We start from the raw sequence: 274,376 nt of genomic DNA, 5'->3' as shown, positions 1-274,376 counted from the left end.
ATTCAAACAAAGCTGTTTGAATGACAATAAAAGGCATTCTATTCTATTCTATTCTCACTGTAAAGCTATGCCTTCTGGTATGTGACTTTTCTATCCTTTTCCTACCAGCCATTTTCCCTATCTATGCCACTCATAATGTTACTTACTTTTATATATTGTATGTACAATAGCCTGCACCAGGAAACTAATCTTCTTGCTGTGACTAGGTGTAGGTTCTGCATTCCATGCAAACTGAAGTATTTGTCGTTATCTGTTTATCAGATACTGACATGATTTGGCAATCATTTGACTTAGACGTGGAATAACCCATTAACACTGATTACATAGAAACATAGAAAATAGGTGCAGGAGGAAGCCATTCGGCCCTTCGAGCCAGCACCGCCATTCATTGTGATCATGGCTGATCATCCCCTATCAATAACCCGTGCCTGCCTTCTCCCCATATCCCTTGACTCCACTAGCCCCTAGAGCTCTATCTAACCCTCTTGTAATAAGACCATAAGCCATCGGACCACTCCATCACGGCTGATCTATTATCCCCTCTCAACACCATTCTCATGCCTTCTCCCCATAACCATTGATACCCTCACTAATCAAATCTCCGCTTCAGAAAAACCCAATGACTTGCCCTCCACTGCGATCTGTGGCAATGAATTCCACAGATACGCCACCCTCTGGCTAAAGAAATCTCTCCTCATCTCCATTCAAAAAGCACATTTTTTAATTCTGAGGCTGTGCCCTCTGGTCCGATACTCGCCACCACTAGTAACATCCTCTCTATGTCTACCCTAAAGGCCTTTCATTATCCAGTCGGTTTTAATGAGGTTCCCCCTCATCCTTCTGAACTCCAGCGGGAGCAGACCCGGAGCCTTCAAATGCTCCTCACATATTCAAGTCAAGTCAAGAGAGATTATTGTCATATGTTCCCAGATAGGACAATGAAATTCTTGCTTTGCAATATAGTCGGCACGAATACAGAACATATCATATCAGTGTGTCCATATACCATTATATAAATATATACACACATCAATAAATCAGCTGATAAAGTGCAAATAAACAGATAACGGTCTATTAATGTTCAGATATTTGTTTCAGTTGAGTTTAATAGCCTGATGGCTGTGGGGAAGTAGCTATTCCTGAACCTGGGCGTTGCAGTCTTCAGGCTCCTGTACCTTCTACCTGAAGGTAGCAGGGAGATGAGTGTGTGGGCAGGATGGTGTGGGTCCTTGATGATGCTGGCTGCCTTTATGAGGCAGCGACGAAGGAATTCATATTGTGTACGAAGGAACTGCAGGTGCTGGTTTACCTCGAAGATAGACAAAAAAAGCTGGAGTAACGGGACAGGCAGTATCTCCGGATAGAAGGAATGGGTGATGTTTCGGGGCGAGACCCTTCTTCAGACTTCTCGTCTGGTGATGGTTAATTTTCTCAGATGAGGTGAACGTAACGCATTACATGTATCAAGTGTCGGATGCCAAGATTTGCATGGGAATGCGCAGGCTTGGGGAAGTTGAAACTTGCCCAAGTGTTGTAAGAATTTAGAGATAAGGTGAAAGTCTGTGACCAGAAAATAAACGGAGATAGCTGAGAGGTCTGTTGGAACATGGGCTAATTGTGAAACTGCAGGATGGAACAGTGGCACATCTGGTAGAAAATGTCCCCTCCTCCCTCCCCTCCCCTCCCCTGCCCCATGGCTCCAATAACTTGGATTTATAGGCAGATTAAATAAATAAATAACCAACAATAAATAAACGCAGAGGGAATAAATATTTAGAATTCTCTACCCAAGAGGACAGAGGAGTCATAGTTGTCTTAATCTAATCAAGAGATGATATATTGATAGATCTGGGGATATGAAGCATGAATATGGGGCATGGGGTGAGTGCGTGAGAGTGGCGCTGAGGTACAAGATCACCCTCGATCGTACGGGTGGTACAGCAAGCTCACGAATCAAATGGCACACACTAACTTCTATTTCTTGGCCTGACATTATGTCCTCATTGTTTCCCCATTGTATCAAAGCTTGTAAGTGTAGAATCAGAGATAGACACAAGATGCTGGAGTAGTGGAGGGCAGGCAGCATCTCTGGAGAAAAGGAATAGGTGACGTTTCGGGTCGAGACCCTTCATCAGACTGAAGTACTTCAACTTTTTATGTCTATGTTCGGTTTAAAGCAGCATCTGCGGTTCCTTCCTACACAGTGGAATCAGAGAGGTGGAGATCAGAGATTAAGGGTGGCATGGTGGCACACTGGTAGTGTCACTGCCTTGCAGTGCCAGAGACCCGGGTTCGATCCTGACAACGGGTGCTGTCTGTATGGAGTTTGTACGTCCTCCCTGTGACCGCGTGGGTTTTCACTGGGTGCTCTGGTTTCCTCCCACACTCCAAAGATATACAGGTTTGTTCTTCGCCTTCTCCATCATGGTCTGGTTTGGCTCAGCCACCAAGCACGACACCTGGAGGCTGCAGCGAATCATCCGATCAGCAGAGAAGGTTATTGGCTGCAATCTTCCCTCCATTGATGAACTGTACACTGCAAGGGCCAGGAAGCGAGCATCATCTCTGACCCCTCTCACCCTGGCCACAAACTCTTTAAATCACTTCCCTCTGGAAGGCGACTCCGGACTGTCACAGCTGCCACAGCCAGACATAAAAACAGTTTTTATCCATGAGTAGTTGCTCTACTCATCAGCCAAAAATCTGTAGCCTCCCTTTGATCTGGTATTTTGTTGGTTCACATGCTTGATCAATGGTGTCTTATCATTAATGTTTTATTATTATTAATGTTTAGTGTTTTCTGAGTCATTCGTAACTGTCACTATATGTCATGTTGTTACTTGTGGGCGGAGCATCAAGGCAAATTCCTTGTATGTGAATACTTGGCCAATAAAGTTACTTACTTACTTACTTTGTAGGTTAATTTGTTTCTGTAAAATTGTAAATTGTCCCTCATGTGTAGGATAATGCTAATCGCTGGTCTGTGCGGACTTGATGGGCCAAAGGGCCCGTTTCCACGTTGTATCTCTAAAGTCTAAAGATATCATGCATGGAAACAGGGCCTTCCGCCCACTGAGTGTGTACTGACCATTAAGCGTCCAACCTAATTTTTTTGCTGTAGGAAGGTCTGAAGAAGGGTTTCAACCCGAAACGTCACTCATTCCTTCTCTCCAGAAATGCTGCCTGTCCCGCTGAGTTACTCCAGCTTTTTCTGCCTATCTTCAACTTAATGGCCATTCAGTTTTGGGTCTGCTTGTCTTTGTTCACCTGTTTCCAATTCACAAGCAGCCAACTGATTGCACCAGCAGTCACTGTGCGGGCTTTAAGAAGATTTACACATTGTCTCCGTTCTGCAGGAGCTCCTCAAGTAATTACAAAACTGAAAATTCTTATCGCAGTTAACAGCATGTAAATGATTGACATTGCAGCTGCATCATTCATTAACTTTTAACTTATTCCCCAAAGTTTCTGACATGCTTATAGTTAGTTTTTACAGAGACCTTTTTCAGTCTGATAAGGGGTCCAGACCCAAAATATCACCTTGCCATTTTCTCTACTGACCCAGTGAGTTACTCCAGCACTTTGTGTCTATCTATGGTATAAACCAGCTTCTGCTGTTCATTCTTGTTACCAGAACCAGAGGACATGGGTTTAAGATGAGAAGGGAAAGATTTAATAGGAACCAGAGGCCAGAAACATTTTGACATAAAGGGTAGTGGATATATGGAACAAGCTGCCAGATGAGGTAACTGCGGCAGGTGCTATGAGCATTTAAAAGACATTGAGACAGGTACATGGATAGGAAAGGTTAAGAGGGATATGAGACAAATGCAGGTAGGTCAGACTAGTGGAGACAGGGCATCTTGGTTGGCATGGGCAAGTTGGACTGAAGGGTCTGTTTCCTACAATGACCTACAAGACTCTGGTCATGAATAGTGTGTGGGAAGGAACAGCAGATGCGGGTTTACACTGAAGATACATTCAAAATGCTGGAGTAACTACACAGGTCAGGCAACATCTCTGGAGAAAAAGGAATAGGTGATGTTTCTGGTCGAGACCCTTCTTCTGAGACTGAGCATCAGGCTGAAGAAGAGTCTCGCCCCAAAACGCCACCTATTCCGTTTCTGCAGAGATGCTGCCTGACCTGCTGAGTTACTCCAGCATTTTGTGTCCATCTTCTGGTCATGACAGGTACCGACGTTAACTCTGTTGACAATGAAGTTGAAGGGTTCTGCCAGTGTGCAAACACGGCTTGTTTATATTCATGTTGATCAGTCCAGTCCCGTACCTGTTGTCTTGTTTTGCCCCAACGCCATGTTGAGTCACTTCGAGAATAGCTGCCCTTGGGGAGTTCAACCCTGGAAAGGTGTTGCTTCAGAAGACCGGGCAGATAAACAAACTTCTTTCCCAGACCTCATTTAGAAACAAGGAAATGTCGCCTCCCATTAACTCCGAGCTAAATCTCAGCAGCTCCTTTACTAGGCAAAATTCCAAAAGGGAAACTCGGTTTCACTGTGAGATTCCATTTTTGTGATTAAACAGGAAATGAGAATCCCTGTGAAAGTATGTACTTTGTGCCTTGTTTCCGTGCGATAATATCACTGGGATTTCAAAAGGCCGAGCATCCCGAAGCTGCAAGGTTTTTACCAAATCCATCCGTCGTTATTTTTAGTCCCATTTTGTGTTCATCGTAGCTGGAGAAGTACCAAGCCCTTCCAGGTCAAATACTCCATTCTACAGTCAAGAGTGTGTAATTGCCATATGTACCGACAATGGAACAGTGACATCCATACTTGCTACATCTTCACAGGGCCTTTAATGCAATAATACACAGATGGTTTAGTTTAGTTTAGTTTAGATACAGCGCGGAAACAGGCCCTTCAGCCCATCGAGTCCACACAGACCAGCGATCAATAGACAATAGACAATAGGTGCAGGAGTAGGCCATTTGGCCCTTCGAGCTAGCACCGCCATTCAATGTGATCATGGCTGACCATCCCCAATCAGTACCCCGTTCCTGCCTTCTCCCCATATCCCCTTGACTCCTCTATCTTTAAGAGCCCTATCTAGCTCTGTAGTATCCAGATAACCGGCCTCCACCGCCCTCTGAGGCAGAGAATTCCACAGACTCACAACTCACTGTGGGGAAAAGTGTTTCCTCGTCTCCGTTCTTCGTCCCCGCACATTAACACTACCCTACACACACGAGGGACAATTTACATTTATACCAAGCCAATTAACCTATAATCCTGTTCAAGAAGGAACTGCAGATGCTGGAAGATCGAAGGTACACAAAATTGCTGGAGAAACTCAGCGGGTGCAGCAGGGTTATGGAGCGAAGGAAATAGGCGACGTTTCGGGCCAAAACCCTTCTTCAGACCTATAATCCTGTACATCTTTGGAGTGGAGATATATATACAATAATTAATAATACAATAATCTAATATTAGGTGACCAAACAGTGCAAAAACCAAACTCCATATTGCAATCAAAGGCACAGTCCATAGGAGATCATAGTTGCTGAGATGGTGGCAAGAGGCAAGAGGAAGTCCGTGCAGAGAGCGGTGAGGATGGCTGACAAAACCATCGGGACTTCTCTTCCTTCAATCCGGGACATTGCGTGCAAACGTTGCTTGTCCAAGGCCAACAGCATTATAAAAGACCCCACACATCTCCATCATGGACTGTTCACTCTGCTGCCCTCGGGCAAAAGGTATCACAGTATAAGGAGCAGAACGGCCAGGGTTCTGCAACAGCTACTTCCCCCGAGTCATCAGACTCTTGAATTCCATATAATGAGCCGCCACTATTATCTATTGTCTATTTTATCTATTTCATCTTTTTATCTATTTTATCTTTTTATCCATTTTATCCTTTTGTTGTTTTATGTTGCACGGTGAGCCAGATGCAACGAAATTTGCATTTGTTGGTGTAATTTTGAATGAGATTAAAGGAAATACTCCAGCACTTTGTCTATCCTCGATATAAACCATCATCTGCAGTTCCTTTCTACACCACATGATGTCCTACCTATTTTACTCAATGCCCAGAGCTATGAACGCAAACATGCCATACCCCTTCTTTAATAATTTCCAACAGATATCCCTGGTTGTGTAAGGTTGAACTTCAGGAGGTTTTTACATTGAGTAAATACCGAGGTTTTCGAGAGCTGAGACGGAGCAGGTATTCAAAAGGTTAAAATACGTTTTGAGAAGACATGCCTAATCATTTGTACGGCTACCGAGACATTTGATTCTGTGCTGCTGCTGTGCTAACAGAGCTTTCTAACATCTGTTGAACCACCATGAAATTGCATATCTTCAAAAATTACAAGCTACAACATGCCGTCGCATAACAACTTCCCTCCTTGTACCCTTCAGTAAGTATTCGCATAATCCTTCCAGCTACTAAAAACCCAGCCATAGCTATTGAGGGCAGGCACCTAAAGCAAATCAGGCTGCTCCTTCCATTACCCTTACGTTACATTGGGCAGCAATGTGGCGCAGCGGTAGAGTTGCTACCTCACAGCGCCAGAGACCCTGGTTCCGTCCTGACTACTTTCTGTACGGAGTTTGTACATACTCCCCGTGACCTGCATGGGTTTTCTCCAGGTGCTCCAGTTTCCTCCCACCCTCCAAAGACGTACAGGTTTGTAGGTTAATTGGCTTGGTCAAATTGGAAATTGTCCCTAGTGTGTGTAGGATAGTGATAGTGTGCGGGGATCGCTCGTTGGCGGGGACGTGGTGGGCCGAACGGCCTGTATCTGCACTGTATCTCTAAACTTAACTAAACTGCATTGCTGTTACTGAAGAAGGGTCCCAACCTGAAACGTCATCTGTCCATTTCACCCGCAGATGCTGCCTGACTTCCTGAATTCCTCCGGCACTTATGGCTTTGCATAATACTAATATCATTGCATTAGCTATTTGTTATATTTATTCATTGTTTGCGGTCAACTGGTTTTGAAGGGGGGAGAGGAGTCTTGAAGCCTAGGACAGCCATGGGTTTAGTTTAAAGTTTATTATTGTCATATGTACTGGGGTAAAGTGAACTGGGAATAGACAACAAACGCTGGAGTAACTCAGGCAGACTGTCTGAAGAAGGGCCTTGATCTGAAATGTCACCCATTGGATGGCTAGATGCAGGAAGATTGTTCCCAATGTTGGGCAAGTCCAGAACAAGGGGTCACAGTTTAAGGATAATGGGGAAAGTCTTTTAGGACCGAGATGAGAAAAACATTTTTCACACAGAGAGTGGTGAATCTGTGGAATTCTCTGCCACAGAAGGTAGTTGAGGCCAGTTCATTGGCTATATTTAAGAGGGAGTTAGATGTGGCCCTTGTGGCTAAAGGGACCAGGGGGTATGGAGAGAAGGCAGGTACAAGATACTGAGTTGGATGATCAGCCATGATCATATTGAATGACGGTGCAGGCTCGAAGGGCTGATGGCCTACTCCTGCACCTATTTTCTATGTTTCTATGTTTCTATGTTTTATCCAGAGGTGCTTCGGTGTAAACCAGCATCTGCAGTTCCTTCCTACAGTGAACTAGGGTTTAGAGGGAAAGATAGATCAGCCATGACTGAATGGTGGAGTAGACCTGATGTGCCGATGACCTAATTCTGCTCCTATAACATATAAAGGCTGGATGTGAGATGAGACAAAGGGTAGTCAGATTAGGAAAGAAGAACAGTAAGATAGAAAGTCGTAGGGAGGGATATAGGTGGAAGTGAACAGAGGGGAGGGGAAAGAGGGGGGATAAAAGGGAAATGAGGGACCAGGGGATGAGATAGCAGGAATTCTTATTTTTAAAGATTGTAGAAATTCCAGAAGATTTCCGAGACATGGTGAGACAAGTGAAAAATGTAAAGTAACACCTACTTGCAAAACAACTGGCTCAGATCCAGAAAACTAGCCTATTTCTCTTTCTTGTGAAAAGTGATCTGTTGAGTTCTCTGCATTCGAAAAATGTGAATTATTTCCCAATGTGTAAAAAGAGTAACAGTGCGTCATCTAACCAAACGTAGACTTGAATGTCAATGCCATGAGGCATGAGCTGACTGTGGTAGGTTGGTAGATTTCATGAAAAGATATGCCTGTAAACAAGGGTCTCAAACATTTATAGAATTAATTCAGAGTTTCTCCCCTCAAGGCACAAACAAACCAACATGAAAAGTCTGTCCAGAGAAATTAGAGACAGTATTAGATCAAAGGAAAAGTTTTGCCAAAATCTGAGTAAAATCTGTGGTTATGAGGATTGGGAAAAATGTTAGAATTTCAGCAAAGGAGTACCAAGGGATTGATCGGGACAGGGAAAGTAGAAGGCAAGATTGCTGGTGGGAGCATTGTAAGAGATTATGAGAGCTCCTATAGAAGTGAAGGAAGGGAAATTATTTGCTTTTGTTAGTGTGGGTCCCTTAGAGAGTGAGGCAGAGGGAATTACAGTGGGGAATAAAGAAAGTGCAGAGGTTTGTCTCTGTCCTCGGGGAAGAAGGCACAGATATGGTGAAGAACTACAGGCTTGGAGTGAAAGGGAAGATGAGTTAAACAATGGCATTGTAGAGATTGAACCCTTGTCACTGTTGCTGTAAGGCAGCAACTCTACCCTTCACCACCCTGCCACTGGTTCTCTTTCTACAGATGCTGTCTGATCAGCTGAGTTTTTCAGACCATTTTTATAGTATTTTACATTTTACATTCGCGACCTTTCAATCTGTGGGAACTGTCCAAAAATTCCATGGGAGTTTGGCAGATGACAACCAATGCGTTTTCTGTCACCTCCTCGCTATCCCATGTATTCCCGCCATCATCTCCCCTAATATTTGTTGTCCCATATAAATGCAGAGCTGAGAGAGGCCAAGCAACGAGTCAAGTCATAAGGTGGTGGAATAGCTGTAAAACATGTTTGCACAAACTTTATTTAAAGAGTGCAAAGCACTGTGCGGTATTTGTCCATGGTTACATAAATACCCTCCATAGTATCAAAGCCTAGTGATGCCATCACATGTCCTCATGTTATGCTGGCACCTTATGCATGGTGAATCACTTGCTGCTAGACTATAAACACACTTCTTTATTCTAACTCTAAATCACCTCTCTTGCACAACTATGGATTTGGTTTTAATTGCATTAACATCTTGTTCTTTTTGCAGTCTTCCTTCTTTTCAAATTTTAAATGTACGTATAATTTGTTTTTGAGTGAGTTGAGACTATGTGCTTGTGGTGCTGACTTTCCTACTTTAGATTCAGATTCAGATTCAATTTAATTGTCATTGTCAGTGTACTTTAGACGATGGAAACAGGCCCATCGGCCCACCGAGTCCGTACCGGCCAGTGATCTCCCCACAGGCTAACCTACACACGCTAAAGGGCCTGTCCCACTTTCACGACCTAATTCACGACCTCTACCGATTTTGCCCTTGACTCATACTCGCAGTATGGTCATCACGAGGTCGTATCAGATCGTGATGCTAGTCGTAGGCATCAAGTAGGTCGGGGCGTTTTTCTAGCCTGATGAAAAATGTCCACGAGTAAAAAAGGTCGTGAATTAGATCATGAAAATGGGACACGCCCTTTAGGACAATGTTACACCTTACCAAAGCCAATTAGCCTTCAAACTTGTATGTCTTTGGAGTGTGGGAGGAAACCGGAGCACCCGGAGAAAACCCACGCGGTCACGGGGAGAACGTGCAAACTCCGTACAGACAGCACCTGTAGTCAGGATGGAACCCGGGTCTCTGGCGCTGTAAGGCAGCAACTCTACTGCTGTGCCACTGTGCTGTCTGTGCCAGCATGAATTTTCGTTGTGCCTGTACCTCACCACACTCCTGTAGATGACAATAAACTTGATCGTGATCTTGAAGCTTCTTTTTTAACCTATGATTGACATTTGAATTAGAACATCGTCAAACTCTGCAGCCATTATCCCCCCATTCCCCTCACACACGGGTCAGACTTTGCACTGACACTCATACAAACAATGACGCAACTTTACTGGGAAAATTCATCCAGAACGGAAGTTGCTAAATCCAAACTTTAACAATAAATTTGGTAGCAGTGCGTCAGAGTGAGATACAGCACAGAAACAGGGCCTTCAGCCAACGGTGACACACTGACAATCAACTTCCCATGTACACCAATTCTAAATACAACCAATATTTTAATCTTTGTACATTCTCATCATCTCCCTGTAGATTTTACCACTCACACTCACACTGGCAGCAATGTATGGTGGTCAGTTAACCTACAGAACCCACCTGTAAGCAGACTGGCTGCGGGAGGCAGTGCAGTGGTGCCTCGATGGTGGAGTGGGCCGCTGGAGGCCCTGCTGCAGCCTGGGGCTCAGTTATGTGGCCCGCTCCAAGTGGCCGAGCATGTGGACCGGACGCAGCCTACAGAGGTGGAGCAGTGGCAGAGGACACTGCAGCTACGCTTGGCCAGGCTGACCCAGCAACGCTGCCAGGACAACAGACCTTCATGGTCAGATCAAGATCTACCCTGCACCTACAAAATGGCGCCAAACCGGCGACTCTGTATACTGTCTCAGTGTCTCTGTGACTTTGTCGTGGTAGAGAAGCTTGCGTGGACCTGAGATCCTGAGAGCGATGCTGCCTGGAGCTATGCCCCTGGTAGGGCCACCCATGGCGGTAAGGTCGAGGGGGAGGTTTCTGACACAGAGCAATCCAACCAAGACCTCAACGGTGGAACAGGCGGAGGACGATGGCTGACCTTAGTGGAGCGTCACAACGGCTGGGAAGGCGGATGAAGGCTGCAGCAGAAAAGGGTCTCCAGTCGTCTTGGACTCCACGCCACTGGATCCTGACCCAGATCTGTCAAGGACCGTGTGGTGGCCGTCTGTGCACCAGTCTCCCCACGTTAAACAAAGTCCTCCATGAGAGGCCAGTCATACTCGTTTTGAATGACCGCCGATGACTACTGCTGCACATTTGCACTGTATACTTGTACTGAACCGTATAAAAAATAAATTTCACTGTACATCGGAACATGTGATAAACATGTGGTCGTACCTACCAAGACACACACTTCTTAAACATGGGGTAGAGAGTATATGGAGATAATAAATCATCTGGAGTTGATTCAGAGAAGCTTCGGCACACTGGGCCTAACTAAGTCGTAGTTGTTAGCAGTGGGTCACATGCTACGACGCCAGTGATCTCAGCAGTCGACTCACGCATGCTTGCATTGAAAATATTTGTGTTATAAACGCATCGTTTCCTCTGAATCGTGATTATTGCCCGATCAAAACACTGCGAATGATGTGCTTTGAAGAGGAAGCTGCGGTTGGCTTTGGGAGGTTTTCTTTTGTTTTCCTTTGAGAGGGAATCAAATGTGATCACACGGCACGTGAATGCCAGGGGAAGGGGGGGTCTTCAGAAAGAGTGGAGCTAAAGAAAGGGAAATTGCACTGGAGCAAGAAATATTTAAACTGTTTGTGTTAAACTAAAGTTGATCCCCTGTGGTACATGCTTTGCTAGCACTGCCAAGGAATTTTTTTTAGAAAGCTGGATTTGCACCACAGTCAGTTTTGCAAACCCAGTTTTAATACAGTTGGAAATGTGTCAAGATGTGATTTTCGAGTTAAATTCTTATGAATTAGCTGTTGTTATTTGAAGCAATCAAAGCAGCCCCGTAAAGCTTGTGGGGTAGCTGACCTTCAGTGACAGCCATGTTACCGTTGCTTTAGTGGAGTGGCAGCAGTTTCAGGTGAAGATAGTCGTGGGTATAAGACCAAACCCGAAACGTCACCTGTCCATGATCTCCAGAGATGCTGCCCGACCCGCTGAGTGAAGGGCCTGGTGTACGAAAATTCGGGAGTTCGCAGGTCACAGGTTGAGACCTGTTTTTCCAGAGCTCCCGCAACAACAGGACTGGACTGGAGGGCGGCAGCTTCGACCACCCCAGGCCGTGGAGTTTGAACCAGCCCATTCGCGGCGCTTGGATTCAGCCGCGGGACTTACTTACTTACCATCACCCGGCGGTGTCACAATATCCGAAGCCTGGATTGCCTCGGAGCAGAGGGAGAACAAGGAGGGAAGAGACAAGGACTTTAAGATTTTTGCCTTCCATCACAGTGAGGAGGTGCCTGGTGAACTCACTGTGGTCGATGTTAATTTGTGTTTATTGTGTGTTTTTGTCATTTTTATTATATGTATAACTGCAAGGCAACGGAATTTCGTTCAGACCGAAAGGTCTGAATGACAATAAAGGCTACTTTGACTTTGACTTTGACTTTCACGACCTAATTCACGGCCTTTTTAACTCGTGGACATTTTTCATCATGTTGGAAAAACGCCCTGACCTACTTTATGCCACGACTACCTACGACTGGCATCACAACCTGCTACGACCTACCTACAACCTCCTACGACCTTGTGACGACCATGCTGTGAGTAGGAGTCGAGGGCAAACTCGGCAGAGGTCGTGAATTAGGTCGTGAAAGTGGGACAGGCCCTTTAACTCCAGCACTTTGTGTAATTATCTGGCACAAACGTCTGCAAAGAAATTTAGCCTAGAAATTTGCAAATTCAGAAATTTCAAATTTCAATTAGTTTCTCATTATTGTAGCATGGAGCAACAGCGTGAGTTTGTCAGTTACTCAGCTCTTAAATTGTCCCTAGTGTGTCGGGAGTGGATGAGTTAGTGGGATAACATAGAACTAGTGTGAATGGGAAGACAGATGTGTAGGAAGGAACTGCGGATGCTGGTTTACACCAAAGATTGACACAAAATGCTGGAGTAACTCAGCGGGCCAGGCACCATCACTGGATAGAAGGAATGGGTGACATTTCGGGTCGAGATCCTTCTTCAGACTGATTGAGTGTGAATGGGTGATCAATGATCAGGGAGTGAGAAAGTTGACAACCCTAGCCATAGATTCACAGAGAGATACAGGATGGAAACAGGCCCACTATCCATGCCAACCAGTTACATTAATCCCATTTTTTAAAACCCACTCCACATTCCCATCCATCTTCCTCCGGTTCCACCGCTCCCCGACAATCCCGGGAATTGCCTCGACCCGAAACGCCACCTGGTCCTTTCCTCCAGAGACGCTGCCTGACCCGCTGTGAGTTTCTCCAGCATTTCGTGTTCATCCCCTACAGAAGCAGTTTGCAGGGGCCGGCCAGGGATGGATGTTCTTTGGTGTTTGGAATGTGAGCTTTTGGTGCTGAGGCCACACTCCATGCTCATCTTTAGCTACCTTGAGAAAGCAAGTTTGGGCGTTCTGTTCTAACCACAGCGATGATGATAGAGCAGCATTATATGTCCAGTACGTGCCGGTATGCAACCTGTGGGTGTTTGGATTCCTGCAGCATTGCTGTACATATGGTGGTACATGTTGCCAGGGAGGGGAGGGCGGACAGATAAATCACACTTCTGTTAGAATTCACTATGAGCTGAAATGTGACCACCAGCCAAGGCACTGAGTAACGAAGCTGGGACGTTATGTTACGGTTGTAAGGGACATTGGTGAGGCCGCACTTAGAGTTCAGTTTTGGTCAACATTTAAAACAAAAATTAATCTAAATAAACGTTATTCAGGATAAAAAAATATGTACACAGCAAGAAATGTGCAAAAGTCCTCCTACATTCTCTGCGGCTATACATACATTTGTTATGTTTAAATTTGGTGGTGTTCCCAAACGGCATGAATATACCGGGCACCCTTGCCACTCATGTGGCCCCCGAGGGTGATCTCAGTTCCCTTGTTTGAGGGGTGGCCCCACCAGACTCTGCCCCTCAATGTCCAGCAGCGGAAGGACCCTAGACTGTGGTCCTCCCCCACCGAGCCTTGGTGTTGGTTGCGCCGAGCTTCAGTGCATCCCTCAGCACGTACTCCTGGCTGCGATAGGAAAGATGCCATTAAGCTGGAAAGGGTGCAGAGAAGAGAGACACAAAAAGCTGGAGTAACTCAGCGGGACAGGCAGCATCTCTGGAGAGAAGGAACGGGTGACGTTTCAGGTCGAGATCCTTCTTCAGTCCAAATCGCCAACAGTCTGCCTGTTTTTACCTCTTTTTGTTATTTTTAGTGTGTTTTAAAAGTTTGTGTTAATGTTCTCTGGTTTGTTTTGGGTGGTGTAGGGGGTCGGGGGAAATTTTTTTTTCAATCTCCTACCTTGTCGGAGATGCGATTGTTTTCCGGATCGTATCTCCGGTTGCTCTGCAGCCTAACATCGTGGAGCTGGCGGCTTTGCTCGGGACTGACTTTGAGCCCCACCGCGGGGCGTGGACTTAACATTGGAGCTGATCCCTTGCCTGGGATCGACGCTCCAACCGTGGCCTGCGGGTTTTCACCATCGAGGAGCTCGCAGTCTCGGGTAGAGACCGATGTCGGGAAGCTCCAAACGAATGCAGAACGTTTGACCAGCCCCGACCCGGGGTCAGATCGCCCGGCGCGGGGAGCTTGATCACCCCGATGTGGAGGGCCCGAATGCCACCGGCTACGGGAGCCAAGATCGTCCCGTCAACAGAAGGCTCGAGGCCCCCGACTGCAGGAGAATAAAGAAGGGAAGAGATTGAACTTTTTCCCACCTTCCATCACAGTGAGGAATGTGGAGGAGTCACTGTGGTGGATGTTTATGTTAAAATGTATTATGTGTGTTCTGTTGCTTTTTATTGATATGACTGCACGGCAAATTAAATTCCTCGTATGTTGCAAAACATACTTGGCTAATAAATTATGATTATGATTATGATTAGTGTTGCATTCTGCTACAACAAGTAAATTAATAACAAGTTAAACATAGAAACATAGAAAAATATGTGCAGGAGTAGGCCATTCGGCCCATCGAGCCAGCACCGCCATTCAATATGATCATGGCTGATCATCTAAAATCAGTACCACGTTCCTGCTTTTTCTCCATATCCCTAGATTCCTTTCGCCCTAAGAGTAAAATCTAACTCCTTCTTGAAACTCTCGCAGTTAAGACTCAAATAATAAATTACGCACTATTAACTTTACATGAAATAATATTTCTAAATGGAAACTTTTGTCACTGTAATTTTATATAGAGGTTTACAAGTCAGCTGGGAAAGGGAGAGATTAGCACAATTGGTTTACTGATCCATGCGGCTACTGTTAATGTTGGAAATTCCCCAAAGGATTTCTAGGGGAATTCTGCATATTCCATTCAGTCAGTATCACTCGTTAATTGTTTTTATATTATTTTTTAATTGTGGAATTGTGGAATGGTTATGGCGCAGAAGGAGGCCTTTCAGCCCGTCAAGTCCGTGCTAGCCGACGGGTGAAATATCCTGTCAACCCCATTTCTCTGCTCTGTCCCCATTGCCCTGCAAAACCTTAATTCCCCACAACTCATCCAATACCCTTCTGAAGACCCCGACCAATTCCTTTCTCACTGCCCTCACAGGGAATCAGTTCTAGATTGTTGCACAGAACATAGGGCATAGAACAGTGCAGAAGATAGATACAAACTGTTGGAGTAACTCAGCGGGTCAGGCAGCATCTCTGGAGACACAGGATGGGTGACGTTTTGGATCGAAACCCTTCTTTAGGCTTAAAGACTGAAAGTAGAGGGGAGTGGGAACTGGAGGTAGGGAAAGGCCAGAACAAGATGAGGAAACACTTTTTCACCCAGAGAGTTGTGAATCTGTGGAATTCTCTGCCACAGAAGGCAGTGGAGGCTAATTCACTGGATGTTTTCAACAGTGAGATAGATTTAGCTCTTAGGGCTAAGGGAATCAAGGGATATGGGGAGAAAGCAGGAATGGGGTACTGATTGGGGATGATCAGCCATGATCATATTGAATGGCGATGCTGGCTCGAAGGGCTGAATGGGCTACTCCTGCACCTATTGTCTATGTTTCGATGTAAATCAGGGCCAGCAACAGATGACCAAGGAAGGGTGGAGCACATACTGTACAGCACAGGAGCAGGACCTTCAGCCCATAATATTTATACTGGACATGATGCCAAATTAAACTGATCTCCTCCACTAGGATGTGCTGGCATATAGATGTAATCATGTCACACCAAGATGTCAAGACCCGCCAATGCCTTTAGTTTCTTAGAACTTAAAGCAATCCTGCATGTCACCAATTACTCGAACAAACTTCTCCTCATGCACTGCAGAAAGGTTACATTACAATCTGGTGTGGCAATTACTATTCACAGGAGCGCAAGATGCAGCAGAGATTAGTGGTGGACAGAAATGCTGGAGAAACTCCACATGGGTGAGGCAGTATCTATGGAGCGAAGGAAATAGGCAACGTTTCGGGTCTTGACCCTTCTTCAGACTGATGTGATGGTGGGGGGGGGGGGGGGGGGGAAGAAGAAAGGAAGGAGGTGGAGACAGTGGGCTGAGGGAGAGCTGAGAAGGGGTGGAGAAAGTAAGGACTACCTGAAATGTTCATACCGCTGGGGTATATGAGATGCTGCTCCTCCAATTTATGGTGGGACTCACTCTGGCCATGGAGGAGGCCCAGGACAGGAAGGTCAGATTCGGAATGGGAGGGGGAGTTGAAGTGCTGAGCCACCGGGAGATCAGTGTTTAAGAGGGAACTGCAGATGCTGGACAATCGAAGGTTACACAAAAAAGCTGGAGAAACTCAGCGGGTGCAGCAGCATCTATGGAGCGAAGGAAATAGGCAACGTTTCGGGCCGAAACCCTTCTTCAGACTGATCGGGGGCGGGGACAAGAAAGTCGGATCACAAACCAACCTGAACCCCCACGGAGCAGGTTGTTTATTGCGAACCGAGCGGAGGTGTTGGGAGAAGGGATCGCCAAGCCTATGCTTGGTCTCACCAATGTAGAGCAGCTGACATCTAGAGCAGCGGATGCAATAGATGAGAGTCGAGAGTGGTGGACTAGCATTACAGGCACGGCCCTCCACTCCATCGAATGCATCTACACCACGAGCTGCCTCAAGAAGGCTTCATCTATCATCAAGGACCCCCACCATCCGAGCCGTGCCCTCTTCTCGTTGCTTCCGTCGGGCAGGAGGTACAGAAGCCGGAAGTCCCACACTGCCAGGTTCAGGAACACCCACTTTCTCACAACCATCAGGGTCTTGAACCGACCCACCCACCCTGACCCTATATTGGCAACAGAACACTATGGACCACCTCTTGTGTATCTTTGCACCTACGCCTGGGTTTATTTATCCAATTATCTTTCTTTTCATTTATGTATAGTTTACATATTAATTTATACTCTGCTGCAGTTTAGAGATACGGCATGGAAACAGATCCTTCGGCCCACCCCGAGTCCACACTGACCACTGATCAGCTGTTCACATTCGTTTTTAGTTTGGTTTAGAGATACAGCAAGGAAACAAGCCTTCAGTCCACCGAGTCCACACTAGTTTGTAGTTCAGTTTAGTTTAATTTGGAGATACAGAGTGGAAACAGGCTCTCTGGCCCATCAAAGCCACGCAGATCAGCGATCACCTGTATACTAGGTCTATCCTACACACTGGGGACAATTTACAGAAGCCAATCAACCTACAAACCTACACATCTTTGGAATGTGGGAGGAATCCGGAGAAACACCATGTGGTCACGAACCTACAAACTCCGTACATACAACAGTCGAGGTCAGATAAGTTCATCACATCAGCCATGATCACATTGAATGGCGGTGCTGGCTCGAAGGGCCAAATAGAAACATAGAAACATAGAAATTAGGTGCAGGAGAAGGCCATTTGGCCCTTCGAGCCTGCACCGCCATTCAATATGATCATGGCTGATCATCCAACTCAGTATCCCGTACCTGCCTTCTCTCTATACCCCCTAATCCCCTTAGCCACAAGGGCCACATCTAACTCCCTCTTAAATATAGCCAATGAACTGGCCTCAACTACCCTCTGTGGCAGAGAGTTCCAGAGATTCACCACTCTCTGTGTGAAAAAAGTTATTCTCATCTCGGTTTTAAAGGATTTCCCCCTTATCCTTAAGCTGTGACCCCTTGTCCTGTATGGTCTACTCCTGCACCTATTGTCGATTGTCTATTGAATCAAATTCGGTTCTCTGGTGCTGTACATGATATGACATGTATGACATGATACTGTTGCAAACTCCTTAAATTCTAAGTGCTTGCAGTGAGATTATTTGACGGTCCCATTACATTGAGCCCTCTCTGGGGAGAATTAGAGAATCACTGATAAGAACTTCTGGAATTCATTATTTGACTGGCTACGTCCAGGTGCTGCTGTCTCTCTTCAGCCATTTTAAGGGTGAGCATTGCTAACATGCCTGTTATTCTCATTGCAATTTGTTTGACTACACATTGTGTTCATGCCTGCCAGCATTGTGGATAGGTAAGCTCACCGAGGGCCTCTGCTGGTAGAAATGAAATACTGCCGAGCACAACCGTGAGCAAGGTCCTGGTAACTTCTCAAGTCTGGAGAAGTTCAAGTCCATCCATGTTCTCCAGAGATGCTGCATGACCCGCTGAGTTGCTCCAGCACTTTGTGTCCTTCCAAATAATCCGAGTCTGAAGAAGGGTCCAGACCCGAAGCATCATCTGTCCATTTCCTTCCACGGCTTCTGCCTGACCTGCTGAGTTCCTCCAGCACTTTGTATTTTTCTCAAGATGCCAGCATCTGCAGTTTCATGCACCTCTAACTATTTTTGGTTGAATCCTATCAAAGCTCATAGCTACAACTAGTGGAAAGGGTGGGTGGAGGTTACTGCGACATTTAAGTTGCTTCAATTGCCACACTAGACCAGTGACTGTCCCAACCCAGGCAAATAAATTAATTCCAATCTGATCATAATTAGCTTGATTAAGGGCATCTTTTAGAAATTGCTGCAGTAAGGTTACTTGATCTCAGTTGTATTCATTCAGACTTTGTTCAAATCGTATTAATGTCTGAAGAAGTGTCTCTACTCGAAACGACACCTATTCCTTCTCAGCGGGTGCGGCAGCATCTATGGAGTGAAGGAAATAGGCAAAGTTTCGGCCCGAAACGTCACCTATTTCCTTCGCCCCATAGATGCTGCCGCACCCGCTGAGTTTCTCCAGCACTTTTGACTACCTTCCATTTTACAGCATCTCCAGTTCCTTCTTGAACCTATTCCTTCTCTCCAGAGATGCTGCCTGTCCTGCTGAGTTATTCCAGCATTTCGTGACAGTCTTCTTTAATATTTTGATGCACATTTATTGAACTACGATCACACAGAAAGGTTTAGGTTTTGTTATTGTCACATGTAGTGGGGTGTAAAATGTAAAGCTTTGTTTTGCAAGCTATCCAATCGGATATACCATACATGAAACAAATCAAGTCAAAATGTGGCCCTTGTGTCTAAGGGGATCAGGGGGTATGGAGAGAAGGCAGGTACGGGATACTGAGTTGGATGATCAGCCATGATCATATTGAATGGCGGTGCAGGCTCGAAGGGCCGAATGGCCTACTCCTGCACCTAATTTCTATGTTTCTATGTTTCTAAAAGCAAGTGCAAAGAACATGGAGCAAAAGGAACGATACAGAGAGCATGTTTAAGAAGGAACTGCAGATGCTGGAAAAATCAAAGGTAGATAAAAATGTCGAGACCCTTCTTCAGACTGGCATATAGTTCTCAGCATTGTAGCGCATCAGTTCCAGAGACAAAGTCCAATGTCCACAACGGCATAGGGGTAAAATGGACAGTACCCTAGCAATGAGGTAGCTGAGGTAGCGCAGGGGTGTTTAATATTGAGATTCTCAGGTTCAGGCTCATCCTATGTGCTTGTGTCATGCCAAGAACTCAAGTATTAATCTGTACATTTATCGATACATCTATGTGAAAAATCGGGGGGAGAATTTTGAATATTTATTTTCTCTTTATCACTGCATGAATCGCAGTGTGGAACCATGTCATGCATTCATAATGCACTCATTAGACACCAAGAAAAGATTATTTCTAGGATTAAGCTAACGCTGAGTGGTTGATGCACTCACTGTGCTAAAAGACCTACTTCTGTACTGTAGTTCCCTGTGACTTTATGACTCTAATTAAGTAAATTGAATTGACAAATAATAAGTTCTTTGCTCCCTATCAGTACAAGGTTAAATTGTGGCTTGCTGCAAAGCTAATAAAATATCCCATTTTTTTAGGTACCTGTCAGAAAGTAATTCCTTTGGAATCATCCTTCCTTGCCCAACCTCGTTTTTCCTCTCCAGATGAGACCAGCATCTGCTACCAAACATCTGGAGGTTCAGGGCAATGTTTTTATTTACTACCCCATAGGTTGGCCCTGACAACTGGGATCAGTTTAGTGCTTGGCTAAGGGATTAGGTTCAGGGCCTTTTGGATGGTATAACCTTCCTCTCGTAAGGTCAAAATTTTCTGTCTGCTTGCATTGTGATCAAGTGCAGCTGCTGTTCCCATTTGAGGGCTTCAGTATAGATGGAGAACATTACATTCTGAGACAGCACCAGTTGTAGTACTTACCTTACAGCACCAGAGACCCAGGTTCGATCCTGACTGTGGGTGCTGTCTGTATGGAGTTTGTGCGTTCTCCCCATGACTTGAGTGGGTTTTCTCCAGGATCTCCGGTTTCCTCCTACACTGCAAAGACGCACAGGTTTGTAGGTTAATCGGATTGGTATAATTTTAAATTGTCCCTACCGTGTGTAGGATAGTGTTAGTGTGCAGGGATCGCTGGACTGTACAGACTCAGTGGGCCGAAGGGCCTGTTTCCGCGTTGTATCTTTAAACAAAACTAAAAATGAAACTAGTGAGGCTTGTCTCCCATTCTCCAGACTCCCCCATATTCTATGTGGATCTCCTTGATGCAACAAGGATTTGGAACCAGAGTATAGAGAGTGATCACTACATTCATGGTTCAATGAACCTAAGCTCCTGCTTCCAAAGCATCAGCACCAAATTGAGTCGTTTTCAAAGTGAAAGGTTTGAGGTGTATGACTAGGGTTGCCAACTTTCCCACGCCCAAATAAGGGACAAAAGGTTAAAATAAGGGACAAATTCCTGACGGCAATTTGTTGCCCGACTTGGCCGTGGCTGGGTGAATGATGAGTTGGCCTGGGTGCTGGACTGCACACAAAGCCCAGCCGGCAGGCCAGCTGAGGAGTTTTGGCCCGAGCACCAGACTTAGCGCGCGACGTCGCATGCAAAGTCCGAACACCCTGTCCAACTCATGAACCGATGATCAGCCATGAGAAGGAGGGGTGATAGTGGTGTCGGCGGTAAGCGAAGGTCCGAAGGTCGGCCAGCTGGCCAGGCTGCCGACCGACGTGGCCACAGGTGAGGCGCTGCTGCTGCACTCCATGGGCTGCACTACGTCGGGATACAGCCCTCCGACCCGACAGTCCTCTCGACCCGAGAAGTAGCAGATAAATACGGGACAAGGGCGGTACTGTACGGGACAAACCAACTTAGCCCAATATAAGGGATGGCCCGGCTAATACGGGACATTTGACAACCCTAAGTATGGCACAGAAACAGGTCTTTCAGTCACGGGTCACAATGTCTGTGCCAAACATAATGCCAAGATAAACTAATTACCTCAAAGACTAGAGGGCATCACTTTTAGGATAGAAGGATAGATAGATAGATAGATAGATAGATAGATAGATAGATAGATAGATAGATAGATAGATAGATAGATAGATAGATAGATAGATAGATAGATAGATAGATAGATAGATAGATAGATAGATAGATAGATAGATAGATAGATAGATAGATAGATAGATAGATAGATAGATAGATATAGATAGATAGATAGATAGATAGATAGATAGATAGATAGATAGATAGATAGCCTTTCTTGGCGAAGCCTAAAGGCTATCTCCTCTACCTGCAAGTGATCCATATCCCTCCATTCCCTGCACATCCCTATGCCTATCCAAAAGCCCCTTAAAAGCCACTATTATATCTGCCTTCACCACCAGCCATGCCAATGTCTTCCAGGCACCCACCGCCCTCTGTGTAAAAAACATGCCCTTAAAACTTTGCTCCTCTCACCTTAAAGTGATGCCTTCTAGTCTTTGAGATTTACTCCTTGGGAAAAAAGATTCTGACTGTCTACCTTACGAATGCCTCTCATAATCTTATACATGTATGGAACGAGCTGCTGGAGGAGGTAGTTGAGGCAGGTACAATCACAATGTTTGAGAAGCATTTAGACAGGCACATGGATAGGATAGGTTTGGAGGGATAAGGGCCAAATGCGGGCAGGTGCGACCAGTATAGATGGGGCATGTTGGTCGGTGTGGGAAACTTGAGCCTAAGGGCCTATTTCCAGGGTGTATGCCTATGACTATGAATCTATTCTTTGAACTAAGTGGACCTTCTTTGGCTGTAATAACATTGGATTCCTACAACACCCAGCAAGGTCGTTCAGCCCATTGTTTCCTGTACTCTCCCTCTGAAGGAGCTTTCCAATTAGTTCTTTGTACCTGCTATTTCTTCAGGGTCAAAGATGGATACAAAGTGCCGGTGTAACTGAGCGGGTCAGGCAACATATCTGGAGAAAAAGGATGGATGATGTGTCAGGCCAGGACCCTTTTAATTAAATTGTGTGCAAACAAAAGCTTACAGCAAGTTAGCCAAGAAGTGGTGAGTTTGATTCAAGGACATTGCACAATGAACTAAGAAGTGTAAATATCCATGATTTAGAGTGACATTTTACAGGCTATTGGATTAAGTATATCAAGGACAAGTGCCGCGAGCGGATTTATCTTCAGATCAACATCGTGCTTTGAAATGTTTAGAATAATGCTTCAAGGAGTCATTTCTTGTCTGGCACAGTGGCATAGCAGCAGAGTTGTTGCCTTACAACGCCAGAGATCCATGTCTGACTATGGGTGCTGTCTGTATGGAGTTTGTATGTTCTCCCTGTGACCACATGAGTTTTCTCCAGGTGCTCTAGTTCCCTCCCACACTCCAAAGGCGTACAGATTGGTCGATTCTGGAAATTGTAAATTGTCCCTTGTGTGTAGGATAGAAACATAGAAACATAGAAATTAGGTGCAGGAGTAGGCCATTCGGCCCTTCGAGCCTGCACCGCCATTTAATATGATCATGGCTGATCATCCAACTCAGTATCCCGTACCTGCCTTTTCTCCATACCCTCTGATCCCCTTGGCCACAAGGGCCACATCTAACTCCCTCTTAAATATAGCCAATGAACTGGCCTCAACTACCCTCTGTGGCAGAGAGTTCCAGAGACTCACCACTCTCTGTGTGAAAAAAGTTCTTCTCATCTCGGTTTTAAAGGATTTCCCCCTTATCCTTAAGCTGTGACCCCCTTGTCCTGGACTTCCCCAACATCGGGAACAATCTTCCTGCATCTAGTCTGCCCTTTTTCAAAAACCTTAAGAATTGTGTAAGTTTCTATAAGATCCCCTCTCAATCTCCTAAATTCTAGAGAGTATAAACCAAGTCTATCCAGTCTTTCTTCATAAGACAGTCCTGACATCCCAGGAATCAGTCTGGTGAACCTTCTCTGCACTCCCTCTATGGCAAGGATAGTGCTAGTGTATGGGGTAAACGATGATCGTCGTGGATCCAGTAGGCCGAAGAGCCTGTTTCCACTATATCTCTAACGTCTAAAGAGTCCTTCCAGTAATTACGTGACTACAGACATCAGCAGAATGCAGAAGTTGTGGATTTGGAAAGCATAGTCGATAACCTCATTCTGAAGTTAAATTTTGCACTAAAATTATTAATCTGCTTTTCCAGTTTCTTTATGGGGTAATCAGGCAGCTTGCTAATGGCAGTTTCATAATGAGATATTGGATATTCTAAAACACCTCTCAGTTCCACCATCAAATGCCAACCAAGCACATTTTTAATGACCATACCAAGTCGAAATGCAGTAACGTATACTTAAGTGTTGAACTGTTGGCCTGTCACACGGGCTGCACTCCATACTAGTTGACTGTGGTCTAAGAACCACCATTCTAGATCTTAACAGCAGATTCCAGATATTTACAGCTGCCAGCTGGTCCGACATTAATTCCATCATGATGTGTTTCCCACTTCCTCGTTGCTTTTGGATGAGCTCCAGGATTTCTCAAAGCCATCCTCACATTCCCATTCGATGATACAAGGAATCGAACATTTCCCAAATCTTGGACATCTCTAGTCCAGGTCTTCCAGATCTCACCCTCCCACCACTCCCGACCATACACTGGTGTTGATGCAACTATATGGCAAACAAAGCCAGAGATACTTCGAAGGTAGACACAAAATGCTGGAGTAACTCAGCAGGACAGGCACCATTTCTGGAGAGAAGGAACGGGTGACATTTCGGGTCGAGACCCAATTTCAGAGATACTTCTCTAAGTCTTCAACAACCATCTTCTTGTATCCCCACCCATCCTTCGATGTTCTCAGTCTAACCCCAAGGCAATAATAAATGCAATGTGTGCTGTGAACTAAAGCACAGTTCACAGCGCACAATTCACAAGACCTTAAGGAAGTTTCTGACCTACCAATTCAGTTACTGACATTTAAAACAAATCATCTTTTCAAGATGCTGTAAGCAATGAAGCCAAGTTCCCTTCTCTTCAACATGAATTAGTTTAATTGTGTCAGAGTCAAACAGCATGGAAACAGGCCCTTCGGCAACGATCGAATGGCAGAGCATACTCAATGGGCCGAATGGCCTAATTCTGCTACTTGGTATTATGGTCAACCAAGCTAGTCCCATTTGCCTGAGTTTGGCTCAAATCCCTCTAAACATTTCCAATGCATGTACCTGTCCAAATGCATGTACCTGTCCAAATGCCCTTAAATACCTGTCTGAACGACTTCTGGCAGCTCTTTCCACACACCCACAACCCTGTGTGTATGTGTTTTTCTTTGGGAACCCGAGGGTCAACTTTTGCACAGTTTCAGATTATATTTCTTTCTATTCTCTGTACTTAAACAATTTACATGGCTGTTGGATATGGCTGTGGCCAAAATCAATGAGCGATCTTTTGTACAAGGGCTTATGTATCAAACTTTCCAGGATATCATTTCAGTTTCACTTATGACTCATTTCTGCCCTTTTTCAGCTACTGTTATGAAGCGCATTCTTAATTTGGCGATGATTTCGAATTGCACAACAAATGGCCCAAAAACTGTTCCGCCTTCCTGATCACTTAACAATTGCAATTAAACATGGGAACAGCTTATTCTCTGGCAAAGATGATGTGGAGAAACAATTATAGATTTTGTTTAGGTTAGAGACACAGCGCAGAAACAGGCCCTTCACCTCACTGAGACAGTGCCCACCCATGCACTAGCACCATCACTACATACTAGGGACAATTTACAATTTTACTGAAGCCAATTTACTTACAAACCTGCATGTCTTTGGAAAGTGGGAGGAAACTGGAGCACCCGTAGAAAACCCACACAGTCCCGGGTAAAACATACAAACTCCGTACAGACAGGACTCATAGTCAGGATCAAACCCGGGTCTCTAGCACTGTAATGCCTCTGTCCCACTTAGGAAACCTGAACAGAAACCTCTGGAGACTGTGCCCCACCCAAGGTTTCCGTGCCGTTCCCGGAGGTTGCAGGTGGTTGCCGGAGGTTGCAGGTAGTGGAAGCAGATAGGGAGACTGACAAAAACCTCTGGGTACCTCCAGGAACCACACGGAAACCTTGGGTGGGGCGCAAAGTCTCCAGAGGTTTCCGTTCAGGTTTCCTAAGTGGGACAGGGGCATAAGACAGCAACTCTACCGCTGCGCCATCGTGTCGACCAACTTTTTATAAAAATTGTTGCGTGTGTTTTAAAGATGGTTAACTGATCCACTGTTCAAATCCCTGCAATGCCCTTGCTATATTTTAATAGACAGAATATTGGTCTGAAGAATGGGCCCGACTTGAAACATAACCTAATCTTGTCCTCCAGAGATGCTGTCTGACCCGCTGAGTTACTCCGGCTCTTTGTGTTTACCGGTTCAGTGCCTGGAACAGTCAGATTCCATCTCAAGTGACCATATCAGCCGCAAGGAAATTATTCTGACATTTCAATATTCTCTGCAGCAGGTCACATCAGGAAGCTTTACTGTTAGATCGGAGTTTTGATCATTATTTAACGTTGTGGTTTCATTCCACATTTTTTTCAGGCTGCTGCTCTGCCTTCCCCTCCAAGATTTCAGGCAGTTCCAAGCATGTGTGAGAGGTTGTTTGGCCATGTCCATGTCCTGGCACAAAGGTACTTCTCCCCAATGAGGATTTCTCAGTTAGCTTAACCTCCCTCCACATCAAACCCTTAAGCCCTGTGATTTTTTTCGGCGTCATATCAGGGTCGCCAAAAGATTTTGAACATTTCAAAACCCAGCGGCGACAAAGAAAAAGTTGCAACAATTGAAAATACACAGCGCGTCATACGTCATCACGCCACGTCACGTCCAGTCATCCATCATCACGTCGCAAGTTTTTCGATGACTTGATACGTCAGTCAATGATGCCGGCAGTCGCCGAAAAAATCGGCAGGTGGGACAGGCCCTTTACTTATAGAGACATTAGTTATAGAGACATATACAGCACAGAAACAGGCACTGCAGCCAAACCTGTCCATCCCGTCCAACATGCCCCGTCAGTGCTAATCCCACCTGTCTGCATTTAGACCAGTTCCCTCTAAACCCTTCCTATCCATGTACCAGCCCAAATTTTAGACACATGGAAGTGCAAGGAATAGAGGGATATGGATCATGTCATGGATCAAGCGCAGAGGGAGAAGAGGAGGGAAGAAACTGCAGACCTAAGACTTTTGCCTCCATCACAGTGAGGAGATGCTGGGTGGACTCACTGTGGTGGATGTTAATATGTGTTTATTGTTGTTTTATTGTATTGTATTATATGTATGACTGCTGCAATTTCGTTCAGACTTCGGTCTGAATGACAATAAAAGGCTATCTATCTATCTATCTATCTATCTATCTATCTATCTATCTATCTATCTATCTATCTATCTATCTATCTATCTATCTATCTATCGGCAGATGAGGTCAATTTAACTGATCAGTATATTCAGTACAGATATTGTGGGCCGAAGGTCATGTTCCTGTGCTGTATTGTTTTATGTTCTATTTGGCACGATCGACTCTTTAAAATTTTCACAGACTGTTCAAAAGTAATTTTAGAATAAAAGAAACATAAAATAGTTATGGCAGAGATAGCAGCCATTCAACAGGGTGTCATAGCGGCATAGCAGCAGAGCTGCTGTGTATCGTGCCAGAGACCTGAGTTTGCTCCTGACTACAGGTGCCTTCTGTACATTCTCCCTGTGACTACGTGGGTTTTCTCCAGGTGCTCCGATATTGTCCCACACTCCAAAGATGTACAGTTTTGTAGATTAATTGGCTTCAGTAAAATTGTGCATTTTCGCTAGTCTATAGGATAGTGCTAAGTGTACGAGATGATTGCTGGTTGGTGCAGACTCTGTGGGCCAAAGTGCTTGTTTCTGTGATGTATCTCTGAAGTCTAAATCCATGTCATCTTGTAGTAAAGCCATCCTGTCAGTCTCAACACCTCTTCTGTCACCATTTTAATTTGTTAACCAGTCTTATCTTTGGCCATAAATATTTTCTAAATGATAGAATAATGGTCACTGATCTCAAAATACTCCCCACCGACACTTAACTTTATGCAAAGTAACGCTTCACTTTGTCGTCTTCTGGTGGGATGATGACGACAAGGTAGGGACAGATATGCTGGAAGAATTTTGCACCGCATTTGAAGATTGCATTTTCATGTATTCGTGTTCATAAATCCTAGGAGCAGAATTAGGACATTCAGCCCAGCAAGTCTACTCCACCATTCAATCCATTCAAATTCATGGCTGATTTATCTTTACCTCTCAACCCCATTCATCTGCCTTCTCCCCATATCCCCGACACCCACACTAAACAAACTAATTTTCAATCTGTTGATATGGCAGCCTTCAATAAAATGTAAAACCCCAACTGAAGAATACAATAAAAATTAGCATGTGCGGGAAAAGATTTTTTAAAATATGTTCCTTCTTTCTGACCATCAGAGACATATTTAGAAGGGAACATGTGTATGTGTAGATGACAGTGCATCATCAGCCGATTTAAAGGTGCAGGTTCTGAGAACATTGACACCATCCATGTGTATTCAGTTTGCAGTATCTAACCCATCACAATAAGGCACTGTTCATCTCTACAAGTTAAGAGTCATGCAGAGAATTTACATTTTTTTTTTTGCTCAAGCCTTAATCCAATGGATAAAGAAGTCTTTAACTATAGTCCACCTTTCTATCACCACTACTTCCTCTGTAAAATACATGCATACTGACTTGTAGTACCAGTGAAGTAGGTTTCATTTCAATCTGTGCGGTACAGTGGTGCAGCCAGTAGTGCTGCTGCCTCGCAGCGCCAGAGACCCGGGTTTGATCCTGACCTTGGGTGCTGTACGGAGATTGTACATTCTCCCTGTAACCGTGTGGTTTTTTGCAGGTTCACAGGGTTTCCTCCCACACCCCAATGACGTGCAGGTTTTTAGGTTAATTGGCCTCTGTAAATTGTCTTGACTGTATAAGGAGTGGATGAGAAAGTGGAATAACGTGGAACTAGTGTGAACGGGTGATCGATGATTGACATGGACTCAGTGGGCTGAAGGGCCTGTTTTCACACTGTCTCTCTAACCTAATGAACCCACCCCTCCATCACCACCACTTCATCAAATACATGAACATTGATGTAGGACAGATGAAGGTTTCAATGCTTAAGGGACATACTAGTGAATAGTGCATTAGGTGGTGTAAATATTTATAGCCAAAGAGAGCATTACCAAGGTTAAAGTACAAATACTGGAAATTTACAACGACACTTAAAAGTGGAAGCAGATGTTAGAATTGAATAAAACATGTGAGCAAAGGATGGATCCTCTGAAATCCCTTTCACTGCTCTCTTTCCCAATGGAAGAGAGTCTTCAAGAAATCCAGTGGGAATTCAGAGGGAATTTATTGATGCAAAGAGCAGTAGGAATGTGGAACATGCTGCCACATAACAGGAAGTGGTTGAAGTGAATTGTACAGACGTATTTAATGAGGAACTGCACTGAAGCTGAGGGAGATGATTGGGTTAACATATGAGGATTGTTTAACAGCACTGGGCCTGTGCTCACTGGAGTTTAGAAGGATGAGGGGAGGATCCCATTGAAACTTACTGAATAATGAAAGGCCTGGATAGAGTGTAAGTGGACAGGATGTTTCCATTGGTGGGAGAGTCTAGGACCAGAGGGCACAGCCTCAGAATACATGGATGTACTTTTAGAATGGAGATGAGGAGGAATTTCTTTAGCCAATGTGGTAAATCTGTGGAATTTTAAACCAGTGATAGGTTTGTGACTAGCATCAATTCAAAGCAACAGGAGAAAAAGAGTGATGCTTGTGCTGTCTGCTATCATGGCCACTAATTAATTGTTTATCTGAAGAGCCCAATGAAAGGAAATGTGGTTGCTAAGGTAACATTTATTTCAAGCTAATGCTCTATTGCGTGCAAATGGGCACTTTAAGTTCTCAGTGTTCATTTTAATCCGTATAAAGAAGTTTGCTTCGGAAATCAAGGAGATGAGATTTTATCAACAAGATTATCAGGAGGAAATCAGCGGGTCAGCTAGCATCTGTGGAGGAAGTGGATGGACAACCTTTTGGGCGGGACTCTTCTCCAGAATGATGGATATTGTTTCGGGTTGGGACCCCAACTGATTAGTCTGATCCTGATGTCACTTGATCCAGTGAGTTCCTTCAACACTTTGTGTTTTGCAATGGTTTTTTCAGCAGGGTTCTCATTAAAGGAGTCATTTGAGATAGCCCATGAATTAGTTTCTCTCGCCATAGGCTAATATGGGCAAATCACACAGAAAATAGTGGAAATACTCAACAGGTCAGGTGACAACTTCTTCTGGTCTGTAAGGAAAGTGTTAACATTTCTCATGGAAGTCCTATCAGCAAATCTCTTTTTCTCTCTGAACAGACTCTCTGACTTGTTAAGTACATTCAACATTCTTGATTTTATCATTTGATTTCCAACATACATGTTGTTTTGCTTTGGGACTATAAACTACAAACTGACTTGATTGCACTAGGGACATAGAGCTTTATTTTTTTCTCACAAAATGTTTGTTTTTATTGAACTTTTTATGTTTGTTTATTATATTATCTATTGAACACGGTGCATACAAACCTGGTGAGCTGCTGCAAGTAAGTATTCAAAAAAGCTGGAGAAACTCAGCGGGTGCAGCAGCATCTATGGAGCGAAGGAAATAGGCAACGTTTCGGGCCGAAACCCTTCTTCAGACCTTCTTAAACACTGTGTATACTCCACTGCGTTATCTCTTCAAGATATGCCTACCTTGAAGTTCTCCAAAACAGTTCCTTCTTAAACACTGCAAGTAAGTATTGTTCCGTTCTGGTACATATAACAATAGGAGATTCTCGACTCTAATGTGTAGGAGCTGCAGATGCTGATTTACATTTAAGATCTATCTTGTCTCTATAGAAACATAAAAACATAGAAAATAGGTGCAGGAGTGGGCCATTCGGCCCTTCGAGCCTGCACCGCCTATCAATATGATCATGGCTGATCATCCAACTCAGTATGCTGTACCTGCCTTCTCTCCATACCCCCTGATCCCTTTAGCCACAAGGGCCATATCTAACTCCCTGTTAAATATAGCCAATGAACTGTGGCCTCAACTACCTTCTGTGGCAGAGAGTTCCACAGATTCACCACTCTCTGTGTAAAAAATGTTTTCTCATCTCGGTCCTAACAGATTTACCCCTTATCCTTAAACTGTGACCCCTTGTTCTGGACTTCCCCAACATCGGGAACAATCTTCCTGCATCTAGCCTGTCCAACCCCTTGAGATTTTGTAAGTTTCTATAAGATCCCTATGTGTAGGAAGGAACTGCAGATGCTGGTTTACACCAAAGATAAACACAAAAAGCTGGAGTAACTCAGCGGGTCGGGCAGCATCTCTGGCGAGAAGGAATGGGTGATGTTTTGGGTCACATTGAGAGTCAGGGGAGAGGGAAACTTGCCTCTTATCTTGGGTTCCGTATCTCTGCCCAATGACTACATCTCCCAGAGTGCCTCGCGAACACCCTACGTGTGCGCATGCTCGGTTGCTGCTTTGCACGTCCGCGCGATCGTCATATCCGCGCGGAAGAGGACTGCGCTTGACCGACGTCGAGACCGACCAATCGAGGCCGTGGAAAGGGGCGGGCACAGGTGAGTGATGGGGGACGCGCCAATGGCTGCAGGGGTGAGGGAAGACGCCTCTGTCGGGAAGCAGCCAGTCAGGGCGGTGGCGGTGGGCGGGATTTCCGGTATGGCGTTGCCGGGGTTGATTCCGGAGGCTAGCAACTGTTGCCTTGAGGACGAGCGCCATAGCCACCGTAGTCCTGGCGACTGTTACCCCGTCAAACAACAACTTACGCCACAAAGGTGATTCTTTTTTTTCTCTCTTCTCTGCTCATCGAGAAACTTCGTATGATAAACAGAAACACTTTTTCCTGACAGGATATTATAAAATATGAACCAAAATTCTCAATCAAAGAGATTAAAAAGATAAAATAATTTTAATATGACGATGCCAAAAAGATTTTTCAGGCACAAAATGGCGGTTGTTAGTCCAAAGATCACTCTAACTATTCATTTGCGGGGGGGAAGCTAATATTTATTCTCTGTGTTGATAGTTATGAAGTAAATTGAACTTTTTATAACAATTTTGATAATTTTGGTGGTGATTGATTGTTGTTAGTAATCCGGCCTTGCCAGAAACAATTTCAGATGAACATGTTGGATTGACTAGAATGTTTTAAGTTAGAGATGGTGATTTGGTGCGGGTTGAATGTTTGCTGAGGCGCGGGTGCTGCTGCTGGTGGTGGTGGAGGAGGGGAGGGGAAGGGGAAGGGGGCTGCTGCCGTTTGGCGGCTCCGTGCAGCGGGCGGCAGCGGAGGGGAGGGAGGGGAAGGAGGCGAGGTCCGCGTCTCGTAGCAGCGCGGACTAACCGGATGGGGAGGAAGAAGGAGGGGAGGTGAATGGGGGGGGGGAGGGGTCACCCACTCTAACTGACGGGGACCTCCGCCAATGGCGACGCAGCCTGCCCTATACGATGCGCCGGAACCGGCCAATGGGCGTGAGGGAGGGGCGGGTGTAGAAGGTCTGCGCGGGAACCTGGCCGGTGGTTGTTGCACGAGACCGGCCTTCAAATGCCGTGACGCTAAGCGATGTGACGTCATCCAACCGACGTCACTGTCGTGGCGTCACTGGCATGACGTCGTCGGGGCTGCTGCCAGGGCAGCTCCACTTCCTGGTTTTGGGGATCAGCTTGACCTGAGACAATATGCTGGAGTAACTCAGCGGGACAGGCAGCATCTATCTCACTTCGAGAAGAAATGAATAGAATAGAATAGAATAGAATAGAATAGTTTCTTTATTGTCATTGTAACATGAACCATGTACAACGAAATTTAAAATGTCAACCAGTCAGTGCAGCATTCAAACATTTCTAAAATGGGTGACATTTCCGATCGAGACCCTTCTTCAGACCGGCATCTGCATTTCCTTCCTACACATTTCGCCTGAATCACTATTATACTATGACTTTGGAGATGGCACAAGAGCCAGCAAGCCATCACTTTTGAAGGAGATGATTGCTCCTTTACTAAAAGGCACATTAAACTAGATAAACAGATGTCTATAAATTTGTAGGAAGGAACTGCATATGCTGGTTTACACCGAAGATAGACAAAAATCATCTCTGGATAGAAGGAATGGGTGATGTTTCGGGTTGAGACCATTCCTCAGACCTTCTTCTGATGAAGGGTTTTGACCCGAAACGTCACCTATTCCTTCTCTCCAGTGATGCTGCCTGTCCCGCTGAGCTACTCCAGTATTTTGAGGGGTCTTCCATGGGAAATTTCAAGTGCACTCTCGTAAATTTGTCCAGATTAAAGGGAGTGCGGGAAAATCGGTGGTGGATCTACAAAGAAAAGCTTTGTTTTGCACACTATCCAAACAGGTCAGATAATACTAGACATAAATACAATCAAGTTAAACTCAAGTAAAATAGGTAGAGCAAAAGGGTGCAAAATATAGTTCTCAGCTTTTACAGACAAACTCCAATGTCCACAATGGGGTAGAAGTGAATTAGAAAGTACCTTAGGTTATGGAAGGATTATTCTGAAGTCTGATTACAGAGGGGAAGAAGCTGTTCCTGAGACTGGTGGTGTGAGTTTCTATACCTTATGGTGCATGGGAGCAGGGAGAAGAAGGAATGACCGCAGTGGGACAAGGGTTGCATTTACAAGGCAGAATGAAGTGAAGATGGAATGGGCCACATCTGGGCAACACCAGTGTCTCACTCTATTCTTTATATGACAACATATGGGTTCCAATCTCACACGACCAAAGTGAGCATTAGATCAGATGTTGATTTTGGTTTATTGGTGTCACGCGTATGGAGATACATTGGAAAAATGTGTATGCATGCTATCGAGTCAAATCATATCATGTACGAGTACAATCAAGACATAAATAAACACGTGAAACTGAATGCAAATATCATGTTACGGCTACAGAGAAAGTGCAGATTTGAAAAAATTTGAGGTAGGTTGAGAGATGGAAGTCTACATCTCAGTTTATATGAAGACTGCTCAGTAGTCTGATAGGGGCTAGGCTGTATTTGTGTGATGGCCTAGGCTGTATTTACAACACTGCAACAGTTGCAAAACTGCGTTGTGATGCATTCCAATAGGATGCTTTCTGCTTTGCATCTGTTGAAATTGGTAAGTGTCGTAGGTGGCATGGTAAATATTTTTAATCATCTGAGGAAGTAGAGGTGTTGGTGTGTATATAAGAAGTTATTCTATAGGAAAATACACTACATGCAAAATATTTGAATCAGGAATTTTTGCAAACACTGCACCTTGTGATTGTTTTTCATTGTGTATACCTAATTTTAATAAGGCACAAGCATAATTTTAGTATGTTTTTTGTTAAACCAGTGCAACGATTATGCCAATACAGTATCAGAACATACATGTACTACCTTCCCATTGCCTATTCTACATTTACACTATCCATCAGGTATTGAAATTATGGTTTCAGTTTTAATGTTACTATTTGATGAAAATAGATATAACTTTGCTAATTAAAAACAATGCAGTCTGTAAAAGTACAGAGACCAATCCATTCCTGGCATTGATCCATTTAAACCAACACTACCAAAGACAAAATCACAAGAAAAACTGAAACACTTCTTTAACTCTTCGGTTGATCAACCATTCCGTTTTACGCATTCTGGTTCTTTTCTCTTTTCTAGTATTTCTGATTTCATTTGTCTTCTAATTACACCTCCACCAGATATATCTTTAGCCACCTTTTTAATCAACACAACTATCACTACTTGAGTCTCTTAATCTCAAATACCTTGCTTTTTGTTGTCTTTTTGGTTTTGGCTATATATATATACTTACGTACCTGTCCAAAGATTTTCAATTTTGTCTTGTTATCTCCTGTCCCATTTTGCACCTTCAGTCTCCAGTCCTGCTGTGCTTTTACATTTGTTGCACTTACGAGAACACTTCTACTCTTTGCTGTTCTCTCTGGTTCAACATCGCATTTCCTGCATTGGTCGATAGCAGGATGCCAAAGCTTACAGTTGTATCAATTCTAAGCAGACTGAAAGGCTTACAGAATTTTAAGACTATCAGCCAATCTCAAATGCTGTTCCTGCTGCTGCTAAAAATTAAAACACAGAGGCAGCAGTATTGCCAATTGGAAATTTACTTAGGCAGTGTTTTAAGGTGCCTTCTGTAAATAGTCTGTCTCAGAAGTACATAGGTTGGCAGGGATTGCTGCTGTCTTTAGGCTTTGATCTTCAAAACTTTTCACTCAGGTGGCCAAAGGCACTGAAAGTGATTGTGAATTTCATCATGAAATCTTTCATTGAGGAATGACTCCCGAAACATCAGAGGCCATTGTTTGTAGCAGTTACTGGTGCATCCTCGCATATTTTTAAGTGCAGCGTTTCTCAACCTTTTTACCCTTGAGGTACCCTTGAAATAGTTTTCATGTCTCAGGAAACCTCTACATAAAAAGTATTGTATATCTTTTTTAATCTCTTTCTTTCTCTTTCATAAACTTAAAGTTCATATGGCAAACATAATATATTTTTCTGATAACTGGTTTAAGCAAAAATTAACTTGCGTTTTTCTCAAGTTTATTGACAATGCAAAAAAAAAAACTGAAATCAAACTGCTTGCTCAAAGCTGAAGCAAATAAAGACAAACAGAAAAACTAACCTTGGAAGAGAGAGAGAAAACAACACACAAAGTTTTCATAAACTAACAAAAACATACATAAATCAACTTTTCATAAACTAACAAAACTAAACATAAACATACTTACATTTTTTAAATTCATATAACATCCCTAAATAATGGGTAAAACATACTAAATAACATGGGTGAATAAGGGACTGTACCTGTACTCCAGGAAGCACAGACAGGACTGATGGAGACCGTGTATGCATCTGTACTCGAGTGAGTCGCTTGATGATACACAAATCCGTCACGTACAGCTCCTGTCCACTGACCACTGAAGGCCATTTCACACTGGCGCCGTATAGACGTCGCTAAACATACCGTATGTGTATAATAAAATTACGAATATGAAATTAAACACAAAAATAACTAAAAAATGCATTTACATATGATTAGCCTATTTATCACTATTTCTCTCAGAACCCCTAGCGATCTCTTGCGGAATCCTAGCATTCCGGGGAACCCCAGTTGAGAAACGCTGTTTTAGTGATTGAGTTGATGATGACTTGGAGCTCACCCTCTGAGTGTTAATATATACACTGGAGTAATCTGCGAACTGCAGTTCACCTACTGTGGTGTAGGTGACTTTGGTTGACGACACATATTTGAAGAGTTTCATAAACTCTCCTCCAGTAGGAGTTCGTTGGAAATTAGATTATAGTCCATAGCTTTGTAGATTACAGCATTTCAAATGCTCATTTGTCATTTTGATTGTGATGATGGATTTTGCTTGCACCACCTACAGTATGTCAGCAAGTTCCAAACATTTGGATGAAAGTATTTTCTTCCAACCTTCTTCTTGTAATTCTTACAATTACCTAACTCCTTGTACTCAAGTTATTGACCATTCAGCTAAAGAAAGTACCTCATTTCAGGTCACCTTGCCAAAGCCACCTATAACATACAGATTAATTCAATCTTGCATCTTCGTAACATATTATTTCTCAGCAGCTTTGCTTGGCATAAATCCATATTTCCTATCACATACATTTTAGTTTCCATCATGCTACATACTCTCATCTTCAAAAATTTCCAGTAAATGAACATATTAAAGTGTAGACAGACATAATGAGAAGTGAACGGAGATGTAAAGAGAAGTGATGGCAGGGAATTGAGAGATAACGTACGTAAAGAAGCAAGTGAAAATGTAATGATCACATACCGTGGAAAAAGTGGAAATTAAAAGTTGTAGCAATGTGACAGAAATCGTGACATGAAAGATCAAGTAATAGTAACTGATTTTTAGAATAACGGGCTTTGTGTAACTTAGTTGGAATGTACCCATTGAGAAGATTGCAGCAGACAGTAATTGAATTTCACGGTTGAATTTTGCACCATTTCTTTGCCCAAACCTTGTTACTTTTTTTGTGTGAGAAAGAACTGCAGATGATGGATAACGTCGAAGGTAGGCACAAAATGTTGGAGTAACTCAGCGGGTGAGGCAGCATCAATGAGTGAAGGAATGGGTGGTGTTTCGGGTCGAGACTCTTCTTCAGACTGATGACGGGGAGGGGGGTGGGGGGGAGATAGAAAGTGGGCGGAGACAGTAAGACTTGTCGGAGAACTGGGAAGGAGGAGGGGAATGAGTGAGAAAGCAAGGGCTCTCAAGAAATTATAGTTGAGGCTCTCACTAGGGTCTTCTCTATATACCACAGCTCCACTCTTACTCTCCCCCCCCCCCCAATTCGTAACAAGGACAGAATCCCTCTTGTCCTCACCTTCCACGCCATCAGCCGTCGCATACAACATATAATCAACCAACATTTTCACCACCTCCAACGGGATCCCACTACTGGCCACATCTTCCCATCTTCACACCTTTCTGCTTTCCGCAGAGACCGTTCCCTCTGTAACTCCCTGGTCAATTTGTCCCTTCCCACCTAAACCACCCCCTCCCCGGGTATTTTCCCCTGCAACTGCAGGAGATGCAACACTTGTCCCTTTACCTCCCCCCTCAAATCCATCCAATCAGTCTTTCCAGGTGAGGCAGAGGTTCACTTGCACCTCTTCCAACCTCATCTACTGCACCACTCTTCCAGGTGTCAACTTCTCTACATCAGCGAGACCAAGCGCAGGCTCGGCGGTCGTTTCGCTGAACACCTCTGCTCAGTCCGTCGTAACCAACCCGATCTCCCGGTTGCTCAGTACTTCAACTCCCCCTCCCATTCCCAATCTGACCTTTCTATCCTGGGCCTCCTCCACTGTCAGAGTGAGGCCCAGCGCAAATCAGAGGAACAGCACCTCATATTTTGCTTGGGTAGTCTACTCCCCAGCTGTATGAACATTGGCTTCTATAATTTCAGATAGCCCTTGCTTTCTCACTCATTCCACTCCTCCTTCCTAGTTCTCTTACAAGTCCGTCAGTCTCTGCCCACTTTCTATCTTTTTCTTGCCCCTCCCCCCTCCCCGACATCAGTCTGAAGAAGAGTCTCGACACGAAATGTCACCCATTCCTTCTCTCCATAGATGCTGCCTCACCTTGAGTAAAGGGCATGTCCCACTTTCACAAGGTAATTAACAAATTCTCCTGAGTTTTCCCCTCGATTCAAACTCGCAGAATGTTCGTAACGAGTCCGTAGGAGGTCGTAGGAGTTCGTAGATGTATCGTAGCGGCTCGTTATGCCAGCCGTAGGTACTCGTGGCATCAGGTAAGTCGGGATGTTTTTTCCAGCCCGATAAAAAATGTCCACGAGTAAAAAAAATGGTCGGGATGAAAGAAATTGCAACTTTTTACCCGTAAGGAGTGCATCGAAATAGTCATGGGAATTCGTAGACATACTTGTAGGAGTTCGTAGGAGTTTGTGAACATAGTCGTGGAAGGTCGTAAGAGTTCGTAGATTACCACGATCTTGATTTTGTTTTAGGTCCTTTAAACTTGGCAGAGGTTTTGAATTAAGTCGTGAAAGTGGGACAGGCCCTTTACTCCAGCATTTTGTGTCTACCTTGTTACTTTTTTGTCTTCCACATGATACTTCATGACTGTCTTTGTTGGACACAGTACTGTAGTATCTATATTGATTAATTTCATGGTGGGGCAGTTACTTTGTCACAAATGTAGGAAGACACACATAGAGAGATGAGCATATACGTAGAATGTTTCAATACAGAAATGATTTCTTTAGTCATTAGGTCTGTGCCAGTAATAAGCTACCTAGTCTAGCTTCTACTGTCTGTGCTTTACGTAATATCGAGATCGATTTTGTGTTTTATATATATTAAAACATCTGTATACAACTTCTGAATCATACTTTTGTGTAATTAGGGAACTTATAATTTTACTAACCAGATTCTACCCTATTCTCTTAAAAGTATTAATTCCATTGCTTCAAAAATACATGTGTACTGATTGTTCCTTTCTATTTTCTATTTCATCTTGTATCTGTGAACATGCATTGCTGAAAGTGTGTTTGCTGTTAATGACTTTGCATCAGAACACTGTTTACATTCGTAAATTGCACAATCCTCAAACTTCACCTGGAAACATCATTGAGCATAATACTGCTTCATTTTACACAATCAAAGCATGTACTGGCCCATCACCTCTTACCCAATTTCGAGCAAAAGCTGCTGGAAAGCTATGAGCCTGAAATAATCCTTCTGTTCCCAGTCCAGGAATTTTTAGACTAATTTTAGTAACCGTATGACTTAATTGAGCTAACTCAACATAAACCTGAAACCAAATCAACATAGCACTGTCGGGAGTATTTTGTTTTGCTAACTTTCTCAGAACATCAGACAGTTTTTTTTTTTAAATACAGGCTGCTAAAGTGATTTTTGGAATCATTATTGGATTTTATTCAACATACAAATGTACTTTCTCCATATTGTTATAGATTATGTGAGAATCTGTACATATAGTAATCATAATCATATTGTATTAGCCAAGTATGTTGTGCAACATCCAAGGAATTTCTTGCCATAGAGTCATACCAATAAAAAGCACCAGAACACACAAAATACATTTTAACATGAACATCCACCACAGTGACTCCTCCGCATTCCTCAATGTGATGGAAGGCGGAACAGAGTTCAATCTCAATATATATGTATAACTAAAACTAAAATTCTCATCTTGTTTGTGTTTCTGTCTGTCTGTCTGCGTGTGTGCCCATGTGTTCCCGGAACTATGCCAAAATGGTACACGATAGCGCTACAATTTCTGGACCACCTTACTCACCATTTTCGAGTGGTGTGTTTTATCAAAGTTTTGTTCAGATTGATGGTATATTTCACAAGTTATTCATATTTTAAATTTAAAAAAATTTAACTTCCCACTGTAAAAAATCAAATTCCCTTATCCTGCCCCCTGCCCCTGCCCATTACAATGTTACAAAGACAGGACACTGGTCCCGCTTTGACTAGTATATATATTACTAAACACTCATCTTGTTTGTGATTCCGTCTGTCTGCGTGACCATGTGCTCCCAGAACTACGCCATCGGTACACGATGGCGCTACAATTACTCACCATTGGCCTATGGTGTGTAAATATATATGTATTTTTAGTTCCTATTTCATTGACGGATCAGCAAATGTAGACTAAAATGCTGGAGTAACTTGGTGGGTGAGGCAACATCTCTCGAGAGAAGGAATGGGCGGCATTTCTGGTTGAGACCCTTTTTCACTCAAGACCAATCTGAAGAAGGGTCTCAACCTGAAACGTCGCCCATTCCTTCTCTCCAGAGATGCTGCCTCACCCGCTGGGTTACCCCAGCATTTTGTGTCTACCTTTGATTTATAGCAGCATCTGCAGTTCTTTCTTACACAGTAAATGTAGAGTAGTATACTGTAAACTTTACGCAAAAGGAAGGGCGCCGAAGAGACCAATTGTATGGCTTTGTCAAATTGATTCGCACTATGATGGGGTTATACTAAAAACCTCCTAATACTCAGCAGGAGATAGAGGAATATATATAAACAGATTATGGAAAAATATAAAAGCATTAGAATAGTCAGAGTGGATGGCTTTAATTTCCCCAATTTTGACTTGGATTCTATTTGTACCAGAGGATTAGATGAGCAGAATTTGTTAGGTGCATGTAGGAGGGTTTCTTGACACAGTATGTAGATAATCCAGTCAGGAATTGGCCATACTAAATCTTGTGTTGGGAAACGAGCCTGGCCAGGTGATTAGAGTTTCAGTGAAAGAACATAACTCTTCCACTGAAACCAAATCAACATAGCACTGTCGGGAGTATTTTTAACATTGTATTTCTTAATTTAGTTATGGATCAAGACCAAGTTCAAGTGAGTTTATTGTCATGTGTCCCTGATAGGACAATGAAATTCTTGCTTTGCTTCAGCACACGGAACATAGTAGGCATTTACTACAAAACAGATCAGTGTGTCCATATGCCATATTATAAATATATACACACATGAATAAATAAACTGATAAAGTGCAAATAACAGACAAAGGGTTATTAAAAGGTAAAGGTAAAGATAAGATTGGACTTTGGAGGAAGTGCAAACTTGGAGAAAGGCTAATAGCAACAAGATTAGGCCGGAACTGGAGAGAGTAGATTTGGAGCGGATGTTATTGGTTAAGTCCACGTGTAAGATTTGTTTAAATGCCAGCCTGTGAGGAAGAAAAACAGGGATAGCTAAGTCCAAGAGCCTGAATGACAAGAGATGTTGCAAATTTAGTCAAGGAAAAGGAAACATAGGGTTGAGAAAAATTGAATTATATAGGGAGTTTGATACGGGCTTGAATCACAATATTCAGCATATCAATTTTTAGACAGAGGATATTTATTTCCATATTATTTCCGAATATATTTCAAATAAAAGTAAAACAGTTTCATTAAAGCCATTTGCTTCAAACTTCCAATACAATTATTATTTGCACGACATTGGGTGTGGTAAATGTTCTGAGCAATCATTTGTCATGGGTGACAATTATTGCTTTTTTGATCCTAGTTAGAATTTTCAATCATCAGCTCCTTGAATTTTGTCTGAAGAGGTATACATCAATACTGCAGCTTGAGCAAGCATACACACACTCAGTTCCACCCTGCTTGGTAGATTTTTAATTCAAAATTTAATTTGGAGATATAGTGATGAATCGAACAATGTAATTTGCATCATCAGTTGAAACAGTAAGCAACTGAACGATCTGGGTTGATCAAGTAAAAATACATTGCTAATTCAAGGTGAGGTTTTTAGATACTTTTTAAATTTCAAGTTTTGAAGATGGCAACACTGAAAAAACAATCAAGTTTCTCAGTAAGATTAAAACAGTATGTTGCACATTGCACCACATAGCAAATTTAAAATTGCTTTTTAAATTGTTATTCGAAAAAAAAAAATATTATTTCTATACCTGTGTGTTTATTACCTATCTCTATGTGGAATATCTGAATAAATCATAGAACAGAATGTTACATTTAAGACTCTTGAGCCTGGGTTATGTTATTATTATCTGAAAATCAAAGTTCTGGGCACATTAATAGAAGTCTTTTATATCGACCTTTATAATGTTTGCAGAGATCAACTGTTCTTTTTTAATGCTACCTGAGCCAGGAGCACAGATGATAACCGTGATTGGAGTTGCAGTATTGGTTAAAGAGTATGTACACCTCTTGTGTATTGTTCCGCACAGCCAAACATTAATACGTCCTTTAGAAGTTTTGCATGGCAATATATTATTTGTAAAAAACTAATATTTGTCAAAACAGAGTATTAAGTACAGAATTTAGTTGTATCCTTTCATTTTACAGGTTCAGCAGTGTGGGAGGTTCTGAGAATAGCTCATATTTTCTCAAAGAAGAGAAATGGATGGGAAGGTCAACTCAGGAGAGGGTTCTTTGTATTGTATCATTTTGCATTATTGAAAAGTTACAGGAGGAAATCAGCAACTATGTTATGCACTTGAGAGGTATCATGTGGTTGGGGAAGAACAATGAAGAAAAATAACAGAAATTAGAGGGTGAAAAAAAAAAGTTTCTTACACCTCTTTACCTGGTATTGCTTATCTAGATCCCAATTGCTGTCTGCAACTGTTATATTTCTTTCTTTGCATGTTTTAGCTTGAAAATGTCTACCGTTTCTTCAATGAATTGATAAAAATGTAATTATACAATTATTACATAATCTATGACAGACCATGGAAATTCTTATTGTTCAAGTAATTGGCAGTTACAGATTGCATGACACAATGATGCCACTGATTACTCTTTCTCATCACTCATTACACATAAATGGGTTAAACAGATGTGGTAACAAGTTTTAAATGTGGTAGGATTGGCATAACATTGCGATTGCATTGTTAAAACATAATGAAAGATGGTAGTAAGAACTAACTCATTATAGTCAATCTGTTCACCGCATCTTGATGAATTCTTAAATTAAATTCTTATATTTTTTCTTAGTGGACAAGGTGGAGAGTTCCATTTAACACCACCACCTGCAGAGGTTGGTATGGCAACACAGGCCTACGTTACAGAACTCCCACCAGTTCAACAACAGCAGCAGCAGCAGCAACAACAGCCACAGCAGCAACAACAACCAAACCAGCAACAGTATGTTACAGACTTGCAGACCGTTGCTGGTGCACAACCATCACAGCAGCAACAACAGCAGCAGCCGCAACCAACACCATCCCAAAAACAGTATGTCACTGAGCTACAGGTATCACAACAACCGCAGCAGCCTTCTGCTCAGATCTCACCAGTAACTACACCACAGCAGTACATTGTGGTTACAGTGTCAGGTGAGTACAGCTTAAACATGTATGAGAAACATCCGTGGGCAGTCTCTTGCTGATCTCACCCCGTGAATACATGCTTGTCATTCCTGCCTCTTGCCTTAAGGCTGTTCTGTTTTTAAAAGCTTGTATCTTCTGATGTATGTTCACAAGATTGGAAGTGTACTTCAGTCTGAACCCTAGTATATTTCTACAGAGTTTCGAAAACTGTTAATATCTGAACTATTGAGTGTGAGAATCACGCATTTCAACAAATTCTCACGCTCTCACGCTGATCACAAATTTCTCACACTCTGTTGTGAGAAATTCTGTGATCAACGAAAATTTCAAAACTCATATCGACTGCATGGGTCGCGGGTGTTGGAGAATCGGGGCTGAGGGAGGGATGGAAGCAGAAGCAACGGCGGGGACAGATGCGGATGGGGAGCCGGGGCTGGCGAGTGATTGCTGGGCTGATGAGTCGCTTGCTGCAGCTCCGGCCATGGAGCAGCCTCAGTGCAAGAGTCCTGGGCCGTCGGAAGCGTTGCGCCGCTGCCGTGAGAGTCTCTGTGCCAAATTCGCCTAGGTGACCGGCATGGACCAGGCTGCAGCTCGGTGCATCCTGGAGGACAACCAGTGACTGTTGGAAGTAAGTACCAAGCACTGGGCGGAAACGGTGGAAGATAGTGGCCTTCAAATGGGGGTGGTTGGAGAAAGCATCCTGCTTGTCTGCTAGATGTTGGGGGAGTTCAGAACCAGGGGTCAGTTTAAGAATAAAGGGTAGGCCAGTTAGGACTGAGATGAGGACAAACTTTCTTCACGCAGAGAGTTGTGAATCTGTGGAATTCTCTGTCACAGAAGGCAGTGGAGGCCAATTCACTGGATGTTTTCAAGAGAGGGTTACATTTAGCTCTTGGGGCTAGCGAGATCAAGGGATATGGGGTAAAAACAGGAAAGAGGTATTGATCTTAGATGAACAGCCATGATCATATTGGATGGCAGTGCTGGCTCGAAGGGCCGAATGGCCAATTCCTGCACCCATTTTCTATGTTTCTATGCTTGAGCATAAAGCAATAAAACTCGACCACTTGATTTTAAGGAATTCATGCATGATGGAGGTATAATGTAGTCATAGAGTGATACAGTGTGAAAACAGACCCATCGGCGCAACTTGCCCACACCTGCCCACATGTCCCAGCTACACTACCTGCTTTTGGTCCATATCCCTCCAAACTTGTCCTATCCATGTAACAGTCTAACTGTTTGCATTTGTATACAGTTCAGTGACTATCATTAGGCACAATTATTCTAAATATAAGACGGTTAGATAGTAGACCACACTGAGTCAGTACACGTCGCCTAATTTTAGGCGCCATCTTGTACCCTTCAAATCTGAATTTAATTTTTGTTTAGAGTCTTAACTTGATTGTAAAAGCCCATTGTCCTGGCAGCAGCACTGAGTTGGAGTTGCAGAGGTCAGCCTGCAATGTGTCGGTGTCCTCCACCGCCGTTCCAGGCCACTGCAGGCCGTGTCCATTCGTTTGCTCAGCCACTCGTAGCTTTTTCAAATTTCTCCTGCCTGATAGAAGAGGGTGTAACCGGGGTGAGACTGGCCCTTAATTATGCTTGTGACCTTACGAGGCAGCGTGAAGTATAGATGGACCCAATGGAAGGGAGGTTGATTTGCATGATGGACTGGGATATGTCTCTCCCTGCAATAAAAACATGGAACACTTCACAAATTTGAGTGTCATGCTTGCTCAGAGGCTATGCTAATCCTCGCAATATTATTCCAATATTGGTATATGTGCTGCTGAAGCGATTGCTACATTTATAGAATAATTTTGCTAATTTGCCCGATAACTAATCGGATATCCCAATGATTTGGCAGGTAGCCAGCCAGTGATTTTTGCTGCAAACTCTCAATTCATTGGAGCCCTGTTTTCCACGTTCTCTCTTGATTCACCAGTGCCCCAGATCCCGTGCTTCCTTTCAATTTTATTGGATGTATTATACGTTTGGTTGGGTATGCACTTGAAATAATTGGTTCATGTTGACCCTTGAATAGTTAGCAAGACTGATATTGTGACTTATTTTTTAAAAGGGAAAATATATGGTAAGTTAGCTTGCTTACTGTTTGAGCAGAAGTATATTGAAAATAATATTAATGTAATTCAAATTTTGGTTTGAAAGGCCAATTATCTGAAGCACAGAGAATACCTTCTCTTTTGTTGAATGACCCATATTATCCTGGAGCAACTTTTTTGGTGGATGTGGCTTTGGAATGTTTGAGAATTCATTTGGTTGTGTTAAATTCTTTGAGATACCCATGGGATTGTGTAGCCCCCATTGTGATATTCAGTCATTTTGAACAGTTCCAAAAATGTGTTTCGTCAGCCGAGAAAAAGGCATTTTTGCTTAGTATTTCCAGTGCTTGGAAAATACTGGTACAAATTTTGCAGTTATCAGCAATTGCAGTTTTTACATGATGTAATTGACAGCAACTCAGAATAATGTAAGTGCAGATCTTTAAAAATATACTATTTATAATACATGGGCAATGCTATCATTTATTATCCTTTCTCAAGGGCAGTACAGCCTTCTACGACACGACAACAATACGGTATGATAAAACTTTATTCATCCCTGTGAAAGAGCTAATAGTCAAATCTAATAGTCAAATCTAAAATGGAGTCATTCTTCTAGAAAAGCATGGACTAGTAGAACAAAAGAATGGCTCGGTGCCAAGTCTGAATGACATTGTAAATTATATGGAACACAATACGGAGGACAGGTCTTTTCACTAAAGACATTGAGATGGTAGCCTGCAGTAATAACATGTGCTTCTTTTCAAGGCCAAGATTAGAAAAAAATAACTGACGCTCCAGAGATAAGTAGTAAATTGTTATTGGATGAGCTTGATTTGGACCCAGCTTTTCTTATATTCTGAAAGGTTGCAGAATCTTTCAGTCATGCCATATTCAGACTTGGTAGGAGTGTTTTACTGATATGAAAAATGTATAATTGTACTAACTGTCCTTTGTTCTTTGAGTGGGAGCCCCAGAAGCACTGAGCAATGTTTGTGCTCATTGTAGATCGCCAGTCCCATCTGACGAATCAATTAAAGATTGCCATGGTCTACCTTTAACAGGTTTTGTTGCTATTGACTTTAATGAAACAAACTTTCATACCTGGAGGGAAATTGATCTGCCAACAGTCACAACACACAACAAGGTACACAAAAACTTGCAGTTAAAAGTGAAAACAAAAAGAAAAAGCCAAGCAACTGCTGGCTGGCTGCCATGTGCACAGCACCTTCACCGGAACAAATGAACAAACAAACAAACAAACACAGACTTATCCCCTGGGCATAGGATTCAAAACTAGAGTGCACTCCCCCACCCCAGGTCCCCCTTTGTTCTCCAACTGTCCCTCAGGGCAGTTCCCCCACGCTGGGTCTTCCATTCTTCTTCACGGCGGTCCTCCCAGGTCGGGTCCCCATTGTTCTTCCCCTAGAGTGCCTTCACCGCCGCCAAGCTTCCTGTTGCCGCCGAGGTGCCCGTTGCTGCCAAGGCTCGCACCGCCGCCGAGGCCCCACCACCGCTGGGTCTCCTGTTGCCCTCGAGGCTCGCGCTGCCACTGAGGCACCCACTGCCACCGCAGAGACTCCCACATCGCCGCTGTTGAGGCTCCTTCGGCCCAGGCAGGTCTCGCTGCCCCGCTTCTCTGCAGTCCCCTGAGCGGCCTGTGGGGGGAGTTGGGCCTACCGGGGCACGTTCCGGTCGGCAGCGCAATTGTTCGGTGGGTGGATCCTCGGGACACTCCCACCGCATGCGCCGTTGCCCAGGACAATAAAGGATAGAATTGCCCTTAAGAAGGGATGGTGAACTATGAATAAATTAATCTGGAACTGTTATTGCAAGTGATTGGTTTGTTTTAGTTTTTGAGATGCAGTGCGGAAACAAGCCCTTCAGCCCATCGCATCTGCGCCAATCAGCGATCACCTTCTACACTAGCACTAGCCTACACATTGGGGCATTTTGTTACCAAACTTACACTTACCGAGTTACCAAAGCCAATTAGCCTACAAACCTGTAAGTCTTCAGAGTGTGGGAGATTAACTGGAGCACCCTTTGTACAGACAGCACCTGTAGTCAGGATAGAACCCGGGTCTCTGGCACTGTAAGGCAGCAACTTTACCGCTGCGCCACTGTGCCGCCCCGATCATCATGGAACGTGGTGTATTTTAAAGTCAGTGTGCTGTGTGACTTGGTAGAGTGTACTTCATCTGGTGGGGTTCCCTTGTGCCTACTTTTGATGACAAAATTGATTTGTGAGTTGCTATTTAAATAGCCTTGGGAGTTGCACCAATCCATTAACAGACAATCTATACTAGTTCAATATCCTGATGGTGGAGGGAGTGGCCGTTAAGAAGGTGGGTGAAGTGTTAATCAAATATGCTGTTTTGCTCTGAATACAGTGGTATTTATGTTTTTGGAGCAACACCTAATTACACATAACCTGTGTCTTATGGATGGTTGACAGAATTTTGAGGTCAGGAGGTGGACTGTTCTTGTACCCACAATATATAAGTAGATAAAGGAGGCTTTATGACAGTAATGCAGCTGAATATCAAGAATAGGCAGAGATGGCTATTATCTTCCACTTTTGTGATTTGTGCTACTTGTCACATAAGCCCAGACTTGACTGTTATCCGGTCTGTATGTATGGCTGTTTATTTTTCTGAGAAGTTCCAAATCGAATTGACAATCACCATCAAGCATCCACGTTTCTAACCTTATGATGAAAGGGATGTTATTAATGAAAAAGCTGGAGGTGATTGGGACTAAAACACTCACAAAAGAATTCCTCTGTGATGCCTTGCACTTAGGTAACTGACCTTCAACATCCAGAACCATTTACCTTTGTGCAAAGTACATCACCACAGTAGAAATTGGTCTTAGGTAGACACAAAATGCTGGAGTAACTCAGCCGGTCAGGCAGCATATCTGGAGAGAATGAATGGTTGATTCCAATCTATTTCAGTTTCACCGGGTTTATTTGATGGTACTCTGCATGGGATTGTACACAGAGAGCAGTCAGCCACATGCCTGGATTCTTAGGGGGAACATGCCCAATATTAAATAAGCCAATTATGATGCAATACTTGCCTAGGATACAGTGTAGAAAAGATTCATTATTGTTTCTGGGTATGAGGGGTTTCATGAGAAAAATATTAAGCAGGTGATCCTACACACCCTGGAATTTAGAAGAAAGGGGAATGATATAATTAAACAAACAAGATCCCATCAGGGCTTGAAAGAAAGAGCAGTAGATTCTTGAACCTAGGTAGGATAAAAGATAACCAAGATGAGGAAGAATACTCTCCAGGGATTATGAACCCAGAAAAACACTATTGAGGCTAAGTTTCTTGGACTACAGATGACTTGAAGAAAGTGGAGTTGAGGACATTGATCACAGGCTAAATGGACCTGTTCCTATTCCTCCGCCGCTTCTTGTGTTCTTGCAGCCTGTTTTTTTTTTTAAATTGTTAATCCCATCCTCAAATTGTGTTACTTTGTCCCTTTCTGTGATATTAACAATGGGCAGAACAGACCTTCAGCTTCATCAAGAAAATGCAGTTCTGCCGGTCATTACCATTCTTCAGTGGTTTGTTGTTGATTAAAATTTAAAATAAAAGCATTGTCTAATAGAAAGTAAATCAAGTACAAATGCGCAATTTTACAAATAATGTTAAGAAGTATGATTTTTCAGAGGCTATTACAATGGTAACTAAAAATCTGTGGAAATATGAATGCTGTGAATCTGTATCTTTAATTAAAGTGAAACGTATAAAAAAACCTTCAGTTTTAAGTGCTTCTGTGACCCAGATGCTTGTTTTCCATGTGGTAAACATCCAGCATTCACTTAATCCAGTTTGGTTTTTGGTTTCACTTATCCAGTTTGGATCTAAATCTTTCAGGTCATATTGACTTGCTTCATTCATTATATATGATGACAATTACTGGCAGCGTATTATATTAATGATACTTCCATGTTACTGCATTGAGTTTCATAAATTTTGATGTACTGATCTAAAGAGCTGGATCAAACTGACAGTTTTCAAAAATAGGATATTTCGCAGATTTGGGCAAATTAGTGTGAACCCAAATGATGCAATATAATTGTTTGTCATTGACCAGCAGTAACTAACTTATTTGTGGTTAAGCAGTGAAGAACTTTGAGTATTTGTCTGCAATATGTCTGTCATCACTTGATTTAGATAGAATTATAGATTTTTTGTGTTGTACTAGATGGAAACCAGCCCTTTGGCTTAACTCTTACATGCTGACCTAGATGTCTTTCTACAATAATCCCATTTGTCTGTATTTGGCTCATATCCTCTAGACCTTTCCTGTCCATGTACCTACCAATTATCTTTTAAACCTGTAATTTCACCTGCCCATACCACCTTTTCTTGCACCTCCAGCTCTTTCTGTGAATAACTGGGTTCTTTAAATTTCTCCCCGCTCGCCTTAAACATATGCCCCTTAGTTTTAGACTCTCCTTCATATGGGGTGGCAATGGCACTGGGTTAACGTAGAACAACACAGCACAGGAGCACACAGTTCGGCTCATGATACCTGTGCTGACAATGATGCCAATTTATCTAATCCCATCTGCCTGTATTTGGTCCACATGCCACAATTCCCTGACTGTTCATATGCCTCTCTTAAACATTGCTATCCTATATGCTGACTGCTATCACATCTGTGGCATTCTGTCCTGCATCTTGGTGGAACCAGTCTGTTGCTGAAGGTACTCCTCAGATTGACCAGTGTGCCATGGAGGGGGTGAGCTGTATTGTCCAGGATGCTCTGCAGCTTGAGGAGCATCCTCCCCTCCAAGACCACCTCCGATGAATCCAATTCCCCCTCCAGGAAGGAGCCAGCCTTCCCGATCAGTTTGTTGATCCTATTGGTGTCCCCAGCCTTTGGCCTGCTGCCCCAGCACACGGCAAAGAAGAAGATGGCACTGGCTACTACCGATTGGTAGAACATCTGCAGCATCTCACTGCAGACACTGAAGGAGTGGAGCCTTCTCAAAAAGTGCAGGCGTCTCTGTCCGTTCTTGTACAGGGCCTCGGCGTTCCTGGACCAGTCCAGTTTACTGTCCAGGTACACTCCAAGGTATTTGTTCTCCTTGGTAAACTGCACATCCACACCATTGATGGAGACAGGGGACACGGGTGTTCCTCTCCTCCTAAAGTCCACCACCAACTCCTTAGTCTTCTTCGTGTTGAGCTACAGGTGATTCAGCCCACACCACTCAACAAAGTGCAACAGTAGGTCAGAGCTTGGGATTACTGTAATGAATAACACACCTCCTAATTCTCTAAATTCTGTCCAAGATCTACAAATCGTGTCAGGAGTGTAATGGAATACTTTCCACTTACTTGAACAAATGCAGATTTAAAAACACTCAAGAGGCTTGACACTATATGAGACATATCAGCCTGCTTGATAGCCACCCCTTCCATTACTATTTACTCACAACGCCCCCCCCCCCCTTCCCACACACACGCACACGCACAAACTAACAGCAATATTAATAATTTACAGGATACACTGCAACAACGCACCAACACTCCTTAAACAGCACCTTCCAAATCCGCGACCTATACTTGCTGGAAGGACAAGATCAGAAAGGGGATTGTCCCAATCCCCCATGCCCCACCTGACCTCACGCATTTTTCTCCCCACCTCTCCCCCCCCCTCTCCCTCCAGGTACATTTCTTCCTCTTTGGCTTCACAATTCACAATACTTCAATCCTCTTGTCTCACATCTTCAGCTTTTACATCTCTGGCATTTGCCCCCCCCTCCCGAATTTGTTCACCTATTAACTGCCGCATTTTGTCCTGCCTTTCCTCTCTTCCAGCTTTCTTAGCTCCCACACACACACACAATCGGTCCCGACCCGAAAGATCACCTATACATGTACCCCAGTGTTGCTGCCTGACCCGCTGTTACTCGCCACTTTGTGTCTTTTTTTGTAATCCAGCATCAGCAGTCCTTGTTTCTACCGATGAAACAGTACATCTTAGTAGGTCAAAAGCTTTAAGGGGTAAGCTGAAAGAAACATGAGATGGTCTGGTTAGACAAGATATTTTGGTTCCATTATCAATACTGACTGCTTAGGTCAAAATCTAAGACGGATGGATCATTGTGTATATTTTTAAACCCTGAAGGCTGGAATAGAACTATTAAAAGATAAAATTCTGGTAGTGACTGAAGATATGGGTACATGCCCATATGGTGCTGAAGTTTTTACAATTCTGGATGATCGAAATAGGTTACAGCATGTTTCTTTAGATCAGTCGTCATACTTAATTATCCTCCGTATGCTCTTTGGGAGATACTGCTTGAATTGTGAGCCATTTGACAAAGGTTTCTCCGGTTTTCCAAAGTTGATGGAAGGACTTCTGGAAATACAGTATAAATTATTGTTGAACATTTCATCACAGTTGCCATAATATACATTTATATACATTTCTTTAGGGATAAGAGGGTAGTGCGGAGTAAAGTTTAAGTGAAAACCAGCTGTAAGTTGTATTTATTAGTTATATTGTTATGGGCTAAGCACCTTGTGCAGAGGCTGGAGTTTTTGAATCATTGAGCTGTAGAGCATGGAAATAGGACCTTTGGCCTATCTTGTCAATGCTGAAGTTGCATAACCAAGCTAATCTCACTGGCATGGTCATATCCCTCCTAACCTCTTCTACCCATGTACCTGTCTTATCAGTGGCATAATGTTCTACCACTTGTTCTGTGTGCACACCACCCTCTGTATGAAAACGTTGTCCCTTGGGTGCCTTTTTAAATCATTCCTCTCTCCCCTCTGACCTTATACCTGTGCCCTCCTGAAGGATTGTGAGATAATGATCATGGATGACTTTTAATGGAAAGTCCACACATACAGATAGACAGCCAAGAAGAACTTCATATCTACACTCAGATGGACTGGCAGATGGAGGAGATAGGAGTTGGGGAAAGAGAGGAAAAGCCCAAGAGAAATATAGGGAAAGGGATATTGGAAAAGACAGATGCTGGAATCCTGAAACGCATGTTAAAACATTTAAAAGGTATAAACACATAGCAAATATGTGCAGGAGTAGGCCATTCGGCCCTTCGAGCCAGCATTGCCATTCTGTATGATCATGGCTGATCATCCAAAATCAGTACCCCGTTTCTGCTTTCTCCCCGTATCCCTTGATTCTGTAACCCTAAGAAATTTAAACATGGGAGGCTTTTTATAGTGAAAAAAACCTTGCATTTTTACCATGTGATGATTTTTCCACACGTCGGCAGTCGTTGTTGGCTCAAGAGTAACTCGGAACTTGGTAACTCGGGAGAGGAATTTGGTACATCGCAGAAATGAGAAGTAAACGGCAAACTTAGACATACACGTGAGAACTCGTTTAAACTCGTGAACATAAACTTGGAATCTCTTAGAAAACCACGAGTTTGATTTTTTCTTTCACTCGGGATCACTCATGGGTGGATTCGCACCGTAGGACAGGGGTATTAGTCTCTTGTACTTCAGAGAGAAAAGACCCAGCCTATTCAGCCTCTCCTTATAACTCTAAGCCTTACCTGGTAACATCTTCTTTATTGCACCCATTCTTGTTTTATGATATCCTTCCAACCAGAAGTGCACATAGTACTCCAAATGTGGCCTTAGAAATGTCTTGTACAGCTGCAACATGACGTCTTCACCACCAAATTACACCTTCACCACCTTGTCCACATGTGTTGCCACCTCCATGAAACCATGTACCTGCAACCTAAATCTCCCTGTTTTACAACACTATAGTACAATAGGTGGGTCTATAGTGCAGTCCCATCCAAGTGATCACCCCCTTATTAATGAATTCTGCCCGTGTAGCCTCATTGTGTGATTAACCAGGATTTTATTTCCTAAGTATTGCCGTGATGTTGTCCTTGAACAACAAAGCAACACCCCCGCCTTTGTACCTGTGCCTAAATACGTTTACAAAAAATTTAATTCTTCCATAAAATTTGATAATGTGATATTCATGATTAAAAAATAAGGCAAATCTCTGAGTCATACTGAGAGATTGGGTTTCCAAGGTCCGTATTGGATACATAAGGGGGAGCTTCGCGAATAGGCAGTGAAGTTGCAAAAGCACAGCAACAACTCGTGAACTTATGGAGTCTTTGTCACTACAGAAATCAATGTGCAGTCATGATGATTTTTGTATCATGATTGAGTCTTCACGTAAGTAAAGCCTTTATGAAAAACATTTCTTCACAGATTTCTGTTATATGTCATGCATGTTTGTATTGCTTTCATTTGTGGAGATTTTTAACTTTTGTTCCAAACAAATAATTCCTATATAATTTTACCAGAACACTGCCTGGATACGGGGTATTAGCTACAAGGAAAGGTTTGACAGACTTGGATTCTTTTCTCTAGAACTGAGGGGAGACGTAGAAATTTCTAAAGTTATTATGAGAGGCATAGATAGAATAGACACAGAATCTTTATCCCACAGTGGTAGTGTCAAAGACTGGAGGGCTTATGTTTAAGGTGATATGTGGGGCAGGTTTTTAAACAAGAGGGTGATGAGTGCCTAAACATGCTGCCAGGAATGTGGTGCAGGTACAATAATTGTGTTTAAAAGGCTTTTTCACAGATAGGTGGATATGCAGAGATTTGAGCGATATTGATCATGTATAGGCAGATGAGATTATTTCATCTTGGCATTGTAATCGGCACATACACTGTGGGTTGAAGGACATGTTACTGTTCTATATTGTTTTATATTTAATAATTTATCTTTTTGATGGTTTTTGCTTTAAAAAAATGTCAAGTGAGTGTCATTTTTTAAACTAAATCGAAACTGCTTTCAAAATTAGATCAATAACATGATGACTGTGGTCTTGTTTTTCTAAATATATCCAGGAATAGATGAACAGACATTGGGCAGATAAAAATGAATACATGAAGCTGTAAAGAGATGTATGTTGGTATTGGAATAATGTGGTAATGTGGGAATAAAAATGAAGATGTTGTATTTGGGGGAAAAAGCAGGAACGGGGTACTGATTTTAGATGATCAGCCATGATCATATTGAATGGCTTGAAGGACCGAATGGCACCTATTTTTCCTGCACCCATTTTTCTTGCACTTATTTTTCTATGTTTCTATTTGTAACTTAAATGAAAAGACAGAGTGTATTGTAGCCAAATTTGATGACGATACAAAATAGGTTGGAAAGCAAGCCGTGAGAAGATCTCAAAGGTCTCAAAAGGATCTTAAAAGATTAAGGGAACAATCAAAAAATTGACAGATAAAGAAAATTGTGTTGAAATGTGTGGTTATCTGTTTTGATTGGAAGAATAGAAAAACAAATAGGTGTTTAAATGTAGTTTAAACGGTTCATGTATCCTTCGTTATTGGGAATTTGTGGCCTAGAATGAAAGACAGTTTGGAATGCAACAGGTAAATATGACAGCATATGCAATAATGGGAAATCTGAAATGGAAACTGCAAATCATAAAGTTTCTGCAGAGGAGAACAGGCATTAGCTTTGCATCTGACATCCCAGGATCTGATGAAAAATCATCACTTAGTTGAAAAATCATCAATCGTCAACCACTGTTGCTACTTGATCTGTTGAGTATTTGCAACATGTTCATATACAAACATTTGTACTGAATTAGGACCAAAAAGTGTCTGACTGTGCCTTCTCTGCCATTTAAAAAGATTTTAGCTGATCTTTTAATTCAAACTCTGCAATCCCATCCATTTGCCATAATTCAGACAATTGATTAGCTTGATAGAGGTACATAAAATTATGAAAGGCATAAATAAGGTAGACAGTCCGAACTTTTTTTATCATGGTGGAAATGTCAAAGACCAGAGGGCAGAGCTTAAGGTGAGAGGGGCAAATTTAAAGGAGAAGTGCAGAGCAAGTATTTTACACCGAGGGTGGTGGGTGCTTGAAATGTGCTGCCAGGGGTGGTAGTGGAGGCCTTCAATAGTGGCATTTAAGAGGCCAGGTGTGATTAGTGCCCCTTGTCGTTGTGGTCGGTGCAAACATTGCGGACCGAAGAGTTTTTCTTATTGTTTTCTTACTGTTCCACGATACGATACTATAGAACTTAATTTATCCCAAGAGGGAAATTGGTCTGCCAACAGTCTTAAAACACAATAAGATCAATGAAACATGAAATTAAAATGATGAGTGGAAAATCCAGGATTGGGGATGTGCAAAGATTGGTGAGATGGGGGGCGGGGGGTGGAAGGGGAGTTAGTCGACCCCATGACAGAAGGGGGAGGAGTTGGACAGTTTGATAGTCACAGGGAAGAAGGATCTCCTGTGGCGTCCTGTGCTGCATTTTGGCGGAACCAGTCTGTTGCTGAAGGTGCTCCTCAGGTTGACCAGTGTGTCACGGAGGGGGGTGAGCTGCATTGTCCAAGATGCTCTGCAGTTTGAGGAGCATCCATCCCGCCAAGACCACCTCCCATGAGTAATGGAGAGAATGATCCATGCAGAAAGATGTGGGGAGAGGATGAAAACGTGGGTGGTCTGATCAGTAAATTTGCCGACAGTATAAAAATCAGTGTATTAGTAGATAGTGGTGAAAGTTGTGAAAGGATGCAGCGGGATATACAACAGATGGAAAGTTGGGTGGAATTGTGGCAGAATGAAATTAATCAAGATGAGTGTGAGGTAATACATTTTGGGACGTCACATACAGTAAATGACACGAATGTCAAGAGTCCATAGTGTTGTTGAAACAGAACAATGAAATTCTTACTTGCAGCAGCATAACAGATATGTAAACGTAGAACTCAGTAAACACCATGATAAACGGCATAAAAAGTTAATTATATGCAAGGCTTCTGGTTGTGGGACACTCAGATGGTTTTCTTATGAAGTTGGTAACAACTATGGCAAATTCATTCATGTCCATTGCCAAGTCCTTGAACATCGCCCAGTCTACCAACAAGCAATCCCAGAGTCGATCCTCTGCCTCCCCAGACCAGCTCTGTGCAGTCCTCGCTGCTGGCCGTGCGCTCTTCAATAGGAGAAAAAGCACAGCTGAGTTTTCGTATTTCCTAAAGTGAAGGGCAAGGGATGGAGCAATATGCATCTCTGATGGTGGAATAGTGGTGGCCGAGGTTGTTTGATCCTCTGCTGCTGTAGGACATGTGCTGGTGGTAGCTAGGGAGTGATATCTTCAGGCTGGCTTTGTTGAAGTCCCTGGCTATGCGGGGAAAGCAGTTGGAGTATGTTGTCTGCCGTTTGTTGACCGCGGCATGCAGCTCCTCCAGTGCTAGATGAATGTCGACTGGGGTGAGATGTAGACCACAGTCATGATAAAAGTGAATTATCTCGGTAGGTAGAAGGGACGGCACTTCACCGCCAGGTGTTCCAAGTGCGAAGAGCAGGAGTTAGATGCGTATGCTACGTCTGAGCACCATAGAGTTCACCATGAGGCAGACACCACCGCTTTTCCCTTTTCCCAATGCCTCGTTCTGTCCACGCGATGGATGGAGAAACCTTTGGGCTGGATGGCTAAGTCTGGGGATGAGCTATGTCTCTGTGAAACCGAGCACACAGCGTTCCCTCGTGTCTCTTTAATAAAGCAGCCTTCCTCGTATGTCCTCCACTTTATTTTCTAGTGACTGAACATTGGTGAGTGGAATGGTGGGGTGGGGGAGAGTCATAGTCCCCCGCACTTCATTCTTACTTGCAAGCCTGCCCACATTTCCAGACACATTGAAGGCCTCCCGGGTTACTCCTGGCATTGAAGCCTCCCGGTGTTGATGCAAAGTGGGACCTTGGGGTTGTTCAAAGATCTGTAAATTTGGAATACTGCTGCTGCCTAACTTGAAACCATTCATTACCGACTCTGACGCAGAATCAAATATGAAATAACCAAATTAATTGCTGCTAAGCAGATGGCAAATGTGAATGTCCAAAAGTGCCACAAACAAAGCCATCACTTATTACTTTTAGCTAATGTGATTGCGAATTTTTTGAAGCTTAATTACATTACAGTATGAGTCAATCATTTAATTTGATTCATTTCCTTTTCATTTTCAAAAGATAGCAGAGTTCCTTAAATGCCATAGAGTAATTATTTTGAAGAAGGGTCCGGACCCGAAACATCACCCATTCCGTTTCTCCAGAGATGCTGCCTGTCCCGCTGAGTTACTCCAGCATTTTGTGACTAACTTCAATGAAAACCAGCATCTTTCCTTCCTTCCTATACAGTCATTCTTTTGCCAGTTGAGTTATTCTATCTTGTAGACCTCAATAAAAAATATCCTGCAGTTGCTGTCTCCATATTTAAATGCTCTCCTGGTTTCATTAGGCAAAACTTAAAGGATGGCTAAAGGTTCAGTCTTTGAAGTTAGTTGTGTTTAGTATCACATGTACCGAGGTACAGTGAAAAGCTTTTGTTGCCTGCTATCCAGTCAGCAGAAAAAAGGCTTTGGCATAGTGAAATGAATGTGTAATAAGCAAGATAAAACTAAAAACAGAGCAGAAAATGCTTCTGTAATATTATGTTCTTCAAATCATTGCCGTAGTTTCTCAGTGTTTTAAGTTTTGCTTAAGAAGTCCAGTGTTAATTGTTCACAAGAGAAAACGAAATTATTGATGTGTTGTTACTGTTTCTGTTTAGAAGCAAATATGCGGCCAACGGAAACAGGCTCAGATTCCAGCCCTTCCTCAGCTGGAGCGCAATCTGGAGTGCCAACGCAAGTGGTTCAGCAAGTTCAGGCATCGCAACAGGTGAGTGAATTGTGGAAGATAATGGACAGACTTAATTTTAAATGCATTCATTAATAGTTTGCGTAGCATTAATTCTTGTGAACAGTCAACAGATAATCAAAAAAAGCTTTTTTCCTTTTTTCTCCTTATTAAACCTCATCTTGCATCCTTGTTAAGGGCCTGTCCCACTTTCACGGCTTAATTCTTTCATCCTGACCATTTTTTTACTCGTGGACATTTTTTATCGGGCTGTAAAAAGCGTCCCGACTTACCTGATGCCACGAGTACCTACGGCTGGCATAACGAGCCGCCACGATGTATCTACAAACTACTACGGACTTACGAACATTCTGCAAGTTTGAATCAGGGGAAAACTCGGGAGGATTCGTGAATTACCTCGTGAAAGGTGGACAGGCCCTTAAAGGATTTGCCACACATATATATTGTTTTTGGCTGTGAAATGTTTGAGATCTTTGAATAAGCTGTCAGATGGTAGGAAGGTTTAAGGCTGGCATTAGTTCAACCCAAAGTGGACCATATTACATTTGCACTTTATATGTTCATAATAAAGAGTATAACATAATAAACGCTGATTAAAAGCTGTCTTCCATTTGTCACCTTTTTTATTCAATATTTTTGATGGATTCGCAACCTGTTGTATTGTAAAACCTAAAATTCTGCCGATGTTGGAAATCTGAAATAGAACAAAAAATGCTGGAAATATCCCATTGATCAGGTAACATCTGTGGGAAGAAAACAGAGTTATATACCCTTTCGCCTTTGATTTCTTTTAAATAAATTATTTGATGTTTTATTTTTATGGCACTGCTATTCGTATATGCAATGTGTTCCCAGCTATTAAAGCTGCCTGGGGTAAACGGGACGAAAAAGGTTGGGACCCCCTGATTTACACCATTAAAATAAATCAAACCAACAACACCACTCATCACTTCCAACCATACAATGTTATTCCTGCAGGTAAATTGGTGATCAAGGTTTTTCAAATCTGCTTTCCCTTTCAATCCTTTTACCTGTTTTCTTAATTTAATGTTTTTTCTTGTATCTTTCTTATTTTTCTTTTGTAATTTACCCTTTTTCTTTAACAATCATTGAATCTACGGTTTTGGAGAAAGGGGTTTGATCCTCTATTCATTCCATGTTCCAGGAAATTCTGAGCCCTTTTTTCAGAACTTTTGGTACTATTCCATGTTAATTCTGATATAAATAGGTTAGGATTTTGCATCTCATTGAATGTTGACTTTCCCATGGTGACCTTAGAGCGCAATATACAAGTTGGTTATTTTCACTATAAACCTATGATTCTACTTACAATATTTTGCTGATGCTCCCTTGATTCATTCCTAATGAATAGAGTAGAAAGTCCCATATATTGAATTTAGAGGGGAGAAAAGCTACTTCATTCCTAATAACCATTTAAGTGGAAAGATGGTAATTTAAGAAAAATGAGTGGGAACAACTAGATATTGCTGAGGTCTCATTGAAATATGAGGTCTCTTAATACATCAGTGGCCCAAATATGATAAGTAGCTAGTATCTGGAATGGATGGCTTAAAATTAGATTCCAACTCCTAAAAACAACGTGAATTACTGCTATAGTAAGTAGGAGAAGTCACTGTGGAGGTGATTGCAATTTTTGCCTGACCTAAAACAAATGGATCATAAATTATTGCATTGGAAGCTTTGGTGGAGAAGTGTCCCCTTTCGACAGAGATCCAATAGGTCCTTCAGATTGTCACTGGAATGAAACTAGGGAAGGAGTAAGGACAAGCCAAGAGGTCCTGGAGGAAGTGTCCCCCCCCCCCCCCCCCCCCCCCCCCCCCCCCCCCCCCCCCCCCCCACATTAATTCTGACATAATTAGTCCCACACATTTACTAGCTGCTGATACTGTAAGCATGCATCTTTCATTTTCCCCACCCCTTCCTTTATAGCCTCCACACCTGCCTCTCCTCCCAGAACCAACCAATCCCAGTCTTTATTACAACCCCACACTCCTCCATGAGGAGGTTAAAAGGTACAAGAACTGCAACCAGAGCAGATGATTATAGATCAAGTGATCTTTGGTATATACAAAGCTTTTTGCTGTACATTAGTATATGTGGCAATAAGAAACCAATAAGTTGAAAGATATTGGCATGTTATTGGGGATTTGGTAGGGATGAAAATTGGGACATTCCAAGGACATGCTGAATCTTCAGGAAATTGTTGAGCTAATGTTTAAGACAGCTGTCCCAGCTTAAATCTTTTCTCGTCTGACCTTTGAAAAGTTGACTCTTGTTCAGATTGGATGGGCCTTAAATATTGATGTAAACGTTATTTGGTGCAATCTGTTGAATTGGTCCCGACGGCAATGTTGGAAAGGGCTTACTCATTTTCCACCTCTTCATCCTCCCTTCACCACCAGCTACTCAACCACCCTATCATCACTTCCTATGCTAATGCTTCCTGAATAACAATTGCCATATCTAAATCCTCATGGTTGCAAGGTTCTGTTGTGCAAAGCATGCTACACCAACTCTGATTCCTGTTCGGCCAATTACTATTGGGCTCTTTTGGAGTGGCTCATGTAATACAATTGTTGCTTGAACACACTGATGATCTATGCGAAAGGCATTAGATGTGCTTGATTTGCACCACAGAAACAACTATTTTGTTGATATGGAGACAGAAATACAGATGGTATACCTAAATTATGTGGATTGAGTGCATCATAAATGCTACCAGGATACTAGACATGAACTTACATGATGTACTGGCAATATTGCATGCCAGATAGATATTGTGAGACCAGAGTCCCTTCTAGTTTCAATTTGTAGATGAAATAAATGCAGTCAATACACTCTGCACCTTTGGAAAGCTCTCAAAGATTGGATAGATTGTTTTTCCATGGTCTCGGTCTGACAAGATATAATTATGTCATGGAGAATTGCGGAGTAATTTTTAATTTGCTGACAATATCATTGTTATTGGATGAATAATGGGTAACAATTAGACAGAATACAGGGGGAGATCGATAACCTGGTTAAGTGGTGCCAGAACAAATCCTGCGTTCATTTTTACAAGACTGAGGAGCTGATTGTTGACTTTGGGAACAAAGTCAAGGGACCATGCAGTTGTCTTCATTGATGGGATGGTGATGGAGAGAGTCAACAGCTTCAAGTTCCTGAACATGCCCATCTCTGATGATCTGTCCTGGGGCCAGCACATTGACGCAATCACCAAGAAAGATGGCCAATGCTTCTATCATCTCAGACGTTTGAGGAGAATTGGTATGTCGCCAAATTCTCTTTCAAACCTGTACTGGTGCATTTGAAGAGCATAATGTTTGGTTGCATCTTGGCCTGGTATGGAAAATTGAATGCTCAAGAACGAAGGAGGCTGCAGACAATAATGAACATTGCCTGGTCCATCACGGGTACTGACCCCACCACCATCAAAGCGATCTCGAGGAAGCGTGGTGTAAAAAAGTCAGCTAATATCATCACAGACCCAGTCCACCCTGGCTATGCTTTATTCTAGCTGCTACCATTGAGAACAAGATACAGGAGACTGAGAACCATTACCTCAGGTTTGAAGACAGCTTCCTCCCGTAAACCATCAGGTTCTTGAACGAATCTTCACAACACTATCCACATCCTACTTCAGCACTGAAACACCAAGATTTTGGACTACGATGGTTGCTCTATATACTTTGGTGTTCGATCCGTCATAATCTAGTTTACTTGTAAGAATAGATAGTTTATTGTCTTCTTGTTTGTATTGTAATTGCATCTAATGTGCCTGTAAACCTGCAAGCAAGTAAGCATTTCCTTGTTCTGGTTCATATGATTGTATGTGACAAAAATAAACATTCTTGAATCTCTCTTGAATCTTGATATGTTACAGAAATTTGTATCTTCAACCTGGAAGTTAATGGTCATGGTGATCCTAATAGCCTTTGGTAATGTAGCTGTACTCCTGAAGTATGGTTGAAATTATAAAAGAGCATGTCCCTGAGGATGCCGTTAAAGAGCTGTAGATGCCTCGTGTTATTCTATGTCGAGGTGCTATTCAAATTGCTCACTGAAAACTCTTGATGGATATGGCTCCCTACTGAACCTCTCTGGCATATCGTTATTCACTCACTGTCATTCTTCAGTGTGAGAGAATACCACTTAAGCATTATGAGTTGACTTGAGATATATTTAATAAAAAACATTCAACAACTCATTTGTTTGTACTTGATGATTCTGAGAAAGGAAGCAGGTTGAGGGCTGATCCATCTGTTGCCGAGTGCTTGATACTCCATGCATTGGCTGTGACACTGAATTCCAGTGTGGCAATGCGTTGGCAATGAATTGGTGTTAGGCACTAGTGTCTGCCTCCACTGAGTATTTCCAATGTGCAATTACATTACAAGAATCACAATTGACAAATTTCTGACTACAACAATGTGTGTTAATTTCAAATTGAAGCAAATAGCACCCAAATTGCCCAAACAATGGGTAATATATTACTCCATTTTGTGGTTTTCGACTGTTCACAGCAAAACCTGCTGAAAGCTACTAACAAAGGGCAGATGTGCACCAGAGGAATAAAGGACAGTGAGTGACTAACTGATTAATATTTTCTTACAGGATTTAGAGCTTATTATTAGATATACAAAACTTGCTTGAGCATGTTTATTGGTAATGGTATTTCAAAATACAGCCTTAGATTTAGACAAGGTTTATCTAACAACACAAATCAAGGAATTCAATTCAATATTTCTTAAAGTGTTAAGACACCAAAAATATTTAATTTAACACTTATTTCTGATTTTGACTTTCACCTACTTATTTTTTTTAGTCTGAAGTGAGCAATAGTTTGACAATAGACATTAGGTACAGGAGTAGGCCATTCAGCCCCTCGAGCCAGCACCACCACCCAATGTGATCATGGCTGATCACCCCCAATCAGCAGAACTGGAAATTTCTCCAGTTTGGTTCAGAAATGAAGCCCAATAAATTATTATGCTTTTTCAGTTGTTTCTAATACATGTGTCAATTAAAATCTTTATTGCACAGCTTTTCGAGGTTGGTTGAGATCATCAGCCTCATACCACTCAAGTGTTAAATTATGAAACTAATTTTCCATGCAAAGTTTACAATAAGTCTTACTTATCTTGCTCCCCTACAAAACTGTTGAATGTTGCAATTGGAAATTTCAGTTTATCAAAGGAATATTAAATAAAGTTGGGTAAGAGGGGTTGAGGTACAAATCAACCATAATCTAATTGAATAGCAGAGCAAATTTGATGACCTGAACTTTTGGGGGACCTACTAAATTGAAAGTTTTGCGGGATGTGATTAATGTGAACAGTTCAAGCATTGCAGGCTGATTTCCTTTGATTTGCCCGTGGGTTTTTGACATGCTAGAAATGGCATCTGTAAGGGTAGTAATCTTGTAGAACAAGAAATCAAAATTCTGAAAAAATTGTATGCTTTTAAACGAGCTGTATGGATTAAGATGATGGAAGATTTAAATAGATTGGGGCAAAATATTTTGAAGCAATTCAGAAGGCAAACATAATTTGTTTAATGGAATAATGAAGGGCAAGCCAAATGTATCTAAAAACAAAATTCTAAATATCTACGGATTAGTTAAGCAAACTAAAAATGAATGAAGATAAAGAAAATATATATCCTGCAGAAAGTTAAGAATCATGACAGTGTATAAAAGATAAAACAAAATTGAGTGAGATCCAGGAGAATCTGGAGAAGCAAGTGTGGCCATGGGCAAAAGTATAATTATTTCAGTTCGGCAACAAATTGTGTGACGATGATTTGAAAACTGAGGACTAGATTAAGATAGTAAATATTCTGAACAATATATTCCTCCAAATGTTATAAAGGAAAGACATTCTATGATTCCCCCCACAAAAGTCATATACTCAAATGTTATCACTGATAGAAGAGATGCAATTCCACAGACTGAAAGGATTTTAAACTGAAATTGTTGATTCAACAGCTGCTTCATTTTATACAGCACCGGGCATGAGCTCAGGAAACGTCTAAGCATTTTACAAACTATTAAGACCTTTTGGAAGTGCATTACTATTGTGGGAAAAGCAGGAGATGTTTTATGTTCTTTCAAATGACAATATGATAATTATTGAATAATCAATTTTTAGTAGGGATGATGCCAAAGAAGATAAAATCTGTGTGAACAGCATGGATAACTTGCTTGTTTGCAATAGAGAGGTCTTTTATTTCACTTGACGGAGCAACTGGGGCCCCAGCTTAATGTCAAATCCTAAAGATAGCTCCTGTTACTGTGCATCGCAACACAGAAATGTCAGCCTATGATGGTGTGTTTAAATATCAAGATAAAAACCTGAACTTGCAGCCTTCTGACACTGAGACAAGAGCTACCAATAGTGCAATCCTTGTGATGCCTCAGCCACTCAACAAGTGAAACACTTGGTACTGCCAAAGTACTAAATAATTCTTCATGTAATACAATTTTAATTTCAAGACACATGATTCTACAGTCGTACTAATACAATTTAACCTTGTTTTGTTCTTTATTGATGTGACAGAAAAAGATTGGAAAATGCAATTTAAGCATAATGCATAATCCATCTGGTGCCTTATAACTTTAGGACTTTCTTTGCCTGGTTGAAATTACAAAGTGATAATTTAAGATGCGCATTCATTTATTAATTATTCTATCAAAACTAAATTACATTGAACTTTTTTTTTGTACAGCATAATGGTGTAACTCGTAGAATAATAGCTCACAGTGATTCATTTTCGATCCTGACCTCAAGGTGCTGCTCTTGGAGATGTTCACATTCTTCCAATGACGACCTTGGTTTACTCCGGTGACTGCACTATATAATGCCCCTAATGGTTGAATCTGGGGGAAGTCGAGGAAAACATGGGCAGAATGAGATGCGATTCATAAATTTGTGGCAGGCGCAGACTGAAGGGCTTATATTCATTCGGTATGATTCATGATATGAATAAACACTTCAGTGTTGCTGATTTGTTAAATATTCTATAAAAGACATTAGCCAACCCGATGACTTGTTTATCACTTGATATGGAGTCTTATTGCATTTCATTTTGACTTGCTAGGATTTTAGTTTAGTTTAGAGATGTGGAAATGGATCCTTTTGCCCACCGAGTCCACGCCGACCAGCGATCACCCGTACACTATTCCTATCGTCCACATTAGCGATCATTTACAGAAGCGAATTAACCTACGAACTTTGCAATGTGGGAGAAAACTGGAGTACCCAGAGAAAACCATGCGGTCATAGGGAGAATGTAAAAAAACTCTGTACAGACAGCACCTGTGGTCAGGATTGAACCCGGGAATTTGGCGCTGTGTTGCAGCAGCTCTACCACTGTGTCACTGTGCTGCACAATGGCAACGGAATTATTTTTTGGAAAGTTAATGAAAGGGGCAGCTAATGGTATTGTGCAAGACGAATGATCAGAAGCAAAATATACCCCAATAGCTTTTATCTTTGCAATAAACAGTGACTCAGAATCAGGATAATGATAAAACGGTACCAATAAGAAATATACAATAGCAGGTTAAGTCGGTATTTATTGTTTTTCAATTTCCCCTATATGTTGATTAGACAGTAAAGGAAAAGCAACCACTAAATCTGAAAATGCTATTGAAGATATATGCAATATATTTGTTTTGGGGAGAGGAAATAAAATGCAGGAAGTCAAAAAGCAAAAAAAAAAAAATATTTTCTGGGGGTGCTTGTGGGTATGTCCTCCCAGAAGAGAAATAATTTTTGCAGTGTTATGTAATTTTTTCCAATGGGTTTTTCTTTATTTTGTCATTTCCCATACGATGGAACATCTTTCCTCTGAGACAGAAAATAAATGTATCAGTTATAGTGAATGCTGCTGCCTGTTCCATTTGGATGGAATTTTTATTATTCATACTTGCAATCTCAACTCTCTAGTTGGAGTTAAAAGTCACATTTTGAGCCGATGGAAATTAAAAGTGGAAGGGATATAAAGCTCGAGCTGCAGCCTCACTATTGTGCAAAGCCAAATTACTCCTTGGAAACATATTATTTCCTGAAACTCACAAGTCACGTATAACGACATCCACCTGAGTTGTGAATTTCTTTTTAATTTATAAAGCTAATATTTATTACGTTTAATCATCTTCTGCTTCGAACTCAATATATTTTCATCAGAGAGTGCGATTTACTGCTTAGAGTTCTATTATGCTTGTATTGGGTTAATTCCACATCACGGGAGGTCTTACCCCCAACCTGATGGCCTTGGTGAGGCTAATAAGGTTGATGATTTCAGCTTGTTGCACATTGATAATGCATCAAGAAAATAATTTAAGTACATATTTTATGTTACAAACTAAAGAAGAATACTTTGCTTATTTTACTTCATTCGTTCCTGTGGCCAAGCTTTGGGATTCCATGGGATTCCATGTAGATTGCTTATGAAACTATTTTAACAGGGTCACCTGACTAAAGTGTTGGACTTTCTATGAAATATGCTAAGTCTTACATGTATGAAACTGAAAGCTGCTCGTACTCAGTGCATACATACAATTTAGCACAAAAAACCAGAAACAGAAAAACAAAAACAGAAGGGAGAAGGGGGGGGGGGATAGGTGCACAATTCTGCGGCGCTACATACATATATACATATATACAGATGGAAGTCCGGGTGTTGGGCTGTGAAGTCAGTGCATGTGTGAATTTGAATTCAGAGTAGTTATAGTTTTCGTTTCACAGTGCACAGCCTAAAGTTGTTGGACAACTTGTTCTATTGATCTTCCGTTTGTGCACGTTGAGTTGATTGCATTCGTCGAAACAGGGCGGACCACGTGAATGTTGCAATCTTCCACCCCATGTTAGCACCTGAATGACAAGGAAAGACAATGTTGGTGCTTTCTATTGTTTCTGCCTATGATTTTACAACCTGTGGGGAGCAATACATGTTTCTTATTGGTATTTCTAGAGCTGCTGCAGAAGTTATTTATAATTTTAGAAATTACAATTAAAATAAAGCTATTTATTGGCCAACCAAAATTTACTGTGTAGGAAGGAACTGCAGATGCTGGTTTAAACCGAAGATAGGCGCAGAAATACAAAAATTTCCTTCCTGACATTATAGTCTGAAAGTAGTCTTACTATGTAACTGATTGATCAATGGCAAAAGTAGTCCTTTCAAAATTGCCATACATTTCTAACCAAAAGCAAATGTACTTCACGGTGACCGCACAGAACACCACTCATCTGTAGTTCGTACTTTGCTCCTCTTGGCAAATCAGAATACTTAGGGATGAACTTTTCGGATTGGAGTGGAAGTGAAAATATTAGGATTAAAATATCAACCGCCTTACAAGTTGGCAGATGGTATAATATTAACATACATTTTAGGATCAGAATATTACCTATTTGCTGCAGGTAATAGTGTGTCTTAGTAAAATATATAGTTAGAGAACATCTAGGTGATAATCCAACTGCAAAAAATCTGACATTTTTAACGATGCTTCTGTATCGAAGTGCATGAAATCACTTCATATTATCAATATACAGTAAGTATTCATTTGTCGGTCATTGTCCTGAGTGTATTAATTGTTTACTAACAATTGTCGGCCTCAGATTTAATAAAGTGTATTTTTTTCAATGGAAATTGTGTGGTATGGGAAGTTCAGACTTTGGATATACCTGTAAATATTGATTGAATTGCCCTTCATATTAGAATTGTTTAGCAGTGCTTTTTAAAGTTCGATTCTCTATAATGTATTACTTTTCTCCTGAGCAGAGGCTTCTAGTACAGAATGATGTGCAATCGAAAGTGGACCAGTTCCCGCAGCTCCAGCTGCCGGGAGTCCAGCAGGTAGCAGTAATGCATCAGGTAACAGTTTTAGCAATGTTCATTTAGTCAATGGATAGAGGTTGCCAAAAATCCAGAACATTTTACTAAAGGATAATTTTGATTCCTGCTCTAAAAGAAATTCAGATTTGGATAAATATTCTGTTAGTAAGTAGATTTCAGAATGATCTTTTGCATTTATATTGGATACTATTCTCTATTACTCTCGCTATAAATGAAAAATGGCATAACTGTTCGGATCTGGATTTTTGTACATTGTAGGAATATGAATAAAAAATATCAAAGGGCCTTAATTCGGGGACAGTTAAATACGAAAGGTTTTCTGTAAATGATTAACATTGGCAGACTTGTGATACTGTAGCCTAGGTTTTGCAGTAATGATATTAGAACTGTCATTGTTTGTGGTAATTCACTGAAACCGAGAGCAAGTTTGGGATTTCTGCATCTGCATTGTTTAATGCAGAAATCTCAACATTATTGGCAGCGATTCAACAACCATCCACAGGCAGTCATTGCTTGAAAATATCAATTTCTAGTTCATGAACTCCTAGTGAGATTAGAATGTAGCACTAAGAAATAATTACCACCGGGCACAGTTTCAACCATTAAAATCCCTAAATAGATGGATTATGTTGCCTCATGACTATTTAAAATAAAGTAGATAAAAAAAATATTTGTGGTATTTCAACTCCTTACATAATCATATATGTTCCAGTCCACATGTGGCGTTTTGGAACCTTTTTGAACAATGATTTTCCCTTTTGCTCCTTGGCATGCTTCAACATGCTTGTTGTTCAGCTAGCTTGACGACATTGCAACTGCTGGATATTGGGGACTTTTTTTGAGCTGATTGCTAATGATTGCCAATATCAAAAATGCAATGTCAAGACCACAAAAATCATGTATTCCTTGTGAATACTATTTCTCCTGCTAATCGCAAAATCCAGACTAGTACTTATAACTACTCTTATGTATTGTTTAGAGTAAAAAGCTAACACTATTAATATCAAGTCAACGCTTGCTTCAAGAATTAGCCTGCACTGTGTGATCAACAGTGCTTGGCACTTGTAGAACTGAACTCATCAAGGGTGGAGCTTCTAGAGCAAATGAAAAGAGAAAAAATATTAAGGAAATGGAGGAAGAAAAATACATTTATATTCTGTATGACTTCACCAAGATGGAATAATAATAATACTGTATGAGGGAATCAGTTCAGCAAATGATCAGTGAAGAAAAATGTTGCTCATTTTTAAACATAACAAACTATTCACAAAGTATGTCTGGAATTGATTGGTAATAAAATACTGAGTCATATTATTTTGCAGATCCACCTGTGACTATTACAAATGCGTAAGATAGACGTATTGTGATTGGACCCAGCCAAACCAGCCTGTAATGAGATTAGAGACAGTGTGTCAGCTCCATCTTAGTCTTGGTCTCTGGTGACTATACAGTTAACACTTCCAACATCATAATGAGCATCATTATAGGCAGTGATACTTATACATGCAATCTCCGCTTCATTTACACAATGTTCAGTGAGATCAATTGAACTTTTCTGACCAGTTTAAATCGGATATATCCTGTATTTTTTTCCTGGAACTGCACTAAAGTGCTTATACCTACTTCTATGTGACATACTTAAACTCTACTTAAATTATTTTACACAAAGTGATGATGTTAGCTTCAAAAGAGGCCTGGTCCTCTGTTTAACTTGTCTAAATGATAAGTACAAATAATTTATTGTTAGTTTGCAAGAGAAATAATATTTCTTTATAATGTTTAATTGCAAAACGTTTTGTTTGATGTGAGTTCAGCAATGCTGTGTTATCCGTATCCTTGTTCTTTGAATTATTTTCAGACTACAAATAAAGTGTTCTGTCAGCATCATTTAATTACAAATCACTCTATTTTTGTCATTGTTTTATGTCGGCTAATATCCTCAGCATGTTAAAGTCAGATGCATTTCGTTGTAAAGTTAATGCATTTCGTTGTCTCTGTACTGTACACTGACAATGACAATTAAAATTGAATCTGATCTGAAAAATTGGAAAGTACAACCAAAATCTTGTATGCTTCCTTGGTTGTTATGTTTGAGAAAGTAATAATGAGATAAGGAGGGTTGTTGTGCACAGATCATAGATCATAGAAAATAGGTGCAGGAGGAGGCCATTCGGCCCTTCGAGCCAGCACCGCCATTCATTGTGATCATGGCTGATCATACCCAATCAATAACCCGTGCCTGCCTTCTCCCCATATCCCTTGATTCCACTAGCCGCTAGAGCTCTATCTAACTCTCTCTTAAATCCATCCAGTGATTTGGCCTCCACTGCTCTCTGCGGCAGGGAATTCCACAAATTCACAAGTCTCTGGGTGAAAACGTTTTTTCTCACCTCAGTCTTAAATGGCCTCCCCTTTATACTAAGCCTGTGGCCCCTGGTTCTGGACTCACCCAACATTGGGAACATTTATCCTGCATCTAGCTTGTCCAGTCCTTTTGTAATTTTATATGTTTCTATAAGATCCTGTATCCTATACGATCCTATAAGTGCAGATGTAACCATGTGGGAGAATGAGAAAGGGATAGGAAAGGTAAACCAACAGATTAAAAAAAAAAGGTGGATAGGTATGTGAGAGATGGGCAGGTGGAACCAGACAGAGAAGGGCAATGAGTCTTGGTAATGAGGGAGGAAAAGATGAATAAAGAGAGAAAGAACTTGGGTGTATTGGTGGGAATGGGAAAAGAACATGGGTGTTGGGTACCTGAAAGTGGGAGAAATATGTTTTCTTGTTGGCTATATAGAACAGTCCTCATCCCAAACCTGCTCTGGCACCCATCCATTACTTTCTCTTTGTTACACCGATGACTGCATTGGTTCTGCTTTCAGCATGCGCGCTGAACACAGCAACTTTGGCGCCATCTTCCACCTGCACACAAATTCACCTGGACAATTTCTGACACTTCTTTCCCTTTTCTAGGACTCTAGAGAGTCCAGGAGACAAACTCCCCAGCAATATCTTCTATAAACCGACTGAAACCCACGTCTACCTGACAACAACTCCTCAACATTCTGTCTCAGTTACCAGCTGCTGTCTCACCCTCGCTCTCACTTCTACATTCTGACTATCTTCCCTTCACACTGTCAGTCCTGTTGCATGGTCTCAACATGAAATGTTGGCCACACCTTTGACTGCACAGGTGTAGCTTGTCCCATTGAGTTCATCCAGCAGTGTTTTGTTCCAGATTCCAACATCTGCAGTCTCTTATGTCTCCCTATTTTTTTTACTTCATCATGACCATATTGTCCAAATATTCATTATGTTTTGGGTTTGATTTTTAATACTACTCTTGACATAAGTTTGCGTGGCTATGTAAGTTTCATTTATTGTTAACGGGTTTAAAGGTACGTGTTTTTTATTCAAATGGCTTTTCGGCTGGTGCGAGTCAACATTTATTTTTAAATTCAAAGTATCGGTTCATGTCTCTGAAGGTCTATGCTTCCAATTTCCTTTTTTTGTTGTGAAAGTATGTCAAAAGTAACAACATCATTGAACTTAATATCACAGTTGAATACTCTTCAGCATATTACCAGTCTGCTGAAAGAACTATCTACTAATTGCTATGTCCCTGCTTTTGCTTCATAATTCATTCAGATTTTTAACATACACTTTAACTTCCTCCAATTTTAATGGCAATACAATGAAATCTGATTACCCCACTATTCCTGGTGGTGCATCTTACGCAACAGATTGCTGGTTTAAAACGCCCAACTTTTTTTTTCATACTATAGATGAAAAAGCTTCTAATTGATGATTTTTTTACCATTGCGATTAGATTTCTCTTATTTGTTTTATCGTAACCCATCATTATTTTTGGGAGGAAACCACAATTCTTCTCATAACCATTTAATTCCAATGATAAAGTCCACATTAAACTCCCCCAAAGTAATGGTTGTAATTCCTGATGTAATAATTAGTTTGGTTAACATTGAAAATTATTGTTTATAACATTTAAGCAATTTCCTTTTTTTTTTAAACATATATTTTGTAGCATTTAAGGTTTGCCTTTCGTACCTATTATGGCTGTCAATTGAAGATTGTTGTTCCATACTGATGAAGGTTGTGCTTAGTAATTTCATTATAATTTCTCTTTTTGGTTTCTTCGATGGGGCAATTTTGTCAAAATTACACACTGAGCAAAAATCAGGAATTCTATATTCGATGTTCACACTTCTTACTTCAAAATAGATAAATATATTAATTTAGTTTCCACATAGGAAACCTTTTATTTAGATTGTCATCATGAAAACTGTCAATTTTCTTCACAGTCACTATTTTAAATGTTTTGTGTTCTGTGTATATTTTTTGTAGTGTTATCTGGTTTTGTGTCAGTCTTTGAAAGTTACAATGACAAAAATGCCTTCCTGTAGAGGTTTTAATTTATTTGTTTCATGCTTAAATGGCTTAAATTCATAAATATTCTTTGCTGGGAGTAGATTATTTTAGTTTTGATATTGCAGATATATTTAAAATAATAGATTAATGCATAGTTTATTCATTTAATTTGTACTGATAATAACGATTTTAATTATTGCAAGGGAAATCGTGAAATATTTCATTACTGAATTTGTTTGTCTGTTTTGGGCAATGCATTTTCCAGAGCATTGTTGATGTTTTCCATTACCACGTTGAGGTGTTTGATGAATTTATTATCTGTACATTAATGATAAGCAATCAAAAGACCTGTTTCAATGCATGAGAATTGTACTTCAAAAACAAAATCTCAATAGATTTATTTCAATTCACCTAATTTCACTGGTTCCATTATAAGTGAAACAAGAACCAAGAAACACTTTAGCATATATAGATTAAGGAAAGATGATTCCTATTTGCTTGTTAGTAGTAATTATTTTAGATTGGATTAATAGCATTATACAATGTTTTCACAGAAGGAGACCAATCTGCCCATTCTTCTCACTATATTATTCTCTTAACTCTAAAAGTTTTCCTGTTCAATTGTAATTTGCAACGTCATCTGTTCACACCATCCGTTCAGGCACATCAAGATCATATCTCATTATGTAAATATATTTCTGTTTGTACCCCCTTTGATTCTTAAACTTGTTCCCTCTGGCAATCAATTGGCTCGTCAATGCAAGCAATTTCTCTTTCTAATTCTGTCAAACCCCATCATCATTTTGAACCCACGATTAAATTCGCACAAATTTTAAGGAGTATAGCCCCAGATTCTATAATCTCCCCTCGGAATCAGGATCCCGTCCCCCTCATATTGTTGTACTAAATGCCCTTCATTCGTCCTAATATTTGATGTGCATGATTATCATCGTTTAGCTGAGTCTATGTCATACACTGGGAGATCCTTCAAAATTGTAATCATGCGTTGGCCTGGTAAATTGAGTGCTTGTTTTTTTTTGTAACGGATACAGTATTCATTGATCTGGGTTTGTCTTCTGTGTGACTGAACTTGTGAATGCTTTTCATACTATCTAACAGCTCCTGCAGTTCCATATTCTGTTAAGTGTTTCTCAAAAGATTACCTTGAAGGTCGCTGAATCAAAATATTGTCAGTACTCGGGTCAGAATCTGTGGACAGAGAAGAGAGGCATTTAAAATGGGAAGAGTATAAGAGAGAGATAAAGACAATTTCTGAGATGGGGTGGGAACAGGAGCGAATGAATGACGCAATATAGACCCAGCGGACAGTTTGCAAAGGTAGCGGAATAACAAAAAGCATGTCAACAAGATGACTTGAAAGACATCTGAAATTGTCAAAAAAAAGTACTGAAATGTGAGCTGCAAGGATGATTAGACTGAGTTATCTAAAACAGTTGCTCAAACAAAGCTCAGCGTAACAACAGTCACCTTTGACCAGGCATCTTCTGGACTTCACTTTTAATTCAGCGATTTTAATGGCTCCAGTAATTAAATAGACCTCTGAAAATCTATAAACCTAACCACACATCGCAACAAGAAGGGTTTTGACCCGAAAATGTTGCCCATTTCCTTCACTCCATAGGTGCTGCCTCACCTGCTGAGTTTCTCCAGCAATTTTGTCTACCTTCTATACAGCCTGCTTCATTCATACTAGTTATTCAGATTTATTCTATGACCCTTGGATTTGATCTTGAGTTCAAAATTTGGATTAAAAAAATACTCGTAATGATATTATTTTTGATATTTGATTGGACAAAAACGTTTCAGAATATTTTTACAAATCTATTTCATTAATGTTCTGTCATATGCTTTATAATTTTTGGACAAGGTTTTCTCCTCACAATACATGTTAAAGAGAAAACATTTAGTAAAGGGACTCAAAATAGCACATGTTCAAGCAACAAAGGAAATGGGAAATCTCAGGATGTCTATTGTTTATGAACAATGATTTATTATATTAGCAATTTTAAAATACTCGTTTAGTTTAAAGGAAACAACTCTGTGAGAGAGAACTTCTAATATGAGATGCACCCATCTCCTCCTGAAATTAAGTCTTAAATCATCATCAGGATAGAACAGCCTATCGATAAGATTATTTTTAGTTCCACTTGTGACATCGCCTTGCATTTCCTCTCCCCATAACACAGTTTCCTGCTGCTAGTCAGAAGATCATCAAGGAATGGAAACCCAAAGTTCAGTTTATTAGCTGATTCTGGCATCTCCATCTCATATACAATAGGGATTAAAGTTGCTAAAAAAATCCTGTGGAAATGATTGATGCTCTCACAAGTTCTCAGCAGAAGAAGACATTCCTAGTTGTATCATGTTATCTGCTCTGTTAAGAAAGAAGGCATCATACAACAATCCCTTTGGGTCTCTGCATAAGAATAGCTGTTGAAATATTAACAATCAGGTCTTTCTTCAAAAGGTAATCCTTTAGCTCAAGGTGGAAGTAGAATTAATTGATGTTATTTTGCCTCTGCAGAGATCTGTTGTACAAACAACACCACAGGCTGCAAAAACCAGCCAGGTTCAACAGTTATCAGTACAAGCGTTACAGCAAGTTCATGTTTCTCAGGAGGTAAACATTGTTGATTATTTTTAAATCTCTATTTTGTATTTATATTCCACTAAAATTAATGTGGTTTAAATTGAGATCAGCCAACTTTGTTAATCATTAATTATGACTGTACTTTAAAATGTACAATTGTACAAAGAAATTACAGTACAGTTCCTGTCATTAAAGTTATTTTCTGCCACGCAATTTTGCTATTTGCTTAAATCATGTTTGAACTATTAAATATGTGAGCTAGGATGAACATGTTTGTTTAGTTTAGAGTTTGGATATACGGCAAAAGCCATTTGGCCCACAGAGTCCATGCTGGCCATCAATTACCCATTCACACTAATTCTATGTTATCCCACTTTCACATCACTCACTACACACTAGGAGACATTTACAGAAATATGACATTTTATATGTAGCCGAGATATTGGTAGTTAAGTATTGAATTGGGCTGGGATTGGGAGTTTGGGGTGGGAATGGAAGAAATTGGGAGTTTATGGAGAGGGTGGCTTTGGGAGGGGGAATATTGAAATTAGGATCAGCAAATCAAGTTTGATGCTGTTCTCCTCTAAAATCAGACTTTAGACTTCAGAGAAACAGCACAAAAACAGGCCCTTCATCCCACCGAGTCTGCGCTGCCCAACAAATACCCCATACACCAGCAGTATCCTACACACTTGGGACAAGTTACTATTTTACCAAAGCCAATTAACCTACAAACCCATACATTTTTGGAGTGTGGGAGGAAACCAGGGCACCCGGAGGAAACCCACTCAGTCACAGGGCAAACGCACAAACTCTGTACAGACAGTACCCATATTCAGGATCGAACCCGGGTCTCTGGCGCTGTAAGGCAGCAACTCAACTGCTACGCCTCTGTGCCATCCACTGATATAGTCTGTAGTTCCTAAATATGGGAAGTAAACCAGTTGTTTGTTGATTTTCTGGCATCCTTAAAAAACGAAAATGAGACTTATATTTATATATCCTCTCTTACCCACATGAGATATAGTCATTGTTTTAATGAAGGAAGCTTGGCAGACAATATGCCTCCAACCAGATCCCACAAAAATATTATATTTTTAATCGTTTTATGGGACATAGCCAATGCTAGCCAAGGCTAGCATTGATGGCCTATTCTTAATGACCCTTTTGAGGAGCTACTTTCATAAACCATTAAGACCTGGTATAGAAAATGTTGGATTGTTTGGAAGTAATGAAGCTTTAGCTTCTGCCTTGGCAGGCCCTGGTTCCTTTGTCGCCTCTGTATTCACCAGAGCGCCTGTTCCTCTGCTCCGTTTAAATGGGAAATAATTTGTCCAAGGGCTTGGAAAAATCACTCAGAGACTTGCAATGTATATTGTGACGACATTGAGCGCTCCTACCGGTCTACCTGCCTATCCCTTGCTTGCTGAACTTTGCACAACAGCTGCAAAGTTGTGTGTCATTCACTGGAATTATCCATAATTAAAAAAACAAAAACATTTTTGGACCCCCAATCCCCACCCCTTCGTGGCCAAGTTTCAATCAACGGCTCAACTTTGTGCCACGCTGGAGATCGCGAACCAGTGCTTTAAGGACTGGGCACCAGGGTCACAACTGCAAGTTTAAGTACTGGCAGCTGCAAGAACCCGCAGTAGTTAAAAATGAATGGAGTAAAACGTCTTGGATTAACACATGACCCCATTCCAATGCCATTAAAAATCATGTTCTGGTCCCTCACCTCAAAAACACTTTGCTTTTCACCCCCTCATGAAACAGACAAAAAATTGAATACTAGTTCTTTAGTCGACCAAAGTTTGTTCTCGTATTCAGTGATCCCTGAAAAATTCCCATGGGAATTAGAGGAAAAAATAATTCTAAGTGAGAGATAGTCAAATTAAATTTTAAGTGTTTATTTTTGGATAAATATTAAGTCTGAATTTTTCTTTCTCTCTGAGGTTTATAAATAAATTAATGTGTGCGGCCATAACCAATGTAGTTATTGCAGTTGCTTTAATATGCATGTTTGTGAATTGTGTAAACTATTTTTTGTCTAAGTGGGGGGATGAACCATGCTGGAGAATGGAATTATTTTTGTATCCAAATTATTGATAAACAGTGTCCGGTTACATATTTCACAGATTATGTACCTTTCATTATTTTTGTGGTCATCCTCATGAGCAGAAGCTTGTTTCTTTTCTGTTTCCTGTACTGTCCATGTTTATAAACGATAATTTTTCATATTAAATTAAGAATAATTTTTGCTATGGTTTTATATGGGAGCCGGATAGAGATCCTCATTGATTGATACCCTCCTTTAAGATACTACAGAGTTAATTTCCAGTACGTTCAGAAACCACTTAAATGTTCAGATTATTCATGATTTGTTGGTTCAATTCCATTCAATGCTGGCATGTTCATCCTTCTTCCGTCTTTGTGACTTTTTACATTGGAACGTGCGTTGTATTCTGAATAATTTGCTTATATTATACACTAGAGCACGGAGAATGACATTTCCAGTTTGCTAGAGAAAGATCAGAAGCTGCAGGTAGTTGCCGATTCTCCCGGCTCAAGGAACAGTATTCACGAAGAACATCAGTTAGGAAATTCCCAAGCGTTGAGTCCAGAACACAAAGTGCACGTCCTACACATGATGCCCTCTACCTCAGCACCGAGAGTTGAAGTGATTCGATTTACACCCCAGCATCTACCCAGCACAGAGCAGAAAGTGATTATTGAGCAGGTTCCATTTTTCTCCATGTTACCAGCCAGCCCTGAGCAGCGAGTCAAGGTTCAGCGAGTCCCTCAGGCATTAGTTTTCGGAACTGGACCAACTGCGCTTAAAGTAGGTTAAATAGGAAATAGTTATAAGAATGGATGGAAGGGTTCGTTATTTAAGTTCTTAGCACCCTGTGTTGATATTTGGTCTATCTATTGTATTTTAGTAAATATAGAAACACAGAATCTGGCACTTATTATTGTACCTCTGTGGACAAAGTCACGAGCTTTCTAGAAAGTAATATACTGGCAAACAAATATAAAATGAGGCAAACACATTTAGTGATTCTTGCTGAACCTTTTTGTCCTGTAAATAATCCCACTTCTGACACCATGTAAAGAAGTCTCAACAACACTTTGTCTTAACTGTAGTTTTATTAACTGTTCAAATTATTACTATCTTAGCTGTACGTGGTCTGTCACCGTAGCTAGAGAGAGAGACACCAGGGAGGGAGCGTGTATACACCTAATAAGGGGAGTGGTTAAGGGTAGTGAGGTCACTATGTTAAAGGCACATGCACTAGCCATCTACATGTCCCAAGTCAGATAGATGTTTGAGCATCTGGAAACTTAGGTGATCAAACTTCTCGATAAAAAATAAACCTTTATATTTCTATTTAAACATTTAGCATTCAATCTAAAATATCTTAAAAGTGAGTTTGGACATGTTTAAATTGCATGTTTAAAATGATGAAATTGACCTTTTTATTATTGCCTCAACTGAATATAAGGAAACATTTTCTGTGGGTAATAATGAAAATAAAATTCTATTGAAAAATCAGAAATTATAGTTTAGTTTTTGATGTGTAGTTCCTATAGGAAAGTCCTATGATGGATAGCTAAATATTCTATGGGGATGCAAAATAATTATTGTACGTTTAAAATAGCATTTGTTAAGATAAGCTTGCAATATGTATTGTAATTAGACTAGTCAGACAAGTAGTAGTCCAGTAAAAATGGACTGAACTGCATGGTTAGCACCTGCATTGGTTTAGAAAACCAATTGTGCAACACATTCACAGTAGTGTAGACGTTGCAATGCATGCATAATTTATAAGACTGATAATTATATAAATAATAATTTGCTTGCAATAATTTCAATTGTGAATAGTGGCTGCAAATAGATCATTTTGTTATTTTGTCCTATAGTACGGATACAGACCTTTCCACCCAACTTGCCCATGCCATTCAAGATGCCCCATCCAAACATATCACATTTGCCTGCATTTGGTCTATATCCCTCTAAACCTTTCCTATCCATGTACCTATTCAAGTGTCTTTTAAATGTTGTATTGCACCTACCTCAACTACTTCCTCTGGCAGTTTATTCCAGTTACCCGCCATCCTCTGAATGGAAAAATTGCCCTTCAGGTTCCAATTAAATCTTTCCCCTCTCACCTTAAACAATGTCCTCTAGTTCTTGAATCTCCTACCCTGGGTAAAGGCCTCTGGAAGATTGAAAGATTATTAAAAGAATGCTTGTGGGAATGAGTGGTGAAGTTTGGATTTGAACTGTGCCCAGTAATGTACATGTAGACTTTAAGTCATATTATTTAAATGGGGAGTATATTAAAGAAAAAGTAGTACTTTGCTTCAAAATAAATCTTGTTAATATTTCTAACTAATAGATGATGCTCCATAATGACCTTTTCTCTCTGGATAATCTCAATGTTTAGGTTCAGCAGTTACAACAGGTCCCAGTGCAGCCTGTTCAACATGTCTACTCGAACCAGGTGCAGTATGTAGAAGGGGGTGATGCCAGCTATACAGGAAGCACAATGTGAGTAGAAATATTGACTGTCAGAACACTTCACGGACATTGATAAATAAAAATGTGCTTGATAATGGAACCCATGTTATTCTTAAAACTGGAAGTTTGTATAGTTAATTTTAAAAAAAAAGGAATTAGAATCTTCAAAGTACAAAAGAAGGCCCCAAATATGTAATTGTTAATCTACATGAGTAAATGTAAAATTGATTACTATCTTGCCTATCTTAGCACCAACACAAATTGATCAAAAATTACTTGGAGGGAAGCAAGTGTCAATTATCTTACAAAAATTAATTTTGTAGTACTTGCTGCTATAAACATAGATACAATTGCTATACCTGTACTGTGAATTTGCATTACTATTTATTTACCAATTGATGCAACAAACCTTCAATTTAATCAAATTCTGATTGAAATCAGTTTTTATTATTAAGCAACTGTCTCAGACATTGATCTCAGAATTTTAGATTGTTATAACAAATATATCCGATTAGCTATAGTTATGTTTCAAACAGTGTTTACAGCTTTACAGAACATATTTGCATTAACTGCAACCACCCCTCCTTGATAACATTACATAATATTCGAAATGCACACATTTTGTACCTTCAGATTCATTTGATGAACTCAATACCTGCATTTAATATTATTATCATAATGAATGCCTGTTTTGTTTTAGAGAAAGGCTATCTATGGAACAAATTAAAAGAACTGCATGCCCCTCTTTGGTAACAAAATAATTAATAATATTTAATTCCATGCGATATATTTTAACTCTTACAATCAGTAAGTTTTTTTTGGCCTTCCATCACAGCAATGTGATGGATGTTTATGTAAAATTGTAAATTATGTTGTGTCTGGGGTCTATTTGTTTGTAATGTATGGCTGCAGAAACGGCATTTCGTTTGGACCTCAAGGGGTCCAAATGACAATTAAATTGACTATGACTATGAAAAGGTTTTTAAATGTACTTTTCAATATGTCGACAAACTGTCACTAAAGTCATCTTTGTGGATCCGCTGCCTTACTTTTTCATTTCAGACGTTCAAACAACTACCCTTATTCTGAAACTCAGCTGTACAACCAGAACACAGGCGGGAGTTACTATGAATCTCAGGGGACGCCAAACCAGGTTGCCACGCCGGTGACTTCGCAGAACGTGGTCAGTAGTGGAACGGTGCCAATGTATGTGACGGGAGGGCAGATTGTGGCCAACCCAGGAGGAGGGACCTATGTCATCCAGGGAGGTTACATGCTGGGGAGCTCCAGTCAGTCTTACAGTCACACCATGCGTGCCTCTCCAGCCACAGTGAGTCACCGGTCAACTCTTCCAAGTGCTGACTCCCCTGGGATTTCTGTTTTGTATTGTTCAATAAGGATGGTCAATAGCACAATTGTTAGACACCTACCTCCCAAACAGAATGTTGAAGATCTGAATCACAAGATCACCTGTCGCAGTTTAATTGCAATTACCTTTGTGCTCAAATTTAATTGGCTTTTTCCAGATAAAATATATTTTAAAGGAGGGATGCTCTTTAAAAAAAAAAGAGATAATAAGCATCTAGAACAGCAAGATTAATTTCTGTTGTCTAGTGGAATAGCATTTAAAGTATTTGCAGAAGAATTTGTACATCAAGATTGGAATAAAAATTGGATATGAAGTAAAAAAGAGGCAATTGAATATTGAATATATAAAATGTTTAGAATAATAATTGCACTGAGTATTGCGGCTACATCTCACATGAGAGTTCCCATATTTTAAATTACTAATATGAAAAATCTGTGCTTTATATATACGCACTTGAACTCCCAGATTCATAGCTTCTTAGACTCAGATACTCAATTAAAAATGATTTGATTAGACTTTTGTTTTACTGAATTGGTGTTTAATTAAGGAATATATTAGAATGCAAACAAATTTTGACAAACCTCCTAAAATTATGAATGGAGAATTCCAGATTATTACAAGACTGCTTTTCAGTATAGTATAATATATTTACAGACTTTGTACATGTTATCAATGATACTGAATTATGTCTGTAATAAAATTACATAATTAAACACAATTTTGAAATATGTTAAAGAAATATTGAACTATGTTGTAGAACTATTGTAGGATTAATTTGGTGTAGGGTTTTGAAACTAGCAGTGCACTACTGAGCCTTTTATATAACATATATCACAAAAATACACCTAAAAAGCACAAACGGTTTGCGCAGTGCATTCAATTGATTCACAATGAACAGAAGTGCTATGTAGAAGACTAAATTACTGTGTGTGTTGGGTAGATCACTTTCAGAGAGCTTTGTTTATTATTTTTTTAAATATGGTATCACTTAAGTACCTAAGAAATTAATGTGAATAGAAACAGTGGCACGATATTAATGTATATGTGAATCTTGTACCTTCAGGCAGAGCAGAGAGAGGGAGTTATGCAGAAGAAAGACAATGGGTGGAAAGGCTTATAGAAAGAGGGAGAGAGGAAGAATGAGAAAGAACGAAAAAGAGTGAGAAAAATAGAGATTTACCGAGAGAAAGATTGTGACAATTATAAATTATAAAATGGGGCAAATGTTCGATTTTCTTGTCAATAAAATTTTACTTGCATTAGAAACTAAGCATTTTTTATTTCCATTGGAATCAATTCAAATAAGGGTTTTACAATAACAAACCTGTCATGCCATATTTTGACCCAATCTGCAAGTTAAGTCCATCCCAATTCATTTTCCCTTTTGCAATGTTAGCAATGTGACAGCAGATCTGTTACTAATTAAAATTACTGTTTGAATGCTGCATTTTAAATAAAATTCAAAAAATATATATTATTGCATGAATTGTCTTTTGTTTCTCTTCTGTGGAATTGCACTGTTAAATATTATACATTTAATACTGAATTGTTGAATTAGCCCTTTTAAATTGCATTTAAATAATTAGATTTACAATAAAATGATATTGCAAGGAAGTAACATATCAAAATGATAAAAATCCGTTCTTTTTTGTTTTTGCACAGGTTCAGTGGTTATTGGATAACTATGAAACTGCAGAAGGAGTTAGCTTGCCCCGAAGCACTTTGTACTGTCATTACCTGCTACACTGTCAGGAGCAAAAACTAGAGCCAGTAAATGCTGCCTCATTTGGCAAACTGATACGATCAGTATTTATGGGACTCCGGACTCGGAGACTTGGCACAAGGTTAGCTCTTACCTTAAAATTTTCACAGAGTATACAGCAAAGTTTGGGATTGCAGACCAAACTGTCTTTTGAAAGTCATTTGTTAAACTTAAAATGGTTAGACTAGTATTATAAAATAATTTGTTACTTTCAGTTTTTCCTCCCTCCTAACTGAAATTAAACTTATCAAGAATCTTTACAGATTCAGATTCAGATTCAGATTCAATTTTAATTGTCATTGTCAGTGTACAGTACAGAGACTATGACTTATGACATTACTTTACAATGTCAGTATTAAAACATTTTATTGGGGTGACATGTCAATTTTAATTGTAATTTATTGAGCTTTTGTCATCTCATTATTCTAATCAAAATGGCAGTTTAATGTAACCCTGCTTACATTCCAAAAGAACGGAGTTTGTACGTTCTCCCTGTGACCTGCGTGGGTTTTCTCCAGGATCTCTGGTTTCCTCCCACATTCCAAAGACATACAGTGTTATGGGCTAATTGACTTGGTTAAAATTATAAATTGTCCTTAGTGTGTGTAGGATAGTGTTAGTGTGTGGGGATCGCTGGTCGGCGCAGACTCGGTGGGCCGAAGTGCCTGTTTCCACACTGTATCTCTTAACTAAACTAAACCCATTATCTGAAGTAACTGCTTTGGCTTGTCAATTTGATGATCTTGTATTAATTATTAAACTGACTATCGTAGCAATGTTAATATTTTTTACCTACCTACTCTAGAAAGTCGGGTAAACGAATAAAGGCGGATTAAGACAAAGCTCAACAAACACTTGTAGAACTGCACCTCTTTTTATGATGGCATATCATAGGCTTGATGACACAAGATAAAGAGAACGATTTCACATTCCTGCCATTCAGTGTCTTTTTATTTTTCTATCCTTTGCTAGTGTTTCAGTTTACACTCAATCTCCTATTTAGATCTCCTCTCCACGTACGTTTTGTTATTCACCTATTTCAATCAGCACCACTAGGACTTATGTATCTTACTTTCTCTTGCACTTCATTCTATCATAGTTTAGATTAGTTTAGAGATACAGAGCGGAAACAGGCCCTTTGATCCACCAAGTTGCACTGACCTGCGATCCCCGCACATTAACACTATCCTACACACACTAGGGACAATTTACATTTATTCTCAGCTAATTAACCTACAAACCTCTACATCTTTAGAGTGTGGGATGAAACCGAAGACCTTGGAGAAAACCACAAGGTCACACGGTAAATATGCAAACTCCGTACGGACAGCACCGTAGAGACTCCATACAGATATAGTTAGGATCAAACTCGGATCTCCGGTGCTGTAAGTGCTGTTAGGCAGCAACTCTATTGTTGCCCCATCATAATCCTTCCCTTATGTTCTCTTTGCCCTTTCCCCATCTCTGCAATTTTAACATATTTCATTTCTAACTTATCTCGGTTCTGAAGACGTCATTATTTAGATAGATTAGTTAGATAGATCTCAAGGAGCTAGTGGAGTCAAGGGATATGGGGAGAAGGCAGGCACGGGTTATTGATAGGGGGCGATCAGCCATGATCACAATGAATGGTGGTGCTGGCTGGAAGGGCCGAATGGCCTCCTCCTGCACCTATGTTTCTGTTTCTTATTCTGAAATGTTCATTCTTTTTCTCCCTCCATAGATGTTGTCAATCTGTTTAATGCAAACTGCTGTTACTTCACATTTCCACATCTGCAGTGCCAGGCTTTTGGATTCTGTACTTTAATTCTGTAAAATGTTTAGCAATGTGCTGTGGCACCACTGTGTGGCCAGAACTGATATTGCTCCTAAACTTTGGAAAGTTTCAAAAGTAATTACGAATGGTTCACCGAAGGGTGATCAATGGAAACTGCTAAATTATGAGATTAATCTTAACTTATCTTGGCATCTTACTTTTGTAAAGATTAATGTGTGTAGTACTGAATAAGGTGGTGAAATTGCAAATTAGTCGATATTAGAACTGTTTTGAAATTCTAAAAAATGCATGGAAAAGTAGAATAAAAGCAAAATGAAGGAGATATTTACAAAGATTGAGGAAAGGAGGAATATAACAGAATTTGTATTTATTTACATTCCTTTACTCTATATTTCTTGTCTCGAGTTGGAATTATCCCAGTAGTGATGGATTGATTACAGGGCGAGGCAAACCAAACACTTACGGTGTTTTTGAGAATCATTTTGGCCATTGGTCAGTTTATGACTTGGAATGTTTGAAGTTCATATTGACCGAAGGGATTCATTTGTTATTATGAATTTCATCTGCACAAGAATGTAGATGTAAATATTGTGGCCTGGAAATTGTCCCTTGTTGTGAAATGTGCACTAAAATACTGATTCTCAGAGGACATGTAGCAATTTGCCTGTTGGCCGCATGGATCTCCCTACTTTAAAATTTGTTTCTTGAAGTGTTGACATTGTTGAAAAGGCTGGCATTTGGCCATCCTTAACTGCCCTTTGACTGACTTGCTTCAGTTTGCATGGTCAAGAAATTAAACCATTTCTGCTGGTGAACAGCCAGGAGTTCCAAATATGGATCCATTAATGCTAGGTGCAACAGTCTTACCTGGTGTTTGGACCTGCTTTCCAACAATCATGGCAGTCATGGTGGCGCAGCGGTAGAGTTACTGCCTTACAGCGAATGCAGCTCCGGAGACAGGGTTAGATCCCGATTATGGGTGTTGTCTGTACGGAGTTTGTACGTTCTCCCCGTGACCTGCGTGGGTTTTCTCTGAGATCTCCGGTTTCCTCCCATATTCCAAAGACGTACAGGTTTATAGGTTAATTGGCTTGGTAAATGTAAAAATTGTCCGTAGTGGGTGTAGGATAGTGTTAATGTGCGGGGATCGCTGGTCGGCGCGGACCCGGTGGGTCGAAGGGCCTGTTTCCGTGCTGTATCTCAAAACTAAACTAAACTAAAAATCAACATTATATGCAAAGTGCGTGTATGTGGACCAATGTGGTAAATGTATGTGACACAAAGATTCATATCACTCTTGTGTACTCTGTGCATTCTAGGCTCATAACTGAGCAATGCAGTTGTATCAAATAATGTAAGACTTGAATTGATGTTTCTGACTCAAATCACGGTTGATCATCCACTCCTCGTATGCATTTTATAAGAAATTATATTACGACTATCAAATGTTTATCTTCATTTTTTTAGGGGAAACTCGAAGTATCATTACTATGGGCTTCGGATTAAAGCAAACTCACCACTAATTCGACTGATCGAGGATCAGCAACACTTGGCCATAAGACAACAGCCATTCACACAGAAGCAGAGGTGAGTAAGCAAAGATCCCGTCATGCTAATGCTAGTGAAGAGGCGGCAATTTTGAATCTACAACTGATTCAGATTGTGGAAGTATATATTTTTAAGACAACTAATCGCTAAAATGCAAGCGCAATGGTCCCAATAGTGCTTTCTATGATTAATGAGAAGGTACATGCTTAACGAAGTCCAATAATCTTTATTGTACCATCAAATCCATTAGTTTTCAGTATCAGCACTTTGCATTCAGTGAGATTTGATTAAGGGGATATTTTTTAATACAATAGAAAAGGATTGTGAACAAGGCTTGAAATCATTCTGCTACAGATGGATTGCTTGAACCATGGACTGCCCTAATATTATAATATTGTTACTTACTGTATTGTGCACTGAAATTGCTAATCTCACTTTTCTGCATAAAATTCAATTTGTCATGTTCTTGCCCATAACTATATTCCCTTAAACCCCTTTTAATCCTCTTCCCTGCCTGCATTCTCTCTGAGCTTTGTATCATCAGCAAACTTAGAAACATAACATTTGGTCCCTTCAGCCAAATTTTTGCTAAAGATTGTAAATAACTGCATCCCAAGCACCAACTCCTGCAACACCCACGAGTCACAGCCTGATAATCTGATAGAGATCTGTTTATTAAAACTGGAAATACTCAGCAGTATCTGTGGAAATAGAAACTTTCTTTCCTAGTTCTTGCACAGGGGAACCTTCATCATCTTGTAAAGTTAACTGCGTCTCTTTCCAAAGCTGCTGCCTGACCTGATGAGTGTTTCCAGCATTTTTTGTTTTTATATCAGATTTCCAGCACCTCCAGTTTTGTTTTTTTTCAAAGGACTTATTTCCACTTTGCTTTCTATCTGTTAATCATTTTTTTTCCTTTGCAATTGCATGTGCTTTAATCTCATTCACCAACCTCCTGACTGAGAATTCTATAAAAGCATTTTGAAAATCCAAACACACTCCTATCTATTTGATTGGCATGGTTAACTCCCAAGAACTGGAGTTCTTTAACTCCAGTATATTAGTCAAATATGATTTTCCTTTCATAAATCCATGCCTACTCTGTCCAGTCTTTTCAATATATCTATTGTAACATCCTTTTGTCATAGATGCCAGCATTTTACCTGCTTTTAATGTTGGACCAACATAGGCTGATTTTCTACCCTGAGAAATTTCTGTTCATTTAGACAGCTCAATTGAGACAGCTATCAATTAAAAAAACCCAAAGCATACAAATTATCTGTCTTCATAATTTAAACCTCGGCATTATGCTGTATTTCTACCAAGGCCAAATTGTATTTCCTAGCGTTTGGTGCTTGAACTGAAAATAGCGCTCTATTTAAGATCTGACCACTGATTTGTAAAACAATAGCATAAATTTCAACTTTTAATGTAATGGTCAACTTTTCAATTACTTTTAATTTGATTACTTTGCTGCACATCTAGGTAATAAATATTCAGTAATTTGTTTTCGTGGATTGCTAAATCTCTTTATTTCACCATTGCTGCTTGTCTCTTTATCATTTAGGATTTAATTAATTCATTTTTGGGATTAGGGCATCGCAGGCAAGGCCAGCATTTATTGCCCATCCTTAACTGCTCTGGAGAAGATGTTCGTGAGCTGCTGCCCTGAACCACTGCGGTCCTTATGGTGAAGGTACTCCACAGTGCTGTTGGGCAGGGAGTTCCAGGATTTAGACCCAGCAACTTGTCATTCTCTGATCTACACAGATTGTTTTATAATTCCCTGCACTATACCCTATCCTCCGTTACTTTGGCCACTTGCTGAGTTTCTCTTTGTTCCTTTGCATCTTTCTGTCCTTATTCAAGCAATTTATTGCACGTGCTTTCGTGATCCTTCAGGCATTCAGGTGATGTAAAGCTGACGCCCCTGTTGCAGATCCTTAGAGAATAACAGTTGTTGCATCATGAATGAAGAATTGCAAATTTCATGATTAATTTTGTCATCACCATGTTGGGCATTTTGGTGTCCTGAAGTTTCTGTCACCACTTATTATGGTGAAAGCAGTGGATGGCACTTCTAAGAGCTTTGTTAGATGTTAACTTCCAGGTCACTGTGGTATCAGTGTTGATGTTTGAGAGATCTTTTATGATGGACTGTCCCATTTGGATCATTAATTGCTTCTGGATTACAATTCTGGATCAAATGTCAACACTGGGAAAAAAGACGTGTTCTATATTAAACTTTTTTGGAAAATGCTACTTTGACCATAAAGGAATGGACTGTATTTCAGTCCGTTTTCTCCATGTTACAGACTCAAGCCAATCCAGAAGGTGGAAGGGATGACAAATGGCATGGGAGTTGGGCAACAGCAGGCTGGTGGCCTGTCAGATATCAGTGCTCAGGTGCAGCAATATCAGCAATTCTTGGGTGAGTTACTGGAGTTGATCTACATCCTTTGTAGCAGGAGCAGTACATAGACTTTGTATTGCAGTGCTATGGTAGTCACGAATGGGAACATAGTGACGCTTTCACCGATTTTCAGCTCATCAGTGAAGCCAAAATCTATTGTCTGTTTCACTGACTAATTTATCTGAATGTTGCATTATCTCATTCTTCCCATGGTTTAAACAAATATATATATTTCTTTTTTTACCTTATTTGTATCTATCTTTTATTTTACTGCTGTGCTGAAGTTTGAGCCTTCCAGAAAATGCTCCATTCATGAGAGATAACGGTGGAGATGCAGAATGGGGCTTTGAGGCACTTTACTGAAGTACAAAATCATACGCCATATATTTTCATGAACTGCTTAGTAATCTTATTGATATCTATTTGAGGTGAAAATCTACAATATAACTTAATGGATCAAGGAAAGCAGTAGACATCTCTGTTGATATAATAATAGAGATAGAAGGGGTGGCATGCAAAAGTATGTATTCATCACAGACAAAGGATATAATGGATTCCAGAAATGCTGCCTGTCCCGCTGAGTTACTCCAACATCTTGAGTCTATCTTCGATATAAGGGATTGTTGTCTATGATGCTCTGATGATCATCTTTGATGCAAATAATCTGTCCCCTCATTCAGTCTGAAGAAGGGTCTCGACCCGAAACGTCGCCTATTCCTTCGCTCCATAGATGCAGCCTCACCCGCTGAGTTTCTCCAGCTTTTATGTCTACCTTCTCCCCTTATTAATGTGCTCTGGTTATCAAATTAATAGTTGTTCAATCCATTGGAAAATATTTAATCCATATTTTTCTTTGATCAATTTTACATGGGTTGATCTAACTTTAAGCACCTCAATTTACAATGTCATGCTTATTGACACCTCCATGATCATAAATGAATCTTTTTTGGAAATAACCAAAAGCAATGCAGCACAACTCGTACAAACTCTTAATATCTTCTTCCAATTGGATATTTAATCTAATGGTGTGAAAACAATTTCTGAATTTTTATATTTGAAATTGACAGGTTCAATTATTGGACTGCTTTAGAACTCAAATATACAACTACAGAACTGTAAAAGTAACATTCTCACCATATTGTTCAAGAGCTTGACAATTGATCGAGTGTGTTCAGATTCTCCTTTGAGAGTTTAGTGATTTGATTGCAAGCATTTTAACTTGTTGCATTCTTCATTGTGTAATATATTTCAGATGCCTCTCGGGCTCTACCAGAGTTTGTTGAAATTGACTTGCAGGGGAAGACATTACCTGACGGTATCGCCATTGAACACGTCAAGGCGTTCCAGCACCTTTATCGGGAGCACTGCGAGGTGTTGTTATATTCATAATACACCTAATTAAAAGTGCAAGTTTATGTACCTAACATAACAGTCAAAACGTTTGATTTGTGACATTCTTATATTTTGGGGAGAAGATCTGGTTGTAATGAGGATGAAAGCATCACAAATGGAATCAAGGTAGATACAGAAGCGGGACAAATGGAGAACTGAAAGTTATACTATTGAAAGTGCAATAATGGATAAATAGGGAGAGAGCTTTCACCAGGCCAGACACAGAAAGAGGGGGTGAGGATAGGGCCAGACAATGTGAGTAGACCTGAAGAAGTGCCTCGACCCAAAACGTCACCCATTCCTTCTCTCCAGAGATGCTGCCTGGCCCACTGAGTTACTCCAGCATTTGGTGTCTATCTTCAAGGTAGTGGTTCTTTGATTGAGATAATGGGAGCACTGAGGTCAGGTGAAATGGCAAGGTCAAGCAAGTGTTTAAGAATATGAGTTGGGAATGAATAAGAGCTAATGAAGATAAGAAAATCGAGGACAAGGTGCATAAAATGGTGGTTGCAATTACCAGTGATGAAAAACTGGTACAAAGGCTGCGAAGGAAAGTAGTATAAGATAGTTTTGTGAGAAGATTGTCATACTTGGATGTGTGTTCAAGAGTTTTACATTATCGACAAACGGGTTAGAAAAAAGTGAGATAATTAAAGGATGAGAAAATACCATAGGTGTATGGAAAAGACTAGAGTATGATTTACTAAAATATGTGTCAAGGCCATGATATCCATGCCATCATCAACAAGAACGTTCTGGATGACAAGTTTGGTACATTCTCAAACTAGATAAGATTTTCACCTAAAATTAAATATATTTTTTTACTATTAATTCTAGATAAAATAAATACATTTCTAATTTGTCAATGCTATTACAAACTATTTTATTTTGTGGGATGTAACATTTTTGTCTTAAACGTTTTAGCCAAACATTTCTAATCCACTCTCATTTAATCTCTACAGGCGATCTTGGATGTGATGGTAAACTTACAGTTTACTTTGGTTGAAACCTTGTGGAAGACATTTTGGCGATTCAATTCTTCCCAGTCCAGTGATGGCTCAGGACTATCAGTGTGAGTGACAACAAAACAATGTTCAGAAGTGTGGAACTCATAAAATCAGGGTGGAAAAGCGCCTGATCTTGACATGCAAATCATTGGAGAGTGGTGAGGTATTGTTTTAGATTAGAATGATAAAATAAAGACTTCAACATTTTCTTTAATTTAATTTTCTCTCAGTTTTAATTTAGCTTAGTTTAGAGATACCGCTTGGAAACAGGCCTATCGGCCCACCGAGTCTGCACCGATCAGTGACCCCCCCCCCCCCCGCACATTAATGTTTCATCTTTCGTGTGGCGTACACAGCCTAATGTTGTTGGACAACTTGTTCTATTTGATCTTCCGTTTGTGCACGTCGAGTTGATTGCATTAGTCGAAACAGGGCGGACCATGTGAAGATTGCAATCGTCCACCCTGCACATTAATGCTATCCTACACAGACTAGGGGCAATTTACACTTATACCAAGCCAATTAACCTACAAACCTGTACGTCTTTGGAGTGTGGGAGGAAACCGAACATCTTGGAGAACACCCACGCGGGTCACGGGGAGAACGTACAAACTCCGTACAGAGAGCACTCGTAGTCAGGATCGAACCGGGGTCTCCAGTACTGCAAGCGCTGTAAGGCAGCAACTCTACCGCTGCTCAGTGAGAAAGAACATTTGCACTGTGAGAACACTTTTTCGCTTAAAATGAAAAAAATATGCCCAGAAATTCCTCCACAGTCACAATATCAACACCAGTCGAAGCAGAGTACAACACTCAGATATGGCTAAGTAGCTAATTTACTATCTAAACACCTAAACAAAAATACATTTCTATGCAACAGTACCTTCAATTGGATAGAGCTGGTACTTTATATCCAGTTTCCATTAAGAACAAGTCCATTCAGAGGAATAAAAATAAAACTAAAGCTACTGAAAACAAACAGGCCAATATTTTTTTTGCATCCGTGATTTGTTTTTGAGAATGTGTTGAATGATTTTGGCATTAAAACGAAGGATTATTGTGTGCTTGTTAGAAATGTCCCATGTCTTTGCTTTCTTTTTTGCAGTCATGATGAAGCTGAGAAACGCCTCCCTAAGTCATGCCTTGTTGTCCTCTGTAAGTATGAGCCTTCCCTGAAGTGGACGAAATACTGTGATAACATGCTTTACCAAGGTCTGGTGGAGATCCTAATCCCAGACGTCTTGCGGCCTATCCCGAGTAAGTATTTTCAGGAAAGATCATGCATTTGTGAATTTTATTTTTAAAGATTCTGATTGGAGTTTTGTGGTTCGGAAGCCACTGTGCACGATGAAATGTTGATTAACTTCAGTTCATTCATTGCCAGGTGCCTTGACTCAAGCAATTCGGAATTTTGCAAAAAGTTTGGAAAGCTGGTTAACCAATGCTATGATGAATGTCCCTGAAGAAATGGTTCGTGTGAAGGTAAGTGTTTCTGAGATCTCTCCTGTGTAATGTAATGCAAAAGAATAGGAGGTTAAATCTTTGGCAGACATAATAATAAATCTGAGCCCACTCAGTTTATAGGTTAAGTCATTAATGATGTGCATGTAGATTATGAACTCCTGACATGAACACACCTACATATGATCCAACTCCCATCATATTAATATATAAGATTGTTAAGGGTTTGGACACGCTAGAGGCAGGAAACATGTTCCCGATGTTGGGTGAGTACAGAACCAGGGGCCACACAGTTTAAGAATTAGGAGTAAGCCATTTAGAACGGAGATGAGGAAACACTTTTTCTCACAGAGAGTGGTGAGTCTGTGGAATTCTCTGCCTCAGAGGGCAGTGGAGGCGGGTTATCTGGATGCTTTCAAGAGAGCTAGATAGGGCTCTTAAAAATAGCAGTCAGGGGATATGGGGAGAAGGCAGGAACGGGGTACTGATTGGGGATGATCAGCCATGATCACATTGAATGGCGGTGCTGTCTCGAAGGGCCGAATGACCTACTCCTGCACCTATTGTCTATTGTCTATTGTCTACTATTAAATTCCCCCAAAAACCAAAGTCTGCACACATCATTTCTATGAATAGCAGAAGTTGTTTCCTCTCCCATCACTTTTAGTATTTAATTAATCATTCTTTTCAATCTTGTATGTTTTTGATGCCATTCATTAAACTGCGTTGCTTACCACATTGAGAGTTTTATCGATTTTTAAATATCAACTAATGGACGTCTGTAAAAAATGGAAACCGTTTGTTATCCGGCAACAGACGTTGCTATTCATTTTGAACTTTTGCAGGTGGCAGCAGCAAGTGCCTTTGCACAGACTTTGAGGCGCTACACATCGTTAAACCATCTTGCTCAGGCAGCCCGTGCTGTCTTACAGAATACTGCGCAGATTAACCAGATGCTGAGTGATCTAAACCGAGTAGATTTTGCAAATGTTCAGGTAATTAGCATTGCGTCAAATGCAAGATTTGTGTTCGACTTTAGCAGAGCTAAGAGAATCTCGTATGGTCTTAAGTGTGCCTAGTTTGGGTAGACCTCATATCCCATTGACTCCTGTTGGGAGAGGCGTATAGAAATGGCAACGTTTGATCAAGTCTTATATCCAACGATAAATACTGTTTTTCCTTGGGCTGGGGAAAAATGAACTAAAGTGTACAGGATTGAGGTGAGAGGGAAAAGATTTAATAGGAACCTGAGGGGCAATATTTTCAAAATGAGGGTGAATGAGCTGCCAGAGGAGGTAGTTGAGGCAGGTACTATCACAACATTGAAAATACATTTGGACAGATACATGGAAAGGAATGGTTTAGAAGAATACTATCCAAACATGGGAAAATAGTACTAATTTGGATGGGGCATCATGGACAATTTGGGCCGAAGGGCCTGTTCCCATGCTGTATAACCCCAATTATCAATAGAAGCTTAAAATAGCAGCAAAATACACAAAATGTTGTAGTAACTCAACTGTCCAAGCAGCATCTCCGTAGAACTTGGGTAGGTGATGTTTCAGATCAGGACACTTCTTCGTACATCTCATCTTCAGTCGGAAGAAGGGTGCTGACCCAAAACGTCATCTATCCATGTTCTCCAGGGATGCTGCCTGACCCGCTGAGTTATTCCAGCACTTTGTGTGTGTTTTTTGTTAACCACCCTCTATACAGTTCCTTATTTCTACCTTCTTAAAATAGCAGCTGTGTTTTTCAGGGAGGATGGTGACTGGTTACTAGAGGGTGGGGGAAGGTACCTGGAAACAGAGATAGCTTTTCTTCTGTTTGTCAATTTCCAAAGCTTAATAACTCTTATTAAGTCAATAACTCTTAAGTGGTTCTCTAGTTCAGGATCAAAATTGTGTTATAACCAATTCTGCTCGCATAATCCAGATAGCATTGTCAGTGAAGAAAGTGAATAGCATGTTGGCCTTTATAACAAAAGGGTCGAGTATAGGAGCAAAGAGGTCCTTCCGCAGTTGTACAGGGCCCTAGTGAGACCACACCTGGAGTACTGTCTGCAGTTTTGGTCCCCTAAATGGAGGAAGGACATTCTTGCTGTTGAGGGAGTGCAGCGTAGGTTTACAAGGAGAATGGAGACGAGGAAACACTTTTTCTCACAGAGAGTAGTGAGTCTGTGGAATTCTCTGCCTCGAAGGGTGGTGGAGTCCAGTTCTCTGGATACTTTCAAGAGAGAGCAAGAGAGAGCTAGATAGGGCTCTTAAAGATAGCGGAGTCAGGGGATATGGGGAGAAGGCAGGAACGGGGTACTGATTGGGGATGATCAGCCATGATCACATTGAATGGTGGTGCTGGCTCGAAGGGCCGAATGGCCAACACCTGCACCTATTGTATTGTATAATTCGTCACTCACATTGTGTCCAACTAGTGTTCTGGGAACACATGAGAAGTACCAGTGGTTCGTGAGCAGATTTACATAACAATGTTGTATTGTTTTTGCTAGGAGCAAGCCTCATGGGTGTGTCGTTGTGAGGATGGTATAGTGCAAAGGCTGGAGCAGGACTTTAAGATGACTTTGCAGCAGCAGAACTCCCTGGAGCAATGGGCATCTTGGTTAGACAGCGTGGTGACCCAGGTCCTCAAACCATATCATGGTTGCCCCAGTTTCCCCAAAGCAGCCAAACAATTCCTTCTCAAGTGGTCTTTCTACAGGTGGGTTTTTTTCTGCTTATCTCCTCAGAGCAAACTATTAAGTGATCTAATTAAGAGGGTCGATAAGTCATGAAGAACCAGCTAGCCATTTGTGTTATTTAAATTGGAACGTCATCAACGCACTTTAGTTACATGAAACAAAATGTTATTTTTTTTATTCTTCATCTTGTCGAGTCCACACACAAGAATAGAAGTTGTTCAGCCACTTCTCGGCATCTGCATACAATAGTGTCTGTCTTGCTCTTCTTGTGCGTGGAGGTGGAAAGATTGGTGGAGACAGAGCCGCGACGTGAACGCTCTTTCCTTGACCCCTTTTTTATCCTGTATAGTTTTGTTTCACATATAGCATTCAAAGCAGAGAAGGGTTGGTGAATAAATTTCAAAGACTTTGTGAGCAGAAGCAGACAATTAGGTTTCTATACGCTTCATCCAGTGTCGAAAGGTGGTGCTGCAGCATGTACAAAGATTGTTCCCGACAGATCACCATTGTATCAGCATATTTATTAGGTGGCAGCACATATGTTGCCTCACTTTTAATAATACCCTCAACTGTAAATGTGTAATGACAGGTGGCATTTTATGGACACAGGTTTATGATTTGGAAAAGTAGACATGAATTTAAAAGCTTTCATTCAAGGCTTGGGATACCCCCTGAGTTCTTCACAAGCAATTGATGATTAAAGTGTAGTCACTTATTCCAGAATTAGAACAAAATGCATGCAAAATTTGATCTGACTTTCATTGATCTTTGGTTAGTTATTCTTCTTTCTGGTATCGTCCTTGCACTACTGACGCTCAACACCCAAAAGGAGCAGGAATCCTACAAGGGATGACATTGCAATATGCTTTAATATCATGACAGTAATAGTTATATTTCATTAACTCTACAACCCACGTGCAGTTTAAAGGGGAAAATATTTGAGTCCTTTTTCTTCAGGAAAAGAAAACATTCCACAGTCCATGCTACTCTATAAAGCCAGAAAATTCTCAGCAGATCAGACAGAATCTGAGGAGTGGAACGCACTCAATATTTCGGTTTGATTTTTATTTCACTGGTTGCCCCATCTTTATTATTACATCAAAAAAGCCAGCACTCTGAAACTTGGATCCCTCTTCACTTACAAATGAAATTCCTCGTATTTTTGCAAAACATACTTGGCTAATAAAGTATTATATTGTATTACAAAATACAGGGTTTTTTTTGCCATTTATCCACCTGACACATTGCTTTTCTTTTATCAAGGAGAGAGTGATACGGGATAATAATAATAATAAATAAATTTATTTGCGGGCGCCTTTCAAAGTCTCAAGGACACCTTACAGAAATTAACAAGAGTAAAAAAAATATAATCGGAGTAAAATAAATAATAAAGACATCACCAATACACAAATTAAAGACAGAATTCGATCCAAAGACAAAAAAATCAAAAACACAATGTGAAGAGAGAGCAGCGGCAGCTAAACCGCGCCAGCGTACACTCTCCCTTCCGACTTAAGGGCTTCAAAAATAAATAATTTAAGAATGTGTTCCAAGTTTAAACATGTATAAAGGGATTGCAGAAACAGCTTCTCTTCTTATTCTAGTTCAATGGTGATTCGCGATTTGACTTTAAGGAGTGCGGCAAGTTTTGGGTCTTTTCATCTCATTCGCCTTCTGTATGATGAATACATGTACTATTTGATAGAACACCGAGTGGCTCAGGCAAAGGGAGAAACACCCATTGCTGTCATGGGCGAGGTAAGTCTCTATGTATCTCCCTGTCAATTTGCAATTGCACATAGGTATGTGTTATTTTTTACCTGCATGCTGAGTACAGTCATTGTAAATGTTTGCTACAATTTGTACAGCTGCCACCTATTGCTGACACAATATACACTTTTCCAATTGCATAAATAATGAGCAACTATTCTGAGTTGTGAAAGCACTAAACAATCTAATTTTAAAAACAAGGAAATACCCCTTAAATTTGTAGAAATTAAAATATCCATCAGTGTGTGCTTGTAAGGGCCTGTTTCTGCATTGTATCTCTAAAGTTTAAAATCTAAAAGTTGTTCCCAAAGGTTTTCAAAGTTTAAATGTAATGTTTTGCTGCCTTTCCTTTCTGAGTCTTTAGTTTCCAATCACTTTCTGGTTCCCCTTTAATAGCTGGTTTGACGGTTATCATTATTTTTCATGCTTTGCTCTGCTTTCTCTATCCTTAATTCTCCTTGGTAAAGGCAAAATACTATTTGTCCCATGTGTCCTTGAGCAGTTTGTCCAATAAGTGTAATTAGCACTGAATGCCGAGAAAAAAAAAAATCTAGCTTGTGGATAGATTGCCTCAACAATTCTGTGCCTCTGGAGCAAGTCAAAGTCACTTACTAAACATGTAAAACAAGAAAATCTTAAGTCAACAAAACAACTGAATAGATGGTTATCTTCCAATCAGCAGTCGTTCCAAATGCTGTTGTTTCCAAAATTGCCAAACTCACTACACATGATAATTAAATATTAATTGGCTGTGGAGAAAAGGAAATGCTGTGGGGACTGAGCAGCAAAGGTGGATCTTATCAGATTTTCCCGCCATTCTCTTCGGCCCTTCCACTTCTGTCTCTTCCCCTTGCCCCTCTCATCCTTCCTCCTTCCCCCAGTTTAAGCGAAAAAGTATCCTTCAGGAAATGTGCTTCAAGTGTGGCTATCGAGTTAAAGACAATTATTATCCCAAAAACTTATAATATTGGCAAATAAGCATTGAGACTGTGGATTGCAAACATTTCAGAATTCAGTAAAAGAAGACCAGGACATTGTTAAAGAAAGAATAATGCAACAATTACCCAGCCAGAAACATAAAGAAAATAGTATAAAACCCCCCACCTCTCATCTTCAGCGTGAAATGTTAACCGTTTCTCTTTCCGCAGATGCTGTCTGACCTGCTGAGTGTGACCAGCATTTTCTGTGTTGGCTACCTTTATTCTGACAGTATGATTAAAACAAGGGAGTCAACAATCAGCTTCATTCTATTTCATGCATTAGTGTATAACAGTTACGATGCTTATGTCCTTCAGCTGCTTGTTGTCAGTTAAACATGCTAATATTTAGGCTGCTGGTTCATATCTCTTCAACCATTTTATTATAGCAGTGCAATAAAGTCAAACTAATATATTTTTTCTTTGCATTCCAGTTTGCTGATCTTGGGCGGGCTTTAAACCCTCTGGACCCTGACAAAGGTTAGTACAGTAACTGAGCACAAAATAACTTAACGCCTCTACAGTTTTCTATTACAGCTGAGTTTATGGCACTGGAAGAAAATTCTTTGAGGTGAAAGTAAATATTTAATAAAATGCAGTATTGTCATTCACCAGAAATGATCCTCGCTTGGCTCAGTTTAAAGATTGACATCTAAACTTAACCTGATGTGGCCACGTCTAGTGTCAGTGCATTCCTCAGCAAAGTCACGGTGGTGCTGCGGTGTGCCTTGCAGCGAATACAGCGCCGGAGACCCGGGTTCAATCCCGACTACGGGTGCTGTCTGTACAGAGTGTTTACGTTCTCCCCGTGACCTGCGTGGGTTTTCTCTGAGATCTTCGGTTTACTCCCACATTCCAAAGATGTACAGATTTGTTCATTTGCGTGGTAAATGTAAAAATTGTCCCTAGTGTTAATGAGTGGGGATCAGTGGTCGGCGCGGACCCGGTGGGCCGAAGGGCCTGTTTCTGTGCTGTATCTCTAAACTAAACTAAAAAACAATAAAATAAATGGTCCTGGATCTTAGAGCATGCGGTTTGGCGTACTCTAGCAGGGACAATACCTTTCACTGCAAGACCAGTGAAGTTGAACTTTTCAAGTTCAGTGTAGAGGGCATGGAGGTTCTTTATCAATATGTGGATTATGCCAGTGCATATCCCTGGGGTGGAGACAATGGAGCGCAGAGTTGGGTTGTGCACCTGATCAGGACGAATATTAACAAATATCCCTGCATCACAACTTCGGGCATCCCTCCATGAAACTCTGGAGGGTCAGACGAGCACAGGGAACAACAACCTGCTCCTCTCCCTGCGCTGTAGAACAGAGCGGTTCAGGAAATCCTTCACCCTGGCAGCCATTATATTTTATAATACTGACCATTAAAGCTGTATGGGGATGCTTTGCACTTTTAATAGTTATTTATTGGGTTCTTTTTAAGTATTTATTGCTTTCATGTATTGTCCATATTTTATGTATTGTCTGCTTTACGTTCTGACTGTGTTGGCTACTGGACACCTAAAGTTCCCCGAGGGGATTAATAAAGTATTTATCATCATCATCATCATCATCAACTCTTCCCAAATTTTCCCCACAAAACAAGGAGATGGATGACAATCTCATCTCCAACACAGCCGTCCCAAGGGGTTGTTGCCGATGCTCTGATTGTGAAGGATCTGACGGGGATGGCCCTTTAAGGGAATGGTCTTGGTAGTTCTGACGATGAGGCATTCTGCCAGAGGACTAAGTAGGTGTTTAAGTAGAATTCTATGGTTTGCCATCTCTGATCCAAACCATCGGGGGGTAAAAAGTAAAAGGGGCTAAATAAGGAATGGATTTCAGTGGAGGCATACGATCGGGCTGCGATCAACTTGTATCTGTGTTTCTGTTTAATCAGATGAAGAGGAGGAGGAAGAAGAAAGTGATGATGACAGCCAACAAGAGATTCCAATGGACAATGAGCCCATGTTAGTGACGGACTCCTTGGAGCCACCAGCCAAACTGTCACGGACTGACTCGAGGGGGGTGTTTGTTCAAGCACCACCAACCAACTGAATATATAACGTAGGATGCAAAAGAGGAAAACTTTTGCTTGAATTTAGTATCATTAACTCTCCTGGCACCTGATAGCCATTGCATAGAAAGACATTGTCTATAGTTATCACGAATATCAAACTTCTACCAAAATTATTTTAGTTCAACATTTATTTATAAGTTGTATTTAAGAAATAAAGAAAATCTTTCCACTAGGAGTATAGTATATTAGTAAATGACTGCTGTTACATCATTACTAACTTTAAAAACACTCAGCTCGCAGATTATATGAAAGCTAAAGCACTACCAAGCTCAGTATTGTGCTGCTTTTGAATGCCACAGGAGCCCAAAATTGCCCAAACACCACAATTTTAATCTCATTCAGCAGATATTTGCTCGATTTTTGTTATGAAAATAAGTAACATTGAATATTTCTTTGGTGCTGCTGTAATAACACAAAATGGAAAATCACTCTGATTTCAAAAGCAAATACGGATTGCGGTTCGCTCGAAACCTTGTATTTAGGTACACTAAAAAGTGCTCACTTATAGGAAGCAGAGTGCTTGGTGTTGGGCTTTCTAGTGTACCATTAGTGAGAATAAACTTTGAAACCTACTGGATGGTTAGGCCAGCTTTTATGGGTTTCCTCAATTTAAAACAAAATTGCACAAGAAACATAACCCAGCAAAAATAATCGACAGTTAACCAGCTGACAGGAATAGAAGGTTGAAGAGAGGACGCAGGAATTAAATTGCTGAGACATAACTCACTGATAATGACAAACTTGCTCATACTTTCACTCTGGTGGAGCATTTCTCTTTTTAATCAGTCTTGGAAGGGTTCTTCAGCTGTTTTGGTTGTCACTGACTTTTAAAGCGCTGCGTATTAGACTTGTTAAAAGAATGTGCAGCTTTGATATGGCCACCAGCTGGTTTGCATAACAGAAAAACACTTTTTTTAAACTTTCACACAGGTAAATCATTTATAATTGTTATGATATTTTCTTCTACCGTTCATAGAATTAAGGTTATTTTAAGCATAATCTACATCATCTTGCTGTTTTGTCCTTTGAATCTGTGGCCCTTCAACTGCAACCCTGTTTATTGCTTCTCAACTTGAAGAACTGAGCACTTACATAGAGTACAATAAGGTGCTATCTTAAAATGAGAAATTATTACTTAAAAAGTTACTGTAAGCATTCGCTTTTTATTTTCTTGGCTTTAAACTCAAAATTGATATGACTGAGCAAGTCAGAAATTGAACATTTTATTGCCTATTGTATTAAAAAAATATTTAAAAAATGTATTTAATATCCCATTATGAGGATTGGTTACATTAGTTACAAATGAGGGATATGAGAGAACTAAAAGTTAAAATAGGCTGAAAGCTGCAAATGTTATATTTTTCACAGTGTATGGAGTGTCCTAAGATTGCGACTAGGTTTTCAGATTATGTTAGGCAAGTTGTATTATTTTAGGTTGAACATTATTGCCTTTGCAGTGTATTTTATCCATTTGTAAAACCAGGCAGGGATGAAAACAATGCAGCAGAAGAGAGGGAAAAATATCAGGATGCTATTTTGTTAGGTTGTAACTTTCCCAATACCAGTTGGTGAGTAGCAAAATTCATACCAGTACCATTTTACTAATCTACTGACATGGAGCTGCTGCATGCAACATTTCTAAATATCATTTTACTTTTACATTTTATTATGTAATTGATGCATTTACCATAGTAGTATTGGTTTGTTCTGTTCTGTGCAGCGTTCCCTTTCAATATTGCATCAAAAGACAAATAGAGAATTAGGCTGTTCGCTTTAACATTTCATTGTCTTCTCTGACGTAGTCCTAATGAACTTGCCTTGAATATCAATGAATTCTGAGTTTATAGATAATTGCTATCAAGAGTTCTACTCAATCAACTTCAGAGATATATTATATGTACATTGATAAAGACAAATTGTTGATAAAAGCTAAATTTGCATCAATGGGAAATTTATAATATTTTCAACTTGCCCACTAACTATATTCAAAGGCCGTTGTATCAAAATAATATTGTGTTAGTATAAATAATCAGAATTCAGGCCTACAAATTTGACCTTTGTCATATGTTTGTGCCTAACATTTAATTTGGGTTTGACTTTCTTGGAAAGCCATATTCAAGATGATTCATTAAGCACTGCTGCTCTGTACATACCTACAACTCAGTGACCTAGGAAAAAATAAAACAGTTTTTGAAGACCTTTGGTTCATTTGAATCAATGTTTAAAGAATAATAGCTAAATTTGACACTATATGTTGAATTCTTTACTAAACAGTCCTTTAAAACCACTTACCACTTTTTGGATCCTCACTTATTTGGATGGATAGATACACTTATTGGAAATAAAACCAGAAAATGCAGGGGACAATGTGCAGATAATGCAGCATTGCTGAGGCCAAAATACACTTTTTTTTAAATCTAGTCCTGTGCTGTCATGACTTGTTAATGGTTGATGATTTAAAAAAAAAAATGTTTTATTTGATTCTTTATCAACTTTCTTTTCCATTCATTAAATCCCGTTCTGTCCTGGCTCTTGGTGCTGAGAGAAACCAGAGATTAAATTCACGCCAGGTTCTGAATTAGCTTCCAGCAATATAGTCTATTGCTGGAATACAGTCTAGAAAGATAACAAATGCTGACTCGTATAATATGCAAAACCCCTGCAGTTGGATGCATAAATAGAACAACAGTTCCAAAGGGTTAACTAAGAGTTAGGATATATATCTTAGAAAATGATATTAACTATTATTTGCTTTATTATCATTTGAGTAAACAACTGATGCATAGCAAGATGAGTAAAATTAATTCTGGAAATTAATTAAAAATAATATTGGTGCAGTCAAAATGAAAATATTACTGAGGGATGCTGAAGGAGAGAATGTGTAATTGGCCACAGGGAAGGAAACAAACAAAGTTGAGGAAGAAATGCACCAAAACCAACTTTATTAAGTTAGTTTGCTCAATAGAAATGGAAAGAAAAATCCCAGGGCTGTTGTGTTGCTGTTGTGTTGCTGTTGTGCAGAATTATCCAGTACGTCCAGAGCAGTGCTTTAAGGAATTAATTATAATCAAATTTATGCTAATACTTAAATTAAAACAAAGATTCAAGAGCAGCAAGGCAACTGTGATTTTTACTTGAGTGCTGACTAGCTACTAAAGGGAAATGTTATTTGAATTTGCAGTGAAGATTTTTTTTTTAAATCATACAAACGTAATTTTATAATTGTGCCTTGAAACAAAACTGTTTTAGATTTCAGAATCAAGATGCAAAACTTGGTTTTAGTTGTGCTGAGCTGGATTAAGTCCTGCATTATGACAAATTGAAAGAAGAGCAGATGGTTTTAATATTTGTTGTGATTTTTCGGCCCTCTGAGGATTATCTTTGCCAGTAGACATAGAAGCATACAGTGTGGAAACAGGCCCTTCGGCCCAACTTGCCCACACGAGAAGAGAAGTGAAACTGTCCTACATTGGCTGGTCTTCATAATTAGTAGTAAATTATCTTTTAAATTAAAATATTAAACTTTTAATTAGTTTAACAGTTAAACTGACTTTTAGATAGTTTAAAACTAACTTTTAAAGTTAGTTTTAAAAGTAACTAAAACTAAAACTAAAAGGCTTTTTAAAAGACAGAAATTGTATTTTGACTCTTAATGGTAGCAAACGCCCTCACCGAAACTTATTTTGTACAAAGTTTTCATTCCCTGCCTCACCCAACTTCCATGCCAAATTACTGTCCAGTATAGGCATTTGGAGTACAAGAGCAGCTCCATTAAAAGCTGTAAGCGCCCAGTTTCGCCTGCTGGAGACATCTTCACCACAAATGCACGTTCCACATGGGACTCAACGACTCTTAGATTACGTAGAAGTTCTCATGGAAACACTCCTCTTTACTTGGAGTGGAAAACTCCACGCAAGAAAAGGAAACAATTAACAGGTTCAGCGAAAAAAAATCGCTAAATATGCCTGCATTTTCTATTTTTAAAATACCTCGGTTGGATCAATTTTAAGCTGTTGTGGTGATTGAACAGGAGTAGATCAGTGATGTTCTAAACTAGAAGCCTCCCATGTACCATGAGATCCATTTCCTTTGGGCCTGCTTTTCTTGACCATAGCATTAGGTACTACTGCATCTGGACCTGCTAATACTCTATTTACACCCATAATTATCTGCGTGCATTGCTAAAAATGCGAGTATTCCGCGCTGTAATGAGGGAGTTCCCTCGACTATAACAAACTTGTGGATAACATGACATGGACCTTCCAAATGATTGGAGTAGCCTGCTGATGGTACAGTTTTTGTAGTGTGTAACCATACCCAAAGCAAAGGCAGAAGATGAAATAGCTTTCATTCGGGGTGAACTTAGATTAAAACGGTTGAAGAAAGGACAGTGGATGCAGTCCTCTCCCTGAAGTGAATCGGAGTCATGGTTCACCACTGTGCCTCCAATTATAGCTTCAATAGCACTGTTTTGTTGTTTTTAATTGTCAGTAAGGAATTTCAGCTTGTACACTGACAGTAATCAGTTATTCATCGGTTGTACATTAACAAACTCTCTCAACGTGGAGTATTTTTCTGTTATGCTCACTGCAAACCAGCCATCAATGTTACTGTTTCTGCACACTCTCTTAACAGCTTGGCAGTGAACAAGACAAGAGCCTCACCATCAAAGATCAATATGACTGCCCAAAACTGAGCTCAGTCATTGAGCTTTTTAAAACTGCCCCATTTTCAGGCAGGGATATTAATAGTTGTCTAGTTTGATGATAATTAACTTATTAAGTCACTTAATATTGAATGTGTGGAATTCAGATGTCCTTTGTTCTGTGGAAAGGAGAACATGCCAGGTAATTGGAGAACAGGAGGAACAGCTAACACGTATACATCAAACATATTGCGACAGTCCTCCTTGAGCCAGTAGTGACCACTAACTAGCAGGCCCCAATCTAGGACAATGGATTCATGTACTTTTGCTCCCAGGTCAATGTAGGCTTGTTTTCCTGGAAAGAGATAGGGTTGCTCCCAGCATTGATGTGTTGCCTGGTCACCAGTAACTAGTCTGGTGGTAGACAAACTTTAGACAAGTGCCAGGAGGATGGGATGTTTCAGTTGTTCTGCTTATTGTGTGAAGGACAGAGGTTGCTCTTCTGCCAAATTCCAATTCAACGGCCCAAACAAAGTGAGTTTGACCAGGCGGTGCCTGGGATCATATGCCTGTGGTGAGTGTGTGCTTACCGTTGGTCCTGTCAATTAAAACCTTCATAGCCAGAAAAGGCTGGTGTCACCTGGAGCACCATTTTAGAAGCCAGAACATAGTCTGTATTACTAGAACAGAGGAGCTCTTATATCTTAAAACGCACATTCCTCAAAGTGGATTTGTACCAATACTAAAAGCCTAGCTGTGCATGGGTAAGGGAAGGAGTTTTGCAGATCATTCCGTTTGATTTGGGTCAAAGGAAAGTTCAATCTGTGAATGAGTGGTTTGCGACTTGTAAAGTCGGGCATGGGTAAGTGCACTTTGTGTAAGATGACTGTGAACCGCAGCTAGAACACTCCCTCTCCCCCGGTGAATGTCCAAAAACTACTCAATGATAAGTTGTGAACATTTCTTCCCATTTGCCCAACTAATCCGATTTTAGTACTAAACCAATGAACACTGCTGTAATGCACCAATATACTGAGGTAAATCCTACTTTTTAATCAAAGGCCTGCAGCTCTTAAAATATATACAGTGGCATGTTTCATAAAGTCTACTATTGATAATTCTTCACTTGATTAAATAATTCAGTTTATTTAACTCCAAAAAAACAATAGTGAATAACAGGAATGTACAGCCATTTGTTCTGTGCAGAATTAGTATCTGGTTATTAAATCTAATGCTGGATTATTTAGATATTTCACATTCATAATTATGCAAACAGTAACTCCTTTCCAAATCTTTTTTCAGCCAAGCAGATGGGACAGGATCATAATTACAACCTGTGTACTTCATGGCCATCATCCACATGTTGTCTTGACCCAGCATCTAATGTTCTTTCCTCCCTGAGGAAACCAGTGGAATTAATTGCAATTTGTAAGCACAATGTTCTTACACAACCAAAGTGTGTAATTAGAACCATGTCCAGCCTGGCAGTGTAATGGAGCTGGATGTAAAATGAAAATATATATACAGCAGGATTTCTGATTTACTTCCAGCTAAACTATGGTAGTGGAATGGGATACATTTGAGGAGCCCAGGTTTTGATTTATAAAAGATGTTGTCTCCTATATATTTTATTGCAATTATAAACCAATAAATTCAAGCATCCTCCATTTTGAGGCAAGTTTTAGTATCTTGCGGAAACGTATTTATATATCCGAGATTATTCTGCATCACACAGATCCAAATTATGAATATATATTTGAGAAATGGGCATTGCTGCATTAGGCTTTCTGTTTAATTTAGCTATTATTTACCATTTTTACGAAGCTATCCTTTGTTCACGAGAGGATCCTTACCTCTGTTGTGAAGGGTGTATTCTCTCAACTTCTTTCTGCACTGCAGAACTTAGCTGATGCCTCATAGTTCTGGTACATTAGAGAACGTCTAAAGAATACAGCCTCAAACTAAGATAAGTGCCTCTGTCAAACCACCCGAAAATAGGTTTGCAGAAAGATAATGCACAAGTGGTTACCACTCTCTCTTCACCAATAATATGACATTGAATTCAGTTTCCTTCACACAATTCTAGTCAACATGATGAGCCTGATGGCAGAACAGTCTGTTGCCTTTTGTTAACACTTAATATTAACTTAATCATTTGTAGGGTTTTTGTTTTTCTCCTTTTTCAAATAAAGAGTGTGTGATGTGACTTATGTATTTTGCAGTTAATTGAGGCACTTGTAATATATTTGTTGTACCAGTTTGTAACTCCAAATTACATATAGTTTTGAAAAAAACTAAACAATCTGTGCTTTTGTACGTAATTATAATATTTATTACACGTTGCATTAATATTGGGTGAGTTGTGAAAAGAAAATGATTATTTGATATATTTGTTTCTGAACCATTATGGCCTTATTTGTTGGAACCTTAGTCTTGAGATACATCTGTGAAATAGTTGTATGCCGTTCTGTATCGGAAAAGTAAATATTGTATTTTGTATAAACAAGAAATGCTTAGTTTTGTTGTAAACTGGGTACTTTGGTTAGCTTTTGCTGAGCTACGGATCTCGAGAGAACGAAGCAGTGTTTGAGACTGCGCTGTTTAGTGTTGTCATTCAGCTTGGGGTGATATGTAAGCATTTGTATGAGTGTTTCGTTTTGGTGCAAAAGCTGTTTTCTACTTTTTGTAGTGTTTCTTTTAAATAAAAGAGCAGATATAACAAAACTGTCTGTTGTTGTCTTCTACTTGAAGTCTTAGGGATTGGACACTTTGGCATTTTGCATTACCATGACCAGGAAATATTGTTCTCCAAGCAGTGATGGAAATGGGTTTTAGGAACTAGGGGTACGCTAAGGTCCATGAGGCTGAGGTTGGGAAGGAGGGAGGGGTAGACGCTATAAGTCCCCCCGTGAGACTACTGATGGGATCCTCGTGTGGTCATTGTCAAAGATCTAGGATCTTTGGTCATTGTGGGCATTGTAGCACGCTGCTCACCGGCTCCTCATGTGGCCACTGTGTGTATTACAGCGCTCTGCTCACGGGCTCCCCGTCAGGTTGTGGTGGGTATTGCAGCTCACAGACTCCCCGTGAGGATGTGGTGAGTATTGCAGCTCACAGACTCCCCGTCAGGTTGTGTGGTGGGTATTGCAGCTCACAGACTCCCCGTGAGGATGTGGTGGGTATTGCAGCTCACAGACTCCCCGTGAGGATATGGTGGGTATTGCAGCTCACAGACTCCCCGTGAGGTTGTGGTGGGTATTGCAGCTCACGGGCTCCCCATGAGGTTGTGGTGGGTATTGCAGCTCACGGGCTCCCCGTGAGGGTGTGGTGGGTATTGCAGCTCACGGACTCCCCGTGAGGTTGTGGTGGGTATTGCAGCTCACGGGCTCCCCGTGAGGTTGTGGTGGGTATTGCAGCTCACGGGCTCCCCGTGAGGTTGTGGTGGGTATTACAGCTCACGGGCTCCCCGTCAGCTCACGGACGCCCCGTGAGGTTGTGGTGGGTATTGCAGCTCACGGACGCCCCGTGAGGAGGTGGGGGGTATTGCAGCTCACGGGCTCCCCGTGAGGATGTGGTGGGTATTGCAGCTCACACTGACTCCCCGTGAGGTCGTGGTGGGTATTGCAGCTCACGGGTTCCCCGTGAGGATGTGGTGGGTATTGCAGCTCACGGACGCCCCGTGAGGTTGTGGTGGGTATTGCAGCTCACAGACTCCCCGTGAGGTTGTGGTGGGTATTGCACTCCCCGTCAGGTTGTGGTGGGTATTGCAGCTCACAGACTCCCCGTGAGGTTGTGGTGGGTATTGCAGCTCACGGACGCCCCGTGAGGATGTGGTGGGTATTACAGCTCACGGACTCCCCGTGAGGTCGTGGTGGGTATTGCAGCTCACGACTCCCCGTGAGGATGTGGTGGGTATTGCAGCTCACGGGCGCCCCGTGAGGTTGTGGTGGGTATTGCAGCTCACGGGCTCCCCGTGAGGTTGTGGTGGGTATTGCAGCTCACGGGCTCCCCGTGAGGTTGTGGTGGGTATTGCAGCTCACAGACTCCCCGTGAGGTTGTGGTGGGTATTGCAGCTCACGGACTCCCCGTGAGGTTGTGGTGGGTATTACAGCTCACGGACGCCCCGTGAGGTTGTGGTGGGTATTGCAGCTCACGGGCTCCCCGTGAGGATGTGGTGGGTATTGCAGCTCCAGGGCGACTGACGTCGGTGGGGGCGGGGAGAAGGGGGCACGCGCACGCGCACAGACTGGGCTATTTAAAATGGCCACCACGGCGTTCGCGGGCGTGCGGCTGGTGTCGATCGCGGAGCAGAACGGGGAGATCCAGCGGCACTCGGAGCAGCAGCCGCTGCGCCTGGAGATCCGCACCACCCAGGACAACGCCTTCCTCAGCCTCCACAGCAGTGAGTAGCCGCCCCCCCCCCAGCCCGGGACACGGGGGCACGGGACCCGCGCTTGGTCTGGGCCCCGGGCCTGCGGCCTGACAGCGCGGCTCAGCCCGGCCCGGCTCACACCCCAGCCCGGCCCGGCTCACACCCCAGCCCGGCCCGGCTCACACCCCAGCCCGGCCCGGCTCACACCCCCGCCCGGGGCCTGCACTCACCCACCCGCCCCGGAGGCCCAGGACCCGACACAGCCCCGGGTTCAACAGTGACAGTGCCATCGACAGTCAACTTTCCTCCCACCCCCCACCCCCCCCTTTCCTCCTCCTCTGCCCCCCCCCCCTTCCTTCCTCCTCCTCTGCCCCCCCCCCTTTCCCTCCTCCTCTGCCCCCCCCGTTTCCTCCTCCTCCTCTTCCCCCCCTCTCCTCTCTTCCCCCCCCCCTCTCCTCTCCCCCCTCTCCCCCCTCCCCTCTCTTCTCCTCTCTCCCCCCCCCCTCCTCTCTTCTCCCCCCCCCCTCCTCTCTTCCCCCCCCCCCTCCTCTCTTCTCCCCCCCCCTCCTCTCTTCCCCCCCCCCTCTGCTCTCCCCCCCCTTCCTCTGCTCTCCCCCCCTTCCTCTGCTCTCCCCCCCCCCCTCCTGCTCTCCCCCCTTCCTCTCTGCTCTCCCTCCTCCCCCCCTTCCTCTCTCCTCTCCCCCCCCCTTCCTCTGCTCTTCTCTCCCCCCTTCCTCTGCTCTCCCCCCTTCCTCTGCTCTCCCCCCCCCCTCCTCTCCCCCCCCCTCTCCTCTCCCCCCCCCTCTCCTCTCCCCCCCCCCTCTCTCCTCTCCCCCCCCTCTCCTCTCCCCCCCCTCCTCCTCTCCCCCCCCTCTCCTCTCCCCCCCCCTCTCCTCTCCCCCCCCTCCTCCTCTCCTCTCCCCCCCCCCTCTCTCTCCCCCCCCCCTCTCTCTCCCCCCCCCTCCTCTCTCTCCCCCCCCCTCTCCTCTCCCCCCCCTCTCCTCTCCCCCCCCTCCCCCTCCTCCCCCCCTCTCCTCTCCTCCCCCCCCTCCTCTCCTCTCCCCCCCTCTCCTCTCCTCTCTCCCCCTCCTCTCTCCTCTCTTCCCCCCCCTCCTCTCTCCCCCCCTCTTCCTTCCCTCCTTTCCTCTCTCCCCCCTTTCCCCTCTCCTCTCTCCCCCCCTTTGCTCTGCTCTCTCCCCCCTCCCCCCCCTTTGCTCTGCTCTCCCCCCCCTCCCCCCCCTTTGCTCTGCTCTCTCCCCCCCCCCCCCCCTTTGCTCTGCTCTCCCCCTCCCCCCCCTTTGCTCTGCTCTCCCCCTCCCCCCCTTTGCTCTGCTCTCTCCCCCCTCCCCCCCTTTCCTCTCCTCTCCCCCTCCCCCTCCCTTTCCTCCTCTCCCCTCCCCCCCCCCCTTTCCTCTCCCTCTCCCCCCCCCCCCCTTTCCTCTCCCTCCCCTCCCCCCCTTTCCTCTGCTCTCCCCCCCCCCCCTCCTCTGCTCTCCCCCCCCCTCTCCTTTCCTCTGCTCTCCCCCCCCCCTTTCCCCTGCCTCTGCCTCCCCCCCCTTCCTCTGCTCTCCCCCCCCCCCTTTCCTCTGCTCTCCCCCCCCCCCCTCCTCTGCTCTCTCCCCCCCCCCCCCCCTTTCCTCTGCTCTCCCCCCCCCCTTTCCTCTGCTCTCCCCCCCCCCCCCTCTCCTCTCCACTCCCCCTTTCCTCTCCTTTTCAAGATACTTGGAGTTGCTGCCGTCTGTGTTTGTGGATGTTGAAGGCATTGGTTCATTCAGTAAATTTTAATATTTTGCATGCAATAAATACATAGGACTGGGTTATAAAACACAGATTTCAATAATCACAGGTAAACGTTGAGTGGTTGCTGTCAGGTGCCATTCCCACCTAATGGTTTAAATCAAGTTTTAGAAGCCTTCGTGATGCACAAAAAAGATTGAATCCTGGCCTTATTCCATCTCCGAGACTTGCGATATGCTTTCAGAACTTTTGGGAGGCAAGGTAGCGCAACGCCAGAGACCCAAGTTCGATGCTGACCACAGGTGCTGTCGGAACAAAGCTTGTACGATCGCCCTGTGACCACATGGGTGTTCTCCGGGTGCTCGGGTTTCCTCCCACAGTTTTGTAGGTCAATTAGCCTCAGTAAAATTGTCCCTAGTGTGTGTAAATAGTGTATGGGGCGATCACTGGTCAGTGATCGCTGTTCTTTGTGCATTTACCAGATCTATTCCTCTCATGTTTTTGTCCACATCTATAAGATCACCTCTCATCCTCCTGCGCTCTGAGGAATAGTCCCAACCTGCTCAATCTCTCCCTTGAGTCCTGGCAACATCCTTGCAAATCTTCTATGCACCCTTTCCACCTTGAGAACATCTTTCCTATAACTCTTCAAATCTCTATAAAGATCACATCCTCTCCTGGTCTAATCTTCCGCTGGCACCTGACCACAGTGTCCATCTCTTTTTGCTGAGTTGTAACAAGAAAGTTGGTGGTGTAACTGTGACGGTGGCAAAGTAGAAAAGAGGGGGCTTGCAGATGACATGAGGCTTCTTAAAAACATCTCAGCCTCCGAACGATGCCAGGACCAGACGCATGTGGCTGATTCGTCCTTCCTTCAAGCCATCTGATATTGTGGGATGCAGACTTGGGCTCGTACTGCGGTTTTGTTGTTTCTCAAGGCTTCAGATGGAAAATATCCGAGTACTTTTTGTCTCGCTCTTCTCTTCTTCTTTCAGGCTTCAAATTTCCTGATTGCAAGCTTCAAACCTTGGCCCTCACTGTAAAACTATTCCGGTGCAGTGATTTTTTTCTTTACAAAGGTTCGGCAGAGATCAAGGTTTTGATCCTGACTAGGAGAGATGCTGTCCCTGTATGGTGTTTTGTATATACTCCCTCAAGGTGATCCTGACTACAGTGTGTCTGGGTTTTGTATATACTCCCTGTCCCTGTGGGTTCTCTCCGGTTTCCTCCCACATTCTGAAGATATGCAGGCTTGTAGGTTCATTGTCTTCTGTAAATTGTCTCCTAATGCGTAGGATAGAACTAGTGAACTGGGTGATCGCTGGTCACTGCAGACTCGGTGGGCTGTTTCAATGCTGTATCTCTAAACTAAACTAAAACTCCCTGAGTAATTTTGCCCATGCCTCCTCCTCTCCTGCCTCCTATAATGACTCCATTCTACTCTCCCATTTTCTCTGGCACCTTCATGTCTGTTCTGATGGCAACACCTTCATGTCCTCTACCTCGAGCATGATTTCTCTTCCACCGTTGTCAAGAGACCTCTCATCGCATCAGCACCATTTCCTGCACTGGCGGACCTCTTTGTAACGGATTTCGGCTATTGCGGACTGACCTACCGATGGCTGCCTGCGCCGACCCTCCCCAGCACTCCCGCGGGCCGCTACCATTGGCTCCTCGCCTCACCACGCCTCTCCCCATGCCGCCAGCAGGCCGGGTCCGGACCGAGAGTCTGGAGAAGGGTCCTGACCCGAAATGTGGCATCTCCATGTTCTCCAGAGATGCTGCCAGACCCGCTGAGTGATTCCAGCACTTTGTGTCCTTTTGTGTATTGATCAGCAACTGCAGCTGTTTGCATCTTCTTATACAATGGCACTCTCTTACTTGGTTATAGCGGACAATCAGCAATAACGGACACCATTTTCCCCCTCTATGGTCCATTATAACGAGAGTTTACTGCACTGATAATTTCATGTACCAGCCTCTGAACACACAACATAGATTTGAAGAAACCAAATTCAGCTTGGCCGATAGCTTTGCAGAAAACCCCACATTTCCATCTGTAAAGCTCAGCTTCTATAATAGCATCACCAATGTTCTGACCCTACTTGGCCACTAAGCCTGTCCTACCAAACCCCGGCAAATGGCATTTCATCTTCCTAGAGTCATGGCGGCCGGTTCTGATAGGTGGTAATTGAAATGTGCTATTCACTCGCTTCTCCTCTGCAGATGCTGCTTGACTTGTTCCAGCATCCTTTAATTTCAGGTTTCTCTCCCTCTCTCCCCAGTTTTTATTGAAGCCAATTAACTTACAAACTTGCATGTCTTTGGAGTGTGGGAAGAAACTGGAGCACCCATAGAAAACCCACAGAGGTCACAGAGACCCGAAGCCGTGAACCTTTGCTGCTGCCCATGGGCGCAGGTGTGCATCTCTCCTGCATGGAGTATTTGTGGGGGAATGCTGTCTGATGCAAGATTAATTGCATCTCTTGCGGGACCAGTGGATGATAAACACTTGGGGCGGCAGTGTTCTGTTTACTAGATCCAACCTGGTTGTTCATTTATACAATGGTGAGGTGATTTGGGGCGGCATGGTGGCGCAGCGGTAAAGTTGCTCCCTCACAAAGCCAGAGATCCGGTTTCACTACAGGTGCTAGTCTGTACGGAGTTCACGTTCACCCCATGACCTGTGTGGGTTTTCTCCAGGTGCTCCGGTTTCCTCCCGCACTCCAAACACGGACAGGTTTGTAGGTTAATTGGCGTTGGTAAAATTGTAAATTGTTCCTCGTGTGTCGGATGGTGTTGGCTGGTTGGCGCGGACTTGGGATGAGGGGCCTGTTTCCGAACTGTATCACTAAAGAGAGAGCCTTGTAGGAAGTGGGTGCTATGGCAAGGAAAATGTTATCTACATGGTCCCATGTTGTACTTTCAAAAACATTCGATGTGCTATTCATTATTTCAGAATGGCATTGGTTTGAAGCAGTCTGTTTTATGGTTGGAGGAAGGGCGATGCTGTGGGGACGGCCCTAATGTGAGCTGGGCACTCATTGCTGTACTGTGGTATCTGTCTCAACACGGGGTTCAGGGCCCAGGTGAAGAATATTGCTCATGGAACCCAAGTTGTCACATATGGTTTTTGCTCAATAGATCCTTCGTTAAGTTTTTTTTCTTTATAACCAACATTTGTAGGGTTGATGATTATGATTATGCTGGTGGTGAATCGCCTTCGCCAATGGGGCTTAGAGTTTTGATCGTGAGAAGACGAGAATTATAATGTCTAGAAATTTGTGGTGAAGTCAAGCGATTGAGTAAAAAAAAAAAAGACAGAAAATTACTTGTGTGGAACTTACCGCTGGTTTGTACCTGCTGAAACAGCCAGGGTGACAGGGTACAATTTAGGGTGGCGCAGTGGCATAGACTCTAATTCAATCCTGACTATATGTGCTGTCTGTACGGAGTTTGTACATTCTCCCTGTGACCTATGTAGGTTTTTTCTGGATGTTCCGGTTTCCCCCCCACACCAAAAGTAGGGTAATTGGCTTCGGTAAAAATTGTCGCTTGAATGTAGGATAATGCTAGTGTACAGGGAGATTGCTGGTCGGCACAGACTTAGTGGGCCGATGTGCCTGTTTCCACACAGTATCTCTGAAGTCTAAAGACTGGCTTTATTCCCACTCCTATGCATGGAGGATGAAGAAATTCCATATAGGCAGCACCTGTAGTCAGGATCAAACCTGGTTCTCTGGCACTGTAAGGCAGCAACTCTACTGCTGCCACACCTTGCTGTTGCCCTGTGATGTAAATGAAACTAGTTAATTCAGCTTGATGGTAGACAAAAATGCTGGAGAAACTCGGCAGGTGAAGCAGCATTTATGGAGCGAAGGAAATGGGCAACGTTTTGGGTCGAGGCCCTTCTTCAGATTGATGGTATATTTTACAAGTTATTCACGTTTTAAACTTTACAAAAATCACTTTTCCACTTGCTCTGCCCGTTTGCTGCATACGACGCCACAATGGATTCCCAAATTTCATTTTTTCTTAAACGCTTTTTCCGCGTGTGCTTGCCTGGCCTCCCAACATATGCACGGGTAAGTTTCCTTCTACTTTGCAAACGCTACCACGAGTCCTCTATTCACTTTAACTTTAACTTAATTTCTGCCGACAACGGTACAACTTTGAACGCATGCACAGTTTGGGGGAGCGGGCCCAACATGTCTGCATTTGGTCTAGTTAATAATTAAAATTAATTATTTGGGGCTCTGGTGAATGTGAATCTTCACACTTCTGTCCTTTGCTTAGGGTTCCCAACATTGCCTGTCCCAACCCACTGTATCTCTAAAGCTAAAATAAAGTAAACTTAAAAAGGTGAGACCCAAAAGAAAATTGATGATGTTCCCGGGATACAAGTGGTAATGGTAACGGAGTGAACATTGAAACACAAGTTCATTGTAGTGTTGGATCAAGTGGTTGTTTAATTACAAGCTTGCTCCAGTATTCAGGAGTGAACATTGTTCATGTCCTCCACAGATGCTGCCTGACCTGCTGAGTTACTCCAATACTGTTGTGTTTTGCTCGTTCCAGCATCTGCAGTTTCTTGTTGCTCTTTCGAAAGGCACAAGGTGGTGTATCAGACTGGTAGCCTATTATCAGACCTCGGGGGAAATTGATTTCTTCCACAACAGATACTGACTGCTCTACTGAGTATTTCTGGCACTTTCTGTTTGCTTTTCCGAGCTCTGACCTTTGCTGAAATCTAGTTTAGAGATTGGGTTTTTAAAGAGACTCTTACTGCCAAAGAGTTAGAGTTATACACCAGGCAAATAGGTTATTTGACCCAACTCAACTAGGCCGACCAAGATGCATAATTTTAAGAAGCATTCAGACAGGTGCATAAATAGGACAGGCTTAGAGGGATATAGGCCAAACATAGGCAGGTGTGACTTGTGTAGATGGGGAAAGTCTCCGCGCCAAATGACTTGATAACTATGACAAGCGAGTAACATGTGGCCTATATTCCTCTCAACCTTTTCGATTGAGGGAGTGCAGCGTAGGTTCATGAGGTTAATTCCTGGGATGGCGGGACTGTCATATGTTGATAGAATGGAGTGGCTGCGCTTGTATACTCTGGAATTTAGGATGAGAGGCTATTTTATTGAAACATATAAGATTATTCAGGGTTTGGACACACTAGAGGCAGGAAACATGTTCCCGGTGTTGGGAGAGTCCAGAACCAGGGGCCATAGTTTAAGAATAAGAGGTAAGCCATTTAGAACGGAGATGAGGAAAAACGTTTTCCCACAGAGAGTTTTGAATCTGTGGCATTCTCTGCCTCATAAGGCAGTGGAGGCCAATTCTCTGGAGGCTTTCAAGAGAGAGTTGGATAGATCAATTAAAGATAGAGGAGTGAAGTGATATGGGGAGAAGGCAGGAATGGGGTACTGAATGTGGATGAACAGCCATGATCACAGTGAATAGCGCTGCTGGCTCGAAGGACCGAATGGCCTACTCCTGCACCTATTGTCTATTGATCTATGTACCTGTCCAAAAGTCTATTAGATATTGTAGTAGTACCAGCCTCAACAACTTTCTCTGCAATCTCGTTCCATATACCCACCCACTGTGGAAAAACTTGCCCCTTGGGATCCCTTTTATTTCTCCAGTTTCCCCCACACTCCAAAGACGTACAGGTTTGTAGGCAAATTGGTTTGGTTAAATTGACCCCAGTGTGTATAGGAAAGTATTAGTGTGCAGGGATCGCTGGTCGGCACGGACTCGCTTGGCCAAAGGGCCTGTTTCCAAGCTGTATCTCTAAACTTAACTCTCGCCAGCGATGCAACTTGGAGTCTCAACACCTGTGTTCAATGCCCTGACCAATGAAAGCAATCATTTCAAATGCCGCCCTATCTACCAGTGTTGCCAGGGAACAAAGGTGAGAAGGGAAAGATTTAATAGGAAGCTGAGGGGCAACTTTTAAACTCAGAGGGTGGTGGGTGTATAGAACGAGCTGCCAGAGGAGGTTGTTCAGTGTTAGTTTAGAAATACAATGCGGAAATCGCCATATACTAGCCCAATCCTACACCCTGGGACCACTTAAATTTTTTTTACCAAAGCCAATTAACCTACAAACGTGTACGTCTTTGGAGTTTGTGTGGGAACTGAAGCACCCGGAGAAAACCCACTCGCGGGGAGAACACTCGTAGTTAAGATTGAATCTAGAGCTCTGCCGCTGTGCCACCTTGCCACCCAGGTAGTTGAGGCAGGTACAATAACATTTAAAATACCTTTGGAGATGTAGGGGTCAAATGCAGGCAGGTGTGACTAGTGTAAATGGGGCATCTTGGTTAGCATGGACATGTTGGGATGGGCCTGATTCTGTGATCTATGACTATGAATATTTTGTGCCGCTGCCTGCTTTATGTACGTTAATTGCTAAATTAAAGGAACTGAGGCAGCAACGTTGCCCATCTCCTGGCTGGTTTATCGGACTGAAGTCCATATTTTGGCTGCGGGTGATGAGCCATTTGGTAGACTGTGCCAAAAAACATTCCCTATTGACTGCTGCTATCCCATTGTTTTTGAAATGCCTGCTTTTAAAAATAGAATCTTTGAAGAAACACCTAGGTTCAAGTGAGATTAGCCTTCCTTCAGATATAAAAAAAAAAGCTGGAGTAACTCAGCGGGTCGGGCAGCATCTCTGAAGAAACGGAGTGGATGATGTTTCGGGTTGAGGCACTTCTTCAGACTGAGTCAGGGGAACTAGAGATTTTGACGGTGCTTCGGAGAAATGTTTTGAAGATACGCATCCTTCATGTTGAAATGGGGACTTAATAGCCTTGTGATTGTGTTCCTGTTGTTTCTGTATCTCTGCTTTCCGCCTGCACATCTGCTGGTTGGAGGCCTGCTCCATGATCACATTTTTCAAAGGTCATTCCTCGTGTCACACTGATTACCGCACATCCATTCAGAAAGGGCAGCGTTTCTCAAACTGCACAATGATGTCTGGAGGGCGTAGCCATTTCGGCAGCTCCTCATCACAAAGCAGCATTTACTGCCTCGAAAACCCCTGTGCATGGTGGGCTTTTGTCTTCAATTCTGTCTTTAAAAATTCAGAAAGTACCTTGGTTTGGGTAGAATGCTGTTCATTTGAGGATTCTTTACTTCCACAAATGTTTGTCGTTTGTGTGGCGGTGTGTGGGAATCATTGTCCCCTTTGGCTCCTCAGAGCTAAGAGAATTCTCCTAGTGCCGTCACCTCCCACACCCTTCCCCCTCACCCCCAGAGATACAAGCCGAGCTCTCAGCAATGTGACAGCTGTGTCTCCTCAATTTATTCTTTTTAATTTGATTTGGAGAATGGTTTCCTTTCCACATCTGTTGGTCTTTATTTGAGAGAGAGCTGCAGGGTTTCGTTGACAGCCTGATTGTCCCAAACGTGAATGTTCCCATTTACCGGTTGCCGAACACAGGGCTCCAGGACAATGCCGAGCCATTGAATGGGGCTCGGGTGTAAACGAGGCCAGGGAGCTTCCAGCCACACTCCTGCAACTCCAAACTAAATAGTGTTATCTAAATGTAATTCTCAGCAACAGTGTACAGGTAGTCCCTGGCTTTCCATTCCTGAGTGTTGTTCATAACCCAAATCATGTCCATAAGCGATAGGTGGAGAATTAGGCCATTCAGCCCATCAAGTCTACTCCACCATTCATTCATGGCTGATCCATCTCTCTCTCCTAGCCCCATTCTCCTGCCTACTCCCCATAACCCCTGATACTCATACTGATTAACAATCTGTCAATCTCTGCCGTAAGAATATCCATTGACTTGGTCTCCATGGCCTTCTGTGGCAATGAATTCCACAAATTCACCGCCCCATGACTAAATAAATTTCTCCCCATCTCCTTCCTAAAGGAACGTTCTTTGAATCTGATGCTATGACCTCTGGTCCTGGTCGCTCCCACTAGTGCAAACATCAGCTCCACTCTATCCAGAATCTTTTGGAAATTCGAAATGAACAAGAAACACATACAGGAGAGGATGGCAGGAATGGCTGTGTAGGAACGAACTGCAGATGCTGGTTTACACCGAAGATAGACACAGAATGTTGGAGTAGCTCAGCTGGACAGTAGCCTCTCAGTCTGAAGAAGGGTCTCGACCCGAAACGTCACATATTTCTTTTCTCCAGATATGCTCCCTGACCCGCTGAGTGTGTAGGCAAAGTGGAATAACGTTGAACTGGTGTGATTAGGTGATCGATGGTTGGCATGGCTCAGTGAGGTGAAGGGCCTGTTTCCATGCTGTGTCTCTAGTCTAAACTAAAACTACAAGGATGCTTTTCCAAAACATAGTAAAAAAAGTGGCATGCCATTTATATTTGTATTCTTAGATCAATTGTGATGTAAGTTATTGGGCCTGAGTCAGTGGGAGCAAGCTCGAGTCATTGATTTACATTGAGAGGTATGTGCATGAATGTAGTGGAACTTCCAGCCTAATGCCCGAAGGAGTGCTGCTCTGTGGTAGATATGAAATGAAGACAGACGCACACAGAATGCTGGTCAGGCGGGTCAGGCAGCATCTCTGGAGAAAAGGTGTAGGTGATGTTTCGGGTTGGAACCCCTCTTCAGATGAAAGTAGAGGTGGGGTAGAGAAATAAACTGGAGACGTGAAAAGACGAGAACAGATCAGGGCGGCAGCAGATGACCTCAAGAAGGGTGGAGCCCATAATGGCCCATTGTTGGCTGGGGATGGTATGATAGATAACCAGAGGGATACAAGGACGCAACCAGTGGAACTGGAAGGACGACTAAGATGGGGGCGTGTTGGGGGCGAGGGAATGCAGGAGTAATTTGAAATTGGAGAACGCCATGTTCATTCCGCTGGGTTGTAAGTTGCCCAAGCAAAATACAAGCATCTGGGTGTTAAGGATCCCATGGTGCAGTAATGACACACAGATAGCATGATTTAGTCCTAGGCAGCATTACTTGATAAGCCATCTACTCATTCCTCCTCTACCAACCCCCTCCCCTTAATGCGTGTCATTGATGTGTTTTTAATTAATGTTTTAGCAATATATGTATAACATTAATTATATTGCAGGACAGGATGTGTTGATGAAAAGGGAAAATCTCACTTGTTCAAAAGAGTTTGAACACTCTTTTAATCTGAAATGTGATTTGCAACATTGTTGTTAGAGGCACTGTCTTTTGTTCACGCAGGTGATTGCAACTAAATAACTTGAGGATGTACAGAGGAGTTGTTCCCAGTGTTGTGGGCAATATTTATCATGTAAACTGTATCATTAAAAGCACAGATTATTTGTTTGTGGCCGCATCAGTATGTATTGGGCTAGAGCTGCCCGCAAATTGGTCTGGGTGTTTCCTCCATTATAATTGTGATTGTGGGGACACGAGGAACTGCAGATGCTGGAATTTTGAGCAAAACGCAGTGCTGGAACTCATCGGGTCAGGCTCCATCCACTGAGAGAATGGACAGTTGGGTCAGGGCCCTTTAGAGGCTGATTGTACTGGGGAGGAGAAGTGGGGGTGGGATAATGCCTGGTGATGATAGATGGATACACGTTGTGATTATGGTTCAATATTGTTTCATTTGCTGTAAAGCGTATTAGGACAGTCTGATGTCATAAAATATTTTTGCATTTGCAGTCTGGAGCGTTTGATAGCACTGGGCCTCCACTCACTGGAGTTTAGAAACTTACAGAATAATGAAAGGCATGGATAGAGTGGATGTGGAAAGGATGTTTCCACTGGTGGGACCAGAGATCATAGAATTAAAGGGCGCTCTTTTAGGAAGGAGGTGAGGAGGAACATCTTTAATCAGAGGGTAGTTAATCTGTGGAACAGAGGGCTGTAGAGGCCAAGTCAGTTGATATTTTTAAGTCAGAGATAGACAAATTCTAGAATGGTGTCATGGGGAGAAGGCAGCAAAATGGGATTAGGAAGCAGAGATCAGTCATGAGTGAATGGTGGAGTGGACTCGATAGGCCAAGTGGCTTAATTCAACTCCTTTTACTTGTGAATGGATCCCTTTTCTGTTTAATTGATTAGAGTCCTGTTTATACACTTCTGGATCTGGCTGTACGTTTGTCTATTCAAAGAGCTGAGCCAATCTCGAGCAGTTTAATTCCAGCAGTATCTTGTGATCTTGGAATACCCTCCGGCAATATTTGTTTTCTATCCCCTCTCAGCTGAAGCTAGCTGGCCCTGTGTGGCTTGTTGAATAATAAGCTCTGGAAAATCAGTTATTCTGATCAATCGGTTATTTTTATGTGTGTGTGTGTGTGTGTGTGTGTGTGTGTATATATATGAGAGCTGGATTATCTCTGTCTAGCATCACGATGCATGGGCAATCATTAATCCTACGCATACTCTTTTTCTGCATCCCCCCCCCCCCCCCCCCCCCCCCCCCCCCCCCCCCAACATTGTCAACTTGATTCAACCCCTCTTGTAGAAACATGTCACTGCAGATGCTAGGTTACAAAGTGCTGGAGTAACTCCGCAGGTCAGGCAGCATCTCTGGAGAACATGGGTAGACAATGTATGGAAGGGAGGTTAGTTTGAGTCTGAAGAAGGGTCTCGACCCGAAACGCCACCCATTCCTTTTCTCCAGAGACGCTGACTGTCCCGCTGAGTTACTCCAACTTTTTGTGTCTATCTTTCATTTAAACCAGCACCTACAGTTCCTTCTTACACAGGTTAATCTGCGTGATGGTTTGGGCTGTGTCCACAATTCTCTGCAAATTTCTTGTCTTGGATGGAGTTGTTCCCAAACCAAGCTGTGATGCATCCCGATAAGATCCCCATCGGCTACCATGCTGACTTCCTCCATGACAGAACAAGGTCTTGGTCCTAGAATCACCTGGCCCTGCTGCACAGCCTTCGGACATTTGTGCACTTCACGCATGCACGTAGCTGTACAATCCTGTCCACACCCTTTTCCTTTCGCCTGTCCTCATTATTATCCCTGCAGCCTCAGTTCACTCTTTTGTTTGCCTCCTTCCCCCTCTCTGTTGTCGAATTCCAGTGAGCTTGCCCTGCTCCTGGCTCCCCAGCTCGCTCTCCAAGAATTGGAGTAGGAAGGCACAGCATTGGAGCTACTGCCTCTCAGCGCCAGAGACCCGGGTTCAATCCTGACCTTGGGTGCTGGCTGTGTGTGGAGTTTGCATGTTCTCCCAGTGACCACACGGGTTTCCTCTGGATGCTCTGGTTTCCTACCGCATCCCACAAACACGTGGGTTTATAGGTAAATTGACCCTCTGTGAAATTACCCCTAGTGTGTTGGGCATGGCTGCGAAAATGGGTTAACATGGAACGAGTGTGAACGAGTGATCGATGGCTGGCATGGACTAGGTGGGCTGAAAGGCCTGTTTCCATGCTGTATCTCTTTTTTTTTTAAAACCCCAACAACTAAAAGCTATTTGCTGTTTTTGGAGTGACTAGATCTAACTTGTAGGTGGGTCTATAATCTGGGCTGCGGGTAGTTTAGTGAAGCGTGATAATGCATCTGGATTTGCTTGTTTGCCATGGATTGTTTAATGCACAGGGGTGATTTGGCCATCTACTGTCATTTGTTTACACCCAGCAACGTTTTTGCTCAAAGGTTTGCTTGCTTTGACTTCAAATATATGAAGTAATCTCTAGGTGTAATTTACACTGTGAGATGTCACCATGTTCCTGTTGAAACCATTAATTTCTACTGTCACTCTCTTCTTTGTGAATTGTTAAAATCCAACAACAGGAACACTGTTGGTGCTGCTAGAGCTGCTGCCTCACAGCGCAGAGACCAAGGGGTTCAACCCTGACCGTGGCTTCTGTCTGTGTTGGGTTTGCCTGTTCACCCTGTGATGTGTGTGTTTCTCCCAAGTGCTCTTGTTTTGTTTTTTTTGCATCCCAAAGGTGCTTGGGTCGGTCACATAATTAATTGACCACTAAATTGTAGAGATGAGCGATAGAATGAGGAGTGGCGGAGTGGCTGAGATGAGAAGGTGGGATGAGTGTAAATGGGTGGTTGATGGCTGCCGTGTACTCTGGGCCAAAGGGCCTGTTTCCGTGCTGGATTTCTCCATTGCTCTCTAGCTTTTGTAAATCTAGAATCCATGAGCTCTTGCTCATTCATATGTGATCGGAGCAGAATAAGGCCATTCGGCCCGTCACGTCTACTCTGCCATTCAATCATGGCTGATCTATCAACCCTATTCTTCTGCCTTCTCCCCATAACCCCCTGACACCTGTGCTAATTATGAATCTATCTATCTCTGCCTTAAAAATATCCATTGACTGGGCCTCCACAGCCTTCTAACGGTTTTAAAGAATAAAAGATGTTGCATGCAAGCAATCTTTATATCGCGATGGAATCAAGAGCAGCTTCAGAAGTATCACCAAAATGATGCTGCAGCTGAGGCATGATTGACTGCTTAGACCAGGCATTGTGACAGATCAAGGAATGATGTGTCTCTGCTTCCCAAGTGAGTGTAAATTGTTTGTCTCCGACTGCTTGGGATATCAATAAACTGTAATTGAACTCCCTGCCAGGCATCCTCTCTCCTGCAGTACAAAACCACATATCAATCTTTAAACCCATAATATACGAAATGGAAAGATATTTGCTGGATTGTATAGGCAACACGGTGGTGTAGCGGTCGAGTTGCTGCCTTGAAGCGCCGGAGACCCAGGTTCCATCCGACTACAGGTGCTGTCTGTACGGAGTTAATACCTTCTCCCCGTGACTGTGGGTTTTATCTGAGATCTTCAGTTTCTTACCACACTCCAAAGAAGTATGGATTTGTACGTTAACTAGCTTGGTATAAATAGCCTGTCCCAATTGGGCGCCGTTTGCGCATAACACTGGTGGCGCACGAAGATTTTGTACATCCCAAAATCCTGAGGCGACCGTGCGTTACTGTCTACGTCACCGTGCACCATGCGCGCATCGTGACGTGTAAATGATGTCGCGCAAATGCCGCCCAAGTGGGAAAGGCCCTTAAGTGTAAATTGTGTGTGTGTGGGATAGTGTTAATGTGCATGGATGTCTGGTCAGTGCAGACTCTGTGGCATCTCCAAACTATACAGCTCCCAGTGTAAAACGGACCACCCCAGATTACGGTGAAAACTCTAGAAACACTTTTTGCTGTTTAGCTTTTAATCCCATTTCTACTTTGATTATTTGGGGGAGTTCAAAGTTGCTCCCTGTTCATAACCTGGGGGCAGATGAGTGGGGTTGTCTGCAGCTAGAGTTGTAATGCCTTGATAATGCTTTTGTAAAGTATTTCTTAATTTTGATTTGGGCTCTAATCCTACAGATGAGGCTGTCTGTGTATTTAAATGTGCGGTGAATCGGGAAACGGAATGCAGTCGGGTCGGCAAACAGTCCTTCATCATCACGTTGGGATGTTCCAGTGTCCTCCTGCAATTTCCATCGCAAAATGGTAAGGAATGCTTCTCTGCCGTATAGTTTTCCTGTCTTAGAATGTGAAAGGTGCATCTTTGCTTCGAAGCATGTCGGGTTGCATGTGGGGATGGTGTAGAACAGCCAGCACAGAGGTGCAGCGGTAGAGCTACTGCCTCACAGCGCCAGAGACCAGGATTCGATCCTGTTCTCGAGTAATTTATGTGTGGAGTTTGTGCGTTTTTCCCGTGACCACGTGGGTTTTCTTCAGGTGCTTCAGTTCCTTCCCACATCTCCAAGACATGCAGGTTAATTAGTAAATTGCTCCTAGTGTGTAGAATGGGGTAATAGAACTAGTGTGTGGGTGATTGCTGGTCGGCATGGACTCGGTGAGCAGAAGGGCCTGTTTCCATGCTGTATCTAAACTAGACACAAACTCAATAGTGGAAATATTTGTTTGAGAGTCAGTCCACTAATCATTACCTTCTGCTGTGAAATCATGGCTCTGACAGGCCGGGCCATTTTCTCGGAGGTTCTACAGCTAAATATTTGATTATATCCACATTTTTGTACAATCAAATTAAATGGTTTGTTACCTGTTCACTGATTAATGTTTCCTCTGCTCCCCCTAAGCTCACTTGGAGTCCAGTTCTATCTAAACTTGTTGGCTTCACTGAAATGTGTATTATAATATGGTGCAATGTCATTTTATTTTAAGAACTAAAATTAATGTGTTGGACATTAATAAAAGTAACATCCAATAGTTCTGCGCATCTGATATAGCCCACCCCACGACTCAAGTTACCAAATTATTGAAGTTAATTTGAGGGAAGAAGTGAATTAAGTTTTGAGATTTCCTCCTCATTGTTTCCCCGAAATTGAATCTATATGGTTGGTCTTGCAGCTTGCAGACATTAAGTAATTGCACATAAGTATATTTTTTACCCCCACAAACTTCAGCTTGGGTTTCTGCTACTCTAATCATTGTTGCAGGACAAATATTGGGCAATTGAATCTTGTAAAGAAGAGACAGATCGATGTGAATGAACACTGAATGCTCTCGGGCTCTACGCACATGATTAGACGCTTTGTATCGCTGTTATTCATAGTTCATAAGTTCCAGGAGCAGAATTAGGCCATTTGGCCCATCGAGTCTATTCCACCATTCAATCATGGCTGATCTATCTTTCCCTCCCAACCCCATTCTCCGCATAACCTGTGTCACTCTTACTAATCAAGAATCTGTCAATCTCCCCTTAAAAATATCCATCGACTTGGCCTCCACAGCCATCTGCGGCATTGAATTTCACAGATTCACCAACCTCTGACTAAAGAAATTCCTCCTCATCTCCTTTCTAAAGCTACGTCCTTTCATTCTGAGGCTGTGGCCTTTGGTCCTAGCCTCTCCCATTAGTGGAAACCTGTTCTCCTCATCCACTCTATCCAGGCCTTTCACTAGTCGGTAAGTTTCAATGAGGTCTCCCCTCTTCCTTCTAAGCTCATTGCCCAATGCTCAAGAATTTTTTATATTTTTTTCAAGTATGTTTACACCAACTGGATAGATTGGGAAGTTTCCTCTCAGCAGTCCATGATAAGCTGTTGAACACAAATGATATCTGATAGCTTCTAGATTTTTGGATGTTGGTATGTCTAATTTTCCCAGGCTCCAGACTCTCAATCAATGTGACGGTCTGCTATTTATTGACTCCAGTGGGTTTGAAAGCCCATTATCTATTTGCTTGGTGATTCTGATAGGGTTTAATGGCAGGGATAGAACTGCTTACTCCTGCATTGCTCCAGTCCCACAATCAGAGTAGCTGAAAATGGCTCATTTCCTGAATCTGAACTGAAGTACGTCAAAGGCAGAGCTACTGAATTAATGTCTGATAAAGAAAGTTGCCTCGAATGACAAGGAATTTTTCTTTGGCATTTGAAGTAACTGAGTGCGGCCACCGTGTTTCCAAATGGTTCCTCTTGTGTTATCTTCCAGAGTTCTACTCCTTTTTTAATATTCTGAAAAACTGCAGAGGGCACAACCTTGAACGATCTGTTTTCAGTGACCGAACAGAAGAATCTTCTGCTGTGCAGTATTTCCAGGTACCATCTCCAAGCTGATTTGTGTATTAAACTTTGTTCTTGGGGGAAATGTCACACTAGAGTTTTTGCTCAGTTCTTGCTACTTCTGGTTGTGTTTTTCCCTCCTGTCCAAGTTTGAATCACTTTCCTGAAGATGATGACGTATGAGATGATATCCTTGGGTGCTTTCCCCCCCTTGATCGTCTTTTTGTTTTAAAGTCTGTACACCCAGTCTTCTCGCACTGGAGCATTACCGCAGTGTTCTGCCAGGAGGTTAGTTTTCGAGCGGCATGGTGGCGTAACGGTGGAGTTACTGCCTAACAATGCCAGAGACCCAGGTTCATACCTGACTACAGAGGCTGTCTGTACGGAGTTTGTACATTCTCCCTGTAACCGCGTGGGTTTTCTCAGAGTGCTCCGGTTTCATCCCACATAGAGGCACAGGTTGGAAGGTTAATTGGCTTTGGTAAAATTGTCCCAAGTGTGTGTAGGATAGTGTTGGTGTACGGGATGATCACTAGTCGATGCAGACTCTGTTGGCCGAAGGGCCTGTTTTCGCGCTGTATTTCTAAAGTCGAGTTAGGGTAGATTCGGGCATTTATAATGGTCATGATAACAGATCTTCAAAAAATAAAATCTTCCGTGATAAGTGGAAGGTAACACAGAACTTGGCTCAAAAACCTTCACTGTCAAAACCATATTCTGTTAAACTGATCTCCATTTTCATATTTCACACCATGAGGTCACGCCCAAACAATATCATAGTTTTCAACAGCGTTTGCTGTTTGGGCCACTTTAAGCGTTCAATGCATTAAGTATTTTGTTGTTCAAACAACTATTGCTTCCAAAACCAAATTGCTGCAGGCTGATTGTTCATTAAATTTGCTTCTTGCAGTTCTATGGATATTTGTCGCAACAGCAGAATATGATGCAAGACTACATACGAACAGGCACCTACCAAAGGGCAATACTTCAAAACCATGCCGACTTTAAAGACAAGGTATGTAAGCATTGTGCCAGATTCATTTGTGGAGTTTAAATGAACAGCCGTCTTCCAGAAATGCTGCATGACCTGCTGAGCTACTCCAGCTCTTTGTGTTAATAGACAATAGGTGCAGGAGTAGGCCATTTGGCCCTTAGAGCCAGCACTGCCATTCAATGTGATCATTCAATGTATTCACTGACTCCGCTATTTTTAAGAGCCCTATCTAGCTCTCTTGAAATCATGCAGGGAACCTGTCTCCACCGCCCTCTGAGGCAGAGAATTCCACAGACTCGCCAATCTCTGTGAGAAAAAGTGTTTCCTCGTCCTTTTGTGTATTAACCAGCATTTGCAGTTCTTTGTTTCTACCTTCTCTATCTATGTATTCAGTTGGTACCGTGAAAGGGATGATGCCATTTTGGATGTTTGTTTATTGTTTTGGGCTGTGACTAGAGCTATGAGATTCATTAGCTGTCTAAAACCAATCCATGTATGTACTTGACTCTGAAGAAAGATCCCCAATCGAAACGTCATCTATCCACGTTCTCCACAGATGCTTCCTAACCCTCCGAGTGACTCCAGCACTTTGTGTCCTTTTGTCTACTGACCAACATCTGTTTCTACATGCCCTCATAAGCAACAGGAGCAGAATTAGGCCATTCAGCCCATCGTCTACTCCGCCATTCAATCATGGTTGATCTAAATCTCCCTCTCAACCCCATTCGCCTGCCTTCTCCCCATAACCCCTGACACCCATACTAATCAAGAATCAGTCAATCTCTGATTTAAAAACACCCATTGACTTGGCCTCCACAGCCATCTGTGGTAATGAATTCCACAGATTCACCACCCTCTGACTAAAGAAATTCCTCCGCATCACCTTTTTAATGGGGTGTCCTTTAATTCTGAGGCTATGGCCTTTGGTCCTAGCCCATCCCACTAGTGGAAACATCCCCTCCCCATCCACTCTATCCAGGCCTGTCACTATTCGGTATGTTTCAATGAGGCAGAAAAATCCACAGACTCACCAATGAGGGGGGACGTCCCATGCGGAGGTACCCCCTCATCCTTCTAAACTCCAGCGAGTACAAGCCCAGTGCCATCATATGTTAACCCACTCACTCCTGGGATCATTCTTGTAGGGGAACTGTTTGGCTGTGGACCAAATCTTTGATATTTTGGGGAGACCTGGAAGAGGAGGTTCATACTACAGGTATATTTTAGTCTGTGTAAAACTCCAGGATGCATTCAAATTCCCTCCATGTTGTAATACAGCTTTATCAGATCCAGCAGTGACTGCTATGTGGTTTTGAAAACATGTACTTGTGAACAGCATTACTGAATGGTTGAGTAATAAGGGCACTCTCTTTCAGGTGGTGCTAGATGTTGGCTGTGGCTCTGGAATTCTGTCGTTTTTCGCAGTGCAGGCTGGAGCACGCAAGGTGTATGCAGTGGAAGCAAGCACCATGGCCCAGCATGCAGAGGTGAGTGATGAGATCCCATGCCGACCATCACAAATTTCTCGCTAACTCTATCCATCCAGCTGCCAGCTCTCTGCTGCAGTTTTGCAGTGATGTACGTTGCAAACAAGGTTGTCACAATCCATTACTGGCCCCAGTTCAAGCTTTGAGGTGCCCTGCTATGTAATGACCTATAACTGTACCTTCTCATTGAACGTGGGGAAAAATTTGCTGTGAGTGTCAAAAGTGCAGGATGCAACCTGAATCCTAACTTAAACTCTGACATTACTTTTTGTTGGTAGTTAGAAACTTGGATTTTTTTTTTAAAACACTCGCAGATTAAGATATGCAATTCCAGAGTCGGTGAAATGAGACGTTATACTTGGAAGTTCTGTTTCATAGAAACAAACAGATATCTGTACAGAGTTTGGCCGTTCTCCCCGTGACTGCAGAGGTTTTCCCCGGATATTCCAGTTTATTCCCACACTCCAAAGACATACTGGTTTGTAGGCTAATTGGCTTTGGTAAAAATTATAAATTGGCCCGGGTGTGCAGGATAGTGCTATTGTACAGGGTGATTGCTGGTTGACGTTGACTTGGTGGGATGAAGGGCCTGCTTCCATGTTGTATCTCTAAACTAAAATCTATACTGTGTAACACGACTGAAAATGATTGTTTTCCTTGCTAGATGCTGGTGAAAAGCAACAGCCTATCAGATCGCATCCTCATCATCCCAGGCAAGGTGGAGGAGGTCAGCATCCCGGAGCATGTCGATATCATCATCTCAGAGCCCATGGGCTACATGCTGTTCAACGAACGCATGCTGGAGAGCTACCTGCACGCCAAGAAGTGGTTGAAACCAAATGGTACGTTTTATTCTACATGCAAATAGCTGAGGTAGGCGGGAAGATGGCACTGTATTAAAGTTAGTTTATACAGTGCCTTCCATTATGTTTGGGACTAAGGCCCATCATTTATTTATTTGCCTCTGGACTCCACAATTTGTGATTTGTAATGGGGAAAAAAAAATCACATGCGGTTAAAATGAACATTGTCAGATTTTAATAAAGGCCATTTTTATACATTTTGGATTCACTATGTAGAAATCACAGCATGGTGTATTTGTCCCAAACATTGTGGCAGGCACTGTAGTTAAAGCTTCACTTTCAGTCCTTGCACGGCACTGTGTATACATTGTATCTAGAAAAATTCTTCGTTTCCCCCCCCCCGGAAAAATTGGCGCCTAAGTCCAGTGAGGCGGCTGATTATGGCCTCATCGGGACTTCCACAGTTGGGCAAAGGAACTCCGGCAGATCTGTTCCAGTAGCCAACTACCACGGCTGACCCCGTGGGCCGATATCTTGGCCCCTAGGCAGACCGTTCCGGTACCGTTGGACTCTTCTCTGAGGATGTGATCTGTGGGCATTAATGTTAAATGGATATTCAATGGTCAATATAGGCTTGATGGGCAAAATGGCCTGTGTCCCAAGAATATGGTACAGTGACTCTAAAGTTATAACACACTGTTGTCAATGACATTGTTGAACTATAATTTGAAGGCAGTATGCGTGTGACGTAAATTCTAAAGATTATAAAGGATTAGCATGCTTTATTTAATCTGATGGCCGGTACCAAAGCGAACTAATGTACGTTTTAGCTGTAGTTTATTCAACTCTGAAGCTATTTGAGATTCGGTCGCGGAGGTTTAGAGTTGAGTCGTGGGTCAATGGCTGATCTAAAATGGCTTCATTAATTTGAAACCTGACCCACATCATGGTCTGTTTTCACTTGACCGTTCAATGCTTAGTTTTTTTTTTAAGGCATTTGGTGCACATGGCCAAAAAGCTGGATTGCATGTTTTAGGTGTGCTGTTTTAATGTAGTGTCTGTGTAGAGGTGTATCTTTTGCTTTGTTACTATGCAAGTAAAGCCTTTCATTATCATAATAGGCTACAGTGTGAATATTGGTCCTTTTTGGAAAAGTATCTGTTGATCAGGGAGTAATTTTGCTTCGAGAATTTTGCTTTGAGAATTAGGCTCGAGCAGTGTGCAAATTAATTGTCGGGTGTAAAAACGTTCACAATTGGTGATTTTCTGTAGCAGACTGCATGCTCTGTACTGGAACCCCATCTAATGCAGCCTGGCTTCCACAGTGTATGTATAAGAAAGAACTGCAGATGCTATCTGAAGATAAACACAAAATGTTGGAGTAACCCGGCGGGTCAGGCAGCATCTCAGGACAAAAGCAATAGGTGACGTTATGGGTCAGAACCCTTCTGAAGACCTCTGTATAATCCAGGGATAATTTCTCCCAGTCTGTAGGGTGTGTGTGTGATACACAGCCAATTTTACCTGTGTTTCAGTTCAGTTTCAGCTAAAACATACAACTACCACGGCTGACCCCGTGGGCTGATATCTTGGCTCCTAGGCAGACCATTCCGGTACCGTTGGACTCTTCTCTGAGGATGTGATCTGTGGGCATTAATGTTAAATGGATATTCAATGGTCAATATAGGCTTGATGGGCAAAATGTTGAGTTTCTGCATGTGTGCAGCAGTGTGTTATTTTCCTGGGAGGCTTCATTAATTTACAGTTGAATTAGTTTTTTTTTTGTCTATGCTCCCCAACCATTTATTAAGATCTGGCTTTGTGACTGGGTAGGTGATCAGCTCCCAGAACTGGTTGACTGTTGCATTTGTCTTTGAGGTGTGGTGCATGCAGTTAGCTTTACCGCTGATTTATCACATCATTGTGGTATCAGCAGCACAAGTGTGCTTCTAATCCATTATACTGGTCTTGAAATAATTAGTTACTTCAGACTTTTTTAAATATTTATTTATTTTTATTTTTATTCAAAGCATGTGTGTAAATGATAATAAACGGCAAACTGGTTACAGAGTTCTTACATAGCTTCAATTTTTCAAGTTTTTTTTTAAAGAAAAGAAATCGAGAAAGAAAGATAAGAGAAACTGTAAACTAATAGAAAGGAAAGAAGAGCAAGAAAGAAAGGAGATTACAAATAGAAAGATTGTGGAGAAAGATCTGGGAGATGCTGAGTATAGTTGTTCATCCAACCCTAAACTCAAGTTGTGATTTTAATTTTGTGTTAAACCAGTTAAAATTCAATAAATGGAGACCATATTTTAAAAACTAGTTCTGGTTTGTCAATTAAGACAAATCTTTTTTTTTTTTTTTTTCCAAATGTTACTTCAGACTTTTACCATAACATTTTTTACAGGGAAAAATGAATGTAAATTTGTTGATGTTGACTAGTATTTATTTGCTATTACATTCCAGGTAATTTGTTTCCAACCCTGGGTGATGTTCACCTTGCACCCTTCACAGATGAGCAGCTTTACATGGAGCAGTTTACAAAAGCAAATTTCTGGTAAGTTTAGTATAGAGATGCAGCATGGAAACAGGCCCTTCGGCCCTTCACTTACCTGTTTGCACACTAGGTTTATGTTATCCCATTTTTGCATCCACTCCCTACACACTAGGGGGCAATTTTGCACTGACCAATTCACCCACAAGCCCGTATGTCTTTGGTGTGTGGAAGAAAATGGGAGCACCTAGAGGAAACCCATGCAGTCACAGAGAGAACGGGCAAACTCCACACAGACAGCACCGGAGGTCAGGATTGAAGCTGGGTCTTCAGCACTGAGGTAGCTGCTATGGCACTGACCTGATGATTGCTGTTCTTCTCTGTGGTGGGAGTTGAGAAACATAAAGAATCACAACAGTTGCAGACTGTTTGTTTTGGACTCGATTTAAATAAGGCTTTGCAGAGAGCGTATATTTGAGAAGTAAAATGTACTTGGAGGTAACACTGCCGCCCATGTGTGTGACTGACTCCAAACTACAAACAAAGCAAATAAGTTCAATGTATTCTGTGCTCTATTTAAGAAGCAGAAGAAACTCAACTTAGGGGAAGAAACTGCTCCAAACTCCAAATTTCCCCAGAAAAGTACAGCACGTGGGAGGGAGCCTGTTGCACAGAACATTATTAATCTGCTGGTTACACAAAAATGCAGGAGAAACTCAACGGGTGCATCAGCATCTATGGAGCGAAGTAGATAGGCAATGTTTCGGCCCGAAACGTTGCCTATCTCCTTCGCTCCGTAGATGCTGCTGCACCCGCTGAGTTTCTCCTGCATTTTTGTGTACCTTTGATTTTCCAGCATCTGCAGTTCCTTCTTAAATAATTATTAATCTGCTGTTTCCCTGCTTGGAGTTCACTCAGAAAATGGGCCTTTTAGAGAGCAGAGGAATTAGTAAGTTGATAGGAAACTGAACTTGCAAACGAAGCAACAAACTAATGAAAACAGCGCAGTTTCCCAAGAAAAATATAGTATTTGGGGGTGGTTACACTTGAGTTGGTCTGCTGTTTACCCAGCCAATGCATACTCATTACTAATAGGGTAATGACTCTTCCAATAATCTCCGCTGCAGAGATACATTTCCATTATATCCAGTCGTGTTTTCCACCATAGGTCTATTTCTATGAACAGAATGACAAGGGCTTGCATTTGTGCAGCACCTTCCTGCAGTGCGGTGTCTGTAATTTACAGGTTACACTGATGTGGTCTAAGGCCATTTCCTGCACTTAGCTTGCTTCTCCATTTCCACCATAACCCGCGTCCCTCGTAAACCCTTCACTGCTGTTGACAGACGGACCATTACGTGCATAAATAAGCCTCGAGTGTATCAGAGTTGGGAGCTTGTAGCCTCGTAAAGGTATGGATACTAAAACATTAGGGAAGCGCTATGGGTATATTTTACAGTTATTGTATGTGGGGATCGTGTGATGTATTGCATGGAGAGGTCCTGTGTTGTTGAGCTTTCCTCACCACTGTGGTGAATACCAGCTGGTTGTCATGCAACTGCCAGCACAACTGTAGGAGTAAACAGCAAGAAAATAACCTTCTAAGGATGGGAATGGATAACATTTAAAATACATGGCTACATGGATAGGAAAGGTTAAGAGGATATGGACCAAACATGGGTAAATGGGACTAGTTTAGATGGGGCATCTTGGTCAGGATGGACGAGTTGGGCCGAATGGACGGTTTCAGCGCTACTTTTATGCAGCGTGGAAATATGCCCAACATGCCCACACCAACCAAGATGCCCCATCTACACATGTCCCACCTGCCCGCATTTGGCCCATATCCTTCTAAACCTGTCCTCTATCAATGTACCCGTCCAAATATCTTTTAAACGTTGTGATACTACCTCCTCTGGCTGCTTGCTCTGTAAACCCACTGCCATCTGTATGGAAAAATCTGTATGCTCCTCGGATTCATATTAAATCTTTCACCTTCACCTTAAGCTTATGCCCTCTGGTTCTTGATTCCCCTACTGATTTTGGGACAAGGCAGGAACAGGGCACTGATTGGGGATGATCAGCCATGATCACATTGAATGGCAGTGCTGGCTCGAAGGGCCGAATGGCCTACTCCTACAACTATTGTCTACTCTTGGTAAAATACTTGATGTAAGATACTTTTATTTTCTGATATATAATAAGACCAAATCTTCTGAATAGAGAAACTGCAATGTGGACAGAAGTTTGATACATGGACGTTATTTTAATGCTTTATTTTATTTGAAGTCTGGTTTGGAGATTTTATTTTGTAACAGTGGGAGTAGCCCTTGAGATGCCAATCCAGTTCTTTATCTATCTGTGCTCACCACTGTGTCTGTTTGATGTCAGGTATCAGCCGTCGTTCCATGGTGTGGATTTATCATCCTTGCGGGCTGCTGCAGTAGATGAATACTTCAAACAGCCAATCGTCGTGAGTGTCTCGATGCGTTGGTTTTCATTAATTATTGCTCATTTTACCTTGACATAAACTTGCCGTCCGTCGAAACCCGAAAAGATCGCCAGGGTTGTTAAATCTGAATGTGTGGGAAGGTTTGCACTGAAGATGATACAAAATACTGGAGTAACTCCGTTGGTCTGGCGGCATCTGTGGAGAGCATGGATAGGTGAAGTTTCAGGCCGGGAGTCTGAAGAAGGGTCCTGAACCGAAACATGGCCTAACCATGTTCTCCAGAGAACCACTGAGTTACACCAGCACTTTGCACCATTTGGTAAAAAATACTGTTTTTGATCGGGACCCTTTAGATCAGGGGTGTCAAACTTGCGGCCCGCGAAGGGGTCCAATCCGGCCCGCGGGGTGATTTCCCCGATGGCAGAGCGGGCAGCAGCTGTCCCCGGTGCCGGATCGGGTTGCGTTCGCACGTACAATCTGGCGTGCATGAAGTTGCATTTCGCCCATGACCTAACACGAGTTACAATGTGTTTGACAACCCTGCTTTAGAAACATAGAAAATAGGTGCAGGAGTAGGCCATTCAGCCCTTCGAGCCTGCACCGCCATTCAATATGATCATGGCTGATCATCCAACTCGGTATCCTGTACCTGCCTTCTCTCCATACCCCCTGATCACTTTAGCCACAAGGGCCACATCTAACTCCCTCTTAAATATAGCCAATGAACTGGCCTCAACTACCTTCTGTTATCAGAGAATTCCAGAGATTCACCACTCTCTGTGTGAAATTTTTTTTTCTCATCTTGGTCCTAAAGGATTTCCCTTTTATCCTTAAACTGTGACCCCTTGTTCTGGACTTCCCCAACATTGGGAACAATCTTCCTACATCTAACCTGTCCAACCCCTTAAGAATTTTGTAAGTTTCTATAAGATCCCCCCTCAATCTTCTAAATTAGATTAAAACCAATCGGAAACCATATTCCCCTGACTTACTCCAGTACTTTGCCTTTTTAATTTTGAAAACTATCATCTGCAGTTACTTGTTTCTGCAATTAAACATAAACTGGCCCTCAGCTGGTCTGTTGCATGCTTGTTGCGTTTACCGTGTTGTGTGTGACGCTGAGTGCTCTGTGTTTTGAAGGACACATTTGATATCCGGATTCTAATGGCCAAGTCGGTGAAGTACACAGTGAACTTTCTAGAAGCCGAAGAGAATGATTTGCACCGGTAAGATGTCGAACTCAGAGTCCACAGTGCTGATGGAATACAAGTCCCAGAGAATCGTCTCACAACTCCTATGTCTGGGGCTGGAGAGCCTCAATGAACAGGGCTGACGGAGCGCCACTCACAAAACATCGCCACACAACTCCTGTATTTATTGGGGCTGGAATCAATTGGCTGAATTCAGGATTTGCTTGCAGGACTGTTAAATTCCTTGGTTATGCCAACAGCTGGTCCATTAATGTTATTACAAGGGCGGAAGTACTGTAATTTCACGAAAATAACCCAGAAGGTATATCTTAAATCAAAATGATAGATGCAGTGAGGGTTATGTGGGCGACTTTTGTTTGCAGAAGGCCTGACCAGTTCGATTATCCTGCAGTCACTGGTAAGTTGATGTGAGAATGGAAATGGCTGAATCTTGTATCTGTGTGTGTAAACAGACAATTGTGACAATGTACAAGTTGTTATTCGCTGTTTTCTTTTAAACCAGTGAGACTTTCTAAGCACAGTAGCATATCTGGAGTGACATTGAGCCAAGGGGTGCACACTATATACTGTGACCTCATTGTCCGGTTTTACCAAAAACAAATGTGGAGGGGTCAGATTTTCGTGAAATTACAGTAGGTCTGCTCTGATCTACTTCTGTCTAGATTCCACAACTCGTCTAATAGCCGGGCAAAATACCACAAGCTGATGCTGGCCACACTTGCCTCCAGGATCAGTCAGGTGTTCTGCAATCCCAGCTCTCTGTCTCTCTCTTTTTTTCTAAACTGTTTTCATCATGATCTGCCTGACCAGAGTCATGGAAATGCTGCCTCGCTCTCCACACATCAAATGGAGAGTGGTGATGATCTAGGAGTGCACTGATCATTAGGACTCTGACTTGGTAAACGTGGAGCAAAGTGGCAGGACTCCAGACCGGCCTAGTAATAGTGGGCTCTTATTATATTGTAAGGGAGTAGAAACAAAGACCGGCAGATGCTGGTTAATACATAAAAGAACACAAAGTGCTGGAGTAACTCGGTGGGTAAGAGGTAACGCTTCGGGGCGAGATGCTTCAGAAGGATCCCAACCTGAAACGTTAACCATCCATGTTCTCCAGAGATGTTGCCTGACCCACTGAGGTAGTCCAGCACTTTGTGTCCTTTTGTCTCTTGTCTATTTTAATGTGGAACTGTTGATGGGATGCCTCTCAAGACACACACGTGTCATTTAGTGGGCACAGGCAGCAGTTCTGTTGGATGTTTATCATCCTGGTGATTGCACTACCAGATACATGTCAATGCTACATAAAGAAATCTGATTGCTGCCTATTATGTGGGAGTGAGGCCAGCCAGGGTCTATTGAACAGGAATGTCAGCCCTTGCTCTTGCTTCTAACATGCCTCGTGCTACTGATCACGTCATGTTCCGTCACCTTGTGTCGAGCAGACAGTTAAAATCTTTAGGATAAACACCTCCAAAAAACATAGAATCTGTAGTCATGATTTTAATTCCAGTATTTTTAAACTAATGGATAATTATTGTGGATTTAAACAAATTGGGGTATTTCATGTGGTCATTTTAGTTTAGTTTAGAGATGCAGCGCGGAAACAGACACTTCGGCACACCAAATCCGTGATCCCTGCACTCTAATACTATCCTACACACACACACTATGGATAGTTTACAATTCTACCAAGCCAATTAACCTACAGACCTGTACGTCTTTGGGGTGTGGAAGGGGAACGGGAGATCCCGGAGAAAACCCACGCAGGTCTCGGGGTGAACATACAAACTCCGTTCAGACAAACACCCGTAGTCGGGATCGAACCCGGGTCTATGGCTCTGTAAAGCAGCAACTTTACTGCTGCACCACCACGCCCCTTCCAGCAACTCTGACCCTCTGAGTTACTCCAGCATTTTGAGTATTTTCAGTCAACTCTAGCAGTTCCATTAACAAGCCGCTAAGCATAGTTAAAGGGTAGGAGAGCTGTCATAGTCGATACCAAAATTGTGAGGGGCACTGTGGTATATTTGCTGATTTTTATTACCCACCCCCCCCAGCTGGGACTTACCCATTCAAATCAATTCAAATAGTTTTGCAAAAATTTGCTTTCTAACAACTTCCCGTGGATTTTTTTGGGGGAGCGTTGGGATGCGTGGTGTGTGCATGCGTGTTTACAAAGCAGAACTTTCTGCCTGAAATTGAGCTGTAATTAACAAACAATATTGATATCATCTCGTCTTGCTCCAAATGTGTTCATCCCTCATTTCTTCTTGCAGAATAGAAATTCCATTCAAGTTCCATATGTTGCATTCAGGGTTAGTCCATGGTTTGGCATTCTGGTTTGACGTGGCCTTTATTGGATCTCAGTGAGTAGTTCGATTTCTCTTTTCTATTTGAAATTGTGTAACTTGTTGACTGATGTTATTGCTGGAGATGAAGTGTGTTTGTCTGTTATGTGAAACGTGTGTGGTGTTGGAATCGTAGACCTTTTGGAAAAGTAAATTGAGAGATTTAATTGTCGGGGGGGGGGGGGGGGGGGGGGGGGGGGGGGGCTTTTGTCCCTATAAACCTGTAATGATTGATCAGAGTTTGAAGAGATCTTGACCCGAAACATCACACCTTATCAAATATGTCTGATCCGATGAGTTACTCCAGCTTTTTGTCTTATTTCTGTTTAATTCATCGTTGATTGTCTCGATTTCGATTTGAATGTCCTAGTACCATAGCCATTAATTCTCTAGCCTGACTTTAAAAAAGCACTGTATTTTGAGGCCTAGAATTAAGTAAATGTGGGGCTTTACATTATACAGCGTGGTAAATGCTCCTTCAGCCCAAAGTGCCCACATCGATCAACATGCCCCATCTAATGTGGGTCTTGACCTGAAATGTCACCTATTCCTATTTTCCAGTGATGCTGCTTGGCCTGCTGAGTTACTCCAGCATTTTGAGTCTATCCCCATGCACACTATTCCCATTTGTTTAAACTTATGGGATAGAAGACAGGTTTTACATGACTAGAAGGAATAGGTTTCATGCAGTTTTAATTCCTATCATATTTTTGCCTGTGTATACAAGAGGCTTCAAAACAAGATTCTCAGGAGAAAATATGTTGTTTTCCCTGTGGAGATTATAAGGCCTATTGTTAAAGGAAACCATTACTGCATCTGCTGCACCAGTTAAATGTGTAGAAACAAGGAACGGCAGATGCTGGTTTACACAAAATCCTTGCAGTGCCGGAGTCACTCAGCAGCTGTGGAGAAGGTAGATGGGTGACATTTCGGGTCTGAGTCATCTGAAGAAGTCGCCTATCCACGTTCTCCAGAGATGCTGCCTGACCTGCTGAGTTACTCCAACCCTTTGAGTCTTTCTATAAAATAGCCTTGCAGTGTGGAAACAGGCCCTTCAGCCCAAATTGCCGACACCGGCCAACATATCCCACCAACAGTCCCACCGACTTCTTATAGAAACTTACAAAATTCTTAAGGGGTTGGACAGGCTAGATGCAGGAAGATTGTTCCCGATGTTAGGGAAGTCCAGGACAAGGGGTCACAGCTTAAGGATAAAGGGGAAATCCTTTAAAACCGAGATGAGAAGAACATTTTTCACGCAGAGAGTGGTGAATCTCTGGAACTCTCTGCCACAGAGGGTAGTTGAGGCCACTTCATTGGCTATATTTAAGAGGGAGTTAGATGTGGCCCTTGTGGCTAAGGGGATCAGGGGGTATGGAGAGAAGGCAGGTACGGGATACCGAGTTGGATGATCAGCCATGATCATATTGAATGGCGGTGCAGGCTCGAAGGGCCGAATGGCCTACTCCTGCACCTAATTTCTATGTTTCTATGTTTCTATGTTTCCATTTGGCCCATATCCCTCTAAACCTGTCCTATTCATGTACCGGTCAAAAAGGTTTCTTAAAATCTGTGGATAATTTTATTACAAGCAAAGCTTTTGTATTCTCTCATCTCTGGTTTAGTTCTGTGCGTGTGCTGACTCTCTTTATCCCTTTCAGAATGACAGTGTGGCTCTCCACAGCTCCGACTGAACCTCTGACTCATTGGTACCAAGTTCGTTGTTTGCTTCAGTCACCGCTGTTCACCAAGGCTGGTGATACTCTCTCAGGGACTGTTGTGCTAAACGCCAATAAAAGGTACACTGACATCTGAATTCAAGAATTAAATCCAATGTGTTTTTTAAAAGCTTTGTAAATGTAGTTGATAATGCCAAACACGACAAAGACGTATCACAAGATTTGTCGAGTCAAATTTGCCTTGGCCATAAGGGAATGCTCAGGCAGATGCAGCTTTTATGGAGTGCAGAAAGAGAGAAAAATTAGAGCAAGCTAGTTTAGACAGAAACTCTCTCTAAGTTTAGATACCCAGGTGCAGAAGACCATTGCTTGTGGTGGAAACATTTTAAACTAAATTACGACTGAATTAAGCCAGAAGTCAAGAAGCTTTCAGATATCGGAGTGTTGCAGGGGTGGGAGGAATTTTTGGGAATGAGGGAATCTATAGGACAACTTGAAAACAAATGTGAATTTTAAAATCAAATGGAGAGTCAGGTAGCAATGGTAGGATGGGCTGCTGGTCAATTAGGATAGGTCCAGTGGAGTTTTAAATAAATTAAAGTACATGGCAGGATGCTACCCAGAAGTATATTAAACTACACAATTGCAACATTTTATATGAGACACTTCACATTTTACATATTTTGGATTTATGTCTTTTTACAATACAGCGCTTGTTCCATTAATACCAAACCCTGATTAATGTGCTCATCTGGAATAAATGACGTGTTCACATTTATACCTGGCAGTGTAGTTGTGAATATGTTTAATTTCAGCAGTTTTATATAATGTGCTGCTTTTCAAGACTAACCCCTGCGTAAAATAAGGTGCCTGTATGTGTGCAGATATTTGTTTGTGATTGTAAGAATAGTTCCTCAAACTGATGCATAAATCATAATTAAATGTGTATTATCGCTAAATTTATATCTGACATTAAAAGCCTCCAAGTGTGATTGAATTTTGTTTTGCTCCTTTTTATAGGCAAAGTTATGACATTAGTATTCTAGCCCAGGTAGATCAGACTGGTTCCAAATCTAGTAACTTACTCGACTTGAAGAATCCCTTTTTCAGGTAAGTATTGCAATCCAATGCTGAATCTTGTGGTGCTACATTGAAATTGCACAAATGTTAATTCACATTACACTCTTTTGCTCTTTTCCCCTGGCTTTCTACAAAGAGCATGCATTCTTCCTTTGACGTCACTCCCAGACTATCCAAATAAGTCTCCAGGTCACGCAGCTGAGTAATGTTGGCTGCTTCATTGAGCATATCCGCGGTGGGATAAACTAATGCAGATGTCAGCAACAACCAAGAAAAGTAACAGAGAAATCAGACCACCCTGTACTTGCAAACGCAAATCATCTGCTGGAGAAAGGGGAAATGTGAAGCCCATTAGATTTTACATTCTCAATCTTTCCTCTGCAATCAATGAATTATAAACGGAATATCTTTGCATTTTATCGTCCTTTGAGTAATATTGAATATTTGCAGCTAGCCCTTTCTGTTAAATTCTCACATCAGATATTTTCTAATGAGCGAGATATTGGCAACAAATATAAATATTCTACTCTAGACACTTTTATAAAAGCAGTAATCTGAAAACCATAAAGGCCAATAACTACTGCTATGCAAAAAGAATGATATTTTATCATGAGATTTCCGTGGCAAGGAACAGAGTGGAGATGAATGCTTCAGTTTAGTCACGGATTTTGCATGGACGTTATTATTTTATCATGTTGCCTAAGAGTTCTCGCCGTCCTTGTAGGCTGAAATATCAGGAAACCAGAAGAGTGTATAATTCCACATGGCTGACTTTATTCTAAATATTACTAATAACTCCACCCAAACTGTGTTCAAATTTATTGTTGACACGAGATGCAGTGAATAGGTCTGTTTTGCATGCTGTCCAAAATGATCGGGTAAACGTACATAAATACAATCAAGTCAAACTCGAGTGCAGTTAATGGAGCACAAGGGAAGGTAAAGAGTGCAGGATATAGTTGACATATTGTAGAGCATCAGTACTATAGACCTTTATGCAGAGGTAATGGAGAGGAGGCAGGTGAATGGGGTTAGGAGGGAGAGATAGATCAGCCATGATTGAATGGCTTAATTCTACTATCACTTATGATCTTTCGTGCAGCAGTAGAGTTGCTGCCTCACAGCGCTGGAAACCCGGGTTCAATCCCGACTATGGGTGCTATCTATACGGAGCTTGTAGGTTCTCCCCGTGACCATTTGAATTGCCAAGACGTGAAATACCACAGACCAAAACCATGATTAGTATGGACGGGTACTTGATGGCTATTTAGGCCCGTTTATGTGGAGTTTGATTCTGTGACTAAACTAAAAGTCCTCTTGTCGCTGCCCTCTGCTCACCAACACCTTTTTCCCTGTAATAATCTGTTCTGCTCCTTTCGATGGTGCTGTGATCTGTAATGTTATTTCCCTGTTACACAGGTACACGGGTACAACGCCCTCACCGCCCCCTGGTTCACATTATATATCTCCATCAGAGACCATGTGGAACACATCTGCTTCTTACAACCTGAGCTCAGGACTAACGGTCTCTGGTATGGAACACTCTTTCATCTTTGGCCTTCTAAATATCAGTAAATCTTGTTCTGATTTAGTTGTATGCTGTATGCAAGAACCAAGTGTATTTTATTGTCATCTGTCCCAAAATGGAACAATGAAATTCTTACTTGCAGCAGCACAACCGATATGTAAACATAGAGAATATAGACACAAACCATTGTCCTCTTCACAATGTAGTCAGCATCAGAGACCCACACCACCCTGGCTGCACTGTCATTCGGGAAGAAGGTACAGGAACTGTAAAACTGTAACGTCCAGGTTCTTCCCTATAACATCAGGCTATTAAACACTACAACCTCCAAATGGGCTCCGAACTACATAGACTTGGGGGCATTAAATTTTGACTTTGCACCATCATTGCTTATTTGTCTGGTGTTTTTTTACACTATATACACACTGAAGTTTGCTTATAGTGTTTACAGCGCACTATGTTTACAAGCCCACATAAGGGCTCTGACCAAAAACATCACTTGTCCTTTTTTTAATCTAGTGATGCTGCCTGACCTGCTGATTTACTCCGACACTTTGTTTTGTTTTTTGCTGAGTTAATCCAGCACTTTTTTTAGTGTTGGGAATCTTCAGAAGAAATCCTAACCCAAAACATCACCTATCCATAGATAGATGCAAACTCAGCGGGACAGGCTGAGAGAGAAGAAATGGGTGGCGTTTCGGGTCGAGACGAGAAGGGTCTCGACCCGAAATGTCACCCATTCCTTCTCTGCAGAGGTGCTGCCTGTCCCGCTGAGTTACTCCAGCTTTTTGTGTCTATCTTCGGTTTAAACCAGCATCTGTAGTTCCATCCTACTCATCAACTATCCTTGTTCTCCTGAGATGCTGAAGGCAGACACAAAATGCTGGAGTAACTCAGCGGGTCGGAACCCTTCCTTCGGCATTGCGACACATTCTCCAGAGATGGTACCCGACCTGCTCGGTTACTCCTGCTCTTTGTCTCTTTTTTGTAAACCAGCACCTGCAGTTCCTTGTGTCTAAACTACTTTTGTTACATGTACCTAGACACAATGAGATTGTGTTTTCATACAACTCTGTAAAATCTAACTGTACATGAACACAATCATGCTCACACACAAGAGTGCCGTTGAATTGTAATTTTGTTTTTTGGCAGACTCTTACCACATTGTCCCACTAAGTTACTGCTGTTATCTATGCATGTGTGTGTGTGTGCCAAGCATGTAAACAAATTCTCAATCTGCTGGTAACAATCGGATTGCTTATAGAGCACAAACTAAACTTGATTGAGTTTCCTTATCAATTCAGCCATTTATCTTTCTAAAGCACACTAACTTATCAAGAGATACAAGGAACCGCAGGTGCTTGTTTGTACAAATAAAATCTGTGCTGGAGTAACTCAGCGGGCCAGACGGCATCTCTGGAGAACGTGGATAGGTAAGGTTTTGGGTCGGGGCACCTTCTTCAGACACACTGTTAAAATTAGTTTTCTTCCCTCCACCTTAATCCAATCTCCATTTTCCATACCAAATTGGTATTGCCCCTACGTGCTGCAGGTGCGTGCTGTAGAATTGCTGCTGAGAAGCTGATAATTGCTGCTTTATTTTACATAATTCTTTGATGCTCTGTTCAGCATTTACAACCACGAATTTTCAATGTAGAACACGTCCTTCTCATTGGAATTGCTGGCAGTTTATGGAGGGAGATTAGTTCCATATGACGAAGGGCAAATGAGTTTGTGGAAGAATTTTAATGCTGATGTTATTCTAATCAGTTAAACTGACATTGGTGATGCAGGTAAAAAAATGTGACATTGTGCTTTTCCACTTTTGAAGGAGTCCCAGCAGCTTATGACTTGAGCAATGTGATTGCCAGTGGATCTGCAGTCAGCCACAACAACCTGATTCCATTAGGTAGGTATAAAATAATGCTGTTCAGCAGCTTAGTAAGAAAGTTCAAGGTTGCAAAGGAACATTGTCAAACTCCAAACCACGATAATCTTCACACCCTCCTCCCTTCCATTGTTAGGGGGCTCCTGTTGTCTTTAAAGAGTATATGCTCCCCCATAGCTATGTGTGATTTGTTTAACTATGTATTCATTAATATGGCTGTGATCTTCAGGAACTCATCCTCTGCCTGGTGGCTTGGTTCACTGGTTGGCAACATTTTTTATGTCAGCCACAACCCTTTTGTGGTAATGACACATTTTCTAAATTGGCTGACTGTTTCAGAAGTGGGATCCAGATTTCTACCGGCTGGGTACAGAAGATTGTAATTTGATTTGGAGTTTGTCTCTTTCCCCTCCCCCCCAAGTGATCGATTAAGAGCCAATGTTTTTTTTGTTTTTTTAACACTTTGGGAAGTCTCGGATGGAGTGTGTAAAAACAAGCCGAGTATGATTCACTCTTGCTTCACTCTCACCATTATGTGGGATACGTTTTGTGTAGGATTGAGCTGAGAGATGATTTTGTCTGAAGTGTACTGCGTTAGATATAATTCCAACACAATCCCACATCCAGATTCCTCTCGTATCTCATCCAGCACCATTTTGTCGTCATCTCCTGACCATAAAAGGATGGCCCACCACACTGTATGAAGTTGTTCAAGCTGCTGGATACTTCCCAACAGAACTGAGGAAATGGAGGAGATAGATTGTGTTGAGTTACTTCCAGAGGGTGAGGCCAATTCTCTGAGTTGGGCAGGAGATCAGAGGTATCTGTCAAGAATAGCATTCCATTAAAGTGAAGATATAATTATTCCATACCGGCTAACGATAAATCAATGGTGGGTATATGGTCCAAGCAGCTTTCTTCTGATCCCATTCTATACGAATGAGGTCCAGCTTGATTCCCTTTTCAGTTGTCCCCACCTCACCACGATGCAATGGTGGCTCCGAGCCATCCCACCACTAACCAGGCAGCTCGGATGTTCTCATGGTCATGGTCTAAGATGACTGCGTGAACACTTTATTCTCACATATGACAAGTCGCTGTGAAAAGGTATGCAATAGTCACCACATAAAGGGCGTGGACAACGTTACAAAGTATACGGAGTTGGCAGGTGTAATCCAGCGAAACCAACACTAAAGTGTGCGGGTTAAAAATGAATTATAACTTGCTATTCATTGACTCGTTACATTAATTCCTGCTGACCACCTCTCAAGCGGTACTGGTCAAAATACCTGCATCGTTGTCTTCTGTAATAAGGTTACCTCCCCCCCCCCCTTCGTACGTTATTAAATAGTGTTCGCATTTTCACTTAGTTGGGCTATTTCTATAACATTCTTATGAAAGGATAAGAGAAAGAATCTTAAATTAATTGTATTTGGAAGGCTGTGTCATGCACTGGGCATTATGGAAAACTAGCTGTGACGATGGGTATCTACGTTCTTTTGACACTTGTCTGATTTGAACAGCTTTGCATTAGCTCGGCATTCTAAACCAAAAATATTTAAGTGGGTAGCACAGTGGCTGAGCTGGTAGAGCTGCTTCCTCACAGCATCAGAGAGCCAGATTCAATCCAGACCTCGGGAGCTGCCTGTATGGGTTTCCTCCCACATTGCAAGGACTTGCGGGTTTGTAGGTTAATTGGCGCTTTGTAAGTTGTCCCTAATATGTAGGGAGTGGATGGGAAAGCAGGATAACATAGACCTAATGTGAATGGGTGATCGATAGTCAGTGGGGACTTGGTGGGAAGAAGGAGCTGTTTCCATGATGTACTTTTCAATCTGTTACAATGACTGAATGGTGAGCAATCCATTAGTTGTTGTCAGTGTTTAGTAGAAATGATGTGTATGCCTTATCACCTAATGTCTGACAAAAGTCTCCTTCCCAGTTGTTAAACGTTGCTACATTGTTAAATAGTAAATGTGGTTAAAGTTTGACTCTTGCTGATCTGACCAGCCTTTACTCTAGATGTTCATGGAAGATTTAATATAATGTTTGAATTTAGCATAACTTCCTGATATCCAACATTTTGCCACTTCTGTTCAGCTTGAGGGCCTTGCATTCCATTAATATATTTAAGTGAGAGCTTAAGGGAAAGGAGGGGCTAAATAGATGAAATATAAATAACTAATTTGGTGAGTGTTCTGCTGGAGAGCAGAGTTTGCTTTCTAACTGTTGGACATGGACAAATTTGGGTGGCCCTGATGAGCCTGGTTTTCCAAGAAGCAGTGAGACCGTACAAGAGAAACGCCCTTCTGGAATCGAGATTAGCTACATCCTGTCCCATTTTAACAGATGTGTTGGAACTGCTGATATGGAGAGAGCATAGTGTGGAATTTAGAACTTGCCCAGTCGATCAATGAAATTGCTTCATCTCGCCCTATCAACTCTTGCTTCTGTTCCTTTCTCCTTGTGTTTTCCTATGTATGCAGCAATCATTTTTGCCTCAGCTACACCATGTATTAGCATGTTCCATATCTCACCACAGAGGGAAGACATTTCTGCTGAATCATCAGATTTGGTGAATCTTCTCGTTTTTGGATCTCTGCCCATCAACTAAAGGGCATGCATCTTGCTTGTGTCTTTCCTTTGCACCCTTCTCGTAACATTGACCACGTCCAAGTCACCTGGAGTAAAACATCTCCTGCTTCTTCTGTCTTTCTATATAAATGTGGGCTCTGTCAATTGTGGTATCATCTTGCAAATCCAAAATGTGTAGTTTTTGGATATCTCTCTCCTTCTGCATTGTTTACCTGGTCACGGTTTATTTTTGGCCATTGATGTTTCTTAATCCAATCATTAGTTTATTCACATTTGTTCTTTTTATTGTCATTTATGTCCCTTTCCCCCTATTTACCTCTAGTTTTGGGTTCTGTTGTATGTTGTCCACGGCACTATCAATTTTTCAATTTGGAAGGAATATTGGCCCAACATTGATGAGTCGGGGTACTTCTATATGCCAGAACCAAACCTAGTGACACCCATGTAAACACACTGCAGGAGCCCGGCAGAATTATGTGTAGCATTTTTGTGTAAACATGCCAGCCTGGTGCCTGTAAGATTTATAACAATCTTAGACATCCGCTTATATTTTCCCAACAAAGAAAGGGAAGGAAACCTTAAAGAGATCCTAAATCTGCAATCTAATTTTTTTTAAAGTTGGACCATGATATGTTTTGGTAGTTTTCCTCCTGGTTAGTGTTGTAGTGGCTTCGTTGTTACTTGTGCTATCCTTTTCACTCAATGATATTAGTGTGTCTCGCCTTCAGCAGAGAAATAGCGAGTGAGGTGATATCCACAATCAATATTTCAGTTTGAAGGAGATTTTTTTTTTTTGTTTCTATTGACGCAAGCTGCTAATGTAAAGATCAGTTTTGTTTTCTCATGTTGGTTAATGTAGACTTTTGTCATTCCTTGGTGTAGTTTCCCCAAACTCCCCAGGACCTGTCCGTTACTCTAAATTGTGCAAAATTGGGTTAGAATTGTGGTCTTGGGTGCAAGTAAGGTGGCGGAACATTCTGTTGAGGGTTGCTGCCTATTTCCTGGGGATAAATCAGTAGGTTTATATAACTTTATAGGGTAAAATGCTTCTTAAGACTGAGGAAGAAAGGATGCAATAATTGATTTGTCAATTCATGGTCTATGGGTAAATAGTATTTCCACCAGGTGTGATGATACCTCCAGTCCAGCAGGGGTGCTACAGTTGGCATTGAGCATCTTTAGTATCGGGGAGACTACAACAAAGTTGTTCTTTCCTGGATGTTTCCCCCATGAAGATTGTTGGTGGGGGTGGCAGGGACTGGGGTTAAACTCTGCTGCGATCTTCTTCCTGATCTGATCGTTTGGGCTTGCACAAAGAAACGTCACTTGGTTCAGTGCTGGGCGGGTCCTTGGCCCGTTTCTCATTACACCTCAAAGTATCGGCACCTCCAGAAAGAGCTGAAACATTTCACATTCTAGTTTTCAGCCCTCAGCCCCCTGTGCAAAGATGTTAAAATATTTTCCACCGAGTGTTTCCAGAAAGCTGCAATAGAGGAGTTATGATCCAGATGCAGTGTAATGGATGTGCTGCCTTGCTGCTGTCAGCTCCTGGGGCATTTTGTTGCTCTTTGAAATCCTGGTTGCAGCATTCCTTTTATTGATGAGCTATGCATGATGTCAACGACCTGATTTACATCTGGCTGCTGTGGGCATCTTGGTGCAAAGGATGGCACCAAATATTATTGAACTTTAGTGATGCATTATTGAGGGATGAGCTTTTTTTGTTTTTTTGCTTTTGTATAGAGTGCTTTTCCCTCCCTTTGTCGTATTTTACTGGAAGGTTTCTCTCCTCCTCTCTTCACAGCCAACACTGGGATAGTGAATCACACTCACTCAAGACTGGGATCCATTATGAGCACAGGATTTATACAGGGTAAAGACATGGCCCTGAACCCCTCTGAGGCTTGACCGGTCGAATGAAACTTGCCAACGGAAACGCAACTGCTTGGCTCCAGGCACCCATAGCAACCTGTAGCCAATCCAGTTCCTTCTGGAATTGGCAGACTGCACCTACGAGCCTGATATGCAATAAAGTGTTGGCTGGTCTGCTTGCTAACGTCCTCTGTGTACGGGGAAAGAACTGAACTTTCAGTTGTGAAAAGGTTAAAGGCACAGTACAACCTGCCACAGATTGGATTGTAACCTCCTGCCCGTGAGCTTCAAGCTTGGTGTCCATGTGTACTCCCTGCTACACAGTTGAGGAAAAATTATCAATTCGCACCATCCCATTGCTGTAAATTGAGGTGCAAGGCCTCCCATAGTTCGTCCATTTAATCATTTAAAATCTGATGCTTGCAGTCACAAATGCTTTTGTGCAGCTGTCCACGGCTTGGGAGGGAGAACTCCAGGCTAGTGTTTGTGTTGACATGACCTTCTCCACCAAGGCTGCGGTCAAGCTGTTACTTTCTGCCTCGCAACGTAGATTGTTCCGGAAACTTGTCTTGGCAGCCAGGCCTGTCTACGCGTCTCTGCAGCTCTCCAGTGAAGCACAACACACTGCCATTTTGCTGGAGCCCCATATGTTCCTCCACCCAGTCAGACCACGTTTCCCAGGTCTTGGTCAGTCACGCTGATTGAAACGTGGGAATTTATTCTGATTGCATGATGGCCTTTGTTATTCCTTTGCTGTTGAACTTTGTCAGATCAGTAACCTTTTGCCGTTTAATTTAATCATAACCCGCAAGTATTGCAAATTCACTGAAGTTCTATCAGCCACTGAATGGGGATGAAGCGAGTTGTCCTCTCTGGCGTTATTCACACCAGAGTAGAAGTCAGCTCATCTTTGGGGCTGATGGTTCCCTGGTGTCATTTTAGCATTTGCACTTTGTCTTTCTCTCTGAAATTTGAGTTGATCTCCCTGTGCAAGTTGAATTAGTCTGTTTATTTATCCTCTTTTTCTTTATAGTTCCTTGCTCTCTCCCTCAATCCTCTCCCTCCCCTCAATCCTTCTCCAATCTTTTTTCTCCTCTATCTTTCCTCTCCCTCAATTCTTTTCTCCCTCATTTCCCCGCTCCCCAATCTTTCCCCTCCTCAACTTTCCCTATCATCGCCTTCCCCAATCCTTCCTCTCCCCATCTTCTCTCCCTCAATCCTTTCCCTCTCGCATCTTCTCCCCCTCAATCCTTTCTCTCTATCTTGCCTCTCTCCTCGATCCTCTCCACCCCATCTTTCCTCTTCCTTCCCCATCATCCCTTTCCCTCATTCCACTTTTCCGTGTCCTGTTCTTCTCTCCCCCCCCCTTGTGTCTCGACCCTCTCCTTTATCTCTACATGCAAACCAGCTCTCCAGCATACAGCTATGGTTCCAATACTCATGGGGGGATCCCCATTTGTGTAGAATTTGTATTTTAAGCTTTTTAAATTGGTTAAAACTTTGTTCCAATAATGGGCTGCTCACTGCCTCCCATTTAATGGGTCTGGTGAACTTTTGCTTACAAAATGCATGCCAATGCCAAAGTGCCTGTATGGTCTGTACAGTTGCATCTTTTCTCCCTCATTCTTTGACTCCAGTATTGGATTCCCCAAAGAGGACAAAGTGACCTTGTTGGAACCTTGGCTGTAAGGCTGGCTGTTTAATGACTTTGATGGGATTGTTTTGTTCTCCACATGGCTCATCGTTTTAGGAATTCCATTGGCAGCAGGCTGCTACAAGTGCCTGGAGCTGGATTTCTGTCAGTAAGGTTCATAGCATGCTGGTAACTATGAAGTGTTGATTAAAGGCCCTGTGTCTTCACATAGCTCATGATGAGTGCATGTGTTGCTATTTAAAAAATAAAACAACAAAAAAAACGCTTCCCATAGCGACAGCGAACAAAAGGGGGTGGGTGTCTCCAAAATTCGTAATCCTCCAAACAGTAGTCTATTATGGGTATTCTTTTACATACAACAAAATGACTAGGGTCTTTAATGGACAATTCTTTGATTTTGGCTTTAAAAAATCATCTCAATGTGGGGGATTTTTATTATTATTTTTATTTTTTACTAAATGTGTAGCATTGCTTCTCATTAATACCTGGGCCATTCAATGGCAAAGTGAGGAATGAGGAGAATCTATTAAACTCAGCCCCACATCATTTGTCCACAACTAGGATTAACTCATAAGACTGACCATTTTCAAGCTTTCAAGCACCATGAGATTTGGTGTTGGAAGTTGTCTGCTCTCTGCTTCCCTTCTATTCCCCCCCCCCCCCCCCCCCCCCCCCCCCCTCTCTTCGATGTTAAGAATGAGTCATAGCCTTCTCTTCCCATCCCAAAATCACACCAAATACACCAAGAACAATTACCAGTGGTCTAACAGAGTGATTGTATGGCACAGCAATCAGATCTTAACATTTCCACAAGGGCTTGCTTTCAGGCCATGCACAAATCACTCCACCTAGGTGATGTTAAAACCATTTTTAAAAACTGCACTGGTTATAAGTCCTGAAATAGCACTGCCCCGACCTCTCCGCTAAAGGTAGTTTATTACAAACACATCACTGTGTGTGTTCACTGCAAGTGGATGCTGAAACAAAACAGCAAAATAGCCTCATCACCTCAGTGCTTGAGAGCTGGAGCAGCATCCCCCAGCATCAGGATAGGGATGAGATTTAATTTTGTGTGATACTGTTGAGAGAAACATACTTTTTTTTTTTTTTTTAATATTCATACGAGTCGAGTTTCTCCTGGCTCCGCTTAGGCTCTGCTGATTCTCACAGGGAAGTGCAGCTAGATCAGCTTGTGACTGAATTGGCTCTGTGGTCCCTTGTAAGATTTCTTCTTCATGAAAGCCAAACCTTGGCCCAAAACTGGCTTTGGAGGACAGAGGGGGTTAGAACAGTTTAATTTAACACCATTGGAAGAGGATTGTTCTCTCAGCTTGGTCAGAGACATCACGTCTTGCCTTAATTGTTTGAGGAGCACTATGCAGCAGGAACTAATATTCCAGCTAAACTAAATAGTGAGGTGTATTCAGGGAGGTCATCCACACAAAACTTTGCACATCACTTTTTTTTTGTTTCTTAAAAGTTTAGATAGACACTTATGGCTGATTCCATTGTTTCTTTGGCTTATGTACATTTTGCACAGGGTACTGCTTTGGTATCTAATATCCATTATTTGACTAGCCAGCATCCAAAGTCTGCAGCAAAGTTACAGTGAGCTTGCCCTCAGCAAAAGCAACACAGTTGTTCAGCGATTCAAAGTTTAAACTTTTTATTAACTTAAATGAACATTCCCATAATGTCTGATTGGGTGCATCTGACTTTTTATTGCCCAGTGATAACCTCGATACAGCTCTCTACTTCATACCGTTGCTTGTAACTAACTGCTCAAAGTGTTTTTTTTTTTTACTGCATGCAGTTTGCTTATTTCGATCATGCTTTGTTTAAAAGCAAGGAGGCTTGGCTACTACTGTGGGCTGTGCGGAGGGTATGGGGAGAAATGGCCATTGTAACTGTGAAGTGTACAAGTTGAGTCACAAAGAACAGTGCTAGTGATGCCCAGCCTTCCTGTGATGAACTATCCTGTAGGCAGAGTAGTGAAGGTCAGCCAATGCCTGAGGAATTGACCCTTGCCCAAAGACTGCCCTTCAAGTGCCCCTTTTCTCCCACCCCCAGGTTTTCTTCAATCTAGTTTTGCTGATGAGGGGTGCTTGCTTTCATCTGGATGGGAGCAAATTTATATTGAATGAACATGAGCGAATATGGGCAGGATTAAGTCTCGTTACTGCAGAGAATAGGGTAGCGAATATATACCTTCACTTTCCTCATCCCGTCTCTTCACAGTGTGACGTGAATTCTCAGTCTTTGCGGCTAATTCCTTCAATATAAGTGGGATGGTCTGTTTAGTGTGGGGGGGGGTGGTCGCCTGTCCCATCCACAGGGAGAGTTGCAGACACCAGCTTAGATATCGGGAAGCCCAACTGAGACACCAGCTAGGTACCTGGATTGTCAACTGGTGCAAGAATGTACTTGAATGAAATGAGTTGCCATTATTTTAAATGCTTTTCTTTTACCTGGAAGACTTGGCGTTTAAGGTTGTTTGTTATTCTGTTATGTTTTCCTAGGCTCATCGAGCGGCGGACCGGGTGGAGTTATTCCCAGCAGCAGTCACTATTCGATCAACAATCAGTTCACCATGGGCGGCCCTGCCATCTCAATGGCCTCTCCGATGTCCATAAGCACCAACACAATGCACTATGGCAGCTAAGAGTTCACAACACCACCTCTGACCTTTAGAACTGATACTTTCAAGAGGAATTAAAAAACAAATCCAGATTCAGTTCCCTCCAAATAAAAGTCTATGAATTGTCCAAATTCATCGTCCCATGGATTTAGCTAAGCTCGAGATGGGGAAAGTAGGTGTGTGCGTGAGGGGTGGGTAGGGAAGGTGTCTTTTTTTTTCTTGGTTTTTACCATGGAGATACAATAATGCTTTGATACCAGACTTGTAAAGTTTTATATACTTAAAATAAACAAGAAGGAGGGGGGGGGGGGAGATGAAACGATGATTGCTGTCTGATCCTGCAATTGGTTTGTAGTCAGTAGATATCCTTGCTAGTCTGTCTTCTAGAAATCCTGCCATAAGTGTTAATGCACCTTCCACTACAGATTTATCAGGGTAATGGAGCTAGTGGTTTATGGAGGGTTTTTCTTCTCCAGTGTGCCCCAACCTCGCCTCCCCTCACTCCCTCCATTACGCTAACCTCAAATAAATCACTCCGCAATTTCAATTGGCATTTTTAAAATTCTAAATTGGCTTTGGGCATGAGCAGGCTGACTATCAAATGTATTTGATATTTGGACATGGTTTCATTTAAAGCATTTGGTGTGTTGTTTTAAAAGTTTAAGCACCAGCAGGCAGGTGGAAATATTTCCCTGACTTTGAAACGTGTAATGGATGAGAAGCTTTAAGCTTGTTTTGTGAAAGACAGTTTTGCAGATTTGGTGTTGGCTATAGTAAAAGAGGAGGAATTGGATTATATATATTTTTTGGTGTTGAATTCTCCGTTCCTTTATACCTGCCTGGTTTGCCTCTTTGTCTGCCTGCCCTGTTTCTTCGTTTTGACAGTTTTTGCAGGATCACCTCAAAGCTCAGCAACGTAAAGGCCGGCCGGCCGGAGTGTGCGGCAAATAACCTGCGGAGGGGCGAATCTGGCGCTCGGCGTTGCAGAGACGGACCTTGAGCAAGCCACCTCATCGCTGAATCCAACCCAAATGTGGTTCTTTAACGCTTTGCATGCAGACATTTACACTGAAGAATGACCGAGGCTCCTGCGCTGAATCCTCGCCTGGCTGTTTTCAACAGTTCCGCCTCTCAGTGCTACATGTCTGCCGATATCTTGTTCTTGGGTTCAAACTACATGCAATGGTAGGTTGAGGGCACTGTTCTGGTGCCATTGCTATTGGTGCCATACATACATGACTTAAAAACGGGTCTGGCTGCTTTGGCAGCAACTTGTGTGGGTATATATGTTGGAATTTGTTTCTTTGTACCTTTAAAGGGATGCTGCTGAATTGGGTTCTAGGTGATCTCCAGCAGTGCGACACCACAGTTAGGGTACAGGATTTTGTGCTCCACACTCCAGATTCATTCATTCTACTTGCCTCCACGTTTGCCTCTGATTAACTTCCAAACCTCGAGATTGACGGGAATGAAACTCCGCTTTTCTATCAGATGGAGAGGAAACGGGGCTGTTTTTCCAGCATCTTCTGATTGTAACTTGCAGCAATGTCTGTATATTTCTATTGAAATAGTTGTATAATTGCTGGCAGCAATCTCCGATAGAAGAATTTATTTAATCTCTGCAGACTATAAATTCTCGATGTCTTGTCATACAAGGCATTTTACTTTTTTTGAGGAAAGGATTCAAAGCCTCCTGGCTCCTTTCCTTTCCAAAATCTTGTGCCCTGACTAAGTTCTTTGGCTGCCTTCATTTTTCATGTTGTCTTTAATGCTTTTGCCGTATGCAAACTAAATCAGCAGCACGGCCATTGCAGTGCCAGGGACGGAGGGTAAACAGCCCTGATTTCCCTGCGCAAGCTGATAAAATGTTTCTCTGCACACCGATTTTCTATTTGATACACCGTGACCTAAAATGTTGAGGATCAGGATAGAGTTGTTAAGAAGGGGGTCAGCTACAGCTTAGTGATGTTGTGTGAGACTGCGTGTTTGTGTGTGCGAGAGGGAACTTGAACTTCTGCAATAAAATCTTACGTTGCCTCTTTTGCATGACGCTTCAGTGCAAGGATTGAATTTAACTAGAAGGTGCTCCTTCACCTGCCTTCCTGGTATGGATCTGATAGACGAGTTGATTAACAAGTGCCCTCCACCAATACATGGCAGTGTGAGTTTACTTGTGTGGCAGCAGCAGAGTCTTGCATAAAGCATTGGCAAACCAAGAGTATCTGCAGTTCCCAGAGAACTTTAGAGATTCGAGTTGTATTCTATCCAGTTGAACACTACTAGCAGGGGTGAGTGGTTGAATTTACCTGTATGCAGTGGCTTGTCATGTGGGGAAGTACACCAGGATATTACTGAGACTAACTAACGTTCAACAAGTATCTTGACCTCTGTAGATGTCCGCAGATCTCTAATGAGCCCCAGGTTTTTGTTAGACAAACTTTTTTTTTAAATGTGCATCCGTCCTTGCAAATTATGGGTCCCCTGCATCCTACAATAACCACTGTGAAGGAAAATAAAAGGAGACACAATGCCTGAGTAACTCAGCGGGTCAGACAGCATTTCTGGAAAACATAGATGGGTGATGTTCAAAAGGTCCCGACCCAAAACATCTCCATGTTCTCCAGAGATGCTGCCTGTGAGATGATTTTTTTTGGTAAGTAGTTCCTTGTTTCTACAACCACTTTGTCAAAATTAACAATAGAAACAAGGGTACACAAAAAGCTGGAGTAGCTCAGCGGGTCAGGCAGCATCTCCTGAGTCTTGACACGAATCATAGTACATGCCTACAGATCTGATGAGCAAGAACTAGCTCACGTTTTTGTGGCTGTGGTTTTTTTATACTACTCTTCACTTCCCTATTATTTACAGCATTATCCTGAGATTTTACTTCCCCCCCCCCCCTCTCCCCCCCCCCCCCCCATTTGGCCTTGTTGCTGAGACTATGTTCTGCACAGGCTTGGGGCGACTCCGTGCTGAATATTTTCCCCCCCCACACCCACAGATCGCGATTCACCCAGTATTGTTCCTTGGGACGTGCCATGGAATGGGACAATTTTCCTGAACATCAGGCAGCATTTAGGGCAGCGGGTAGGGCTGCTGTCTCAGTGCCAAAGACCCGGGTTCAATCCTGAGCTCAGGTGCTTCTGTGTGGAGTTTGCACCATCTCCCTGTGACTGCGTGGGTTTCCTCCAGGTGCATTCACATCCCACGGTTTGTCAGTTAATTAATTGTTCTCTGTAAATTGCCCCTTGCGTGCTGAGATCGGATGGGAACGTAGGATAACATAGTAGTGTGAACGGGTGATCGATGGTAGACTGAAGGGCTACAAACTTTCCATGTTTTCTCTTTTAATTACTTGAGATGGCCGACTGTGAATCGTCTGGCTTTCCGAGTTTAGGTCGGTGGGGAGGGAGAAAATGCGTTTCTGTTTGGACACATCTGCAAGCTGGATATTAACATCTGCAAGGACACGCAATAATCTGCTCAATAAATGTTAAATACTTCAGCACTTGTTGTGGAAATGGGTGGGATATGTGTGGCACGAGTGAGTTGTTGACTGTGGACAGCCAAGGGAACAAGTGGCAAGTGGCTGAGTTTAGTGGAGAAACAGATCTGTCGAGTGTTGGTGCAGCCGGCATCTCTCGCAGGGGTACAAACACTTGTGCTGGTAATCCTCTGTCAGTGTGATCCGTAACTGAGTGCTCTAGAGCAGGCATGACTTCAACTTTAGCCTCATCCTCCTCAAATAGGCAGCTTTTGTAGAATATTTCTACAGTAAAAAGGATTTTAAAAAAATAATAGAATGGGTAAGGTTTAATGTGATAAATTATCACAGTGGCTGACAGCAAGGAGAATTGATCCATGATTAGCTGGGCAGGCAGCACAGTGTATCTGGTGAAACCTGAATGGATCAGTTCAGGGTTGCGAATGTGGATCCCATTTGAAAGTTATTCTTGTGTTAGTAGCCCTTTTTTTTTTTTTTAAAGTAGTCCTTGTACTAGGGTTGCGGGTACATGAGGTGTGAACAAATATTGTGAGGGTCTTCACTCGCCTGGTGAACTAGGCTGAAGTGAGACAGACCTTCTAACAGTTTCCCCTGCACAATTGGTACAATGCATTGGGTGGAATTAGTGTCCATTTTGTTCGATCTTAAAACCTCTTACTTTACAAATGTGAGTCGATGTTGACCCTGAACTATCTTCTGGTTAATCCATTTACTGCTATCCTGATCCAACAACCCTTGCTAGAGGATTTAACATATTGTAGTTCAGTGTTTTAGTGCAATTTAGAAATGTTTGTAGAATGAGTAGATCTTTGTTCATCTGTGTTGTGTGTAGATTTTATTACAGCAACATGAGATTGTTAGACTGTTAGAAAATCATAATCCTGTAATACCATGAATTATCAAATAAAACACTAATATTACATGCTTTGTGACTTGACTTTGCCTCTCTGCTGCCGGCTCGGTTTGGAAGAATGGTCTTGGATGTGGGATCTTCCGCTGTTGATGCCCTGCTTTGAACCAAGATCTTTTTCCTCTACTTTACAATACCTTGGTGGCATTGGAAGAGCCGTGCAGAGGTGACATTTAAAACGTTGAATGGCTCTTTGGAACTTCTGAATATCTTGGTGGGAAGATCTGCTCAAACTACTTGGGGTGGTGGGGGGGGGGGGGGGGGGGGGGGCCTACTACAACCCCTCCGAAAAATCCTTCCAGGAGTCTCTGTTGGAGTCCTCAAGCCAGGGTGGGATCCAAAGCAGTACTGAAGCAGATGCGATGGTTGAGGTCAATACTGAAGTTAAAGAGCCAGTTCAGTGAAACATAGAAATTAGGTGCAGGAGTAGGCCAGTCGGCCCTTCGAGCCTGCACCGCCATTCAATATGATCATGGCTGATCATCCAACTCAGTATCCTGTACCTGCCTTCTCTCCATACCCCCTGATCCCTTTTGCCACAAGGGCCACATCTAACTCCCTCTTAAATATAGCCAATGAACTGGCCTCGACTACCTTCTGTGGCAGAGAGTTCCACAGATTCACCACTGTGTGAAAAAGGTTTTTCTCATCTCAGTCCTAAAAGACTTTCCCCTTAGGAGAACAATCTCTCGGGCAAGGTCCATAAGATGAACTTTGGCTTTTTCTTCATATAGGTACATCCCAGGAATCAGTCTGATGAACCTTCTCTGTAACTCCCTCTATGGCAAGATCCTACATAGCTATTACAGAACCATGAGCCTGTCAGTCCTGTCCTATAGCACATTTAAAAACAACTCTTGTTGACCAAAGTGCTTTACATTAGTGCAGGTACTAACGTTCTACATACAGAGGTACATAGATCTAACAATACAACTACATACAGCGCTCCTATACTCAAAGACAGGAGGAACAAGAAACGTAAGGGGGCCCCTTCTGAGTAAAGATATATTTTGATGCAGGAGATCTCTCGGGCAAGGTCGATGAACTCTGGCTTTGGATAGGTAGATGGGGTATTATAGCTATTACAGAAACATGAGCTGTCAGTCCTGTCCTATAGCACATTTAAAAACAACTCTTGTTCCAAAGTGCTTTACATTAGTGCTGCAACATACAGCAAAAGCGTGCGTCCCTCAGAGGACCTGAAACGCCTTGAGTGCCTTAAGGACTTAAAAGGTTGATGGACCCTGATGGGAAGAGGGAGCTGTTCCATAGTAGGTGCTGCAACCGCAAAAGCGTGGTCGCCCCTGAGCTTATGCCTGGAGGGACCTGGAGATAGTATGGTTTGTTAGCAGAATTCTGATGTAGGTGGGGGCAAGCCCATTAAGGGCTTTGTATACCTAAAGGTGGAGCTTGAAATTGATTCTGAACCGCACTGGGAGCCAGTGGAGATAAGCCAGAATCGGGGCGATGTGGTCCCTTTTTCAGAAGTCTACAATAAGGTGGAATATGTGTGTACAGGAATATTTTCTCAATATATAGGTGGTCCTACTAGTGAAGAGCAAATCTCTACCTCTTGGGGAAATAAGACAGGCCAGATGCCTGACGTGTTGGTGGGGAAGAATTTTGACACCAGTGACTATAATTTATTAATTGTGATGGGAAAATATAAAACTGGTCATAAAACATAGAATAGTACAGGGCAGAGAACGGATGTTTGGTCCACAATGTCTCTGTTGAACATGATACCAAATTAATATCTGCACATAATCCATTTTACTGCATACCCAGGCTCTAAATGCCTCTTAAACACCTTCATATCTACCTCCACCACCACCCCTGGAAGAGTGAAACTTGTCAGATCGCATCCTATGATGCTCCAGTGAATTGGTTCAACCTCCCCTTATAGCTAATAGCCTCTCATTGTGACATCCTAGTTGGAAATTGAGGAGAGAACTGATGGAAGTTCATAAAATTGTGAGACGAATGAATAGGGTAGACAATAAGAGCCTTTCTCTGAGAATGGAAGTGGAAGAGATCAGAGGCCATAGCTTCAAGGTGAGTTCATAAATCACTTACTGCCTACTATGCCTCTTGGCATGTAGGGCATCTTTGCTGTTTCTGTAACATTTGTTTTACGAGACAGGGTTGTTGGTCCTGTACTCAACCTCCAACCTGGAGGACCAGCTCTTTGTCTCGCCTCTACCCTTCGACCTGTCCAGCATGGGAGACCCTAACAGGAGACGAATCTCCCGCTGGCATAGCTCTAGGGGTCACTGAGATACACAAGCTCCCCGACCACAACAAGGTTGCAATCCAATGGGGAGGAGTTCATAAATTATAGCCTTAGGAGTAGAATTAGGTCATTCGACTCCTCAAGTCTACTCTGCTATTAAATAATGGCTGATCTCCGAATCCCATTTTCCTGCTTTCTCCCCATAACCCTTGACACCCATTGGGCTGCCAGGGATCATGGTGGAGGCAGATATGATATTGGTGTTTAAAAGGCTTATACATAGCCACGAGGATATGGATCACATGCAAGCAGAGATTAGGTTAACTTGGCGTCATGTTCAGCATGGGCATTGTGGGCCGAAGGGCCTGATCCTCATTTAAAGAGTGCCCGGGATCCTAGCAGCAGAATTAGGCCATTCGGCCCATCAAGTCTACCCCTCCATTCATGGTTGATCTATCTCCCTTCTCCCCATAACCCCCGACACCTGGATTAATGAGAAGCCATCACTGGAGTAACAGCGGCTCAGGCAACATCTGCAGATTCAATGGTTCTTGGTCCAAAATATTCCAAATTGAATTTAAACTGGAGGTGGTGGAGGGAGGACTGAAGTCAGAAAGGGTTTTGGGGAAGAAAGAGCTACTTTACATTTAGTTGCATGTGGTTGTGTAACTATGGCAGGGTGAAGATTATAGGATCTTTGCTCCATCCTTATCCTACACGAGAAGTAATTACTGTCCGCCGACATTAAAGACCCAGTGACGAGGTCGGACACCTGACGCTGCGGGCGGGGAGGGAGCGACCGACTCGTGGTCCCCACCCGGGCGGAACGTTTCTCCGAGCCGCGGGTTCCGCCCGGACCGCCAAGAAGCGGCGGAAGCTCCCGGCTCCAAGATGGCGGCCGTGTGGAGGCGGCTGGCGGAAGCGGCGGCGGTACCGGGCCGGCCCGGACTCTGGGCGCGGTTCACGGCGACGGCGACGGCAACGGCGGCGGCGGCTCGACCCGAGCTCCGGGCGCGGCTCCGCGACAGCAGAGTTGGTGAGAGGCCGCGGCCGGGGGGGTCAGTGTGTCCCGGGATCCCCCCCCTCATCACGTGACCACGCCCGCCCCCCTCACGTGACCCCCCCCCCTCACGTGACCACGCCCGGCCCTGACCCTCCCCCCCTCACGTGACCACGCCTGCTCCTGACCCCCCCCTCACGTGACCACGCCCGCCCTGACCCCCTCACGTGACCACGCCCGCCCCCTGACCCCCCTCCCCCCCGCCCCCCCCCCCACACGTGACTACGCCCGCCCCTGCCCCCCCCCTGTGACCCCCCCCCCCACGTGACCCCCCCGCCTGCCCCTGACCCCCCTCACGTGACCACGCCGCGCCCCTGACCCCCCTCACGTGACCACGCCCGCCCCTGACCCCCCCTCACGTGACCACGCCCGCCCCTGACCCCCCCCCCCCTCACGTGACCACGCCCGCCCCTGACCCCCCCCTCACGTGACCACGCCCGCCCCTGACCCCCCCTCATGTGGCCACGCCCGGCGCTGACCCCCCCCTCACGTGACCACGTACGCCCCTGCCCCCCCCCCCCCTCACGTGGCCACGCCCCCTCCCCCGCTGACCACCCCTCCCCCGTCACGTGGCGGGCGGGCGGCGCTTCGGCCCATCCAGCCCCTGCTCTCACTCCACTGCATTGTTCCCATGTTCCCGTCCATCCACTCCCTGCACACACTGGGGACAATTTGCAATTATACCGAAGCCAATTAACCTACAAACCTGCACGTCTTTGGAGTGTGGGAGGAAACCGGAGCACCCGGAGAAAACCCACGCGGTCCCAGGGAGAACATGCAAACTCCGTACAGACAGCACCCAGTCAGGATTGAACCCGGGTCTGTGTGGCAGCAAGTCTACCACTGTGCCACCGTGCCACCTGTAGAGCTGTTTGTGAAATGAACTAATGATCTGGATGAAAAATGTGTAGGAAGGAACTGCAGATGCTGGTTTACACCGAAGAAAGACACAAAATGCTGGTGTAACTCGGCGGGAGAGGCAGCATCTCTGGGTGGAAGAAATAGGTAACGGGGAAGTTAGGTCTTGACCCAAAATGTCACCTATTCCTTTTCTCCAGAGATGCTGCCTGACCCGCTGAGTTACTCCAACATCTTGTGTCTACCTTTGGACAATAATGTAGATGGGTTGTTAGTAAGATATAAAATTTGGTGTAGTTGCAGACAGACTGTGTTTAGGATGCAAATCAAACTGCCCGTGCGGATGGTGGGAACAGAATCCATCAGGGATTTTCATAGATACATACAGCGTGGAAACAGGCCCTTTGGCCCAACTTACCCACAACGACAAACATGCCTCATGTAAACTAGTCACACCTGCCTGTCTTGCTCATATCCCTCTATACCTATCCTTTCCATGTATCTTTCCAAATGTTTCTTGAACATTGCGATAGTACCTGCCTCAACTACCTCTTCCAGCAGCTCATTTCATACACCCACCAGCCTTTGTGCAACAGGGTTTTACTCCTCAAGTTCCCATTAAATCTTTACCCCCTCACCTTAAACCCATGTTCTCCGTTTCTCAGTTCCTCTACTCTGGACAAAAGATCTATTCCTCTCATGATTTTGTACACCTCTAAGATCACCCTTCATCCCCCTAAATTTTGAAAAGGAATTTGATGAGAAATTAGCGAAACGCAAGGTGCTTTCGGAACTCAGGGGGTCAGGCAGCATCTGGAGGGAATAGACAGACTGGAAGTTGGGTCCCAACCCAAAACATTGTCTGCCTATTCCTTCCATACAATGCTGTCTGACGGATGAGGCGTTCCACACCAGGACATCTGAAATGTCCTCACTATTCAGGGAACGGGGGTTCCCCTCCTCCACCATAAATGAGGCTCGCACCAGGGTCTCTTCCATACCCCGCAACACTGCTCTCTCTCCCCATCCCCGCACTCGCAACAAGGGCCGAGTCCCCCTAGTCCTCACCTTTCACCCCACCAGCCATCCCATACAAAAAATAATCCTCCGTCAGTTTCGCCACCTCCAACGTGACCCCACTACTGGCCACATCTTCCCATCTCCCCCCATATCTGCCTTCCGCAAAGACCGCTCCCTCCATAACTCCCTTGTCAATTCTTCCCTTCCCTCTCGGTCCACCCCCTCCCCGGGCACTTTCCCTTGCGGCCGCAGCAGATGCAACACTTGTCCCTTTACCTCCCCCCTCAACTCCTTTCAGGGACCCAAGCAATCGTTCCAGGTGCGACAGAGGTTTACCTGCATCTCTTCCAACCTCATCTATTGCGTCCGCTGCTCTAGATGTCAGCAGATCTATATCGGTGAGACCAAGCGGAGGTTGGGCGATCGTTTCGCCGAACACCTCCGCTCGGTCCGCAATAACCTAGCTGACCTCCCGGTGGCTCAGCACTTCAACTCCCCCTCCCACTCCGTCTCCGACCTCTCTGTCCTGGGTCTCCTCCATGGCCACTGCGAGCAGCACCGGAAATTGGAGGTACAGCACCTCATATTCCGTTTGGGGAGTCTGCACCCCGGGGGCATGAACATCGACTTCTCCCAATTCTGTTAGTCCTTGCTGTCTCCTCCCCTTCCTCAGCTCCCCTGCTGTCTCCTCCCACCCTCCAGCCTTCCGGCTACTCCTCCTTTTCCCTTTCTTGTCCCCACCTACCCCCACCCCCGATCAGTCTGAAGAAGGGTTTCGGCCCGAAACGTTGCCTATTTCCTTCGCTCCATAGATGCTGCTCACCCGCTGAGTTTCTCCAGCTTTTCTGTGTAACCTTCGATTCTCCAGCATCTGCAGTTCCTCTTTAACATGCTGTCTGACCTGCTGAGTTCCCCCAGCACTTTGTCTTTAGCTCAAGATTCCAGCACCTGCAGTTCCTTGTGCCTGGATGGGAATATAATTGGGAGGTCAGGCTGTGTGGGTGGAGTGGATTGCTGTGCTAGCAGTAGGACATTCTCGATGGGCTGAATGTCCGCCTCCTGTGCATATTGACTCTGAATCATTGGGACAAAGTGTGGTTTTCATACATTATTTCATGCTCCTGCAGGTGTGTGGATGTGGAGTCTAGTTGCTGATTATCGAGAGGCGTGTAAAGAGATTGTCGTGGGGGCAAGGGATAATCCGTGGAAGGCATCCCTTTACTGCCTCCTGCTGGGGGGGGCTGCCACCTGCGCCTACTACAACCCCTCCGAAAAATCCTTCCAGGAGTCTCTGTTGGAGTCCTCCAACCAGCTTCTGGTGCTGTCACCCTTGGTCCGTAGTTGCCACGCAGACCGGCACATCCAGAAGCTGGTAACAATTAAAACCCAGGGTCGTCTCCGGCACGTGAGTTTGGGCGTCTTCTCCCTGGTGTACACGGCCCCCTACGACCCGGACACCAGCATCTACGGCGCGCATTGCGAGTACCTGAGGCCAAGATGGTCGGACTTTCCAGACCGGGTTTTAGACCTGGGCTTCCTGGGCAAATGGTGGGTGCTCGTCTCCAAGATGAAAGGACTGGGACATCAATGACGACGAGTTTGCCCACCTCCCCGCTGAGCTGCGGACCGTCACACCACAGGACCTCCACTCGGCTGAGAACGAGAGACTGTTTGAATTAAAGTTCAAGCCTATCATTCTCCGAGAGGAGGACATGCAGGAGGGTGAAGGAAGCTGACGGGCACTGCTCACTGCCATGCCACGCCATGAAGAATACAACTCAACACCTCTAATATAGACCAGGACAATGCAGGATCAGGACCTTCGGCCCACTGAGTCCGTGCCAACCATGATGCCACTCTAATTAATCCCAGGTTCCTGCATGTGGAGTGTGTCTCTCTATTCCCAGCCTGTGCATGTGTCTGTCGAAATGTTGATGCCCATTTCCTCTCCACCCATTCTTGGTTGATTAAACTTGGCACTGCTATAAATGGTTTCAAAATAAACAGTTCTATAATTAAGACATCAGGCCGTGATGTTTAGTTTTAGTTTAGAGATACAGCGCAGGAACAGGCCCTTCAGCCCACCGAGTTCACACCAACCTGTAATCCCCAGCACACTAACACTATCCTACACACACGAGGGGGTGGGAGATTGCAACCTTCACTTGGTCCACCCTGTTTCAACTAATGCAATCATCCCGATGTGCACAAACAAGATCACATAGAGCAAGTTGACCCACAACTTTAGGCTGTGCACGCCGCACGCAAGAAGAAGAAGAAGACACATAATAGGGACAATTTTACATTAACACCAAGTCAAATAACCTACAAACCTGTACATCTTTGGAGTGCATCCGGAGAAAATCCACACAGGTCACAGGGAGAAGGTACTAACTCCGTACCGATAGCTCCCGTAGTCGGGATCGAACCCGGGTCTCTGGCGCTGTAAAGCAGCAACTCTACCGTTGCGCCACCGTGCCAGCATGTTGTGTGAACATTTTTTTACTGTCGGGTTTGATGCAGGAACAAGTCACCACTGCAGTGAAATACTGGACCTGAGATTGCCCTTTCTCAATGTGAGCTCTGCACCTCCAGGTAACGTGGGTTTGGAACCCCTGGCCTTCAACAGCGCAGCATCTCCTTACTGGGCCAGTGAAGTACCAGTCTGGTGTTGCTGCCTCGGATAGAGGTGGGGACGGGAGATGGGGTCCTTGTGGGTGAGAAGAACTGCCCGGGGTCGCTGCCCTGAATCAAGGTCACAACTCCCTGTTGAGTTTTCTGTCTGGGATTCACCATTCGTGCATTGGCGAGCAGGCAATTGTCACGTCCTCTGGAAGTGATGCCTGTGCTGACGAGTGAACAAAATGGGGCATTTCTCTAAACACAGCTCTCCTGCAGGCACAGCTGTGAGCCAGATGTACTACTGCTAAATGCCAGTTGACATTTGTTGGAGGCATTTGCCAGTCGTTTAGGGGTGGCTCAGCAGTAGAGTTGCTGCCTTACAGCGCCAGAGACCCGGGTTCAATCCTGACCACAGGTGCTGTCTGTACAGTTTGTACATTCTCCCTGTGCTCCGGTTTCCTCCACATTCCAAAGACCTACAGGTTTGGAGGTTAATTGGCTTTGCTAACATTGTAAATTGTCCCTAGTGTGTACAGTCCCCTCCATAATGTTTGGGCCAAAGACCCATCATTTTGAAACCAAAATGTATAAAAATGGCCTTTAATAAAATCTGACAATGTGCACTTTGACCATATGTGATTTTTTTTAAATTACAAATCTCAAATTGTGGAGTACAGAGGCAAATAAATAAATGATGGGTCTTTGTCCCAAACATTATGGAGGCTTATCTCAAACATTGATAGTGCTAGTGCATGGCGCAGACTCATTGGGGCAATGGGCCTGTTTCCGTGCTGTATACCTAAAGTCAAAAATGTCAGTGGCACTCTCACGCCATCATGTGGTGATCACAAGTAGTGTTGCAAACCTGAAAACCAGCGGATGGATCCGACCCGAAACGTCATCGTCTGTCAATTTCTCTCCACAGACGCTGCCTGACCTGCTGAGTTACCCCAGCTTTATGTGTCAATCGTTGGTTTAAGTCAACATCTGCAGTTCCTTCACCCTCAAAGCTTTTGTCCCCCCCACCTCTATCTTTCAATCTTCCAGCACTTTGATGGGTGACTGAAGCTGAGGGGTGGAGACACAAGAAACTGCAGATGCTGGAATTTTGTGCGAAACACAGCTGGACTAACTCAACGGGTAAGGCAGCATCAGTGGAGGGAATGGACAGGTAAAGCCTGCAGTTTCTGGAAAATCTGAAATTAAAAGGGAATGCTAGATGCACTCAATAGATCCGGCAGCATTCAATGAGATAAAAGTGAGTTCATGTTGCAGAATGTTTAAGAAGGAACTGCAGATGCTGGAAAAATCGAAGGTAGACAAGAATGCTGGAGAAACTCAGTGGGTGAGGCAGCATCTATGGAGCGAAAGAATAGGTGACGATTCGGGTCGAGACCCTTCTTCAGATATGCAGAAGAGCTTCCAATCCTGGTCATGAGGAATAGGAGTAGAATTAGGCCGTTTGGCCCATCAAGTCTACTCCACCATTCAATCATGGCTGCTCTTTCTCTCCCTCCCAACCCCATTCTCCTTCTCTCTGGAATTCGCTCCACAGAAGGTAGTTGAGGCCAGTTCATTGGCTGTATTTAAGAGGGAGTTAGATGTGGCCCTTGTGGCTAAAGGGATCAGGGGGTATGGAGAGAAGGCAGGTACAGGATACAAAGTTGGATGATCAGCCATGATCATATTGAATGGCGGTGTAGGCTCGAAGGGCCGAATGGCCTACTCCTGCACCTAATTTCTATGTTTCTAACCTCTAACACCTGTACTAACCAAGAATCTGTCTATCTATCTCTGCCTTAAATATATCCACTGACTTGGCCTCCATGGTAAATAAGTCAGTAACCGTGTTCACCATTTTCCCCACTCTAAAGGCTGCAACAAGTAATGATTTCAATGTCCCATTCCCGTGGTGCATACGACCATTAAACTTGATCTGTTTATTTCTGTGTATATATATGGTCTATGCTATATAGACACACTGAACTGTTCTGTATTTATGCTTACAAAATTCTGTTGTGCTGCAGCAAGCAGGAATTTCATTGTCCTATCTGGGACACATGACAATAAACTCTCTTGACTTGACCCACAAAACAACAAGATGGTAGCACAGAAGGAGGTAGCAAACCATCCTGGAACCCAAGGGCATGTGTAAAGTAAGGAGATGGGCAACTTATTTTTTTCCAATATACTTTATTCAGAATGAAAACATATATACAAAACAAGAACAGTGCAGAAACTCTTCCGACACTCTCGGCCTCTGTACATTCATTAGTGTCACATGCGGTAGTGTTCACAAACAGACCTCAACCATGGCCCCTTGCCAACTCGTGTGTCCCCTGGAGTAATACCCGATTCCACCGGACTGCCCCTCAATCGAGCACCAGCCCCTGAGAAAGGATGAGTTTGGATGAACGGAGTTACGTTTTATCAGAATGTAGAAACAAGGAACTGCAGATGGTGGTTTATACCAAACATAGACACCCAGTGCTAGAGTATCTCAGCATGTTAGGCAACATCTCTGGAGGAAAAGGCGTGACATTTCGGGTCAGGGCTAAGAAGGGTCCCGATCCAAAACATCGCCCCTTTCTTCTCCAGAGATGGTGCCTGACCCGCTGAGTTACTCCAGCACTTTGTGTATTTTACTTTTTATCAGTGTTTCCTGCATGAGTGGATTGAGATTAAGGTCTGAGTGGAAAGCAAAGACTGGCCAGAGAATCTCCTGATTGTAGTGGGGTCAGATTTCCTCTCTGCAGGAAGGTCATTTCTAAAGGATGCACAAAGCACGGGGAGGAAATCTTCCCATTGTAATTATCCAGTCAACATTCAGTCACCTAGAACACTGTAGGTGTCAAAGTCTTGCATTTAGAGAATGCCTCATTATTTCTCAAGGCACTCAACAGTCAGTGTCATACATCACAGCAGCAGGAAGTCACTCAGCCAGTTTAACCTGCCTCGATGAAAGGGTAGACAAAAGTGCTGGAGAAACTCAGCGGGTGCGGCAGCATATATGGAGCGAAGGAAATAGGTAACTTTTCGGGCCGAGTTCTCAATTCAAACACAGGACATGAGCCATTTAAAAAGAAAAAACATTTAAAAACACGCAAACAGTTCCCCCGTCACGCTGATTGCACTGCGAGAGGCATAACTGAAGTCGGGTCGGGGTTACTGAAATGGCGGAAGTTACACTCCGTTGCGTACTACACGTCAGTCCATTGGATTTTGCAGGAGTGGGCCATCTTGCTCCGCTCTAAGATCTTTGGGGCTGAGTAATTTACTTCGACTGCCCACAATTGTCCCTATTAATTTGCAGAACAGTTATTGGAAACAATGCAGTCAATGAGATGAGATGGAGCTGATGCTTAATAATAGCCTATTGGACTGCTAAATCAATTTATTTGAATAAGTATATTTATAGACCCATGCAAACAAAATATCTTCGTAAACAATAGAGTGGAGGGTAGTTATTTATGTGTAGGAAGAAACTGTAGATGCTGGTTTACACTGAAGGTAGACACAAAATGCTGCAGTAACTCAGCGGGACAGGCAGCATCGCTGGAGAGAAGGAAGAGTTATTTATGAATTGAGCACAGAATCAATCTTTGTCACTGCCAGCAGCGGGAATGACTGGGAATGTGCTTATTTGTTTCCGTTTCCGAAAACAGCTCTCTTCAAGCGCCTGTAGAACTAAGGAACTGCAGATGCTGGTTTACAAAAAAAGACAAAGTTCTGGTGTAACTCAGTAGGTTAGGCAGCATTTCTGGAGAACATGATCCCAAAAAAGGATCTTGGCACGAAACATTGCCTCTCAATCTTCTCCAGCGTCACCCATTCCTTCTCAAGACTCTATCCCCATGGATGAGGCCCTCACTCATGTCTCCTCGGTCGCCCGCAGCTCTTCCCTTGTTCCCCTGCCCCCCGGTCGCAACAGAGGCAGAGACCCCCTAGTCGTTTCCTTCCACCCCATCAGCCGTCGCCTTACAACACATAATCCTCCAACATTTCCACCACCTCCAACGGGATCCTACCACCAGCCACATTTCCCCATCTCCACCCCTTTCCGCCTTCGTTCCCTCCATAACTTCCTGATTAACTCATCCCAAACCACCCACTCTCCCAGAAACCTTCCCCTGCAACCGCATAAGATGCAACACCTGCCCCTAAACCTCCTCCCTCTACTCTGTCCAGGGACCCCGACAGTCCTATCAGGTTAGGCAGAGGTTTGCTTGCACCTCATCCAGCCTCCTTGTCTTGGAAGCTATTCAGTTAGCCCCTCTTCCGTGCAATTGTCCCATTGCCATCTTTCATTGAAAGAATTTTCCAATTTACAATTCCCATTGTGAAGGTTTGAGGTCATCTAACTCAGTACCGACTGTGATGGAAGAAAGGACATCCCAGGACTAAACTGGTGAACAATATGGCAGCTGCTGGAGTTATTAACCCAGCTCTTGGGAGTTCTAAACAGTTTGTAATTCACTTTTATTCTGGCACTAGAATTGAAATCAGTGTATACTGAATGGTGTCAAACTAACCATCATACTATTTTAACAGTTCTGGTGAGTAAATGCACAAAGCTTCAAGCTTACTATTTGGTTTTCATTCACATGGAGATTTATTTTTAAAGAGAGAATCATAGATTATTTCCATCTCCTGCAGCAGGATTGAGGCATTTAGTAACTGTCGGCAATAGTATTCGGGACAGTCGGCACCTCTGGTTTATTGCCACTTATTCCACTTTGCGCGCAAAGTTCCCCTGTAGTCAAGTCAAGTCAAGTCAAGACAAGTCAAGACATACAACAAGATGCTGATTAGACCAGAGTTCTGTGACACCATCGCTCTGGAAAGAAATACTAGTGTGTAGGAAGGAATTGTAGATGCTGGTTTACACAAAATATAGACAAAATGCTGGAGCAACTCAGAAAGACACACATCATCTCTTGAGAGAAGTAATGGGCGATGTCTCAGGACGTGTCTGAATAAGGGTCTCAACCCAAAACGTCAAAAGAAATACTAGCCTTGGGAAGAATACTGCTTGGATTTATCCTAATAACTTTTGGATTTCAAGAGTTGCATTTATCAAAAAAGCTTACACAAACTAACATTCAGAAAGTTAAATGAGCCTTAATCAAAGTTTATGATAGGGTGGATGGAAATAATCATTCCTGGTTGAGGAATCTAGTGCTAAGATTTGAACCAAGGCTTTTCAACCAAAACTGAGTCCCATTCCCAATCTGATTTCAATATTATACATCTAGCAGAGGCAAAGCAAGAATTTCATTGTCCTATCTGGGACACATGACAATAAACTCTCTTGACTTGACTTCTTCAAGCAGTTCATCTCATGCCAAACATAGAGAAGTAAAGCATAGGAACAGGCCCTTTGGCTCAACACATCAGCACCCACCATGAGGTCAAATTATACTAATGTCACCAGGAATGGCGCACTGTTCCATGTCAGTACATAGGACAAGAAAACAACTCTTTTGATCTTTCAATTCCCTTCTGTTCATGTGAATGCTGAGGACTACAACGTCCAGGTTCAGGAATAGCTGCTTCCCCACAGCATTCAGGCTATTAAACTCAACTGAAACAAAACTCTGAACATTAATAGACCATTATCTGTTTATTTCCACTTTATCTGCTTATTTATTCATGTGTGTATATATTTATATAATGGTATATGGACACACTGATCTGTTCCGTATTCAAGCCTACAATATTCTGTTGTGCTGAAGTAACAATTTCATTGTCCAAGGGGTTGGACAGGCTAGATGCAGGAAGATTGTTCCCGATGTTGGGGAAGTCCAGAACAAGGGGTCACAGTTTAAGGATAAGGGGGAAATCTTTTAAGGACCGAGATGAGGAAAACATTTTTCACACAGAGAGTGGTGAATCTCTGGAATTCTCTGCCACAGAAGGCAGTTGAGGCCAGTTCATTGGCTATATTTAAGAGGGAGTTAAGATGTGGTCCTTGTGGCTAAGGGGATCAGGGGGTATGGAGAGAAGGCAGGTACGGGATACTGAGTTGGATGATCAGCCATGATCATATTGAATGGCGGTGCAGGCTCGAAGGGCCGAATGGCCTACTCCTGCACCTATTGTCTATGTTTCTATCTGGGACACATGACAATAAACTCTCTTGAATCTTGAAATGTTGCTAAAATATTTGTTTCCACTGAAAATGTATTCCAGCCACCTGTCACTCTCCGTGTAAAAATCTAACTTGCCCCTGCCCATCTGATTTGAACTCGCCATCTCCCCATCTCACCTGGAACCCATGCCCTCTGCTCCCTTACACCTCCACCCCAAGACCAAGATTCTGACCATCTCCCCTACCTAGAACCATCACTTGGTTCACACTGACAACAGGAAGAGTCTGGAAAGTACACATTAACAGACAGCGGGATCGTGTACCGGATCAACCAAAATGTGCTGCAGTATGGATAGACTCTGGCAAATGCAGGGAGCACAAATTCACAGGAAACATTTAGCAAAGCATTGACAGACTGTGTAGGAGATCATCCTTCCAGGCTTTTCAGCATGTAAAAAAAAAAAGCATTGTTCATCCAAAAATATTATACTGCTGAGATCTAAACATTGCTTCACCCCCTTCTGTTGCTGCTTTGCTGGATGGTTTGCCTGTAATCTTTGTGGCAGGGTCTAATCTGTATGCAAACAGCAACGCAATGTCAATTGGGTAATGAGACACTGGGATTCATCCTCATTATTCTCCTCGTGTGCTAAGCGGGGAGAGACAGCACCGACCGGGAAAGCACAGCATCGATTACCCCAGTCGCCAGTTGTACTCTGCTACATCCCTGGTCATCGTATGCCCTCAGACGTCCAACACTGCATTTTCTTTTAATTAACTCTGATTGGATTTGAAGACCCGTCTTGATTCGGATCCTAAACACAGAATGCATTCCTTGGAGACCAAGGCTTCCAAATAGGATATCTCTGCTGAGCAACTTTTCCCACAGTGTGATTCTTTGCAGGTTTACCAGATGAAGGCAAGGTTTCCTTGTAGTTGTGGCTGGCTTAGGTGGGGAAGTACAGGAAATAAGAATCAAACGTTTGTTTCTTCCTTGATCAATCTGCATACCTTAACAATTCAATGTGCAGGAAGGAACTGCAGATGCTGGTTTACACCCAAGATAAGACACAAAATGCTGGACTAACAGTGTGACAGGCAGCATCTCTGACATGAAGGAATGGGCGACGTTTCTGGTCAAGACCCTTCTTTTTCTATTTTAGCTTTGAGTAAAACACAAAGTGCTGCAAGAACAGGCAGCATCTGTGGGGGGGGAAGGATAGATGATGCCTCGGGTTACGACCGTTGCTCAGAATGGCCCGACTTTGCCCGACCCCATCTTCTCTTTTCCAGCTTTCAATCCCCTTCATCAGTCTGAAGAAACCAGACACAAAATGTTATCTGTCCATTCCCTCCACAAACGCTGCCTAGCCCACTGGATTCCTCCAGCACTTTGTGTTTTTACTCTATACAAGTTTGCAGATCAGGACTTTTTTTTTCTTTCAGGCAAGGACAACAGCCATTTACGATCAACATTGAGTTCAACAATGTCACGTCCTAATGACTTGCCCCATCTCATCAGACAGCAGCTGTAGATAATAATTCTACCATTCCCACTTCCAGTATCAGTGGATCACCCTCTTCCAGCTGTACATGGTGTTGCCATCATCTTTAGTCCCACTATCAGTCATCAATTGCTCCTGCCTTCCACCATCACACAACTTCCTTCTTTTCACCAATTAGTGTTTTAAACTGCTGGCTAGCAATGAGTAATATTATTAAATACAATCACCTGTTCTCCGAAAGCATTATACAAAAGCTCGAGAGCAAGAGAATGTCTGAGCCAATTCAATTCCGAGAAGGATTTAATGAGACTACTCCTGTTGTAGGAATTGTCAGTTTTACTAGAATGCATAGACAATGAATTTCTTTGTGTTAAACCTTTGTTCTCTTTTACACTGTGGCATCTTACTCAAGAGCACTAGCTCACATATAACTTTTCCCAAAGTTTATTTACTTTTGTCTTTCCTTTTCTGCAGATCCCATTCCATTTCGATCAACCAATTCATTTAAAATTATATTTATTAAATTATAACCAGCTGTATCAAAACCATTTATCTCTTTGCTCTTCTGCAGTCTTCCTTTCTATTTGGCTCCTGTACAAATTTATTTTCCTTCCTATTTCACAGCATATCATACTCCAAAGAGAATATTCTGAAGGCCGAGTCTATTGCCAAAGCCACACAGGCTGACATGTCATCTCTCTGGTTGCCATTTTACTTACACCTTTTATGCCCATCCCATCATATTATTTCATTATCATTGTTCAAGGAGGTAGCAATCAACCTTCTCCTTCAACCAGAAAGGACATCTAATGGGGTATTATCAATGCACATTTATATTAAACAGTGAATGTCTCCATAGATTGAGTGGTAAATTGTGAAATGCCAATCTTTGAACACACGAGAGCAGGAGTAGGCCACTCGGCCCCTCACCTCCTCACCTTTTAAGTCCCCTGCGTCTGCATCTCTTCCACCTCATCTATTGAAGTCAGATCTGGCCTCAAACACCTCCGTCAAGTCAAATAAACGCCTCCGAGTGTAGGCCACAGTGTAAATCTCATACCGTTGGGGAGTTTGCACCCCCTGTAGCATTACCTGGCACAGAGACTCCGATAACTCCTCCTTTTCCCTTCCTTGTCCCCACACACCCCCGATAAACGGCCCGATACGTTGCCTATTTCCTTCGCTCCATACAAGACAGCTAGAAAGAAATCTGTGCAAAAACAAGACAAGTATATATTCTTACTTGCGTAGCAAAAATAACACACTAAACATTTATACAAGAAAGAAAGAAATCTGTGCAAAACCATGTCCATGTAGCAAGAAGTGGTCTGTTGCGTTCAGTTGCCAAGATAGGTTCAGGGCTGTGGGGGTCAGTTCAAGAACCTGTTTTAGTAAAGTAGATCTTCCTGGACCGGGTGCTTATAGACTCAAACAAAACAGTCTATAGATCCATTTCCCAGATTTGTACATTAATTGTCCATTAAACTTTACCACAGAAATTTAATTCAGGTAATTAGCAAGTAGCCTTTTTAATGATGTGATAATTGTTACTGCACTGTTAGCCAACACTTCTTAAACCAAGGACAAGCTGTTTAATAAATGGTAGTGAATTGTTCATCAAGATTCAAGTATTTTAAAATCTATTACCCCATTCAAAATTTGATTATCTATTTCACGTATTGTATCCAGTTTGACTATTCATTATTTCCTGCTCAGTCAATCCTTTCTCAGTCTCCAATTTTATCTTAGCCGATGTACTATTGGTCCTATATAGACTGTGGTCACACCCTACATTCTGGATGATTAACACCTTGGTGCAGAACAATAACAAACAGACTGGAGGTAGACACAATGTGCTGGAGTAACTCAGTGGGTCAGGCAGCATCTCTGGAGAAAAAGGACAGGTGACGTTTCAGGTCCAGAGTAATTCCAGCATTTGTGCCTATCTTTGGTATACACCAGCATCTGCAGTTCCTAGTTTCTACAAAACAGACTGGTCCAGTCTGAAGAAGCCTCTAAACATAGAAACATAGAAAATATGTGCAGGAGTAGGCCATTCGGCCCTTCGAGCCTGCACCGCCATTCAATATGATCATGGCTGATCATCCAACTCAGTATCCCGTACCTGCCTTCTCTCCATACCCCTAATCCCCTTAGCCACAAGGGCCACATCTAACTCCCTCTTAAATATAGCTCTAGACCTGAAACATCACCCATTCCTTTTCTGAAGAAGGGTTTTGGCCCAAAATGTTGCCTATTTCCTTCACTCCATAGATGCTGCCGCACTTGCTGAGTTTCTCCAGCAATTTTGTCCACCTTGGGCCTTCTCCAGCATCTGCAGTTCTTTCTTGAAAATTGACCCATCATTCCTTTTCTCCAGGGATTCTTGCCTGTCCTGCTGAGTTATTCCAGCTTTTTGTGTCTATCTTTGGTGCAGGAAGATATTCCTCCACCGCCAGTTTCATCTGCCCATCAATAACACATCCACACATTGACACCCCCAACCCTCCCTTACTGCTCCCATCTGCCTACCAACCTTCCCTTCACTATCACCATTCTTTCTAATCAGATTCCAGAAACAGCTATCCGTTGTTATCTCCACTAATAACCTCGCAGTCTCTGTCGCTATTCCCTCTTCCCTTCCCCAACCAGGTTCCTTACGTCTGGTAACTCCTCCTCACATGGATCCATGTATCACTTCCTAGCTCTTGCTCCACCCTTCTACCCTCTACTTTCTCAGTTCAAATGAAGGGTCTCAACCCAAAATGTTCTGCCCATTTCCCTCCACAGATGCTGCCTTCCCCCTGCCCTTTGAGACATAAGAGTTAACAATGTAGATGCTGAGAAAATTTCTAACCTTGTGGGGCAGTCATATTCTCAATCGTTTAGGATGGAGACAAGGAGACACTATTCACGAGTTCTGCATATCTACAAAATAATCTTCCGCAGAAAATGTAGAGAAATGTTGATTTTTACAGAGAAACTCACGCATGGTTATTTGACCACTTGGTCAGGTACGAACCTCATTCTATCAATAATCTCAGTTCGACAGTCGGGCAGCGCAGTGGCACAGCAGGAGAGTTGCTGCCTTACTGCTCAAGACCCAGGTTCAATCACAACTTTAGATGCTGTCCTTGCAGAGTTTGTAGATTCTTCCTGTGACCGCATGGGTTTTTTTCCAGGAGCTCTAGTTTCCTCCCACATTCCAAAGCCATATGGGTTTGTAGGTTAATTGACCTCTGTAAATTGCCCCTAGTGTGTAGGATGCCAGGGTGGGTAGCATAGAACTAGTGCGAACAGGAGATCAATGGTCAGCATTGACACAGTGGGCCAAAGGGCCTGAATTCACTGTGTCTCTAAACAAAACTAAAAAAAGCACTGAAAGGCAGGCCTTGTATGTAAGAAGGAACAGCAGGCAGATGCTGGTTTAAACTGAAGATAGACACAAACAGCTGGAGTAACTCAGCGGGACAGGCAGTATCTCTGGAGAGAAGGAATGGGTGACGTTTATGGGTCAAGACCGTTCTTCAGACAGTCTCGACCCGAAACAGCACCCATTCCTTCTCTCCAGAGATGCTGCCTGTCCTGCTGAGTTACTCCAGCTGTTTGTGTCTAGGCCTTGTTATGTATTGGGTGTCAACTAACAAAGTTGCAACACAGGACTGCATGGTTGTCACATGACAATAAACTGCGTGCAATAGACCAACCGATCAGATGAAGGATCTGTAGCACTCCGAGATCTAGGGTGGAGGACAATTGGCCAATGGATGAGGTGGGTCCAACAAAACCCTAAATGAAAGCAAGACCCAGGATCAAAGTGTTCACGACAAGGCTGAGGCATTTATTACCATATTCAGCCAGAGGTATCCAGTGGGATGGCCCATTTAGTTTATGGCCACGTGTACCAAGGTACAGTAAAAGCTTTTGTTGCGTGCTAACCAGTCAGTGGAAAGACAATACGTGATTACAATCGAGCCGTCCACAGTTTACAGATACAGGATAAAGGGCGCAACGTTTAGTGCAAGATAAAGTCCAGTAACGTCCGATTAAAGATAGTCCGAGGGTCTTCAATGAGGTAGATAGTAGCTCAGGACCACTTTCAGTTGCTGGTACACAATTCCAACCAGAAGAATACAGGAGGCTACACAGAATGGTGGACTCAGCACAGACCATCACGGGCACAGCCTTCCCCACCATCGAAATCTTCCACACGAGCTGCTGCATCAGGAAGGTGGCACCTAACTAAGGATCTCCACCATCCACGCCATGCCCTCTTCTCATTTCTAATATCCAGGTGAGTACAGGAGCCTGATGGAGAAGGATTATCCTTCTCTAGCTTTCAGTCTGAGGAAGGGTTCTGACCCAAAACGTCACCATTCCTTTTCTGCAGAGATCGCTGCCTGACTCACGGAATTACTTCAGCATTTTGTGTCTATCTATAGTATAAACCAGCATCTGTAGTTCCTTCCTACACAGGAGCCTGATGTTCCACACCAACAGGTTCAGGAGAACCTACGTGACTGTATTACATTTGAAGGTAGACAAAAATGCTGGAGAAACTCAGCAGGTGAGGCAGCATCTATGGAGCGAAGGAATAGGTGACGTTTCGGGTCAAGACCCTTCTAAACGTCGCCTATTTCCTTCGCTCCATAGATGCTGCCTCACCCGCTGAGTTTCTCCAGCATTTTTGACTACCTTCGATTTTCCAGCATCTGAAGTTCCTTCTTAAGTACCTGTATTACATTTGAACATCTTTTATAATTGATAGACTCGAAGAAAAGTTTTGACCCAATGCTTTCATTCCATCCCTCCATATCCAGCCATAACGCATTAGTCCATAACTCCTTATACTCAAAAACAGAAGTATTTGTTCAATACCTGTGACTTTCTTTTGTCATCATTTAAATTCCTGCCTAAGGGCAAAGAGTAGAATTTCTGAAATGTCTAGAAAATAAAGTTTTTGTTCATGGAGCACTCTGTCCAACAAGAAGAAAATATTCTGTGTCCTCTCCTGGGGATTGAAGCGAGGCAGTGGAATTTGGGGAACAGCAATCATAATATCATCAGATTTGGAATAACAATAAACGAGGACAGCGAATGCTTAAGAGAGTTGCAAGGGATCCTGTAAAACTGGATTTGGAGTCAAAGTATGTGTGTGGGTGTGGTCACCCAACCAAAGGAAGCAGCAGTAAGATTGCAGCATAGATAGAGAGAATAAACAAAGGTGGACAAAAATGCTGAAGAAACTCAGCGGGTGAGGCAGCATCTATGGAGTGAAGGAATAGGTGACGTTTCGGGTGGAGACCCTCTTCAGACGTGAACAAACAAAGGATCACTAAATTGGGACTGCAGGTTTGTGGTATGAGGAGACTAGGTCTATACTCATCAATGCAGGAGAAAGGTGATAACACTAAAACATATACAATTCTTAAGTGGCTGTGGACTAAGAATGAGTCTTCAAATAAGAAGTTGCACATTTAGAGTCACTACTTTCTTGGGATCTTTCTCATCATCCCTCCATTCCCAGTCTCCGTCCCCCCCACCTTACGACTACTCCTCCCCCGCGACCTTCCCCTTTGCCCCCCGATACTCCTCTCCCACTTCCCTATTGCACAACCCCTGTACACTCTTCCACCCTCTTTTTCCTCCAGTCCCCAACCAGCACTTCTCTCCAATGCCCCCTCTCCTACTTCACCTCCCCCCCCCACCCCATTCTCTACACCTGCACAGTGACGTGCGGAGTTTGCACGTTCTCCCTGTGACTGCATGTGGTTTCTCCAAGTCCTTCGGTTTCCTCCCATGTCCCATAGACGTGGCGTGTGGATTAATTGGCTTCTGTAAATTGCGTCAGATAGAATAATTGTACAGGTGATTGATGCTCAGGTAAACACAAAATGCTGGAGTAACTCAGCGGGTGAGGCAGCATCTCTGGTGAGAAGGAATGGGTGACGTTTCGGATCGAGACCCTTCTTCAGACTGATGTCAGGGGAGGGGGTGGGACAGAGATAGAATGTAGTCAGAGACAATAAGACTGGTGGGAGAACTGGGAAGGGGATGGAGAGAGAAAGCAAGGGCTATTTGAAGTTAGAGAAGTCAATGTTCATACTGCTGGGGTGTAAGCGACTCAAGAGAACTATTAGGTGCTGTTCCTCCAATTCGCTGCGGGCCTCAGTCTGACAATGGAGGAGGCCCAGAACAGAAAGGTCAGATTGGGAATGGGAGTTAAAGTGCTGAGCAACCAGGAGATCAGGTGGGTTAAGGCTGACTGAGCGGAGGTGTTCAGCGAAACGATCGCCGAGCCTGCGCTGGGTCTCGCTGATGTACAGGAGTTGACACCTGGAAAAGCGGATACAGTAGATGAGGTCGGAGGAGGTGCAAGTGAACCTCTGCCTCATCTTAAAAGACAGTCAGGGTCCTTGGATGGAGTCGAGGGGTGAGGTAGTGAGAGCCTCATCCATAATGGAAGAGGAGAACGCCCGTTTCCTAAAGAATTTGAACATCTCCGATGCCCTGGAATGGAAAACTTCATCCTGGGAGCACATGCGGTGTCGACGGAGGAATTGGGAGTGGGGATAAGAGTCTTTACAGGAAGCAGGATGGGAAGAAGTGCTCAGCATGGATTCTGTGTACAAAGGGCCTGTTTCCACACACTCTTTAAATTAAAAAACTCACTAACCAACCTTTCCCCTCCACTCATTCACCCAGTCTCTCCCATCACTCTCTTGCAACCTCCTCACTTCACTCCCTACCCCTCCTCCCCCACTCACTCTCAACCTCCCACTCTCCCCATATCCACCTCCTTCTCCCTCACTCCTCTCCCTCCCACTCTCTTACTCAAGCACTCCCCATACACTCTCTACCCTTCTACTCACTCCCCCTATTCTCACTCACCTTGTTCTTCCCTCACTCACCCCCCCCTCCCCCCACCCCCTCAATTCTCAGCCCACACACCCCTTCCCCCACTCTTCTTCCCCTCCCCAGCCCATGCTCATGTTACTCCCCCACTCTCAGCCCAGCCCTACTTTCCTTCCTCCGGCCTCACTCTCCTTACACTACTCCTCCGTCCGCCCCTCCCTCCCTCCTCACCCATCACCCCTCCCTTCACATTCCCTCTCCCCCTCCGTTTCAGACACCATCACCCCCACACCACACTCACCTCCCCCTTCCTCTCCCCTACCCCCCTCGCTCAATTCTCCTCATCCCCATTCCTCCATTCCACACCACCCTCTCCCTACTCTCCCTTTCCCCTCACTCGCCCCATCTCTTACAATTCCCCTTTGTCACTCCCCCACCTTCACCCGCATGCTCCCCCCACCCTCACCCACACTCCCACTCCTCACACAGCACTTATTCCTTCCTCCCCTTCTCACCCCCTCCTCATTGTCTCCCCCCTCCCCTCACACTCCTCGCGCTCCGCCCACACTCACTCTCCTCTCATTGTCTTCCCCATCTTTGGTCGTCCCTCTCTCCCCCTCACCCTCCATTCTCCTCACCATATCGCCCTCACCATCTCCCCTCCCCTGCCCTCATTCTCCCCCCCTCCCTATTACCTCATTCCCCCTCCCCCTTATCCCCCCCCCCCCACCCCCTCTCCCCTCCCACCCCCCCCTCCTCATTCTCCCCCTCTCCCTTCTCATCCCCTCCCCCTCCCCCTCCTCCCTCCTCCCCTCCCCCTCTCCCATTCTCCCTCTCCCCATCCTCCCCCCTCACCCCCTATCCTCATTCCCCCCCCCCCCATCCTCCCCTCCCTCGCCCCCTATCCTCATTCTACCCACCCCCCACCTTCTCCTCATTCCCCCCCCCTCCTCATCATCCCCCTCACAGCCCAAATTCTCCCCTCCCCATCCCCCCTTCCTCTCCCCAAGCCCGTTCTCTCCCCTCACCCACTATCTCCTCATCTCCTCCCCCCCCCTTCCTCTACCCACTCCTCCCCCCTTCACACTGCCCTCCATCCTCTCTCTCCCCCCTCCATCCTCTCCCTCCCTCCCTCCCTCCTCTATCTCCCCCTCCTCACCCTCTCCACTCCCCGCCCCTCCCCCCCCCCCCGCCCCCCGGGGCCGCGCATGCGCCCGCTCTCTCTCTCTCTCCCCCCCCCCCCCCCCCCCCCCCTCCTCACTTACCGGCGGCTCTTTGTTCCGTTGGTCCCGCGCGCGGCGCCTCCTCCTCAGGTAACGCGCGCCGCTGCTGCCGCCCGCCCGCTTCCCGCCCGGCCCGCGCTTCCCGCCCTCCTGGCCAACCGCCCGCGCGGAGCCACCAACGGCCGCCCGGGCTCCGGCTCCGACTCCGCGGGTTCGCGTCCCCGATCCCCGATCCGCCCGGACGAGCGACCGAACGCCTCATTGTCCGAAACGGAGAGCGCCCGGCAGGCCCCGCCGCCCCATATGGTGGCGCATCCGGACTAAAATTAATTAGTTTTATATATTGCGATTAATTCAAAATATATTGTTTAGCGGGTGTGGATTGCGAGCGGGGCTGCGGGCTGCTGATCGCATCGCTGTCTTGTTCTTTGGCTGCCTCTGCCTGCTCGCCACTGAACAAAGCATTGCACACTGCTCTCTGCACATACAGCTGCTCTTTGCAATTTAAAAGGCTGAAAAAAAGTTTTTTTAATATTGTGTTTTTGGCAAAACCTTTAAATATCCCTTGAACACAATTCTGCAAATTTTCGCTGCCCGAGATTGATTTTTTAATCGTGTAATTTTATAGATATCTAAAAATCATGTGCGTGATATACAGTTTTCTTCTGTGTTTTCTCTTCTCCCGATGCAAAATACAAATAGTTGTTTAGAAGTTTTGTTATGATGCAATTTTGCACGATACTCCGCTCTTCAGATATGACAAATTGTTAAATATTTGACTGATATTCCTCTGACTTCAGAGGTCAGGGTTGTTCTGTTTATCAATCGTGGGATTTAGTGATGTTGGGCTTGCTGTATTTTAAGGATGTGGGAGTTTTGGAAAGGTTTTCAATTAAATTGTACCCCTGCTTGAAACATTTGTGTTTTTGCTCCCCTCCCCAAGAAAAAAAAAACCTTATCCTGCTGCTCAGATAAATACATTTGGTAGTTGTGACCTTGTGAAATGTTTAAAGTTCCTAAAGAAATTGCTTCAGGACCGATCCCGTTCAGCTAAGGTATCCGTTTCCCACCAGGAGAGGTGTTTAATTCTCCTGCTCACCAAATGGTCTGATGGAAAGAGGTTGGAAAGCAGATCTTTCTTTGTAAAGCTTTGTTGGGTGGTAGTGAAGGAAAGGGCTGATGTTTTGGTGGATGCAGTGGTTCCAGTTATGTTACCAATATAGTCCGAGTCATACAGCCCTTCGCCCCAACTTGCCCATGCTGACCAAGATGCGCCATCTACGTTAGTCCCACCTGCTTGCGTTTGGCCCATATCCCTCTAAACCTTAGATAGACACAAATTGCAGGAGTAACTCAGCGGGACAGGCAGCATCTCTGGAGAGAAGGAATGGGTGACGTTTCGGTTGGAGACCCTTTGTCTCGACCAAAAATGTCGCCCATTCCTTCTCTCCAGAGATGCTGCCCGTCCCGCAGAGTTACTTCAGCATATTGTGTTAAACCAGCATCTGCAGTTCCTTCACACACAAAGGAATAGGTGACTTTTTCTCACATGTGTGCCTGTCCAAATGGCTTTTTGGGAGAGTCTAGGACAGGGGGCACAGACTCAGAATAAAAGGGCATACCTTTAGAATGGAGATGAGGAGAAATGTCTTTAGCCTGAAGGTGGAGAATCTGTGGAATTCATTGCCACAGGCGGTGGCTGTGGAGGATAGGTCATTGGGTATTTTTAAAGACGAGATTGATAGGTTCTTGATTAATAAGGGCACCAAAGGTTACAGGGAGAAGGCAGGAGAATGGGGTTGAAGGAAAAATAGATGAGCCATGATATAGTGAAGCAGATTTGATGGGCCAAATGGCCTAATTCTGCTCCTATGTCTTGTGGCCTTTTAAATGTTATAGTACTTCCATCAACCACATCCTCTGGCAACTCGTTCCATATACTCACCACAGTGAAACAGTTGCCCCTCAGGTTCCTATTAAATCTTTCCCATCTCATCATAAACCTGTGCCCTCATTCTTAATTTCCTTATCCTGGTGGAAATTTTCTGTGTATTCACCCTATCTATCCCCCTCATTATTTTATGCACCTCTATAAGGGTTTCCCATGGAGATGATGAGAAAGCCGGGAATAGTTATTTTAAAAATTATTTATTTATGTTTTTTCCTCAGAAGGTGTGTACTTTTGTAGATGGGCAGAGAGATTCTCTCTGTGAGATGATAGTTGACGGGCTGTTTGACTGGGGCAGGGATCACCACTGAGCCAACACTGTCAGTCACTAGCTGAAGTTGGGACGTGCTCAGCATATCAAGCAGCATCTGTGGAGAGAGGAAAAACACAGTTAACATTGCACATCAAAGGCAGTTCATCGGAACACGCAGTCTGGGGGTTTAACTCCGTAAGCACATTCATAGCCAGGGATAGAACAAAAGGAAAGATGAGCAAGGTCAGGAATGGGAACCAACAGCGACTTCCTTGCGATGGAACATCTCGGTCCTTTGCTGGTCCTCACTAGTCACGGCCTCCCTGGTCAGTAGTGCCTCGTGCACTGTTTGCCTCTGCAAGTCCTCAGTAAATGTCAGTTCTTTTTAAACTTAAGATGAAAAGGACACAGCCTCCAGCGATACTGCTAGTTCTGCTCTGGGAAGTTGGTATTGGACGTGATTTTAAATCATCCAGTTGGCATTTAAAAAAGTGTAGGAAGGAACTGCAGATGCTGGTTTACACCAAAGATAGACAGTTACACAGTGGGTCAGGAAGCATCTCTCGAGAAAAGGAATAGGTGACGTTTTGGGTCGAGACCCTTCTTCGGACTTCTCACTCTGAAGAGGGCTCTCAACCCAAATCGTCACCTATTCCTTTTCTCCAGAGATGTTGCCTGAGTTACTGCAGCACTTTATGTTTATCTTCAGCATTTTAAAAATCCAATGTGTTTCAGAGCTGAGATCACGGGCGGCTAATGTGATATTCAGTTGTTCCCGGAGTCAATTCTGTAAAAAGATTACTTCTGTTGCTAATGGTTAAAAAGCCGAGGAAGTTGCTGCCAGCTTGCCTTCTTTCAACGTAGGCTTGGTTTACACTAAGGGGAACAATGCAGCTCAGAGGTCACACGGGTCAATACCAGAGCAGTCTGTCTCTCGGATCAGCCAGCCCTCTTAGCGTGAGTTTTATCTTGTTGGCAGATGGACCATTAATTGGGGGAGACTCGAAGGGAGGATAGTCTTTTAAATTATTCAGCTTGCTAATTCTCAGCGGGACTCGAGTAGATGTGCGCTCCTCCCCTTCCCTCTCCCACCGCGTCCTCACTGCAGTTATCAGCCTATTCCATTAAGGGTGTCAAGGGTTAAGAGGAGAAGGCAGGGGGATGGGGTTGACAGGGAATGATGGAATGGCGGGGTAGACTCGATGGGCCAAATGGCTCCCACTTCGGCTCCTATGACTTATGAACATGAGATCTGACTCGGGCGGAGATACAACATGCTTGGATACAACGTGTACGAAAGAACTACAGATGCAGATTTAAATCGAAGGTAGACACAAATTGAAGGTAGACAGTCTGAAGAAGGATCTCGACCCGAAACATCAGCCATTTCTTCTCTCCAGAGATGTTGCCTGACCCGCTGAGTTACTCCAGCATTTTGTGTCATTTTCGGATACAGCTGTGCTCCCTGCCCACGGCAGATAGAATGATCTTTGCTTTGCCCCTACTGCTCTGCAACGTAACTCCCCCACTTGGCCATCACCCTGGGGCTGGAAGGAGACTTTGCGCAAATACCTCTTCGTTCCCCCCCCCCCCCCCCCCCCCCCCCCCCCCCCCCCCCCCCCCCCCCCCCCCCCCCCCCAGGAGAGGGGAAAGGGGCAACATCTGCAGAGTGAGATAGTGCCATGACTCCGGGCAGTCCCATGCTGGCTGCACAGCAATGTAGCATGTGGCTGTTCTGTAGGATTTTACATTTGAAATCCTCAGTTTAATTTCCTCAGTTCACTTTAGTTCATTGTCATGTGTACAGTGAAAAGCTTTTATTACATGTTATCCAGTCAGCGGAAAGACAATTGTGTAGGAAACTTGTTGTGAGTTTATTTTTTATTCTGTTTCCATTGGTACATAGAACATTATATGAAATGCCAGGCAGCACATTGAGGTCTGAGTTAGTAAATCAAATAACTTAGGGTGGCGCAGTGGCCGAGTTACTGCCTCCCAGCGCCAGAGACCCAGGTTCAACCCTGACCTCAGCTGCTGTCTGTGTGGAGCTTGCAGTTTCTCCCTATGACCGCATGGGTTTTCTCCTGGTGTTCCGGTTTCCACTCGCATCCCAAAGTGGTGCAGGTTTGTAGGTTAATTGCCTTCTGTAAAATTGTCCCCAGTGTGTGGGATAAAACTAATATACCTGTGATCACGGATCGGCATGAACTTGGTGGGCTGAAGGGCCTGTTTCCAATCTGTATCTCTCTCTAAAATAAGCTAAATGAACCACTTTTTCCATTCCCTTCCTTCCTACAACATCCTCCAGTCTGTCACTTACAGTGTGACCTTCTTCCAAGACCCTCTCTCTTCCTCTCCCTCTCCCCTCCCCCCCTCCCCCTCTCCCTTCCTCCCCTCCCTCTCTCTGTGTCTCTCTCTGCTCTCTCTCTCTCTCTCTCTCTCTCTCTCTCTCTCTCTCTCTGTCTGTCTCTCTATATATCTCTCTCTGCGTCTCTCTTTGTCTCTCTATGTCTCCCTCTGTCTCACTCACTCTCTCTCTCCCCTCTCTCTGTAACTCTCCCTGTGTATCTCTCCCTCTCTTTCTGTCTCTCCCTGTCTCTGTCTCTCCCTGTGTCTGTCTCTCCCTGTGTCTGTCTCTCCCTGTGTCTGTCTCTCCCTGTCTCCTTCTCTCCCTGTCTGTCTCTTTATTTGCGTGTTTCTTTCTGTCTGTGTGTCTCTCTCTTTCCCTGCCTGTCTGTCTTTCTCTCGCTCGCTCTCCGTGATTGTGATGAAGAGTTGCTGGATCATTGTTTCCAAGCTCACGCTGATTGAACCTGTTTCAGTTTGATGCATGGATAATTAGCCATCCTGTGGTGGTGGGAATAATAAATTAAGTTTTAAGCCCTGTTTTTGGGTGATGGAAAGGACTTGTGTTGCCCACATACATCACAGCAGCTGCACCTTCCATAGTAACGTCTGCTAATCATTCAAAATCATCTTTAATACTTACAAAAGACAATGCCAATGAAGTAATAATTCACAAAGAAGGTGAAAGAACACAGAATAGAGAAAGGGTTGAAGTTGGACACAAAATGCTGGAGTAACTCAGCGGGACGGGCAGCATGTCTGTTGAGAAGGAATGGGACATGTTTTGGGTCGAGCCTCTTCAGATTGAAGTTCAGTCTGAAAAAGGGTCTCGACCTGAAAAGTCACCCATTCCTCCTCTCCAGAGATGCTGCCCGTTCCACTGAGTTACTCCAGCATTTTGTGTCTATCTTCGGTTTAAACCAGCATCTGCAGTTCCTTCCTGCACATAGAGAAAAGGACTGTGGGAAGATGATGGCTCTGGGCAAGGTCTCACTTGCTCAGTGGATGCAATTGGCTCAACGGTTGGGGAGGCTGTATCCCAAGAGACTGCTGTGTGCCACGTAAAAATAGAATATAGATCAGAGAGCTGTACAGCACAGGGACAGGCCCTTTGGCCCACAATGTCTGTGCCAAACACAATGCCAACATAAACAGATCTTTGCCTGTACATGATCCACATCCCTCCATTCCCTGCATATCCATGTGCTATCCCGAAACCTCTTAAATGCCACTATCTGCCTCCACTACCACGCCAGGTAGTGTGTTCCAGGCACCCACCGCTCTGTAAAAAATAAATGACCCATGCATCACTTTAGAGACATAGCGCTGAAACAGGCTCTTTGGCCCACCAAGTCCGCGCCGACCAGCGATCACCTTGTACACTAACACTATCTTACATAAGCGGGGCAATTTACATTTTTTTAACCAAAGCCAATTAACCCACGCACCGGTACATCTTCGGTGTGTGGGAGGAAACCAGAGCTCCCAGAGAAAACCCACACGGTCACAGGCTAATGTACAAACTCCGTACAGACAACGTCGTGGTCAGGGTTGAACCCGAGTCTTTGGAACTGTGTGGCAGCAGCTCTACCGCTGCCCCACTATGCTGCCCCCATCGCCTCTCAATTTTGTCCCTCACACCTTAGTGTCTGCCTCCCTTTTTCTTAAGTGTGTGGCAATAGTAAAAAGATGAAATTTCGCTCTATTTCTAATAAGATGGAATTGTTCATAAATCAAAGCCTATAGTTTGATCGTAAGCCGGAGAGCTGCTGGATCCTTGCTGGATCAGAATTCTTCCGAGAGCAAGAATGTTTCAGCTTCGCGGAGAGGTTGGACAGACTTGGGTTGTTTATTCTGGAACGTCGGAGGCTGAAGGGAGATTTGATGGAAGTATATAGAATGATGAGAGGCATAGATAGGGTAGACAGTCAGTCTTTTTCCCCAGGGTGGAAATGTCCAGCACTAGAGGGCATAGCTATAAGGTGAGGGGGGGAAAGTTTAATGGATATATGCGGGGTAAGTTATTTTTACAGAGAGTGGTGGGGGCCTAGAACAGGCTGCCAAAGGTGATCGTGGAGCCAGGTGCGATAGTGGCATTGGATAGGTACCCGGACGTGGCATCGAAGGACGAGAAGCCGAAGCAAAGAAGTGGAAGCCAAATAACCGAAAGCGTACGCAGCCGCAACGCCAACTAACCAAAAGAGTGGGAAGCCTAAAAGCAAAAGAACCGAAAGGCTGCGTCACTTAAAAGCAAACTCACCAAATGGCAGCTCCACAGAAACGCCATCTACCCGAGACCATTCTTCAGACCTGAAGATTGAGTCTGAAGAGTTTCGACCCGAAACGCCACGCATTCCTTCTCTCCAGAGATGCTGCCTGTTCCGCTGAGTTACTCCAGCACTTTGTGTCCATCTTTGGTTAAAACAGTTTATAGATTATCTGGTGTTGTGTGTGTGGGAGCTTGTGTGCTTTCCGCAGGCAACCAGACGGTAATAAATGAAACGTGCTTCTTGTTGTCATGGGTGGGGGGAGTGGGGAGGAGATAACTTGTTCGTTGTCATGGGCCATCGGGGGAATGGGGTTTTAAATGCGATTGACTATGCCCCAATCACGGCCGGGTGTGGGGGTTGGTGTGGGTGTCGATGGTTCGGATCGCGGGGAGTGGAAAATCCTGGTGTGGGGGTTGGGGTCCGATGGCGGTACATCGCGGTCAGTGACTGGGTGGGCGGAGGGCCCAGCCTGTCCCACACCTCCTCTCCACCCAGCACAGTGCGGCCGCAAGGGGGAGACGAGGCTGTCCCGAGGAATGGGGGCTGTCCCGAGGGATGCGCACCTTCGGCCGCTTACAACGGTGCTTGCTTGGGTTCAGATTGCCCAGTCGCCTATGGCTCGTGTGGGAAAATGACCCCCACCCTCCCATCTCCACCGGCCAGTGATGAGATGGACGCGGGGGTCTGGACCAATCGCTGACAAGTCCCGCCCCCCGGCAACGTCATGTCCGTTGTTTGACTTTTCTGTTGAGCGGCATTCGGTTCGTTGGCTTGTTGGCGGCGCAGCCTTTCGGGTAGGTGGTGTTTCGGCAGAGTGACCATTCGGTGATTTTGCTTTTAGGCGACGCAGCCTTTTGGTTAGTTGGCTTTTAGGCGTCCCGTCCTTTCGGTTAGTTGGAGTTTTGGCTTTGTACGATTTCGGTTATTTGGCGTTTCGGCTAAGTTTCCATTCGGTTATTTGGCTTCCACTTCTTTGCTTTGGCTTCTAGTCCTTCGACGCCACGTCAGCACACGGTTGGATAAGCACATGGATACACAGGCAATAGAGAGATATGCATCATGGACAGGCAGATGAGATCAGTTTTACGTGGCATCATGCTCAGCACAAACATTGTGGGCTGAAGGGCTTGTTCCTGTGCCTGTTTGCTAGTCTATCTTCTATACATTTATGTTAATTCAAGAATATATATTTAAATTAATAATTGCCAAGTGTTTTGTGTTTAAAAGCATGTCAGTGTCTGTCTTTATGCTCCTTGCGTCTCCTCCCATCCTTCATCTGATCCAGTGGTTTGCAAACCACGGGCCGCATGTGACTCATTGCAGTCTAAAGAACATCCTGTTGAAACGCTCTAATGGATCAAGAGTTGAAAGAGTTTAATTGTCATGTGTACCAGTCACGGAACCATGACATTCGCACTTGCTGCAGTTTCAAAAGCCCGTTAACTCAATAACACATCGATAAATATACAATAATTGTGATTGTAATAAATTAATCAACATCAGTAACCATTTAATAACAATTACCATCATCACTACTAGAGTTGGTGCTTCACAATACCAGAGACCCAGGTTTGATCCTGACCACGGACACAAGTCTGTGTGTGTGGAGTTTGCACGTTCTCCCTGTGACTGAGTGAGTTTCTTCCGGGTACTCCAGTTTCCTCCTACATCCCGAAAGACCAGTAGTGGGTTTGTAAGTTGCATGGCCCTCTGTAAATTGCTCCCAGTTGGTAGAGAGTGGATGAGAAAATGCGATGATGTAGAACTATTTCCTCGTAGAACGGGTGCTCGATGGGCTGGGAACACCTTGGTCAAGAGTTCATTGTTATATATTGGACTGCCGTGTGGGGTCCAATCTGCTGTTAACAACATCAGTGTTTGAGGGTGCAGAGAACCCTGCATGGGGTGGCACGGTGGCGCAGCGGTAGAGTTGCTGCCTTACAGCGCCAGAGACCCGGGTTTGATCTTGACTATGGGTGCTGTCTATGGAGATTGTACGTTCTCCCCGTGACCTGCGTGGGTTTTTCCCGGGTGCTCCGGTTTCCTCCCGCACTCCAAAGACGTACAGGTTTGTAGGTTAATTGGCTTTGGTAAAATTGTAAACTGTCCCTAGTGTGTGCGTGAGCGGGGGGATCATTGGTCAGGACGGACTTGGTGGGCCGAAGGGCCTGTTTCCGCACTGTATTTCTAAACTAGACTGGAGAGAGATGAGAAGGGGGTGACGTGGATAATCTACATGCCTGGAACTAGATGCTAAAATGAGAATAATTTAATGCTGCCCTGGATATGATGGCCTGGGTCAACCTACAATGTGGGCTGATTTTGCTGGATTGGGATTGACCAAAGGGCAGATGGAGTTAGAGATAATGAATAGACCACAAGGTGTGCTCAAGAGCTTGAATGTTGTTGGGATGAAGCTGTTCCAGAACCTGAATGTCCTTGGAAAGATCAGCGGTCAGGCAGCATCTGTGGAGTGAACAGACAGACAACCATTTGGGTCTGGACCCTTCTTCAGACTGAGTCTGAGACGTCCACTTCCTCCACAGATGCTGCCTGGTCTGCTGAGTGTGTTTTGCTCAAGATTCCAGCATCTGCACATTCTTGTGTGTTTGTTAGAGATGGTGTTTGGTTAAAGATAAGCGATGTGTGGTGGTACTGGCTCCAGAAACCCCTCTCCCTTCTTGCTTCCTGTGACTGTAAGGGAGACAGAAATAGACTTCAAAGAGATATAGACAGCCCAGTGGAAAGAGCGGATATGTGGCTGGCAAAACCTATTGCGTAGAAGTGTGAAGTGTTACATTTTGTGAGGATGAGCCAATATAGACCAGAGAGATCTGCGAGTGTGCATTGAAAATGGCAGAGGTGGAAAAGCGTAAGAACAAGGAATATAGATGCAAGGAACTGCAGATGCTGGATCACAATGAAAGATCCAAAATGCTGGAGTAACTCGGACTCTGAAGAAGGGTCCCCCAACCCAAACATCACCTATCCATGTTCTGCAGAGATGCTGCCTGACCCCCTGAGTTACTCCAGCATTTTTTGTCTTTATAAGAACAAGGGACTTCAGTGTTGCTTTCCTGCAAATGCACAGTGAAATTATTTTTGCATATTTACACATTCCATGTTTTTGCGCCATTACTCAAAATCCGGTCAGCCCACGCGCTCGATGTACTGAAACCAAAGTTCCCGTGAACCAAAGACTCTCCTCTCCTTGCCCGGCCATCTTTGTGGCTCGGGGGTGCCTCGTGCAGCCGACCTTGAAGGCGCTGGTGACATTTTCCCGGTTCACCCTCCTACCAGCCCTTGCTCCACGCGTCCGATGTCTCCAGCTCCCTCCCAGTTACGCCGACCGACGAGCCCTCGGGCAAGGTCCCGTTGACCAACGAGCCTTTGGGCAAGCTCCCTTTATTGATAAACTGTTGTAAAAGACCAGTTCAGCTATTGCTGGGATGTTATTTACACTTCTGGGTGCCATAATTTAGAGAAAATGTGAAGACAAAAAAAAAAGGTGTTGAAGAGATTTATTATCATTCCAAGGACCTCCAGGTTCAGGAACAGTTTCTTCCCAACAACATTCAGGCTCTTGAACAGCCCCTTAAACACTGAGGGCCTGTAAATCTGCAGCAAGTAAGATTTCCATTGTCAAGGAACTTAACACCATCCAACACAACCTCCGGCATTTTACTGCCTCCACTGCTAGACCAAAATACCAAGGGTGTGAAGAAGTTTCCCAACCCGAAACACAATCTGTCCATTCCCTCCACAGATGCTGCCCGATGAGTTCCTCCAGCAATTTGTGCTCCACCCCAGACCTTTCAGCATCTAAGTACAAATGGAGCAGCGGGTAGAGCTGCTGCCTCACAGTGCCAGAGATTCGATCCTGACCTCGGGCACTGTCTGTGTGGAGTTTGCACATTCTCCCTGTGACCATGTGGTTTCCTCCCAGTGCTCCGTTTTCCTCCCACATCCCAAAGATATGTGGGTTTGTAGGTTAATGGGTCCTCTGTACATTGCCCCTAGCGTAGGGAATGGATGAGAAAGTGAGATGACACAGGACTAGTGTTAATGGGTGATCGATGGTCAGCCTAAGGGCCTGTTTCTATGCATTCAATCAATAAATCAATCAATCTGTAGTTCCCCTTGTCTCCACTGAACATAGTGCCTACAATGTTTACTGCAAAATACGCTAGCATTTCACCAGATCTCAGGACACTGCACTGGTTCAATGGCAATTTATTGTTTCATGTATCGAGGAATAGTGAAATCTCTTTTTTTCATAACGTCCAGTAAAATCTTACTAGACATAAGTACAATCATACCTAAGTACCAGAGTGTAAGAATAGCAGATTACACTGTAGTGTCATATGGTGAAAGGATGGGTCGACTGGGCTTATATTCACTGGAATTTAGAAGGATGAGAGGGAATCTTATAGAAACATATAAAATTCTTAAAGGATAGGACAGGCTAGATGCAGGAAAAATGTTGCCGATGTTGGGGGAGTTCAGAGCCAGGGGTCACAATTTAAAAATAAGGGGTAGGCCATTTAGGACTGAGATGAGAAACATTTTCACCCAGAGATTTGTGAATCTGTGGAATTCTCTGCCACAGAAGGCAGTGGAGGCCGGTTCACTGGATGTTTTCAAGAGAGAGTTACTTTTAGCTCTTGGGGCTAACGGAATCAGGGAAATATGAGGAGAAAGCAGGAACGGGGTATTGATTTTAGATGATCAGCCATGATCATATTGAATGGCGGTGCTGGCTCGAAGGGCCGAATGGCCTACTCCTGCACCTATTTTACTATGTTTCTACTCTTGTGATTGGTGTCCGCAGATTTATTTTTTGCTTTACCTAGTTTAATCTCTTAACTAAAACACGGGTCATCCTACAGGTCCTCCATTCGGCTGTCAGCTCGGATTTTTAATGCTAATGGTTTCTTCACTGGTATAAGTGAATGCGGGAGGAAACCGAAGATCTTGGAGAAAACCCACGCAGGTCGCGGGGAGAACGTACAAATTCCACACAGACAGCACCCGAGGTCAGGATCGAACAGCTCTACCCACTGTGCCGCCCTCTTCCTGTAACCTACCATACACCTACTATACCACTCTCGGCAAGCAAAGGTAAAAATAGAAAGTAGCTGGAGGAAGACAAACAGCCCTCCTGATGTGGAATTCAGGCTTCATTTAATTAAAACTTCCATCCGAACAACCTCCAATTTGTGTTCGACGGGCACAACTCTCCTCTCGGTCCCGTTTATTCTCTTGCCTGGCGGCAGCTTCTTGCAAAGCAGAGCCAGTGAAATAATCTGGTTATTTTTAGCGCCCGTTGGGAAAGTGCAGAGATCGGTCATTCTCACCAGCTCAACTACACACAACCCACACTTCCCGTGGCAGCTGGAGATGCCTGCTGCGTGATTGGATTGGTGAAACAATTAGCTTTTTTTAAAATAAGGGAGAGAAAACTGGTTAACTAACTCCCCGCCAGCTATGTTTCTCACAGCAGCAGAGAGAGCCCTGTTTTTTTTACACCAGGGGAAGAAAGGGCTTAATTATCTTTCGAATCGATCTGCTGCTGTTGCTGTGACACTGTGCCCTTTTTGAAATTAGTATTCTGCAGCCGGGGATACAGCGAAAACGTCCTGAGAGAAGAAGGGCATGCTGGAGGAGGGAGCTTTTCAGCTGTAACATGTGTTAATTGAACGGGATATCTTCCTTTGTTTCACACTGGGGTGGGGGGATGGGGTGGGGTGGGAAAGTGGTGGGTGCGCTGAGGAGATATGGGGGAGAACGGTCTTGTGGGAGGGGGCTGTGCAGGAAGGAACAGCAGATGCCGGTTTACACCAAAGATAGACACAAAGTGCTGGAGTAACTCAGCGGATCAGGCAACATCTCTTGATAGAAGGAATTAGAGACGTTTCAGGTCGAGACCCTTCTAGACGTGAAAAGCCGCAACAATTCAAGACGTGAAAAGCCACGTCTTGAATCGTGGATTTTCACGTCTAGAATTTCCGTGGCTTTTCACGTCTAGAATTTCCGTGGCTTTTCACGTCTAGAATTTTCGTGGCTTTTCACGTCTTGAATTTCATGAAGTCTGAGGAGTTACTCCAGCATTTTGTGTTTATCTTCTGTGGAAGGACTCTCTTTGTTCTGGTAACTTGGACGTTTGGTCAGCCCGTGGCAAATGGCAAACTGTGGAGAGTGTCTTATTGAAAGGTGGAAATATCTCGTCTGACAGAGTGGATGTTCCACCGGGTTGTGGTGTTGGGAATCATGGGTCACAATGGGAAAATCAGGGTCAGCTATACACAGGAAAGATGAGAAGGGATTTCTGGTTTAGTCCCATCACACAAACCGGCCTCCTCCACCATCGATTCCACCTACACCACGCTGCCTCGGGGGAAAGGACCCAACATAAACAAGGACCACTCACACCCAGCGTTTCCTCTTCTCCCTTCTCCCATCGGGTAGAAGATACAAAAAAGCTTGCAAATAAGTATAGTTGTTTACTGAACAGTCCTCTCATAAACTAGGGTGCAGACCCGATCTCCCAACCTACCTCTTGTTGCATTTTTCTATCTGCACTTTCTCTGTAACTAACCCAAAACACTATATTCTACAATCTGGTATTTTTCCATTTGCAAGTTGTACTTGTCTATTACTTGATTGTACTCATGAAGCGTATAATTTGACTGGATAGCACGCAAGCAAACTGCTCCATATCCTTAATAGCCTCTATTCCAGGCAGCAGTCTGGTAAACTTCATCTGCACCCTTTCCAAAGCCTCTACATCCTTCCTTCCTGTAATGGGGTGACAAGAACTGCACACAATACTCCAAATTTGGCCCAACTAAAGTTTTATGAAGCTGCAAAATGACTTCCCCACTCTTATATTCCATGCCCCAACCTCACTGCCACCTTGTCACTGCGTGGGTTCACTCTGGGTGCTCCGGTTTACTCCCACATCCCAAAGACGTGCGGGTTTGTAAGTTAATTGTTCTCTGTAAATTGCCCCTAGTGTATGGGAGTGGATGTGGAAACGGGATAACATTGAACTAGTGTGAACTGGTTATCGATGGCCGGCATGAACTCTGTGGGCCAAATGGCCTGTTTTCATGCTGTGTCTATTAACAAAGAAGTCCCAGCAATGATCTCAGTACAACAACACTGGTCAGAGATCTCCAGCCAGAATAACATCCTTCCAGCATTACTCTCTGTCTTCTATGGGTAAGCTCCTTCTGAATCCAAACTATCAAGACCGTGTGAATGCCGCGTATCTTAAATTTCTGGATCAGCCTACAAGGAGGGAACGTGAAATCCCTTGCTGAAATCCATATGGACTGCCATTATCCACTGCCCTTCCCTCATCGATCACCTTCATCACCACAAAAAAACTCAATCTAGTTTGTAAGACATGAACTGCCAACGACAAAACTATGCTCACTGCTCCCAATTAACCCATTCTCTTCCAATGAGAATCAATGCTTTCCCAAAGGATCCTCTCCAATAGCTTCCCTACCAATGATGTGTGACTCACTGGTCTATAATTTCCTGGATTATCCCGATTTCTTTTCTCAAACATTGGAACAACATTGGCTACTGCCCAGTCCTCTGGGAACTTGCCAACAGCTAAAGAAGATACAAAAATCTTCGTCAAAGCCCCTCCAATCTTCTCTCTTGGATTTCTCAATAATCTGGTGCAGCACGGTGGCGCAGTGGCAGAGTTGCAGCCTCACTGCGCCAGATACACATGTTCGATCATGACTACAGGTGCTGTCTGTACAGAGTTTGTACGTTCTCCCGATGGGCCTGTTTCCGCTCTATCTCCAATGTTAACTAAACTAGTCTTATCAGGCCCTCGAATATAACCAATTAATTGTCCCGGGTGCTCTGGTTTCCTCCCACACTCCAAAGACGTACACGTTTGTATGTTAATTGGAATTGGCTTTGGTAAAATTATAAATTGCCCCAAGTGTGTGTAGGATTGTGTTGTTGTACAGAGATCTGGATGGTCGCGCAGACTTTAGGTGGGCCGAGAGGGGATCTTATAGAAACTGTTTCCGCTCTTAAGGGGTTGGACAGGCTGTTAACTAAACTAGATCTTATCAGTCCAGGACTCGGGGTAACCTTAAGGATAAGGGGGAAATCCTTTAAAACCGAGATGAGAAGAACTTTTTTCACACAGAGAGTGGTGAATCTCTGGAACTCTCTGCCACAGAGGGTAGTTGAGGCCAGTTCATTGGCTATATTTAAGAGGGAGTTACGGGATACTGAGTTGGATGATCAGCCATGATCATATTGAATGGCGGTGCAGGCTCGAAGGGCCGAATGGCCTACTCCTGCACCTAATTTCTATGTTTCTATGATCCTAGCACACTAGGGACAATTTCCAACTTTTTTTACTGAAACCATTTAACCTACAAAGCTGTACATCTTTGGATTGTGGGAGGAAACTGGAGCACTAGGAGAAAACCCACGTGATCCAGGGAGAACGTACAAACTCCATACAGACAGCCCCGTGGTCAGGTTTGGAGCTGGTCTCTGGTGCCGTGAGGCAGAAACTCTACCGCTGCGCCACTGTGCTGCATTAGATAATTTGAGTTAGATTTTGGGGCCGGTTGTATGAGAGCGAGTGAGAAATGAAAGAGAGATAAATAGAGAGAATAGAGAAAGAAACAGGGAGAGAGTGAAAAATAGAGATAGAAATAAAGAAAGAAATAGATGGAAAACAAAGAGAGAGAGAGGGAGAAATAGAGACAGATAGCTAGAGACAGAGACGGCGAGAGACAGAGTGGAAAATAGAGAGACAGAGAAAGAGACAGAGAAATAGCGAGGGAGTGGGTTTTCCTGCGATTCTGCGGCCTGTCCCCCCCATAGACAATAACTCAACGAGACACAGATTGTGCCTGAAGTGTATGTGCCGGGTAGCCTACTTGTCAGTTCCAATCCAAGCCTCGCTGTGTGCAGTTGGCTGCACCTCAGTGCGTACCTAATCTAATCACCAAATTCCAATCCACTTCCCATTCTCTCCCCTTACATCGAATTCCAGCACGATAAATCATTTCCAACTGAGAACCTATCACGTATCCTCATCCCATGAACAATTCTCCTCCCCAATTATTGCATTACTTGGTGGAATCAGTGGCGAAAATAAAACCTCGTGGAATTACATTTAATATTTCCACAGTAATGTTCTGTGCTGAGTAATTTAGGCGGCATTGTGTTCGACACAGCGGTAGAGTTGCTGTCTTACAGCGCAAGAGTCCCAGCTTCGATGCTGACTATGGAAGTTGGCTGCATGGAGTTTGCACGTTCTCTCTGTGACCGCATGAGTTTTCTCCGGGTGCTCTGGTTTCCGCCCACACTCCAAAAACGTAAAGGTTTGTAGGTTAATTGGCTTCTGTAAATTGTAATTTGTCCCTAGTGTGTAGAATAGTGCTGGTGTACGGGGGTGATCATTGGTCAGGGCGGACTAGGTGGGCCAAAGGGCCTGTTTCCACGCTGTATATCTAAAACAGGGGTTCCCAACCTTTTTCGTCCCGTTTATCCCTGGCAGATGTGGAAGGGTACACAGAGCTGTAAGGTGTGAAAAGGACAGATCAAAGAAGAACAATGATCAAGGAAATGTACCACGTTTAACCCAAAACCATTGTACATTTCCTTCATCATTATCTGCTTTGATCTGTCCTTTTCACACCTTACCTGTCCATATTTCCCTCTCCCTAGACTCTCAGACTGAAGAAGGGTCTCGACCCAAAACGTCACCCATTCCTTCTCTCCAGAGATGCTGTGTGACCGGCTGAGTGTCTATCTTCAGCCAAGAACTAGCTGAGAAAGGCTGAGCACTCTGCACAACCTATTCGTGTTCGTCTCACTAATGCTTTGTTCCTATGTTCCTTCCTGCACAGCTGAAGAGCCATGAATCACATGGGTCTCTGCAGAGCAGCCAACTGCAGATAATGTTCTCTGTGTGATTTCTCAAACAGTCGACTGATCCAGTGGGTGGAAGAAGGGTTTGAATTTGTGTGTACATTTCGCACTTCATGGGAAGTCCAGAAGCAATGTGTGTGGGCAGTGTTTGAATGTAGGAAACGCAACAGCCAAACATTTCACACAGCGAGATCTCACAATCTGCAGTATGACAATGGCCAAGTTAGTCTTTTACGTTCAGACACCAGGGGATGGCACGGTGGCACAGCGGTAGAGTTGCTGCCTTACAGCGCCAGAGACCCGGGTTCCATCCAGACCATGGGTGCTATCTGTGTGGAGTTTGCACGTTCTCTCTATGGCCATGTGAGTTTTCTCCAGGTGCTCCAGTTTCCTCTCACACTCCAAAGACATACAGGTTTGTAGGTTAAGTGGTTTCTGCAAATTATTCCTACTGGGTTGGATAGAACTAGAACCTGAGGGGCAACTTTAACCACACAAACGATGACGAGTTTATGGAACAAGCTGCCCGAGGAGGTAGTTGAGGTAGAAACTATCATAACGTTTAAAAGACGTTTGGACAGGTACATGGATAAGAAAGGTTTTCGAATGATGTGGCCAAACGCAGGCAGGTGGGACTAGTGTAGATGAGCATGGGCAAGCTGGGCCAAAGGGCCTGTTTTGACACTGGAGTTGACCAGGCAAATATCTGCAGTACATTGTGCAGCAAGGAACTGCAGATGCAGGTTTAAACTCGCCTGAAAAAGGGTCTCAACCCAAAACCTCATCCATTCCTTCTCTCCAGAGATGCTGGCTGTCCTGCTGAGACTCCAGCTTTTTGTGTCTATCTGCAGTACATTGTATAGGTTGTGCATATGGCAGCTACATACACGATGGTTGCAGGGAACAGAGGCTTATTGTGGTGGGTGGAGTGCCATGCAAGCAATTCCGCAAGGTGTTAGAGCAGCCTGATTGTTTTTGAAGCCTTACGCATCCAAGCAAGTGTGGACTATTCCATCACACTTATAACTTGTGTCTTGTAGATGCTAAAAATACTTTAGTGTGTAAAAAATATGGGGCACTCATCCCTAGATATCCAGCATCTGATGTGCTCTCTTTGATTGATTGAAAGGCTCACAGATAGGCAAAATGCTGGAGTAATTCAGCGGGTCAGGCAGTATCTCTGGAGAACATGGATAGGTGATGTTTTGGGTCGGAATCCGTTTAGAGTCCACACTGATCATTGATCACCCGTTCACACTAGTTCTATGTTATCCCACTTTCTCATCCACTCCCCACACACAAGGGGCAAATTTACAGAGGGCCAATTAACCTACAAACCCCACACGTCTTTGGGACGTGGGAGGAAACCGGAGCACCCAGAGGTCAAGTTCGCACCCAGAGAACGTGTAAACTCCACACACACAGACAGCACCCGAGGTCAGGATTGAACCTGGGTCTCTAGCGCTGTGAGGCAGGGCTCTGGCCGCTGTGACACTGCTGATCTGTGGTGCTAGTGGGTGGTTTCTGTGGTGTTTGTGCCCTCGTGAATGCTGGTGGTATGGGAACATGGTGATGACGGGGCTAGTGAGCATCATGGGCGGGTGTCAAACTCTCTTTGTGTATGGACGTCGCCTGGCACTTACTTTAATTCCGCAGATGTTACTTGTCAATTATTTTGCTGTACATATATGCGTTTTAGTGAGGCACAGCATGTTTTAGCACAGCTTACCGAGTGTGCTCATTGCCGAGTAAGGGAGTGAATTACTCTCATTGTTCAATTTTCTTAACCTTGTAATTTTCATCTGCATTGGTAACCAGCATAAAGTGGTGACAATAATAACCTTAACTTGCCAGGTAATTAATCATAGCATGGAAATAGGCCCTTCGGCTCAGCTTGCCCATGGCAACCAACATGCCCCATCAACACTAGTCCCACCTGCCTACGTTTGGCCCCTATCCCTCTAAACCTGTCCTATCCATGTACCTGTTTAATTGTTTCTTAAACATTGCAATAGTCCCTGCCTCAACCACCTCCTTCCATACACCCATTGTGTGAAAAGTTTACCCCTCAGATCCCTATTAAATGTTTCACTTTAAACCTGTCCTCTGGTTCTCGGAGGCAAGCGGCTGGAATATGTTAACTGAAAGCAGCTGAATACAAATGAGGGGAACCTGAGAAAAGAAATGAGTTAGTTTGTTTAGTTTATTGTACTGTAGTAATGTACATAACTGGAGTATCTATGGTGTATGGGCCTTGGTATGTAACAGACTGCTTTAAGGTAGGCGCAATGGTGTAGATCATTTAAAAAATAATCAATTATTGGGATATGTCATAAAATCAGTCAATTATTGGGATTAGATTCATTAACAGCATGGAACCAGGCTCCTCGGCCCACTGACTCCATACCAACCACACATTAAGTGATTCTCAACCAATTCCATCTGAAGAAGGGTCTCAACATGAAACATTACCGATCCATGTTCTCCCAGGATGCTGCCTGACCCGCTGAGTTACTCCAGCATTGTGTGTCTTTGTTTTTTACCCCAGCACTTGCAATTCCTTGTCTCTACATTCTGTGGTTAAACCCTGTCTTTCTTTCTGTCGGCAGGCAGTGATTTGTCAGAGGGTGCTGCTGGAAGATGTCCACTCCGGACCCTCCGATGGGAGGCACACCTCGCCCAGGGCCCTCCCCGGGACCAGGCCCCTCGCCGGGCTCCATGCTGGGCCCCAGCCCCGGCCCCTCACCCGGGTCGGCACACAGTATGATGGGCCCCAGCCCTGGGCCTCCATCCTCTGCTCACTCCATGACACCTCAGGGACCCGGGGGATACCCTGCGGAGAGCATCCATCAGCTTCATAAGGTATGGTATGGAGCTTTATTGTCACTTGTACCGAGGTACAGTGAAATTCATTCTCGTACACAGTTCAGTACAAATATCACTATACATAAGCATTTGGATACAAGATAGACACAAAAGGCTGGAGTAACTCAGTGGGACAGGCAGCATCTATGGAGAGAAGGAATGGGTGACGTTTCGGGTCGAGTCCCTTCTTCAGACTGCAGACTGGTCTGAAGAAGGGTCTTAACCCAAACGTCTCTCTATAGATGCTGCCTGTCCAGCTGAGTTACATCAGCTTTTTGTGTCCATCTTTGGTTTAAACTAGTTCCTTCCTATACAGCACTAAGATACATCTTAGGATAAGCATCTCAGATATAGTACAATTGTGTAGCAGTATTACGCTGAAACAGTATACAGAGTTGCCGGTTTGGCGCCATTTTCAAGTCCCAGTCGTTGTCAGTACAGGGATGAAGGCCGGTTGCAGGGTCGGCCTGGCCGGTCTGCTCACCAGCCCTCCGACCGACTCCTTCCATTCTGGGCGGGCAAACCCGAATATGTAAACTATAAACAATATAATAAACGGAAAAAGAAAGTATATATGTGTGCGTGTGGGTGTATAGACATGTATAGACATATATGTATGCATAACATATATGTGTATAATATACATTTATGCATGTGTGTGCATAGACATACATACACATATAGAGTATATATATATATATATATATATATATATACATACACATACGTGTGTATGTGTGTATATAAAGTAGACAAAAATGCTGGAGAAACTCAGCAGGACAGGCAACATCTACGGAGCGAAGGAAGTAGGCAACGTTTCAGGTCGAGACCCTTCTTCAGAGTGACAGATCAGTGTGAAGAAGGGTCTCGACTCGAAACGCCCCCCATTCCTTCTTTCCAGAGATGCCTGTCCCACTGAGTTACTCCAGCATTTTGTGTCTATCACTGAGTAGAGAAGTTGGGAGGTCACGTTACAGTTATACAAGACATTGGTGAGGCCACATTGGCCTTACTAATGGTTAACACACACGAGAGAGGGGAAAATGACTTTCCCATCATTTTTAAATCCCAACTGGTCTGGTTTGGAAAGTTTGCAAGAAGCAGAGCTGAGGAGAATCTTGAAAAGGAAGTTACATAGATTCTTTAAATAGTTCAGGGCTTAGGGAACGAGAACATGACTGTTTGCACATTAAACACACTGGTACAAGCACGATGGGACAAATACTTCCTTCATACCTGCAAGATTCAATATATTTGGAAATTGTAAGCAACATTCTGCATATAGTCTGGCAGTTTAATTTGGCATCAGTAACCTCTGCTACATGGCATTACAGTGCAATAAACTGAATGTAAAGCATGTAAAGATCCACATTTTCCTGCCTGCATCCTGTCTGAATTTTTATTCTCGGGCATGCTACTTATGATCAACATAACCCTCAATGTTATGCCCACATCACTCTGCACTATATTCCTGTATATCATGTTCTACCATACTCTTCCCTATACATAGTGTTTGTATAATGCCCTAATCTATGAGACCTCTTAGAAAAGCACCTTAGCCATCATACTTTACTGTGTATCACCTTGATCACGCATAACATTCAGTATATAAACCAGAACTACTACACCTCTCATGGGCACTGTGAGCATGACATGGTGACGCAGCGGTAGAATTGCTGCCTAACAGCGGATTCGACCTGACTATGGTTGCTGTCTGTATGGAATTTGTACATTCTCCCCATGACCGTGTGGGTTTCCTCCGGGTGCTCCGGTCTCCTCCAAAAGCGTCCCCAAAGACGTACAGGTTTGTAGGTTAATTGGCAAGGAGACACACAGACACATGGAGACACACACGCACATGTACACACACACGCGCACACACACAGACAGAGACACACACACACAGACAGACACATGTGCAGACACTGACATTGACACACACACACAGAGGCACATACACACACATATATACATGCACATACACACACAGATTCATACACACGCACATTCATACACACGAATATTCATACACACGCACATACATACACACGCACATATATACATGCACATACATACACACACACGCATTCATACACACACACATATACACACGCACATACATGTACACACACATACATACACACCTGCACACACATACATATGCATACACACATACATATACACACACACACATACACACACATACATATGTATGCACATACATATATACACACACACACACACACACACACACACACACACACACACACACACAAACCCTTCCTCGTTGTCGTTGCCTCTGTTTGCTGGGGGATGTCCAGCTCCACACAGTACCAGCAGGCTGTGATATAGGTGGGTGGGCCGGGGCTGTGTGCTGCAGCTCTCTGCTGCTGGAAGGGTTCACTGCCTCCCAACGTCTTGTTTCTCCGCAGGCGATGGAGTCGATGCACGAGAAGGTGATGCCCGAGGATGCGCGCTTCAGTCAGATGAAGACCATGGGCATGAGGCCAGGAGCAAACAGCGGGATGGGACCACCACCCAGCCCCATGGACCAGCATTCGCAAGGTGCGACACTTACAACACAACACCGCCCCTTTGTCTCATATTTAACACAACACATAATTCCACCGGTGATACCTATAATGTTCTCTCATCTTTTGATCTTCCACTTCTCAATCTTCCCTTTGCTCTGCCTCTTGTGCTTGTCTTTGACTTGATTGTGTTTAGGTATACATGTCCACCACCAATTTTTGGTCTCCCTTGGCTGCAGAGCCTTGCTGGATTCTCCGTTTAGCCGGATCAACCGAGGTCAAGGCCTTGGGGGCTTTGTGTACAAAGTCGGCTGCAGAAGTCAGCCATGCAAACGGATCTGCTAGCTCCAGCCAGGCTAAGGAATTCCAGAGCCCTGACTGCAGGGGGCAACTTCCACCCACTGATCGGCCTATAATCCTCGTCCATATTCCCAATTTCAATTCCCTGTGGCACCAGAACACATTGGTCCTCTGAAGCAACTCAGTGGATCAGGCAGCATCTGTGGGAGGAATGGACAGGCTAAGTTTCAGATTGGGACCATTCTTAAGTCTAAAATGTCACCTGTCCATGCCTTCCACAGATGCTACTGAGTTACTCCGGCACCTTGTGTTTTACTCTAGTTTCCAGCATCTGCAGAGCCTTGTCTCTACATAGCTTTATCTGCCTGGATCTTTATCCCTAGAATTCAGCCACTATGCAGTGCCTTGTCCCAACTTCCTCTCCTTTACCTCTCTGACTGGGCGGCACTGTAGCACAGCGGTAGAGCTGCTGCCTGACAGTGCCAGAGACCCGGGTTCCATCCTCACTACTGGTGCTGTCTGCAAGGAGTTTATATATTCTTCCTCTGACTGCTTGGGTTTTCTCTGGATGCTCCACACTCCACAAAGACGTACAGGTTTGTAGGTTAATTGGCTTTGGTTACATTTGTAACTTGTTACTAGTGTGTGTAGGATAGTGTTAGTGCACGGGGTGATTGCTAGTCGGCATGGGCTGAAGGGCCTGTTTCCCCGCTGTACCTCTAAAGAATTGATAGCCTTTCTTCTAATATTACGTGCTGCTGATTGAGGTCAGGTTTGGTGATACTTCCTTGACCATTTTGTGTTGCTGATGTGTATGTGAGCTACTGCAAGTATAAAGAACATGTTGCACAGATGTAACCTGCCACTATCCTTCACTTTCAGGTTACCCCTCTCCTCTGGGGGGTCCGGAGCATGCCCCCAGCCCCGTGCCCGCCAATGGTCCGCCGTCAGGACCACCCATGCCCACCGGACCAGGGGGTCTCCCCATGGATGGAGGGGAGATCCAGAGCGTGGGGCAGCAGAACCGTGGACCCTCGCCATTCAACCAGGGCCAGCTTCACCAGTTGCGGGCACAGATCATGGCGTACAAGATGCTGGCGAGAGGGCAGCCCATCCCGGACCACCTCCAGCTGGCAGTGCAAGGGAAGAGACCCCCACCTGGGATGCAGCAGCAGATGCAGTCTCTACCTCCCCCCTCCATCCCCGTCACTGGAACAGCATCTGTCCCCGCACCAGGGAACTACAACAGGCCACTCGGTAACGACCCCTTTCAACTCACGACGGCTCGCGCTTTTAATTTGTGTGGACTGCAATATTTGGAGCCTCGGTGTTCAGTTTGGATCACCCTGCATTGTAGCGCCACAGGTCCATTGACAAGGTCCAATGTCCGCAATGGGGTAGAGGTGAAGTATGGAAATGAGATATGGGTATGGGTAGTAGAATGGAGCAGCTGGGCTTGTACACTCTGGAGTTTAGAAGGATGAGAGGGTACTTCATTGAAACATAAGATTGTTAAGGGATTGGACACACTAGCGGCAGGTAAGATGTTCCCGATGTTGGGGGAGTCCAGAACCAAGGGGCCACAGTTTAAGAATAAGGAGTAAGCAATTTAGAATGGAGATGAGGAATCACTTTTTCTCACAGAGAGTGGTGAGTCTGTGGAATTCTCTGCCTAAGAGGGCATTGGAGGCAGGTTGTCTGGATGCTTTCAAGAGAGAGCTAGATAGGGCTCTTAAAAATAGCGGAGTTAGGGAATATGGGGAGGAGACAGGAACGGGTTCTGATTGGGGATGATCAGCCGTGATCACATTGAATGGCAATGCTGGCTCGAAGGGCCGAATGGCCTACTCCTGCACCTATTGTCTATTGTCTATTGTAAGCAGTACCATGACTTATGGAAGGACCGTTTAGAAGCCTGATAATAACAGTGTCTTCCACACTCCTGGTGCAGGGTAGATCTATGAGGATGTTGCCTGATCTGAAGGGCCTGAGCTGTATGGAGAGGTTGAGCAGGTCAAGACTTTGAAAGCTGGAGGCTGAGGGGTGATCTTACCGAGGTGTACACAATCGTAACGAGAATAGAGAGTCTACAGACTCAGGATAACCAGGATAGGGGAATCAAACACCAGAGTATATAAATTTAAGGTAACAAGGAAAAGATTTAAAAGGAACCTGAGAGGCAACTTTCTCACACACAGGGTGGCGGGCAGATGGAACGAGATGCCAGAGGAGATAGTTGAGGCAGGCACTATAACAGCATTTAAAAGGCATTTGAGCAGACACATGAATAGGAAAGAAGAGATTTAGAGGGACACAGGCAAATGGGACTAGTGTAGATGGAGCATCTTGGCCGGCATGGATGAGTTGGGCAGAAAGGCCTGCTTCCGTGCTGTATGACTCTGTGACTGCTAGCATTAGTCTGCTGGCCGAGCTTTAGTGAGACGTAAGGAACCTCTAGCCTGTGACTGATGAGAAATGTGCACTGGTCCCACCAACTCACCCGCTCATCATCCGAGCTCAAGTATTTAACGATCCACAATATTTGGCACTGCATGCAATACATTTATAACACAAGTTGCAAAATCCTTTATCATCAGGTGGCCCGGTTGCGCAGCTGTAGAGGCGCTGCCCCACAGTGCCAGATACCCGGGTTCCATCCTGACTACGAGTGCTGTCTGTACCGAATTTGTACGTTCTCCCTGTGACCGCGTGGGTTTTCCCCGGGTGCTCCGGTTTCCTCCCACACTCCAAAGACGTGCAGGTTTGTAGGTGAATTGGCTTTGGTATCATTGTAAATTGTCCCTAGTGTGTGTAGGATAGCATTAGCGTGAGTGGATCACTGGTCGGGACGGACTTGATGGGCCAAAGGGCCTGTTTCCGCACTGTATCTATAAACTAAACTGGAGAGAATGTCTGCCTTGCATCAGAGATGAGAATGGGGTGACGTGAATAATCTGTATGCCTGGAACTAGATGCTAAAACAAGAAACAAAAACAAGTGTGTGAGGATCGCTGGTCGGTGCAGACTCAGTGGGCCGAAGGGCCTGTTTCCGTGCTGTATCTCTGAACTTAGCTTATTAAATTAGCTTGGCTGAAAATGCTGCCAGACCAATAGATAGATGTGCTGCAGAACAAAATAATGATGGGTTTTGATGTGATAAGGGAAGAGAAACTGTTTAAATTGGCAGTAGCTGGAGGACACAGGTTGAGGATAATTGTCTAAAGAACCATAGGGAGTACAGGAGAATTTATTTTACACAGTTTATTATTTAGAACTGGCATGCAGTGTCGAAAGGGCCAGTGGAAGCAAATCCAATCATAACTTTCATAAAGGGATTGGAGAAATAGGAGGAAAAAGTTGGCAGGCTGGAACTAGCAGGGTAGTGGGACTAATTGGGAAGATAGTTGAAAGTGCATTCGGATACATGGCCTTGGTCACAGTTGTATAGCATAGAATCAGGCCATTTGGCTCAACTTGTCCATACCAAACAAGAGGTCCCATCTAAGCTAGCCCCATTTTCCTGCGTTTAGCCCATATCCCTATTAACCTGGCTCAACTAGCTTCTCTGGCACCTCCCTCTGAACCTTTCTTATCCACATAGCTGTCCAAATATCTTTAAAATGTTGTTATTGAACCTGCCGCAACTATTTCCTCTGAACTTCTTCCATATCCCCACCACCCTCTATAGTGTGATTCGTGGTGCAGCGGTAGAGTTGCTGCCTTACATCGCCAGAGACCCAAGTTTGATCCTAACTAAGTGTGCTGCCTGTCCGGTGTTGTACGATCTCCCTGTGACCGCTTAGGTTATCTCCGGGTGCTCCGGTTTCCTCCCACTCTCCAAAGGCTCACAGGTTGATTGGTTTTGGTAAGATTGTAAATTGTCCCCAGTGTGTAGGATGGTGCTGATGTACAAAATGAATTGTCGGCGAGGACTCTGTGGGACGAGGGTGTTTCCACGCTGTATCGTTAAAGTTTAAAGAGAGAACTCATTTATCGAATAGGAATTAAGAGGGATCTCAACCCAACATCACCCATTCCTTTTCTCCATAGCTGCTGCCTGACCCTCTGAGTTACTTCAACATTTTGTGTCTATCTTCGGTGAACTTTGTCTCTGGGAATGTTACGCTATATTGCTGAAATCTATATTCTGCACTCTGTATCTTTCTCTTTGCTCTATCTGTTGTACTTGGATTTGGTTTGGTTATACTTACATAAAATATTATCTGATTTCAATGGAGAGCATTCAAAGCAAAGCTTTTCACTGAATCTCAGGTACACGTCTTGGAATCATATTCATACAGCTTGGAAACAGGCCGTTTGGCCCAACTTGCCCATGCTGACCAACCTGCTCCATCTACACAAGTCCCACCTGCCTGCTGTAGGCCCATATCTTCTCTAAATCTATCCTATCCATGTACCTATCCAAATGCTACTTAAAAACAATTTGATGGACCCTGCTTCCAACTACCACCTCTGGCACTTGTTCCAACCTCTGGTTTTAAAAAAAGGTTATCCTACAGGTTCCCATTTAACTTTCCGCCCCCCCATCACTTTAAACCTATGTCCTCTGGTTCTCGATTCCCCGGGAAATGATAAACCTAAACCCTACTGGTAAAGAAAGAACCGTTTGGCAGAAGCAATTGACCTGTTCCAGCACTTGCCAAATCTTGGATCCCCCACTTCCTCCTGCTCTGTTTATCTTTATTTCATCCGCATCTCTGCACCTGCTTTGATTTTGACTTTCTCCTTTCTTTCCCCCCTTCCCCCCGTCGCCTCTGTGTCACAGGCATGGCAGGATCCAACATGATGCCCCCTGGATCTGCTGGGGTCAACCAGGGAATGCAGTGCCAGCCACCCAGTGGCCCGTGCAAACCCTGGCCGGAAGGTAAGGCCCTGAGATACATAGAAACATAGGTGCAGGAGTAGGCCATTCAGCCCTTCGAGCTTGCACCGCCATTCAATATGATCATGGCTGATATCCACATTCCAGCTTTTCCCCCATATTCCTTCATTCTAGCCCGAAGAGCAAAGTTTAACCCTCTCTTGAAAACATCCAGAGAATTGGCCTCCACTGCCTTCTGTGGCTTCTTGGGACCATTGCCGGGGTATCTCACAGAGAGTCAAAGTGATGGGACCGTTCACAAAGCTCGTACTCTGCTTGATAAGTGATAGGAGCAGAAACAGGCCATTCGACCCATCATTGAATCATGGCTGATCTATCTTTCCCTCTCAACTCCATTCTCCTGCTTTCTCCCCCATATTTCCAGACACCCGTACTAATCAAATATCTATCAATCTCTGCCTCCTGGCCCCCACAGCCTTCTGAGGCAACAAATAATCCACAGATTCACCACCTTCTGGCCAGAGAAATTCCACCCATCTCCTTAAAGGTACGTCCTTTAATTCTGAGGCTATGACCTCTGGTCCTAGACTCTCCCACCAGTGGAAACATCCACTCCACATCTACTTTATCCAGGCCTTTCACTATTCAGTAGGTTTCAATGAGGTCCCCCCCTCATCCTTCTACCTTGTGGCTCAAAGTTGCGAGGAGTTTTTTAAACAGTCACAGAGTCGAACAACACAGGAACAGGCCCTTCAGCCCATCAAGACCATACCAACCACCAGCCACCCATTGACACTAATCCCATTTTTTATTCTCACCGACACACTGGGGACAGTTTACAAAGGTCCATTAGCCAGGCGTGGGTTTGAGAAGTGGGAGGAAACCCTCGTCCAGACTCCACACTATCATCCCCTGAGGTTGGGATCGAACCCAGGTCTCCAGAGCTGGGAAGCAGTGGATCCTTTAACTGTGCCGCGATGCTGTCCTTCTGATGAGGAGAGAGGTGTAGAAAGTGTAGTGAGTTTGATTTCAACGACACAAAGTGCTGGAGTAACTCAGCGGATCCGGCAGCATCGTTGGAGAACATGGATCGGTGACGTTTCAGGTGTTAGGGCGGCACGGTGGCGCAGCGGTAGAGTTACTGCCTTACAGCACCAGAAACCTGGGCTCGATCCTGACTACGGGTGCTGTCTGTACAGAGTTTGTATGTTCTCACCATGATCTTGTGGGGTTTTTCCCGGGTGCTCTGGTTTCCTCCCACACTCCAAAGACATACAGGTTTGTAGGTTAATTGGCTTTGGTAAAATTATAAATTGTCCCTAGTGTGTGTAGGATAGTGTTAGTGTACGGGGATTGTTGATCAACGCATACACGGTAGACCAAAGGGTCTGTTTCAGCCCTGTATCTCTAAACTAAATTAAACTACACATAATGTGGGGGGGTGGGGGGAGATACGTTCAAATGCAGCAACAAGAGTGGAAACGTTGTAGGGTATTGTCTGCACGGAGTTTTTATGTTCTCCCACGTGGGTTTTCTCCAGATTTCTCCCACACTCCAAAGACGTACAGGTTTGTAGGTGAATTAGGCTTCAATTAATAGTAAATTACCCCTAGTGTGTAGGATAGTGTTAGTGTACGGGGTGATCGCTGGTCGGCGTGGACATGGTGGGCCGAAGGGCCTGTTTCTATGATGGATCTCTATAAAGTCCAGAAATAATGATGGGATAGGGGAGGTGGGGTATGATGAGGGGGATGTGGAGGAGGAGGATGGGTAGGAAGGAACTGCAGGTGCTGGTTTAAACCGAAGATAGACACAAAATGCTGGAGTAACTCAGCGGGACAGACAGCATCTCTGGTGAGAAGGAATGGGTGATAGTGATTGGTGCTGACTGACTGGGGGGGGGGGGGGAGGGAGGGAGGGGGGAGAAGGGGGGGGGGAGGGGGAGTGGGTACAGCCGCCACGAACCTGGACTTTATCCTCACTCTCTCCCACCATCTCTGTCTTGCAGCTCCCATGGCCAACGCCACGACCCCCACCACAGCCCCGCAGAAGTTGGCACCCCCACAGGCCACGGGCCGCCCTTCGCCCGCCGCGCCTGCCGTGCCCCCCCGCGCCTCTCCGGTGATGCCTCCCCAGACGCAGTCGCCGGGGCAACCCGCCCAGCCCCCCCCCATGGTGCATCACCACCAGAAGCAGAACCGCATCACTCCCATACAGAAGCCTCGAGGCCTCGACCCCCGTCGAACTGCTGCAGGAGCGCGAATACCGGTGAGGAGTCGTGCACCATACCCCTCCCCTCTCCTCTTCCCCCCCCCCCCCCCCCCCCTTCACACACCTACCCCAGTGCCCTCTTTCCCCACCCAACCCCCTCCCTCAACCCCACCTCACACATCTCCCACAACCCCTTTCCCCACCCAACCCCCTTCCCCCTCCTCCCCCAACCCCCTCATTCCCCATCCGCTCTCCTCCCCATCCCCCCACACACACCTCCCCCAACCCCCTCCTTCGCCACCCTCCCCCAACCACATCCTCCTCACGCCAACCCCCATCTTTCCCCACCCTCCCCAACCCACCTTCCCCCTTCCCTCCTCCCCTAACCCCTCTTCCCCCCATCCCCTCTCCTCCCCCTCACACACCTCCCCCCCCGACCTCCCCCAACCTCTCTCACCCCCCCTCCCCAACCCCAACCTCCTCACCCCCGACCCCCTCATCATCATCATCCCCACCCCACCCCTCTCCTCCTCCACTTCATCCATCCTGGGTCTCTGGCCCTTTGGTGCCACTGCGCCACCACGCCGCCCTGAAATGATGCCCCTGCACAGGATCCAACTGGGACCATTTCACCCGTGAAGCGAACGTGATAACCGCTACTCCACGGAAACCGCCACTGCTAATGTTGAATTGTGTCAATTGCCAGGCTGCAAGCACGGATCTCCCATCGGATCCAGGAGTTGGAAAACCTCCCCGGTTCACTGGCAGGAGATCTCCGCACCAAAGCCACCATCGAGCTCAAAGCCCTGCGGCTCCTTAACTTCCAGAGGCAGGTTTGTATTGGACCAGGGAAGTTGTGCCTTCACGTCTGGTATTGTCCTGTAGCTGTGGCCCCGGCTGTCTACAAGTAACAAGATTAACAAATGCACCTTAATGGGCCTTTCCCACTTACGCGACTTTTTCGGCGACTGCCAGCACCCGTCATAGGTCGTTGCAGGTCGCCGAAAATTTTCAGCATGTTAAAAATCCAGCGGCGACCAGAACAAGGTACGACTCTTTGGGCGACTACTCTCGACCATACAGGCTTCACCCCGCGACATGTCACCAGGGTGTCGCCTGTATGGTCGTGAGTAGTCTCCTAGTCACCTAAAGTATCGTAGTGTCGTTCTGGTCGCCCCTGAATTTTCAACATGTGTTGACATTTTTCGGCAAACTATGACAGGTGCTGACAGTCACCGAAAAAGTCGCGTGTGGAACAGGCCCTTTAGTTTAGAGATACAGTGCGGAAACAGGCCCTTCGGCCCACCAGGGCCGAAAGGGTTATTTCCACGCTTTCTATATAAAGTCTAAACTATGGTTGACCAAAGCCCATCCGATTCAGACTTTAAATGAATCCACCCAGGTTAATTGCCATTTGCAGAAGTGCTTACAAATTTCGCTCTGAAATACTAGATCTAATCTGCAGGACAAGTGTAAAATGCCAGGTTCGATCCTGACCTCGGGTGCAGTCTATGTGGAGTTTGCACACTCTCCCTAACACCACATGGGTTTCCTCTGGATGCTCCGGTTTCCTCCCACACCCCAAAGACGTGCGGATTTGTAGGCAAATTGCCCCTCGTGTGCAGGGAGTGGATAAAAAAGAGGGATAACATCGAACTAGTATGAACGGGTGATCGATGGTCGGCGTGGATTTAGTGGGCCGAAGGGCCTGTTTCCACGCTGTATCTTTCAAGCAACACTGTGAGAGGGTAATTTCAAGGACTTTGACATTATGGTTATAAGTACATAATCTTCCTTAGATAATATGGTAACTTTTGTGGTACTTTTTAAGGAGCTAATAGCATTTTGGTTCAATCAAAGCTCAGGTTGCAGGAAGCTGCAGTACCTAAATAGTACAGATGGTGTCAGCACTGTGTTTCTAGTTGCTCTAGCGCTCAGCTGCACCACCCACAGGTACGATTTGGCAGTGCAGCTTAATCAGTTGGTTCAAAATGATAGGAAACAAGGAACTGCAGATGTTGCAAACGTGAACAATAGTTACAAAGTACTGGAGTAACTCAGCAGGTCAGGCCGCCTCTCTGGAGAATATGGATAGGTGACGTTTCAGCACAAGCGTCTGCCGGGTCCTGACCTGAAACATGGCCTATCCATGTTCTCCAGAGATGCTGCCTGACCTGCTGAGTTACTCCAGCACTGGTTAAATAGGATGTTTTCGAGTCAAACAAACATCCTCATGAAGTGGTTAAGGCAGGTTGAATAACATGTAAAAGACATTTAGGTACATGGATGGCAAAGGTTTAGTGGGGATATTTATTTTAGAGATACTGCGTGGAAACAGACCCTTCAGCCCACTAAGTCCATACTGGCCGGCTATCCCCGCAAATTAGGGACAATTTACATGCTAGGGACAATTTACCAATTACACCAAGCCATTGAACTTACACTTCACTTCTTTGGAGTGTGGGAGGAAATTGAAGATCTAGGAGAAAACCCATGCATGTCACAAGGAGAACGTACAAACTCCGTACAGATGGCACCTGTAGTCGGAATTGAACCAGGGTCTCTGGCACTATAAGGTAGCAAGTCTGCCGCTGTGCCACTGTGCCGTATATGATCCAAAACGTGGGTAAATGGGACTCGCATGGATGGGGCATGTTTAGTCGGCATGGACGAGTTGGGCCGAAGGGCCTGTTTCTGTGCTGCATGATTGGGTTGTGGCCTTCATCCTTCAGTGAGCATGGCAAGCATGGGGATGGTTACACAGAAAAGCTGGAGAAACTCAGCGGGTGCAGCAGCATCTATGGAGCGAAGGAAATAGGCAACGTTTCGGGCCGAAACCCTTCTTCAGACTGAAGAAGGGTTTCGGCCCGAAACGTTGCCTATTTCCTTCGCTCCATAGATGCTGCTGCACCCGCTGAGTTTCTCCAGCTTTTCTGTGTAACCTTCGATTCTCCAGCATCTGCAGTTCCCTCTTAAAAGCATGGGGATGGGATGGCTTTGAGGGGTTGCGGGCATCACTCGTGGGTGTATGGCGGCGCGCGTTGTTCCCGTTGGCTGTGACGAGCCTCCCGTGCGTTTGTATTTTTGCCAGCTGCGCCAGGAGGTGGTGGTGTGCATGCGGAGGGACACCGCGCTGGAGACGGCGCTCAACGCCAAAGCCTACAAGCGCAGCAAGCGGCAGTCGCTGCGCGAGGCGCGGATCACAGAGAAACTGGAGAAGCAGCAGAAGATCGAGCAGGAGCGGAAACGCCGGCAGAAGCACCAGGTGAATATGAACGTCGGAGCAGAGAATCGAGACCATTGTCGACACGGGCAGCCTCTCTATGGAGAGCTTGTCCCTCACCTACTGTGACACAATTCAATCGTTCAGTGGTATGAATTAATGAATGAATGTGACAATTCACTGTTTGAGTTTGTTTTTCATACCCAAGGGTATGCAAAGAGTTGCTACATAAAGGGCGGCGACATGGTTGCAAAGTACCCCATTTTACACAAACCATCTATTTGTGGTCCCCCTTTCATTCTCAGCGTTCCTCCTTTGCTCCAACGTCCAGCACACGCGTGGCCCGTCCTCAACCACCGACAACATCCTCGATCTCGACCCCTCCATCCCGTCCTCAACCCGCCAGCGCCCCTCATCGCCCGCCCGCCTGATCCCCTGAACAACTGCAACCGGGTCCACTCTTGACGCTTCCCTGGCACCGACCCAGAGTCCGGCCACGAGGATCCAGCTTTTCTGCCGCCCTCTGGGAGGCATCTGCCGCCCACGACCGTGGGGTCCATCACATGTGTAAAGTGCCAACATGGTGAAATTATTTTTCATGCAAACAGCTCAGTAGAGTATTGCCACCCCCCCCCCATCTAGCAAATGTACAGAAATAGTCCGCATGCAAGAGGTGTCATGTTTTGGCGGCATTTCCAAAGTCCACGCTCTAATTCTCCTGTTCCAAGCTGTTGCTGGACCTCCAGCCATCGCCTTCCTTGGACACCAGGTGCCTTCCCCACCCACCTTTGTTCCCCGAGGGGGGGGGGGGGGGGGATATCCCCCCGCAGCTGACCTCCAGGGCCCGGCCCCTTCCCCTCTCCTTTGGTCTCACTCCTTGCCCATCGCATTCTCCCAGTCTTCAGAAAGTGATCAGGGGCCGGCTCCTTCTGAAACTACAATCTGTTGGACAATAGGTGCGGGAGTGGGCCATTTGGCCTTTCGAGCCAGCACCGCCATTCACTGTGATCATGGCTGATCATCCACAATTAGTGCCTGTACGTTGATCTTTGTGAGCGGCCCCCGACTGATGCCGCCACTTGTTCTTGCTCCAGGAATACCTCAACAGCATCCTGCAGCATGCCAAGGACTTCAAAGAGTATCACCGCTCCATCACAGGCAAGATGCAGAAGCTGACCAAGGCCGTGGCCACCTACCACGCCAATACCGAGCGCGAGCAGAAGAAGGAGAACGAGCGCATCGAGAAGGAGAGGATGCGCAGGCTGATGGTGAGTAGCAGCCGCCCCCTCCCATCCCCACCGGCCCACTGGGCACCCACACAGAGACACACACCCGGGGGACGGTACACGCATACCATCTTCACCCATGGGTTGTATCAGCGCTGAGTCCCATCCTGCACACCAACCTGCTTCATGCAGGGGTCGAAGGAGAAACAAGGCACAGGGCGATTCATTGGGACAGCAATATTGTCCTGTGGTTACACTGGTGGCGTATGAAATGTTGAAACCACCCCCTGTCTCTCACTCTCTCTTTCTCCCTTATTTCCCTTCTCCATCCCCTCTCTATCTCTCCCGTCTCTCTCTTGCTCCCTCTCTGCCTCTCCCCCGCTCCTTCTCCCCCACTCTCCCCTTTTCCCGCTGCCTTTCTCCCCGCGCACCCCCACACATCCTCACACCCTCTCTCCTGGCCCCCTCTCTCCCGGCCCCCTCTCTCCCCCCCCTCTCTCTCCCCGCCCTCTCTCCCCCCCCCCCCCCTCTCTCCCATCCCCCTCTCTCCCGTCCCCCTCTCTCCCTCCCCCCTCTCTCCCGCCCTCTCTCCCCCTCTCTCTCCCTCCCCCCATCCATCTCTCCCCGCTCCCCTCCTCTCCCCCTCCCCCTCTCCCTCCCTCTCCCTGCCCCCCCCCCCTGCCTCCCCTCTCCCCCTCTCCCCCTCTTCCCCGCCCCCTCTCGCCTTCCCCCCCACCTCCCCTTCTCTCTCTCTCACTTCCTGCCTTCCTCTCCCTCTATCTACCCTTCTTTCCCCCCCCCCGCCCCCCTCCAGGCAGAGGATGAGGAAGGCTACCGCAAGCTGATCGACCAGAAGAAGGATCGGCGCCTGGCCTACCTGCTGCAACAGACGGACGAGTACGTGGCCAACCTGACGGAGCTGGTGCGGCAGCACAAGGCAGCCCAGGCCGCCAAGGAGAAGAAAAAGAAAAAGAAGAGGAAGGTTGGTGAAGCAGTTACTCCAGCGGGAGCCCGTCGGAGGGACACGGCACCTCACAGCGTCTTACCTGGAGGAAAGACTTGGATTAGTTGCCTCTTTCACAACTACTAGTCCAAGCCTGATGGAGTCTAATGAAGGGTCCCGACCCGAAGCGTTTATCCGTTTACTCCCACCATAACTGACCCACCAGCACTCTGTACCAGCCATTGAGGTTTAGAGATACTGCGCGGAAATAGGCTCTCCGGCGCACCGCGTCTACGCCGACCAGCGATCCCCGCACATGATCACTATCCCACATACTAACAACGTTACAATTACACCAAGCCAATTAGTCTACAAACCTGTACATCTTTGTAGTGTGGGAGTAAACCGGAGCACCCGGGGGAAAAGCCACACGGTCACAGGGAGAACGTCCAAACTCCGTACAGACAGAACTGGTAGTCAGGATGGAACCCGGTTATCTGGCGCTGTAAGGCAGCAACTCTACCGCAGCGCCACCGTGATGCCCTCGTCCCAAATCACTTCACATCTCGTTACTAGGCCCACGCGATCTCCCACTGGCCATTTTAACTCTCCTTCCAATTCCCACACTGATATCTCTGTCCTCGGCCTCCTCCATTGTCAGAGTGAGGCCACACACACAAATTGGAGGAACAGCATCTCGTATTTCTCTTGGGCAGCTTAAAACCTGGCGGTATGAACATTGAAGTCTAATTTTATATAACCTCTACTGACATTCCTCTTTCACCCCCCCCTTCTCCCTTTGCCTCCCTTCCTCAGCAAATATCAACCTCATTGGAGACCCTCGGACTACCTTTACTTGGACTTTATTTTGCACTGAATGTTAGTTACGTTATTGCCTTTATCATGTATCTGTACGGTGGACAGTTTGATTGCAATCATGTATTGTCTTTCCGCTGGCTGGTTAGCACGACACAAAAGCTTTTCCCTGTACCTCGGTACACATGATAATAAACTCAACGAAACCAAATTAAACCAAATCAAACGAGTAAACTTCCACCCTGGGCAAAAGGCTGTGACTGTCTATCCTATCTATGCCTCTCATAATTTAATGTACAGCCTTGTCCTCTTCCTCCACTCCTACAGCCATGTCCTGTTCACTCAGAGTCAGGAGATCAGATTCAGATTCAAAACGTTATTGTCATTGTGCAGTGTACAGTTCAGAGACAACGAAATGCAGTTAGCATCTCACCCAGAATAATGGAACAGTAATATATATATATGTATATACAGTGGCCATAGTGCAATTTCCGGGGGGGAGATCAGTCACTGGGGGAAGGAGTGTCCGAGGGGGGTGGGTGACTGGCAATCACCAAGGTGCAGAGTTAAGAAGGGTAACAGCCACAGGGAAGAAGCTGTTCCTGAACCTGTTGGTCCGGGAACGGAGAGACCTGTAGTGCCTCCCAGATGGGAGGAGGGTAAACAGTCTGTGGTTGGGGTGAGAGCAGTCCTTGACGATGCTGAGCGCCCTTTGCAGACATCGTCTGCTCTGGACAGACTCAATGGAGGGGAGTGAGGAACCGGTGATGCGTTGGGCAGTTTTCACCGCCCTCTGCAGTGCTTTCCGGTCCGAGGCAGAGTAGTTGCCATACCATACTGTGATACAGTTGGTAAGGATGCTCTCAATGGCGCAGCGGTAGAAGTTCACCAGAATCTGAGGTGACAGATGGACAGATGGGAGAGCGAGTGGTCTTCTGCTCTTCACTGAGATAAAGTGAACCTTGTAGAGAAGAGGCTTGACCCTGCAGACCCTCTCCAGGGTCACCATGGTGTCTATGCCATCTGTGGGCCCGTGTGCCTGCTGCCACCCACACTGTTGTTACCGTGGCTCATGTCCTCACTGCTGCTCCGTCTAAACTCTTCCCTTGTCTCAACAGAAGCAGGAAAACGTGGACGGCCTGGGCTCAGTGGTCGGCCCTGACGGTGAGGTGAGTGAGGGTTACCAACATTCTCACTCCCAAATAAGGGACAAGGTCAAAATACGGGACAAATTCCTGACGGCAATTCGTTGACCAACTCGGCCGTGGCTGGGTGAATGATGAGTTGGCCCCGGGCGCTGGACTGCACACAAAGCCCAGCCGGCGGGTCAGCTGAGGAGTTTTGCCCCGGGCCGCGCGACGCAGCATGCAAAGTCCGGCGCCCCGTCTAACACGCGAACCGATGATCGGCCATGAGAAGGAGGGGTGGTGGTGGTGTCGGCGGTAAGCCAAGGTCCAAAGGTCGGACAACTGGCTGGGCTGCCGACCGACAGGGCCACGGGCGAGGCGCTGCTGCTGCACTCCATGGGCTGCACTACGCCGGGACGGGTGAGGCGGGGTCGGACTCGACCCGACAGCCCCCTCGACCCGAGTAGTAGCAGTCAAATACGGGACAAGGATGGTCACGTATGGGGCAAACCAATTTAGCCAAATATACGGGACGTCCCGGCTAATAAGGGACAGTTGGCAACCCCAGTGAATAGGGAAGAATGGTTCAATGCTGCTTTTATTGTCACTTGCACAAACGCACAGTGAAATTCTGCTCTGACAAGCAGTGGAGTGGAGTATTGCCCGACCCAAGCACATCCCCGATTAGCAAGTGTACAGATATAGTCCACTGATCACGCATGCAAGAGGCGCCGCCAAGTGCAGTCCAGGCGTCTAGTTGTTCTGAGCGGTTCCCGTTCCAGGCGAGCCCCAGGCTGTTGCAGGGCTTCCAGCCATCGACCAGCGAACCCACGTCCCTCTCCACTCCTCGCCCGTCCACCTTTGTTTCCCAGAGGGTGGGAGCTCCCGCAGCCGACCTCGAGGGTGCTGTAGGCCAGTCCCTCTCCTCTCCTATGGGCCTCGCCCGTTGCGTCCGTCATCATTGCCGGCTCCACCTTCCCAGTCCCTGGCCTTCGGTGGATGAGCAGGGTCCGGCTTGACTCGCTGCCTGATGCAGGCCACGGTCTGCCGGGGAACTTGCTCAACGGCTCCCCCTGTAGGCCGCGACAGGCCAACACTTTGCGGGTTATCGGTGGTTGGCATTGGCCGAAGGGCCTGTGTTTCCAAGCTGTGAAATGCTCCAGCATTGGGATAGCACCTGTGAGGGCAATGTAGACAATAGACAATAGGTGCAGGAGTAGGCCTTTCAGCCCTTCAAGCCAGCACCGCCATTCAATGTGATCATGGCTGATCATCCCCAATCAGTACCCCGTTCCTGCCTTCTCCCCATATCCGCTATTTTTAAGAGCCCTATCTAGCTCTCTCTTGAAAGCCTCCACCGCCCTCTGAGGCAGAGAATTCCACAGACTCACCACTCTCTGTGAGGAAAAAGTGTTTCCTCGTCTCCGTTCTAAATGGCTTACCCCTTATTCTTAAACAGTGGCCCCTGGTTCTGGACTTGCCCAACATCGGGAACATGTTTCCTGCCTCTAGCGTGTCCAAACCCTTAACAATCTTAAATGTTTCAATGTAGAACTGGGGGGGTGGGGGGGGTGGTTGGAAGGTTTGCTGGAGACCGGTACGATGGAAAAAGCTCCAGTCACTGGGATCTCTGCTTCTCCTTCAGCTGCTGGACGAGACGAGCCAGATGAGTGACCTGCCGGTGAAGGTGATCCACCTGGAGAGCGGCCGCATCCTGTCCGGAGCCGAGGCCCCCAAGGCCGGACAGCTGGACACCTGGTTGGAAATGAACCCTGGGTGAGTGCACGAGAGGCCTCTCAGCCCTTCCATCCTAGCCTGCCACTCAGTGCAATCAACGGTTGATCTACACTGGTCATAGAGTTTAGTTTAGAGATACAGCACGGAAACAGGCCCATCGGCGCACCAAGTCTGTGCCAACCAGCGATCCCCGGGCACTATTCTACACACCCCAGGGTCAATTTACATTTATATCAAGCCAATTAACCTGCAACCCTATACGTCTCTGGAGCGTAGGAGGAAACCAAAGGTCTCAGGGAAAATGCGCACAGGTCACGGCGAGAACGTATAAACACCGTACAGACAGCACCCATAGTCAGGATCGAACTCGTGTCTCTGGTGCTGTAAGGCAGCAACTCTACCCGCTGCGCCACCTTGCTGTGTACTGTTATACAGAGTCATACAGCGTGGAAACGCACCTTTAGACCCAACGGCAACACCAACCAACGTGTCCCGTCCACACTAGTCCCACCTGCCTGCGTTTGGCCCATATCCCTCTCAACCTGTCTTATCCATGTACCTGTACAAATGTTTTTTAAATGATATGATAGTCCCTGCCTCAACTACCTGCTCCGGCAGCTCGTTCCATACACCCACCACCCTTTGTGTGAAAAAGTTATGCCTCAGGTGCCAATTAAATCTTTCCCCCAAAGGATTCGTCTCATCTTCCTAAATCCCTCAATTCCACAACCTTTCAAATACAGATCCAGACCAAGTTTCCAGCAACTGGTGGCCTGGAACCTCCTTTAATCCGGATAAAATTACGAGAGCCCACTTCAAATTTCACCCCCCCCCAGTTCGCTCGTCTACCTGTTACAGCTGTCCCAACTTGCGCTCCCCTCATCCCTTCCCCCCCCCCCCCCCCCCCCCCCCCCCCCCCCCCCCCCCCCCCCCCCCAGCGCTCCTCCATCTATAATTGTTCCCCTTCTCTTCCGAGCAGGTACGAGGTGGCCCCCCGCTCCGACAGTGAAGACACTGGGTCTGAGGAGGAGGAAGAAGTGAGTGCAAAGTAGATAGAGGGGGCAGACTGTGGTGTGCAGGAGCCCTGGGTCAAACGTACAACTGGTGGAGCTGTGCACCAAGAGAGCCCTACAGTGGGAAGTCAATCCCAGTTGCTCCACACACATAAACACACGCACGCACACACACACACACACACACACACACACACGCACGCACGCTCACACACACTCATCTTCCAGTCTTTTGACTCTGCTTATCTGTTAAAAATTAACTAACCCTGGGCCACATTTTTTTAACCTGCACAGTAATAAAGCAGTGAATGTAATCCCAATGGCAACACCAACCAACATGTCCCATCCACACTAGTCCCACCTGTCTGCGTTTGGCCACATTGTACCGATAGTGTTGCATCACAGCGGCATGTTAAAGCCGCCTAGTGTAGTTTTACACTGTGAGCCTTTGACCTGCTGTAGCAGAGGAGAGGGCGGAGTGGCCTGCCGTGGGCTGCTTGCTGGCCACCACCTGCACACTGTTATTTTTGCATGCCGTGCTTTTATTTTTTGTTACATGAACTGTCTTTAAAATCACGTCAGGACACGACAGACTGCGGGCCGCTAATCCTGTTGGAGGACCGGTCTCGTTCGGGACTGCTGGTAAGCTCGTTAGAACAAGTGTACGCTTCCGGGAGTCTTCGCCTGGCTGGTGAACGCATGGGATGAACCTGTCCTCGGACGAGGGAATCCAAATCCTTTCCCACCCCCCTGCTTACTAAAGGGCTTGCAGAGAGAGGGATACTGGAGCCATACCACATAAACACAGCCGTGTGCCTCTAGTGTTGAGTCAAGAGCCAAGAGTGTTTCATTCTCATACATCCCAAGACGGAACAGAGAAATTCTTACTTTAGTGTAGTTTAGAGATACAGTGCAGAAACAGGCCCTTTGTCCACCAAGTCCGCGCCGACCAGCGATGCTTGTACACGTAACACTGTCCTACAGGCGAGGGACAATTTACAATTTTTACCTGTTTGTCTTTGGATTGTGGGAGGAAACCATGGAAAACCCACGCAGTAACGGGTAGAACGTACAAACTCCTTACAGACAGTGCATGTAGTCAGGATCGAACCCAGGTCTCTGGCGCTGTAAGGCATCAACTCTATCGCTGCATTACTGTGCCTCCCAAAACAGCAGTACCACAGATAGGTAAACATAGTACTCTGTGACAGCCCCAGAGACCCGGGTTCGATCCTGACTACGGGTGCTGTCTGTACGGAGTTTTTACATTCTCCCTGTGACCGCGTGGGTTTTCTCCAGGTGCTCCCAGCTCCTTCAAAGACGTGCGGGTTTGTAGGTTAATTGGCTTTGGTAAAATTGTCCCGAGTGTATCGGATAGTGTTGGTGTATGGGGTGATCGGTGGTAAGCGTGGACTAGGTGAGCTGGAAGACCTGTTTCCGCTCCATGTGTCTAAAGTCTACCCATGTGAGAAACTATCCATTTGTAATATCCTTTGCCAGTTACATGCACAAGAGACTGCAGATACCAATGATTTGGATGAGGGGATTGAATATTTTGTGGCCACGTTTGCAGACGAGACGAAGATAGGTGGAGGAGCAGGTAGTGTAGTGAAAGCAGGGACTCTGCAGAAGGACTTGGACTGGTTAGGAGAGTGGGCAGAGAAATAGCAGATGGAATACAGTGTTGCAAAGTGTGGAGTCATGCATTTTGGTAGTAGGAATAAAGACCATAGACTATTTTCCAAATGGGGGGAGAATTCAGGATTCAGAAGTGCAAAGGGACTTGGGAGTGCTGGTGCAGGATTCCCAAAAAGTTAATTTGCAAGTCGAATGTCTCGTTGCACAATTCCTGCTTCCTGGACTCTATGCTGGAGTAATGAAGCAGGAGATACAGGCACACACTGAGCAACAACATTGGAAAGGCTTTGTTTTGATTCAATGTCCCCATCTCCCATCCGCTCATGAGCCTTTTGAAGACTTCTGCTGAAACGTGTTAACTCAGAACGGACAACTAACCTGCCAGTAGAGACATAGTTTAGTGTCTTAGTTACAGAATTCACACACTAATTCCTTAACAGCGGAGAATATGTAAGTTACTGACACATCGCTGTAACACTTGGAGCGGGGACCTGCGGAAATCCCCCCCTCCTGTGCCGAAGCTAACCTGACCCGTGGTGCGATCTTGTTTAAAACATGTGGATTTAGATAACTGTTAACTACTGTAACTGGACTAATAACCTGTAGCATGGAGCAATACTTCAGAAGCATGAGTTTGTATCTGACTGGAGAGTATAATTAACCTGTTTAATTATACTCAATAGTTTAATTATTGAGAGTTTAAAGTTGAATAAGTAAATCAATCTGGTGTTTAATAAGTAAAATGTTAGTCTATGTAACACTGACTGTGCTATGGGCAGAACGCTCGCCGATACTTTAATGTCCTCTGAAGAAATCTGTCGTCCAGTCCCAGTCGGCGAAGTAGCATCTGATGTGCTTCACTCATACCCCTTTCCTCAGTTCGAGGCAATGGGGGCTGAGGGATGAACGCTGGCCTTGTCTGTGGTATCCACAGCCTCAAGGACATGAATGGACATCCAGGACAAGAAGCTGAGTGGCGCAGTGGTAGAGTTGCTGCCTCACAGCGCGAGAGGGCCCGTCTCGGGTGCTGCCTGTGTGGAGTTTGCACGTTCTCCCTGTGACTGCGTGGGTTCCCTCTCAGTGCTGCGGTCTCCACCCACATCCCAAAGACGTGCGGGTTTGCAGATTAATTTGCCTCTGTCAATGACGCTCCCTCGTGTGCAGGGAGTGGATGAAAAAGTGGGATAACTTCGATCTGGTGTGAAAGGTAGATTGATGGTCTGAGCTGACTCTGCGGGGCCACATGGCGATAATTGCCCCTGTAAATTACCCCGTGTGTGGGGAGTGAGTTCTGGAACATCATAACACAACGGGCCCTTTGGCTCGGTCTGAGCTTACATCCAGTAACACCTCATTAAAGCAACAATAATAAACGTCAACCTCAACCTTAAACCCCCCCCCACCAGACAGCGTGTTCAACGTGTCTTCTACCAATCCTTGACTCGGACATCAAAGATGTTCGTTATGTGCAGGAAGGAACTGCAGATGCTGGTTTACACTGAAGACACAAAATGCTGGAGTAACACAACAGGTTGTGTTGTCACCATCTGGAATTGTCTTTCTAAACAAGATGAAGCTGGCAACTAATGCTGTTTTCCAAAAGGAAGTGGTTACATTCTCGTGGGAGTGGGGAAAGCCGTGAGAAAAGAGTGGGACTAAGTGGATAGTGCATAGTGCGGTCCTGGTGGGCGAATTGGTCTGTGTGCTTTGTGATTCTAATTAACCCCATTATAGCGCTGGTTATATTCCCAAAATGGAGACTCGAGAGACTACAGATGCTAGAATCCTGAGCTGAATACAAAGTGCAGGATCCCAACTTGAAGCCTCTATATGATTTTGTATACCTCTATAAGATCTCCCCTCATCCTCCTACGCTCCATGGAATAGAGACCCAGCCTACTCAAGCTCTCCCTATAGCGCACACCCTCTCGTCCCAGCAACATCCTCGTAAATCTTTTCTGAACTTGATTTGCCCTGTGATCTGCCATCACGGACATATGTTGGCCGTTCCTTCAGCATCAGGTCAAAGTCCCTTCAGAGCCTTGTCTTCATACTGTGGCGGTGTATCAATAAGGCTTGCTCACCCACAAGGGTGAAGAACGCACGGGGCAATAACCGCAGCTGTTGCCACAACTTGCGAATTAGTAAATGAAACACTTTTACTGGGCGGCGCGGTGGCGCGGCGGTAGAGTTGCTGCCTCACAGCGCCAGAGACCCAGGTTCAATCCTGACTACGGGTGAAGTAGGTACGGAGGTTGTCCCCTGTGACCTGTGATCACTCCAAAGATGTTCAGGTTTATAGGTTAATTGGCTTGGTATCAATGTAAAATTGTCCTTGGTGTGTGTAGGATAGTATTAGTGTGCTGGGGTCGCTGTGCACTCGATGGGCCAAAGGGTCTGTTTCCGCGCTGAATCTCTAAACTAAACTAAACTAAACTAAAGCTGTGCTCCGTGGGAACGGTGAGCGTCGCTGCTCGCGGGCGACGGGTACCTGTGTGGGGTCAATGCTCCCATCCGTTGATGTCTCTGTTTGGTGTTCAGGAAGAGGAAGAGGAGGAGCAGGCCGCCACCTCAGCGTTGCCTTCTGCTCCCGAGGAGCCGAAGAAGATTCAAGATCCGGACAGCGAGGAGGTGTACGAGCTGGACGCCAGGCAGATCATCGAGTAAGTGTGGCATCGGGGCAGGGGCAGAGTGGGTGGGAACCTGCTCAGGCAAAAGCAGGATGGAGGTGGTTTGGGAAAGAACTGCATTGTGATGCATCAGTTCCATAGACAATGCCCAATGTCCACAATGGGGTAGAGATGAAGCGGACAGTAGCCTAGCTTATGGAAGGACCGATCTTATGCCTAATTATAGAGGGGAACAAGCTGTTCCTGAATCGTGCGGTGTGCGCTTTCAAGGTTCTGTACCGGCTGTAGATATCTGCATGGGGAGTAATCTGGAATGGGATCAGTGTGTGCTAACCTGGAACATGGTGGGAGTAAACGGATCTGGAACAGAGTGAGTGGGCTGATCGGGAACAGTGGACTGATCTGGAACAGAGTGAGTGGATTGATCTGAAACAGAGTGAGTGGACTGATCTGGAACAGTGGACTGATCTGGAACGGTGAGTGGACAGAAGTGGAATGGGATACAGAGTGGACTGATCTGGAACCGCATGGAAGATGAAATGCAAGGCCGGACAATGTTTCCTTTGTCTGATGAGGTGACTGGGAATCTTTTCCTTCGTGCAGGAATGCCAAGCAGGACGTGGATGATGAGTACAGCGCGCCGCTCTCCAGTATACGCGGGCTACAGTCCTACTACGCAGTGGCCCACGCGGTGACTGAGAGGGTGGATATTCAGTCCACGCTGCTCGTGAACGGGTTACTGAAACAATATCAGGTAAGAGAGTGCTACTCACTATGCTTTTAAAGATGTCTGTGGGGGCCAAGACATTGGGTGTTCTTAAGACACAGATTGGCCGATACTTGATTAGTATGGGTGGCAGGGGTTATGGGAAGCGGGCAGGAGAATGGGGTTATTCCAGTGCTTTGAGACCATCTCCACCCTTTACTTCCCAAGTTTTTCCCCATCCACGCCTCTCTTCTCCAGCTTTCTCTCCCTTGCTAAAGAGAGTCAGAAGAAGGGTCCATACCGAAATGTCACCTGTTTTGCCACAGATGGCTGTGGAGGCCAAGTCATTTGGTATTTTTGAGGCAGAGATTGACGGATTCTTGATCAGTCAGGGTGTCGAGGGCTATGGGGGGGAAGGCAGTAGAATCTCTTGAGAGGGAAAGATAGATCAGCCATGATTGAATGGCGGAGTAGACTCAATGGGCCGAATGGCCTCATTATGTTCCTATCATTTATGAAAAGCCTCAATAGACAATAGGTGCAGGGGTTCGAGCTAGCACCGCCATTCACCGTCGCCCCTGGCTGCACGTTCCAGACTCAATGGGTGGAATGGCCTCATTCTTCTCCTGTGAATGATGAATTAATAAAATTGCTGGCCTTGTGTGTGTGTGTGTGTGTGTGTGTGGGCTGAATAACCTATTGTTTTGTCCGTTCTCTGTGGCGCTGTTAATGCTTCGCAGGTCAAGGGTCTAGAGTGGCTCGTGTCGCTGTACAACAACAACCTGAATGGCATCCTGGCCGATGAGATGGGTTTGGGGAAGACCATTCAGACCATTGCCCTCATCACCCACCTCATGGAGCACAAGCGCATCAACGGACCATTCCTCATCATCGTGCCTCTCTCGTAAGGAGATCTTTAGTTTAGTTTAGAGATACAGCGCGGAAACAGTCCCTTCGGCCCACCAGGTCCGCACTGACCAGCGAACCCCACACGCTAACACTCACCATTGGGCCACTCTCACCCTAAACACAGGGAGCAATTATACATTTTTGTACCAAGCCGATTAACATACAATCCCGTACGTCTTTGGAGTGTGGGAGGAACCCGGAGATCTCAGAGAAAAATCCACACCGGTCACAGGGAGAACGTACAAACTCCGTACAGACAGCAACCGTAGTCAGGATTGAACCCGGGTCTCTGGCGCTGTGTGGCAGCAACTTTACCGCTGTGCCACTCTCAGTGCCGGAGATGCCACAGATCTCCGCTCTGCTCCCTTTATGCCCCGAATATTAAGGAAGGAATTTTCACTCAAATTCCGCAGAATCCCACCTTCCATCCATTTAGTTTGTTTAGTTTATTGTCACATGTACCGAGGTACATCTTGTTGTTGCGTGCTAACCAGTCAGTGGAAAGACAATATATGATTACAATCGATCCATTTACAGATACATGATAAGGGAATAACGTTTAGTGTAAGGTAAAGCCAGCAAAGTCCGATTAAGGATAGTCCACTTTTCTTTTAAAGGAATATTTCACATCCATTTTGAACCACGGTGTATCCAAGGGAGTCCAATTTTTTTTTTAATTTAGAGATACAGCATGGAAACGGGCCCTTCGGCCCATCGAGTCCACGCCGACCATGGATCACCCTCACACACTAGTTCTATGTTATCCCACTTTCTCATCCACTCCCTACACACGAGGGGCAATTAAGCTACAAATCTGCACCTCTTTGGGACGTGGGGGGTAACCGGAGCACCCAGAGGGAACCCACGCGGTCACAGGGAGAACGTGCAAACGCCACACAGACAGTGCCCGAGGTCAGGATCGGACGCGGGTCTCTGGCACTGTGATGCCATGCTTTGGTTTTGAATCATCAGGGTGTGGGGGTGAGCTCTAGGCATGCTTCCAGCGCTGTAACCACACCCAGCACTCTACACTCAGCAACCGGTATTTACTGTACGGTGAGACACACCTCCAGTCACAACTCTGATTATCTTCACAGAACTCTCTCAAACTGGGCTTACGAGTTTGACAAGTGGGCACCGTCCGTATCACGGATCTCCTACAAGGTAACGCCTCCCTCCGCTCCGACACTCCGCTTCCCGCTGTTGTGAGCCGGGGCCACTAGTGATAATGGATGGCCTTAAACTTTCTGGGACTTAACGAAAAAAAGACAGAAGTGATTTTGTTCGGCCCTAATGGCTGCCGTGAACCTCCCTCTGTTGACTTGGGTCCACTTGCAGTGTTCGTAAAGCCAACAGTTTTAAACCTGGGTTTTATGATGGACGGTGATTTTAAATTAGATAAACAAATAGGCGCAGTGGTTAAGTCCAGCTTCTTTCACCTAAGGAAGCTGGCAAAGGTGAAGCCCATTCTCGAGCGGCAGCATTTTGAAACAGTAATTCACGCCTTTATTTCATCTCGGCTGGATTACTGTAATGCGCTCTACACTGGAGTCTCACGAGCTTCGTTGGCTCGTCTCCAGTTGGTCCAAAATGCTGCCGCTCGCCTTTTAACCGGAACTCGAAAGAGGGAGCACATTACGCCAATTTTGGCCTCCCTTCACTGGCTTCCAGTGCACTTTCGAGTTCATTTTAAAATTATTTTATTTGTTTTTAAATCATTGAATGGCCTCGCCCCGCCTTACCTCTCTGAGCTGCTCCACCTATATGCTCCTACCCGGTGCCTCAGGTCAGCGGATCAGCTGCTCCTTGAGGTACCAAGGTCTAAGCGGAAGCTCAGAGGGGATAGAGCCTTTTCTGTTGCTGCCCCGGCACTCTGGAACACCTTGCCGCTGCAGATCAGACAGGCCCCTTCACTGTCCATCTTTAAATCCTCCCTAAAAACTCACTTTTATTCACTGGCTTTCGACACTGGCTGAGACATTGTTCCTGTTTTAGTGCTTTTAATGTCTTTTAATTTTTTACTGTTTTTATAGTCCTGTCGTCTTAATGGTTTTAGTAGTTTGTAATAACTTTTTGTTGATTTCCCATGTACAGCACTTTGTGGTAACTGATGTTGTCTAAAAGCGCTTTATAAATAAAGTTATTATTATTATTATCATTGCTCTCTCTCTCTCTCTCTGTGTTTCTTCCACTACTCAGGGCTCCCCTGCTGCTCGAAGGGCCTTTATCCCGCTGCTTCGCAATGGCAAGTTCAACGTCCTGCTCACCACCTACGAATATATTATCAAGGACAAGCACGTCCTTGCCAAGGTAAACGTTTCCTCACCCCTCCTTGAAGATGTCCCTCATTCCCCCTCCGCCTCCTGCAGAGATGTTGACGGTGACACTTTATTGTCCCTTGTACCCAGGTGCAGTGAAATTCTTTGTTTTTGCACACAAAATACACAAAAGAGTCGCCACAAAGTGACAAAAATTGCTCATCCTTTTATCGTCCACCTCCCTGGGTCCCCCTTAGATCTTGGTGCCTCCCCCCATATGGGTCCCCCCCCCCCCCCCCAAACGCCCAATGCCCCCCCTTAGTTCTCAGCGGGTGCTCCACGCAGGGTCTCCCTTCTTGCCAGTAAACCTTAGTCTGACTCACCGACCTGGGCCCCATCTGGACTGTTGCTGGGTATCATCTTGTAACCATCCCCACACACATCCCACCCCTTCTGTGTGTCTGCTCGTTGTGAGCCGGGCCTCCCAGCGGAACCAGGATGATCCACTGCTCCGTTTCCGTGGTGATCCAGTTTCACTGGAGCCATGCTTCCCACACATTGCGCTTTAAGATTCAGATTCAATTTTAATTGTCATTGTCAGTGTACAGTACAGAGACAACGAAATGCATTAAAACACTTTGGACCCCTTTGTTTCCCACACGCCCTCTAAACTCGCCAAGTTCACTGGGAAAATCTATAACACCGCAGGCCCACCACCCATTTTGCCGGCAGCCTTCGGTTCCAGAGCTTTGCTGGGTAATCCGTTTTGCCGGACCAACAGTGGTCACAGCCTCGGGGGGAGGGGAGGGGGACGGCGAGATACTGGTCGCGGAAGTGGGCTATGGGAACGGATCTGCCGGCTCTGGGCGGGCCGAAGCTCCAGAGCCCCGGCCGCCGGGGGCAAATCTGACCCGCCGATCGGCCACCTCACCTGGCTGAGGGGCCAGATTTTCGGGGGGTGGGGGGGGACTTCTGAGGGGGATTTCAAGTGTGCTCTTGTAATTTAGACGTCCGGTGCCCCTCGTCCACAATCATGTACGGCCCAACAAATCTGTGGGCAGAGAAAGACCGAGGGGAGAGAGTCCAGTTGAGCTCATTTAGTGTATAAACATCATGAGAGGAATAGATCAGGTAGATGCACAGAGTCTCATGCCCAGAGCAGGGGAATCAAGAACCAGGGGTTTAAGGTGAAGAAGGGAAAGATTTAATAGGAATATGAGGGGCAGCTTGTTCCATACACCCACCACCCTTTGTGCGAAAAGGTTACCCCTCAGATTCATATTAAATCTTTCTCCCCTTTACCTTGGGGGCGCCGCATGATGGCAGCCTCGCCAACAGTCTGTCTGTCTTTTCGACTTTTTTTGTTATTTTTAGTGCTGTTAATGTTCTCAAACTTGTATTATGTGGGGGAGGGGGTCGGGGGAAACCTTTTTTCAATCTCTTACCTTGCCAGAGATGCGATTGTTTACTGGGTGGTATCTCTGGTCGCTCTGCGGCCTAACATCGTGGAGCTGGAGGCCTTGCTGGGGACTGGCTTTGAGCCCCACCGCGGGGCGTGGACTTACCATCGGTGCCGATTCCTTGCCTGGGATCGACGCTCCAACGGATTTGACCATCGAGGAGCTCGCAGTCTCGGGTAGAAACCAATGTCGGGAAGATCCAAACGACGCAGAAGATTTCGACCAGCCCCGACCCAGGGTCAGATGGCCCGGCGCGGGGGAGCTGAGATTTCCACCCGATGCAGGAGCTTGATCGCCCCGACGCGGAGGGCCCGACTGCTAGCTATGGGAGCCAAGATCGTCCCGTCAACGGAAGACTCGAGGCCTCCGACTGCAGGAGAACAAAGAAGGGAAGAGATTGAACTTTTTCCCACCTTCCATCACAATGAGGAATGTGGAGGAGTCACTGTGGTGGATGTTTATGTTAAAATGTATTTTGTGTGTTCTGTATTTTGTGTGTTCTGTTGCTTTTTATTGGTATGACTGTATGGCAAATCAAATTCCTCGTATGTTGGCGAATAAAGTATGATTATGATTCTGATTAAACCCATGTCCTTGGGTCCTCGATTCATCTACTCCGTGCAAGAGACTCTGTGCATCTACCCGATCTATTCCTCCCATGATTTTGAACGCTAACTAAATTCAACGGAGCTCTGTGTTCTCGGGCTTTCTCTGCCCACAGATCCGTTGGAAGTACATGATTGTAGATGAGGGGCATCGGATGAAGAACCATCACTGTAAGCTGACGCAAGTGCTGAACACTCACTACGTGGCTCCACGCCGCCTCCTGCTGACCGGTACGCCGCTGCAGAACAAGCTGCCCGAGCTCTGGGCCCTCCTCAACTTCCTGCTGCCCACCATCTTCAAAAGCTGCAACACCTTCGAGCAGTGGTTCAATGCCCCCTTTGCCATGACGGGCGAGAAGGTACGTGAGGGTGGAGTGGGGGGTGGGGGTCAGAGTTGGCATCTCGTGAAGGCACACACTGATCTAGACCTGGGCCGTTCAGTCAGATTGTATTAGGACGTAGTAGAGGGTGGTGCAGCGGTAGAGTTGCTGCCTCACTGCGCCGGAGACCTGGGTTCGATCCTGACTAAGGGTGCTGCCTGTAAGGAGTTTGTACGTTCTCCCCGTTACCTGCGTTGGTTTTCTCTGAGATCTCCGTTTTCCTCCCACACTCCAAGGACGTACAGGTTTGTAGGTTAATTGGCTTGGTATAATTGTAAATTGACGCTAATGTGTATAGGATAGTGTTAGTGCGCTGGGATCGCTGGGCGGTGCGGATTGGGTGGGCGCTGTCTCTCTAAACTAAACTAGACTCAAGGGCCAGAACGATAGGGAGAGGTTGGACAGGCTAGGACTTTATTCCTTTGAGCGCCGGAGGCTGAGGGATGATCTTCAATGTGTAGGAAGGAACTACAGATGCTGGTTTAAACCAAGGATAGACACGTAAAGCTGGAGTAACTCAGCGGGTCAGGCAACATCTCTGGAGAGAAGGAATGGGTGACATTCGGGTCTGAAGAAGGGCTCGACCCAAAACGTCACCCATTCCTTCTCTCCAGAGACACTGCCTGACCCGCTGAGTTACTCCAGCATTTTGTGCCTTTTTGCCATCTGACGTCTAACTTTCTCCTGGCGTAACGCAGGTCGATTTGAACGAAGAGGAGACGATCCTGATCATCCGGCGTTTACACAAGGTCCTCCGGCCCTTTCTGTTGCGGCGATTGAAAAAGGAGGTGGAAGCACAGCTTCCTGAGAAGGTAACGAGCCAGTCTGCGGTGCGGAGTGGAGGGCCAGTAGTTTCCAGGCTGACACCGACCGGTGTGCTGGTGTGGAAGCAGGGGCACATGGCCTTGTCTCTATAGACCGTCCATGATGCTTTTACTGGTGCAGAAATAAGTGACTGTGGCAGTCACGGTGGCACAGCGGTAGAGTTGCTGCCTTACAGCGAATATAGCGCCGGAGACCCGGGTTCCATCCCGACTACGTGTACAGAGTTTGTACGTTCTCCCCGTGAACTGCGTGGGTTTTCTCCGAGATCTCTGGTTCCCTCCCACACTCCAAAGACGTACAGGTTTGAAGGTTAATTGGCTTGGTAAATGTAAAAAATTGGCATTAGTGGGTGTAGGATAGTGTTAATGTGTGGGGATCGCTGGTCGGTGCGGACCCGGTGGGCTGAAGGGCCTGTTTCCACGCAGTATCTCTCTCCAGCATCCTCCCTCCAACCCCCTCACCATAATCAGTCTGTCGACCTATGACCTGCCGCACTTTGTTCTGCCTCTCTATTCCAGGTTTCTTCCACCTTTTCCCCTTCTATCCCCCCCCACACCCTACAATCACTAAAGAAGAGTCCCAACCCGAAACGTCACCTATCCATGTTCTCCAGAGATGCTGCCTGACCCGCTGATTTACTCCAGTACTTTGTGTCTTTTTCTGGCATTGTCACTGCCGGGACTTGGGTGACTGAGGGCGCAGTTGGCCGAGGAGGGGTGGGGGGGGCACGAGGGGCTGGATCTGAGCGGAGCGATCTCCAGCAGATCCCTGGTGCAAGGTGCGGCCGCCCCAGCTAACATGCTGCCCTGTCCCCTGCGCAGGTGGAGTACGTCATTAAATGCGACATGTCGGCATTGCAGAGGGTGCTGTACCGACACATGCAGGCCAAGGGAGTGCTGCTCACCGACGGGTCGGAGAAGGACAAGAAGGTTTGACAGCAACGATTAAATTCAATGCAATGATACGTTATTGTAGACCTAGATACAGTGGAATGCTATGCTTTGTACACAACCCGATCAAATCATACAGCAGACCTCACCCAGACCGTACACAAGGGTCGCCACATTCACCGAACAGCCCTATCTTCCGACTTGCCATCGCCGGGTCTCCCATCGGTCTCGGCGACCCACCTCGCCCTCCACTGCAGCGATCCGTCCATGTTGGTGGCTCGGGGCAGAGTTGGGCGATCACGGTGGAGTTGCTGCCTACGGGTGCTGTCTGTACGGAGTTTGTACGTTCTCCCCGTGACCTGCGTGGGTTTTCTCCGAGATCTTCGGTTTCCTCCCACACTCCAAAGACGGGCAGGTGTGTAGGTTAATTGGATTGGTAAATGTTAAAATTGTCCCTAGTGGGTGTAGGATAGTGTTAATGTGCGGGGATCGCTGGTCGGCGCGGACCCGGTGGGCCGAAGGGCCTGTTTTCCGTGCCATATCATTAATCTAAACCAAAAAAAAACTAAAGTTCAAAGTCCATGGTGGGCGAGCGGGGCAGATCCACCGCTCTCTGTTTGGATACCCTGAATACTGAACGCTTTATTGTCTCAGTGATATTCTTTGTTTTGCATAGCCAAGGTATGCAAAGAGCCGGCACATAAAGGGCGCCAAAACGTACAAAGTATCCCGCGTCAGGCCCTCCTTATCTCTTCCCCGTCCTCACGGTGGTTCCACCACGCCAGGTCCTCCTTTGTTCCCGGTGGCGCGTGACCTCCAGCTCCCAGGTAGCCCGTCCTCGACCGCCGGCACCTTCAACGACCACCGCACCGACTCTTTGTTGATCGCCAACGGGTCCGCTCCTGACGCCTCCACACCGTAGACGAAGGCTCTGTCCTCGGGGCACCGTCCACCCAGGCCCGCGGTATCGGCCGATCGTTGCTGTTGCAGCCGGAGAAGCGGTTGTTGAACGCGGAGTGACTCCCCCCGTGCAGCACCTGCACGTCACGTCACGTCTCACGGTGTTGCCGTTGCTGCCCCCTCACCGGCAGCGACAGGTCTTCATTCACCCCTCTCTCTCGTGTGTGTGTGTGTGTGTGTGTGTGTTGCAGTCAGTCTAACCCCCTGGGTCCAGCTACGACTCGTGGCAACACTGTCGTCCAGCGGTAGAGCTGCTGCCTCACAGCGCCAGAGACCTGGGTTCCATCCTGACCACAAGTGCTGTCTGTACAGAGTTTGTACACTCTCCCTGTGACCAAGTGGGTTTCCTCCGGGTGTTCCAGTTTCCTACCACGCTCCAAAGACCCTCTGCCTCGGGTGGGGTGCGGGGGCAGAGAAGCTTCTGACCTTCTAAGCAGGATTGCATTTCCCTTGATCGTGTATTATCCATGTGTCACAAACCTTTTCTGTTGAGGTTAGGCTTTGACTTTTAACCGTGTACTCTCTGCCAACTCCTCTGCAGGGCAAAGGCGGCACCAAGACTCTGATGAACACCATTATGCAGCTGAGGAAGATTTGCAACCACCCGTACATGTTCCAGCAGATTGAGGTAGGCAGTCCTGCCCTGGGGCTGTGTCACCAGAGGGTGGGTTGGTGCATTCTTCTCCTTAAGCCCCCCCTCCCCCTCCCTCAATCCCATCCCCCCAATCCGACTAATCTCAACGTTCAGCTGCAGAAACAAGGAACTGCAGGTGCTGAGTTACCAAGGAACGACACAGTGCTGGAGTAACTTAGCGGGTCAGGCAGTATCCCTGCAGAACATGGATAGGTGATGGGTGATGTTTCAGGTCAGGACTGATGTTTTACCTCGGATGGAAGAAGGGTCCCGACCCGAAACGTCACCTATCCATGTTCTCCAGGATGCTGCCTGACCTGCTGAGTTACTCCAGCATTTTGTATCTATCCTCACTTTACAACTTCTACTCGAGTGCGTGTTTGTCCCCGGGGTGGGTAAGCCATCAGGCAGAGCGATGCAGAGCGGAGGTGAAAGGGGAGGGTACACGGGTAGAAGGGAGAAGCTGTGACTCCTGAGCCTGGGGCCAATGATTATAAGGCACAGGAGCTGAATTAGACCATTGGGCCCATCGAGTCTACTCTGCCATTCGATCTTGGCTGAGTAGACTCAAGTTTTTCCCTCTCAACCTTCTCCCCCTTACTAATCAAGAATCAGTCAATCTCCGCTTGAAAAACACCCAATGACTTGGCCTCGACTTGATGGGCCAAATGGCCTAATTCTACTCCTAGAACGAATTAACTGCGTGATAGGCTGGATATGGTGTTTCTCGGTTAAGTTTGCTTTGTTAACACATGGATAAGATTCCTCTGGGAATTGAGGACATTGCCATGATTATTCATGTCCTTTCCATTTCATTTCTTGATACTTTGTCTTTATTGACTAGGAATCCTTCTCAGAACACCTGGGATTCACAGGAGGCATTGTGCAAGGGTAAGTCAGACACGTCTCCAACAGCCTAACCACTTGGGATGAGTGGGCTTAAGTGTTTAATGAATTGAAACAAGTGGGTGAGTTTCATCAATAGAGGATGAACCATATTTCCCCGACTAGACTTAGACACACACGGCAACTGTGTGTTGAATTTCAAACCAAGCTGCTGCCAGACAAGAACAAATAATAGTAAATGAAAGTTTAAAAAACAAACTGTGGGTGCCGTAAATCTTAAACTATAAAACCAGAAGTGCTGGAAACACTCAGCGGGTCAGGCAGCATCTGCGGAAAGAGAATCAGCGTTAATGTTTCATGTCCAAGAGCTGGTCGAAGGATCACGGACCTGTCTACACAGATGCTGCCCGCCCTGTGGAGTGTTTGCGGCATCTTGTTTGTATTTGAGACGTAGATGGTGATGGTTTTGACTGTGGGAGGACTGTGTGTGTGGCGGTGGATGTGTTAAGTGGGAGTGTCGCTGTTCGCTGGCAGGGCTGACCTTTACCGGGCCTCGGGAAAGTTTGAGTTGCTGGACCGGATCCTCCCCAAACTGCGGGCGACGAACCACAGAGTGCTGCTCTTCTGCCAGATGACCTCGCTCATGACCATCATGGAAGACTACTTCGCCTACCGCAGCTTCAAGTATCTCCGGCTGGATGGTGAGTGGCACATCTAACTCTTCCCACCCCGACTAGACACCCCTTCTGCTTCAACCTCCCACCGATTTAGTCTCAGAGATACAGCACAGAATCAGGCCCTTCGGCCCATTGAGTCTGCGCCGACCAGCGATCCCCGCACACTAACACTATCCTACGTACACTAGGGACAATTTACAATAATACCAAGCCAATTACAAACCTGCACGTCTTTGGAGTGCGGGAGGAAACAGGACATCCCGGAGAAAACCTACGCAGGTCACGGGGAGAACGTACAAACTCCATACAGACAGCACCTGTAATCAGGATCGAACACGGGACTCAGGCATTGTATGGCACCAACTCTAACGCTGCACCATTGTACGTTAGAGGGAGTACAGAGAAGGTTCACCAGACTGATTCCTGGGATGTCAGGACTTTCATATGAAGAAAGACTGGATAGACTCGGCTTGTACTCGTTAGAATTTAGAAGATTGAGGGGGGATCTTATTGAAACTTACAAAATTCTTAAGAGGTTGGACAGGCTAGATGCAGGAAGATTGTTCCCGATGTTGGGGAAGTCCAGAACTAGGGGTCACAGTTTAAGGAAAAGAGGGAAGTCTTTTAGGACCGAGATGAGAAAATCATTTTTTACACAGAGAGTGGTGAATCTGTGGCACAGAAGGTAGTTGAGGCCAGTTCATTGGCTATATTTAAGAGGGATTTAGATGTGGCCCTTGTGGCTTAAGGGATCAGGGGGTATGGAGAGAAGGCAGGTACAGGAAACTGAGTTGGATGATCAGCCATGATCATATTGAATGGTGGTGCAGGCTCGAAGGGCCGAATGGCCTACTCCTGCACCTATTTTCTATGTTTCTATGTACCACCCCTAGTCTGATAGTTTAGTCAGAGGGTGGTGAATCTGTGGAATTCATTCCTACAGACGGTTGTGGAGGCCAAGTCAAAGGATATTTTTAGATTCAGATTCAGATTCAGATTCAATTTTAATTGTCATTGTCAGTGTACAGTACAGAGACAACGTCGTTGTACGTTGTATCATCTGCATACTTTTAAGATGTAGATTGACAGATTCTTGAATAGTACAGGTATCAGAGGTTATGTGGCGAAGGCAGGAGAATGCGGTTGAGAGGGAAAGATAGATCAGCCATGATTAAATAGCAGAGTAGATTTGATGGGCCGAATGGCCTAATTCTGCTCCTAGAAGTTTAGTTTAGAGAGATACAGTGTGGAAACACCGAGTCCACTTCATCCATCGATCACACTACACTAGCTCTATCCTACACAGTCGGGACAATCTACAGAGCCCAAATTAACCAACAAACCTGTACGCCTTTGGACGTGGGAGGAATCCAGAGCACCCGGAGAAACCCCACACGGTCACGGGTAGAAGGGACAAACTCCGTGCAGACAGCACCCGTTTGTCAGTGGGACAGGCAGCATCTCTGGAGGAAAAGGACACAGGACATTTCGAGTCGAGACCCGAAGGCCATATATCTGCATTTCCTCCAAAGATGCTGCCTGACCCCGCTACTCCAGCATTTTGTGACAATCTTTAGAATTTCACCACCGATGTGGAAATTCCACAGTTGGGCAGCAGGGGGAGCTCCAGACCTCTCAGTGACAGAGTTTGGATCTAAAACATTCCCAAATCCTAGCCACACTTCCAGCAGCAGTCCATTCACTCTGACCTCATCCCAACTCTTGGGTGCGGTTGGGGGGCATAGATGATGCTGAACTGGGCTCAACAGGTTTACAGGGGCAGCCAAAATGTGCAGGGAGGAACTGCAGAGACTGGTTTACACTGAAGATAGACACAAGATAGATACTTTTTACTCGTAGGTAGGTCGTGATGGTAGTCGTAGGTCGGTAACTGGCCCGAGAAAAAAAAATGCAAACATGACAACATTTTATCATGTGATCATTTTCCACTCGTAGCTAGTCATAGATGGTCTTAATAATAATAATAATAAATTTTATTTATGGGCACCTTTCAAGAGTCTCAAGGACACCTTACAAAAATTTAGCAGGTAGAGGAAAAACATGTAAGGGGAATGAAATAAATAGTAGAGACATGACTAGTACACAAAGTAAAGACAGAATTCAATACAAAACACAATAATAAGGCAATTAATGCACAGATGAAAAGGGAGGGGGAGTGTGGGGTTAAGGATAGGCAGAGGTGAAGAGATGGGTTTTGAGTCTGGACTGGAAGATGGTGAGGGACACGGAATTGCGGATCAGTTGGGGGAGGGAGTTCCAGAGCCTGGGAGCTGCCCTGGAGAAGGCTCTGTCCCCAAAACTGCGGAGGTTGGACTTGTGGATGGAGAGCAGACCGGCTGATGTGGATCTGAGGGACCGTGAGGGTTGGTAGGGGGAGAGGAGGTCAGTGAGATATGGGGGGGGGGGGGGGGGGGCAGATGGTGGAGGGCTTTGTAGGTGAGGATCAGGATTTTGTAGGTGATCCGGTGGGAGATGGGGAGCCAGTGAAGTTGTTTGAGGACTGGAGTGATGTGATGCCAGGATTTGGTGTGGGTGATGAGTCGGGCGGCTGCGTTCTGGACCAGTTGGAGTCGGTTGATGTAGGTGGAGCTGATGCCAAGGAGAAGTGAGTTGCAATAGTCCAGTCTATGAAGGCATGGAGATGAAGGCATGGATGAGTCTTTCAGCAGCGGGCGGTGTGAGAGAGGGTCTGAGTTTGGCCTTAGGTGTGGAAGACTGAGGTCGAGGGGGGTCGTAGGAGTTTGTAGACCTAGTCGTAGGATGTTGTAGACATAATCGTAGGAGTTCGTAGGAGGTCTTTTACTTCAGCGAGTCAACACGGCCTTGGCATTTTTTTTAACTCGTCTAGCGTCTTCTAAACTCGTAGATTAGATTGTTCAAGTGGGACAGGCCCTTTACACTCTGTGTTCTGGGTCTCGTCATCACCATTTCCTCTGCACCTGCAATAGAGCCAACCTGCCACTGGGTGGTGCTGCCTGCCATCACCACCGCAGCCTGAATTACCTTCCTGGACACGAGAGACTTTACTTTCCATACCTTTTTCAAGATCGAGGTTTCGTTGGCAAGGCTTATGTAAACTGCCCAACCCCCAGTCACTCTTGAAACTATCGGCTCAGGCTGTATAAGGTAGCACTTCTTCCCCAAGCTGAGCAGTTGGGTTTTCTGAAGGATCCAGACCTGAAACGTCATCTATCCACCTTCTCCAGAGATGCTGCCTGACCCGCTGTGTTACTCCAACACTTTGTGTCCTGTTTTGTAAACCACCAACTGCAATCCCTTGTTTCTACATTTTGTCTGGGATTTTTATGGTCACTTTTTAAGTTCATATACACACTTTTTCATTGATTGATTTCTCGATTGATATTTTAGTGTCAGGTGTACTTGGTACAGGGAGATTCTTTGCATGCAGTGCACACGTATGCAAGAGCCGTCAAGTGAAGGGTGCCGACTATGTTATAAAAGTGTTGAAACAGGATTCAAATCTCATATCCTCCAAAATGATGGATCTAAAGACAACAGTGCTGGAGTAATCCAGAGAGTCAAAGAGATGTCCACATTCTCCAGAGATACAGCCTGACCTGCAGAATTACACCAGCACTTGGTGTCTTTATTTGTAAATAGCCTCCATGTTTCTTTGAGTCTGCAGTATTCTGGATCTAATTCGGTACCATAGCTTTAAGTTGAGAGGGCAAAGTGGAAAAGAGATGTGGGGGGGGGGTTTCTACACAGGGTGGTGGGCGCCTGGTATACGCTACCAGGGGTGGTGGTGGAGGCATATACGATAATGATGTTTGAGGATTTTGTCGAGGCACATGGATATGCAAGGAATGGAGGGATATGGATCATATATGGTGGGAGTTTAGCTCAGCATCATGTTCGGCACGGAGAGTGTGGGCCGAAGGACCTGTTCCTGTGCTGTACTGTTCTATGTATAACCTACCTCACAAGTGTCACTGGAAGCAGTGGAAGGACATTGTTCCTGTTGAATTTTGCCCTCGGCCCTGAACATCAGACTGTTCGGCGGGAACGGGCATGTGACCCAGGCAGCCGTCCAAGATGGCGGAAGGCTTGGACCTCAGTCCTCCCCCTGTTTGGAGATGCCGCATTGCATTTCGACCCACAGAGTCCGTGATCACCCGCTCACACGAGTTCTATGTTATCCCACTCTGCATTCACTCTCTACACGTTGGAGCTCACGTTTTGTAGACTTCTATACTCTCTACAGAATAGTTGGAAGAAGCAATCCTACACCAAACCCCTACACCCCCCCCCTCACTCGAGTGACTAGTCTTCATGAGGCAGCAGAGGAGCACAGCCACTTACACACCCAACTTATCACTATGGTCTTGGTAGGCAAGCTCACAATTGCACTGAAGGCTTCCATGAATGCATGTTCCTCCATCACACTGAACTCCATCAGGCTGGCACAGTGTCAGAGCTTAAAAGGAAATCGAAGTCTTTATCAACGCACTGGATGTATTTGTGAATGTTATCCATTACTATTATTAACGTTTGGCAACGCTCATAATATCAGGGTGGCACAGCGGGTAGAGCCACTGCCTCACAGCGCCAGAGCCCTGGGTTCCATCCTGACCATGGGTGCTGTCTGTGCGTGGAGTTTGCATGTTCTCCCTGTGACTGCGTGGGCTTCCGCCAGGAGCTCCAGTTTACTCCCACATTACTTACAAGGTTAATTCCCAGGGATGGCGGGACTGTCATATGCTGAGAGAATGGAGCGGCTCGGTTTGTACACTGCAGTTTAGAAGGATGAGAGGGTATCTTATTGAAACATATAAGTTTGTTATGGGTTTGGACACGCTAGGAAGCAGGAAACATGTTCCCGATGTTGGGGGAGTCCAGAACCAGGGGCCACAGTTTAAGAATAAGGGGTAAGCCATTTAGAACGGAGATGAGGAAACACTTTTACTCACAGAGAGTGGTGAGTGTGGAATTCTCTGCCTCAGAAGGCAGAGTTCTCTGGATACTTTCAAGAGAGAACTAGATAGAAAGATAGTGGAGTCAGGGGATATGGTGAGAAGGCAGGATTGGGGTACTGAATGATCAGTCATGATCACATTGAATGGGCCAAATGGCACCTATTGTCTATTGTCTATAATCCCAAAGACATGCGGGTTTGTGGGTTAATCGGCCCAATGTAAAATTGCATCGAGTGAGTAGGGAGTGGATGAGACGGTGGGTATAGACTTTCCGCTGACTAGTTAGCACGCACAAAAACTTTTCACTGTACGCGTGATTAAAAGCTAAACAAACGTTAAACTTAAACTAAACTATTACACCAAAATTAAATTAAATAAACCAAGCTTAGACTAAAACTATTAAACACACTAAACTTAGACTAAAAGTAAACTTAAACTAAACTGAATCTTAAACTAAAACTAAACTGAAACAAAATTAGTGTGTGAACTGGTGATCTGGGTGGGCATGGACTCGGTGGGCCGAAGGGCCTGTTTCCATCCCGACCTCGGGTGCTGTCTGTGTGGGGCTTCTCCACCGCGCCTTCTAACCAGCTGTTCTCGGCCGTTTCCAGGGACGACCAAGTCTGAGGACCGTGGGATGCTCCTGAAGACCTTCAATGAGCCCAACTCGCACTACTTCATCTTCTTGCTGAGTACGCGGGCGGGGGGCCTGGGCTTGAACCTGCAGGCCGCTGACACCGTCGTCATCTTCGACAGCGACTGGAACCCGCACCAGGTAAGGTCCGCGGAATCCCGCACTGCCCAAACCTGCCCTCTTCCCTCTCTCTGCGGAGTCCTCTGTGGGGAGTCCACGGGAGCTGGCAGTGCCCTCCCTCACTCTGTGGGGAGTTACCCCCTGCCTGCCGTCCCACTGGGCCACCGGGTCCCCAGCAGCAGCTCTGCAGCAGCAGGAGACCTCTCACACCACCAGCCGTCCCTTTGCAACCTGGGACACAACTTTCAGATTCTACTAGCGCACTATAGAGGGTTGCTGCATCTGACCTGGTTTAGTTTTCACCCTGAAAAGGAGGAAAGCAAATACCCATCACACCTCATGGATCAACCACGTTAGAGTCATACAACACGGAAACAGGCCCTTCATCCCAACTCCAACCGTGCCCCAAAGCAATGTGCCCCAACCATTCCTGGAAATAAACACTCTGTGCTTTCACCCTCTCCAGTCCCTATATGAACGCTCCTCTCCCAGGATCTCCCCTCAGCCTCCTGCACTCCCAAGGAATAAAGTCGCAGCCTGCCCAACCTCTCCCTACAGCTCGGGCCTTTGTGCCCACCTGTGACACCACTTTCAGAGGGAGCTGTGTACCTGCACTCCTAGATCCTTCTGCTCTAACAGTCACTGTGAAGTTCCTGACCTGGTTTGACCTTCCGAAATGCAACACCTCGCACTTATTTAAATTAAACTCCACTTGCCATTCCTCAGCCCATGTACCCAACCGATCATTCTTGATATTGTTGGGCCTAGGATCTAGAGGCTGGAAAGAGATCCTATCTAAAATTGTGTTTAATTACCATGATGAGATCTGGGGCTATATCTAGGGTGAAAAAAATGAGACTAATAATACAAAACTAACTATTCCTGACTATTTCTCATCATCTCCATGTAATTGATCTTATAGACGTACATGAAATCACAAGGGGAATAGATAGCCAAAGGGTCATCAGGAATAGGAGTAGAATTAGGCCATTCGGCCCATCACTCAGCCCGGCCATTCAATCATGGCTGATCTATCTCACCCTCCTACCCTTATTCTCCTGCCTTCTCCCCATAACCCCTGACACCTGTACTAATCGAGACTATCTATCTCTGCCTTAAATGTAAGGGTAAATACACAGTCTTTTTCCAAAGAACATTGGTTTAATAGGAACCCGAGGGACAACTTTTTCACACAGGGTGGTAGGTATATGGAACAATGTATTGGAGGAGATAGTTGAGACAGGCACTATAACAGTATTTGAAAGACATTTGGATAGGTACATGGATAGGAAATGTTTCGTGGGACATGGGCCAAATACAGACAAATGGGATTGGTTGTCGGCATGGATGGGTTGGGCCGAAGGGCCTGTCTTGGTGCTTTGTGACTCTGTGACTGTAGCAGGCAGGGTGAACACAAGGCCAGGTAGGCAGCACAATCTTCCCATGGTTGCCTGGGCACCATAGATCGACTCAGATCCCTCCAAGTGGCATTGGATTAAAAATGGGCAAAACCCTGACTGCCGGTTCTGTGTTTGAGCCTGATGGTGAAACCAGACTCCGCAGGTAACAGGGCTGGTGTTGGAAGTGATTGTTCTCAGAACCATTCACAGCAACACTTTCACTGCTGTCAACTTCTATAATTACAACTTCCGAGAATTAACTACCTCATTGCCTTTCCCTTCCACAGAGCAGTGATGTGGAACATTCTTCCTTTAGTCATATACAAAATGCTGGAGTAACTCAGCAGGTCAAACAGCATCCCTGGAGAACATGGATAGTCGACGTTAGGGGTAGGGTCCCTTCTTCAGTCGGAAGAAGGGTCCCGACACCTATCATCGATGTTCTCCATAACTGCTGTCTGAAGTCTGAAGAAGGATCTCAACCCGAAACGTCACCCATTCCTTCTCTCCAGAGATGCTGCCTGTCCCAGCATTTTGAGTCTACCTGCTGAGTAATGGGCCAGTCCCACTCACGCGACTCTATCGGCGACTGCCGGCAACCTTCATAGGTCGTTGCAGATCTCCGAAAATTTTCAACATGTTGAAAATTCAGCTGCGACCAGAAAGACGCTACTAGTCTTTGGGCGACTGAGGAGGTGACTCACGACTCATGACACACTGGCGACACGCCGGGTGACGCCTGTATGGTTGTGAGTAGTTGCCCAAAGAGTCGTACCTTGTTCTGGTCGCCCCTGGATTTTCAACATGTTGAACATTTTCGGCGACCTGCTGCGACTATGACGGGTTCCGGCAAGTTGCTGAAAAAATCGCGTATGTGGGTCAGGCCCATGACTCCAGCACTTTGTGTGTATCTTCAGTCAACCGCAGGGACCAGCCAGTCCAAAGAGATGCAAGCCCAGAGCTGCTAATGGGAGAGGCGTTTTGGACGATTTATTTTCCGGTTCTTGGCCAAGTCCACTGTGTTGCTCAGGGTGCAGCTTTGCCCCTCCGCTGGTCAGCTACAGAGCCTCGATGTGAGAGGCAGGGGAAAGGGCCCTACTTGATATAGAAGTCAAAATCCAGCCCAATGTTCAGAACAAACATTATGGAAGGGCCGGGCCCAGTCCTGCACCGTAGTGTTCTCTGTACATACATTGGATAAAGTACATACGTTGGACAATTCTGGGGGCATTTGCAGCAAAGCAGTGAAAAGTTTAAGTTGCATGCTAAGCAATCAGCAGAAAGACTAGACATGATTGGATTGAAAACAAAACCAAGCTTTTCACTGTACCTCGGCACACGTGACAATAAACTAAACTCAAACTCAGATCAGATAATACCATGCATAAATACAATTAAGTCAGACTCAAGTACAATAGGTAGAGCAAAGGGGAAGATACAGAGTGCAGAATATGGTTCTCAGCATGGGACTGAGAGCAAGTGAGAAGCTCCCTCCTGAGAAGGTTCACCAGACTGATTCCTCGGATGTCAGGACTTTCATATGATGAAAGACTGGATAGACTCGGCTTGTACTCGCTGGAATTTAAAAGATTGAGGGGGGATCTTATAGAAACTTACAAAATTCTTAAGGGGTTGGACAGGCTAGATGCAAGAAGATTGTTCCCGATGTTGGGGAATTCCAGAACAAGGGGTCACAGTTTAAGGATAAGGCTTTTTTAGGACTGAGATGAGAAAATGTTTTTTCACAGAGAGTGGTGAATCTGTGGAATTCTCTGCCACAGAAGGTAGTTGAGGCTAGTTTATTGGCTATATTTAAGAGGGAGTTAGATGTGGCCCGTGGCTAAAGGGATCAGGGGGTATGGAGAGAATGCAGGTACAGGATACTGAGTTGGATGATCAGCCATGATCATGTTAAATGGCGGTGCAGGCTCGAAGGGCCGAATGGCCTACTCCTGCACCTATTTTCTATGTTTCTGCTCAGCAAGGGAAGGTTCAGCTCAGTATCTTGGCAATGGTCCCTCCTTCACACGATACCCCCAGAATTGTTCAACGTATCCAATTTAGTTTCATTTACTTATTATAGTCACGCACACCGCAGTACATGCTATCCAGTCAGTGGAAAGAATATACCCGATTACAATCAGGCTGTCCACAGTGTACAGATACAGGATAATGGAAATCACGTTTAGTGCAAGGTAAAGTCCAGTAAACTTCGATTGGACACAAGATGCTGGAGTAACTCAGCGGGACAGGCAGCATCTCTGGATGGAAGGAATGGGTGATGTTTTGGGTCGAGACCCTTCTCCAGATTCAGACTTGAGTCTGAAGAAGGGTCTCAACCCGAAACGTCACCCATTTCTTCCATCCAGAGATGCTGCCTGTCCCGCTGAGTTACTCCAGCACTTTGAGTCTATGGTTTAAACGAGCATCTGTAGTGCCTTCCGACAAACCTTAACTGGAGCTAGTTTGACAGTTCTGAGAGGGGATGAAGCTAGAGGGAACTCTCATCGCTCTGCCCTGGTGGTTTCTTGATCGTTTCAGGATCTGCAAGCTCAGGATCGTGCTCACCGCATCGGGCAGCAGAATGAGGTGCGTGTGCTGAGGCTCTGCACCGTCAACAGCGTGGAGGAGAAGATCCTGGCCGCGGCCAAGTACAAGCTCAACGTGGACCAGAAGGTCATCCAGGCGGGCATGTTCGACCAGAAGTCGTCCAGTCATGAGCGGCGAGCCTTCCTGCAGGCCATCCTGGAGCACGAGGAGCAGGATGAAGTGAGTCTGGCCCCGCCTAGCCGCCATAAACCGCCCCAAGCCCTTACTCTTCCGCGCACTCCACCCAAATCAGGGCGGCACGCTGGCGCAGCGGGTAGAGCCACTGCCTCGCAGCACCGGAGACCCGGGTTCAATCCTCACCTCGGGTGCTGTCTGTGAGTGTGGAGTTTGCACGTTCTCCCTGTCACCGCATGGGCTTCCACCGGGTGCTCCAGTTTCCTCCCATTTCCCAAAGACGTGCAGGTATGTGGGCTAATTGGTTTAGATAAAATTGTAAATTGTCCATTATTTGTAGAATAGTGTTTAGTGCACGAGGTGATCGCTGTTCGGCACGGACTCGGTGGGCCGAAGGGCCTGTTTCCGCGCTGTATCTCTAAAGTAGTCTAGTGTGGGAATGAGCGATCGATGATCGGCATGGACATGGTGGGCCGAAGGGCCTGTTTCCATGCTGTATCTCTAAAGTAGTCTAGTGTGGGAATGAGCGATCGATGGTCGGCATGGACGTGGTGGGCCGAAGGGCCTGTTTCCATGCTGTATTTGTAAACTGACCTAAACAACATATAAATGTTCTATACAAGATGTAACATATTCCGTACAAAGTGTAAATACACCATAAATACAGCATCATTCCTGCACACCCGCCATTTAAATTTCAAGTATTCCATACAATATGCATATTCCACACAAACTGTGAGCCTGCCAGCATATTCCTGGCTGTCTTTCCTCATTCTCTATCTGTAAAATTCGTGCCAGTGTCCTACGTTTCACCAAATGCGGCCGATTCATCACCCTGTGCCTGCTGAGTGTTGTTGCCTCTATGTTAAGCCGCACCTCAAGTTTGAAATGTTCACCTCTTGTTTCCAAATCATTGCATGCACTTAACCTCCCTTCCTCTGGAGATCCAGGACCCCTTTAATCCTAGTCATCCAATGCCTGCTGGCTCTGGAATCTTCCCTCCTCAACCTCTCCGTGTCTTTAAAAAAAAAAATCCTCCTTAAAACATCCTGGGTCTTCTGTTCCAACGTCTTCTTGTCTCCACCCAAAACGTCACCTATTCCCTTCCCTTCCCCTTCCCAGTTCTCCCACTAGTCTTACTATCACCTATTCCCTTCCCGCCCCCTCCCCTGAGGTCAGTCTGAAGAAGGGACTCGACCCAAAACGTCGCCCATTTCTTCTCTCCAAATATGCTGCCTCACCCGCTGAGTTACTCCAGCATTTTGTGTCTATCTATTCATTTACCCCAGAGATGCTGCCTGACCTGCTGAGTTGCTCCAGCATTTTGTCTCGACCTTGTATGACAAGTTTTGGTAACCACCCCATGAAGATGTTTGCGATGTTTTACTTTGTTGGATTATATAACTATGTATTGTTAACACAGTATGTAGACCTTTCATACCAAGTGCAATTATTTCATGATTCATGCACATTGTTCCGTACGCACGCGATATATTATAAAATGCCAAAGTGCAACACACAATGTGCAGATGTATCATATGACCTGCAAACACTCCAAGCATGCAGTTATGGAAATTTCCATGCAGCATGCAAATATTCCATACATTGGAATAAAGTGGCACAGCGGTAGAGTTGCTGTCCTTACAGCGCCAGAGACCCAGGTTCCATCCATAACTATGGGTGCTGTCTGTACGGAGTTTGCACGTTCTCCTCGTGGGCTCACCCCGGGTGCTCCAGTTTCCTCCCACATTCCATAGACTTACCAGTTTGTAGCTTAATTTGGCTTTGGTAAAAATTGTCCCTGGTGTGTAGGATAGTGTTAGTGTACGGGTGATCGCTGGTCGGCACGGACTCGATGGGCCGAAATATTAAACTCAAGCCAAAATTTGAGAGGTTTTCTGTGTGTGTGTGTGTGTGTGTGTTTCTGTGTGTGTGTGTGTGTGTGTAAATATTCCACAAAATGTGTGAATATAAAGAGAATATATCTTTAATATCATGCAGATATTCCATGCAAAGTGTATTCCACACAAAGCTGTAAATTGTTCCGTGTGTGTGTGTGGGGTGGTGTTAGTGTGCGGAGATCGCTGGTCGGTGTGGACTTGATGGGCCGAAGGGCCTGTTTCTGCTCTATATCTCTAAACTAAAGGTAGGATTAGTGTAGATGCTGCATGTTTGTCGGCATGGGCTTCCTTCTTCTTCGTGCCAATGAAACATAAACCAAAGGAATAGTTAGATCTCAAGCCGGGTGTTGAGCAGCCAGGTTGTTGTCTCTGTCCAAAACCCCTTTCTCTCATACCTCTAAGTTCCTCATCTTCATCCCTGTCCAAATTTCAATTTGATCAATGAATCAGCTTTCACCTTTACCTGTCGAGTGTTACAATTTTTTACAACGTTCTGTGTGAGAGATTCCCCCTCAACCCTCTCAATCACTAGACCGCATTGTTAAATCAAGTAGACATAATCTGAAGAAGGATCTCGACCCGAAACGTCATCTATTCCTTTTCTCCAGAGATGCTGCCTGGCCCCCTGAGTTATTATTCTGTGTCTATTTTCAGTGTAAACCACCTTCCTACACTCTCTGCTTTTACATTCTGTTCACAAACCCAGGCAACGTACGTGCACCTTAACCACCTCATCATCTTGTTCTGCCAACTTTGTATACATGGATCACAACCTCCTTCTGCTCATCATTTCAAAATCACGCTGCTTATTGCCTGCTGACGGGAATGGGATCATAACCCTGTTTAGTGAATGCTGACCTTGTGAAACCCTCGGTGCTGTAGTGTCCAGGCTGCCGAGCACAACCTTGCTGTGAGTGCTTGTGGTAGCTCAGCTAAACCTTAGCACCAACGTAAAAAACTAACTATATTTTGTCTCTATGAGGTTTGCTCAGGCTAGTGTTGTTCTCCTGTGGTGCTGACCTGTACTTCTATAACTGGGTAATAGATGTTCTTGTTCCTGCTAGTTTTGCAAATAGCAAATTAAATGTATGGATTGTTTGAAACCTCCGCACCTGATCCTCACAGGGTTAATTCTGCTTTGAGCCAAAATTGCCTGGCTTGCTATTCCTGGTTGATTTTCTGCAATATTTATTTTTCTATGTATGCATACCTGTGTGTGTAGTGCGTTTGTGTGTGTGTGTGTAGTGCATGTGTGTGTGTAGTGCGTGTGTGTATGTATGTGTACTTGTGCGTGTGTGTGTACTTGTGCGTGTGTGTGTACTTGTGCGTGTGTGAACTGTGTATGTGTGTGTGTACGAGTATGTATACTTGTGTAGGTGTGTATATGTGTACGTGTGTGTATGTACTCGTGCGTGTGTGTACGTATGTGTACTTGTGCATGTGTGAACTGTGTATGCGTGTACATGTATGTATACTTGTGTGCATGTACGTGTGTATCTGTGTACGTGTGTGTGTGTAATTGTGTGTGAACTGTGTGTGTATGTACATGGGTGGTGCGTATGTATGGTTTCATTCTTATATCCAGACCTCTACCCCTCCCTATCTCTGTTTCTTCCTACAGAAATCTGTGCTTCCCCAGCTCTGGCCCCGTGTGCATTCCTGACTTTAATCACTCCATTCTTGTTAGCCGTGCCTTCGGCTGCTTGAGCACTGCTCTGGAATTCCCTGTCACAAACCACTGCACCTCTCCGCCTGCCGCTCTTGAACCACTTTGACCAATCTATAGATCACTTGTCTACTCTTGGTGGCTCAGTGTCAAACTCCTCATCAGCTGCGCAGCACCTTACGGGATTGTGGTGGCATCGACAGCGCTCCGTAATAAGCAACTGTTCGATTGCGTGTGAGTCCGCCAGTGAGAGGCAGAGGCCGCCGACCGATACACAGTGCGGGCAGATCACGACGGACGAGGCAAAGTGATGGGTAGCCTCTGGAGGAGAAGGGGAAACGTGTCAATAAGGAAGTCGACACAACAGGAGAAGCTGTTTCGCCCATTGAGCCTGTCCCGCCATTAGATTGCACAATGGCGCAGCTGGTAGAGCCGCAGCCTCACAGAGCCAGAGACCTGGGGTTCAATCCTGACCTCCAGTGCTGTCTGTGTGGAGTTTGCACATTCTCTGATCGTGTAGGTTTCCTCCCACTTCCCAAAGGCGTGTGGGTTTGTAGGTTAATTGCCCTCTGGATGAGAAAGTGGGATAACATAGTGACTATTACTCTCACCTTCGAAGACCTACAGGGGCGGCACGGTGGCGCAACGGTAGAGTTGCGGCCTATCAGACCCGGCGGGTTCAATCCTGACCATGGGTGCTGTCTGTACGGATTTAACATGTTCTCCCCGTGACCACGTGGGGGGTTTTTTTCCGGATGCTCCGGTTTATTCCCATATTCCAAAGATATGCAGGTTTGTAGATTAATTAGCTTCTATGAATTACAAATTGTCTCTAGTGTGTGTGTAGGATAGTGCCAGAGTACAGGGTGATTGCTTGTCGGTGTGGACTCGGTGGGCCAAAGGGCCCGTTTCCATGCAGTAACTCCAAAGGCTAAAGTTTGCGGAATGGAACCCTGTGACCGTGTGGGTTTTCTCCGGGTGCTCCAGTTTCCACCCATATTCCAAAGATGTACAGATTTGTAGGTGTGAAATCCAGCCTGAAGAAGGGTCTCAACCCGAAACGTCACCCGTTCCTTCTCTCCAGAGATGCTGCCTGTCCCGCTGAGTTACTCCAGCTTTTTGTGTCTATCTTCACATTTGTAAGTTAATTGGCTTCGCTAAAATTAGAAATTGTCCCCAATGTGTAGGATAGGGTGATTGCTGGTCGGTGGGCTCGGTGGACCTAAGGGCGTGTTTCTGCACTGTATCTCTAATCTAAACCAAACTAAACTTCAGACATTACTTGTAGCTTGGTGACTATAACTCTCATCTTCTGAGACCTCCACTCCAGTGAATGTAGTAGCCTCGAGTACAGCACCAGGGTAGACCCAATGTGTAGTTCAGTGTTCAGTGCCACCCCTGAATAGGGCCAGTAGTGTAAAAGGGAAACTTGGCAGTGAACAGGTTAAATACATCCATAGTAAGATATTAAATTCATCCATTCTACTTGACACACACTAAAGCTTTTAGACCATAGACAATAGGTGCAGGAGTAGGCCATTCGGCTCCTTCGAGCCATTTAATGTGATCATGGCTGATCATCCCCAATCAGTACCCCATTCCTGCCTTCTCCCCATATCCCCTGACTCCGCTATTTTTAAGAGGCCTATCTAGCTCTCTCTTGAAAGTATCCAGAGAACCCGCCTCCACCAGATAATTCCACAGACTCACCACTCTCTGTGAGAAAAAGTGTTTCCTCGTCTCCGTTCTAAATGGCTTACCCCTTATTCTTAAACTGTGGCCGCTGGTTCTGGACTCCCCCAACATCAGGAACATGTTTCCTGCCTCTAGCGTGTCCAAACCCTTAACAATGTTATATGTTTCAATGAGATATCCCTCTCATCCTTCTAAACACCAGAGTGTACAATCCCAGCCGCTCCATTCTCTCAGCGCTGTACCTCAGTACTTGTGACGATAAACTGAACTCAAATAGCCTCAAAGAAGCAGAGTGGATGTAATGACCATTTTGCTCGTTCTAAAGTAGCCTCAAGGAACCAGAGTTGGAGGCGATTTCAAAGAAGCAGAATAATGAGTGAAACATTATTAACCTGTTAGCATTCAGCATTGTCATGCTTGTTACCAAGCTGTTTGTGCGGCACTTGCTATATACAGATCGGCAACTTTGCTTCGTAACTGAAACACCGATTACATATCAGGAAAGTAATGAGGATTGTCCCTGATTCATGAAAGGTGTTTACCAATGCAAGTCTGAGGAAGGACATTATTGCCATAGAGGGAGTGCAGAGAAGGTTCACCAGACTGATTCCTGGGATGTCAGGACTGTCTTACGAAGAAAGACTGGATAGACTTGGTTTACACGCTCTAGAATTTAGGAGATTGAGAGGGGATCTTATAGAAACTTACAAAATTCTTAAGGGGTTGGACAGGCTAGATGCAGGAAGATTGCTCCCGATGTTGGGGAAGTCCAGGACAAGGGGTCACAGCTTAAGGATAAGGGGGAAATCCTTTAAAACCGAGATGAGAAGAACTTTTTTCACACAGAGAGTGGTGAATCTCTGGAACTCTCTGCTGCAGAGGGTAGTCGAGGCCAGTTCATTGGCTATATTTAAGAGGGAGTTAGATGTGGCCCTTGTGGCTAAGGGGATCAGAGGGTATGGAGAGAAGGCAGGTACGGGATACTGAGTTGGATGAACAGCCATGATCATATTGAATGGCGGTGCAGGCTCGCAGGGCCGAATGGCCTACTCCTGCACCTATTGTCTATGTTTCTATGTTTCTAAGTGTGTTTGATACATAAAACAACTGACAGCAAGCCAAGAAGGAAACACAAGGCCAAGTAACCATAAGGTTTGGTCAAAGATAACTAGGCCATTTCTTTAACCCTGCTTGTTTGAAGCAATTTTCCCAAATCTAAATAATAATGTTTCATTCTCAAAACAACAGGTAACTTCACTGTCAATAATATCCCCACCCAGCTTCATGATTAACCTGTCTGTACAGTAGGTATCAAACTCTCATACATGAATTTCTCTTGACAGAGGCCAACAGCAAGTGCAGGAAATTCTCAGTGGTTTAGGCAGCAACCGGTGAGAAAGAGAGAGTGAGTGTTAAAGGTTCAGCGCACAGAACGGGGAGAATTTGGAGATGCAGAAGCTTTTAACCAAAGATCTATACGTCCAGAGGTAGGGGAGAGAGGAAAGGACGCAGGTACAGGACAATACGGTGGCGCAGCAGTCGAGTTTTTGCCTTGCAGCGCCGGAGACCTGGGTTCGATACTGACTACGGGTGCTGTCTGTACGGAGTTTGTAAGTTCTCCCCGTGACTGCGTGGGTTTTCCCAAGAGTGCTCCAGTTTCCTTCCACACTCCAAAGACGTACAGGTTTGTAGGTTAATTGTCTTCGATAATGATTGTAAATTGCACCTTGTGTGTAGGATAGTGCTAATGTGCGGGGATCGCTGGTCGGCGCGGACCCGGTGGGCCAAAGGGTCTGTATCCGCACCGTATCTCTAAACTAAACTAAACTTTAAGCCCTGTCCCACGGTACGAGTTCATTCCAAGAGTTCTCCCGAGTTTGCCCTGATTCGAACTCGGAGATTTACGTTGAGAAATCTTCACAAGTCTTCCCGTGCTTACCTGCCGTTAGCGTAACGATCCGCTAAAAGACGTCCCCAAGCTCCGACACACCTGCTACGATCATTCTCCTTGCTTACAACGAGTTTGATTTTTTTATAAGTCGGGAGAGCTCTTGAATAAACTTGTACCATGGGACAGGGCTATTAACTAAACTAAACTTAACTAAGCTAAACTAAACTAAAATAAACTAAGGGATAGTGATGAGAGATAGGGAGATTACAGAGGAAGGGAGGCAAGGCAAAGTTGTCTCAGTAATGGAAGCAGTAAAGAAACAAAAGTTGTGTCTGGAGAATGTAGAACCAGCAAAATAAATACCAAAAGCAGCTTTCCACACAAACGGGGAAATGTGGTTATGATCTCAAATAACTGAAACCAACCTGGCTCGCAAACAGTGCTTTGTGGGGCTTATGTTGGGCTTCATTACATCCGCGGGCGTAATACAGAGCTGAGAGTGGACATGTATTTAAAGTAGCATAAAAAGATACAAGGTGTTGAGCAACTTACCGAATCAGGCATCATCTCTGGAAAACATGGATAGGTGATGTTTCAGACTGAAGAACGGCCTCCTACCTATCCAGGTTCCCCAGTGATGCTGCCTGACCTGCTGGGTTACTGCAGCACTTTGTGTTTATCTCTGCATTCCTTGCTACACCCTTCATCTTCGTGTTCCTATGTTCCCTTGTACACCTCTGGTCTGCTTCTCAATCCCCTCCCAGCAAGTACTTCCTGAGTCCTATCTTGAGAACGTGCAGGAGATCCAACGGGTGAATCTCCTTCAAGCTAAAACAATGACGTACCCGCACAGCACTGCAGCAGCTACTCAGGATGTGGTCTCCTCTACACTGCACTGATCTGCTTTGCACAACGTCTCCACTCAGTCCTCAAGGCTTCCAGTCACCTGTCACTCCAATTCTCCATCCCACTCGCACTCTGACCCCTGGCATCTGAGTCTCCTCCACTGTTCTAATGGAACACAAACCAAACTTGAGGAACCCCAATCCAGTTCACAGCCTTTGGGACTCATTCATAATCATAACCACTGCCTCAATTCTTTTTTGAGACAGTAGCTTTTGGTAATGGTTCATCTGTTGTTATTTATCTCCTCTGATCCTGCGTGATATTTCTTACCCTCTCCTTCTCTTGCATAGTCATCTCTTCTGTAGTTTAATCTCTCCTGCCTTCCTCCCTATCCTACCTCTTCCCTTTTATTCTATCCTCACATGTTTCCTCCCTCTGATTTCGCTTAAAGCCAAAATCATCCCTTGCTCCGGTTCTGTTGTAAGGTCATTGGCTTGGAACGGTTAACTCTGTATCTCTCTCCGCAGATGCTGCCTGGCCAGCTGAGCAATCCCAGCATTTTATCTTCCGATCCCTGTTCTGAAAACAGCACAAAATCATCCTAAAAATGTCACCGATCCACGCCCTGCCCCCTTCCCACTTAACCACCTCATAAATTCACCACAATGTCCCACTGGCCTTGGCCATAGCTGGGGTGACTTCTATTAAGTGCGGTTTAGTTTCAAGTTTTCCATGTGAACATTAGTTCCTAATAAAATCAAGTAATGGGATATTTGTTGTTTTTCTTGCTCCCCCCCCCCAAATAAATATAGTCCGAGGTTGTGGCAGCGGAGGTGAAAGGATCGGAAGGACAAGCTGTGAGTAGACTAGTTTGTAGCCCGACCTGTACATGCACATCTTCGCACTGTACCAGGGCTCTCTTTGTGTCTCTGTAACTTTGGCAAAACCCCATTCATCCCTCGGCCATTACTGGGGAGCTGCGATGATGTTACGCTCCTTGTTCGACGTGAGCTGCTGCCAAACGGGTTTTCACAAATATATGTGTGTTGTGTGTTGAAAGACCCAGGAGCCCCCTGTCACAGACGGGAAACATTTATTGCCTATTTTACATTGATTTTTGGATACAACTCCGGGGAGCTGTGAGTTCTCTGCACAAGACCACAAGAAAGTGCAGAGAGTTGTGGATGTCGCCTAGTCCATCAGACAGACCAGTCTCCCCACCATCAACTCCATCTACACTTCACACTACCTCGTGAAAGCAGCCAAGATTAGTCCCACCCCAGCCATTCCTTCTCCCTGCTCCCATCTGGCAGTAAATACAGAAGTTTGAAAACTCGCACCACCAGACTCAGGAACAGCTTCTTCCCCCCTGTTATCAGGCTTCTGAACGGTCCTTCCACAATCTAGGGTGCTGTCCAATTCTCCACTCGGCCCCACTGGACTTTGTCCATGGAATTATTACGCTACAACTATATTCTGCACCTTAGCTCTTCCTATTTCAGTGCACTTGACTTGATTTCATTTATGTACAGTATTATCAGACCTGACTGGATAGCATGCAAAGCTTTTCACTGCACCCATGACAATATTAAACCTCAACCCTGGTGCTTTGATGCTAAACTAGCAGAATTTCCAGATTATTCGATGTTAATATCCAAACATGTCGCACAATCTTTAGAGATACGGCGAGGAAACAGGCCCTTCAGCCCATCGAGTCCGTGCCGAACAGCGATCACCCCATGCACTAAACCTACACAGACTAGGGGCAATTTTACAACTTAACAAAGGCACTTAACCTGCAAACCTTAATGGCTTTGGAGTGTGGGAGGAAACCGGAGCACCCGGAGAAAACATGCGTGGTCACAGGGAAAACGCACAATCTCTGTACAGACAGCATAGCCAGGATCGAACCCATGTCTCTAGTGCCGTCAGGCAGTAATTCTACCGTTGCATCACAGAGCCGCCCCAAATCGTGCAACACATTTTGCAGTGAACCCCATTTAAATGGAGTGAGAAATATGAAGGCATTCCGGATCGGATCCAGATCCAGCAGCGAATCCGCCCCTGGTGTTCCAGACTCCAACCCTGCCTCTTTTTCACACAGAGGGTGGTGGGTATCTGGAACGAGCTGCCAGAGGAGGCAGGTAGAATAATAACAATATTTAAAATACATTTAGACAGGTACATGGATGGGACATGTTTACAGTGACACGGGGCAAACGCGGGCAGGTGGGACTAGTTTCTGTGCTGCATCGCTATGTGAGTCCAAGGTGCCGAGATCTGGGCTCAAGGGCAGGGACGGATACACTTTGCCAAGCAAGGTCGCTCTGGGAAGGGCTGCAGGAACAGAGGGGAGAACAGCTCCACAGCCCCACCTTCAGAGCAGCAGGTGGCAGTGCAGGTCGGATACAGGGATACCTCTGCTGAGAGGCAGCTCAGTAACTCAAAAAAGTTCCTCATCTGTCCCACCTCCACTGGACTGGCCAGCCAGACCTGTACCAAGAACACCCAAGGAAAACATACACAAAGTGCTGGAGTAATGGTGTAGGTCAGGCAGCATCTCTGAAGTACATGGATTGGCAACGTTTCAGTTCAGGACCCTTCTTTTCCACTCCCCTCATCCCTTTCCAAATATATTCCCCTCTCTCCTCACAGACTCTCAGAACAGGGAGTCAGTAGCTCAGCCAGGGAATTACCTGAGGGTAGAGTTCTTCCATTCCAATCTCAGCTCCCATGACCAGCAGGGTTCTCTCTCTCTCCCTCTCACCTCCCATGTCCCAGCCCGAAATTAGTTCTGCGGACTAACAGGGAGAAACTGCTGAGCCTGTAGAGAATGCCAATAAAGCCATGATTTTGCCCCTTTTCTCCAATTGATTTCTTTCGCAATAGACAATAGGTGCAGGAGTAGGCCATTCGGCCCATCGAGCCGGCACCACCTTTCACTGCGATCATGGCTGATCATCCCCAATCAGTACCCCGTTCCTGCCTTCTCCTCATATCCCCTGGCTCTGCTACCTTTAAGAGCCCTATCTAGCTCTCTCTTGAAAGTATCCAGAGAACCGCCCTCTGAGGCAGAGATTTCCACACTCACAACTCTGTGTGAAAAAGTTCCTCGTCTCCGTTCTAAATGGTTTACCCCTTATCCTTATTTTCATCGGTGTTGATTTCTTCCTGATGTTTCACTGCTTAAATCATCACAACAACTTGAAGTAATTTAGCTCGTCCCACCTATATTAAACAACTTCCAAAGGAGCATTCTCTCCTACCTCACTCTCAGTCCGAGACTCTGACTTCCTCAACCCACACTCAGTATCCCAGCTGTAACACTCTCCGTCCTGTTTTTGGAACTTTTCACATCCTTGCCCTTCCCTCCCTTAGCTCTAGTGCTCTCCCAGATACATCGCAGTAACTCAGTACTCGCTCCCCTAGTTATGCATCACCCCCCCCCCCCCCCCCCCTTGCAGTGTGAAGGGTCAACACTCACTCCAGAGCTGGCTGGGTTGCTGCACAGCCGGCTGCACTTCAGTGCAAAGTCAGGCCGGAAATGGGAGGCAGAAGCCAGCCTTGTGTGGAATGAGTGCCTTTGCGATAGCATCTCAGTGTCAAGTTCATGGCCGCTTAAACTAAACATCTGTTCTGCACGGTGCCCATCCACCCGCGTCCATGTGTGAACGCACATTCTCTGGACAGCAGCAGTTTGCTTTGATTTTTTTTGTTAATAATTTAGTTTGTGTTTTTTTGGCTTCATGTGCGCCCAATTTAGAGCCTCTCCGGGCCGAAGGGGTGGCGAACACAGGCATTTGTTTGGCCAAAGATAGACACAAAATGCTGGAGTAACTCAGCGGGTCAGGTAGCATGAAGGGTCAGGCTGGAGAAAAGCAATAGATTACATTTCGGGTCGAGACCCTTCTTCAGACTGGGACTCTCAGTGCGAAGAAGGGTCACGACACGAAACGTCACCTATTCTTTTTATCCAGAGATGCTGCCTGATCTGCTGAGTTACTCCGGCACTTCAGTGTAAACCAGCATCAGTTCCTGCCTACACATTTCTTTGGTCAGGTGCCTGAGAGGCTGGGATATGGACCGACACATCTTTGATTTTGTCATCGGATGTTTGTGTTGTGTGGACTGTCTTGTAAAGACAGATCTTGCGGTGATTTGACACTGCAGCCTCTGAAACTAGGTACCAGAGAGACATTGAACCTGACTCCCCCGACCATGACTCTGCCTTGTGGAGCTGGTCTGATGACTTGTTTAATCCCAGCCACTGTTGACAAAAGGACAAGCACGGTGAGAAGTCACTGGATGTAGTCACTGACATGCCCCGGGTTCCATCCTGCCCTCGGGTGCTGTGTCTGTGTGGAGTTTGCATGTTCTCCCTATGACCACTTGGTTTTTCTCCGGGTTCTCCGGATTCCTCCCACATCGCAACGACGTGCGGATTTGTAGGGTAATCGTTTTAAAAGTCGTTGCCCATTTTCTTTTCCCGACAGGAGTAGGGGGTTGCTGTGCGTTATACCCTGGTGATGGACTGTGCCAGTTTCGCCCATCGCCAACCAGCTCAATGAAGGGCTCAGTCCTGGCACCCACAGTGCCTCCCTAGTTGGCCACTCACCAAGGGGCACAGGGTATCGAACTCTCACCCTGGGGTACAGTGCACAAAACGCATGGTCCCTCCCCCCTCCACGCCCACCTCGCTGCCTCTATCACAGCAGGCACAGCCATGCAGTTCAGATGGCACGGGTGGGGGGGAGTCGGCTGCACCCTCTGCTCTCACGCCCCCAACTGTCACGCCACTCGCAACCATCCCCTTGTTTCCTTGCAGGAAGAAGACGAGGTTCCTGATGATGAGACGGTGAACCAGATGATAGCCAGGCACGAGGAGGAGTTCGACCTGTTCATGGTGAGCAGCATGGGAGGGGCCGGACTTCATTGAAAATGACTGAAAAGTGAAAGGCCTGGATAGAGCGGATGTGGAGAGGATGTTTCCACTATTGGGAGAGTCAAGAACTAGAGGGCACAGCCTCAAAATAAAAGGACGTACCTTTAGAAAGGAGATGAGACAGAGTTTCTTTAGTCAGCGGATGGTGAATTTGTGGAATTCATTGCCACAGGCAGCTGTGGAGGCCAGGTTATTAGGTGGAGTCAAGTTTTTAAAGTGGAGATTAACAGATTCTTGATTGGTACGGATGTCAGGGGCTATGGGGAGAAGGCAGAATGGGGTTGAGAGGGAAAGATAGATCAGCCACGATTGAATGGTGGAGTAGATGTGATGGGCCGAATGGCCTAATTCTGCACCTTTAACCTATTGAACTTGTGAAAAGCATCTTAAACACAAGCACAAATATCGTAAATGCCTCCCACCACCACCCTTGGCAGCACGTTGCATGCACCCACTCGATGGGCCGAATGGCTTCTGTGACTTCTGCTCGATCTGACTTATGGACTGTTTACTCTGACGTAAACTCCCACACAGTGTTGCAGCCAGAGATGCAGAGGCAGGCTGCTGTTGTACACTGAATGCCAGAGTCCCCTGACACCATGCCAATAAACTCCTGTAATTTCTTCACTTTGGTCCCACTGTTGTCTCCCCTGCCCTCTGCGTCACTGAGACAGATGATCTGTTTGTGGGAGTGCACTATACACATTACCCGTCATCCTACCAACACTATCGCACCATAACACCAGCGAGGTGCTTTAGGGCTGCTTGGGATTGTGCCATACGTTTACGTCCCTTTATCCTGTTGGCCTTCAATTTTAGCTTGTTCCTCCACATGGGCTTCCCATGCTTCAGAGTGGGGGTAGGTAGCATCACGGGCTGGGGGCATCCGGCACGGGGGGGGCGCTGAGGGGAGGGGGGGGGGGGGGGGGCATCGACAGCTGGATATGTGACGTTACACACCCTGAAACCAAGGCACATCTGTGACGGACGTTTGTATCTTTTCATCTCGTTCCCCATCGCCCTTCTTTCTCCCTCCTTTTTTCCCCTTCTCTCTCCCTCTGTCTCCCCATCTTTCTCCTTCCCTTTTTCCCACCCCCCTCCGTGCTCTCTCTCTCTATCCCCCTTCTCTATCTCCTCCCTCCCTCCTGACGTCCCAAACCCCTTTCTTCCTCAACCCCTCCGTCTATATCGTTCTTTCTCTCCATTGTGACCCCCCCCTCTCCCTCCATCCCTCTCTCTCTCCTCTCTCTCTCTCTCTCCCTCTCTCACTCTCTCTCTCTCTCTCTCTTGCCCCTCTGTCCCCCTCTCTCTCTCTCTCGCCCCTCTCTCTCCCTCCCTCTCACCCCTCTCCCCCTCTCTCTCTCTGCCCTCTCTTTCTCATCTCTCCCTCTCACTCCACTACCCCCCCCCCCCCCCAGCGTATGGACCTGGACCGGAGGCGTGAGGACGCCCGCAACCCGAAGCGGAAGCCGCGGTTGATGGAGGAGGATGAGCTGCCTAACTGGATCCTGAAGGACGATGCGGAGGTGGAGCGCTTGACCTGTGAGGAGGAGGAGGAGAAGATGTTCGGCCGAGGCTCACGGCAGCGCAAGGAGGTGGACTACAGCGACTCTTTAACCGAGAAACAGTGGCTCAAGGTAGGAGTGTGAGTGCGTGGGAATGCAGCCTGCCCAGCAGGACTCCGTACACATTCGCAGCACCAGCCACGCATGCACACACCACTGCCAGAGCCTGTGTGGGGCCAAGGCAGGAGCGAGGTCAGCCTACAGTCAGGGGTAACGTGCCTGTGGTGGCACCACACTGGCACACTGCACAGGTAGGCACATGGAGGCATACAGACACACACACCGGCTCAGGCACACACACACACACTGGCACAGACACACACACACACACACACACACACACACACACACACACACACTCACACACACACACACACACTGGCACAGACACACACACACACACACACACACACCGGCACAGGCACACACACACACACATACACACACAGGCACACACACACACAGCCGGACTCGCACACACACACACACACACAAAATGATGGACTAGCATTCACATACACATACACACGCACACACACACACACACACACACTTACACACACACACACACACACCGGCAAAAACGGGCATGCACACCCACACACACACAGGCATGCACACACTGGCACAGGCATATGCACACACACACACATACATACACATACATGCATGCGCATGCACACACAGAAACACACACGTACATATACACACACAATAATGAAACAGAAAGACACAGACACTCATAGAAGCACAAAAGACAAGTGTACAGAACATACTCACGCACACATATGCACGCACACACCCACACTCGTATGTAGCCAAACATACAAGAAACATGTACATAAAGGCACATAAGCACGTATAGAGACATATATACACACAGGCATATAACACACTGAATAAGTCATGCACACATGTAAACACCTACACACAAAACATACACTTACATAAACACTCACTTGCATGCACGCACATGAGCGCATGCACGCGCACACACACACATGTATACATGCATGCACACACACACACACGTGCACACACAGACAGAACAGACAGGCTTACGCTTGCCTCCCACATTCCCGGTGCTGAGTAAGGTTGACCAAGGATGGGTTTCATTGTCCTGTTCTTCCCCCACAGGCCATAGAAGAGGGCAACCTGGAGGAGATTGAGGAGGAGGTGCGGCAGAAGAAGGCCCGCAAGCGCAAGCGTGACGTGGACCCCCCGGTGGTCATGGCGACCACCAGCACACGCAGCCGGGACAAGGATGACGACGACAAGAAGAAGAAGAAGCGTGGCCGTCCGCCCGCCGAGAAGCTGTCCCCAAACCCGCCCCACCTCACCAAGAAGATGAAGAAAACGGTGGAGGCCGTCATCAAATACAAGGACAGGTTAGTGGCAGCCAGACCTTTACTTTAGTTTAGAGATACAGTATGGAAACAGGCCCTTCGGCCCACCGAGTCCGTACCGACCAGCGATCCCCGCACACTAACACTACCCTACACACACACACACACCAGGGACAATACACTTATACCAAGCCAATTAACCTATAAACCTTATTAATGTTTGGTGTTTTCTGAGTCATTTGTAACTGTCACTGTATGTCATGTTGTTACTTGTGGGCGGAGCACCAAGGCAAATTCCTTGTATGTGAATACTGGGCCAATAAACTTACTTACTTACTTACTTACTTAAAAAACCTGTACGTCTTTGGAGCGTGGAAGGAAACCAAAGACCTCGGAGAAAACGCACGCAGGTCACAGGGAGAACGTGCAAACTCCGTACAGACAGCACCCGTAGTCGGGATGGTACCCGGGTCTCTGGCGCTGTGCCACCTGTGTGGCGGGGGTAGGGGTCATGGAGGGGCCGGGTGATGGGAAGCAGAGGTGAGAGAGTCAAAGGTTTCATTGTCCTGTTCTCTCCGGCCCACACACTGACACGGCCACAGGGAGAGCAGGCAAACTCCACACAGGCAGCATCACAGCGTTGTAGGTTAATTGGCCTCTTGAAATTCGCCCTGGTGTGGATGAGAAAGTGGGATAACCTAAACCTAGTGTGAGTAGGTGATCGATGGTCGGCAAAGATTCGATGGGCCGAAGGGCTGTATCTCTAAACTGAACTAAACGACTAGAAAAGGGTGGAGATTTCATAGGGGAAGGAGCTTGCCATAAAAACCTTTCATTTCTCAGCGGTAGAGTTGCTGCCTTACAGCGCTAGAGACCTGGATCCGATCCTGACTACGGGCGCTGTCTGTACAGAGTTTTACGTTCTCCCCGTGACCACATGGGTTTTCTCCGGGTGCCCCGGTTTCCTCCCACTCTACAAAGACGTACAGGTTTGTAGGTTAATTGTCTTAAGTTTTAAAGACATTGTAAATTGTCTCTGGTGTGTAGGATAGTGCCCGTGTACAGGGATTGGGTACTGATGATCAGCCATGATCACATTGAATGGCGGTGCTGGCTCGAAGGGCCGAATGGCCTACTCCTCCACCTATTGTCTATTGATTGCTGGTCGGTGTGGAGTCGCTAGGTGGAAGGGCCTGTTTCCATGCTGTTTCTCTAAACTAAACTAAACTTTATCAGGGCTAGCACAACCGTGAAGGGTGGACGGTCTCTGTGACATTTTTGTGATTCTCTGCTCCGTTGCATCGTGTTGGTTCACTGCAAGCTGTAATTAGTGTAGACAGCAATATAAGTCAGCACCTTATTAAGTCAACTGGTGTTGTGTGCCGGCACGTGTGGTGAGTGTTGTGCTATGGGTGGGACTGCATCGTCCTGCCTCTATAATGATGGAGTGCCAGCAGACATCTCCCTCCGCTCCTCCCGCGCAAGGAGCCGCTAATAATTGACTCTTCTTTTCTTTTTTAAAGTAGTACTGGCCGACAGCTCAGTGAAGTTTTCATTCAACTCCCATCCCGCAAGGAGCTCCCAGAGTATTACGAACTCATCCGCAAACCGGTCGACTTCCGGAAGATCAAGGTACTGTCCCTGGGCCCACTCGTGCTGTGGGAATGTCACGTCGGCCTCCTTTAAATGCGGGCGATGCACGCATGTGTATGCCCAATGTAATGCAGCCTCTGAATATGCCATGCGTACCGGCATTTCAGAAAGTCGGTCAAGACAATAGATGCAGGAGTAGGCCCTTCGAGCCAGCACCGCGATCGTGATCATGGCTGATCATCCCCAATCAGTACCCCGTTCCTGCCTTCTCCCCATATCCCCTGACTCCGCTATCTATAAGAGCCCTATCTAGCTCTTTCTTGAAAGTATCCAGAAAACCGCCCCCACCTCTTCTGAGGCAGAGAATTCCACAGACTCACAACTCTCAGGAGAAGACATGAGAGTGGGGTCGAGAGGGAGCGGTAGGTCAGCCATGGTTGAATGGCAGAGTAGACTTGATGGGCCGAATGGCCTAATTCTGCCCCTATCACTTATGAAAGTGTCTTTTCTTCTGTAAGGTGCTGGGAGCCTGTGGCAATGGCACAGGTGAAGTGAGCACTCTCTAGACCAGGGATGGTGCTGAGAAATCTGCCCAGACTGATGCCATCAGTGCATGCTCACTGCCCAGTTACTGGTGTAACTGCACAGGCCCACAGCACACATTTTGATACAGTGTGGACACAGGTCCTTTGGCCGAAATTATCGATCTATTGATGGCTAGCATACATAAATAGTAGATACCAATGTTCACGATAAAAGTCTACAGTACATTGCCAAATGTATAGGTACAGAAGTGTGAAAACGCACACCTCCAGATTCAAGGACAGTCTCTTCCCAACTATTATCAGGTATCCTGTCACCAACTAATGAGCAATCCTGAGCTACCATCTACCTCATTGGAGACCCTCGAACTATCTCTAATCACACTTTATCTTGCACTAAACATTATCCCCTTTATCCTGTATCTGTACATTGTGGGCGGCTCAATTGTAATCATGTATAGTCTTTCTGCTGACTAGATAGTGTGCAACAAAAGGCTTTTCACTGTACCTTGGTATACGTGACAATATACTTTAGGGGTGGCACAGTGGTAGAGTTGCTGCCTCACAGCGCCAGAGACCCAGGTTCGATCCTGGCTACAGGTGCTGTCTGTACGCAGTTTGTACATTCTCCTCGTTTTCCGCAATTTCCCCGAACATTCCAGGTTTGTAGGTTAGTTGGCTTCAGTAAAGATTGTAAATTGTCCCTAGAGTGTAGGATAGTGCGAGCCTGCGGGGATCGCTGGTCAGTGTGGAATCGGTGGGCCGAAGGGTCTGTTTCCGCGCTGTATCTTTAAACTGAACTACTTGATGCTTGGGTGGCGTGATGGGCACTCTGTGGAGAGGCACTGATCTGGGCAACTCTTCCTTCCTTTGGGCACGGCTGGACGACTATCTTTGTGCATCTCCCAGCAGCAAACTGGTGAAGCCTGCCTGGTTTAGGAGTGAGCTATGAACCACTCTGCGCTGCAACGGGGAGGGGCGAGGGGGGAAGGAGGAGGGTCACTGCACATTCCTGGAAGGGAGGCGTGGATTTGAGGAAGGTGCCGACTGCCTCCGAGCTGACTGCCTCCTTTCCCCCAGCAGGAGCGGATCCGTAACCACAAGTACCGCAGCCTCAACGACCTGGAGAGAGACGTGATGCTGCTGTGTCAGAACGCACAGACCTACAACCTGGAGGGTTCGCTGGTGGGTAACGGGAGGCTTGGAGCGATGGCAGCTACGAGCAAAATGGCTGCTCAACCTTCAACCAGCCGAGCAAATTAACCACACTGTCCTCTCTGCTCTGTCCCCACAGCCCAACACATTTTGTTTTTCATATATTTATCTAATTCTCTTTTAAAATTGGAATTAAATTTACTTGTACCATCGTTGCAGGCATTGTATTCCAGGTCATAGCAACTCGCTGGGTGATAGAAAGTAGGCTTCCCCTCTCCACTGGCTTTGCTGTTAATTCCTTTCTAAGCCTGTCCTCACGTCCCATAGGCAACAAGGGCTCCCTTTCCATCCTGTCATAAACATCTCCATGTAATCTCCTCTTAGCCTTCTCTACTCCAAGTCCCTCCTAGAGGCCGGGTACCTGATCTGGGCCTGAGAGCTTTGACTGTACCCGTCAAGTTCGGTTTGGCTTTGAAAAGAATGATTAACCCTCGGGCCCAGGTCCAGACCAAGCTGCACCGGCGCTTTACACATGAACAACCTCCCATTGCCCAGGATGATATCCTGCACAAAATGCCGGAGTAACTCAGCGGGACAGGCAGCATCTTTGGAGAGAAGGGTGTCGACCCGAAACGTCACCCATTCCTTCTCTCCAGAGATGCTGCCTGTCCCGCTAAGTTACTCCGGCATTTTGTATCTACCTTCGATTTAAACCAGCATCTGCAGTTCTTTCTTACACATGATAGAGATAGATGGCCCTGATAGAGGCCAACATGGACATGACGGAATGAATGGCCTCCTCCTATGCCCTATCCTACTGTATGTTTCTGCTTGAGTGTCCCCCCCCCCCCCCCAAGTTATTCCACAGTGATAATATCACCTCCCTGTCTCTCCCAGATCTATGAAGATTCCATTGTGCTGCAATCCGTTTTTACCAGCGTGCGGCAAAAAATTGAAAAGGAAGAAGACAGCGAGGATGATAGTGAGGAAGGAGAGGAGGATGAAGAGGAAGGATCCGAGTCAGAATGTAAGTACTGCAAAGAGTTTGGTTTCCACTTTATCTTGAGAGATTCTGGGTTAGATTTTCTGCTCCTAGCCCTTTGTACACACCATCCCTGCCACATTCACACAAAGCCTCCTGGACTGGATGGCTCTCTGAGAACGGACTGGGGTGAAAGCCCGCTTTAGTTGGCAGAAAGATGACACACATATGCTGAGCAGGACCAAGGACATTTGCTGCCCGGCTGCTCAGTAGACGGAGATAGGTTTACAGGATTTAAAGCTGAACAGATACCCAGCCAGTGGTCTGTACACCATACAGAGCAATTGGGAACTGAACTGATCCAATGTTGAGCGAGAGGTCTTGGGTTGAAAGAACACACGGCACATACAGAACATACAACACGGAAACAGGCCCTTCGTCCCAAGTTGCCCATGCAGTCCAAGATGCCCCATCTACACTTGTGTCGCATTTACCCCGTATCCCTCTAAGCCTTTCCTATCCATGGACCCGTCCAAATGTCTTTACATGTTGCCGTGGTTCCTGCCTCAACTACCACCTCTGGCAGCTCGTTCCATTTCCCCACCAGTGAAGGATTGTATTCACATACTTCCTGATTCAGGGACAGTTGTTAACAGGCATCTGAACCATCCTACAGGCATCTGAACCATCCTATCTCCAACTAGAGAGCAGTCCTGACCTGCCACCTACCTGAATTGGAGACCTTTGGACTATCTTTAATCTGACTTCACTGGACTTTATTTTGCACTAAACGTTATTCCCTTTAACCTGTATCTGTACACTGTGGACGGCTTGATTGTAATCATGCATAGTCTGACTGGATAAAAAATAATATCACTGTACCTCAGACACGTGACAATAAACTAAACTAAACTAAATTGTGTAGAAAGGAAGTGGGGATTCTGGTTTATACCGAAGTTAATTTCAAGAAGGGTTCCGACCTGAAACGTCATCCCATCCTTTTCCTCCAGAGATGCTGCCTGACCGACGGAGTTGCTCCAGCACTTTGTGTGTAAACTGAACTAAATTCTGGTTGATGAACAGTTTAGGAATAGGGATAGCCAAGATCATCTAACGGTGTCAAGGGCACAGAGCTGGATTGATGGAACACATTCTGACCTTGGGTAATAGATTAAGGAATGAGCATGTTGAGAATCGGAATGCACGGGGCTAAAGGACACATTCTTGATTCTTCTGGCTTACAAAATGAAGAGATTCAGGTTCAGGGAAAAGGCTCTCGCTCCAGACACTCTTTGTTCATCCCGGCTGTGCTGAGAATACGTACACAGATTAAGTTTAGTTTAGAGATACAGCGTGGAAACTGGCCCTTCTGCCCACCGGGTCCACATTGACCAGCGATCCCCGCACACTAACACTAACCTACACACACTAGGAACAATTTACAATTTTACCAAGCCAATTTGCCTACAAACCTGTACATCTTTGGAGCGTGGGAGGAAACCAGAGATCCCGGAGAAAACCCACGTGGTCACGGGGAGAACGTACACATTCAGTACTATCAGCACCAGTAGCTAGGATCGAACCCCGATCTCTGGCACTGTGAGGTAGCACCTCAGAGAGGTGTGAGTGTGTGGAATTCTCTGCCTCAGAGGGCGGTGGAGGCCGGTCCTCTGGATATTTTCAAGAGAGAGCTAGATAGGGCTCTTAAATAGCGGAGTCAGGGGATAGAAACATAGAAAATAGGTGCAGGAGTAGGCCATTCAGCCCTTCGAGCCGATATGGGGAGAAGGCAGGAACAGGGTACTGATTGGGGATAATCAGCCATGATCATATTGAATGGCGGTGGTGGCTCGAAGGGCCGAAGGGCCTACTCCTGCACCTATTGTCTATTGTCACCTCTACCATTGCACCACCGTGCCGCCAGGATATTTAGGACAATTGTTTGTGACCCCCATTTCTTGCTCTCTTCCTCTCGCAGCTCGGTCGGTGAAAGTGAAGATTAGGCTGGGCCGGAAGGAGAAGAGCCTGGATCGAGTGAAGGGGCGGAAACGCTCTAGTCGTGCATCAAAGTCCAAACCTATTGTAAGCGATGATGACACGGAGGAGGAAGTGGATGAGGTGGGACCCGGTACCTGAGCCCGTTATTGCCGTTTCCATTATACAAAGTTGAGTTTGAGACAGTGATACGGGAACTCCAGTATTCGGTGGTCTTCAACCTCTCCGTGTGGACCTAAGCTTGTAGCTTTGAGTAATGTCATTTAATTCACCAGCTTTGATTAGCAGGTGGCTTAAATGTAATTGGAGATGCGCTGTAATGAGTAAGATCAGACTTCGTAACCATATAACCATATAACAATTACAGCACGGAAACAGGCCATCTCAACCCTTCTTGTCCGTGCCGAACACTTATAACCATATAACAATTACAGCACGGAAACAGGCCATCTCAGCCCTTCTTGTCCGTGCCGAACACTTATAACCATATAACAATTACAGCACAGAAACAGAACTCAGCCCTTCTTGTCCGTGCCGAACACTTACTCTCACCTTGGGACCTAAGGACCAAACTGCTTGTAAATGAAGGACAAAGATCGGATGGCGACACAAGGGATTGCAGATACTGGGCTCTTGAGTGAAACACAATGTGCTGGAGGAACTCAACGGGTCGGGGAGCATCTGCGGCAGGAGGACTGAGTTACTCCAGCACTTTGTGAGCTGAAGGGTCCCGACCCGAACTGTCATCGTCTATCCATTCCTTCCATAGATGCTGTCTGACCCGCTGAGTTACTCCAGCACTTTGTGTTTCACACAATGGTCAGATAATTTGTTACGTTGATCGTGACAGAAATTTTGTAACCCCTCTGCTCTTCGTTGAGCTAGTCCCCTTCTCCCTGTATTTGGCCCATATCCCTCAAAACCCTTCTTACCTATATACCTGTCCAAATAGCTTTCAAAGTCATAATTGTATCCGCTTCTGTGGCTTCCAATCACAGTTCATTCGAGAATACAGACTACCCTCCAAGTGGAAATAAAATGCCCACTTAACTCTCTCCCTTCTCATCTTAAACCCATGCTCTTTAGTTTTAGAATCGTCTACCTCAAAAGACAGTGAGCAATCAGTTTATCCATGCCCCTCATGATCTTGTACACCTTAATAAGATCATCCTACGCGCCAAAGAAAAATGTCACAGCATATCCAAACTCCACCAAACTCAAGCCCGCGAGTCTCTTAATATTCCGGTGAAACTCTTTTGCACCTTTTCCAACAATTACATCAGTCTGAAGAAGGGTTTGAACCCAAAATGTCACCTATTCATCATCAGTCTGAAGAAGGGTTTCGACCCGAAGCGTTACCTATTTCCTTCGCTCCATAGATGCTGCCTCACCCGCTGAGTTTCTCCAGCATTTTTGTCTACCTTCGATTTTCCAGCATCTGCAGTTCCTTCTTAAACATCATCTATTCATGTTCTCCAGAGGTGCTGCCTGACCCGCTGAGTTACTCCATCACTTTGTCTTTTTTTTAAAAAATAAATCAGCATCTGCAGTTCTTTGTTTCTGCATCTTAATGACATCCTCCCTCTAGCTAGGTGACTGGGACTCCACCTACAGTCGTCCATGTGTGGTCTCACCAACAACCTGTCCAGTTGCATCATTAAACCTCACCCTTTGTTCTCATTGCCCTCATAACTATTCATTACTCACAAGAAAGGGCAAGTATGCGAAACGCCGCCTCTGTGTAGCTGACTCACTACTTCTAAGGAAATCTGCTCCGAGGTTTCCCTGTTGAGCTCCCACTAGTAAAAACACTGCAGGGCTTCATGAAGGAACGAGGTCGGAGATGCCAAAGTTACCAGGATTGTCTTGGATGGAATTTATTTATTGTTGTTTGTTTCTCTGCCTTTTCAGGAACGGTCCGGAACTGGTACAGATGAAGATTAATCTCAGGATGACATTCCGTGTTGGGATCTACACTGGGGCTTGTCCTTCCTTCTGAGAGTGACTGTGCGATGTTCTCGTACCCGTGTCCAGCTAGCAGTGTAGTGTACGTTCTTAGTATACGATGTGATCTTGCATATTTATAACAGCAGAGCAGAAGGCATGTAGGATTATCAACTTTAGTGTCTCGCTGTCTTGAGGCTGGTCGTGTTCACAATGGCATTAATGGCACAGTCTTTTCCACGTTGCCATTCATTGTGCAGGATGCGTTAACTCTTAGTCACAGCTGCTAACTCCAAGCATCTAAACCCTCCCTCCTCCTACCTTTTTGTTTCCCACCGAGTTTCCCCGCACTGTGTAATACATAGTCCATCTGGTTAATTGTTATATTAATTAAATTAACCAGATTGGGTTGAATCTGGGAGCTTGACACTAACTCACAGTTAACTCATCGCTGGTTGATGCACAAGAAATGACAACGTGAAAAAGGCTGGCCAGGAAAAGAACAAAAACTCATGAATTTGGGAATACTTGATTTTTTTTTAGAGGTTTATTTTTGTTTCTTCTCTCCGTGCGAGCGCAGTCGGTCACATGCAGTCCTAGCCTCGTTGTATGGTGACATGTGTAAGCATGTGTGTAGGAATTCATTGCCATCACTGTACTGTATTTTAAACAGGTCAATCCCACCCATCTCTGCAGAGCCCGAGGGAATTCTGTACTGTCATTATCACTGGACTACAATAAAATAAATACTTGACTGTGTCTGATAAATCTATACCTATGTCCATGCGTGTGTCTGTTTGCAATGGTGTGTGTGTGTGTGTGCGCGTTCGTGTATGCATGCCTGCATGTGTCTGACTGCGCGTGTGTGTGCATGCATGGTGTGTTAGTGTGTGCTAGCTTGTGTGTGACTGCACATGTGTGTGTGTGTGCACGAGTATGTTGTGTGTGTGCCTGCATGTGTCTCGTCTCGTGTGTCTGACTGCATGTGTGCATGTCTGGCCGTATGTGTGTGCCTACAAGGGTGCAGATGTGTGTCTGCCTGTGCACACGTGTGCGTGCTCTAGTGTGTGTGTGTCTGCTTGTGCATGTATGTGTGTGTTGTGGGTATGCGTCTGCCTCTATATGTGTGTGTGTGTGTGTGTGTGCGCCTGCCTGTGCACGTGTGTGTGTACGTGCATGTGCAGGAGTTATCATTCAGTAACATCAACTTGCAGCTTTGATGTAGAATATCTCAATGCACTTAACAGAAGTGATAAAAACAATGATTAACATTGAGGCATTATGGCAGATGGCCAAACACTTTGTTTAGAAGAGTTCTGTCCTAAAGTTAGAGGCAGGGTTATGTAGAATTCTAGAGCACATGATGGTGGGGCTATTAATCTCAGAATAAAACTAACATCAGTAAAGTGCAAAGGGACAGAAATGGAGGAGCACAGATATTCTGGAGAGTGGTAGGGCAGGAGGTAATGCGATTGGGAAGAAACCACAGAGAGATTTGAACTCGATGAGAATTTCAAGTCAAAGCTTTGCAAGCTGTGGGTCGGGGTGGATGACACATAGAGACTCTGTGCCGGGTAGGATTCAAGGGGCAGAGATCTGTAAATGACAAAAATGTGGGGGGTAAGCAGAAAAACCAAGGTAATTGCCTTAACCTAAAGGTGCGACCTCTTCAAAGTGAGACCTCTGAGATGGAGATTTGCTCTCTACCATCCAGCTGGATGCCAATCTCCTCAGTGTGCCAATGTCAAAAGGAAGGAGTCTCAAGGAGCTGGAAGGTGTTGGTATTCGGAAAGGCCGTCATCCCTTCAGTTCGGCAAGGTGGCAGTCCAGAGAACTGTTCGTAACCCAATAAAATTCTAAATCAAACCCAGCGCAAACCGAGTTTCCACACGGTGGGAGATGCTGCTGAGCTGAGATTCTTTTCCCAGAGGTGGAGACAGTCTGCAGAAACATTTTAAATCTCATTTTCCCATTCTTAGTAATAAAGCTGATATTCAAAAGTGATAGAAAGAAGAATTAGGCCATTCGGCCCATCACGTCTACTCCACCATTCAATCATGGCTGATCTATCTCCTTCCTAACCCCATTCTCCTACCTTCTCCCCATAACTCCTGACACCCGTATTAATCAAGAATCTATAAATATCTGCCCTGAAAATATTCATTGACTTGGCCTCCACAGCAGTCAGTGGTGATGGATTCCACAGATTCACCATTAATAATGTTAGCCTGAGAATGCTTCTTGAGTATGGCGGGCACAGCCTAAAGTTGTAGGACAACTTGTTCTATTTGATTGTGCACGCCAGGTTGATTGCATTCGTTGAAACAGTGAAGGTTGCAATCTCCCACACCAGCCTGAGACTAAAGGCTAATAATGCTATTTTAAAAGATTTCACTGCAGTCGAGGTTTTGACTGTTTTTAAAAGGACACGGCTATGCCGGCATTGTTCGTTTAGATAGAATTCACAAAATAGATATTAAACTGTTAACTCGAATGTATTCTTCCTGGAGATGGATGCAAATAGCTGGAGTAACTCAGTGGGTCAGGCAGCATCTCTGCAGATGTTTCGGGTCCAGACCCTTCTACACACTGAGTGAGGGGAAGTTGGAGAAATCAACTTGAAGTAACCCTTGCATCCCATCTCTCTCGGTCCCTCCTCCACCCCAGTCGTTGTACTGGGTTCACTGCCGTCCTGGTGAGTTTCATTGTATAACTCGTCATCACCAATGGTAGACACAAAAAGCTGGAGTAACTCAGCGGGTGAGGCAGCATCTATGGAGAGAAGGAATTAGTCGAGACCCTTGTTCAGATTGAAGAAGGGTCTCGACCCGAAATGGTACCTATTCCTTCGCTCCATAGATGCTGCCACACCCGCTGAGTTTCTCCAGCATTTGTCTACCTTCTTCAGACTGATGTCACTAAGCCCACAGCAGAAGCATTCATTTGTTCCACATTTCTCTATACCTGCGTCTATATCTCGCTTTTCCCTTTCCCCAAACTCAGTCTGAAGAAAGGTCTCGATCTGAAACATTCCTTTTACTCCAGCTTTTTGGGTCTATCTTCGGTTTAATCCAGCATCTGCAGTTCCTTCCCACATATGCAGTGGCGGACTGGCCAGGGTGTCAGCTTGTCCGATGGCAAGTGGGCCCCTGATGAAGTGATAGCAAGTGATGGCAAGTGGGCCCCTGTTAAATGATAGCATTGTAGTTGTGGGTGGGCCCCATTTGTCTCCTGGCAACCAATATTTTTAGACCCAGTCCGCCACTGCTCACATGTATTCATCCTGGGTTTGGTGTGGCGACATTTCAGCTGGTGTCAGGAATGGTCAATAGCAGCCCCCACACCCACAAGCCCTCCCCACGCCTCCCAGGCGTTTGTGTACGTATGGCCCCCACATATGTTGAACGACCGTAAACTTGGAATAACTTGTGCACTCAGAACATTCAAGCAGCATCACATACCATCTGTTTCTGGGATCTTGCTGTGTGCGCAATGGTCACTGTGATTTCTACATTACAATAGTTACAACACTTCAAAAACATTTCACTGGCTGATCCTCGCACACCGAGTCTGTGGATGACTCCAGCGCCTATTTGTGGCTAAGGCTAATCTAAAATAGCAGAGTTTACTTGTTTGATATGTGACCATATGTTCACACTTGGAGTGCTGTCTCCAGTTCCCTTGATATTACAAACAAAGTTATTGAGACAGGTAGAAGGTGCAAAACTGATTTACAAGGATAATACCAGAGCCAGGAGGTTATATATATAACGAGGAGGATTAGACAGGCGAGGGAAATTTTCTCTCATGGGACAATGAGACCAGTGGAGCCTCTTCATGGTTATTTATTTTATAGGAAAGATATTATTAATGTGGAAATGGTACAGAGGAGATTTATGAGGGTGTTCAAGAAGGAACTGCAGATGCTGGAAAATCGAAGGTAGACAAAAATGCTGGAGAAACTCAGCGGGTGCAGCAGCATCTATGGAGCGAAGGAAATAGCAAACGTTTCGGGCCGAAACCCTTCAGATTTATGAGGATGTTGCCAGAACTCGAGGGCCTGAGTAATAGGGAGAGATACTATGTGGAAACAGACCATTTTTCTGCACTGACCAGATATCATCCCGAACACTAACACTGTCCTACACACACTAGGGACAATTTTACAACTTACTGAAGCCAATTAACCTACAAACCTGTACGCCTTTGGAGTGTGGGAGGAAACCAGAGCACCCGGAGAAAACCCACGCGGTCCCAGGGAGAACGTACAAAAAATGTACAGACAGCTCCCGTAATCAGGATTGAACCCGGGTCTCTAGGCAGTAACAACCGCTGCATCATTGTGCTGCCCTGCTGTACCACTGTGCACCACTATAAGTGTTACAGAGTCATATGTTTACATATCTGTTATGATGCTGCAAGTAAGGACGGCATTGTTCGGGACATATATGACAATGGAACACCGTTTGGTTCATGGTCGGTGAGTGGTCAGATGCAAAGAGCCTCAAGCCACTGGCCCCAGCTGATCGATATTCTTCTTGATGCCCAGAAGCACAGGGGAGGGGAGGGGAGGTGTCATGTCCTGCCAACATACCTCCAGATTGTCTTGTACCTCTCTACCGTTTGACCACGGATGTGCACAAGTCCAAGACCGGCTGCACTGCAGACTGTAGAGGTTGTCCCTGGAATCTCCTGATGCGGTCACTCAATGCAGGGCAATGACTGTCTCTGCCTGGCCTGCCGTGTCCAGCATTCTGTTTATCATGACAGATGCACAACACTTTCGGATTACAAGTAGGTACGGACATACTGGACAGAGAGAAGATGATTCCAATTGTGGGCCGTCCACATTAGGTCCACAAATGTAAGGCAGTCGCGATGTAGAAACAAGGAACTGCAAATGCTGGTTTACAAAAATAAGACACTATGTACTGGAGTAACTCAGCATGTCAGGCAGCATCACTGGAGAACATGGATGATCCATATTGCTGATCCAAGTTCTCCAGTAATGCTACCTGACCTGGTGAGTTACTCCAGAACTTGTCTGAAGAAGGGTTTCGGCCCGAAATGTTGCCTATTTCCTTTGCTCCATAGATGCTGCTGCACCCGCTGAGTTTCTCCAGAATTTTTGTCTACCTTTGTGCCTTTTATTTCAGGCAATCACGGACAAGTTCAAGGTGGGAAGCAGACAGAATCTTTCCACCAGTTCTAGAGGGTGGAACCT

General features: G+C 45.0%; 4 protein-coding genes and 1 non-coding gene across 13 annotated transcripts; 4 read left to right on the top strand and 1 right to left on the bottom strand.

Annotated features, from left to right (window-relative positions):
• The first annotated feature begins 31,289 nt into the window (after positions 1–31,289).
• On the top strand, positions 31,290–106,808 carry rfx1a (regulatory factor X, 1a (influences HLA class II expression)). Of its 8 annotated transcripts, none has more exons than XM_055664090.1 (20): positions 31,290–31,405; positions 42,660–43,000; positions 57,698–57,807; positions 67,594–67,686; positions 74,606–74,701; positions 79,123–79,226; positions 80,259–80,526; positions 82,228–82,409; positions 85,572–85,691; positions 87,947–88,083; positions 89,318–89,436; positions 90,420–90,529; positions 91,570–91,721; positions 91,849–91,946; positions 92,771–92,920; positions 94,432–94,640; positions 96,225–96,378; positions 97,802–97,847; positions 99,260–99,426; positions 105,387–106,808. In XM_055664090.1, the coding sequence occupies exons 1-19, from the start codon at positions 31,290–31,292 to the stop codon at positions 99,415–99,417; spliced, it is 2,763 nt and encodes a 920-aa protein (XP_055520065.1). In that variant the 3' UTR covers positions 99,418–99,426; positions 105,387–106,808. The 8 variants fall into 8 exon arrangements, with proteins under 8 accessions (XP_055520065.1, XP_055520064.1, XP_055520071.1 ...); XM_055664096.1 differs by lacking the exon at positions 105,387–106,808 and adding an exon at positions 83,583–83,630 and having other exon boundaries at positions 31,293–31,405; positions 80,259–80,379; positions 99,260–101,847; XM_055664093.1 differs by lacking the exon at positions 105,387–106,808 and adding an exon at positions 83,583–83,630 and having other exon boundaries at positions 31,293–31,405; positions 87,968–88,083; positions 99,260–101,847.
• On the bottom strand, positions 44,693–44,795 carry LOC129714587 (U6 spliceosomal RNA). Its single transcript, XR_008726365.1, has one exon. It is a non-coding gene; the product is annotated as a U6 spliceosomal RNA (small nuclear RNA).
• Positions 106,809–108,306: 1,498 nt separating the features above from the next.
• Positions 108,307–155,280, top strand: carm1 (coactivator-associated arginine methyltransferase 1). 2 transcript variants are annotated; one of them, XM_055664064.1, is made up of 16 exons: positions 108,307–108,486; positions 123,502–123,627; positions 125,578–125,684; positions 126,559–126,663; positions 128,019–128,129; positions 128,794–128,971; positions 131,402–131,492; positions 133,821–133,902; positions 135,022–135,107; positions 137,369–137,458; positions 139,102–139,239; positions 140,140–140,229; positions 141,619–141,731; positions 143,559–143,636; positions 148,015–148,083; positions 152,256–155,280. In XM_055664064.1, exons 1-16 carry the CDS (start codon positions 108,345–108,347, stop codon positions 152,396–152,398), a joined length of 1,749 nt encoding a protein of 582 aa, XP_055520039.1. In that variant the 5' UTR covers positions 108,307–108,344; the 3' UTR covers positions 152,399–155,280. The 2 variants fall into 2 exon arrangements, with proteins under 2 accessions (XP_055520039.1, XP_055520040.1); XM_055664065.1 differs by lacking the exon at positions 148,015–148,083.
• Positions 155,281–159,862: 4,582 nt separating this feature from the next.
• timm29 (translocase of inner mitochondrial membrane 29) lies at positions 159,863–163,981 on the top strand. The gene is given in 3 exon segments (XM_055663861.1): positions 159,863–160,058; positions 163,088–163,530; positions 163,532–163,981. Coding segments are annotated over 3 exon segments (753 nt in total). The 5' UTR covers positions 159,863–159,913; the 3' UTR covers positions 163,697–163,981.
• Positions 163,982–191,962: 27,981 nt separating this feature from the next.
• Positions 191,963–269,911, top strand: LOC129714322 (transcription activator BRG1-like). The gene is given in 37 exon segments (XM_055663860.1): positions 191,963–192,194; positions 199,610–199,862; positions 202,298–202,430; positions 203,579–203,953; positions 207,483–207,581; positions 209,548–209,774; positions 209,776–209,807; positions 210,457–210,583; positions 212,842–213,015; positions 214,068–214,241; positions 215,014–215,181; positions 217,077–217,127; positions 218,731–218,861; positions 219,802–219,859; positions 220,418–220,477; positions 224,015–224,136; positions 224,707–224,857; positions 225,550–225,713; positions 226,816–226,882; positions 227,918–228,028; positions 230,158–230,400; positions 231,120–231,233; positions 232,068–232,175; positions 233,638–233,724; positions 234,575–234,621; positions 235,111–235,277; positions 240,823–240,986; positions 244,907–245,134; positions 253,901–253,945; positions 257,914–257,991; positions 259,449–259,667; positions 260,733–260,983; positions 262,465–262,573; positions 264,160–264,261; positions 265,129–265,258; positions 267,192–267,331; positions 269,120–269,911. Coding segments are annotated over 36 exon segments (4,911 nt in total). The 5' UTR covers positions 191,963–192,194; positions 199,610–199,640; the 3' UTR covers positions 269,153–269,911.
• Positions 269,912–274,376: the final 4,465 nt, after the last annotated feature.

The sequence above is a fragment of the Leucoraja erinacea genome, chromosome 39 (genome assembly GCF_028641065.1).
Source record: "Leucoraja erinacea ecotype New England chromosome 39, Leri_hhj_1, whole genome shotgun sequence".
Taxonomy (NCBI): Eukaryota; Metazoa; Chordata; class Chondrichthyes; order Rajiformes; family Rajidae; genus Leucoraja; species Leucoraja erinaceus.
The sequence above is the reverse complement of the archived record's forward strand: the minus strand, read 5'-3'. Positions and strand labels throughout refer to the sequence as shown.

Excerpts from the sequence above, each read along its gene's own strand:
- rfx1a (XM_055664090.1), top strand. The coding sequence starts at position 31,290 with ATGGCGTTGCCGGGGTTGATTCCGGAGGCTAGCAACTGTTGCCTTGAG. Across the intron at positions 43,001-57,697 it reads CATTGTGGTTACAGTGTCAG|AAGCAAATATGCGGCCAACG; the intron begins GTGAGTACAGCT and ends GTTTCTGTTTAG. Across the intron at positions 80,527-82,227 it reads TGCGTGCCTCTCCAGCCACA|GTTCAGTGGTTATTGGATAA; the intron begins GTGAGTCACCGG and ends GTTTTTGCACAG.
- carm1 (XM_055664064.1), top strand. The coding sequence starts at position 108,345 with ATGGCCACCACGGCGTTCGCGGGCGTGCGGCTGGTGTCGATCGCGGAG. Across the intron at positions 128,130-128,793 it reads CCATGGCCCAGCATGCAGAG|ATGCTGGTGAAAAGCAACAG; the intron begins GTGAGTGATGAG and ends TTTCCTTGCTAG. Across the intron at positions 137,459-139,101 it reads GTGGCCTTTATTGGATCTCA|AATGACAGTGTGGCTCTCCA; the intron begins GTGAGTAGTTCG and ends TATCCCTTTCAG.